The following is a 288,358-nucleotide window of genomic DNA, read 5'->3' on the forward strand; positions in this document are numbered from 1 at the left end:
TCGTCATATCTTTCCCATATCGACTATTCATTGCTTAGCTTGCCGCCGTGTATGCGACATCTTTAAAGCCATTGGGTATCTTGTGCCCTTCCAATACTTGTTCCAATAACGCATCCATCAGCACCTTATCCATCTCAGTATTCCAGTAGTGGTTCCTACCCACGCGACTTGCAGCCATCCTATATGAATTGAAACACATGAGATGCAATTATTTAAAAATATGAGACCATACAATAACGAGAAACTCATGAGACCATACATAATATGAGACCATACAATACGAGTTTATTGTCTTTTAAAAACAAGCTACAAACAAGCCATAAACATAAAAAAGGAGATACATATGAGATCAAGCCATAAACAACCAACGAAACCAAACACCTTAAACATAAATCAACGTTGAAAGTCATTCCACATATTCGTGGTCAATTCATTTCTAATCCTAGTCCCCTCTCGTGCATCATCGGCCCTACTAAGTGGAACATATGGGACAGGCTCTTCTTCCTCAGGCGGGACCACTGCTCCTAACTCTAGATCTACGTCATCAAGATGGTCATCATTTGCCATCTCCCTCCGAATGAAATTGTGGAGACAACAACAAGCTAGAAAAATATCAATCTGTTTTTTGTATGGGTACATCGGTTCCTCGTTTAAAATTCTAAAGCGCTTCTTGAGGGCGCCGAATGCACGTTCCACTACATTCCGGAGTGATGAATGTCTGTGATTAAAGAGTTCCTCTGGCTTTCGTAGTCTTTTGACCCCTGATTTCATTTAAATGATACGCTATGCCTCGGTGCGGTGTTATAAAACTACGAAGTAAAGGATAACCACCATCGCCGAGATAAAACTTCCCTACAACAAAGAAAGTATTGTCTCAGTATCGCCATTGTCTATTCATAACCGACATAATAAGTAGAAGGAAAGGTAAAGGATACTTGGAAGGCAAGGAAGCCCATTAGGTCATGATGTTGCATTTCCTAATATCCTTGAGTCGGATGCCGATCCTTCCCACCCAGCCAAAATGTAATTGAACTTTAAATTGAAGTCACAAACTGCCAACAAGTTTTGAGAAGGATAACCTTTTCGATTAATAAACCCAGGTTTATATTCGGCTCTCACTTTAGCAGGAATATGAGTTCCGTCTATTGCACCAATGCAATCCTAGCATAGAAATGTTAAAATATATCAGTCAGTATCTTGAAATAAGGCCAAAATCTTGGATTAGTGCGAATGACTTCTGGTATCTTACTCATCGGAGGTTTTATAAACTCGGATTTCAAGCTTAGAATAGTTTTCAAGACCTTGTTGAAATAACGAGAAACCGTGGAACCTCATCGTTGTGTGAAGGCTCTAATTGACCGGTTCCGTTGATTGTGAGATACAATATGTAAGAACATTGCAACCTGCTCGTCAATGTTGCAATGTATTGTATCATGAAGTTCGCCGGTGCTTCTAAGCAGTCGAACAAATCATCAGAAGCACCTGACGTTCATCCTAAGTGCTTGCAATGTTCGTCTGACGTCACAGCACGCATAATAAATTCTCGATCTGTGAAGTTGTTGTTTTCGTATGGAGCTCTTCGTAGGTATTCGTCGTAATACTGTTGGAAGAATATGAGTGTAGTGGTTGCTGCTCTCACTATTTTCGCAACAGCACTCACAATCAACTTTGCCCTCTTTGTGGAGCGACCATCCTCTGTTCTAAGTCTCCTATCGTCCATCTAACAACAAGTGGATAGTACTCAAAAATAAATCATGAGTTAACAATAACAATTAAAACGTGAACAGTCAAAACCCAACTAAAACATGAATCATGAGTTAACAATTATGTGGTTTAACACAGCAAAAACACAGAGTACACGACAGAAGAGTGCTATAACATAAAGAAAATAAATGCCATAACACTCTATAATACCCTATGTACTTAAGTCATTTTTCTGTATCATTCACCTATCTCCACTCTCTTCTGCTAAACTTTCTAGGGCTGACTACCTAAGCCTAACCCATTCCATAACACTGATTAAAAAATTCAACTCGTGAAGCCCATTAAAACTGATTTCACAACATGGCAATTCAGAGCAACCCTAGATTTATCACCTTGAATAAAGAGGAAACACTTGTGGTAAAGTAAAAATGGGTGAAAATGAAATAGAAATTTGGGTTTCATTCTAACCAATCTATAGAATCAGAAATAGTTGTAAAATGCAAAGGGAAAAAAATGGCAGTAATTATAAAACAAAACCCATATCAACATCAAGAACATGGACCAAGCAATCGAAAAAAAGGGAAAAAAATGAAACACACAGAGAGAGAGAGAGAGAGAGAGAGAGAGAGAGAGTACCTGGTTTGGGAATGGAGATTTGAGATCATGGAGACGAGAGTTTGGAGGCGACGATTGAAACACAGAGAACAGCAGCTTCCTCTTCTTCTCGCGGAAAGGGAAGGGAAAGCTAGGGTTTCCGATAGTTTCTATCGGAAATGAAAGAGAAGAAAAGTCGGGGGAACCTATTTTCCACGTAATTAATTTTATTTTCCACGTTTGATTAAAAAATTTCCGAGGAAAGTAAAAGAACACGTTATTTTTTTGTTTTCGTGGAAGATAAGGCTGGTTTCTGCGGAAACCAGCGTAAGAGAACAGAGCATAAGTGACACTGCAATGATCTGCGTTCCCAGAAGTCTAGATTCCTTACCTGATTACAAGAATGGAAGGTATGGAGGATTACCACCATATGCATCATTCTTGCCCAATAATCCAGTCTTCAATTCCAATGAATAACTCATTTAAATTTATTTTAAAAGGCTCATTTAAACTCCCTCAATGTGATCTATGTGACATGCACCATAAAATCTAATCTCGATGTGGTTCCTAGATGTGTCTTTTGATTATCTTAAATTGGTTTGATTCGAATTATGTGAAAGTTCTCCTAAAATCTAATTTCATGAAAAATCCTAAGTGATTTGATCAATTTGATTTAGGGTTTGAAAAGAGAAAAAGAAATAAAAAAAATAAACCCTAAAAACCCTACTGAAGTGTGTAGGGCTGACTAGTGCATGTAATGCCATCCCAGCATCCAAGCTGCCTATGTACCCAAGCCTCACTGGGACACCGACCTAGACTTGACGAACTGTTTCAACAGTTTATGAGAAATTATTTAATTCAAGTTGGGTAGATTTTATTATCCTATGACTCCATCTAAGATGCTATATGGTCCTATCTAAGTGAAAACATTCCTTAGACTAATGCAGGTGAGTCCTACATCATAGGTTAACTAGGCTTGTTCTATAGGGAAAATGGTTAACTAGTGAAACTAGTCTAAGACTGAGTTGCTATCAATAGCAACCGGCCGTGATGAGGCAGGACTCCTAACTCTAGGATATCCTAAAACCTAGAACATAACACGACGTAAGTGTTCCTAATCAGCTCTAAGGGTTCCTACGAGGTGATACCGCAATCCAACGGTTCCAAAAAAAGCTTGAACATGGATTAATTCAACTCAATTCATTAGGTTGCTGATTTTTCAGTTCTTTAATGGTTCCTAATACCTAGAATTTAAAAAAAATCTAAGGCTCTAAGGGTTGACAAGATCCATGCTTAGATTACATTCATGGAAGGGAATCGTGCTTTCCATCCTTATATAATTTGACACATAAGTTATAATATATTACTGGCTGGCATATTCTCAGGATTTTCCTGAAAAATGACCTCGGAGCCAACAACATATTATAATTTAAATCCTTAAAGTGTTAAAGTTTGATCGCAATTAGGATACGATTTATGAATACAATATTTGCTTCTAGAATAGCAAGTTTACAAAGGAGATTAATGATTCCTAAGGTTTCTATTTCAGCCACTTAAGAATTACATGCTTTCTAAAAAATTATGATATTCTGGAAGTTTTCATGGTATTTAACATTAAATTCAATTTTAAATGGTTTTCTCAAAATTTAGGCCAGATTAGCACTTTGCGTAGGAAGTTATTGATTGTTAAGGTTTCTATTTAAGTGGCTCATGGATTACATACATACTAGAAAGCTAAGATATTTTGGAATTTTGTTACTATTTTTGGAATTAAATTCAAATTTTAATTATTTAAACAAAATCAGGCAAGGGTATTAACGTTACAAAACATCACACGGAAAACGGGCACAAAATTAGTTCAAAATTTTACAGTAACTTAATAATAATATTAGAAGCTTACTTTAAAATTTTCACCAAATTTTACTCTAAATTTCTGCCAATTTAAAATCTAACAAAATTTGGCTGTTTTGAAAGACAAATAAAAAACAAATAAATACTGTAATCCTAAAATCTTGAAAAATTCACAGATGATCAAATATGAATCATATTAAGTTTTCTCAAAATTTCAGCCTTTGATGATAAATAGCTTTTTTAAAACTCAATTTTCAATAAAAAATCAATGATTTCCTATAAACTTTAAACTCAAAACACTATAAAAATTCGAAATTTAAATCAGAACTCTGTGAAAATTAATTAAATTTTTTCTACACTATTTCAGTAACATAAGTAACTAGTTTGAAAAGAAATTTTTTGTAAAATCTCAGTTTTACATGTAAAACCCTAATCGCACGTAAAACGATGCTTTGAGTAGAAAACTATGAAGAAAAGTAATTTTTCAATAGTTTTTCCCATAAAAACCTCCAAATATATTTAAGATATCGATCTGAAAATTTTTGTCACTATTTGAATTTGTTTGGTATTTTTAATAATTTACTCAATTTTAAAATAATTTTCAAAGGTATTAAATTAAATCAAAAAATCTCGAAAATGCTTGAGTTATTTAGAAAGAATAAAAAAAAACTGGAGTCGAAATTTCAGCCAATTCCGACTTATTTTGCTATATATTTGATTTTTTTCTTCGAAAAATTCCAATTTTCTAAGCAATTGCTCGAAGACCGAAATCGGCCTCAAAACGAATCAAACTTGGCTGGAAATTTTAGTTTGCAGAAGTTTTTAATTATGTTTTAATCTCAGAAAAAATCGGGTTTGAAAAAACGATTGATTCAAACCACTTGCTTTGAAAATCGTGTTTAAACCCTTATCGAAAGAGATTTGAAAGAAAATTGATTTTAAATCAAGAAAAACTAATTTTCCAGCAATAATTTGGATTTAAAAAGAATATGATTCATAATAGATCATATCAAGAATTTGATTAGAAACACGTCCATATGCATCATGAAACCAAGGAAAACTAAAAATCTAATCTAACATGCTTTTCTAAACCTAAGATTGAAAAGAGAAAGAACACCTACCGTTGATTGCAAATCCTTGTCTCTAGGGTGTGTAAATCCGGGATATTCACTTTGTCATACCCTTATAAAAGTTAGAAAAATCTCAAAGAACAATCCAATAATCTCCAATATCTTGAATTTAGAAGAAGGATGGAAGAAATAATATGGAACTTTGAAGAAGATGAAGTGTGGAAGATGAACTCCACACCCCAATCAAGATGGGACGTTTTCCCAAGAAGGAGGCCAAGTTGGACGTTTTCGCAAGCTCCCCATCTAGGGTTTGGTGTGTTGTTTATATAGAAAATCAAGAGTTTGAATTAAATAAGAAGTTTCATTTGTGAGGACTCCATATTTAGTAAGTTTCCTATATTTTCCTCTTTCTTTCTTTCCTTTACTTTCTAAAATAGAGTTGTTTTCTAATTAGGATTCCTTGCTAAGCAAGAATTTCATTCTAATTATACTAAAAGAGATCTTTCAAGATTATTCTAGAAGCTTTCATATATGGGAAACACACCCTTTCATGAAATATTCCTGTCCAAAAAGGACTGCCAAGCTCATTTTTGACATATTTAGAGGCCGAATTAGGAAATGTCGTAAACTACAAAGTTGTAGCCCTTTGAAAGACATGTCTAACGCTGTAGACACCCCCATTTTCCTACGCATTAAAAAGCAAAAGATTCGGTAGTATGATCGAGTTTTGAATCCGTATTCAGCATTAGATTAGGCATCCATGCATTTTAGGGTAGATTTCATTTCATAATGGGAGTTTTGAAGTTGATTCGCGATCCTGAAGGTCTCTAGGGGGTTCCTTTGGCCTCTGGAAGATGAAAGTTCAAGTTTCCAAGCAAATGAAAAAATCTGCTATTTTTAGAATTTTCAGGGTTTCCCTCATTTTTGCCTATTTTGCACTGCAGGGGTCTTTTGGTCATTCCCGATGTGTCTCGTTTGACCCCCGAGTTATATTTGAGAATCTTAAGTGATTTTACAAATTTTGAAAAAGCTGCTATTTTTAGAAACTCATGGGGCTTCCACATTTTCATCATCTTATAGATATTTCAATCATTTCTCATATGTCCACAACCATCTCGAGGGTACGGCTGATGGATTATGAGTAATTTCGTAACTTTTGGGAAACCTGCTAAATTTAGATCTCTAAAGATTTTCTCTTAGTCTTGCACTTCGGGGGTATTTTAGACATTTCCAAACATATCATATTTGGTCCCTAAGTTGTGCCTAAGAAATCTTGAGTCCGTTCATAAATTTTTGAAAATCTGCTATTTTTTGAATTTCTCAGGGTTTTCCCTAGTCTCGCCAAATTCTAGCACCTCGGGGTAATTTGGTCTTTTCCTGTGTATTTCTTTTGATCCCCAAAATATGTCTAAGAGATTATGAATGATTTCCTTAATTTTGGAAAACCTGTTAAGTTTAGAATTTCTCAGGAGTTTCGCTTAATTTGGAAATTCTAAGTGTTGAGGGCATTTTGGGTATTTTTAGGGGATACCAAATGATTCTATTTAATATTGCTCACCGAAATGACCCAATTTTAAAAGTTTCTAGTTTTGAAGTTTGACCACAAAGATTTTCCATTTTTTATTTTTCCCTTTAGGGGTGGACCAATCTGAGGGTATTTTGGTCGCATTTGGATGTCTAACAGTCAAGTAGGGGCATTTTGGTCCGAAAAGTTATTTTCCAAAAAGGATGGTCCGATCATGTGTGAGGGATGCACCATAAATGTCAAATGGGTTGGGTCCATATATAGAATGTTGAATTTAGAAAGATTTTATTGATTTTTTACGGAAAAACCCGAAACCCGTGTGAAATGGCCCATTGGGCTAAAGCCCACAAAGATGGAGCTCATGTGGGTTCACCCATATGGGTCAACCACCATGGTGGGCGGCCCACATGAGTTGAGCACCCAACCTTGATGATATCACAATGGTGACATCATATTTGTTAAAAGAAAAATAAAAAGAATAAAAAATGAAAAGAAGGAAAGAAGGAAAAGAGGAATGATTGCTTAAAAAGGTTTTCTTCCAAAAAAACAATGTGGAATGAGAATAACATGTCTTGATTGACAAGAAATTAAGATTGGAATCAAATCCAATTTGGAAACAAGAAAGAAAGAAAGCAAGAAGGGAAAATTGGAAACAAGGCAAAAAGGAAGCTCTCACATTGGAAATTACTATTTCTCTCTTAACCCTAACTTTTTTTGTATAAAAATCAAAGCAAATAATCCAAAAAAAAGGAGGAAAAAAATCCAAATTCGTCCATTTTCTCTCTCCTCCCAAGAAATTTTCTTTTCTTTTCTCTCTTGAAGTATGTTCATATCTCTCAAGTGTTCTTCACAAAAGAAATTCTTGAATTCCTTTTTCTTCTTCAACAAATCACAGATCAAGGATCTTTTGGGTGTTCTTTGGGTCTTCTTCATCATATAAAAGGGTGCGACAAAGCGTATACCTCGGATCTACGTACCCTAGAGACAAGGAGCGCAATCAACCGTATGATCTTTATCTTTGTAATATTAAAAGTAGAAAAGCATGCTAGGGTTTTACTTTTGGTAGATCAAATCAATGAATTTTTTCTTGAAATTTCAGTATGTTATATTATAGATTATAATTTTTCAAAATTCAAAATTTCACAAAAAAATTAAACTTCCTCAATTTAATAATGATTTTCTTTCGTTTTTTATTCAATATGGATTTCAATCGGATTATCAAAGCAAGTGTTAGAAAACGTGGGTTTCTTTAAAAAATAATATTTTTTTGGGATTTCTATAAAATAAAATACTACTGGAAACATGTCACATTAATATTAATAAAGGTTTAATTTCATGACATCTAATGGGTAATATATGATTGAATATGTATGATGTGCTCATTATTCATTACATATTCGTCCATAGGTAACAAAGTAGGAATACTATGCTCAAGGATTCACAGATCGTAGGGAGCAGGGAGATATGGTATCCAAGTTCTTTGTAGACCTTAAAGGTTCCTGGTTGGGGTGAGATTGGACATCTCCTCTTGTAAACAACTAGCACCAGTCTTGCCTACATGCACGTGGAGTGGAGTGGCTTATCCCAGTCACTTGGGAAGTAGACCCTAAGCAAGAAGACTGGGTGTGATGATAGGATCGTGCATTGAACAGGATCGCACTAGAGTAGCCTGTGGACAGGAGTTAGTAAGGCTATGTTACTAGATAGAACCCCTTTATATGTCCTTAGACCTGAAGAGTCATACTGGTCTATGGGTCTGGCCTTGATTTTTAGCTTATCTAACAATTGTACTTTTAAAGATCACCACAGGGCAGTACTAGAGTCTTGGACAAACCCACGAGGCTAATAGTGATACCCGACATGGAATTCTCTCCCCAACTACGGGGATATCATCTACAGTTTCGGTCAGACCACTAGCCTATAAAATAGCTTGGTTAAGCGGATTTGATAAATGGTATCAAAGGTTTTCCTAAAACACTTGATTGTTTTTTAAATGATTTTGCAAATGCATTTGTGGAATTTGCGGGCCCTAACTACTTGACTAGAAGGTATACCATGAGTGGGCTCAGGGGTAGTAGTTGTCCACCCCCCATAGGATTCAACTCGGTAGATGTAAAATGGAGAATGTGAAGGAAGGTTATCCCCATTTGAAATCCAAAGAGTAATCCGGTTTGGCAACCTAGGGGGTGTATAGGATGTTTATAAAACTTTTTCCTTTTAAAAACTTTTACCAATTTCAGCCTAATTTTATCTCTTGTTTAATTAAGTTTGAAATAGTTAAACTTAAAAACAATATTACAAATTAATATAAGTTCAAAACCCTTGTTGATTAGCAAACTTAATTAAGTGATTAATAGCCAAATTAGCAAGGTAAAATTATTCAATCAAAACCAAAACTGTTAACTAATCACTCAACACAAGATAAGTAAATGCAAGCAAGCATACAAGTGAGAGATAGAGAGAGGAAGAGAGAGAAATGTACCAATCACACAACTGACACAAGGATTTTTAGGTGGTTCGGCCAACTGCCTACTCCACTCTTCACAAGGACGCACTTGAGGATTTACACTATTTGTGTGACCCGATCCCGCGAGAGGGGAATGACGCGCGAGCCATCTCCCTCTCTCTTGGTCTCTCGTACCCACGCGAATGGCGTGTGCTTTTTATTATTGATGTTAATTACCCAACCAAGCAGGCAGCAACCAAGCCATAGGGTGCAAACAAATGTGCAACCCAGTACCCAGAAGGGCAGGGGTAAGCCCGGAGCCTAGCAAGGTGTGATTTAATTCATCTTTTTCGTGAACTTAGGATCACTATGGCAATCCGAATTCCACGCAAAAGAGAGTGACAGAGTCGCCACCTAGATGAGAGATCTAGGACCCATAATTGACCAGAAATCTAAACTCGTTACCTGGTTACGAGAATGGAAGGTCTGGGGAGTTACCACCACATGCACCATTCATGCCCGATAATCGGTCTTCAATTCCAAAAATTAACTATTTTGAATTTTTTTTAAATGGCTCATTTAACTCTATATTAATGTGCGAACTACATGACATGCATCCTAAGATCTAATTTCAGTGTAATTCCTAAATGTGTATCTTGATTTTCTTAATTTGTTTGAATTCAATCTAAGTAGAAGTTCTCCTAAAATTCTAATTTCATGGAAAGTCCTAAGTGATTTAATTACTTTTAATTTAAGGATTAATGTACAAAATCCAACCACTTATGGGTGGAGCCGACTCGGGCTTGGTATGCCACTCAAGTATCCAAGTTGCCTACGTATCCCAGCCTCACTGGAATCAGAGTCGATCGTAGTTCGGTGCACCTGAACTAAGCTACTTATGCCTAACTCATCTAGAACACCGATCTAGACTGGATTGACTGTTTTAACAGTTTAAGAGAAATTATTTAGTTCAAGTTGAAGATTTTATTATCCCAGGACTCATCTAAGATGCTATATGATCCTATCTAAGTGCAAGTTGTCCCTTAGACTAATGCAGGTTAACCTACATCCTAGGTAACTAGGCTTGTCCTATGGGAAAAGGGGATAAGTAGTGTAACTAGATCTATGACTCAATTGCTAATAATAGCAATCGGTCGTGATGAGGCTGAACTCCTTAACTCTAGGACACCCTAAAACCTAGAATACAACATGACACAAGTGTTCCTAAATGGGGCTCTAATGGTTCCTACGATGGAAGCCGTAATCCAACGTTTCCAAAGACATGGAGTGAGTTAGTTCAATTTGTTGAACTTGATGATTTTCGATTTCAAGGATTTTTTATTCCTAAACATCTAAGGAATACCAAAGGCTCTATGGTTCGCAAGTTTCGGCCTCGAATCGCAACCATGGAAGGGAATCGTGCTCTCAACACTTGTATAATTTAGCACGTAAATTATAGTATCTTATTGCCTGGCATATTTCTCAGAATTTCCGTGGACAGTGGACCTCGGAGCAAATATCATATTATAATTTACGCACTCCAATTATGCATGATTAATCGCAATTAGAATACGATTACGGTTGCGATCTCGGAAGTTAGACTATCGCGGTATAGCGACTTTACAATGGAGATTTACGAACCCTAAGGTTTCTGTTTCAAACAAGTTAGGGATTAAATTCATGATGTAAAGTTAAGATTTGTTGGAGGTTTTTACGGACTTTTGTTTTGATTTGCTATTAAATTATGATTTATTAACATTAAAACCAGATTGCTAGGATTACACAAAAATCCTAAGCAATCAAACCTCAAATCAGCTAAAACTTTTCCAATAACAAGATATGGATGATTGTGGCTTACTGGAAAATTTACATGAATTATCATTAAGATTTGATATCAATTTCCGATTTTCCAAAATTTAAATCAGATTATAGATTAACACAGCAACTTATAGCATATAAATTTCAAAGTAATCCAAACTTTCACAGAATAGAGATCTAGATTATTATAACTTATTGAAAAATGTATATGAATTTTCATTAAGATTTGATATCAATTTCCAATTTCTCAAAATTCAAATCAGTTCATAGATTAACACAGTAACTTATAGCATATCAATTTCAAATTAATCTAAACTTTCACAGAATAAAGATATTCCTGAGATTAGACTACGGTATGACTTTCATGGATTTTTATTACGATTTGATATCAACTGAAATTCACACAAAAATCGGATGAAACCAAAGAATTACTTAAAAAGCAAACCTAATAGTATCCTAAAATCAAATCAAAAATTCCAGAAGATATATAATAGATTATAAAATTTTCTATCGAAATTTTAAAACTTAAAAATTAAATCTCCTCCATAAAATCGATTTTAACTAGAAAAGGAGAATTTGTTTCCTAAGAATTGAAACCCATTTATTAAAATAAATTACAAAACCATATTAAAACTTTGCAAAACCAATTGAAAATTTTTATCTAACATTCCAGTAACCAAAGTTACTGGTTTGTAAAGAAAATTTTCAAAAATTTACAAATTTAATATGAAAACGAATTACGGCACGTAAAACGAAAAAGCGATTAGAAAACAAATAAAAATAAACCTTTTTTCAAAAAACAAATTTCATGATAACAAATTTCATGATAAATTCAATTTATTATTGAACAATAATTCTGAAGTGTGTCATCAATTTGTAAAACATTTTGATATTTATTACAAATGGCCGAAATTTTAAATAATTTAATACCGGATTAAACAAATTCAAAAAAATTCGAAAATTTTGGGGTCTTCTGGAAATCAAAACATTGGTTTGGAAACAAGATTTCACAAATTTTGGACATGGTTTGAAATACTTTTGGATTCGTTCATCAAGAAATAACCCCTTTCGGGGTTATTGTTTGAAAAATAGAATGAAATTAAAACGGCCAAACCGCGATTGCAAATTAAGTTTCCAATAGTATTTTATTTTATAGAAATCTCAAAAAATATCATTTTTTGAAGAAACCCACTTGCTTTGATAATCCGATTTAAATCCATATTGAATAAAAAACGAAATAAAATCATTATTAAATGGAGAAAATTTAATTTTTTGGTGAAATTTTGAATTATGAAAACTTATAATCTATATTATAACATACTGGAATTTCAAGGAAAAATTCATTGATTTGATCTATCAAAAGTAAAACCCTAGCATGCTTTTCTACTTTTGATATTACAAAGATAAAGATTATACCGTTGATCGCGCTCCTTGTCTCTAGGGTGCGTAAATTCGAGGTATACGCTTTGTCACACCTTTTTATATGATGAAGAAGACTCAAAGAATACCCCAAAGATCCTTGATGTGTGATTTGTTGAAGAAGGAAAGAGATTTTAAGAATCCCTTTAGTGAAGAACCCTTGAGAGATATGAACACACTTCAAGAGAGAAGAGGTTTTTTTTTTCTTGGGAGGAGAGAGAAAAAGGACGAATTTGGATTTTTCCAATCTTTTCTAGGATTGTTTTCTTTGATTTTTATACAAAAAAAGCTAGGGTTATGAGAGAAATAGTAATTTCCAATGTGAGAGCTCCATTTTTTGCTTGTTTCCAATTTTCCCCTCTTGCTTTCTTGTTTCCAAATTGGATTTGATTTCAATCTTAATTTCTTGTCAATCAAGACATGCTATTCTCATTCCACATTGCTTCTTTGGAAGAAAACCTTTTTAAGCAATCATTCATCTTTTCCTTCTTTCCTTCTTTTCATTTTTTATTCTTTTTATTTTTCTTTTAACAAATATAATGTCACCATTGTGACATCATCAAGGTTGGGTGCTCAACTCATGTGGGTCAACCATGTGGGCCGCCCGCCATGGTGGTTGACCCATATGGGTGAACCCACATGAGCTCCATCTTTGCGGGCTTTAGCCCAATGGGCCATTTCACACGGGTTTCGGGTTTTTCCGTAAAAAATCAATAAAATCTTTCTAAATTCAACATTCTATAAATGGACCCAACCCATTTGACATTTATGGTGCATCCCTCACACATGATCGGACCATCTTTTTTCAAAAATAACTTTTCAGACCAAAATGCCCATATTTGACTGTTAGACATCCAAATGCGACTAAAATACCCTCAGATTGGTTAACCCCTAAAGAGAAAAATTAAAAATGGAAAGTCTTTGTGGTCAAACTTCAAAAATAGAAACTTTTAAAATTGGCTCATTTCGGTGAGCAATATTAAACAGGATCATTTCGTATCCCCTGAAAATACCCAAAATGCCCTCAACACTTAGAATTTTCAAATTAAGCGAAACTCCTAAGAAATTCTAAATTTAGCAGGTTTTCCAAAATTCAGGAAATCATTCATAATCTCTCACACACATTTCGAGGATCAAAAGAATTACACAAGAAAAGACCAAATTACCCCGAGGTGCTAGAATTTGGCGAGACTAGGGAAAACCCTGAGAAATTCTAAAAATAGTAGATTTTTGAAAATTTATGAACGGACTCAAGATTTCTTTGACACAACTTAGGGACCAAATATCATATGTTTGGAAATGTCTAAAATACCCCCGAAGTGCAAGACTAAGAGAAAATCTTGAGAGATCTAAATTTAGCAGGTTTTCCAAATCTTACGAAATTACTCCTAATCCATCAGCCGTACCCTCGAGATGGTTTTGGACATACAAGAAATGATTGAAATATCCATAAGATGATGAAAATGTGGAAGCCCCATGAGTTTCTAAAAATAGCAGCTTTTCAAAATTTGTAAAATCACTTAAGATTTCTCAAATATAACTCGGGGGTCAAACGAGATACATCAGGAATGACCAAAATACCCTTGCAGTGCAAAATAGGCAAAAATGAGGGAAACCCTGAAAATTCTAAAAATAGCAGGTTTTTTCATTTGCTTGGAAACTTGAACTTTCATCTTCCAGAGGCCAAAGGAACCCCCTAGAGACCTTCAGGATCACGAATCAACTTCAAAACCGCCATAATGAAATGAAATCTACCCTAAAATGCATGGATGCCTAATCTAATGCTGAATACGGATTCAAAACTTGATGATACTACCGAATCTTTTGCTTTTTAAAGCGTAGCAAAATGAGGGTGTCTACAGATGTCCCTCTTTGGTAGAGATGACATAGTTGTCGAATACGAAAGCAAAAGTGACAGCACTATTTTGCGCGACTTTAATCAGTAGAGGACTCTCTACACAGAATGCACCTTAAATGCAAACACATGCAACCTAACCTAATGCAAGATCCTAGACGAAGTCCTAGAATGTAATAAAAGATCATTTATTCTAAACACCATGAGATGGCAGTTTAGAATAACGAAGAATCGGATTTACTCTGGGTGCAAAAATCTTGCAATCCAGAACAAAAGATGATTATGATGCGGCGCCGTTTTCGAACTGGCAATGAAGGAATGGGATACCATTTTCAAACGGATTTTCGGAGGGAAAGGAATACCATTTTTGAACGGTTTCAAAGGAAATGAGACGCCATTTTAAAATGGTCTTAGAGAGAATAACAGATGACTTTCGAAAGATTTTTAAAGAAAATGAAGCATCATTTTTGAACGGGCTCAGATAAAATGTGATACCATATTTGTATGGGTCCAAAGATAACAGGACACTGTAGTTATACAGACCCAGAGGAAACAAGACACCAGAATGAGACACCGTATTTGTACGGTTTCCCAAAGAAAATGAGCAACCATATTTGTATGGATCCCCAAAGAGGAATAAGAGACCATTTTTAATAGACTCAGAAAGAATGAGATACCATATTTGTACGATTCCCAAGGAACATGAGATACCATATTTGTATGGATCCCAAAGAGGAATAAGAGATCATTTTTTAATGGACTCAGAGAAAATGGAACACCGTATTTATACGGATTCCAAGGAAATGAGACATCATATTTGTATGACGCTCAAAGAGAATAAGAGATCACTTTCGAATAGTTTTGAAGAGAATGGAATACTGTATTTATATAGATTCCAAGGAAATGAGACATCATATTTGTATGATGTTCAAAGAGAATTAAGAGACCATTTTTTAATGGACTAAGAAAGGATGAGACACCGTATTTGTACGGTTTTCCAAAGAAAATGAGCAACCATATTTGTATGGATCCCCAAAGAGGAATAAGAGACCATTTTTTAATAGACTCAGAAAGGATGAGATACCGTATTTGTACGATTCCCAAGGAATATGAGATACCATATTTGTATGGATCCCAAAGAGGAATAAGAGACCATTTTTTAATGGACTCAGAGAAAATTGAACACCGTATTTATACGGATTCCAAGGAAATGAGACATCATATTTGTATGACGCTCAAAGAGAATAAGAGATCACTTTCGAATAGTTTTGAAGAGAATGGAATACCGTATTTATACAGATTCCAAGGAAATGAGATATCATATTCGCATGATGTTCAAAGAGAAGAGACCATTTTCAAATGGACTAAGAGAGATATGATAATTTGAGTTTTGACAGAGATTATCAGAAAAAGGAAATCGAAATCTCCACTTAATAACTTTGGAAGAAAAGGATTTAATTAGACCATATAATAAAGGACTTTCAAGGCCCGAATTTGGGACGCCACTTCATTAGCAACCTGCCCCAGTTTGAGGCATTCTAACTTTCTTCTATTCATTAACCAGAGAACATTCTTCAAAGATTTTTCGTCATTCATGAGTCTTGCCTTTTCCAAGTTTCTCATAACCTGTTAATTAACCTCTTTTCAAAGTGATTGCACCCTACAACAATTCTTAAAATAGAATTCGTAAATTTAAAAAAAAAAAAAACCACAGGTACTTGCAATAAAATGACGAAGTAAGAAATATTACTCAAGTAATCCTGTGATGCTTCTGACTTATCAATATTTTCTTTTGGGTTAGGCTAGCCTCTTTTAAAGAATGTTTCTTCATTGATAAACATCTTCACTTATTTTTAAGACAGTAATACTTCATATATCTTTCTATCAACTTTCCGATTGCTAGAAATTAATGCCCCTAGTTTCAGGAATCGTTGTTATTTTTGCCTGACCTACTGTGGATTCAGAGATCAATATAATTCTTCTGGCGTGAACCCAATCTTACCACGACCAAGTCCCCCTTTTTGGATTTTCAACTTGGCGAACTGCTCGACCTTTGCTTTTGCCTGAATCGCCTTTTCAAGTTTTCGACTCAGCAGGCCACCCCCTTAACTTTTGCCTAAGCCGCCCTTTCAGGTTTTCGACTTAGCAGGGGAATGATCCTAAATTTTGCATAGATCGCCTTTTCAGGTTCTCAATCTAGCGGATCTTCAAGCTCCATTTCTCTCTCTCTCTTTTCTTTTTTTTTTCTTTTTTTTTATACTTGAACACCAAAAGGACTTTATATGTGGGGTAGGGCTTTTCAAAGAATGGCTTTAGGTTTTGCAAAAATTTTGACCGAACCTGTGAACAGGTTGCCTACGTATCACAGTGTAGGAATCAGGTCATGCGTAGTTCAGGGCGAATGTCCCTAATTTGAAGGTATTTTAATTTTTCTTTTCTTTTCTTTTTGCATGAATTTTTTCTTTTATCATGACCGAACTCGTTTTGACCGAGCTGCCTACGTACCCCAGTGTAGGGATCAGGTCTTGCGTAGTTCAGGGTGAATGCCCCTAGTATGTTAGGTTTTTGAAGGGAAATATTATTTAGGCTCAAAAGGGTTCGCAAAAGGTTATATATATATATATTTATCTTGGTCTATGAATTTAGGATTTACTTGGCCAAAAGACGGCCTTCTGGTGTTCAAGCATAGAACCTCTTAAGTTGATCAAGGTTTGTTGGTTCTGGTAATATTTCTCTATTTAAATTACGGAGCTTGACGGCTTTTCCTGGTAAGATTTGGTCCACAATGTAAGGTCTTGACCAATTCGGTTTGAACTTGCCCCTTGGGTCAAACACTGGCGCTCGGTTCTCTTTCAGAAGAAGATTGCCTTCTTCTAAATCTCTGATCTTAACCTTTTTATTAAAAGCTCGGGCTATTCTGCGCTGGTAATTCTGTACATGGTAAAGCGCCTTTAACCTCTTCTCATCGAGCATGTTCAACTCTTTATATCTGGCATCTGCCCATTCATTTTCTGGCAACTTAGCCTCAGTTAACACTCGAAGCGAGGGTACACGGAACTCAACAGGTAGCACTGCTTCCATCCCATAAACAAGAGAATAAGGGGTTGCCCCAGTTGAAGTTCTAATTGATGTTCTGTAAGCCAACAAGGCGTACGGTAGCTTATTCGACCAATCCTTATAAGTTTCTGACATTTTGCTAATGATAGTCTTGACATTTTTGTTTGCAGCTTCTACCGCTCCATTTGTCTGTGGTCGATAAGGTGAGGATTTATGATGCTTAATCTTGAACTCTTGGCAAAGAGTGATTACTTCCTTCTTGAAATGAGATCCATTATCTGAGATAAGTTCATGGGGAATTCCATATCTACATATGATATTGGTGCGTATGAATTTAGCAACTGATGCGGATGTAAGCTTTGCGTAAGAAGCGGCCTCGACCCACTTGGTGAAGTAGTCAATCGCAACAAGTATGTACTCGTGACCATTAGACGACTTGGGAGAAATCTTGCCAATAATGTCAATTTTCCACACCGAAAACGGCCAAGGAGAGGTAAGAGAATGCAATTTGGTGGGTGGTACATGGATAAGATTCGCATGTATCTGACATTTATAGCATTTCTTCACAAATGTGTGACAATCTGCTTCTAATGTTGGCCAATAATATCACAGGCGTAAAATCTTCTTTGCCAACATCTTTCCATTCATATGAGGCCCACACACCCCTTCATGAATATCTGCGAGAATTTCTTCTGCTTGATCTTCAGTGACACATAAGAGTTGAATTCCGTCGAAAGACCGTCGATACAACTCCCCTCCACAAATGACAAAATTAGCTGTCAATCTCTGCAAAGTTCTCCTTTCTTTATTCAAGGCCTCGTCGGGATGCTCATGGCCTGAGATGTAGTTCTTTATGTCTGTGTACCATGGCTTACCATCAGGACATCTTGCAGCTATTTCTATAGCATCAACATATGCAGGAGCCCATTGCTCCTGAACCTGATGGGTCTCATCTTCATATTGTGAGGTATGTCAATCATAGAAGCTAACGTCGCTAAGGCATCGGCGAATCTATTCTTCAATCTTGGTAAATAACTGAAAGTGATGCACCGAAATTGTTGAACAAGAACGTCCAAGTATTAATGATGTGGCTGTAGCTTTTCTTCTCTGGTTCTCCACTCTCCCTGAGTTTGGCAAATGATTAACTTTGAATCTCCATATACGTCAAGATCCTCTATGCCTAAGGCCAATGCGGCCTCAAATCCAACAATGCATGCTTCATACTCTGCCATATTGTTGGTGCAATTAAATTGTAACTTAACGGCAAGGGGAACAGGCTCATTTCGAGGTGACACAAGCAATGCCCCTACTCCTTGCCCTGTTTGGTTTGCTGCACCATCGAAATAGAGGGTCCAACCAGTTTTCGGATATTCATCTTCTACCATCATGATCTCTTCATCTGGGAACATTGGCTTGAAAGGCTGACTTTCTTCTCGGGGTGCTTCTGCCAATTGTTCAGCAATGGCTTGACCCTTTACTGATTTTTGGGTTACATGGCTGATGTCAAACTCAGATAACAACAATAACCATCTGGCGGTCCTGCCTGTCAGGGCTGGTTTTTCAAAGAGATACTTCAGAGGATCCATCTTTGACAAAAGCAGAACCTTATGTGATAAAAGATAATGTCTGAGTCGCTGAGTAGCCCAAACCAAGGCTAAGCAGGTTTTTTCCAGGACAGTGTACTTCTGTTCATACTCCAACATCTTCTTGTTAAGATAATATACAGCCTTTTCGTGCTTAGTTTAAGGATCTTGCTATGCTAACATACAACCCATGGTGGTTTCTATTACTGATAAATAAAGCAGCAATGGATGTCCCGATATTACTGGTGCTACTATCGGTGGTTCAGACAAACTTTGCTTTATCTTCTCAAATGCCTGTTGACATTCCTCTGTCCATTCTTTAGAAGTATTTTTCTTTAAGATCTTAAAGATAGGTTCGCAAGTTGATGTAAGATGAGCAATGAATCCTCTTAGGAACTGTATCCTTCCTAGGAATCCTCGAATTTCCTTCTTGGTTTTAGGCGGCGGCATCTCCTGGATAGCCTTAATCTTCTGAGGATCTACCTCTATGCCCCTTTGGCTCACCATGAATCCTAGCAACTTACCAGAGGTAACCCCGAATACACACTTGCTAGAATTCAAGCAAAGCTGGTATTTCAGTATTCTTTCAAAGAACTTCTTAAGGTTCGGGATATGATCTCTCATTTCCTTGGCTTTTACAATCATATCATCGACATAAACTTTGACTTCTCTATGTATCATGTCATGGAGTAAGGCTGTAGCTGCTCTTTGGTATGTCGCACCGGCATTCTTAAGACCAAATGGCATTACCCGATAGCAATAGGTCCCCCATTGTGTAATGAACGAGGTCTTAGTCATGTCCTCGGGTGCCATCTTAATTTGATTGTAGCCCGAGAAACCATCCATGAAAGATAGTAATTCATGCCCGGCAGTATTGTCTACCAGGATATCGATATGTGGTAGAGGAAAATTATCTTTTGGACTTGCCTTATTCAAATCCCTGAAATCTACACACATTCTCACCTTCCCATCTTTCTTTGGTACAGGCACTATGTTTGCAAGCCATTCTGGATATTCCACTACTTGTAGAAACCCAGCAGTCAGCTGCTTAGTAATTTCTTCCTCTATTTTCAAGATCCACTCGGGCTTCATTCGCCTTAGTTTCTGCTTTTTAGGTTTAATTCCTGGTAACAAAGGCAGCTTATGTTGGACGATGTCTTCACTCAACCCGGGCATATCATTGTAGGACCAGGCAAAAACTTCTTTATATTCCCTAAGTAGGTTTATTAATTCATCGCGCTCTTCAAGAGATAGAGTATTTCCAATTCGTATTTCCTGTATTAAATCTTCTATTCCGATGTTTATAATTTCGATTTCATCTTTAAGAGGTTGGGCTCGGCGCTCCTCCTCTTGTTTGAGCATATGCGGACTGAATGGGAGTTTAGTCGATCCATTCTTCCTCTTCTGAGGAGGGAGTGTTATCATTATTAAAGTCAGAAGCAAACACAGAGACATACTGAGAATCGGATCTCATTGACTTGAAAGAAATTACATCATCATCATTGGACTCATCCAGAACATGCTCAGGATTCACATTATAAATAAAATCAGAAAATGACTCGCCTGAACTAGGCACTAACACGGACTTAATCGACTTGACTGGACTCGACTTAGCAATAAGATAAGTAGGAAAAACATTAGAACTCCAATTTGAAAGATTTTTTATTGCAGGTGCAATCTGACTCTGAGGTTCAGTAAAGGTAGCATCGCTCTGAATAACCGCTACTAGCACATCTTCACGGTCTGTCTCTTCTTGTTCTTCAGAATGGCCTAAAACTGGCAACTCCTGCCAAGCAATATCAGGCTCATCTTCTTCAAACAAGGACCCCAACATATCTGGCTCAAGGTAGACTAACCAGTCCTCAACAGTTTTCTCAACATAATGCATCGACGGTTCTGTTTCTGGGAGAGCAAGGCCACTAAATATTTCAAAACCAGGTATCATGATTCCGGTCACCGAGTCATACCATGGTTCGGAAAACCCATAGTATGCTGAAGTCTCGCCTTTTTTGACAAAGTGACCGTTCATCGATAAGGAGTATGGAGCCATTGGGAGTACCCCTCCGGTGCGGCGGATTTCTTCCCTCAATTTCAACAATTCTTCCATGGCTTCTTCCTCTTCCTCAGTAGGTATATATCCGAGACCGAAAGTTCCATGGTTCGCTTTGATTGGGCGCCAGTGAGACACCTTGCTTGGATCACGGCCCAAATTCATGCCAAGAAAGTAATTCATTTTTCTCATTATCTTGGCAACCACAGGACTGATGGCAAAAGGTAAACACAACTCCTCCCGAGAGGCCTCTTCATAGGAAATAGCAGCAACGTCGAACGCGAAACTATTCAAATTGTAGTCTTCTGCTTTTGCAACTGGGAGGATCAGAGTTTCTCCTGTTATTTGTCCTATTTCTGGCTCTTCGTTACCTCTGACAGTGATCAACTTTCCATCTTTGATGAACTTCAATTTTTGATGAAGGGTTGAAGCAACAGCGCCTTCCTTATGCAACCAGGGACGTCCCAGAAGCATATTAAACGAGGCCTTGATGTCAATAACCTGAAACTCAACTTCAAATTCTTGACCACCTACAACAATCTTGATGGTAAGGACCCCGACTACATTTCCGCGGGTGTTGTCATATGCGAGGATTCCAGGGTTGATTCGGCAAATCAGTGGGGCCAAAACCCAAGGTAATGGCAGTTCTCAACGGACACACATTCAACGCAGATCCGTTATCTACTAACACAGATGGTACTTTCTTGCCTTCACAGACAATAGTGACATGAAGAGCTCTAGCATGATTCCGACCTTGAGGAGGCAACTCCTGATCTGAGAAACTAATGACTCTGGCGGCCTGGGCTAGAGCAACAACTTCAGCCAGTTGCTCTGGAGATATTTCTGAGGATACCTGTGTAGTATTCAATTCTTTTAGCACGGCTTCTCTGTGTTTCTTTGACGCCATCAACAATCCCCAAACAGATATAACAGCCTGAGTTTTCTTCAACTGCTGCACAACCTCATCATCTGGGTCTTTCACATATTGCGGCTCTTCTCCTCGAGCCAATGCCCCTGGATTTTCGACTCTCAGATCAGCAGGTTTGAAGATCCTTCCTCCCCTAGTAACATGTCTGACCTCATCTAGCTCCGGCTCATCATAAGTAATAACTTGAGCAACTTGTGGCTCATAGGTGATCACCAAGGGAGATATAGACTCTCTTAGGTATGACTCATCACAGAAGATGATTTGAGGTTCAGAAACGGGTTCTAAGTCACAGATGAGGGTGAGAGGGTCAAACTCAGAATCTCCTATGGTTATCGCATTAATGGCAGCAGGAGGATTGGCATGACCAGGTAGCGGGTTTTGGGTAACATTGGGTCTTGGTTGGAATGCAATGCCTTTCTCATCAATGAGTTTCTGAATTCTAAATTTCAAGGCAATGCAATTGTCAGTAAGATGACCAGGACCCCTGTGATAGTCACAGTGTTGGTCAGCTTGCCAATTTGCAGGTAGAGGATTGGGGGGAGGCCGGATGGTAGGTAGGGTTATGCGATCTGAGGCAAGACACTGCTTAAGTACCTCTGAAGATGGAATAGGAAGAGGGGTAAATTCTACCTAGGTTCGTTGTCGAGGTGCAGCCGCGGGCTGAGCATAGTCCATCACTAGAGGTTCCTGGGACCTAGATGACTGAGCATTGGAACGAGAAATATTACTAACTTGGGCTGGGGGAGACTTTTTGAAATCCCTGGTGTTTGGGTTACTACGGTCGAATACACCTTGAGCCATAGCCTCCTCTATTTGGGTGCTTGCCACGATGAAATGTTTGAAATCCGGATAATACTGTAGAGACATGTGATACTGGAGTTGGGGGGAAATATTCTTCATAATTATTTGGACCTGCTCTTCCTCCGAAGGGGGCTCCATCATTTGCGCTGCTAGTTTCCTCCATCTTTTTACGAAGGTTAGAAAAGATTCCTTTGAGTCTTGCTTGGTTCTCTCCAAATCTTTTCTAGTGATTTATGTCCCATCATCGTATTTGAACTGCTTAATGAATTGTTCACCAGTGTCCTTCCATGTCTTATAACGGGTTTTGTCTACGACCATGAACCATCTCCTAGCAACTTTAGTAAGTGAAACAGGGAACAGTTGAGCCATCCGCTCAGGAGATAAGCCTTGAGGGTGACACAAGATGGTAAACATCTGTAAATGGGTGATTGGACAACCCACACCATCATATTTATCAAAATTCGGCATTTGAAAATTGCCAGGGAGACGGATTTCTGGAAACAATGTAAGATCACTTGGGTTGAAACCACCCTGGTCTTGAAGCTGGATGTCTTGAACTTTCCTGATAAGTCTTTCTAATTTCTCCATAACTGTCTTATCAACCATGGACTGAGAAGGCTTACTGCGATCCTCGCTGTACTGTTCTTTTTCTAAGTCTTCGGTTTTATCAGGGATAGGGATGAACACTGGCTGGGCAGGTGCTGCTAAAGTAGCTGCATGGTGCATAGGCCCTTTATCTTTGGAAGACGACGACCCCAACTTCTCAGAAAGCTGAGCCATGATAACTCGGTTCTCCTCTTTGAGCTCTTGAAGTTGCTGGAGAATTAAGGTGAGAGTATCGGTAACAGCAACGGGTGGAGGATTATCTTGGTTTTCTGCCATTGGCGATGATGAGGGTGAGAAAGAAGCAGATGACGGGGTCCTCAGAGAAGGTGGTGGAGAGACAGATTTCCTCTCCTACCGTGAAGAAATCCGAACCCAATGAGTAGTAGGCTTAGCTATGGTGTTACTGCCCTTAAATATTTGAAAGACATATTTTAAAATCACAGAAGGAAGCAGACAATGATACATACATAGACCAGGATAATTAGAGAGAAAGATGAACTTTAGTGATCAATCATTAAAGCTTGAGTACATGGTTCACTCTTATTAAATCACAGATAAACTGACAGGACTAAAAAGACTAAACATTCTTTCTAGACTTTTTCTTCGGACGATAATCTTCCTCAACTGACTCCTTTAAAGGTTTGATGATTTTGACATCCCAAACAGATGAAACGGCTCTAACGATCTTGGGCTTGAGATCCTCAGGCGGATAAAAATGACGAAGGAGAGGCACAATAGATTGCTCCATTCCATACTAACGCAGAATCCTGGCAGGAACATAAAAGGAAGTCTTTTTTAGACCAAGAAGGCGAACGTAATTAGTTTCTCCAGTGTTGAAGACAGCTTCTTGGATTCCAGGAATTTGACAACAAATCTGATCTTGTTGGCGAGAACTTAACCAATCAGCCCAATCGCTTTTATGATCGAAGGAAATATCATGACGCCACTCGCTAAAGGATACAATGTATGATCAAAATGGACAGGAGCTGCAATTTTTAGCTTGTGGCACAACCACACCTGGAGTAATGCAGGACATCCTGAGAAGGACCCATTGAAAGAGCGAACATAACGACCTGGATCTGAGCTAGCACAAAGGCGAGCCATATCATCTAACACATTGAAGGTTTCTGCAAGTACAGTAGGAATTGGATTGGCGCTACGATCCATTTGATCAACGAGATTCAAAAGAACAGCTGACGCCAAGCGAGAAGGCTGGACAGTGAGGAACCTAGCAAAGGAGCAGAATCTCAAAGCGCGACGTCGGGCCTTTTGAATATCAACAGCACCAATGTGTCCAATAGGAGGGTAAATGTCGATCAGCTGTTGCATGGACACTTCTTGGCCTTTTATGAAAGAGTCCATGGATTCATCTGGATTATTCATTAGGCGAAGGAACAAAGAACAATAATCCGGCACACAGGATGGCTTCACCAGAGGGCCATCCACAGGATATTCCAACAAGGCACACCATTCTTCAAAAGTGGGACACATTTCTTGGTTGCCAAAACGGAAGACATGATGATCAGGATCCCAACACTCTGATGCGGCATAGAGTAATCCCCAATCGAGCTTAATGGTTGCTATGTAGGCAAAGAGATTTTTCTCTTGCTCACTTATGGCATAGATGTGTGATTCCTTTAATGTATCACGGATCCAATCGAGAATTTTACGAGTAGACATGGTGCCTGTAAGCCCAGAGAAGGGATACAAGAAGGATCAAGATTACATAAACATGAGATTGGAACAAGTTCCTGCCAGTTTAAAGAAAGTATGAAGACATGATCGAATCGTATGAATGAAAGACACCTGATCAAAAGATTAGATGAGATTACATAAGATTACTTTCAACGGGTAGATCAAGAATAACTAATCCTATGAGATCTTAGGAAAGGTGGGATTTATATCCTAACCCCAAAGGGAAAAAAATTTAATCTTTTTACATTTTGACAAGAGTTACCTAAAGGCATCAATCATAATCCTAATCTAGCGGAGTGGAGAAAGGATCTCGACTCAAGACTTTGTTAGTGTTCCTAAAAATCGATCGTAGCCATTGGAACATGGACTACGGCCTAATCTAGACACCAGTGGATAAGATATCCTAATCTCAGCTCACACACATGATGCACGTGTGTTCGTATACTACATGCATGTGTGGGTTAATCTAGGGGTAAGGCCAAGAGTTCCCTTAGCGCGAATTCGTGCTCAATATACTGTACCAGTGTCCGATGTATCAGTACGTGAACAAGAGATCCGTTTACGTACCATAAAGGTACTAGGCTAAGAGTGGAATGCTTCTCTAGCACAAAGGCACCAGGTGATGAAATCTTAGTCAACCATGCTAGATAACACTCCGGGTTCCTAAAATAGGATGTGTGTGCATGTGAGATGCAAGAGTTTAGATGCAAGTGATGTAAGTGTGTGCAATATGTTTGCGCAATCTATGATGCCTTCAGGTTTTGTTAGATTAAGTTTGAGTATTATGTGATGAGAAAGTAAAACAAACAAACAAATCTACCAAGCATATAAGAGATAGAGTTTTCATTAGCCAGTTAAATTAAATTCAAATGAGTTATCCTTTAAAGTTTTAATGAAGTTAGGTGGTCCCCAGCAGAGTCGCCAAACTGTGTGACCTGATCCCGCGAGAGGGGAATGACGCGCGAGCCGTCTCCCTCTCTCTTGGTCTCTCGTACCCACGCGAATGGCGTGTGCTTGTTATTATTGATGTTAATTACCCAACCAAGCATGCATCAACCAAGCCATAGGGTGCAAACAAACGTGCAACCCAGTACCCATAAGGGCAGGGGTAAGCCGCCGAGCCTAGCAAGGTGTGATTTAATTCATCTTTTTCGTGAACTTGGGATCACTATGGCAATCCGAATTCCACGCAAAAGAGAGTGACAGAGTCGCCACCTAGATGAGAGATCTAGGACCCATAATTGACCAGAAATCTAGACTCGTTGCCTGGTTACAAGAATGGAAGGTATGGGGAGTTACCACCACATGCACCATTCCTACCCGATAATCGGTCTTCAATTCCAAAAATTAACTCTTTTGAATTTCTTTTAAATGGCTCATTTAACTCTATATTAATGTGCGAACTACATGACATGCATCCTAAGATCTAATTTCAGTGTAATTCCTAAATGTGTATCTTGATTTTCTTAATTTGTTTGAATTCAATCTAAGTGGACGTTCTCCTAAAATTCTAATTTCATGGAAAGTCCTAAGTGATTTAATTACTTTTAATTTAAGGATTAATGTACAAAATCCCACCACTTATGTGTGGAGCCGACTCGGGCTTGGTATGCCACTCAAGTATCCAAGTTGCCTACGTATTTCAGCCTCACTGGAATCAAAGTCGATCGTAGTTCGATGCACCTGAACTAAGTTACTTATGCCTAACTCATCTAGAACACCGATCTAGACTGGATTGATTGTTTTACTAGTTTAAGAGAAATTATTTAGTTCAAGTTGAAGATTTTATTATCCTAGGACTTCATCTAAGATGCTATATGATCCTATCTAAGTGCAAGTTGTCTCTTAGACTAATGCAGGTTAACCTACATCCTAGGTAACTAGGCTTGTCCTATGGGAAAAAGGGATAAGTAGTGTAACTAGATCTATGACTCAATTGCTAATAATAGCAATCGGTCATGATGAGGCTGAACTCCCTAACTCTAGGACACCCTAAAACCTAGAATACAATATGACACAAGTGTTCCTAAATGGGGCTCTAATGGTTCCTACGATGGGAAGCCGTAATCCAACGGTTCCAAAGACATGGAGTGAGTTAGTTCAATTTGTTGAACTTGATGATTTTCGATTTCAAGGATTTTTTATTCCTAAACATCTAAGGAATACCAAAGGCTCTATGGTTCACAAGTTTCGACTTCGAATCGCAACCATGGAAGGGAATCGTGCTCTCAACACTTGTATAATTTAGCACGTAAATTATAGTATCTTATTGCCTGGCATATTTCTCAGGATTTCCGTGGACAGTGGACCTCGGAGCCAATATCATACTATAATTTACGCACTCCAATTATACAGCATTAATCGCAATTAGTATACGATTACGATTGCGATCTCGGCAATTAGACTATCGCGGTATAGCGAATTTACAATGGAGATCTACGTACCCTAAGGTTTCTGTTTCAAACAAGTTAGAGATTAAATTCATGATGTAAAGTTAAGATTTGGTGGAGGTTTTTACTGACTTTTGTGTTGATTTGCTATTAAATTATGATTTATTAACATTAAGACCAAATTGCTAGGATTACACAGAAATCCTAAGCAATCAAACCCCAAATCAGCTGAAATTTTCCAGTAACAAGATATAAATGATTGTGGCTTACTGGAAAAATTTCATGAATTATCATTAAGATTTGATATCAATTTTCGATTTTCCAAAATTTAAATCAGATTATAGATTAAGACAGCAACTTATAGCATATCAATTTCAAATTAATCCAAACTTTCACAGAATAGAGATCTAGATTATTATAGCTTATTGGAAAATTTATATGAATTTTCATTAAGATTTGATATCAATTTCCGATTTTCTAAAATTTAAATCAGATTATAGATTAACACAGTAACTTATAGCATATCAATTTCAAATTAATCCAAACTTTCGAAGAATAGAGATCTAGATTATTATAGCTTATTGAAAAATTTATATGAATTTTAATTAAGATTTGATATCTATTTCCAATTTCTCAAAATCCAAATCAGTTAATAGATTAACACAGCATATTATAGCATATCAATTTTAAATTAATCCAAACTTTCACAGAATAAAGATATTCATGAGAGTAGACTACGATATGACTTTCATGGACTTTTATTACGATTTGATATCAATTGAAATTCACACAAAAATCGGATGAAACCAAAGAATTATTTAAAAAGCAAACCTAATAGTATCCTAAAATCAAATAACAAATTCCACTAGATATATAATAGATTATAAAATTTTCTATCAAAATTTCAAAACTTAAAAATTAAATCTCCTCCATAAAATCGATTTTTAAATAGAAAAGGAGAATTTGTTTCCTAGGAATTGAAACCCATTTATTAAAATAAATTACAAAACTATATTAAAACTTTACAAAACCAATTGAAAATTTTTATCTAACATTCCAGTAACCAAAGTTACTGGTTTGTAAAGAAAATTTTCAAAAATTTACAAATTTAATACGAAAACGAATTACGGCACGTAAAACGAAGAAGCGATTAGAAAACAAATAAAATAAACCTTTTTTCAAAAAAAATATTTCATGAGAAATTCAATTTACTATTGAACAATAATTCTGGAGAGTTTCATCAATTTGTAAAACATTCTGATATTTATTAAAAATGGCCGAAATTTAAAATAATTTAAAACCGGATTAAAAAAATTTAAAAAAATCTGAAAATTTTTGGGTCTTCTGGAAATCAAAACAATGGTTTGAAAACAAGATTTCACAAATTTTGGACATGGTTTGATATACTTTTGGATTCGTTCATCAAGAAATAACCTATTTCGGGGTTATTGTTTGAAAAATAGAATGAAAATTAAAACGGCCAAACCGCGATTGGAAATTAAGTTCCCAGTAGTATTTTATTTTATAGAAATTCAAAAAAATATCAGTTTTTAAAGAAACCCACGTTTTCTAACACTTGCTTTGATAATACGATTTAAATCTATATTGAATAAAAAACAAAAGAAAATCATTATTAAATGAAGGAAATTTAATTTTTTGGTTAAATTTTGAATTTTGAAAACTTATTATCTATATTATAACATATTGGAATTTCAAAGAAAAATTCATTGATTTGATCTATCAAACGTAAAACCCTAGCATGCTTTTCTACTTTTGATATTACAAAAATAAAGAACCTACCGTTGATCGCGCTCCTTGTCTCTAGGGTGCGTAGATCCGAGGTATACGCTTTGTCGCACCCTTTTATATGATGAAGAAGACCCAAAGAACACCACAGAGATCCTTGATGTGTGATTTATTGAAGAAGGAAAGGGATTTTAAGAATCCCTTTAGTGAAGAACCCTTGAGAGATATGAACACACTTCAAGAGAGAAGAGGTTTTGTTTTTTTTTTCTTGGGAGGAGAGAGAAAAATGACGAATTTGAATTTTTTCAATCTTTTCTAGGATTTTTTTCTTTTATTTTTATACAAAAAAGCTTGCTTATGAGAGAAATAGTAATTTCCAATGTGAGAGCTCTTTTTTTGGCTTGTTTCCAATTTTTCCCTCTTGCTTTCTTTCTTTCTTGTTTTCAAATTGGATTTCATTCCAATCTTAATTTCTTGTCAATCAAGACATGCTATTCTCATTCCAAATTGCTTCTTTGGAAGAAAACTTTTTTAAGCAATCATTCCTCTTTTCCTTCTTTCCTTCTTTTCATTTTTTATTCTTTTTATTTTTCGTTTAACAAATATGATGTCACCATTGTGACATCATCAAGGTTGGGTGCTCAACTCATGTGGGTCAACCATGTGGACCGCCCGCCATGGTAATTGACCCATATGGGTGAACCCACATGAGCTCCATCTTTGCGGGCTTTAGCCTAATGGGACATTTCACACGGGTTTCGGGTTTTTTCGTAAAAAATCAATAAAATCTTTCTAAATTCAACATTCTATATTGACCCAACTCATTTGACATTTATGGTGCATCCCTCACACATGATCGGACCATCTTTTTGGAAAATAACTTTTCGGACCAAAATGCCCCTATTTGACTATTAGACATCCAAATGCGACGAAAATACCCTCAGATTGGTTCACCCCTAAAGGAAAAAATTAAAAATGGAAAGTCTTTGTGGTCAAACTTCAAAAATAGAAACTTTGAAAATTGGGTCATTTCGGTGAGCAATATTAAACAGGATCATTTTGTATCCCCTGAAAATACCCAAAATGCCCTCAACACTTAGAATTTCCAAATTAAGCGAAACTCCTGAGAAATTTTAAATTTAGCAGGTTTTCCAAAATTCAGGAAATCATTCATAATCTCTCAGAGATATTTCGGGAATCAAAACAATTACACAAGAAAAGATCAAATTACCCCGAGGTGCTAGAATTTGGCGAGAGTAGGGAAAACCCTAAGAAATTCTAAAAATAGCAGATTTTCGAAAATTTATGAACAGACTCAAGATTTTTGAGACACAATTTAGGGACCAAATATGATATGTTTGAAAATGTCTAAAATAACCCCGAAGTGAAAGACTAACAGAAAATCTTGAGAGATCTAAATTTAGCAGGTTTCCCAAATCTTACGAAATTACTCATAATCCATCAGCCGTACCCTCGAGATGGTTTTGGACATACGAGAAATGATTGAAATATCCATAAGATGATGAAAATGTGGAAGCCCAATGAGTTTCTAAAAATAACATCTTTTTCAAAATTTGTAAAATCACTCAAGATTTCTCAAATATAACTCGGGGGTCAAACGAGACACATCGGGAATGACCAAAATACCCCTGCAGTGCAAAATAGGCAAAAATGAGGGAAACCCTGAAAATTCTAAAAATAGCAGGTTTTTTCATTTGCTTGGAAACTTGAACTTTCATCTTCCAGAGGCCAAAGGAACCCCCTAAAGACCTTCAGGATCACGAATCAACTTCAAAACTGCCATAATGAAATGAAATCTACCCTAAAATACATGGATGCATAATCTAATGCTGAATACGGATTCAAAACTCGATGATACTACCGAATCTTTTGCTTTTTAAAGCGTAGCATAATGGGGGTGTCTACACTATTGTGACCTCCACGACGCCCGGCTTCGAGGCTTTTACAACCCAAGTGAATTAAATGAGGATGCCCTTACCAGCTTTACAATGTCTCTCCTACACGGCCGTGAACTAAGCCCACAATGTCTCTCCTACACGGTCGAGAACTAAGCCCTTCTCCTAAGGGAATTAACACCGGATGCTCTTGCCACCGATGGAACAAAGAAGAAGATATAGTAGCCTCTCACTAGGCTTGATTACAAGTTTAAGCTCTCAAGAATACTCTCAAAGATAAGACAAATTATAGCCTCACCAATGTCAAATGATTTTCTCCAAAATCAAGGCACAGGAGGTTGGTGAGAGATTTTGCCCAAAAATAGTTGCAAGTGAATTTCAAGGGTTCTTTAGGGTTGGAACATGTTCATCATCATTTTTGGAACCCTTACAATGGGTATATAGAGTCCCAAGACAATATGACTGTTTGGGGGGTATTTCGGTCAATTCTCGGTCAAAAAAACAACTAGCCGTTGGGCCTCCAACGGTTATATTTTTTTGCAGTCAGACCGTTCTCGGAGTTCTGAGAAAAATTCTCGGAGTTCCGAGAATTCAAACAGAATATGGGATTATACTCCCTGGAACATTTCTTGGAGCTCCGTGGTGTCTCTCGGAGTTCCGAGAATGCTATTTTCAACAGGTTTTCAAGTTTTAAGGCTATTTCCACCATGTTAAATGGAATGTCATGTGGGTCCAAATATGTGAGGACACCACCATGATCATTCACTATCAATTTAAGTCCTTAAATTGTGTGTTAGTCTCTTTAAAAGATATATTTTTAAGGGGTTTTAAGATGTGCCTTGATCAAGAGAAAACAGAAGAGAGAAAGGTGATACATACTATAATTCTAAGTACTCGCTTGAACTTCTTTTGAGCCAATCTTCATTTGATCTTCAATATGATGCTTGGCTTGCTTTGGGATCTTCAAAGTTGAGCTTCTTTCTTTGACACCTTCCAAGGATGATGGCATCATTTAGTTCAAGCTCCTTTGTCCTTTGCATCGCTTATTGATCCTCCAGCTTTGGGCTTCATTGATTTTTCCTGATTGTCCAAATGCTTGATGTGGATGATGTTGAGCTTCTCCTTGGTAGATCCTCCAAGGTATGGTTTGTCCAAGTGTACTCTAGCTCCTTTGTCCATTGGTTGGTTCATCTTCAAGCATAGGCCATCTGTGTGTGCTAGCCTGGATTGACCTGTAGCTTTCCTATCCATAGCACAACACTCACGGCAAACGATTAGCCCATAAAGAACTAATCAATTTGGGTTTGTTAATCATCAAAACAAGGTAAGAGGATGAGCCCTTGGGCTTACAATCTCCCCCTTTTTTATGATGACAAGCCAAATTGATTAGAGAGTTGGGAGAATCCTCTTATGAGGATTAGATAAGCAAGATAATAGTGACTACTCCCCATCAACATATGCACAAGATATATTTAACCAATTAAAGCATAAAATACATACAGATTATGGATCTAATTAATTTCTCAAAATTCTCCTCCTTTTGGCATTTACAAAAATGAATGATTAAGCATTTAAACACACTACATAAAGCATCAAAGATATACAATGAGAATATGATGCTCCCCTAACTTCTTATCATGATTAGCCAATGAAATCAATGTATATATGGCATGATAAGAGACATTCAACATAAGAAATAACACAAAATAAATCAAGCCTATGTTGGAAAAACAAAGAGACATTACCATTTTTAGCACAATTTTTAGGGTATATCATAGTATATGAATAATACTAATATAAATCTCCCATATGACCTGTAATACAACAATAGATTGGCAAGTTAAATCTTATATTTTACTTATCATGAAAGAAAAACAAGCAAAGTTAAAGTTTAGCATGATAAGCCCCCAATTTTTTAATTCCTATTAGAATCTTATCATGAGGTGATGTGTAGTTATAGAGTCATCTGGATAAGCAAGAATAGATATTTTTCAAGTTAAAAATATTCTCTTAAATTGTCATGCATAGAAATGAACATTTGATCCTAGTATGGCATGACAATGAGCTCTATTATGGATATATGAATAGGCAAGTGAGAATACACATGATAAGCACTAAAATTCATAGAAATTGATATAAGCAAGTTTAAGTTATTTCTATGAATGTGTATCTAGAAGGATGTGCAAGTTTTAGCTCTTTGTTAGAAAGATTGATCATTTTAAGCTCTCATTTTATTTTTTAAAGATATACAATTTTTAGCACAATTAGTAGGAAAATATTTGAATGGATAGTGTAAACATCTTACAATAATTCATATAAACATAGAAATAGCAAGAATTAGTTCTCCCCCTTTGTATTTGTCATTGGCCTTAGATGAAACCAATGAATCAAGACATGACATTACACAATAGGCCAAAAATATGGCAATTGAATACTTTGGCCAACAAAACTTATCATTGGACTAGATGATAGCACATTTGATAATCCAAGATAAGTCTAAAAGCCTAAAAGATATGACACTAAGTTCTAAGGCTATGGGCTTCTTGTTTTAGACAAATCACAAAACAAGCCCAATCAACCCATATGGAGCAACAAGGCTCCAAATGAGTATACTTATCATTTGTATCATCCACTAAGGACAAATTTATCAAGCGATAGCTCCTCCTTTGATAATGAATCATGCAATGCATGAATCCAAAGGGATGTCCTTACATAGACTCCAAAGGTTATTGGATGTATTTCTAAAAGATAACCTATTAGACTCAACCCTTGGGCTACAATGGCACTCTACTATCTAAGTGTCGGTTTATCATTATCAAAATGATAGCCATAGTCTAGCTCATCATGATAAACAAGCATAGCACAAAAGATTTACAATTTTTGGCTCATGCTCCCCCTAAGTGTGATATGATTTCTACAATTTCAAATTTTGCTTCCTTTAAGTATATATATCATATAAACTAGATAGGAAGATCACACAAATATATACCTTTCCATGTTGATATGTTGGCACAAGGCCACATGATTAGGTGTTTTAATTAAAATGATGGTATCGTTCCCTCAAGAAGGCATAAGTACCCATTGAATAGCTTTTAATATTAGGTTTGACATCTCATAAATGTAGGTACTATTAAACAAGGGGTGATCACTATAGAATATATTAAAAAATTTGAGCTCAATTCTATAGAACTTAGACATAGAGGAATAGACAAAAAAAGTTTCATGTCTAAGAGAGACATCCATGATTCATGAAGTGAGAGTATACGTCATGAGAAAAATATGATCAATATCAAGGCCTCTGAAATCCCACTAGGCAACCCAAGAAGGGGGTGAATTGGGTGTCTTTAAAAAAAATTATCCTCTTTAAAAACTTTTGTAAGATTAGTTTCAAAATCTTAAATGAATATCCTCTTTTAGACCTTTTGTCAAACACTTGTTAGATGGCTTTTGAAAACCCTAGTTGATTATTCCTTTTTTAATCTTTCTATGAAAATACTTGGTGGTTGATTAAAGATTGTAAATCCCACAACAAGGTAAAGGAATTAGATGAATGGTTTCTTTTAGGCCTTTTATCAAACACTTGGTGGAAGGCTCATGCAAACTTAATTAACAAGATTAAATGGGCTAATTAGCAAGGTACTAGATAAGCAAGTTAATTACCATTGCTAACTACTCACTCAATTCTAAGTGTATAAATGCAAGCACAAATAAGAGTGAGGGTGAGAGAGATAAATACCACACAAGAGACGCGAAGATTTATAGTGGTTCGGTCTTAACCCCAAGACCTACTCCACTCTTCTCAAGTTTTGTCTCCTTGTGGAATCCACTATCTTCCAAGATCTTAAATACGGCGTTCCTTTCACCTTGTACAATCCGAGCGTCCAAGCTCCAAGGGTCTTAAATACGGCGCCCTTTGTTGCCAAGTTTACAATGAAAAAGAAGATTGAAGCACACTCTTTAGCCTCTTGAAGGCTTCATACAATGTAAAGCTCACAAGAGTTTCTCAAAGATAATTACAAAGATAAGACTAGGTCTAATCCCTTTAGATATTCCCAAATTGAGGCACAAGGGTGTTTTCCACTCTCTAATATGTTTACAACAAGTTTAGGAATGAGAGAGATTGGTTCACATGCTTAGAGAACCCATATATATAGAGAAAACCCAAAACTAGCCGTTACAAGGGCATTTCTATAATTCTGGGCAACTTCCCAACGGATCTATTTCAGGGCATATTTGACATTTTCCAGATTTCAGACTCGGTTTTGTAAAATTCATATCTCACTTGTTTCTCGTCGGATTTCGACGTTCTTATACTCGATTTGAACGGAAATGATGAGCTCTTTCTGTTAAAAATATTTTCAAAAATATTTAAAAATATTTAGGATCGGTTATGATAGGATTTATGACCTGATCTCAAAATTCAAGTGTTAAGTGTGCCGATTTGAATCTTTTGCAATTCTAAGCTATCTATGGTACTGGGGCTTTAGTCCACGGGTCTTTTCCTTATATTCTAATATTGTTTGGGACTTTATTAGTGACTTGATTATGCTTCAACAAGGGATACCTAAGTGGGATTAAATTATACAATCTAAAACAAGACTCATTACTCACATCTTCAACTTTAAAGCTCATCTTCAAGTCTTGGTCTCTTGCATGGATCACTCCTTCAAGTTGGTTCAAGTTCCTTGACAAGTTGTTGATCTCCAAGCTTTGGCCTTCATCGATATTTCTTTGTTTGTTCAATGCTTTGAGATGACTAATGTTGAGCTTCTCCTTGGTTGATCCTCCAAGGTATGATTGATCATTTGTATGCTCTAGCTCATTTGACACGTGTTTGGTTCATCTTCAAGCATTGGCCATCAATGGTGTGTGCTAGCATGGATTAACCTGTGAATTTCCTGTCCATAACACAACACTCAAGGCAAACAATCAGTCCATAAAAGACTAATCAATTTGTGTTTGTTAATCATCAAAATAAGGTGATTGAATGAACCCATGCGGAACCCTTGGGCTAACAGCCTCCATGGATAGTCTATCATGTTTGGACATAAAGATTATAACACATAAGGTACATGGTCCAAACATTTCTACCTACATCCACAAATCACATATAACGATAAGGCATTAAGCACAAAGTACATAAGCCCATTTGAAAATCAAAATGTGTGGGAGACACATGTTCCTAACACAAAGTATTTCATACAATCACCACATTTAGTGAGTGCCCAATAATGAATCTAGATTCAAAAAATATTTTTAATTTACTCAAGTTATACATTGAACTTAGCCATATTTTCAACTTGCCTATATAATATATTCTTTCATGCATTTAGGGAATGATCCAAGGACAATTAGAATATATCCATTAAGTAATACAACCTTGGATATACACATGCATTCCAATATGAACTTTCATGACTACTTGAACAAAATACATATAAAATACCTGTACATTTCAAGGTTCAACTTAGTCATGAGATTATCCAATTAAAGCTTTTGGAAGTACATTACTTTCAACCCATCTATGATTCTTGTCACATACGGTGACAATCATTAAGCATGTAATATAATGGGTTTGATAGGACAACTAGGTGCAGAGTAATAAACATATTTGTTCACCTAGGGCATAAAAAGATGTCTAAGTAAGAATTTGAAGTGCTTTCTTAGACATAGCATTTAGTTCCTCAATTTTACTAGAAAAGATATATTAGAGAAATTTAAGTACTCAATTGTCTAGCAAGTGCCATGTTTGTTCAAAAGAGAGTTCAAAGAATAATACTTTGGTATTTTCTCTATTTTTGCTCTAGTACTATTAGATTGCCAAAAAAAATTCCATTTAAGTTCAAGTCTTTAAACCTATGGATCTCTTATCTTTTGGTTTTGCTAGAGTAATGTGATAGATCATATAACCTAACTACTAGCAACTACCAAATAGGTTCAAATTTTAAAGATGTACTTGAAGATTCAATTTTTAACACATGGGCACAAAGGTGTGGTTGATTTTCCTATAAGCACAATTATGATTTTCACATTGAATGCTCTATTGTGGTTTTACATGTGGATGAATACTAAGTGCACAATTGATTTGAAGTGATTGTGAATGTGGGCACATAGACTACCAATTCTAAAATGGTATTCAAATTAGCTCAATATAGCAAAGTCTTATGGTGATAAAGTTAAGTGTATAGACTTTGAATTTTTTTAAAAAAATTATCATTTAAGCACCAATATGCATAGATACAAAGGAATCAAACAAGAATAAACACAAGGTATTTATGCAAACAAATTTTCAAATAATTTTCAATTAAGCACATCCCCTAAATCTAAGATAAGCAAGATTAGATCAAATTGGGGGTTTTGGAACCCAAACTATATTGGTTCCACTCAAGTTTGATCTATAGTATGACTCTTTTCTTACCCACACAAACTTGATACTTTTTACAAATCTAAACTTACATTTAGATTTGTAATGTCCAATTCTACGACAATAATCACAAGATGCATAAGAGTATGTAGATGGACGGGATGAACAAGATGATCTACAAAAGGAGTTATGATGACAAGTATATTTTGCATTCACTTGTAAATGATGATTTTCCAACATAATCTTTTCATTCTTCATTCTCATCTCTTCAACTTCCATTTTCAAATAATCTATGTTATGAGATGAAGATGTTCTTATCTTTTCTTCTTCTTCTTTAAGGAGTTGGTTCATATGTTCTAAATTTTCAATTTTCTCAATTTGATGTGCATTATTTATTTCTAACAACCTAAACTCCTTGTTAATACTAGTAATATGAATTTTCAAGTTTGAATTCTTGGTTAGTTGATCCTCAAGTTTCTTATCCAAATCTTGAAATGCACTATGTAGTTCTTCAAAAGTGAAATCAACATTTTTTAAAGTATTTTTATGTGACTCATCAAGTATTTTGGTTAAGCATAGAATTTCACTCTGACTAACCTTTTCAATTTTGTTCAAAATCTCTTTTGTATTTGTACAAGAGGATACTTTATCATACATGGTGGGAGGTAAGGCACAACATATAGTGATTAGGGCTTTAGTGTTTAGTAAAGATAATTTTTTGTTATATTCATTTAAGCTTTTAAATTTAGCATTTAGAACAAAATCATTTTCTATTATCTTTACCATATCTCTATCTATACCTTTAAGATATGTCTTCATATGGATTACTCATGATCCATAATCTGATCCAACACAAATAGGTAGTCTAGATCCCATCAATTTAAGTTACCAAAAATTTGATCTTTTAACTCTTAACTGGTTAGGGTCTAATCAAGAGCCCTAGCTCTGATACCAATTGAAATCCAAAGAGTAATCCGGTTTGGCAACCTAGAGGGGGGTGAATATGGTGTTTATAAAACTTTTGCCTTTTAAAAACTTTTACCAATTTCACCCTAATTTTATTCCTCGTTTAATTAAGTTTAAAATAGTTGAACTTAAAAATAATATTACAAATTAATATAAGTTCAAAACCCTTGTTGATTAGCAAACTTAATTAAGTGATTAATAGCCTAATTAGCAATGTACAATTATTTAATCAAAACCAAAATGCTAACTACTCACTCAACAGATGATAAGCAAATGCAAACAAGCATACAAGTGAGAGAGAAAGAGGGAGTGAGAGAAATGTCCCAATCACACAAGTGACACAAGGATTTTTAAGTGGTTCGGCCAACGGCCTACTCCTCTCTTCTCAAGGTCGCACTTGAGGATTTCCACTATTGAAACTTCCACGACGCTCGGCTCCAAGGCTTTTACAACCCAATGGAATTAAATGAGGATGCCCTTACCACCTTTACAATGTCACCGAGAACTAAGCCCACAACGTCTCTCCTACTCGGCCGAGAACTAAGCCCTTCTCCCTAGGGAATTAACACCGGATGCCCTAGCTACCAATAAAACAAAGAAGAAGAAGATGTAGTAGCCTCTCACTAGGCTTACAATTTTAAGCTCTCAAGAATACTCTCAAAGATAATACAAATTATAGCCTAACCAATCTCAAATGATTTCCTCCAAAATCAAGGCACAAGTGGTTGGTGAGAGATTTTGCCAAAAAATAGTTACAAGTGAATTTCAAGGGTTCTTTAGGGTTGGAACATGTTCATCATCATTTTTGAAACCCTTACAATGGGTATACAGAGTCCCAACACAATATGACCGTTTGGAGGGTATTTCGGTCAATTCTCGGTCAAAGAAACAACTAGCCGTTGGGCCTCCAACGGTTATATTTTTTTGCAGTCAGACCGTTCTCGGAGTTTCGAGAAAATCCTCGGAGTTCTAAGAATTCAAACAGAATATGGGATTATACTCCCTGGAACATTTCTCGGAGCTCCGAGAAATATTCTCAGAGTTCCGAGAAGGCTATTTTCAACAGATTTTCAGGTTTTAAGTGCTAATTTTCTTTGGGCCTTCAGAACTCACATCCGCCATGTTAATGGAATGTTATGTGGGTCCAAATATGTGAGGACACCACTATGATCATTCACTATCCATTTATGTCATTAAAGGGTGTGTTAGTCTCTTTGAAAGACATATTTTAAGGGGTTTTAAGATATGCCTTGATCAAGAGAAAACACAGGAGAGAAAGGTGATACATACTACCATTCTAAGTATTCTCTTGAACTTCTTTTGAGCCAATCTTCATTTGATCTTCAATGTGATGCTCGGCTTGCTTTAGGATCTTCAAAGTTGAGCTTCTTTCTTTGACACCTTCCAAGGATAATGCCACAATTTGATTCAAGCTCTTTTGTCCTTTGCATTGCTTATTGATCCTCTAGCTTTGGGCTTCATTGATTTTTCCTGATTGTCCAAGTACTTGATGTGGATGATGTTGAGCTTCTCCTTGGTAGATCCTCCAAGGTATGATTTGTCCAAGTGTGCTCTAACTCCTTTATCCATTGATTGGTTCATCTTCAAGCATAGGCCATCTGTGTGTGTGTGCTAGCCTGGATTGACCTGTGACTTTCCTATCCATAGCACAACACTCAAGGCAAACAATTAGCCCATAAAGAACTAATCAATTTGGGTTTGTTAATCATCAAAACAAGGTAAGAGGATGATCCCTTGGGCTTACACCTTCCGGCAAGATCACAATGCTCAGTGGAACAAAAATAACATAGAACTTTAAAATTTCTTTTCGATCTTGCTTTTGCCCAAGATCCTAGAGTCTAGAGTAGTTAATTATGTTAATTAAACGTAAATAAATACCTATTTGAAGAAGAAATCAAGGAACCACACTGCTTGATCTACTCCTCGAACGGTTATGATCATTTTCAACGACGCGAACCCCGCAAGTTGAACCAATGGATTCTTTTCTTTGCATCGTTGATCGTGGATGTGAATAACACTTATTCACTTTTTAAGGCCTGATCTAATTAGTATCTTTGATATAAAGACCAGAGAATTATGTTGGAAGCCTTTCTCTTTTAAACTATAGGGTGAATTTCTAACAATTGGAAGAGATGAAGAGAAAGAGAGTGTGAAAATGATTTTCCAAGGAGAGAAGTGGCTGACGAATTTTGGAGATGGAATACTCTCCAAATTTGTTCAGACCTCTCTCTTAAATAATAATAATAATAAGAGTTTGGTTTAATCTTCCCCTTATTTATCTCTCCAAATTCCTATCCAATACGAAAACTAGTTGCATTAACACTCCTTTACGAATTAGGACTCTTCCCAAATGTCCAAGGCTTTGTGGGGACGCCCAAGAAACCTTGGAAAATGTGTATTGAAGTCTCTCTCCAGCCCTTACGGCCTTATCTCATAAGAGTTGGTGTTGGAAACAATTGCTTGCTTTGTAGATCTTACATTTTAGCAATTATTATCCAAAGAGGAGTTTGAGTGCAACTCAAAGTCCTTGAGCAATTGGGAACATTTTCTCCAACTCTCCAACTATTTTGGGCGTGTGGTGGGCCCCACCAACCTCATCAAAATGTGTAGTCCTATCCCAATTCCTAATTCCATTCCAATTCTGCAACTTTTGCAAAACTGGTTTGGGAATAACTATCCTCATTTGGATTTCACATTATTATACTTATTATTAATCATACTAATAATATATAATAATGTATAATAAGTTAATAATTAATTAATAATTATTTATCTATTTAATATATTACTAACTCGCATCCAATGGGAGTTATTTCGGCTCCAATTTGTCTTTGAAAAATTCTCTAGTTGAGTCTTGTTAACTATTAACAAATACATGTATATATACATATATCAACACACACACACACACACATATATACTTTATCAATTTCCACATTGATCTAACGGATCGTATTCTTCTGTGAAATTACATAAAATGCGGATCTCTAATCTGTTTGGATGTTACCGGGTCATTTGAGTTATGAGTGGGATCGTCGCCGGTACCTCCATCGAGACGTAATCTTGAAGATAACCGTTAGATCATCTTACCCCTAATCACATCTTGATTGTGCAAGTCATTTCTTCTTGACTACATCTACTGAGTTGAGTCATTAGGATGGTGGACACCTATTACCCCCTTGGCCCACTCATGATATACCATTTTGGTCAAGCAGTGCTTGGCCTTCAAATGCATTTGTAAAATCCATTGAAAACATTTCAATGTTTCATAAAACATTCCAATAAACCTTTTATCAAATCCGCCAGGCCAGGCTATATTTAATAGTCCTACCCTCGCATTAGGTCAGTGGCCTCCATCGAGATGTAACCATGAAGATAACCGTCAGATCATCTTACCCCTAGTCACATCTTGATTGTGCAAGTCCTTTATTCTTGACTATATCTACTGAGTTGAGTCATTAGGGTGGTGGACACCTATTACCCCCTGGCACACTCATGGCATACCATTTTGGTCAAGCAGTGTTTGGCCTCCAAATGCATTTGTAAAATCCATTGAAAATATTTCAATGTTTCATAAAATATTTTAATAAACCTTTATCAAATCCGGCTGGCCAGGCTATATTTAATAGTCCTACCGCTCTCACAAAATTGTAGATGTCAATCCCTGAATTTTAGGGCAAAGAATCCCTTATTAAGTATCATTATTGGTCCCAAGGGTTTACTCTAGGATATAGCTCTATCCGAATGTGACTCGAAACTAGAATCACTATGAGATAGACTGAGACCCTAGAACGGGCTGACAGACCAATAAGATCCCTTAGGTCTAAGGAGATATGAAGGATCATGTCTGTAAGAACAACTTTATACTCTCTTGTCCACAAGTTGTTCTTTATTTGATCTGGTTCAGTTGCGTGATCTAATCGTCACACCCACTCTTCTTGCTTAGGGTCCACTACCGAGATGACCGAGATAAGTCACCTTATGACACATCCATGTAGGTAAGACTGGTGCTAGCTGTATACATAAAGAGATGTCTAGTCTCTTTCCCAACTAGGAACAATTAAGTATTGCATAGAACTAAGATGCCATATCTCCTTGCTCCCTTGGATCTATGAATCCTTTGAGCATAACATTTCCACTACACTACCAAAGGACGGACATGTGTCATAAAATAAGCACATTGTAGAGACACCCCCATTTTGCTACACTTTAAAAAGCAAAAGATTCGGTAGTTTGTCAAGTCTCGAGTCCATATTTCGTAATAGATTAGGCATCAATGCATTCTAGGGTAGATTTCATCTCATTTTAGGTGTTTGGAAGTTGATTCGCAGTCCTAAAGATTTCTAGGGTGTTCCAATAGTATCTGGAAGATGAAAGTTCAAGTTTTCAAGCAAGAGAAAAAAACCTGCTATTTTTAGAATTTTCAGGGTTACCCTCATTTTTGCCCAATTTTGCACTACAGGGGTATTTTGGTCATTTCCAATATGTTTTATTTGACCTCTAGGGTGTGTCTAAGGAATCTTAGATCATTTCATGAATTTTAGAAACCCTGCTAAATTTAGAGTTTCTCAGAGGTTTCGCTTTACTTGAAAATTTTATGTGTCAGGGGCATTTTGGGTATTTTCAGGGGGTACCAAATGATCCTGTTTGATATTGCTCACCAAAATAACTCAATTTTAAAAGTTTCTATTTTTAAAGTTTGACCACAAAGACTTTCCATTTTTAACTTTCCCCTTTAAGGGGTGAACCAATTTGAAGGGGTATTTTGGTCGCATTTGGATGTGTAATGGTCGAATTGGGGTATTTTGGTTCGAAAATTTATTTTTTCTAAAGGGGATGGTTCGACCATATTTTGATGGTGCACCATAAATGTCATATGGGTTGGGTTCATCAATAAAAAATTTAAATTTAAAGGATTTTATTGAATTTTTATTAAAAAAGAACCCAAAATACATGTCATAAGGCCCATTGGGCTAAAGCCCACAAGGTGGGGGTCCATGTGAACCCACCCATATGGGTCGGCCACATAAGTGGGTGCCCCACATGAGGAGGCCACATGCAAAAACGTCCAACATGGGATGAGGTGGTTGGTGACATCATATTTGTTTTGAAAAAATAATGAAGAAATGAAGAGTTATAATTACAAAGGGCTTGTATGATTAGGTTACTAAAACGGCCATAACGTTTTACTTTCTTGTCCAAATATTTTTTGATTATACTCGTTTCGAACGTCTCGAAAAGATTTACAACTTTCTAGTTTATGACTTTTCCTGAATCAGCCTCTAAATTGGTAAAAAATGAGCTCAAATGTCGGGCAGCCCTTTTTGGACGAAAATCATTCATAAAAGCTAGTTTCCTATGTGAGAAGGCTTCTAGATTGATCTTAAAGGATCTCCATTGTGTAATTTAGCATTGCTCAGCTTGCATGAAACAAGGTTTAGAAATAAGTTCAATATGAAAATCAAAGAATGAGAAAGTCAAAGCACAAATTGGAAACTAACTAAAGGTATGAGTCATCACATTGGAAACTTCCAAATCCAATCTAACCCTAACTTTTTTTATAAAAACAAAGCAAGCACAACCTTTGGCTGCTCTCTAGAAATTTGCATCCATCTCCCATTTTAGAGTTTGTTCCATTGTTTTGTGTGCTTTGGTGTTCATCTCTATCGCTTGGTTCTATACAAAGTGCTTTCATATATTCATCATATTCAACATTGGAGGCTATTCAGGATTTTCTCACCCTAGAAACAAGGAGAGGTAGCAATGTTGGTCTTCCAAAATCCTCTTTCATGTAGTTTAAACTAGAAGCATGCTAGGATTAAATTTTTTATTTTCTTTGAAAAGCTATGAAGATGTTTGCATGTGAAATTTTGAGGAGATGAGATGAGGTTTATGTTATTTCCTAATCTAAAATTTTTCCTGGAAATTTTATTTTTTAATATTAAAATCTAATTTTTGAAATTAAGAGAGTTTGAATCCACTTTACAAAGCAACTTTAATAAGCCTTTGAAATTTCTTGAATTTTTCAATCTCTGAGTCTTTTATGTATTAAAGAGCATAGAAATCTGGAATTTCCAGCAATTTTAACTTCGTTTTGATCACGATTGGACCTTTTGAACTTTACGCTCAAAGGGGTAAAATTCCAAAGATCGAATTTAAAAAGATATCAAAACAGATCAAAAATCAATGAAAATTTAAAAATAATAGAATTTTAAGGTTTTGGAACAGTACGAAGTTTTTGAAGAATTTTAGATTTAATTTAAGGAGCTTAAAATTTTATTTAATCCTAGGGGTATTTTTGGAAAAAACTAATTTTTGAAAAATATATAAAGTTTCCAGAGAAAAAATTTGGATGAGAAGTAACTAAGACTTAATATAATCTCCTATGAATTTTTTAAGATTTTTGGTTGCTGTTAGATACTTGTTTATGATTTTTTTATGCCAAATCAAGCATACCATATTAAATCGGAACAAAGAGTAAATTGCAATGAAAAATTCTGAAAATATTTTATTGAAAGTTACTAATGGAATTACATGTTTTCATGAAGTTTGGATTGATTTGGATCAGATTTACTGTGTGTGTCTTTGTAAATTCATAATCTGGATAGATACTTTTAAAATTGAAATTTAATAGTCAATCATCTTTACAATTCATGAAACTTTTACAGTAATCCTCTCTGGTCTAGAGAAATCTACTATAAATATTTAAACTTATTTAAATTATATTTGCTATGAGTTACTGTGTAAATCTATAATCTGAACAGAACTCTTCAACATTGAAAAACTGATAGCAAAATATATTTATAATCCATAAAAATTTTACAGTAATCTTCTCTGGTCAAGAGAAAGCTACTAAAAATATTTCAGCTTAATCCGAATAGATTTGCTATAAGTTGATGTGTAAATATCTAATCTGAACTGAATTTCTTTAAAATACTTAAGAAAATCAAAATAAATTCGAATTGTTATCAAAATTTCTGAAAAAAATTCTAATGCTCTATCATGTATTCAATCTTGAAACTATTGAAATATAAATTTTAGGAGTAATTGATTTTCTTTACTAATTTACAATGCTATAATAGTTTAATCGCCAAGATTGTGTTCATAATCGTATCTTAATTGCGATCAATCCTTAATAATTTGAGCATTTAAATTATAGTATTGTGGATCCCGATCTTGAGAGAGGCGGTGAGGGACGAGCCTCACACGCTACGTCTCATGATCATCCACGTGAATTGAGAGCTCTACCAAGGAACTCTCGAAAGAAGTGCCTCTCACAGCATGAGTGGCGATACAAAAGTGAGATACCTCTCGATTCGGGGACTAGCCCAGATTCGAGGCGTACCTTAAACAAAGAAGAGTCGCCATCCAAGGAAGTGGGCTAAGGATCCCATACTATGCTCTGTTGCAACGGATAACCAGAGATATAAAAGAAGGTTCGTGCCTGGTTACGAATTCGGAAGGTCTAAAGAGCACCTCATCCGTCCAAGTGCAAGCACCTGGTCTCTTATGCCATTTATTTATTGATTTTGAAGAGTTTTGGGCGAAAGTCATCTGAAATGGGAACGAATATCTCCGAGAAGACGTCTATCTAATCATGCATGTCTCAGAAATGAATAATAAGCACACACAAATGAAATGAAATAAGTGTCACCTAGGGGTAGCTAGATTCTGAGTGACAAGCCTAAAGAGCTAAGTTATGAGTGTCATACCTAATTGGTTCCTGAGTTCTGGTGTACAAACACATGCATGCTACAGCTAAAGGTATGGGATCTGTACATGAAAGTAAGAAAACACAGCAAAACATATAACACAAATCAATCATATATATAACAGGACAAGACAAATCCTAACTCTAATGCGACTTGACTCGGACCAAGATGGCCGTCCATCCCAGCTGCTCTACGTATCCCGGCCTCGGGAAGAATCAGAGTCAACGTAGTTCGATGCCCTATTATAAACTACGATGCCTAACCATCTAGAACCGCTATCCTAGACTCGATCCACTAGACTCGACTAATTTTCAAAGCTTTTTGCACAATTGCTTACGTTCAAGTGAATTGTAATTTTTAGGACTCTCTATATGCCCTAACTAATGCAAGTTGATTAGCCTTAAGCTAATGCAGGTGGGCCCTACATCCTATGTGTAACTAGGCTGTGCATCCTAAAGAAAACTATGGGCTGACTATATGCTTCCTAGTCTAGCCATCGGTTCGACTAAATGTCTAACCGATCAACTCGTGGCCTTCTAACTCTAGGGGCACTCACACGACAGGACACACCATATCAATACAAATCAGGACAGACTCCTAACTCTAAAACATCCCAAACAGCTAAGACAGATTCCTAACTCTAGGGGAAGATCTTTTTGAAAAAATATTTTTGAAGAATTTTTGTATCTTTGGAATATTCGAAATGTTTATTTTTAAAGGTTTGGCTGGACTTGGGATAAAGATCCCAAGCTGCACTACGTACCCTGTTGAAAGGGATCAAGCCAACGTAGTTCGAATCAGAAATACTAACTACTATTAAAGACTCAATACTTTTGAGATTTTCTGTTTTTTAGATGTTTTTTTGAATTTTTAAGTGTTTTTGTTGTTTTTAACACAAGAGGACAGAACCCTATCATCATAAGGGGAGGACAGACTCCTGATATCCCGCAAAGGTTGGACAGCATCCTATGCTTTGCGGGGGAAAAGAACAGAATCACAGCTCTACAAGGGTTGGACAGCATCCTATACCTTGCAAGGAACTGGATAAAATCATATGACTTGACGAGAGGTTGGACAAAATTCTAACCCCTATGATGATAGGAATGACTCTGAAATTAGGATTTTAAGAAGGAGGTGCTAATGAGACAAAGCCTGTCTCCTAAAAGAAAATGAGATAAGGAAGGGTGTTAGCGAGACTATGTAAGTCTCCTAGACACAGAAATGAGCTCGAAGAAAGGTGCTGACGAGACATGGCATGTCTCCTAAGAGTGAACTCACTAATGAGACAAAGCTTGTCTCTAAAGGGTATAACTTTCTCTGTATGAGACATAGTCTGTCTCCTAAAAGGGTATGACATTTCTGTTGAGACACAGCTTGTCTCTCTAAAAGGCTGACTCCAGCTAGTGCCATCATTGCCTTTACAATGAGAGGGACCTAAGGTTTAAGGAATGCACATCCTAAAAAAACTAGGCAAGTCTTTTTAAAACAAAAGAGATAAGTACTACTTAGACTGAGCAAGTCCCCTAATGATATATCTACTGTCTATAAACAAGACGGTAAGAGAGATATGATACCTCCATGATAAGACTGCATAATTATCAAAACACGACCAAAGTAAAATAATTCCCTATCGAAAATAATGACAATCTAAAATTGTATCTATTAAAATATGACCAAATTAATATCACTCTTTGAAAAAATAAAATAAGCAATAAAACTTCTTCTGTTCAAGTAAATCACTATTTTAAACATATACAAAGCTAAACAAGAAAATTTATTTATATCTAGACTATGAAAGTCAACTGCTCTATTTGGCATTCTGTGCTTGAATATTTAATAACCTGTGCAAACCATCCTTTTATAAAGCATGATTCTATAATCCCAATAACTAAGTTTTTCTAAATTTTACACTTCCATTACATTGGTTATACGATGAGGTAAAAACAATTTAATAAATGATCAAACTTGATGAAATGATTTTTAGCTCAAACAATTTTCCAATCCAATGAATGTATGAAGCATCTTAGCAATGATATACTCGAATATATACTGTTAATTCAAAGTTTTGTTGTGTCACTCCCAAATAATTAAACAACCATACGTATATTTCTAAACATATGGAGCACTATCAGTTTATCAATTATCCAAATTTAGTTTATCCAACTACAATAATCCAAGAGTAATAATTCATCGGGAAAAGAAGAAAAGAAAAATGTAATTGCATATCTTGACTGGATGAGAAATGACACAAACAATTTTTAATATGCAAATTTAAGCTCAAGAACAGTCACAACACATATATTTTCAATGATAAGGATCAGTTTTATCATCTGAATAAGATCAAATAAGTATAACTTGTACGGCCGATAATAGTATAGGTGTAGGAACTGATACATAAATTCATATGTGAATTAGTGTGTGAACTACTGTGTAAACTGATGCATAAATTGATGCATTAACTGGTGTGTGAATTGATGTGTATACTAATGAATAAACTGGTATGTAAACTTACACTATCGATAGAACATTCTCATGATGTATTAATCTTTGGGCATCTGAACTTATACTGTGGACAAGACAGTTGTCACAGCCAACAAGATATGTTAAAATGAAATTTAAACCCTTCTTCAATTCAGTGATAGTATTAGCACATGTATTCTACTTCAACCCTAAAATCACATTCATCCAAATTGACTAGATTACAAAGATCTCTATGTATAAAAAGAAAAACTGAAACTAAAACCAAATAGAATGCCCAGACCTTGTCAAGATATCCATAATGAAAATCCGAAAAATTAGCATTAGCATAAGACATAGACATCAAACTTAAAACATCCTTATGATTTTCTATTAACATATACTGGATCAAGAGCCAAGATACAACCGACACAAGGCCAAATTACAATTATAAGTCAAAGATACTTACTACTATGCTTATAAATTGTAAAAAGTTTGCAGGATAGCTAATAATGGGCGGCAAGCAATGGACAACAGTTATATGCTTATAAACCGAACCAAATTACAGTTACTGGGCATATAACTTACAGGGCAGCAACCATGAGCAGCAGTTATATGTAATAATAGATAGCAGATAATATACAGTTGAATGGAAGGTTCCACATCCAACCAAATTTTTAGAATTCCCTCCAACACAGTAAGTCCCAGAGTAATCTAGCTTAGCAGGTCACGAACTACCTTCCTTGTGAATAAGCTATAAGGATTGACTTTAATGTTAACTGACAGATATGCGAGCTTCTTTTCCTTTCTTCTCTTATAAAAAAAATATTTTTAATCAAAGATTTTTGTTGCCATACCCAAATCAGCTAAAATGAATATGTTGGACTAAACTGCGGGCTGAATTAATGTAAAACATGAACCGAATTGATACAAAACAAGGGCTGTTTTGTGCCAAAAACAGGTTTTAAACTATGCTAAAATAGGAGTTGTCTTTGTGCTAAAACCGGGGCTGAATTGTCAAAGGCATGGGGCTATTATCATCAAAAGATGTGAGGGCTGCAAATATTATATAAGGTATATGGGGGATGATTTTGTAACAGACAAAAATAAAATAACATAAGCTGGACCGCAAATAAATGAATCGGTTTACACATAACATGACTGAAATTAATGCAGCCTTTAACACTACATGTGAAATAGAAGACTGACTTTGTGCCTTATCTAAAAAAAATTAAGAGAAGCATTGACCTATACACCCGTTAATACAAACAATTAATGGAGGACTGAACTCTACATTTATTGACGCAAGCAACTAAGAGATGGACTGAATTAAATACTTGTAAGCCAAAATTTCATTGGAAACCAACAGATACTTCTTCCAATATAGGACAAATGCCTTCAAACATTAAAGTCAAAATTTGCAAATGGTTTAAACCAAGGGATTTCGATGAAATTTTACGGGGACCTTGCTGGGACCCTAACCTACCTTGAGGTGAAATTTGGAGTTTTAAAACATTGGTTTGATAGGGGTTTAGCTTAAACTTGGAAGGTTTAGGGTACGGTCAAAATGGGGTGTCTACAAGTATATTGTTGGCTCCGAGATCCACTGTCCACGAAAATCCTGAGAAATATGCCGGGCAATAATATACTATAACTTACGTGTTAAATTATGCGAGGGTGGAAAGCACGATTCCCTTTCATGAATACAACTCAAGGCTGAAGTTCGTCAAGCCCTAAAGCCTTTGGTATTCCTTAGATGTTAGGAATCGAAAATCTTTGAAAAATTTAAAATTATTAACTTAATAAATTAAGATCATTTGATTCATGCTTTTGGAACCGTTGGATAACGGTATCTCTTCGTAAGGACCTTTAGAACCAATTAGGAACATTTCGTCATGTTATAGGTTTTAGGATGTCCTAAAGTTAGGGAGTTCAGCCTCATCACGACCAATTGCTATTATTAGCAATTGAATCATAGATCTAGTTACACTAGTTATCCATTTTTTCCATAGGACAAGCCTAGTTACCTAGGATGTAGGTTCGCCTGCATTAGTCTAAGTGATGTCTTGCACTTAGATAGGACCATATAGTATCTTAGATGGAGTCATAGGATAATAAAATCTACTCAACTTGAACTAAATAATCTCTCTTAAACTGTTGAAACAGTCCTTCCAGTCTAGATTGATGTCCTAGATGTCTTAGGCATGTAGCTTAGTTCAAGCACCGAACTACGATCGACTCTGATTCTAGTGAGGCTTGGATACGTAAGCAGCTTTGGATGCTTTGAATAGCATACCAAGCACGAGTCGGCCCACCACAAATGGTGGGATTTTGTATATTAGTTTTTATAAATTCTTAACTAAATATATATGATTTTCCTCAAATTAGAATTTTAGGAGAACATTCACTTAGACTGAATCCAAATAAATTAAGAAAATCAAGATACACATTAGGGAATACATTGAAATTAGATTTTAGGATACATGTCACATAGTTCGTATATTAATAAAGAGTTAAATGAGCAATTTAAAAGAAATTCAAGAGATTTAACTTTTGGAATTGAAGACCTGATTATCGGGCAAGAATGATGCTTGTGGTGGTAATTCCTCATACCTTCCATTTTCGTAATCAGGTAGCGAATCTAGATTTCTGGTCATTTATGGATCCTAGATCTCTTATCTAGGTGGTGACTTTATCATTCTCTTTTGCGTGAAGTTCGAATTGCTTTAGTGATCTCAAGTTCACGGAAAGGACGAATTTAATCAATAATAAAAAATGCGGGCCAATCGCATGGGTATGAGAGACCAAGAGAGAGGGAAGCGTGCCGCGCCGCCCCTCTCGCAAGATCGGGTCCCACAACATCACACACATTCATTAATATAATTACCCATTCATGTCATGAAATAACTTGTTATTGATTAATAAATATCATTCTACTGGCTTTTCAATGCATATACTCTAACAGAATGGACTTGCATATTTTAGATGTGATTAGGGGTATGATGATTTGACGGTCATCATCAGAGTTACGTTTCAATGGAGGTCGCTAATCCAATGCGATTGTAGTTGTTAACTACAGAGCAAGATCGCAGTGGGGCCCATCATTGAGTTCTGCAGGATCGACTGTTGGATCCCTGCAACGATCCCACTCACAACTCGAATGACCCGTTTATGTCATTTGGATAAGGGTCTCGCATTTACTATATTGCACGGATGGACTGGATTCGTCGCATTTGAAGTGAGGAAAAAGATTTAGGTAGTTCCGGTTCCGACTTTGTCTGACGGTTATCTGGATTTTTCTGATTTCCAAAATTCTTAGCTTACCCCGAGGCTCCTGAAGTGATTGCTGCTTTCCTGATGGTTGATATGGGGCTGATCCCTTGGAGGTTTCTCCTCCTCTAAAATCATTGTCTCTACCTCTCTTCTTTTGATTTGCCCGGGTGTATATACACTGTAAGATGTATTTGGAATACCCACAAAGTTATGATTATTTTGAGAATTATAGAATATTATGGATGGAGCTTTTATCCCATTGGATTGGAGTAGGGGTGTCAATGGATCCAGACGGTCCGATGGATTGTCCGAATTCGAATGTTAATAAACGGGATCTAAATATATTAATAGGATCCATGAGAATATTTTGGATCATCAAATCTGGGATCCGAAAAATTTCGGAGTGGGTATGGGCACGCCACAGATGCCTATTGGATAGTCACGATCCGAAATGTTTTGAAAAAATACCCTCCAAATTTTGTTAATGAAGGTTATTTTGGTCAAAACCTCTCTTATCACTTAATGAAATACTATTTAGAAGTGGTTTAGAAGAGCAATACTTTTTTTTTATGGTTCCGTGTCATGTTGATGAGGATTATCATGGTGAGTCTTTTTTCTTGAATCATTTTCTCAGTTTTTATTTTCATTATGCTAGTCTATTGAACATATATGCCTTCATGAATATATTATTAGTTCATCATTTTTTTATTACCGAATGTTATTGGTATGCATCATATTCTTTGATAATAGTTATGCATTATATTCGTGTATGTAATTTTGATTAGTTTTATTTATTACAAGCATTATTTTACACTTAGATTAAACATAGATAAATTTTTAATTTAGTTGAAGAAAATGCATAGAGACACGCTAAAAGTGGACTGCCATTCTAACTCTTTTTAAAAAAAAATTAATTGTTTACTTAGCTTAGTGGGACATAATAGGACACTCCGATGGACGGTCCGAATTAAAATGGATCGTGATTATGACGTGGAAAGTAGGATCCGAAGAACAATCCGAATCCGACTCGACCGATAAGGAATTTGAATGGATCGTGACTGTGACATAGGTGGATCCGACCCGAAGTGGATGCGCTGACACCCCTAGATTGGAGGAAATAAGTTATTTAATTAGAAAAATTAAATAGCAACTGTGTATTAGCTTATAGACTCGTTTTACTAAAACAATCATAACTTTCTAACCTCTAAGCCAAAATGATTGTGTAAGTACTCGTTTTGAACAACATTGAAAGGGATAAAACTTTGTAGTTTATGTTTTTTCCAAATTCGGATGTCTAATAGTTAAAATATGAAGTTGAAATTGGATAACAGCTTTGTAGTGAGAAAGTGGAAAAAGAGAGAATGAAGGAGATATTTTTGGAGATATTTTTGGAATTTGAATTGAGGTAATTGGGAATATTTTTCAAAGTGAAAAAAGGTGTTTTCACTTGTGGAAAACACGTCCAAAATTAGTATTTAAGATTTTCAATTAAATCTTGTTTATATTTAGTGAAAAAAGATAAAAAGCTAGTTTTCTGAATTAGCTAGTTTTAAGGATAATTAATTGAAAACTTTAACTATGTAAACACATATGTGAATGTTTTCTACAGATTTTTGGCTGGGAAAATTGTTCTCCCTTCTTTGGGAGAACGTCTAAAATTTCTTCTCTCTTTTCTAGTTATTCTAATTCTATGCTTTCTAGTTCAATGTCTTTGAAAAACCAAAAGCTTCATCAAGAAAAATTAAATTTCCATCCAATAGTGCTGATATAGATCAATACATATGTTTGAAGAAGAGTTCTTCAAACTTCATTGTGCGCAATTTGAAGGAATCCATCGGTTCAACTTGCGGGTCTGCGGCGATCGGATTGTTCGTGGCCGTTTCGAGGAGTAGATCAAGGAGAGACTGATATTATGGTCAGTCACAAAGGTATTTTTATATCTTATATTTTTATTTGAATCACCATCGGATCATCTAGACCCTAGGTTCCCGAGTTAATGGGCGAAATTGATGAGAAATATTTTATTCTATGCGATTTTTAGTTTTGCTGCATGTAGCGATTTTGTCCGGGGGTTACAACCCTTCCAACACCTTTATCTTAGGCATGGGAAGACTATTCAGCACAAGGCCAAGATAGTGTGGATCGCGACTTGATGGTTTACAAGATCAACATTACTAATTGCACGTAAATGTCTCTCTATGGGACTTGGAAATTGTTAATTACTATTGATCCTTTGCACAACCGTTCTCTACGCACAAATGTTCACAAACAAAGTGAGTCGCACAACCAGGGGTCCAAGGGGCGGAGGTACATATAGCATGAGGGGGCCATGCTCCCCCATTGTCTTGCAAAATCCCTTTAAAGGTGTACGGCTATACATGCATGCTTAGGTAGTTTTGTGGCCACGGACCCCTAATGACCAATGCAGGCAAATGTAAATTAGGCCGGCCCCCAAGTGGAAATTCCTGCTCCGCCCCTGCACACAACAATACTTTGATGATGACACCAATCACTTTGTTCTGTACTCTTTTAATCGTCAATGTTTCACGACAGCCGCGACTGAGTGTATCGCCTGAAATCAGCCCATTCAAGATTTGGTAAATGACTGAGATTAATCTAATTGGAAAACAGGTTTTTTAATATCAGCCAGAAGACTCACTTATGCCCTGCTCGTTTAAGATTATTACTACTGATTGTGAGTGCCAAACCGATGACTCACTTATGCCCTGCTCGTTTAAGATTATTACTACTGATTGTGAGTGCCAAACCGATTATTGGACTCAAATTTAAATATAATTTTGACTCCAATAATTGTTTTGACACTCACAATCGGTTGCCAGTAATCCACACAGGGAAAGAAAGAGCGTACGCTTTCTATGACCGGTAACCCTTCATTTCTTGACTCGGAGCAACAAAACAACGAGTGCCATTTCCTCTTCTCCCCATTGGCTTTCATTTCATTCGTTTTTCTCCGTTTGGATGGGAATATAAATGAATAAAAAAGAAACGAACATAATCTGAAATCAAAAAGCTAAAAGGGGGACCAAGGGAGAGAAAGAGAGCAATCATCTTTCTTCTCTCATCTTTCCAGATTCCGTTATCTCCATCGCCAACTTTGCCACAGATCTCTCAGGTATTTTTTTAATCCTTTCCATCTCAAAATCTAAGGTTTTTTCATCAGTGTTGAAAACAAGAAAAAAAAGAATCTTCTTGATGCATATTCTTGATCCGGTCCAAGGTCTTTTATGATCAGTCTGAGATCCAAGATCTGTTTTTCCTGTCCTTTTATGTTTCCACCTTTTTTATTATTGTTGTCCGATCTTATGATTCGAGCTTAGATTTCAAATTATCTTTAACAATCTCCTGCTTTTCCATCATTCCATTTGTTTGATTCGATTTATCTGAGTTGCTAGGACAAAATTATGGCCTTGTTTCTTCATTCTTTTGCTCTGATCTGTTGTAAATTTAGTAATTGGTTGGGTCAGATCAATTTCTATTTCTTAAATTTGTGCAAAATTTTGTTTCCCACTTGCGATTGTCTCTCTCTAGGATTTATCCTGTTATAAATGTTGAGAACATCTTGAAATTTTGAACTTTTATCGTAGTTCTGAAAGTAATCAAAGGTTGAGTTCAATTCATTCTTCTAACTTATATTTTGTGATGATAGTATGCATTTCCTTAGCTCAATTTTCTTATATTCTTTAATGATAATGTGCATTTCCTTAGCTCAATTTTCTTATATTCTTTGAAACGTGCGTGCCGCTCAGTGTATGAGCATAGGTAGTACGTCAACTTTGAAACTTGAGGCTATAGGCTAAATTATACTCTTTGTGATGCTGTTGAATTTTTAAGATTTAAATCCACCCTCCTGCTGATGGTTAACAAACAGAGATTTTTTGAGTTCAAAATTATCCTTCGGTGGAAGCAGATCACGATTGTAAGGGCCCGATGTTACTGATTGTTACTACTATAGTTGGCAAGCTCGTAGTTAGGTTTGCAGTTCATAATTCGCAGCGTACCTAGAGAACCCAGTTCGGTTAGTTTAGTCTACCATCAGTTTGTAGTTTTATTTCATTTTCACAACTTAATTAGCTATGTTGTTATGACTTGGTTGTTTAGTTTACAAGTACTCAGGACTAACTTCTTTTGCAATCAGCTTGTTGTAAAGTTCATATAGGTACTCCCTAATTTATTATTACTCTCAAGGCCGAAACCTTCTAACTCTTTTACATACTCGCCTTTTGTAGAGACAAATTTGTGCAAATGTCAAAAAAATTAGTAACAAAATAAATCTGGAGCAAACTAACTTCTTATTCACAACAAACTACGAATCATCTGGGCTTCAAAGGCCTCGAGAAGGAATTGTCAACTATCAGAAAGTCATAGAAGGACACGAGGTGCACAATCACTTGTGTGATGGATGGACAAATAAGAGGGCAGGCCCTTAATGAATCTTTTCGTGACTTGTCCTGGAGGTACGATGTTTATAAAGGCGGTAGATGCTATATTAGAACTAAAGTATGCAATTCAATTCTTCCGATTGGATAGGTTATTGTCTTCCTTTGTGATGGAGGTAGGAGGGGCTTAGTGCAGGTTCTCACTGATAATACTGGCAACTATGTATGTATGCTGCAGCAGGCAAGAAAGACAAGCACCGGTCACTTTGTCCCATTCATTTTGTATAGATTGACTATGAAAGGACATTAGAAAGTGGGTGAAGCCACCATGAAGAGATGGAGGAAGTGCGGGGAAGCACAAAAGATATTGATTTTCATGGTCTTGTGCATGGCTTACTAATTGGGGTTTGGGGGTTGGGGGGATTTGATGCCCTGCTCCTGCTAGATTTGCTTCTTAGTTTTTGATAGTGTAGGTTCGGAGCAGAGTAGGTACTTCTGCGAATTAGCAACTGTGGTTACCACTTGAATAATTACTGAAATAAGCTTGATTCTCAATATTTGTAAGTGTAGAAACTAATATTAAAGCTATGGTGATTCTGAATATTTATGTTACTTAACTGCTCGAGCATAGATGCGTCTTTAGGGAAATGTGGTATACGTTGCTATAAAAAACCAGCACTACTAAAGAACTTAAAAAGTGAATTCGTTTACTTGAATTGCAATAACAACATGTCTTTACTTGCTGTAAATTTCATAATATGTGGAAGAGTGTAAGCCCAATGGTTCAACCCTTGGCAATCTTCTTATCTTGTTTTGAGGATTCCAAACACAAGTTGACTCGTTAAGTTATTACTGATGAATTTTACGTTTAAGTTGAAGATTCAATCAAGGATCAAAGTCAAGGATGAAGCATGGATCAAGGCTTGTACCAATCATGAAGATCAAGTGAGCCAAAAGTCAAGTGAAGAAGATCCATAGAGGGAAGACAAAGACTTGAAGATAGAAAAAATGGAAGATTCAATGTCAAAGCCTTCAGTTTAGATTTTAATAATCTAATACCCAAAGAATCCCACTTAGAGGCACTCAAGGGTACCTAAAAAAGTCCAAATAATATAATCTAACAAGGGAAATCTTGTGGGCCAAAGTCCCATTGAGAAGGTAAAAGAGAAAATAGAAAATGAGGAAGTTCAGTGTATGGCGGCCATCTGGGATTTCTTGGTCAATTGGCTCGGCCTGCCGCGGGCCTTAAAGGCCAGAAAAATTAAAAAAAGGACAAAAGCTCTTAGACGGCCAGCCGCGAGCGCCAAACTGGTTTTTTAAAATAGCCTAACAGCCAGTTAAAACTAGCCATTAGAGGGCCGTTGGGGGTGACCCAAAATGGCTAGTTTGACCTTGTTTTGTAACTGTGGGATCTTAACTGAAGTGGAGAAGATCGATTTTAGTAAAAGCCATCAACGGTTGTTTTGGGAGTGGATGTAGGTCCGGGTTTGGACCGAATCACTATAAAAATCTCTGGTGCACTCTTCTCTCTCTCTCTCTCTCTCTCTCTCTCTCTACTTTATATTTATTTGTGCACTTAGATTTTTATCTTGCTTGATTTCATTGGTGGAATTGTTCTTTTGTTATAATTTGGTAACTAAGTTTTCAAAAGGGCAAATATCTTCTAAAAGCCAATTCCCCCCCTCTCTTGGGTTTCCACATCACCTGGGCCTCATATAGTTGTATAATCAAACTGTTATTGAAACCCTTAGGGTGCATATCAAGGGAGAAAATTGAAATATTAGAGATGTATTACATTTGTAGAATAGTGCAATATTTAGTTGGTTAATTCAATGAAAATCTGAAATTTTAATTAGTATTTTTGTAGAGGATTATTTTCATGTTTGGGATCAATCCAGATTATTCCCACCTGGTTTGTTTTTTGGTTTTATCCGAGTTTGCGCATGGATGATTTAGTCTGGTCACACCAGATTTTTCTATACTGTGACCTTCCATTTAGAAGTTTTTACCATGCCTGTTACTAAGTAAGTTGGCTACATGGCTTGTCATCTTGTCCGCACCATTTGATTTGAGTCGTAAATTGTAAGATTTTCAAAACAATGGGTTGAACTTTGCTGAGATGCCACTTGATCTAGATAGCCAGACCTAAAAGGATGTGAAGCATCCCTATCCACCAAGCAGCCATCTTTCTCCATATCCTGCGCTTGAAGGCCGTGGAAGAATGGACAGCTCAAAAGTACCAAACCTTGAAGTTGGAGGGCTTAATAACAAATTTGGAAACCCTGTATCAGTATGAGGAAGCTGGATTGGGAGAGGAGACTCCGTCTGAGCGGGCAGGTTCAGCCTCAAAGGGTTGCCTAATTCCTGGAAGGACCTCTTTGGTATTTTCTGATCAAGGCTGGACAAATATCTTTCCATAGCCCCAACAAGCGGATTGTCACTTGAAGTTGGTGTATTGGCACCGATGACACCGCCAGTCTCCCAGATTCATCGATCTTCCCTCCTCTGTCCTCTCATATCTCTTCACCTCCTTACTGCAGACAACATCCCAGTGAGATTCTTCACCATCGTTAGGGTCTTCTTCCCTAGCTTCTCCTCTCGGGTGGGATGCCATTCCCAATAGTGTGGGCATTATGATTATATTTGTATACCTTTGTATATACTCAAAACCTGCTGATGTATTGACTAGAAATATAATCTGTGGAGAAGGTGAAATATTTGTTGTAAGGTATTATGACCATAGTACTATCCACCGTTTAGTATTATAGAATATGGAGCAGCCATTTTTCTGGGATTGAAAATATGATGGGAACTGAAAACATTGTCTCGTTTCTTCTCATTACTAGAAACTAAACTGATCCTGTACCTGCAACTTAATATTTTTGTTAATGTAATATATGAAAAGATTGAAAATATTGGTTGTATGACATTCGCTGCTGGACCACTCAATTCAGGTCATGTAATAAACAAGTTTTATTCTAGCTATTGCTCAAGTGTTCTTATTTATCAGATGCTTGTAGTTGCATATGTTTTACATTCATGATTTTGTTAGTATTTTCCTTTTTTTTGCAGCAAAAGCATATTCCATTATTTCAGTTTTGGGAATTTTAGACCCCAGAAGCCGTTAGTTTGGAAGGCCGTCTCTTAAGTCTTTGTTATAAAGAAATCATAGAGAGGGTTGTCACATCATGGCTGGCTCTACGAAAATTCTGGAACCTGCATTTCAGGGTTTGGGGCAAAGAGTGTATCCTTATATAGATGTTAACTTCTTCATCAAATAGATAAATTTCAGCAGAATGTATATTTTCATGAATTGAAATATTGAATTTACTTACTATCGGCCTCGTTATTTGAACTTCTTGCCTTTTTACTTTAACATCATGTAGAGGGACTGAAATATGGCGAATTGAGAACTTTCAGCCAGTTCCCTTGCCAAAGTCTGATTATGGTAAATTCTACACGGGCGATTCTTACATTGTTTTACAGGTAGGATGGATCTTCCTGTGTTTGGAATGGTTGTGCTGTCATTTGTACCTATTCCTTTATAACTTGTTTGTTGATTTTCCCATCTTGAATATTTATGACGAATTGTCATATTTTTGGTTATCATCTTGGTTATTAGTGTGATATTTTGGGTACTGAGGATGAATTCATTGGCCCTTTACTCCTACTTGGGACTTTATATCGCCTGCCTGCCTGAAATGTTTAGATTCTTAAACCATGATACTTGCATGTTCATGCGGAAATATTTTCTTTCTATGATTTTGGTCTTATTGTTAACATTTTATATGTTCATTGCCAAGTCGACATCTAGTCAAATGGCAATGCAAGAAAATATTGATTACCCAAACTAAAGAAATTTGAATTATAGTCTTTTAGAAGCTATGTTGCATGGATTCTTTGCCACCCTATGCCGAATCCGTGTCGACACGTCTCCGCATCCGAATCGGACAAGGATTCACGTGGGACACACCCGGATTCTTGTCGTAGCCATGTCCCGCACGAATCTTGTTTTTTCGTGCGAATCCAATTCGCTGTTATCTCTTTTGAAATGTGAATCCTGTATATTTCCCCTTTAAACATATTTTCTTCTTAACTTTTTTTATATGAAAGCAAAACCCGTACTCTTTTAATAAAAACCCTACCGCCTCGACCCTCGAACATCGCCCCCCTTCCTCCTTTAACTCTCTTAATACAAAAGTCGCCTCAACCCTCTACCCTCAATTTTTCATGAATATATATGCAAAGGCATATATATATACATATATATATATATATATACATATATATATATATATATATATATATATATATATATATATATATATATACATATGAGGAAAGTGTTTCTACTCGGTCCCCTAGATAAGCTTATCTACTCCTCCCTTTAAAAAAATACAGTGGGCCCACGCTGTTTGGATGATCCAAAGCATTCATTTGATAGGTCTTAACATAGATAGGGTGTGCCCAAAAAATCAGCACCAAAGGGTCATCCTAGCCCTTCGTTTTGTAGTGCCTTGTGGTGCCCAGAATGGACACATATAAACGTCCACGTTTATATGCGTCCATTTTGGACACGGTGTGCCCAACAAAACGAAGGGCTAGGATGACCCTTTGGTGCTGATTTTTTGGGCACACCCTATCTATGTTAGGACCTATCAAATGAATGCTTTGGATCATCCAAACAGCATGGGCCCACTGTATTTTTTTAAAGGGAGGAGTAGATAAGCTTATCTAGGGGACCGAGTAGAAACACTTTCCTCTATACATATATATATATATATATATGTATATATATATATATATATATATATATATATGTATGTATATATATATATATATATACATACATATATATATATATATATACATACATATATATATATATATATATATACATACATATATATATATATATATATATACATACATATATATATATATATATATATACATACATATATATATATATATATATATATATATATATATATATATATATACACACACATATATGAGAGAACATTTCCTACACACTTGTGTAGGTAAGTTACCTACACACTAGCTTAAAATACAGTGGGGGCCCACATTGTTTGGGTGATCCAAACCATTCATTTGAATGATCCTCACATAGATAGGGTATCCACAAAAAATCAGATCCATAGGATCATCCTAACCATTCAAACTATGGAGGCAAAAAATGAATTGTTTGGATCACCCAAACAATGTGGCCCCCACTGTATTTTAAGCTAGTGTGTAGGTAACTTACCTACACAAGTGTGTAGGAAATGTTCTCTCTCTCTCTCTCTATATATCTCTCTCTCTCTCTATATATATATATATATATATATTTTTTTTTTTTTTTTCAATTTTTCAATTTTATTTTATTTAAAATTACCGAATCCGAATCCTACTGTTGGGGGTTTGCCGAATCTGACACCTCGAATCCGTGTCGGATCCCGACACGCGAATCCGAATCCATGCAACACTGTTTAGAAGTGGTTTATTCACATAATTGTATTTTGGTCATTTGATGAGCATGTATTGATTCTATTGAAACAAAACAAAATGCTGTATTTTTTTTTGTTAATTTGAATGAAGGAATTGAGTTTAGACTTCCTAAACCTATCTTTCTCTCTTCTATATTCTCTATCTCACACACGTATTGGATTATTGCTACTTTTTAGATGGTGTCAAGGCATGGCGATCAAGATTGGAATGGTCCTCTCTTCTTCTTCATCACACCAATGTCTTTGTCTTTCTCTTTGATATCTTCATTCTTACACATCCTTTTCATCTTTTCAATCATCCTCTAATCTTCTAAATTTACCTTTATAATCAAGTTTTTTCCCTTCTCTTTCCACCAGTTTCCTCATATTTCATTCCCACTCAGCCAGATCTTTAAAAACATAGTTTCAAGACTCCTCCGTGTCATCGTGGACTAGCTCGAGTTGATCGTCGACTCCTTTTTACCTTGCTGCATTCTTCAGGTTCGCTTTAAAACTCCTTGTCATGAATATTTTTTTTTTGGTGCCTTCATTGATTTTTCTTTCTCCCCTTTCTCTCCCTTTGTTAAAATAAACAGAACTTAAGTGAGGTGCATATTATCAAATCAATTTAGTGACTTTTCTTTGAAAACAAGGGCCCTCCTTTCTTTTTACTTAAAGAGTGTATGTCGGCATTCACTTAAGTGAATAGGTGCACATTAGAAACAATTTTGAAAACTAAAAGAAACCCTACCATATCTCCAAAACCCCAAAAAAATGCATGCACAATCCAAATATTCTTCCAAGCCCTAGACCCTCCACACCAGCCCTGCATACACCTCTAATTCATTTCTCCTTTACTGCCAGCTCCTTTTACCATTTTTATCAACTTTCTTCCCTACATTTTCATACTCCATATTTGTTTATCCTCTACCATGGCTTCTTTATCTCCCTTACTTTCTTCCTCTTCACCTTCCATGAGTATCTTCCTCAATCTTTATCAAGTCATTTGGTAACTTTCTTTTATGGAAAGGACAAATCATTGTGGTCATTCATGAACACAAGCTCCTTTACCATCTTGAAGGAATAGCTATGATTCCCGATGAGTTTGAGAAATTAGAGAAAAGGGAAGTAAAAGCCGGGGAGGTCTAGAATCTCTGAATAAATTAAGACATCCCTTTGTGTTAAAATCCTGATAATGAAGACTATTATGCTTGGGATCAACTCCTTCTAGCATGGATCAACTCTGTTAGAGGCTATTTACGTCATTGTTATGTAACCCTAACTTTCTTATATATATATATATATATATATATATATATATATATATATATATATATGAGGAAAGTGTTTCTAGTCCGGCCGACTAGAGATCATTCTCTAGTCCGCCACCCAAAAACACATGGGTCCCACATATTTAGGTGATGCAAAGCATTCATTTGATGGGCCCTGACATAGAGACGGTGTCCACAAGAAATTAGCTTCATAGGATCATCCCAACCCTATGATTTGTGGAGCTTAAAATGGACGGCTATAAACCGCTACAAATCTGTCCATTTTTTAACTCCACAAATCGAAGGGTTAAGAAGATCCTATGAAGCTGAATTTTTGTGGACATCCTATCTATGATGAGGCCTATCAAATGAATGCTTTAGATCACCACAAAATATGTGGGACCCATGTGTTTTTGGGTGGCGGACTAGAGAATGATCTCTAGTCGGCCGGACTAGAAACACTTTTCTCTATATATATATATATATATATATATATCATTTGTGTGAGTAGTATCTTGAGACTCTCACTTCCTCCCTCACTTCTGCTTCTTCTCTTCTCTTCTTCCGTGGAGATCATGTCTTATTGAATATGGTATCAGAGCCTAGGGTTCTGATTCTGCAGTAGCGCAACAACATCTCCCCGCCTCACCCCGCCACTTCTTTCTTCCCCACACAGTGTTGCCGCCCCCTCCTCCTCCTACCACCAATATCGCCACCCTCTCCTCCTCCAAAATCGTGCCCCCCACCCACACACACAAATCTGTGTCGCACCCCTCTCTTTAACCTTTTAGCATTGCCGTCCCACCCTCCTCCAAAAGAGTGCCCCCCAATCTCTGTGCCGCGCCCTCCGTTCTTCTTTCACCATTGCCGCCCCTTCCACATCTCTTTTCCCACTGCCACCCATCTCCTTTCCCATCTAATGGCGGCTTCAAATGTTGGGAATGAATTTTGATGAACTTTGATGGTTGTAGAAATGAAATCTTGGACCCTGCTGGATTATGAGGAGCCTTCCATGTTGATTTGGTTTCTGTCATCCTTTAGTGTGCACGTTCATGGGGTAATATTTGTAGTAGAGGCAGAGACAACTTTGAGAATGGTGTCATGATGTAGCATTTTTTTACTCTAGATTTGATCTTCTAGATCTCTTAGAATGGTGTTTTTGAAATGATTTGAAATTCTTTTCTGAAGATCAAATCGAGATCCTCATAAGAAATTAATCTGATGAAGATTTGTAGAGTCGTCATCTAGGATAAGGGCCTAGGTCCCTTTAATTAGCTCTATATAAGACTTTGGCTTAACCGAGATTCTAGGTCATATTAGGTTACGTGAGTGGAAGGTGTTAGGCACCACTCCCGCCCAGGAAATCCTAGTCTTAATCAGATCTTGCAAAAGGATTCAAAGGCATCACTAATTTGATCTTTGTTCTGAAATTTCATATGAAATTATGGATATTCTGTAATTTCGTACATAATGATCACTAATTTCGTACAAAATTCAACTTTAAATTTGAATGTTGAAGATTTCCTGGGAGTACTGACTTTTCGTACGAATTTTTCTAATTTTCGTACGAATATTTCCATACGAAATGGATCGAAAATTCATACGAAATTCTAGTTCTTTGAGAATTCTCGCTTGATTCTCTAGGAGTTCCGAGATCCAAACTCTAGTGATGTTAGAGGAGTTATTAGGAACCTAATTCTAATGAATTACCTACTGGATTTCTTTAGAATTCAAATTATATTTCCATTTGTAGTAATTGAGGGTTATGGAAGAATTCTCCATAATTCGCAAATTCTCATTGAATTTTAATAAAATTTAAATTCCAGGATCTTATTTTTGAATTCCTAACGTAGATCTAACACATTTGAAGTGAAAACCTAGATCTAACAACCTTAATTCTCTTGATCTTCACCTATATCTAGATAATTGTTTTCTTGAAATTCAAAATAAATGAAGAGGAAGCATGTTTTTAGGTGAAAATTGGTTAAGAAAGGAAGATGTAATCAGTGGAGTCTTGACGAGAATTCCGACGGCGCTCCGATTCCTCAATCAACCTTTATGGAGAATTCAATGGAGAATTCGAGAAAAGAGATCGGAGAAGGCCTTTAGAACCTTAGTCTCCTTCGAAATTCTTCCGGCGAATTTTCTGATCGGATTCCGACGAACTTTAGCAAGTGTTTCCTTTTTGGAAAATTTGGAGGGAAAGATCACCCCAAAATTCTAGTTAAAATTTCCATCCTCTAATTCTCTAGATCTAGGGCCTATTTATAGGCATAAATGGGAGGGAAAATTCCCGCCCAAATTTCGAAAAGTGGTTACTGATCTGATTTTCGTATGATTGGAATTTCGTACACATATTTCGTATGTTTTGAGAGCATATGAAGGCAAATTTCACCAAAGTTCTAGAAGTTCGTACATTTCTAAATGTATGAAAGTAAGTTCGTACGTATTTATATATACGAAATCAATTTCGTACACCTATAAATGTACGTAACTTCAACAAAGGTTCAACTAGGCTTAGAAATTGGCTAGCCTTTTGCTGTTTTGCTAGTTTTTGGGCTCGATCTCAGGGATCTCAGATATGGTGTTGTAACCTGGCTATGGTGTTCCCTTCTTTGATAGGTTCTGCCATGACACTAGGTTCTGAATGGACAGGGGATTCTTGAGTTCGAATCAATTTAGAAGCGGTTCTGGACCAAGTAGGCTGAGGTTTCGAAGGAGCTATCGTGAAGGATCAAGATGAGTTTTCCTGTTTTGGAAGCAAGATACTAGACTTAGATGAACAATACTTTGGAAACAAAATGTACAAAGAATTTGAAAAGATACCATTAAAAAAAAACAAAGAATTTCAAACGAAAATCACTGTCTCGTATAGAAAAATGATCTACATTTTATTGATGATTTTGAAAGAAATACATTTTTTTTGAAAGAGAATATCACTCTTTTTCTTGTTTCACCCCTACCAACCAAGGTTAATAATCAGAATCCACTTCATTGCCTTGCCCGGTGGCAATGTCAATGAAGGATGTTAGGTTCTTGCCTTCCCAAGCCGTAATAACAATACCAGGACTTTATTAGTGAACTCTTCAGGAGGATGGAATTTGGTGAGGATGGAATTTGGTGTGAACTCGAAAGACTCCCTGTCGGGCACCAAACTGATGAATCACTCGATTGGGGATATAAAAAGAAGTCTTTTTTAATCCCAACAATCTAACATAATCTGAATTCTTAGACATCGGTGTAGCCTTATGGAAACCTCGGATTCTCCAAGATATATCACCTTGTCGGCTAGATTGGAACCATGTCAACCCATCGCTTGAGTATGAAAATGGAAATGCGGGCGCCAAGTATGAAAGCTACAGACAGAAACATCTAACTTGTTTGGAAGAATAGAAATGAAAAGCTTGTGACAGAGCCAAATATATAGAAGTCCCGGACTGTCTGAAAAAGAAACTCGCGGAGACATAGAAACTTCATCTAGGCCATTCAAAGTTTCTACTAGGAAGGTCGGAACAGGATTTGCTTTTTTTTGTTCAATGACGTCAAGGATAGCTGGAGGCGCAATATTTGAGCTTTGACACATCAGGTATCGAGCATATATACAAAAGATGGGTGCCCTATATCGGCTCATCTGCAAGCTGATTTTGTCATCCTCTGGTTCTGGAGCATAAACTCGGATGAGCTGATTGGTTAATACTCCTTTGCTCGTCACAAAGGTTTTGTCTTCGTAATGCTTTTTACCGATCAATTGACTGAACATGGTATGGTACTTATCTATAGATGAAGGCTTAATCATGGGCCCCTCAGTGGGAAAGTCTAAGAGCATACACCACTCTTCGAACACATGTCACATTTCTTCGGTGCCAAATCTAAAAACATGATATTGTGAATCCCAACATTGGGCTGCAACGCACAGAAGCTTCCAATCTATAGGAATGGATGCCAAGAATGGGAATACTCTAAAGGCAGGTTGTTCCTGCGACTTGGAACGCTCGAACCAATCCAATAAACCCTTGAAGGCCATAGGGCTTCAATCTGAGATGGCAAGAAGAGTGATAATCTCAGAAGATTTTTTTTAAAGTTTTCGAAAAAGTGATTATTGAATATAATCCATTTCTTCTCTCTCTCTCTCTCTCTCTCTCTCTCTCTCTCTTTTTGAATTCAAATTGGAGCTACCCTCTTTTTTTTTAGAAGATATATATCTCAAATTATTGTTTTAGCAATTGAAAACCAACCCTAGTCTAGGAAAGAAATCATAAACTAGGTGTGGGCATGGGAACTTAATCTAAGGAAAAGGTATCCTAGACTAAGGTTTGAGCCGGAAAGCTTATTCTAGGAAGAGGTATCCTAAACTAAAGTTTTCAGGGAAAACCTAATCTAGGAAAGGATATCCTAAACTAAGGCTTGAAAAATCTAATCTAGGAAAGGGTATCCTAAAGTAGGGTTTGGAAAATCTAATCTAGGAAAGAGTATCCTAAAGTAGAGTTTGGATATGGGAACCTAATCTAGGAAAGAGGTATTCCTAAACTAGGGCTTGGAGAATCTAATCCAGGAAAGGGTATCCTAAACTAGGGTTTGGATATGGGAAACTAAACTAGGAAAGGGTATCCTAAACTACGGCTTGGAGAATCTAATATAGGAAATGGTATCCTAAACTAGGGTTTGGAATTTGGAGACCTAATTTAGGAAAGGGTATCCTAACTAGGGTTTGGTAATGGCTTGACTAAAAGGCTCCTAAGCTAAAAGAGATGCTCTGAACCGGTATAAATGTCATTTAGGAATGATATAACACACCTTAATTAGACATCTTATACCCTACCTTGAACTTACAACAATATGCTACAAGAAGATATTGTCTTGGTTATTAGTCCTAGGGAGAACTTAAACTGCGACTGAATGCGCATCGGGCTAGGGTGATGAAATCTCTAGCTATGGCTTTTGGCAACCCGGGGACACCTTTCTAGACTCAAACATGCCCTATGTGGACTAAGAGCTTAGGTGTGTTTTAGTCATGGTATCCTCACATCCCTCCATCACGGGACAAAGATATCCTATTCTAGGATCGACATACCTTGTGTAGTTATGGCAACATTTTACATGAATATGCTGGGGTATGTAATAGAACATGCCAAAGTTTTCCCTTAGCGCGAGCTTGTGGTCCGATATACCCGCCGAGAGTCCCAGTGTTAAGGTACGTAGACACGAATCAGACTCGTTTCCAACACAAAAAAGTGTAAGGCTAAGAGGTGGAGCTTTTCATAATCACGGTGTCACATCCAAATGCGAGCATGTCATCACTCATGCAAGCACCCAGACAATCCTGTGTTACTACTAACTCCGGAGTGAATAGACATGCAAATCATGAATGCAAATGCATGATGGTGAAGTGTGTGTGATTTTGGGCTCCCTAGGTGCCTCTCGGGGCATTTTCGGCGCAAAGCAAGTAGCTATAGCCATTGGGCTATTTTTAGCAGTTTTTGAGCAATGGCTCAAGCAACCTGCAAGCAAACAGTTCCGTGTGTTGTTTTCACTTTGAACATTAGTATTTTCAGATTTTGTGAATTTATTTTTGGTATTTTGACACATTTTCCCGTGTTAAAGGTGCAATTTTAGTACATAAGTTTCATCTTTTCGTATGTAATGACCTCATACGAAATATCAGTAACTTGGACGAAATTACAAAGAGAATTTTTCTCTCTTTGACATTTTCATACGTTTGAACAAATTTTCGTACGTTTTTGAAACGTTCGAAATTTCAAAAAAGAGTACGAAAATGCAAACAAGCTCCTATTGCCTCTGAAAATTTTGCAAATCTGATTCATCCTAAGCTTAGTACAGTCCCCAACAGAGTCGTCAGAATTTTTCTAGTGTTTTTTTTCCTCTACAGATTTGATCTTCTTGATCTCTTTGAATGGTGTTTTCGAAATGATTTGAAATTCTTTTCTGAAGATCAAATCAGGATCCTCATCAGAAATTACTCTGATGAAGATTTGTAGAGTCACCACATAGGATAAGGGCCTAGGTCCCTTTAATTAAGTCTCTATAAGGCTTTGGCTTCACTGAGATTATAGGTCGTACTAGGTTACTCGAGTGGAAGGTGTGAGGCATCACTCCCGCCCCAGGAAATCCTGGTCTTAAGAATTAGATCTTGCAAAAGGATTCAAAGGCATCACTAATTTGATCTTTGTTATGAAATTTCATATGAAATTATGGATATTCTGTAATTTCGTACAGAATGATCACTAATTTCGTACAAAATTCCACTTTAAATTTGAATGTTGAAGATTTCCCGGGAGTAATGTCTTTTCGTACGAATTTTCCTAATTTTGGTACTAATATTTCCATACGAAAATGGATCGAAAATTCATATGAAATTCCAGTTCTTCGAGAATTCTTTCCATACAATATAATTTGAATTCTAAAGAGATCCAGTAGGTAATTCGTTAGAATTAGGTTTCTAATAACTCCTCTAACATCACTAGTAATTGAGGATTATGGAAGAATTCTCCATAATTCGCAAATTCTCGTTTAATTTCAATAGAATTTGAATTCCAGGACCTTATTTTTGAAGTCCTAACCTAGATCTAACACATTTGAAGTGAAAACCTAGAGAATTAGGGTAAACAACCCTAATTCTCTAGATCTTCACCCAGATCTAGACAATTGTCTACTTGAAATTCAAAATAAATGAAGAGGAAACCTATTTTAAGGCGAAAACTGGTTAATAAAGGAAGCTGAAATTAGCGGAGTCTTGACGAGAATTCCGAAGACGCTCCGATTCCTCAATCAACCTTCATGGAAAATTCACGGAGAATTTGAGAAAAGAGATCGGATAAGGCCTTTAGAACCTTAGTCTCTTTCGAAATTCTTCCGGCTAATTTTCATCGGATTCCCGCGAGCTTTAGCAAGTGTTTCCTTTTTGAAAAATTTGGAGCGAAAGATCACCCCAAAATTCTAGCTAAAATTTCCAACCTCTAATTCTCTAGAGCTTGGGACTATTTGTAGGCATAAATGGGAGGGAAAATTCCCGCACAAATTTCGAAAAGTGGTGACAGATCTGATTTTCGTACGATTGAAATTTCGTACACAGATTTCGAGAGCATACGAATGCAAGTTTCGCACAAAGGCAAATTTCACCAAACTTCTAGAAGTTCATACATTTCTAAATGTACGAAAATAAGTCCGTACGTATTTGTACATATTAAATTAATTTCGTACACCTATAATATACGAAAATTACGCAAAGGTTCAACTGGGCTCAGAAACTGGCTAGCTTTTTGCTCTTTTGCTAGTTTTTGGGCTCGATCTCAGGGATCTCAGATATACAAGCTCAGGGCTATGGTTGAACTGATTGGGTCAAACTTTATGCTGGGTTTGGGTGATATTTGGGATCAAGCAAAAGGTTTTTGTGCAGGAATTCTTCCCACTCTTTATATCTAATAGATCATAGTTCTATTGTCCAAGAAATACTAAAACTCTCCGGTTCTCATGCCGAAGACACTATACCTCAAGGGTAGCCATAAATCCCCTAACATGGATTCATCATTGGAATCATCATTGTGCCAAAAGAACTATTATCAGTCCGAACTTGGAAAAATGGGGTGTTTACCCACGAGCATTCATATGGTGCAATGGAAGGCACCGATTGTGGAAGGAATGCTCAAAAATTGTCAATATAGATAGAAGACAAATCTTCTCTATGGTGGACTTCCTCTCTTTGGATGAGATGCTCGACATTCTTCGTGTGCAATTTAATCTCAATCATGACATTGAATAGAGAAAGAGAGAGAAGTTGGAGAAAGACTGCATGAATGAGTTAATTCTCTCATTCATGCACACAATATATATATATATATATATATATATATATATATATATATATATAGAGGAATGTGTTGGTGCGCTTGAGCGCAGGAATGTGTTGGTGCGCTTGAGCGCTGGAATGAAATGGTGCGCTTGAGTGCACCGATCACATGGGTCCCACAATTTCTGTGAGGATCCAAACCATTCATTTGTAAGGCCCTATGATAGATAGGGTGTGTACCAAAAATCAGCTCCATTGAATCATCCTAACCCCTCCAAAAGTGGAGGGCAAAAATGGGCAGATTTGTGGTCTGTCCATTTTGACCTCCACAAATGGATGGGTTAGGATGATCCTATGGAGCTGATTTTTTGTACACACCCTATCTATGTAAGGGCCTTTCAAATGAATGCTTTGGATCATCCTAACAATGTGGGCCACATGGGTTTGAGAGCTCAAGCGCACCATAAGGTTTGAGAGCTCAAGCTCACAATCCTTTTCCTCATATATATATATATATATATATATATAAATAGGTTATACATAGTAAATGACTGAAATACCCTTATAGAGGGGTGCGCACATATAAACCATACTCAACACTCTCCGTCAAGCTGGAGTATGTATATCATACATTCCCAGCTTGTTACATAGATCGCTCAATCTAGCCCTGCTCAATGGTTTAATAAACATGTCCGCTAGTCGATCATTTGATCTTGTAAACACTGTGCAAATCTCCTTTTCTTGAATCCGTTGACGAATACAATGCAATCCACCTCTCTGTGTTTTGTCCGCTCATTAAAGACTGGATTCATGGCTATATGAGTGGCGGACTTGTTGTCACAATGAAGCAACGCAGGTGATGAGTAGGGTAGCCCAACCTCTGACTTGAATGACCTCAACTAGATCAACTTGCAACCTGTATAGGCCATGCCTTTGTACTCAGCTTCTGTACTTGACCTTGATATAGCTTCCTGCTTCTTGCTTTCTAAGACACGAAGTTACCTCCAACAAACATATAGTAGCCATTTGTAGACCTCCTGTCTGTAGGAGATCCCATCCAGTCTGCATCTGAATATCCCTCAATCCTCATGTGATTATGTTTTCTGAACAGAAGTCCTTTACCAAGAGCTTTCTTCAGATATTTCACTATCTGAATAACTTCCGACCAATGAGATGTCCGTGGTGCATTCGTATATGTCTTAAACTATTTACTTTTCTCAAACCGGTTGGGCAACACGTATCTCACTGCGCTCTTACCTTGGGGCACATGGAATCGAATCCAGGTCAGCCGAATATAGATTGCTTTTAAAAAATAAAAAAGAAAGACTAGGAAAATGATATGATTTTGCACTCTTCAACACGACTTGTAGTCATTCCTTCCTTGCCCCGCCTCAGAATATTCCTTCCTTTTCAACAGGTGGGACGAAGTCGCATTGATTGAATCGGCTCTCTCCCAAAAAGGACAGGGTCCGAACGAGATTGATTCTACCCCGAATTCCGGATATGAATCGGTCAACAGCAGATCGAACTCTCTACGACCTCTCCAAGTCTGACACCAAAACCCATGTTCAAGACCCGGGGAAATGTGATTGCTATGGTTTGCCACCCATGTTCGACACTTTTTGTCGACTTGAAGGATTATGACCCTGGCAATCGGCTGACGTGTGAGACGGTGAGGTAAATCAGCTTCCTAACTAAACGTCTGTATCTGCCTGGATCCTCTAGTAACTCCCCCCGATCAGGTGAAAGCTTGATATTTGGGTCCATCGGAGTCTCAGCTGGCTTTGCTCCCAGAAGACCAGTCTCCTCCAATATATCCAAATTCGTACTTCCTTTGTGATAGGGATAGCCCTCTACGAGAATATGCTACTTCTATCCCTAGAAAGTATCTCAGACGTCCAAGATCTTTTGTGCAGAATTCCTTTTGAAGAAAGTCCTTCAGCCTTTGGATCCCTACACTGTCACTCCCTGTAATATTGATATCGTCGACATATACAATCAGAAAGATCCTACGGTCCTTGCCTTGAGAGACGAACACTGAATGATCTACATCACACTGTTTCATTCCAAAACGTATCACTGCCTCACTAAATCTGCCAAGCCAAGCACGAGGAGATTGCTTAAGACCATATTGCCTTGTGTAACTTGCATACAACATTCTTCATCTCTTCCTGAGCAGCCAAGCCTAGAGGTTGCTCCATATACACCTCTTCTTGCAGATCACCATGCAAGAAGTCATTCTTGACATCTAACTGATAGAGTGGCCATGACCTGTTGACTGCAAGGGATATCAAAACTCTGATGGAAGGAATTTTTTCCACAGGAGAGAATGTGTCCGTGTGATCGATGCCATATGTCTGTGTATATCCCTTTGCAACTAATCGAGCTTTCAGTCTTTCTATTGTCCCATTTGGTAGATATTTAACTGTAAATACCCACTTACAGCCAACAACTTGAGCACCTGGTGGAAGAGGGACCAACTGCCATGTGTGATTCTCCTTCATAGCACCCATTTCTGCATCCATAGCTGCTTGCCAAGCTGGATTAACCAAAGCCTCGACAAAAGAGTGAGGAATAGAAACAGAAGATAGAGATGATAAAAAGAAATTAAACAAAATTAACATATGAGCGTAAGAAACTACATTAGACATATGATGATGAGCGGTACGAGATCGGGTGCGAGATGCAATTGGAGCTTCAACCGGAGAATCACTAACCTCAGGAGTAGTGGGTGGTCCAGTGAGCTGTGAGGGAGGTGGAGGACACGAAGTGGCATCTTGACTTGTAGGTTGATGATGACGACGAGAATAAACCTGCAGAGGTTTGGGTTGAATGACAGGTGATGAAATCGGTACTGAGATAGGGACTGGGACAGGTAACAGAACCTCAGGGTCTAGAGCCTGCATAGAAATAGGTCAAGTATAATAAGGCTTATCCTGAAAAAAAGAAACATCAAGCACGACGAAGCTAAGGACTATAAAACCGATAGCCCTTTTGAGTGCCAGAATAGCCTAGAAAATACGTTTAATTGCTCGAAGTTCCAATTTTTCTAGTCCAGGAGTAAGATCATGAATAAAGCACATGCACCCACATACTCGAGGCAATAAGGGAAATGGATTCCTAGAAGGATGTAAGATAGAGAAACGCGTCCGATTCTCGAGAACGGATGATGGAAGACGGCTCGCCAGAAAACAGGATGTGAGAACGGCTTTGGCCCAATATGATTTAGGAACATGCATTTAATAACAATGAGTCCTAGCTATGTCAATGAGATAACGAATTTTCCTTTCTGCAACCATGGTTTTAAATTTCGGCCGAAACGTTTCGTTTCGGTCGAAATATTTCGGTTTCGGTGGAAAACGAAACGAAATTCACAGTGAGTCGGAAAAGTACCAAACTTCGCCGAAACGTTTCTGAAATTTCAGCCGAAACTTTTCGTTTCGGTAAAATTTCGGTGAAGTACAAAATTTCGGTGAAAAGTTTCGGAAAATTTTGAAATTCCACCGAAATTTCGTACCGAAACCGAAACCTTTCGGTTTCGTTGATGATCGAAACCGAAACTGAGATTTAAAACCTTGTCTGCAACACCATTTTGCTGAGAGGTATGGACACTAGATGACTAATGAATAATACCACGAGAAGATAAAAACTCCTGAATACCATTAGAAACAGAGAAATATTTACGTGCATTATCCGTACGCAAACATTTAATAGAACAAGAGTACTGATTAGAGATTTCAGAATAAAAAGAGCGAAATGTATTAAAAACTTCCGAATGATCTTTTATTACGTATAACCAAGTCATTCTTGAATAATTGTCCATAAATATAAGAAAATACCGATACCCAAATAAAGAAGGATTCCTACATGGACCCCAAACGTTAGAATGAGCCAGCTCAAACGGACATAGGACACGACTGACTGAACGTGAGTGATAGGAAACACGATGGTGTTTTCCATACTGACATGACTCGCACTGAAACTAACTAATAGGACCAGACACGGCCGGAGAATACTGCAGACGATCAGCTGAAGGGTGACCAAGACGGCAGTGCCACATGAATGAATCAACTGAAGTACTCAGCGTAGTAGGTGCAAAATCATTGTCAAGGTAGTAGAGACCATTCACTTCAAGTCCTAAACCAGTCCTCCTCCCAGTCGCCAGGTCCTGAAAAGAACAAGGAAAGAAAGACATCGAACAATTAAGACGACGCGTAAGTTGACTAACAGAAAGAAGATTACATGGAAAACTAGGCACACATAAAACAGAAGAAAGAGATAAATGGGAATTGATAGAAGTGGCCCCTGTACCAGAATGTGGCACTTTGCCCCATTAGCCAATGTAACCAATGTAGAAGAAGAGTTAGGCTTAAAGGGGCTAAGGAGACTACTATTACCAGTCATGTGATGTCTGGCTCTAGAATCAATGAGCCATGAACTAGAATGACTGAGAGAGCAGGATGGGGTGCTGCCTTCCATCGCAAGAGTGGCTGTTGGTTGTTTCCCTTTGTCTTGTAGGCGTCGAAGAGACTCGTATTCGTCGGAGGAATCAGTAGAGATAGTAGTGGGAGTCTCTATAGAAGTCCCTGAAACATGATGTGCAGCTCTAGAGGGTCACAACTCGGGATGTAGATCATAAAAGAAATCAATAGTATGACCCTCCATATCACAATGGAAACAATAACGGGCTCCACGACCACCAGTGGTATGGCCTCCCCCTGAATTACGGCCAAAACTCCGACCATAATCTCTGCGACCACGGCCACGACCGCGACCCCGAGTGCCTCTACTGTAATGGCAAGGCAGAATGTTCACTATTCATATCACCTTGAGTATCAACACTCAATGCTCACTGAACCCGAGTGAAGACCTCGTCCATGTCTGGTAAAGTACAAAGGCCAAGGATCTGCTGACGAATAGGCAAAAAATCTCGAACAAGTCCATCCAATAATCGAACAACACGTATTTCATTATCTGCTTTGCTAACTCAGCAAGCTCAGTGGATGGAGGATGATAGACATCTATCTGTTCACATAAGCTAACGAAATCAGAATAGTACTCAGAAGCAGATCTTTCACCTCGCTTCACACTGAAGAAATCAATATAAACATCACAGATCCGAGTGAGATTGTTTGTCCCCAAATAGAGAGTCTCTGCACGTAACCAAACCATGCGAGAGGTATTCAGAAACAACATATGACTAGCAATTTTTGAATCCATACTCTGACATAAGAGTGACTGAAGTTGGGCATCCTCCTGACTCCACTTGTCGTAGGAGGAATCCTTCGGATTAGGGGGATCTGATGCAATAAAACTCAACTTGCCTTGTCCACGGAGATAAAGCTGAACAGATCGACTCCAGGCAGGATAATTCGAACCATCAAGCTTGATGGATGTCATAGAAGTTACAGGGAACGAACTAGACGAAGTGGAGGTCGCAGCCATTTCGAATAACCAAAATAAATCACAGCGTCAAGGATCTGAAAATCTGCGGCAATACTGACCAACAACAATGACTTCCAACAAATTGCTCAACTGCCACTCACAAAACCACAAATAAAGCTAACCCCCAAACTACACCAAACAAACAGCAAGTACCACCACCAACTGATCACCATCAACCACTATCAAATCACCAACAAAGACTTTCAAACACACACCAATATCTACCAGCTATTGCACACAGATCCACCAACGCCCGAAAAATTAATTAGCAACCACCAACTCCAACAAACTAGCAAGGCCAACTATGGCTATCAGCATGTGCTTATTTAACAAACACATCAGCAACCACAAACCTACCAGAGCCAATACAAGACATAAGTTATCACAAGTAGCACCAACGACCACTCACCATCAGATCTCCAAACAATCCACCAACTAGTACAACCACAGCTAACCATAGACGAGAAACAACCCATCAACTCATCTGCAAGTAGCAATCACAGCTAATCTCCGTCAGATCGCATTGCATACAGCACATTAATACACCAATAATAGGAATCATCAAATGAAGAATGGATGAATGTTTAGATCATGAGTGGTATAGATTAGGGTTAGGGTTTGAGGTTTTAAAGATCAAATAAATAAAAGAGGGTGCAAATCTGATAGAAAGAAAGGAGAGGGGTACGATTAATTTTATTGATGGCGCAACACTGATTAGGTTTAGGGAAGGAGGGGCGGCAGTGATTGCTAGGGTTAGGATGATGGTTTTAGGGTTTTCGCCACTAGTTAGGGTTAGGGTAGAAGAGGCGGCAGTGAGAAAGGATGTATGGGTCTAGGGTTAGGGTTATAGGGTTTTGGATTATGGTTTATTTCAAGGATGTAGCACCCATCTTCAACCTCGCTTTGATACCATCTTTATCATTACATTGAATAGAGAAAGAGAGAGAAGTTGGAGAAAGACTGCGTGAATGAGTTAATTCTCTCATTCACACACACAGAATATATATATATATATATATATATATATATATATATATATATATATATATAGTAAAAGACTGAAATACCCCTATAGAGGGGTGCGCACATATAAACCATACTCAACATAAAGAAATTCATGTACATAAAGTAGCAGATCATGTGCCTGAAGAACCAACAGATTGAGATGTAAATGTATCAGACGATTTGTTTGGGTATCAATTTGTTGCACTTCGTCCTTCAGGGTCTATTTCTTTATGCCAAAGTGTTCTTATTCTCTCTATTTTAGTGGGCATTTGGCTTACTTATTTTGTAAGTTTTTTATCATTTTATAGAAACTTCATGTTTATGAAATTTTATACTCTATATTTTCATTTATGATTATTGTCACTAATATTGAAATTCAGAAACAGTTGGCTGCTTCTGCATTGCACATTTTATAGTGAGAATCCAACTCTTCATCTTGTGTCCTGACACTTGGTTTTGATGCTGAACCTAAGAATCTACAAGTATGAATATTCGTAGATTCTGATTTCTTTTACATCTACTTACCCCACTTCACCTGTTACTAATAATCATAACTCGATTGCATAATAATTTACGCTTTCATCGGAAAGCACCATACTTGTTTTTTAAATAAAAACTTTCCATTTATCCCTTTACTTTTTCTGGTATGAAGATTTGTATTAGGTGATCTCCTTTACATCCTTATTCACATTATCTTGTCTTATCCTTTTTTCAGTTCTTTTGATATCTGCCAGATTCCAACCACCGCCTTAGGCAGCATTAATACATCTCCGTGGAATATATTTTAGCCGTTTTTGAAATTCGGGAACTGAGTTTTATGGTTTTGTCTTTTTCTATGATGTGTCTATGAATAGGAAAAGGTGTGGTGTGTGGACCATTTCTCCCTCACATTTTAATGGATCACGTAGCAAATTTCTATAGCTATGTTTAGTCACATTGTATTAGCATTCTTATTGTTACTTCTGTTGGTGCGTAATTTTTTTTTTCTTTTTTGGATGTCTTGAACTTTGTGTTGACAAGTTCGGGTTTTCATAAATTTGGTGATGGTTCTTGTGGTCAAGCAGTGAGTATCATTTTTCGTTTCTGAAACTTTGAAGGCAATTCGTTTGAGAGTAACACATGCAATTTATTTTTCTTCTTCAAGGTTCTTTATCTGTTTATCATAATGAACTTTTTTCCAGACAACTGCTGGCAAAGGAGGTGCTTATCTATATGATGTTCACTTCTGGATTGGAAAAGAGACAAGTCAGGTTTGCTACATTCCTTGTCAGTTCCGTTCTGGCTAATGCTTTGCTCAAAGTTACATACTTTCTAATCTGTGAAACAACCAATTACTCCAAAAGCTTAAGCTATTGGAGAAGGCATTATTTAATCCTTTATACTTTAACACTCCCCTTCATGTGTGGCCCCTCTTTTAAGGGTTCGCCTACACGTGGCACATGTGGCCCCTCTTTTTGGGTTGGCCATTAGATGTGGATTTTTAATGTCAAGGAGTTTTGAAGTGCAATTGCTCTGATACCATGAAATCAACCAATTACTCCAAAAGCTTAAGCTATTGGAGAAGGCGTTATTTAATCTTCTATACTTTAAAATAATCGGTTTAATATCTGAAATTATTACAGGATGAAGCTGGCACTGCAGCGATCAAGACAGTTGAACTTGATGCAGCCCTTGGAGGCCGTGCAGTTCAGCACAGGGAACTTCAAGGTCATGAATCTGACAAGTTTTTATCATACTTCAAACCTTGTATTATTCCATTGGAAGGGGGTGCGGCTTCTGGATTCAAGAAATGTGAGGAGGAAAAGTTTGAAACACGACTCTATGTTTGTAGAGGAAAACGAGTTGTCAGATTGAAACAGGTATCACAAATTCTAAATTTAATATATTCATTGCATTGTGAACAACTTTTGATGTTGAAATTGGTGTAGGTCAAGGGAATAGTGAGTCTGCATGTTTGCTTATGCAGGTTCCCTTTGCTCGCTCTTCACTGAATCATGATGATGTATTTATCCTGGATACCGAGAATAAGATTTACCAATTTAATGGTGCAAACTCCAATATTCAAGAAAGAGCAAAGTCTTTGGAAGTAATTCAATTTCTCAAGGAAAAGTACCATGAGGGAAAGTGTGATGTTGCAATTATTGGTAAGGACGTATATTTTCTACAAGTTTGATTCATACTCTTACTCCTTCATTTTCTAAGGTAGGAGATGACATTCCGGATTTTGCTTCTTGTTTTTTCTTTAAAATTTTACAAATGTTGTCGTTTGTTCCAGATGATGGAAAGCTTGTGGCTGAGTCAGACTCTGGTGAATTCTGGGTTCTGTTTGGTGGTTTTGCACCAATTGGCAAAAAGACTTCTAGTGATGATGATCTGACTCTGGAAACATCTCCTGGGAAACTTTATAGGTATATTACTGTTTTCCATTCTGTATATTATTTAATTACAAGGGAATCACTGTGTTTGGTACATTTTAACTGGGAAATGCTAAAGAGAAAGGCATTGCTATGCTCCTTTCTAAATGAGACTTGTTGGGCTCCACTTCTGCCTTGTTTATGCTATCAGTTCCGTTGACCCGAACGGAAACAGTAAGTCTTGAAATATGGCCTTGAGAACACCTTGATCGAATGATTTTAGGCCCGTGATCCATCAAGCTTCTCTAGATTCTGCCTAGAAAAGCTAAAATGTTGATTTTTGTAGTCATTTTTCTTACAAACGGGATGCCCGTTCAGTATGGGACCAAGACCCCGTGGGTCACCCCGTGGGTCACATCATGATGCTCTACATTTGTTTTACACATGTCCCAATGTGGGAACCTGTGGGACCCAAAAGTTGCCTTTCACCATTGATCGTAAAGGTGACTTTCTGCAGAACTATTTTCTTTGAAATGTGATATCAAGAATTTTGTGGCCATGTCATCCATTTCTTGTACATTATTATGACAAGTTTATGTGGCCACTTGGACAGAAAGTTCTCTTTTTCATTTTCTGCGTAATATTTGCACCAGTACAACAGGTTGTAAGTCTGAGAAATGAAATATTATAAAACAAAATATGTGCCTTAGTTTTTTGAATAGATCTCTTCACATGTACGCAAACATGTGGTTGTTTTATGGTAGTTCCATTTTTTTTAATGAAATGAATTTTATCTGCAATATCAATATTAAATCTGTTGCACATCATATATGTTTAAATGTGTTTTGATGCATATACAGCTCACAAGCATTCTCTCTTAAAGAGCGATATTAATTAGAATTTATTGCGTAATTCCATGATTACTATCTAAGGTTACAAGGTATAGATAAAGGAAAATTTTGGTAGGAAATATTTTTGATGTGTGAAATATTTCTAACCTGGAGGTCTGGGTCTCACACATGGAATTCATGGAAAAATGAAATGAATTCCTCATGTTTTTAGATAACATTTCTTGCTCCGTTGGAAATTGGAAAGACACCTCCTTCTAGATGTCTGCGTGGGCCATAAGCCTTAGGGCCACAGTTGCTAGCTACTTAGATAGGCATGCAAATTCCTCTTCCCTAGTATCAAACAAAGTCCCCGGTATGTACAAGAGGCTTGGGTGCTTTTTCTTTCCAACCCAGAACTGTAAGCATGAGAATGTATAAAGGCCCAACAAATATAGTATTTTCTCTGAGAAACTATACTTCTTCCTTGATTTACTTGGTGGCCCATCCCAAAATTTCCCAACATCTAGAAATCAATTGCATCTCCTAGGGCTATTGCCTTCATTTCTGTGCTTTGGCGATAATATTGTCAATGATGACCAGCTTACTAAGAGACGTCTCTGCCTGGATAGAGGTTGCATCATTTGCGGTTCCCCCAATGAATTTACATATATCATATCGTTGTCCATTGTGCTTTGTTGTTCCAAATTTAGAGGTTTATCCTTGGTTTGTTTGATATCAGCGCTATTCCAGATTTGTTTGAGTCAATTCTTAAATTCAGGCGCTGGTGTTGCCGTTTGATCCGAAACAAAAGGCTCCAATGTTTCCCATCTTGTATCTGGATACTCTGGAAGGAAAGAAATGATCGCATCTTTAATTAAAAAGCTAAAAGTCTTGGCCATCTAATTAATGCAATTATTTTGGAAGTTTCAGAGCGTGTGTCTAAAACTAAACATTTCCCAGAAGTTAAGCTTCAAGTTATAACTTTTTGTCGGTTCTCAGCTTGAAATGATTACTCTCTTCTCCGACCTCCTGACTCTTGGGTCATTCCCCATTGTGGGTGACTTAAGCTTAACTTCAGTGGGTGCATAAAAGTTTCGTTGGGGTTCTGTAATGGAGGGCTGATTACATATCAATTAAGACCTGTATTTGCCTTACCTTGGCATGCAGCAAAGAATAACAGAAGATGAACAGAACAGAACTTGAGGAGTTCTGCTTCAATTCAGAGTTAGGAAAGAAAACTAAACTATACGAGATGTTTTTGGGCAGCAAGTAAGTGGAATAAGTGGGCTGCAACTTAGTGAAAGTTCTGGAAATTCATTAACTGAATCTGAGTGGAAAACATTGTGTGCTAGTTGGATATGTACGGCCTTTCCCATCGGACATCCCCACGCACTTAAGACATTCACCGGATTAATCTGTCACGAGCGTGAGTGAAAAAATAAAACAAAAACAGAAAAGTTCTCTCTCTCTCTCTCTCTCTCTCCTCTCTCTCTCTCTCTCTCTCTCACACACACACACACACACACACCTTTTTCTCTCTCTCTGCACGACTTAGTTCTCTACCTTCCTTCCTACTTTTTTATCTGAGAATTTTCTTCACTCTGCTTGCACATGTTCCCATTATTCTTTGTCTCTTTCATTCTTTTTTCTCTCATTTCCCACACTTTTTCTCTCTAGTTTCTCTCTCTTCATCTAGGCTGTTTCCGCTCGGAATTTGTCCGCAACTTGTACACGGAAGTTGTTCCATGCAGCAAGCAGAGTTCATCCATCTCCGTTTCAGCAGTAGGTAGTGACTATCAGCACAATTTCAGGAGAGATCTTGGCCATCGATCGTGTTCCATCTTCCGATCGGCACTTCCCCAACGTTCGATGGACGATCTGCAACAGACAACCCCTTTCTGTTGTCATCAGCAATATATTGGACGGTTGGATCTCTTTGTTTCCAGTCTGTTAATCGAGGACTGACGAGGTGTTAGTGGTTCCACATATGACAGACAGACAGTTGATTTCCTTTTCGACACCAGGGAAGCATCCTGTTCCAAAGCTAATTGTTGATCTTGATTACAAACCTCCTCCACTGCAAAGGTTAACTTCCTCTTTGATCTTCTCTTTCCATTCTGGTTTGCCTTCTCCTAACAATCCCACTCAAAAACAACTTCTTGAGATTCTCACATCTGTCATATGTTTCTGTGGAATGCCCCCTAGGATTTGGATCTGATTAAACCACCTCTGGATGTGAAGTGTCATCATTCCTCTGCAAAAGGAGGCAGAAGATTCAAGTCTCTAAAAGCTGGAGAAGATCCTGGAGGAGAAGCTGTGGGAGGGGCGGAGGAAATAACCGAATGCCCCGCTGCAACAAAAAGGCTTAGGAGAAGGATCTGAAGCTAGATATGCAATTATTGATCCCAAGACAGGGGGAACCTGTCGGTCAAGCATCAGTTGTGACTCCAAAATGAGATTTTGAAACAAGACTGGTGTCCACTCCCTCAGTTACTGCATTGTCTCAAGCATGGTCAATCACAAACACCGGCATGCTTGTACGCGATGGAAATGAGGGTTCAAAATTCAAAAAAATCTCGCCCACCTCCTCACCAGCAAGTGGCCCACCGGGAAATCTAGATTTGATCGTTGAGGGAACCGATCAAACGATTTGAGTGCAATCACTCCAAGCTTAGGCAAGTTTTTTGTTTTGAATGATGAGTAGTATTTGTTGGAATATGTAACTTGCCTAAGGGCATTTAGGACTTTGTACATCCCTTTATGTTTTAGTATAAAGATATGAGTCACGGGGAGATAACCCTAACTCATTTTATTTTCTTTGTCAAACTTTCGGCTAACATGGTATAAGAGCCTTAGGGTTTTCTGATCCCTAGGGTTCTCTATCAGCCTCCATCTTCTCCGCCACCTCCCACCCCCCACCCTCCACCCCCCTCGCCGCGAAACCCAACTCTGGGCCAAGTTTCATCCGAGGCACACCGGCACGCTATCTTTTTCCTCCTGAGAAGGAGTCGTTCCCTCCCCCAAAATTTTCCAGGAAAATATTTTCTCACCAACTTGGAAAACCTTTTCTAGGACCCAGGATTTGCACCCCAATTTCTGACACCCCCCCCCCCCCCCCCCCCAAAAAAAAAAAAAATCACTTTCCTGGAAATAAGTTTCCAGGGCTGTGTTTCGTCTCGCATCAGAATTTTTTTTTTTCCAGCCCCCAATTCCTAGGTTTGCTGGTAAGCCTTACACTCCAAGTTTTTCAACCCCCATCATTTTTCCTCCTCTTCCTTTCATCCCTTGCTAAACCCTACCACTCTTTTCTCCTTGTTATTATGTGTTAGATCTTCATCTCCTACCCTACTTTGATTCTAGTTTGTCTTTGCGGCTCCCCTCTGTGCCTCATGGCTTCCCTCTTGTCAAGCTTCGTTGATGCCCGTCATTCTTGGAGCCGCGTCTAGCTTTCTTGGCGTATCCTAGTTTGCTCACCTATTATGTTATCTCCTGTTATTCGTCTTGGTTTGGATTGTTTGTTTCTTTCTTGCTTGTTGTTATGGAGGAGGTGCTTGACAATCCCTCCACAGGAGTGGCTCCTGGTGTTTGTCCGACACCCTCTTTGGCGTCTTCTTCGTCATCATCTCTCTCTATGGATTGATCATTCCCACATATCACTACTGTTAAGTTGGATGGGGCAAACTACGTTACTTGGAAAGCAGCCGTCGAGAAGTATCTTATTGCCCGTGGGAAAGCCCACATCATTCGTCGTGATCCTCCTCCTACGACGGATCCCACATTTGATCGATGGGAACAGGATGATGCTCTTGTTTGTACCCTTCTGTGGCAGAGTATGACCCCTCACGTCTCTGGGCCCTTGATGCTTCTGCCTACTGCGAAACGGATCTGGGATCAGGTTACTCTTCTTTACTCTGGCGTGGCAAACATTAGTCGGATCTGCTCTACCTATTCTGAGTGGGTGCGTTTCCGCCGTGGTGATCTTCCTCTTGCCACCCATTACAGCCAATTCGTTGGCCTCTGTCAGCAGCTTGATGTTTACATGCCGCTTACCACGGATCTCACAGAGGCTGCCCGTCAGAGGGATCAGATCCGTGTTGTGCAGTAACTTGAGAGTTTGGGTCCAGAGTACATGCATCTTCGTCAGCAGATTATCGGTTCTGGCGCTATTCCTTCCCTTACTGAGGTTTACTCCCGCGTCCAGTAGTGCTCTCCTGGTGATCCAGATGGTTCTGCTCTCGCGACCTATGATGGCAGTACTCGCCCGCTCGTGGTGGAGCCTCCTCTGGTTGTGGCCGTGGCCGTGGCGGCCGTGGTGGCGGTCGTTCTGGTGGTGGCCGTGGCCGTTCTTTTTGTACTCACTGTCAGCACGAGGGACATTATACTGACCATTGCTATACCCTGCATCCCGAGCTTCGTCAAGCACGCTCGGCTCACATGGGTGCTACTACTGCTTCGGCTTTAGATTGCGCTCCCTCTGCTTCTGTTCTTGCACCAGCTGATTCCACCTATACATTATTCCGTGCCGATTATGAGGAGTTCCAGCGTCTGCTGCTCAGTTCTTGTCCTCCCTCTGCAGGTTTCGCCCAGCCAGGTAGTTCACCCACTACCCTTCTATCTAGCTCAGGGTCATGGATCATTGACTCTGGCGCATCCAATCACCTGACTGGTAACTCTTCTCAGCTTCATTCTTTTCGCTCTTTCTCATCTCCCTCTCAGTCTATCACCCTTGCTGATGGGTCCACTACACCTATCACTGGTGTTGGTCATATCTCCCCTCATCCTGCTCTTACCTTATCTTCTGTTTTATGTGTACCAAAATCACCATTTAGTTTACTTTCAGTTAGTCAAATTACTAAATCTCTTCACGGTTCTGTCTCTTTTTTCCCATCTTACTGTTTATTTCAGGATCTCTCGATTGGCAAGACGATTGGAACGGGTCGTGAGGTAGATGGACTCTATCGTCTTGAGTGCCGACCGCCTACTGTCTTACATAGGTCTGTGGATACATTTCAGTGGCATTGTCGTCTGGGGCATCCTTCACTTCAGCGGCTGCAGCAGACTTCTCTGGTTCCCGGACCTTTTTCTAGTTTTCAGTGCGAGTCCTGTGAACTCGGGAAGCACCGTCGTGTGTCGTTTTCGTCCCGGATCATTAGTCGAGTGTCTAGTCCATACTGATGTATGGGGACCCTTTAGGGTCGCGTCTACTATTGGCTTTCGGTATTTTATTGTGTTTATTGATGACTTCTCACGCATGACCTGGTTATATTTACTGAAGAGTAGATCCGACGTGTTGTTTGCTTTTCGCACATTTCATTCTGAAATTAAGAATCAATATAATTGCAATATTAAATGTCTTCGTACTGACAATGTTAGAGAATATTTTTCTGGTACTAATGGCTTTCAATCCTATCTCTCCCAACATGGGATTTTACATCAGTCTTCATGTGTGTACACCTCTCAACAGAATGGTGTTGCTGAGAGGAAACTTCGTTATTTGCTTGAAGTAGGTTGCACTCTTCTTTTTCAGATGAGTGTTCCTAAGGCATACTGGAGTGATGCCCTTCTCACGGCGTGTTTCTTAGCAAATCGCCTTCCTTCCTCTGTCTTAGAGGGTGCCTCTTCTTTCGAGATTTTATCTCCTAGTAAGGAACAGTTTCCTCTGACACCTCGTGTATTTGGATGCGTTTGTTTTGTTCATCACCTTGGACTTGGCCGTGACAAACTCGATCCCCGGTCTGAGCGTTGTGTCTTTCTGGGGTATTCCCGTACGCAGAAAGGCTATCGTTGCTATAGCCCTCGTCTGCGTCGCTGGTTTGTCTCAGCCGATGTTACGTTCTTTGAGTCTGAGGCATTCTTCCAACAGGACGCGTCATCTTTCACCCCTTCTCTCGAGTCCGAGGTCTCGCTTCCCTTACCAGATCTACCTGCTTCTCTTCCTTCATCTCCTATTTCCGTGCGGCCAGCTTCTGCAGCTTCTACTTCTTCTGCCACGTTGGAGAAGCCGGCTCCACCTAAAATTACACAGCAGTATCAGCGGCGCCAAGTTACAGATAGGTCTCTTCTACCTCCTCTCGCACAATCATCTTCTGAGCCGATGATCCCTCTCTCCCGCTCTCAGGTATCTTCTCTTCCGCCTTCCGCTGTTGTTTCTGATTCTCCTATTGCATCTCGTACGAGATCCCGTTCCACTGCACATCCTATTTCGAATTTTGTTTCTTATGATAAGCTCACCAGTACCTTCCAGAACTTTGTTTCCTCCTTGTCTTCTATGTCTTTACCACAGTCAGTGGCTGAGGCTCTTGACCATCCTGGCTGGCGTGATGCTATGAACCTAGAAATGGGGGCGCTCTTCATAGTAATGATACATGGGATCTGGTTTCTCTACCACCTGGTGCCCGTCCTGTTGGTTGTCGGTGGGTTTTCTCCTTCAAATACCTCCCTGATGGTACTGTCGAGCGCTTAAAAGCACGGTTAGTCGCGAAAGGATACACTCAGACTTTTGGTGTTGACTACACAGACCTTCAGGCCCGTTGCGAAAATTCCCTTTGTCCGTGTGCTCCTGTCTCTTGCTGTTAATCATAGCTGGCGCCTTCATCAGCTGGATGTGAAGAATGCCTTCCTCCATGGCGACCTGACTGAGGAGGTGTATATGGAGCAACCACCAGGGTTTGTTGCTCAGGGGGAGACTTCCTCCTATGTGTGTCGCCTACGCAAGTCACTCTATGGCCTCAAACAATCTCCGCGTGCGTGGTTTGGGAGATTCAGTGAGGCAGTCATGAGCTTTGGCATGAAACAATGCGCAGTGGATCACTCAGTCTTCAGTTATCACTCTTCAGCTGGGTGTATTTTGTTGATAGTTTATGTGGATGACATAATCATCACAGGGAGCAATTCACAAGGTATACAACGTTTAAACCTTCTTGCAAAAGGAATTCTCTACTAAGGATTTGGGTCAGCTCAGGTATTTCTTGGGGATAGAGGTTGCTTGTTCTTCTAGAGGCTTGTTCCTATCACATAGAAAGTATGTCTTGGACTTGCTAAAAGAAACAGACAATCTTGGAGTTAAACTAGCTTCTGCACCCATGGATCCTAATGTGAAACTCGTTACAGAAGAAGGAGAGTTGTTGGAGGATCCTGGCAGGTATCGCAGGCTTGTCGGTAAACTTATATATCTCACGGTTACTCGGCCAGATATTTCATATGCTGTTGGAGTTGTCAGTCAGTATATGAGCTCTCCACGTACTTCTCACTGGGCTGCGGTGACACAGATTCTCAAGTATTTGAAAGGGGCTCCAGGGAAGGGATTGATGTTCAAAAGACATGGCCATATGAAAGTTGAAGGCTTCTCTGATGCAGATTGGGCTGGATCCCCAGCAGATAAACGGTCCACCACTGGGTATTGTACATTTGTAGGTGGCAATCTTGTTTCATGGAAGAGTAAGAAGTAGGATGTTATAGCCAAGTCTAGTGCAGAGGCTGAATACAGGGCAATGGCACAGACAAGCACAGAACTTATTTGGCTACATTCACTTCTTTCTGAAATTGGCTTCATTTCATCTTCTCCTTTGCAGATTTATTGCGACAACAAAGCTGCAATATACATTGCCAACAATCCAGTCTTCCATGAGCGCACCAAGCATATTGAAGTGGATTGTCATTTTATCCGTCAAAGAATCCAGAAAAGAGAGATTTGCACTGTGTTTACTCGGTCAGGGGACCAATTAGCTGATATGTTTACAAAGTCCTTAAATAAGTCAAAATTGAGTGATATATGTAACAAGCTAGGAATGTATAATATCTACATTCCAGCTTGAGGGGGAGTGTTGGAATATGTAACTTGCCTAAGGGCATTTAAGACTTTGTACATCCCTTTATGTTTTAGTATAAAGATATGAGTCAGGGGGAGATAACCCTAACTCATTTTATTTTCTCTGTCTAAACTTTCGGCTAACAGTATTAATAATAGAGAAATAAGAAGGAGATTGTCAACATAGATAATTCAAGGAGAATAACAAGAGAAAAGAAACAGAAAAAATCAAGGTGTGAGATAATCAAATTGCTCCACACTTTCGTTGAATACCCCATCTTTAGCTAGCTTATCCACTACGCCATTTGCAGATTGTTTGACATGATAAGCATTTAATTGTACCCCTCCTACTCTATCCTGGATTTCTTCAAAAAAAAATAAAAAATAAAAAATCCGCAAATCTTCATGGTATTGAGTGTGTCCAATTCAGCCAACTTATCACATTCTTTGAATCTCCTTCTATCTCATCCTTTTCCAACCCAACATTGGTTAGAAGCTTAATGCCATGGTGGATGGCCTGCACTTCCGCCTCGTTTGCATCTGCGATTCCTATAGGACTCGAGTAAGCCCATGACATTTCCATGATCATTTCTTAAGACACTCCCAATTTCAGCAGGGCTCGGATTTCCCATACTAGATCCATCAAAATTAAGTTTCAAGAGGCCTTGAGCAAGTGCTTCCAATCCTTCGACCACTTTGGGTTCTTCCCTTACTCCATTACATATCACTTTCCAACTGTACCATAAATCATAGGCAGAGAGACAAATGCAAAGCTAAGAATGGTTCGCACCCAAGAGATAGTGATTGCTATTATTTTATTGAAAAGGAAAAGGGATCTCTTTGAATAGCCTTTAAAGACCCTTGCATTTCTTTCCTTCCACAGGACCCATATTGTAGCAAGAAAGGATACCTTCCTAGAATTTCCCCTTTTCCTGTCTATAAAAATCCAGCCCCTATTCTTATGGTCAGCGACTACCTCCATTCTTCCCTCCCTCTCAATTTTCTCTCCCCATGTGAGGAGAGCAGGGTAAAATCGGGATTTGGTGCTTCTTAGCTCTTTATGGCTGTTGGTGCTGTTCCTGGGTTGGTTTTGCTGTTTCCCCCTTTAGTTTCTCTTGTTATTTTTGTAATTTTTTGCTGATGTAGTGGTTTTGTCCCACCCCTTTTGTGTTTTTGGGGATCTCTTGCTAGAGATCCCATTTTGTTGGTTGTTTGTGTTCCCTAAGCCTGTTTAGGGTTTGCCTCTTGGGCTCTTCATGTTGTATCCTTCTCTTTTATTAATATATCTGCTAGCGGTCTATGCCTAACCCCAGCTTACCCATCAAAAAAAAAGTTCCTCGCCCCCATATACTGGACTAGACATTGAGGTGCCTTCACGGGCCTGGTTCTCATTGCTTGAATTCATAACCATAACCTCCTCTAAGACTTCCCGAGAGGGCAATTCTACCAAAGGCCATAAAGCATCCTGGCAAGCAGACTCACAACCGTTATTATCCTCTCCATCGAGGAAAGTAAGAGCTACGGGAACCATGTTATCATTCCAGCTGAACTTCTTAGGATCATAACTTTTCAGAGAGGATATAGCAAGATTCCTTGGTGATACATCGGTGATTTACGGCGGAATAGGAGAATGGGCTCTCGCTTCATTAAAGGGGAGAGAGATATCAGTGGAGGGCGAGGACAGACTTCCGAGTTCTCATGATTTTTCATCGAAGAGGATATCTGGATCCCTAATAGGATCCTGCTGATCCACGCTTCTGACATTGTGGCCCATGGGCCGTTTGGTTGCAAGCCCGAGTCCATCACCGGCAATATGTCACAGAATAATTGGGCCAAAGACAATCTTGGGCTCGCTCTGTTCTCCCGGCTTTCGAGAATTGAGGATAGCTGTCCTCCATCATTGACCGGGACTAACCGGTTGCCAAATTCTCCCGCTCGAAGTATGTTTGACAGATCATCGCTCCACTCATTGGGCGCCACTTGCTTTGAACGTACAACCATCCTATCCTCTAATCTAAGTCTTAGAATTCGAATGGGGCGGGCACGTTTGACTATCATGCGCTGAACTGACGCTAACTTGCGCCATTTCGCTAGACTGCGCCCCCTCCGAGAATCCACCGCCTCCCAAAGCTGAAGATGCCACTGTGAGGGTTTTGTCCTGTAGCTCCGACCCACTATCTCCCGCTGTTCTACGGCCTCCATTAGCTATTCGCTTCGCCGTTATTCACCGAATGACATCGTCGATAAACACCGGGAGTTTCACTTGCTGCGGCACCTCCTTAGACACTATTAACAGGACCAAACCCTCCTTGCATCCATTTCCTTCTATACACGAGTCATCGAAATCACCCTTCCCACTCTACTCCCAACCTTTCTGAAATTTTCTTCTTTCCATGCATGAGGTGGAATACGACAGATTGACCACATGACGCCACCAGAGATCCAGAATATTTAGTTTACTACATTTCCAGTTCTTCAAACGGGTTGTCCTTGGCTTTACCCCCTCCATGTTTGAAACCCCCTGAAGAATAATATTCCTCTCCCTTCTATCAATCTGCTTAATCATAATCTCCCCTGAGATTCCTGGACACTTCTTGATCCACTCTTTCAGCTCGGTTTGATCTTCCAAGATCCTAGCCTTTTAGTTTTCCCCACACTCCTCTTCTGATATCTGGAAGAGAGTGAAGCTCGATCCTCTCTGGTGATATGATTCCTCCTCTATTTTGTCCCTCTCTTCTCTTACAGTCTGATGCGCGTCACAATCACCACCAAGCCCTCTGTTTTCTACTGTACCCGACCTCTCCGGAGGGTTTACAGGAACAACTGGCCTCCATCTATTGGGAACATTTCTTCCTTTTATGGTTTGAGGAACCGGCAGATTCACGTCAAAGCCCAACCACACCTTAGTGCGTTTCAAACATTCCAGCTTTCTCTTAAAGTTCTTGAATCTGCATCTTGAGCAGATCCAATCACCGAAATTTCCTTCTTTTCTTCTTTTTTTCCACAGTTCTCAGTCTCTTTGTCTTCCTGGAAATCTGGGTTTCCCATGCCTCTTCATCTTGATGATCTCCAGATGTAGATGCCCTACCCACCGTCGGGTTTCAAAACTAATTTTGAATTGGAACCCCAAATTTCCACCTCCTGCATTTACACCACCAGTTTCGGTGTCTCTATTGCCAACTCCGATGAGTCTTCCTCACCTTTCCGAACAAGCTCTGCCATCGCGTGTTGCTGTTGCCGGATCTTGATGGGTTGTTTTAAGTTTAGTGGAAAGTTTGATACATGTTTGGTCTAAAATCGTTGGCTTGGTCCGTCAGTGCACTGGGTGTGGGTTTGTGAGTGTGTGGTTATTCTGACTTAGTCCAAACCTCCAAGCTTAGGCAAGTTCCACCAAACAACCCTCTTTCCGCTGATTTAGCAGCCTCGGTGGCAAACCCAAGCCAGCCGCCTGCGACCAGTTCTAGGTGCAATTCTGATCCATAACTTTGCCACCCTAAAGCTCACCTCGTCCAAGAAAACATGTTCGCCATAATCCAAACTGCCTTCCTTTTAACTAAGACCGGAAAATCCAGTTGGCTAGGGCAGAAGGATGACGACAACAGTTTAATGCGAGCTTCTTATAACCTTGGCCTGGGTAACAAGATCTGCCAAGTGACACCGATTTTTCAATTATCCTTCCCGCCTTCAGGAAATTTTCTGACGACCAAGCTTGAGGAGGAACTCCAAAAATTTCCCTCCACCCGTCTTTTTTCATGGTCCTTGTTAAAGTATAAAAGATAAATAACGCTTTTCTCCAACAGCTTAAGCTTTTGGAGAAGTTGGTAAGTTAACATGGTATCAGAGCCGAAGGTGTTGAGTTTAAAGTTTAAACCTCCCGGATAGCAAAAATCCACATGCGATGGTCGGCCCAAAGTAGGACCACATGTGCCACGTGATTGCCAAGTGGGCCACACGTGCGGGGGAGTGTTAAAGTATAAAAGATAAATAACGCCTTTCTCCAACAGCTTAAGCTTTTGGAGAAGTTGGTAAGTTAACAGTCCTTTTCTTCTCTCCCCATTTTTTTTAACAGTAGGAAGATTTATTGATAGAAAGAAGGGAGACAGAGGGAATCACCCCAAAAGATACAAAGGAAGGAAAAAAGATAACCAACAAAGAAAAAGAGAAAATACAGAGCTCCTCCCAAATCATGGGGGTAAATAATCAAACCACTCCAAAACGAACCATCTACCCCATCTTTTGCCAAGAGATCAGCCACACTGTTAGCCGATCTCCTTACGTGATTAAAAGTAATGGAGGACCCCTTAATTTTGTCAAAAGTCTCATAAAAAAATTGAGCAAACCTCCAAGGTGGAACTGCAAAATCCCTTATCCAACGAATGGTATTTAGGGAGTCACCTTCTTACTATCAATTTGTCAAGAGATTCACTATCCAACCCAAGGATTCCTTGGTGAGTGGTTCTAACCTCCGCTTCACTAGCATCTGATACTCCGATTGGCCCAGCAAACGGCCATATTACTTCACCACTTTGATTCCTTAGCACTCCTCCAATACCTCTCGGGATCGTATTCCCTATACTGGAACCATCAAAATTGAATTTCATCAAATCACGATGAGGGGGCTGCCAAGCTCTGCGCAATAGAGGAACACTGTTCCTCGCTGAGGCAAATCTCCCTCCAACCCTCCCAAAGATCAAATGCCTATACTAACCGGAAAAGATTGATGAAAAGATAATAGGATGATTTTGGCTACCCTATCAAAAACCCTTGCATTCCTTTCTTTCCAAAGAACCCATAGGGTTGTTAGTAGAGACAAAGACCAGAGCACCTTCCCCTTTTTCTTCCACGGCACCAATGACCACACATTAAACAAATCTGATAATTTAGAGGGGAAAACCCATGCGATACCAAATCTAGAGAGAATGCTAATCCATACCTCTTTGGCAACTGCACAATGGATAAATAAATGGTCTACCGATTCTCCTGCCGCTATGCACAAATTGCAATGATCAACAATAAAAAAATTGCGCTTCCTAAGAAAGTCCACCGTTTGAATTCGTTCCCGAAGTGCTGCCCAACTAAATGCACAAACACTTGGAGGAGCTTGAATCTTCCAAACTTTTGCTTTAATAGGGGAAGCAGGACATGAAACTAATTTGTTGTAGAAATACTTAACTGTGAATACCCCAGTAGACTCCCAAATCCATACCCTCTTATCCTCACCAGACCGACGAATATAATAGCCTTCTAACAACTCAAACAATCTCGTAACCAAAGGAAGCTCTCTGTCAAAAAAATTCCTCCTGAACACCAGTTTCCAAACCACCTTATTCCCAATTCACTCAAAACAATCCTTCACTACGTCATCTCTATTCAAAGCAACGGTAAATAAAGAAGGAAACAATTCTTTAAAAGAAGACGAGGAGCACCAATTTGCTTGCCAAAAACTAATTCTATCCCCCTAATAGACTCTAGAGTCTAGACCGAATTCCCTAGTTGAAGAGATTACTCATACTCATAATGTCTCGCCAAACGGTGACCCCCGGCTTTCTATACGAATTTTTGGGCTCCCAATGGCCCGGTTCAACCCCATATTTGCTTGTAATCACCGTGGCGCCCACAGTTGGGAATGCTCCTCCCCAAACCGCCACAAACATTTGCCTAGAAGAGAATAATTCATATCCTTGATTCTCCTAATACCCAATCCTCCTCCCTTGATGGATTTGCAAACATCCTCCCAAGCCACTAGGGAAATCCCCTTTTTACCATTCGAACCACCCCACAAAAATCTTCTCTGGATAAGTTCAATACACCCCTAGAAACAAGGTTCCTTTTCCAGGTGTCTAATCTCTTATCAATTCTATCCACTATAGGATCCCAAGTTGATTTCTTTGGTCTCCCAGACCCCAGAGGAAGACCAAGGTACGTAGTAGGAGGCTTTTCTAATTGGTACCCCATAATACTAGCCAAGTCAAGTGCAACTGTGTCATCTACATTTACTGCAAACACCCGAGACTTGATAAAATTTGATCTATGGCCTGTAACCATTTCCATTGCATCTGAGAATAGCGTTAATATTCATTATCTTCCAACTATGTGGTGAACAAAAGAGAAAAGTATCATCAACAAATTGAAAACGGGACACCTCAAACCCTGCCTGGCCGACCTTAAACTCTTCAATGACAAACCCTGTGATCTTCCCTTTTCCATAAGGCAGCTCAAAGTCTCAGCCACAATGACAAACAAGAAGGGTGATAGAGGATCGCCTTGATGTAATCCCTTAGAAGACTTGAAAAACCCTTTAGGAGACTCATTAATTAGGACAGGAAACCAAGCCGATGAAACACAACATCTCATCTACCCCTCCACCTCGAACCAAACCCCATCCTAGCAAGCAAATAATCTAGACTTTTCCACTCCACCCGATCATAAGCTTTTTACATATCCAATTTACAAACAATTCCCCCTTCTCCAGATCTAGAGAAATATTTCATTGGCAACTAGTGAGCAATCCAGAATTTGCCTCTGACTCACAAAGGCACATTCGGATGACGAAATAAATTTCTGGAGCACCCTTTTAATGCGCTTGCCAATACCTTCGCCAAAACTTTGTACAAACATCCCACAAGACTAATATGCTTAAACTCAAAAACCTTCAGAGCACCCTCCACTTTGGTAATTAGAGCTATAAAAGTTGCACCGGTACTTCTATCTAACTCCATCCTTGAAAGAATACCGAAAAAAACCTCAGAATATCTCCCTTCAAATAACCCCAACAGGTTTGAAAGAAAGCAAGAGAAGCCATCCGGACCAGGTGCTCTATCACACGCAAGAGAGAATACTCCTTTCTCAATCTCCTCTTCCAGCTAAGGTTCCTACAGGGCAATTCTATCCGAGTATCCGACTCATCAAGCACATCGAAGTCAACAGCCTCAATGGTAGGACGCACTACCCGATCCGAAGAGTGTAGGTTCTTGTAAAAATTCAGGATTTCCCCAATTATCTCCTCTTTTTTGTGAGAAATACGACCATCATGCTGGATGGCCCCAATTCTGTTTCCCCTTCTTCTCGCACTTGCCATCCCATGGAAATAAGTTGTATTTTTGTGCCCCTCTTTCAACCATTTTACCCTTGATTTCTGGCGCCAAGAGATTTCCTCCTGCAATACAATTCTTTTATGTTCCTCTTTGACTCTTCCCAACTCTTTTCTCTCCAAATCTGTAGCAATACCACTGATGATTGGCCCATAAAAACCTGTAAAGATCACGCTAGTGTTTTCCCCTACTTTACTGAGTACTACCGAAACCGAGAACCTTCCAACCCAACAATCTTGTTTTACCCATTTAGATTCGTCCCATAGAATCAGAATGCCGCCAGCAGCCCCTACCGCGTCCAAAGATATGAACTCCCAATGAGCTTGACCACCCAAACCTTTAATTGTATTTCTATTCACTGAACCCAGTTTCGTTTCTTGAATGCATACCAGATCCAGTTTGTTATACCTAACCAATTCTTTCACCCGAGCCTGCTTATTTAGGGCTCCAAGCCCATTCACATTCCATGATAAAATCCTCACAAGGAAACAGAGCAGCTAGGATCTCTCCCCTTAAGGCCGCCTCTCTTGCTGCCATCCCTACCTCTACCTGATATTGAATTCTTAACTGGCACATCATAATTGATATCTGACTTTAACCGAGCTATTTTGCAGAGCATTCTCTTCACACCCGCCAAAGTCAAAGGATCTGCAACATCTCTGAAATACAAGTGTGACAACCCAAGAGAGGGGGGGGGGGGTGAATTGGCAAATGAGAAATTTTAGGCCTAATTAAGGGAAGATTAAAAATTAATTCATTTAAGTAAGCACTAATTAGTCTAACCCTTGTTCAAATATGTATATCAATAAAAGCTAGGGTTTAGACTTTCTAATCATGCACATTTAGCTAACCTTTGTTTAAATAAATATTATAATGCTTAGGGTTTAAACATTTCAATCAAGTGCATTTACTAATCCTTGTTTAATCAAAAGCACAAATATAAGTTAGGTTAGAGATTACCAATCACCACACGTGCAAGAGAAGGAAAGGAAGAGAGAGAGAGACAATGAACACAAGATTTATAGTGGTTCGGTCTATCACAAGACCTACTCCACTCTTCACGTCCACGCGCGAGTTCCACTATCTCGATCCTCCTTCAAGGCCGGATCAATAAGCCATTACATGACCAAGCTTTTCCATTCTTAAGGGCTAAAGCGAAGCCCATCTGCACGAAGCCTTCGGCGAGAAGACACACCCTCATATGCCGTCTTCACCTTTCTTAACAGGCCGAAGAGGAGACCCTCGTCTTCACGATTCTTAACGGGCCGAAGAGAAGACCCTCAATGAAGAGCAAAGAAAAAATTGAAAAACACTCAATGCCTGTTAATAGGCGGATTACAACTTTGTAAGCTCACAATCACTCCAAGAAAATACAAATGTAAAGCCCTATGGAGTGCCTCTTGATAAGATGCAGAAATGGAAGATCAAAGAGGTTTTTGCTTTTGAAAAAAAATGTTGAAGCTCAAAGAGAAATGGGATTTGATCTTTCTCAAAATGTTCAAAAGCTTGTAGAGATAGGTTTTAATGATGTATATATAGTGTATTTGAAAATATGACCGTTTGGGTAAAACTGTAAATAACTGGCTTGAAAAAGTCAAGCTGAAAACGCCCCAACGGCTAGTTTGCTCGACCGGCGGTCGACCGACCTATCGCGGTTGCCCGCCCCTATCGGGCACCCTTTTATATTTTCAAATTTCTTACCGTCGCGGTCGACCGGCCCCATGGCGGTCGCTCGGCGAGGGCTACCTGTTCGCTCAAAAATTCCGCTCAAAACCTATCCGCGGTCGATCGCCTAAACCCATGACGGATTGTTATGTTTGAAATAAACACATATCCGCGGTCGCCCGGCTTGACCCGGTCGACCGGCCTGATAATTTTCGCAAGTGCTGGAAATTCAGCCATCTTGGCGCGGTCGCCCGGGATACCCCCGGTCGACCTGCGCTGGTAAAAATTCCATTTTAACTTTAGAATTCAGGGACTTTGGGCCATGGTCTTTGGGCTTACGTCCAAGGTTTTCAAATACATTTTTGGGTGTGTTGATGGTTTTCAAAGATGTAAAATGTTAAGTATAAAAACCATTTGAAAACATTTTGGAAGTGCATTTAAACATAAAATCAAGAGGATTCTAAATACATTCTAAAAATGAATACCGTTGAGTCTTCTTGGAATGTATCGTCTCCTTCGCACTTTCTTGGACTTCTTCGGCTTGAGTGAACATCTTGAACTTTGTCTTGGCTCTTGTGACTTGTCCTCCAATCTTCAATACATATTGAGGTACATGAGGTGTCACCATGGCATGTTCAACTCCAACCTCCTTCTTGACACTTGTTGGGAACTTGTGGAATCTTCATGATGAGCTTCTTGATTTGAACATCTTCAAATGAGGATGTCTTCACTGTAGGTGCAAGCTCTTGGTTCCTTTGCTCCTTGATCCCAAGCCTTGTGTTGTGAAGAGTTGTGTAATGGCTATTATGACATGAAATTCCTGTATACAACACAGCACCTCAAAGCAACACATTAGTCCATAAATGCAAATCAATTTGGTTTGCTAGCATCAAAACAATAAGGTAAGGTGAATGATTAACCCATGGGAACCCTTGGGCTTACAATCTCTTGTTAACTTACCAACTTGTCCAAAAGCTTAAGCTGTTGGAGAAAGGTGTTATTCATCTTTTATACTTTAACACTCCTCCGCATGTGTCGCCCACTTGGCAAACACATGGCACATGTGGTCCCACTTAGGGCCGACCATCGCATGTGGATTTACGCTATCTGGGAGGTTTGAACTCGAGACCTTTGGCTTTGATACCATGTTAACTTACCAACTTCTCCAAAAGCTTAAGCTGTTGGAGAAAGGCGTTATCCATCTTTTATACTTTAACATCTCTCAATTCCAACTCTTTTCTCCGTAACATCTCTCAAGTCCAACTCTTTTCTCCGCAACTCTAAACATGTTTCTCAGATCATCCGAAGGACCTGATTGGACTAGACCCAAGACCTTACTAGTTGATAAAACATGATTGACAGATATTTCCAAAATTTCCTCTTTTGGATCCACCCACGAAATTGGCGTCACCAATTCCTCTTGCTGTACAATCATTGCAGAGTCGAAGTTTGCTGAGAGAGTGCAACCCCATTCTTCTAGCTTTTCAAAGGGACATCCTGATTTTGGATTTCCTCACTATGTTCAAATCTACTCTTTTTACATCTGTCAGTGCCATAATCATTACTTCCAATACATCCATCCCCACCACCTGAACCTTACCCTTAATCCCATTGGCTCTTTCTAGCCTGCTTCAAGCATTCTCGAGGAACAAGACCATCAAGTGTACAACTCTGCTTCCAGCCTTGCAATAGAGGCCTCGATAGGCAAAAGGGCAAAGCTACTAGTACGAAGGCCTTGCTCTTGATCTATGGGCTTGCTGCTACATTTTTTAGCCGAACACTTATCCACACCAATTCTAGACTCCTACAAGTTTCTGTCCCAAGTGGACCATAACTTCCCACACCTCCAACAAACCACCTTATAAAATTCTGATATTTGCAATTTCCAAAAGTCCAGTCGCCCAGGTTCTTCCACTTCCTCTCCTCAGCCCTTTTGTATCTTCACGCTACTTTGACCATCAAAATGTCCCATGATTCTTCGTCTCTCTGTCTGGGATGATGGCCAGCTTGATTTGGAAGTGTAGCTGCTGGCTCTGCTCTAACACGCTGGTTTCGCTGATTCTGCGAAGGCCACTGGTTTCTTAGGTCCTGATATGCACTGCTTCCTTGGTTCTGCACTGCTTCCATGTACATGGTTTTTGCCGTTAGTTATCCTTTCCGCCCAAGCAAAGAGGTTAGGGACTCCACTTCATCCAAAAGAATTCTTTCAAACACAATTGAGGAACATTGCAATTATGTCTTATTCTTGGAGGCATGCAACTAAGTCATGATTGCTTTGAGGCCTGAAATCTTTATTTCGCATCCTATCCTCATGAGACCACTACAATCCATCTAGAATGTGCTTAATTTGAATAACATCTTTGTGACAAATTTCAAATACAATTCAGGAACATTGCAATTATGTCTTATTCTTGGAGGCATGCAACTAAGTCATGATTGCTTAGAAGCCTGAAATCTTTATTTCGCATCCTGTCCTCATGAGTCCACTACAATCCATCTAGAATGGGCTTAATTTGAATAACATCTTTGTGACAAATTTCAAATACAATTCAGGAACATTGCAATTATGTCTTATTCTTGGAGGCATGCAACTATGTCATGATTGCTTAGAAGCCTGAAATCTTTATTTGGCATCCTATCCTCTTGAGTCTACTCCAATCCATCTAGAATGGGATTAATTTAGTTTCAACTTAGTAAATTTAATAACTTGTTATAAACTTTAATGGAAAGGAGTCAAGGAAAAGGAATCGACAACATGGATTCTAAAACAACTCCGGTTATGAATTTTTTTCTTTTATAAAGTCAAATGCGATTAGTCTGGCTGAAAATGTAATTGGGGCTTAAGTTGTATGCCTCAATCTTTGTTTCAATGTGCATTGATGTGCCTTCAATCATGAATTGCGTCAAAGATGCTTCCCTCAGGGCTCCACAAGGTAGTTTTGTTGTGGTTCAAAGGTCTACTAGCACTGGGTTCTTGGTTTGATGAAGGATTAGTTACATTTTGATCTTAAATTCTTATGTAGTTGATAGGCAGTACCCTTGTTCCACTGGAAAGTTGATGCACTTATCTGTTACTCTTGAAGTTCGATACGATTCTTTCATTCGGGGAGGACATGTTCTTTGTCGGAATTAAAGGAAGATATCAGCACTACCGTGTTTTCATATTTCCACTAAGGCATCTTGTCTCTTAGTATTCAAAGAGCTGACAAAAGGTTATTTCAGTTCCAAAAAATCTCTCACAAGCCCATTAAAAAAGAAGGACAAGCTGGATCGTGCAACTATTAAAACAACAGTTGTGCTGATATCATTTTCCTATATATATATATATATATATATATATATATATATATATATATATATATATATATATAGCCTCCCACTTTCAACTACCAATCCATTGCTGGATATATATTCTTGATAGTATACGTGGATGATATTGTGGTCACAGGAAATGACAAAGGTGGCATACAAAGATTAAAGACTTTCTTCCAGGGAGAGTTTTCCTCCAAAGACTTGAGTCTTCTTAGGTATTTCCTTGGAATTGAGGTAGCTCACTCTTGTTATGAACTTTCTTGTCACAGAGGAAGTATACTTTAGATTTATTAGGGGAGACAGGTTCTATGGGGATAAATCCAGCATCTACGCCTATGGATCCGAATGTCAAACTCCTTCCAGATCAAGGAGACCTGTTGGATGATCCTGGTGGATACAGGAGGTTGGTTGGAAAGTTGATTTATTTGACAGTCGCTCGTCCTTATATCTCATTTGCCGTAGGAGTGGTTAGTCAATTTATGAGTTCTCCTCGCATATCCTATTGCGCAGCAGTGATTTAGATCGTTAGGTACTTGAAGGGTACACCAAGGAAAGGCTTGTGTTCAAGAAAAATGGTCATGGGAGAGTAGAAGGGTTTACTGATGCAGATTTGGTAGGGTCTCCAGCAGACAAGAGGTCCACAACTGGTTACTGTACTTTTGTTGGAGGTAATATGGTGTCTTGTAAGAAGCAAGATATTATGTCTAAATCCAGTGCGGAAGCATAATACAGAGCTATTTCATATACGAGTGGTTATGCTCCTTCCTATTAGAGATTGGTATTTGATCTTCAGGTCCAGCACGGTTTTATTGTGATAACAAATCTGCAATTCATATTGCAGCCAACCCAGTCTTCCATGAGTGAACTAAACATATTGAAGTGGACTGCCACTTCATTCGTCAAAGAATTCAAAGAGGTGAAATATGTACCATGTTTACTCGATCAGCAAACCAGCTTGCAGATGTATTCACCAAACCATTAGGGCCTGCTAAGTTAAAGGATGCTTGTAACAAGCTAGGAATGCATGATATATACATTCTAGCTTGAGAGGGAGTGTTGGACGTGTTTCCCTCATTAAGGGTATTCTTGTCATTTGTAAAATCTATCACACACACACACACACACACACACACATATATATAAAATCGTGTGGGAGGGACTCTCTCTCATGTACTCTTTCTACCATTCTCTTTCTCTTCTCTTTTTCTCCCTTCTCCAATCTCCATGTAGAAGACAACTTATATATTTATATATATAATGGCAATGCTAACGTAACAATATGTTTCCAAATTCCCGAATGGTTGTCATATATATACATCTCAGTCTTACTTGATTGCTATGATATACTCTTGTATACATTATTTGAATTGGCATTTTCTTGTTTTTGTGGTGGTATTTTGTTTTATTATGCTTTTAACTACTGTCTTATTATATTTAGATCTATGTTACAGTGAAAGTTAAAGAGATTTTATGTTTTACACTTTACTATTAGTGGCTATATTGGTATTTTGAGGAATCATACTCCAAAGCTATGTTGCATGGATTCTTTGCCCCACTATGTCGAATCCATGCCGACACGTGTTTCGGACATGGATTCACGTGGGACACATCCGGATTCTTGTCGTAGCATTTTTTCATGGATTCACTATCTCTTTTAAAATAAGAATCCTTTATATTTTCCCATTGAATGCATTTTTTCATATTTTTTTATAAAATCACAACCTATCTTCTCTTAATAAGAACCTTAACGCCTGTTCCCTCCACCTTCAAAATTTTCATGTATACACACACATTTAAACTTTTAAATTTTTTAAATATATATTTTTTTAAAATTTAAAATTTTAGTTTATTTAATAAAAATTACCGAATCCACGATTTCTACTTTTTGGAGTTTGTCGAACCTGACACCCTGAATCCATGTCGAATCCCAATATTCGAATTTGAATCCATGCAACAGGACTCCAACGTGAAGAAACTTGTGGGCTGAGAAGTAAATAAATGCTTCATGATTTCCACATACATAATTGTTTGTTTGAAATAATATTTATCTTGGTACATATTCCAACTAGGCTGCATGTGGTACTAAATTGTGATCATTGCCTTTCTGTAGTATTACTGATGGTCAGGTGAAGATAGTAGAAGATGCACTTTCCAAGTCAATGTTGGAAAATGACAAATGCTATTTACTAGATTGTGGGGCTGAGGTGTTTGTTTGGGTTGGCCGGATAACACAAGTGGAGGATAGAAAAGTTGCCAGCCAAGCTGCTGAGGTACACTATTAATCTCCATGTCTTTTTATTTGTCACTCAAGCAACTATTTTGATTTGATTCTTGTATCAAGAAACTATTTTGATCTTCTAATTTTTTTTTACAGGAATTTATCACTAATCAAAATAGGCCAAAGACCACACGCATAACTCGAGTTATTCAAGGGTTTGAGACACATTCATTCAAGTCCAACTTCGAATCTTGGCCAATAGGCACGGGGACATCCGGTGCAGAGGACGGAAAAGGGAAAGTAGCAGGTAGTGGTGTGTTCCCATGTTTGAACTTAATTGCATTCCTTTCATAATTCTTTTTCACTTACAATTTGTTTGGGGTTCTTTTAGCGATGCTGAAGCAACAAGGTGTTGATGTCAAGGGAATCACAAAAGGTGCTCCTATAAATGAGGACATCCCTCCTTTGCTTGAAGTTGGTGGAAAAATTGAGGTCTGAATCAGGTGTCTTCCTGTGATTTATATATTTTGATATGCAGTATTATAAGCTACTCGATTAATAATTCTTTCTCGAAGAATGAAAAATTGCTTGCATTTCAGGTCTGGCGCATTAATGGCAGTGCTAAGACCTCAGTTCCGAAGGAGGAAATTGGAAAATTCTACAGTGGAGATTGCTATATTGTTCTATATACATATCATTCTGGTGATAAGAAGGAAGATTACTTCTTATCCTGCTGGATGGGGAAGGATAGTATTCAGGTAAAGTAAATGTGTTAATTATATATTCTAGTGCTTATTTTTGTTCTTCCTTTTTTACTCTGTTGTTTTTTATTTATCTTTTATAATTATTGATCCTTTTGCTGATATTTATGTTCTTATGCCTCATTGCTATGCCACATTTCCCACTAATGTTTTCTTTATGGTTTGAAGTATCCACCACCTGTTCAGAGCATCCTAGTCTAGGAAGCACGGGTACTCTCCCGGGGTCTCGCACCCGCACCCGACACGTATGGGTGCGGGTACGTCCGGGGTGCGTACCCCATTTAAAAAAAAAAAAAAACTAGTTTTAGTGGTTGGGTGCGTGTCGGGTGCGCACCATGCGTACCCGACACGTCCTGCTTCTTCCTGCTGCTTCTCTCTCCTCTCCTGTACTTTTCTCTACTTTCCATTTACTTAAGATTTACATGTAAATAACGGAATACCCCCCTTTTGGATTTATTAAAAATAGTTTCAACACCCAAATCTAAAAGGAAAAAAAGTCAACTCTCCAGTTCTAGTACAAAATTCAAAGAAAAAGGGTCGGGTCAAAATTTTAACTTTCTTAACTTCCAAACGGTGGGGTATTTTTCAAATTTTAAAAATTCATAAAATCTATCGTGTCCAAACATTATTAAATCCCAAAAGTCCGGTAAAAAAATCTCATAATTTGGTCTCTAAAAATTATTCATCTTGTCAGGCACTGGTCAACACACTGGTGACAGACTTTTTTTTCTAATGAATGATGTATTGATGCCTCATGTTATGAAATATGGAACTTAATCACTTATGAAATGAAGAGTAATATTAGAATTTTCCATTTTAGTGATGTTATTGTTATTTGATTGCTCTACAATTTTTTTTTTAATTTTTATAAATATATAATAAAATATTAAAATATATTATTATATTCGGCGTACCCGAACGTACCCGCACCTGGTTTTTTTGGCAAATCACGTACCCACATACCCGTGTCGTGTCGTACCCGCACCCCGTACTCGTACCCGTGCTTCATAGATCCTAGTATCATATATTGAATTTGTAACTATCATGCCTAGTCTTTTTCATGCAATTATAGTGCCTTTGACAAATCAAATTGTAGCTATGAATGTTGTACGAACAATATTACCCTCCATACATTTCTGAATTTTCCACTACATTCTATATATATTTATATTATTACATTTCTTAGGTCTACCTAATCCATCCGTATAGGCTCCATGGTTACAAGATTCTTGTTGCTGGGTGTTTTAATTTATCTTTTGATATTTGTTGCTTTATTTGGGCACATCATAATGATACTTACTACTTTGTTACCGTGATTATGCTTCTCTCTTCTAGGAGGACCAATTGATGGCTACATGGTTAGCTAATACAATGTCTAATTCCCTAAAAGGGAGGCCTGTTCAGGTAATGTTTTGTCATCTTTCAAAAAATTCAGGCCAGGGTGACTTCTTTAAGGGATTGTTTTTAATTAAGGGCCCTCTGCAGGGACGCATTGTTCAAGGAAAAGAGCCGCCACAATTCATTGCAATCTTTCAACCCATGGTTGTCTTGAAGGTATTCTTAGTTGGCCCGTCTGGTTCTTTCTTATGTATAGACAATAACAAGCAAACAATAAGTGTCTAGATAAAATGATCACTCCAAGAAACTTTCTTTTTATTGTTAGAAATTAGGCTGTTATATTTGAAGTAAATTTTTTACTTCTTTGCAGGGTGGAATCAGCTTTAGTTACAAGAAGTTCATAGCAGACAAGGGTGTGAATGATGAAACTTATACTGCTGATAGTGTTGCGCTTATTCAAATTTCTGGTGCATCAGTGTACAACAATAAAGCGGTCCAAGTTGATGCGGTATGCACTTATTGTTTACCATTTTTCTTTATTACATTCTAGCAAAATTTTTGGTAAATGTATTCCCTGGGGTTTTTGGATGTATCAATATTCTTTTGTTATAGGGGCGAAAGGGTGTTTATCTTGTTGCAATTGCTCATCGGTTTAGTTTTGGCATTGCTAGATGTAGGTCAAAACCGAAAAAAAATGTAAAAAAGAAAAAGGGGGTTTGGTGGGGTGGGGGGAGACGAGTAGGTTGTGATGATAGAGTTGAAGAGGTCTCTAACCTGAAGCTCTGATACCATGTTAAACCCCTTCATGGCGTAGGAGAGAGAGAGAGAGAGAGAGAGAGAGAGAGAGAGAGAGAGAGAGAGAAGAGAATAAGAGACGAGAGTGGCATGAATGTGAGAGTAAGAGAAATCGATGATCATTCCCTCAGTTTAATGTAATATATATATATATATATATATATATATATATATATATATATATATATATATATTTGTGCGCTTAAGTGGTTATACCGCCTTGCATTTGTTTAAATGTTTGGGTCCCGCTTAAGCGAACCAATGGGAGGCGTTATAACCACTTAAGCACACAAAAAAAATGGTGGGCTTAAGCGGAGTCAATACTCATGCCTACTCTTAACAGACTCATATCTTAGAAATGGTGAGGGTGGCATCTTGTGTAAATTGGATATGGAAAAGGCTTACGATAGGGCAGAATGGGATTGTTTGGGCTATCTGCTTGGAAGAATGGGTTTTGGGAACCGTTGGAGAGAGTGGATGAGGAGATGTGTTTCTTCAGCTTGGTTCGCGATCCTTATCAATGGGTCTCCTAAAGGCTTCTTTAAATCATCTAGAGGTCTAAGACAGGGAGATCCTTTGTCCCCTTTCCATTTTGTTATCAATGCGGAGACTCTAAGTAGACTGTTGGTTAGAGGGAGCGGGATGGGATTGTTCCAAGGTTTTAAAATCGGTGATGATCAGGCTGAAGTGTCTCATCTATAGTTTGCAGATGATACACTTCGATTCTGTGCGTCGGATGTCAATCAGATTCTAAATCTGAAAGCCTCTATCAGATGTTATGAGTTGATCACTGGGCAGAGGTCTAATTTTCATAAATCAAGGATGTATGCTCTGAACATATCCCAGGACAGTGCCCTTGATTTAGCCAACATCTTGGGATGTGAATTGGAATCTTTGCCTTCTACCTATTTGGGTCTCCCGTTGGGGTTTGATAGGCCTAAAAAACTTTTGTGGGACCCAATCGTAGAAAGAATTAAAAGAAGGTTACAGACTTGGAAAAGGAATCTTGTCTCAAGAGGAGGCAGGCTGATTTTGGTTAAGGCGGTGTTGGCCAATATTCCCATATACTTTTTCTCTGTTTTCAAATGTCCTGTGAGCGTTGTGTTGAGGATCGAGCAGATACATCACAGATTTTTATGCGGGGCTCAAATGATAAAAAGGGCCTTCATCTGGTGATTTGGAAGAATTATGCCTTCCGTTAAGAATGGAAGTTTGGGGATTAGAAGAGTTAGAGAGTTCAATCATGCCCTTTTGGGTAAGTGGTTATGGAGGTTTGGGGAGGAGCAGCCTCAACTTTGGGTTCGAGTGATTGGGAGTAAGTATGGTTGTAAGCCTGGGAAGTGTGAATCAGACAATCTCTTTGATAAGCAAGGGGTGACTGTGTGGCGCGATATCTTGAGGATGAGTCATGACTTCAGCAAGGGTGTCAGGTATAAGGTTTATTCGGGGGATTGTATAAAATATTGGAGGGATGCGTGGTGTGCAGCAGACCCGCTCATGGTTCTTTTCCCGAATTTGTATATTGTCGCTTCCAAGAAAGAGGCCCTAGTCTGCGAATGTTTTTAGCGCAATGGGATTGGCTTGATCTGGACACCGGGATTTAGGAGGAATTTTTTTGATAGAGAATTGGAATTGGTATCTCAATTTTTACAGTTAATTGAAGGGTGCTACATTAAATGGACTGGGACTGATAAAAGAGTACGGACTTGGAAGTCCTCAGGTATTTTCTTTGTTAAATCCTTCTATTCCCTCTTGGTGCCCTTTGGTCTAACCTCTATTTCAGCCAAGGTATGGAATTTTCATTACCCACCAGAGTTCGTATCTTCGGTTGGGCGGTGAGCCGCGATCGGATTCAAACGATTAATTTTCTCCGCAAGCGTGGTCTGTGGCTCGTGGATTATTGCCCTTTGTGTCTTGAAGATGGTGAATCCATGGGAAATTTATTTATTCATTGCAGAGTTGCTAGAGAGATATGGAGCTATATCTTGCTGAGGTTTGGCATTTGCTGGGTCTTCCCATTTACTATTTCTGATTTGATTTTTAATTGGGAGTTGGTGACATGGAGAAGGAAAGGTAAAATGCTTTGGAGAATTTTCCTTCTTGCTACATGGTGGGTGAATGGAATGAGAAACTCTAGAGTTTTTGAGGGGTATGCCAAATCTCCTTATTGGCTCTGTATTAAAGTTATAGCTCTCACTATTTCTTGGGCGAGATGCCTTTCATCATTCTGATTTGTGTCGGCATTTGACTTGTGGGAAGGGTGAGGGGAAGTGTGCTTCAGCATGGAGGATCGGCCACAAATTGTTCAGAGCTGAGAGGCCCCGCCTAGTGGCATGCTCAAGCTCAACTTTGATGGGTGGAGTCTTGGTAATCCGGGCTCTGCTGGGATTGGGGTTCTTTGCCGTGATTCTAGTGGTGATGTTGTATGGGCTTATTCTAGCCCTTTAGGGGGGTGTGATGCTAGTGAGGCGGAGGTCAAGTTGGTTTACCAGGGTATCAAAAGGGATTTACTGGATAGAACTATTGTGGAGGGTGACTATCTAAATGTGGTTAGGTGGCTGCGAGGGACAGTAGTTCCTTCATGGGGATTTACTTCATTTCTTGATGAAATCTCTTATTTAACTTCGGGATCTTCTGTTATATTTAATCATGTGAGGAGATCTGCTAATAGTGAAGCTAACTCCTTAGCTAGGTCCGGGGTTGGTCGGGTGTGTTTGGAGTGGTTTGATTTCTTACCTCCTTGAGGATTTTGTATTTACTGTATTGTGATTTGTGTTGTGCAGTTTGGGGTGGCCCATCTCGGTCCTTCCTCTAATCAATGAAATTTATTCACCATTAAAAAAAAAAACTGATTATAACACCGCTCACATAACAATGAAAAAAGGTGATATTAATGGCATCATGATACTGTCTGTCATGCCCCATCTTTTCCCACGTCTTGACTAGTCACCGTACTTAAGATTAAAACAATGTTTCAATGTTACAAAGCCCCGAGAAAAGGCATGTGCTTGCAAGAGATTACATCAGGACAAGCAATGCCTTTGCTATGCAGTTGGCCAATAAATTTCCTTCACGATGACTTTGGTAGAACTTGCACAATGCAAAAGGCTTTTCATAGTCATTCCATTTCCTTGAACATTTTTGAGAATACCCAAGGATGATCATAAGCTTTATTTAGCAAATCGATTAATATAAAGATCATCTTGAACCCGGATATTTCCTCATTTAAATCTGTCTAAATACTTTTACCCAATCAATGCATCAATCACTTAAACATCAATTGCTTGAGATTTAAAAATTGGACACGCAAAAGAAAAATTCACCTTGCCATTAAAGTTCTAAATTTCTCTGGTTAATCGATTTTGCCTTTGCTTCATTAGGTATCCCATGCTAAAAGGGTGTTTAGGCCTTTCAACAAATAGGGGGGGCCTTACTATGTTTAGGGAAGGAACAAGAATCAAGCGAAATTCATAATCTATTGATGAAGTAGTGAATAAAGAGGCTAGAGCAAAACTCGCGAGTGAGGTTCCTTTCTTGCTAGAATCGTCAGAAAATACATTGGTGCACCCTGCCAAAATTAAGCTTAAGAAAACCCGGGGGGGGCGCTGCTCTATTCATCTAACTTCATAGAACTTGTGATGAAATCCTTGTAAAGTACAATTATCAATAAATTAGAATGTTAAGAGAAATCTTGCTTCGAAACCTCCACATTAATGGCTCCTTCGAAAGCCTCCAATTTACGAGCCTAAATAATATTTTAAGACATCTATTTGTGCCATAGAAAACCGTGAGTTCCTTCCCTTCCAAATCTTCCAAAAGACGATATGGAAAAGAATTATCCAAGCACCTCATTTTCTATTGCCAATAGCATAACACTCCTAGATCCAAAACTAACCAATGTTGGCAAAGCTAACAAGATTATGAAATCACAAAGAACTGACCTAAGCTGAGATGAAAGGGGAAATGAAGGAAAAATGTGAATAGCATAACGCCCCTAGATCCAAAAATCACCAATTTTGCCAAAGCTAACTAGATTATTAAGAATATTAAAAATCACAAAGAAGTACTTCATTTCCTCATTCATCTCAGTTTAGAATGAACTTTTTTGACAGGGAGCTATATACAGTAGCAAATCTTATTCAGTTGCTAGAAGCGCAGTAGAAGATCAGGAGAGGACAAGAGGGTTGGATCTGGAGGACCTCGAGGGTTCTCTGTGTCAAATCATTCCATCGCCAAATTGCCTCTGCTCCTATTGCTTCGCGCATAGCCAGGGTATAGGACATCCCGACCCTGCCTCAAGTCAGCGCCTTTGGATGGACGTCCTTTCTCGATAAGATTCCGACAGTGGATCACCTTCGCAACCTCGACATGTGGATTATAGACCATTGTGCCCTTTGCATCAAGTCAAGTGAGACAATAGAACACATGTTCTTCAATTGCAGTTTTGCCGAAGAGATGGAGCTGAGTTCTTTCCATATTCGGCATTTCTTGGATGATGCCCTCTGGCCTCGGAGAACTGCTAGCTGGGTGGTTCTTCGTCGCCTGGAGAAAGAAAGGAAGAGTACTTTGGAAGTTGACCCTTCGTGCAGTGTTATGGGTTTTTATGGAAGGAAATATATGCGAGAGTGTTTAGACTTTGGAGGCCAAGCTAAAATATCCCATTTCCTATTTTGGAACATAATTGCCCTAACAATTTCGTGGGCGAAGACTTTGTCCTTATTCAGGTTTGTTTCAGCCCATGACTTGTGGTATGCTTGGAAGGAGGTCTGTGCTAGTTGAAGGGAACCCTGCTATTAACCAAGAATGGACACTACCGTTTTCTGGACTCCTAAAACTTAACTTGACGGCTCTAGCATGAGAAAACCTGACCGTGCTGGGATATGAGAGGTTTTAAAGGATGAACATGGTAACACTATATGGGCATTTTTAGGCCCGATTGGCATTGGTGACTCAAATGAGACTCAGGTGAGGGCCGTGCTGCAGGGATTAAGATTGGTTGATCCTGATCTCATTGGTCAGGTAGTAGTTGAGGGGGATTCCCTTATCGTCATTAAATGGCTCAAAGGAAGTCTTCCCGTTCCTTGGAGGTTTTCTCATTGGTCGATGAATTCAAGGACAAGATCGATGAGGCAGCAATCATATTTGTGCATGTAAAGAGATCAGCTAACAGGGACGCTGATAGGATGGCTAGGGATGGGGTTAACTGTATTTGATTTTTGGCCGCCCTTAGTAGATAGGGGATGCCACAATTGAAGCTACTATGCACTTTTGTGCTGGCTTTTAACTTGATTGTAGTCTTGGGTGCTTTGTATTGACCTTCTTGGTCGTGGGTTTCCCGCAGTTATTAATAATATTTCTTGCCATTCAAAAAAAAAAAGAGTGACCTAGGATGCGATGAATGGGGAAATGAAGGAAAATGTGAATAGGTTTCTATGACTACAAAAGTTACATTCAGTCATTTGGTAATTTTTTTTCTTAAGGGGTTTTTTTTTTGTGAATTTTATCATGAAGGGATGGCAAAACAAAAGCAACCTACTAAACGACGAGGCGGGATCCCAAATAGTGATTGAAACAAAATTGGAACAATTGGACTTCTTATTTTTGAAAATTAAGATTTAATTAAGAAGCTGCTGAAGAGTTCCCAAAATTTGTACATTTTCTTTGATATTTACAAGTTTTGGCAACATGGTATCTTGTTTATTTTCATATTTTGTAAGTGAACTAAAAATCCAATTTAAAAAGGACAATAAAAATAAAATTAGGCTTCTAAAAGTAACTGAAAAAGATATGCAACCAACATATGTTTCTCAAATAATAAAGCGTTGCAGAAAACACAAAAGACTCGTAGGTGTTTAGCAAGGAAGTTTCCTTTGTTGAAAATGTGAAATCCTGCATACAAATCTGATGGAGGAAATTCCTTCTACCAATATACTAAAAATATTTGAAGGGATCTAATGCCACGAGAAAAAAACCAAAGTTCTACCCTAGTAGTATGCCCAATTCTACCTGGTTCAACATAAGATAGAAAGAATTGAACAATAGTTTTTCTTTCCTCCATCATAGTGAGATGGAGCCATTTAAGGGAGGAGTCTGAGCTTGGGCAAAGAGAAAGAGGGGGTCTATTCACCATCAATACATGCCTTGGAGATCAAGATATACAATCAAATAAGATCAAATATCCATGGATCAATGTGCACTTGTAGTTTGGGTCATTCGAATTTAAGATTGATATGAATGGGGTTTCTCATCTCATCCTACCCCAACATGATCTGGATAGATTTTTGAGGGTTTTGATTGCCTTATGACATTATATGATGAGGCGTGTTTACCCTGGATTATGATTTCAAATGCGTCACATTTTGCAAATCCTGAATCCATAACTTTCATGAAATTGAAAAGTTCCATTTATGTATATTAGGTCCATGATAATGCTGTTTGTCATGAGCTATGCTTATTCTCATGTTATGTGCCGTCTTGAACTTTTTTGCAATGACTACCATGCGTACACCAATTTTTCAAAACATGAATGTGGGTCAAAACAGAGCCGAAGAATATCCTAGTTGACTCGGCATGAAGCGGTTGAGTACTCGGTTGACGCGGCTGAGTACTTGGTTGATGCGGTCATAACCTTGGAGACTCAAAGGAGTTTGTATTGACTTTGTAGGACAAAGTGCTGAACGTGTCCAAGGTAAAAGGGAGTCGACTCAGGGGAGTCCACAGTGATGCGGGGGAGTTTTGAAACTATGGCGTACACATCTTAGCTTCTCTTGTGAGACGCTTGTCTAGATGGAGATGTACAATCTCTTTGAGATACAAATATAAGACTTTCTTGGCGCTTTTGAAAAGACTACATGCTTCTATAAAAGCTAAATATGCAAATGGAGTAACTATGGTCTTACATATGCCCTATAAGGATGTTTATTTGAAGTCTTACTCCATCGGTAGTTCCGTGTGTGGCTAAGCAAGCCTAATATCTTTTAAATATATTTTGGGCTTTTACAATATCTTCCTCGACGTCAATAATGTAGATTGTTTTCGCTAGTTTGTTTTCCCTTGCTATTAGATAAATATATTCCTATTTATAGGAAACCAGGCGCTTCTTCTTATGTTTATATCTCATATTTTACATTAAGTATGACATGATTTTGTAATTTTCTAGATGTCTCAAGTTTCCATATGTCAAATTGACACTTTTGCATAAATGCAGTGTTTAAACATATAGGCATTTTAACATTGAAAATTTGACTCATTCTGACATTCTCATCAACATGGGCATCATATCAAAAAACCGTAAAATCATTATCTTGCCTATAACTGTACTTTATTCTGATTCAGGACATGTCTTTCAGCTTGCAAAGGTTCTCTATGCGAATGTTTATTATTTGCAGGAAACATGATATTATGTATTTTCTTGCACTATCAATGTCAGAATTAACTAATTATTTCTTCCGAATGCACCACCACGGTTTTGGTTTTGATGACATAATTTTTTGTCATTCAGGTAGCAACATCATTAAGCTCTATTGATTGCTTCCTATTGCAATCTGGGGCTTCAATTTTCACTTGGCATGGAAATGCCAGTACATTAGAGCAGCAACAACTGGCTGCGAAAATTGCAGAACTTCTCAAGGTAATTTTCTATAAAATAATCTCCCTGTCTGTGTCATTGTTTCTGGTTAACAACATCTGCATGGAATGGGGAAACATTGTCTTAACCATCCTTTTTGTGTTATATGTCAAGTTCTAAACAAATTGTTTCAGTTTAATAGAAGACTGGAGCATGTGGTAATTCAATGCTTTTGCTGCCTTGAGATGTTTCTCACTATATTTATTTTGATTTTCCATAATGAAGTTGAAAAGCTTACTAAAATGTAATAACTTTTAAGTATTTGATCATGGAAAAGGTCTTGCTTTGAGGATTTCTCATAGTTCTCAAATGAACTTGACTAGTAGGATTAATTTCAGTATCATGGTGACTTCAGGATGTATTTATCCCTTTGATTTGGGCAATTGAATTTTTTCTTCTATCGTTCAGTATGTGTTTAATTAGTTCTAAGTTCTAACATATACTATAAATATATCAGCCCGGGGTTGCTTTGAAACATGCGAAGGAGGGAACAGAGAACTCTACATTCTGGTTTGCACTTGGAGGCAAGCAAAGTTATACAACCAAAAAGGTAGCACAAGAGACTATTAGGGATCCTCACCTGTACACTTTTTCATTTAATAAAGGTTGGTCTTTAGACTCCGGATTTCCATTTCTTTATTTCTTAATCTTATCTTCTTTCTCCTGTCTTTGGTAAATTATTTGATATAATTAAATATTCGAGCATTGAAACTTTTGATGAATATGATTTTCTTTTTCTTTTTTTTCTTCCCTACTTTTTCCTAACCCTGTCATGCTCGCCAGGAAAGTTTCAGGTGTGCATCAACCTTCGCCTCTATCAATCTTAATTTTTCTTATATTTATATTTTTTTTGTCAATTCTTATCCCTCAATTTTTTTCTTCTCTTATTTATCCGTGGTAGGTAACAGAGGTTTACAACTTCTCTCAAGATGATTTGTTGACTGAGGATATGTTGATACTCGACACACATGCAGAGGTCTTTGTGTGGGTTGGTCAGTCTCTTGATCCCAAAGAAAAGCAAACAGCTTTTGAGATTGGCCAGGTATAATTACTTAGAGAATAATTCTCGTCTTTCAACAATTCCTTTTGTCTGATTAATGTGTTAAAAAAAATTCCAGAAGTACATTGAGCTGGCAGCAGCTCTGGAAGGATTATCACCAGACGTACCTCTGTATAGGGTCACGGAAGGAAATGAACCATGTTTCTTCACAACATACTTTTCATGGGATTCTACAAGAGCTACTGTAAGTGGTTTAGTTCTAGAATGTTCTCTTTTCTGTTATACCTGGAAGTCACTCAGTCATTGATATTATGGAAAAATAAATCTTTTTTACAGAAAAAACCCTTTGCCAAAGCACAATCAAGAAGAACTACGATGTGGAGTTTACCTTGCTCTAATTCTGAACCAGTGACATGGAAACCTCCTTTGGTTCCAGGATCGAAAAATTCGATTATGGATCTTAACTCTATTGCACATTCCATCCTTTGGAAAGTTGCTATCTTGCCTCCCCGAACCTGGACCCTTCTTTCATATACCACCTTTGCCAAAATTTGTGCCAATGCCAAATGTTCTTTCTTGGCCATATAAAACTAAAACCTTCTTTGGTTGACCAGACCTTTTAATCTTCATGAATGCCATGAACTCAAGAATTAGCAACTTCAACCAATTACCCTCCCATATATGAATTCCTAGTCCTTCCCCTCAAAACATTCCCCTGCCAGTTGACAATTCCTCATCAGTATAGTCTCTGTCAAGGGCATATTCCTCTTCTGGCATGTTCCGTGGCTCTCATTTATCCTTACATGAACTTCCCTTTACAGTGTTGAGTTAGATTTTTCAACCAATCCAGCTCAAATTAGGACTTCTGGCCCTACCTGAACAGCCCTTTAGACTTTCAGGTTAGGGTTTAAACCAATCCCATTTGAAGCAAGCATACATTTGGATATCATAGGAAAGTTCCCCCACTAGCTATCTAACTAAATCATACTTTTGGTATATGAATGCCATTTCTTCTGTAGATTTTCAATTAGGAGATGGTTTGTGGTCTCTGTGGCATAAATGTTTAGGCCATCCATATATCGATAAATTAAATAAATTTTGTATTGTGGTTTAGCTATAAAAAAATGTATGCTTCTCATGTTTTTTTCCTTCTCAATGTGATACATGTCTACTTAGTAAGATTACTTAACTTTTCTTACATGTAACCATGCAAGTACAACTCCCGTTGGGGGACCAACACTAGTTTCATCTATTTAGGGCCTTTGCTACTTTGGGACATTCATCGATGATTTCTCTCTGTTTACATGTATGTACCTTTTAAATTGAAAATCTGAAGTGATAAATACATTTCACATCTTCATTAAAATGGTGAAAACCCATTTTAGCCAGTCTTGAAGCTCCTACCTTTGATTCAGGGCAAATTACTTTTCTAATGACTTTTAGTGACTACTACAAGGGCGAGGGTATCTTATTTCATAAAAGTTTCCCTCATACTCTTCAACAGAATGGGGTTGCTAAAAGGAAGAATAGACATCTCTCAAACATTTGTATACAATTCATTGAGTCTCACTCTTCATATCACCTTTGGGGTGAAGTAGTTCTTAAGGTTGTACATTTGATAAATCGTCAATTCTCAGGTGTCCTACAAAATAAGTCTCCTTGCCATTCTACGACTTATTTGTATTTAATGTATACATTGCTATATGTAAGTTATTAGAAATTCTCTTTTATGCCCTATGACTTTTGTGCAGTTGTACACTACATAAGGGCTTTCTTGTATTTTGGTTTTATGATTGTTTATATGTAGGTGAAGAGACACACCTTTAGGCTGACTTGTACTCTTCATTCATCAAATTCATGGATTAGTGAAATCCCAGGGTAGAACCCACGAGGGGGGGGTGAATTGGGTTTGAAAAACTTTGCCAAAAATATTGCGGAAATGAAAAACTAAATGACAAATTAAAACTTTAAACACAATGAAAATAAACAACAAATGCACAATCACAAAATAAAGAGGGTGAGAGAAATAGAGAGAGTGAACCCGAGATTTATAGTGGTTCGGTCACTCAAGGACCTACTTCACTCCACCAAGACCTCTTGGTGATTTCACTACGGATTCCCTCAATGGCGGGGAATCAACCCAATTACAAAGGTTCGGCTCTGCCTTGCAAGACTCGCCCCGAACTGGAGAAAGCTGCGCGTCTCCAACACTCGCTCTTGAGATGGCTACGCGTCTCTTCGCACTCGCCAATATACAATGTTCTTCAAAGAAAGAAAACTAAAAATCTCTTTACAAGGGTTACAAAGGATGGATGAAGATGTACAAATATAAGCCTAATCCACTTCCTTGGTTAGAGATGAGAGAGGCACTAAAAACACTTTGGTTTCATTTTAGATGTTCAAGATAAAGCAAAAGGATGTTTAAGAAAGGTTTAGATAGTGTATATATAGCCCATTTGAAAATATGACCGTTTGGGGGTAAAACTGTAAAAAACGGAGTTGAAAAAGTCAACGAGAAAAAGCCCCAACGGCTCTTTTGCCAGGCCGCGACGGTCGATCGGGCCACAGCGGTCGCCCGCCCTTATCGGACGCATTTTTTATTTTCAAAATCTCTACCGTCGCGGTCGACCGGCCCATGGCGCTCGCCCTGCGAGGGTTAATTGTTTGCTCGAAAAATTCGGCTCAAAACCTTTACGCGGTCGACAGACCCTTGGCAGTCGTCCGCCCTAAACCATGCTGGATTTGTTTATGTCGAAACAGAAACCTATCCGCGGTCGTCCGAGACTACCCCGGTCGACCGGCCCGATAAATTTCGAGATGCCTGGAATTCCAGGTTCCATCTCGCAGTCGTCTGGCATAGCCCGGTCGACTGGCCCTGTATGAATCTTTGGTTCCCAAAGTCCCAACTTAATTTCATTTTGAAATTGGTTTAGTATTAGGGGCTTGTGCTAAATCTTGAATATCCATTGCATTTGATGATTTAAAGCCCAAGGTTTAAATGTATTCTTGGTTATTTGCTTACCTTGGCATGTTTTGTTTTATCAAAAAAAAATAAAAATCCCTCTTGTTTTGGTGTTTGTCTTTGATAGGGGGAGTTATTTCTATATAAGGGGAGAGCTTTAACTTATGTTGTATATTTTTTTTATTCCCTCATCTATTATATTTGTCAATAAAATAAGGGGAGTTATATGTGTGCATGTTTTCCTTGATTTATGGGGAGTTTATATATTGCATATTCTTTCCCTTGATTCTTGTCTCTTGCCCCAGTTTTTTGTTGATGCCATAGGGGGAGAGAAATGTATATGCTTATTGGTAAATCACTTGAGATTGGAATCATCAAAACAAGAATGAGATGCCAAGGGTGGGCACCACTGGGCTTACATTCTCCCCCTTTTTGTTGATGACAACCACAAGGGATTTGCCAATAAGCATATACATTTCTCTCCCCATATGGCATCAACAAAAAGATGGGGCAAGAGACAGGAATCAAGGGAAAGAATACGCAATATATAAACTCCCCCTAAATCAAGGAAAACATGCACACATATAACTCCCCCTATTTTATTGACAAATATAATAGATGAGGGAATAAAAAAAATATACAACATAAGTTAAAGCTCTCCCCTTTTATAAAAATAACTCCCCCTATCAAAGACAAACACTCAAAACAAGAGGGATTTTTTTTTTTTTTTTGATAAAACAAAACATGCCAAGGTAAGCAAATAACCAAGAATACATTTGAACCTTGGGCTTTAAATCATCAAATGCAATGGATATTCAAGATTTAGCGCAAGCCCCTAATACTAAACCAATTTCAAAATGAAATTAAGTTGGGGCTTTGGGAACCCAAGATCTCTTGGTCCCAATGCTATCCCTACTTAATTTCGATGCACATTGGAATTGATAATGCCCATGAAGGCCGCAATAATGGTATCGAATTGAGGAGTTAGCTAGGCTAGTTACATTATAATATGCACATCTAGATCTTACACTAGCCTTTCTAAGGATAATGTCTATAATTTTGTCTCCATTCATAAACCCATATAAACACATCCTTAGCCTCTCATTTTCATTTTGAAGATGATTTAAATGGTTTGAAAACTCAAATCTTTCATCTTCACAAGACTTGGACGAACTTGCCATGTTTTGAAAGCTCAACACATGAGTCTCAAGTTCACTCAAGTGACCCCTAAGGGTCTTATTTTCAAGCTTTAAATCTTCTTCCATTTTGGCTTGGGCTTGAAACATAGAAGAAAAGGTTTGATTTAAAGATTCAAGTTCTTTTTGAATATGAGAGAGATTTTTCTTTAAAGCTTTATTTTTTAACATTTGTAAATCCAAGGTTTCACGAACTTCATTATAAGACATTTCATTATCATTAGAACTTGAAGTAGAAGATGGATGTGAGCATACCTCATTTTTATCTTCTTCGATGTTGGCCATAAGACATATGGTAGGTTCAACATGGGACGAGATACAGAAGTTTGATTTTTCTTCCTTTGAGCTCTTATTTGATGATGAACTAGTGCTATCACTAAGCCCATCCCAATTTGCCACGTGTGCTCTAAACTTCTTCCCATATTTCTTCTTCTTGTTCTTGAGGAGAGGGCATTCCGGCTTTATGTGTTCCGGTTTGCCACATTCATAGCCTTTTATTGGGTCCTCCTTCTTTTCTTCCTTTTTCTTCTTATCTTTTCTTCCTTTCTTTTTCCACATCTTCTTAAACTTCTTGAAAGCTTCCAATTCATCGATATCGGAACTTGAGGAAGAAGATGATGATTTGGCGGTGAAGGCAATGGATTTTCTTTTGTCTTTCTCCTTGAGTTTTGAAGCCTAGGCTTGTTGGTTTTCCCTTCTCTTCATCTTCATTTCATGTGTAATGAGGGATCCAACTAACTCATCTTACTTCACATTGTCAAGGTCTTTAGATTCTTCGATCGCCGTGACCTTGGGGTCCCAACTAAATGGAAGACACCGGAGAAGCCTCGTCACCAATTCCAAATTTGCATAGGTTTTACCTAAACCTTCAAGGTCATTAACAATATTAGTAAAACGAGAATACATTTTGGAAATGGATTCATTTTCGTTCATTTTAAAAGCTTCTAGATCACTAATAAGAAGACTAACTTTAGACGTTTTGACTTGTGAAGTCCCCTCATGAGTGGTTTCAAGGATTGTCCATATATCCTTAGCCGTTTTACAAGTAGACACCCGATTGAATTCGTTGGGAGATAGAGCACAATAGATTGTGTTAACTCCTTTATCATTCAATGCGGCTCTCTTCTTTTGAGCGGCCAACCACTCACTTCTATCACTTGTGGGAGGAATGTATCCATCTTCCATCAACTCCCACATTTCAAAGTCTAAGGATTGTAAAAAGAAATCCATCCGGATTTTCCAATACCCGTAATTTGAACTATTAAAGTATGCGGGTCTAGAAATGGATTGTCCTTCAACATATCCGGATGGGGTTGCTTTTATCTTTTTCTCTTCTATTTTTGAAATTTTCAAAAACCTAAATAAGAGCCTTGTGCTCTGATACCAAGTGAAAATCCCAGGGTAGATGGCAACCCAAGAGGCGGGGTGAATTGGGTTTTAAAAATTTTGCTAAAAATATTGTGGAAATCAAAAACTAAATGGCAAATTAAAACTTTAAACGCAAATGAAAATAAACCACAAATGCACAATCACAAAATAAAGAGGGTGAGAGAAATAAAGAGTGCACCCGAGATTTATAGTGGTTCGGTCACTCAAGGACCTACTCAACTCCACCAACACCTCTTGGTGATTTCACTACGGATTCCCTCAATGGCGGGGAATCAACCCAATTACAAAGGTTCGGCTCCGCCTCGCAAGACTCGCCACGAACCGGAGAAAGCTCCGCGTCTCCAACACTCGCTCTTGAGATGACTACGCGTCTCTTCGCACTCGCCAATATACAATGTTCTTAAGATGGCTACGCGTCTCATTCTTGTTTTGATGATTCCAATCTCAGGTGATTTTATATCACTAATGTGTTTTTGATTGTCTAAGTTGTATATCTCATTAGTGTGCAATCAAGGAAGCTTGGATCAAGGCATTGAAGCTAAATTGAAATGCATTTGGAGTTCCAAAGCTTGGATGATCTAAGATGCATGGAGGACTTGAAGCCTTGAAGATCAAGAGAAGATTGTAGTGCTTTTTCAAGTCAATAGAGTTGGTACTCATCTCCTTGTTTTTATAGATGTCAAAAGCACTAAACATAGGTTAAAATGTATTTGAAAATATATTTGAAAATGGAGGAATAAATCCCAAAGACCAAGGCCCAAAAGTCCCTAAAGTTTTAAAGTAAAAAAGGAATTTCATACAGGGCCGGTCAACCGGGCTTTGCCGGGCGACCGCGAGATGGAACCTGGAATTCCAGGCATCTTGAAATTTATCGGGCCGGTCGACCGGGGTAGTCCTGGACGACCGCGGATAGGTTTCTGTTTCGACAGAAACAAATCCAGCATGGTTTAGGGCGGACGACTGCCAAGGGTCGGTCGACCGCGTAAAGGTTTTGAGCACTCGCTCTTAAGATTGCTACGCGTCTCTTCGCACTCGCCAATATACAATGTTCTTCAAAGAAAGAAAACCACAAATCCCTTTACAAGGGTTACAAAGGATGGATGAAGATGTACAAATATAAGCCTAATCCACTTCCTTGGTTAGAGATGAGAGGCACTAAAAACACTTTGGTTTGATCGTTTAGATGTTTAAGATAAAGCAAAAAGATGTTTAAGAAAGGTTTAGATAGTGTATACATTGCTCATTTGAAAATATGACCGTTTGGGGGTAAAACTGTAAAAAACAGAGTTGAAAAAAAGCCCCAACGGCTCTTTTGCCAGGCCGCGGTGGTCGACCGGGCCACAGCGGTCGCTCGCCCTTATCGGGCGCCTTTTTTATTTTCAAAATCTCTACTGTCGCGGTCAACCGGCCCATGGCAGTCGCCCTGCGAGAGCTAACTGTTTGCTCGAAAAATTCGGCTCAAGACCTTACGCGGTCGACCGACCCTTGGCGGTGGTCCGCCCTAAACCATGCTGGATTTGTTTCTGTCGAAACAGAAACCTATCCGCGGTGGTCCGGGACTACCTCGGTCGACCGGCCCGATAAATTTCGAGATGCCTGGAATTCTAGGTTCCATCTCGCGGTCGCCCGGCATAGCCTGGTCGACCGGCCCTGTATGAAATTCCTTTTTTACTTTAAAAACTTTAGGGACTTTTGGGCCTTGGTCTTTGGGATTTATTCCTCCATTTTCAAATATATTTTCAAATACATTTTAACCTATGTTTAGTGCCTTTGACATCTCTAAAAACAAGGAGAGGAGTACAAACTCTATTGACTTGAAAAAACACTACAATCTTCTCTTAATCTTCAAGGCTTCAAGTCCTCCATGCATCTTGGATCATCCTAGCTTTGGCACTCCAAATGCATTCCAATTTAGCTTCAATGCCTTGATCCAAGCTTCCTTGATTGCACACTAATGAGATCTACAACTTAGACAATAAAAAACACATTAGTGATATAAAATCACTTGAGATTGGAATCATCAAAACAAGAATGAGATGCCAAGGGTGGGAACAATTGGGCTTACAATTAGGTTCCCAATTTTCTTCCTCTCTTCGGTATATTTATTGGTTTTGCATGGTTAGAAAACATTTTCCTCCCTTTGATCCGGCTTAACACCCAGATACAGTCAAAGAAAGAAAGGGTTATGTTAGAAATGAGATTAGATTAGGGTTAGAGGAGAGGAAGAAGAAGAAGAGTGAAGGATGGAGAGTCTCCACTAGGGAGCTCCTCATGTAAACGATGTATATATAGGCCCAAATAGGGCATCAAATGTACAAAGACTACTATACCCTTAATACTATAAGTAATACCCAAACTAACCTTACTCCCGCTCAAGCTGGAGTGTATATACTATGAAACTCCAGCTTGCCACAAAGAACTACAACAAACAACTAAAAATACACCAAAAGGACCATACATCAAAAAGTACAACAAGCTCAATCACATCCAGCTCGGTATAAAACTCATCCTCAAGCAGGTGTGGTAAATACAAAATGAAAACATAAAAAAAAGAGCACAACGGCCAAGAGTACAACAACGAGATCGACGACCATAAAAAACTGAGCAGCTCCCCCTGAATCAGCATTTTGGCAAGAGCGATAAAAGACAACCCCCCCTGAATGAGAGCCCGGCAAATACGTTTGCAAACCACGAAGGATTGAACGGTGACACCTCGGTAGGGAAATAATAGCGATACATTGAGCAAACTAGGCACACCAAAGGTGCGCACATGAGCAACGGCGAAGCACCATGTGCAGGAACACTAGCTATGCAACACCACGCCAATCGAAGATAACCACCGATGAGAAAACCAACGAAGGGTCTGCTTGTCAATACAAGGTTTTAAATCTCGGTTTCGGTTTCGGTCATCCGCGAAACTGAAACGTTTCGGTTTCGGTACGAAATTTCGGACGAAATCTTGTAAAAATTTGCCGAAATTTCCGAAATTTCACCGACGTTTCCGAAACGTTTCACCGAAATTTCTGAAACGTTTCGGCGAAGTTTGGTACTTTTCCGACTCAATGTGAATTTTGTTTCGTTTTCAACCGAAACCGAAATATTTCGGCCGAAACGAAACGTTTCGGTCGAAATTTAAAACCATGTGTCAATATCACAACATTTGGCGCCTAGCTATTCCGCCTAGAATTAAAGCTTTTGCCTGGATGGTGATTCATAGGTGCATTAACACCTGTGACTGTCTAAAACAGCGCTGCTTTCATCTTGTGAGCAGGTGTGTGCTATGCGACATGGAGGAGGAGTCTATTGATCACGTTTTCATCCATTGCTCGTTTTCGCACAGAATATGAACCTCTCTGTTGCGATCCTTTGGAGTTCAATGGGTGATGCAAGGGGAAATCTCGGAAGTTATTCTAAATTGGGGAGGGGCTTTTTATCACTGCTTAGGGGAGGATTTATGGAAACCTCTCCCTTATGCTATCACATGGTCCATCTGGAAGGAGCGGAGCTCTCACATTTTTTCAAATAAGTCGCAGAATTGGAGGCACATCGTTTTGGAAATAAGGCTAGCACTTATCTCCTGGGCTAAGGTGAATGACAAAATCACCTACTCAACGGGTCTGCCTCTGAAAAATTGGAGCACTGTAGTGCACGAACGATTGCCTCGGAATAAAATCAAACCGATATGGGAGCCGCCGGGGGTTTTGGGGGACTGATACGAGACTCCGAAAGTCGGATTATTATGTCCTATTCGGGACTGGCGGGCATCTGCGACTCGAATGAGGCGGAGGCAAGGGGCCCTCTATTCGGACTCAGTTGGTATGCCTCTCACAATTCGGGACCTCTTATCGTAGAGGGGGACGACTCCAACGTAATTGCCTGGGTAGGTAATAAAGGTGGAGGGCCGTGGAGAATGCACAATATCTTAGACGAAATTCGGGACTTGGTGAGGAGTGTTCGCCCTTGCCTGACGCATTGGAGGAGAATTGCAAATTCCTCTGCTGACTCCTTGGCAAAAGAGGGCGTCCATCTTCCCTCTATCAACGTATTTTTTTCTGATTCTATGGCATCTACACAGGCATAGTCCCGCTGGACTACCATTCTCGCTATTGTACTGGGACATCTTGTCCCCTCCCATTTTTTCAAATAAATTTATTGTTAATTTTCAAAAAAAAAAGGAGAAAGATAACCAACCAAAGATGGGGAAACCATCATCTGGTGACAAGGGCTACGGCATGAACATCGTCGCCTGAAGAGAGGTCAATGGGGAAACCGTTGCCTGAACAGAGCCGACCAACGGTGGGGAAACAACCGCCCGGAAAGAAGGTCGACGGGAAAACGAAGCCGTCGCCTGTAAGCGAACCGACCAACGATGGGGGTACCATTACTCAGAAAAGAGAGGTCGACGGGTAAAATGAAGACGTCGCCTGTAAGAGAGCGGCCAATGATGGGGACACCATCGCTCGGAAAAGAGAGGTCGACAGGAAAACGGAGCCGTCGCCGTTAAGAGAGCCGACCAACGATGGGGAAACCATTGCCTTGAAAAGAGAGAACGAAGCCATCGCCGGTAAGAGAGCCGACCAACGATGGGGAAACTATCGTCCGCAAAAGAGAGGTCGACGGAAAAGGAAGCCGTTACCTGTAAGAGAGCCAACCAACGATGGGGAAACCATCGCCTTGAAAAGAGAGATAAGGCATTAAGCTGGAAACTAATCCATAAAACTCCGGCAAGATAAGACATAATAGAAGACACATGATGAATGAGACGAAGGACATAATCACCACAATACTCCCCCTCAGGCAAGACTACATGAGCTCGGAGATGACAAGACAAGAAAGGTCGACAAGAAGACAAGAAGACAACACTCCCTTAAGAAGACAAGACTAAGACAACACCAAGGAAAATGAACAACTCCAAGAAAAACATGACAACACTCGCCCTCAAGTTGAAGGTCGCAAAAAAAAAAGAAGACAAACAAGGCACCACACGTCTCTTGGGACATTTCATCGAACACTTGGTGTGCGCCTTGAAGAAGACAAAGAAACGAAGACGAACGAGACACTACACCTCTCTTAGACATTTTATAAAACACTTGGTATACACTTATGAAGAACAACATAAAAGACGTAAGAAGACATAGAAGACAACACTAGACATTGTAAAGAAAGAGATGACATCAACACAAAAGACATAGAAAATAATGGAAAGAAAGAAATGACAACACTAAACAACACTCCCCCTCAAGTTGAAGCTGAAGGTCTTCAACTTACAATTGAAAGAAGACGTCCAAGGCACCAAATCTCTTTCAGACATTTCACCAAACACTTGGTGGGCTCCTTGAAGAACAACACAAAAGACATAGAAGACAACGAGTCTAGAGGAGAAAGGACAAAGATTAGGATGGAGAGGATGGGGGAAGAGACTCAAAACATGAAAGAAAGAAAGGATTTAAAACATAAGGAGAGGTGAAAGAAACTAGAAAGAACTCAACTTAGGTATGGACTTGGAGAAGAATGAGATTTTGGGATGGAGATCCAAAAAGAAGGGAAATAGATATTTTTGAGAGATTTGGGAGAGAGATTTTAGGATATTTTTTCTTTGTGATTTGCAGCAACTTCAAAAAACAGAAAATGGAAAAAAGAGATATGCGTGAGAGAGAGAGAGAGAGAGAGAGAGAGTTGCGAGAAAGAGAGAGAATACCGAGAGAGAAAGATTAGGGATATTTGAGGAGAGATTTTCGGAAAAATAAAAGAAGAAACAACACCTTGCATGTAAAGCAAAAGAGAGATACAAAAGATGAGAGAGAGAATTGCATGGAGATGATAGACCCTTCTTCTTTCCTTCTATCCTTTCCCAAAGGATCTTTGCTCTGATACCATGTTAGAAATGAGATTAGGGTTAGATGAGAGGAAGAAGAAGAGGAGTGAAGGATGGAGAGTCTCCTCTTCATGAAAAGAAAAAAAAAAAACCCTAATGAACAGATGGAAGAGAGACTAAGAGAATCACATACTAGAAAGAAAATCTCCAGTCCAACCAAGCCTTACTCCAACGCATTTTATAGTAGATAACCAAGGGAAGCCCCTCTGTGTGTGTGTGTGTGTGTGTATATTTATATATATGAGAAATGAGTTCCTACTCGCTAGAGTAGATAACTTACCTACACCCTAGCTTAAAATACAGTGGGGCCACATTGTTTGGGTGAGGCAAACCATCCATTTGATGGGCCCTCACATAGATCGGGTGTGCCCAAAAAATCAGATCCATAGGATCATCCCAACCCTACGATTTGTGGAGGTAAAAATGGATGTGTATGTTTCACAAATCTATCCATTTTTTGCCTCCACAGCTCGAAGGGTTGGGACAATCCTATGAATCTGATTTTTTGGGCACACCCTATCTATGTGAGGGCCCCTCAAATGAATGGTTTGGATCACCCAAACAATGTGGCTCCCACTGTATTTTAAGCTAGGGTGTAGGTAAGTTATCTACTCCGAACTCCTCTCTCTCTCTCTCTCTCTCTATATATATATATATATATATATATATATATATATATATATATATATATATATATATATAGAGAGAGAGAGAGAGAGAGAGAGAGAGAGAGAGAGAGAGAGAGAAGAAATGGTTTGTGAGCAGGTGCTCAGATAAGCTTATCTGAGCAGAGCTCACAAACCATAGGGGGGCCACATTTTTGGGGGGATCCAAAGCATTCATTTGGAAGGCCCTTCCATGGATAGGGTGTGTACTAAAAATCTGATCAATAAGATCATCCTAACCCAATCAAAGGTGGAGGGGAAAATGGATAGACACTGTGTGTCCATGTTTCTGCCCATTTTTTCCCTCCACAAATGGCAGGGTTAGGTTGATCCTATATGGCTGATTGTTGGTAGACACCCTATCCATGGAAGGGCCTTCCAAATGAATGCTTTGGACCCCCCGAAAAATGTGGGGCCACATATGTTTGTGAGCTCTTGCTCAGATAAGCTTATCTGAGCAGCTACTCACAAACGATCTTCCCAGTCTGAGGTTAAAAGAATTCGATCCAGATGACACATTACTAATTGATCCTGATTGTTTGACCGAGTAAAACGTGCTCCTTCTACTGGCATATCGATCAGCTCCATTTCATGTATAAAATTTGAGAATTTCCTCATGCTTGTGGTTATTCTTGTTGGAGTATTCTTTTCCGATGGGCACCGAATTGTGTTGAAATCTCCTCCTATAATCTATGCCCCCTGACATGCATTTCGAATCAACGACAGTTCACTCCACAATTCCTTCCTCTCCCTGGCTCTTTCTGGACCATATACCGCTGTAAATGTCTACCTCTCATCCCATTTTGCTGAAGTAAAGAAAATTGAAATCGAGTACCCACCAATCCTGGTTCCTTCACTAATAAATTTGCTCTCCTTCCAGTTCACAATAATTGCCCCAGCCGTCCCTACCGATGGTATAGCAACCCATTCTCGGTGATTCCTACCCCATAGTTTATTAATGAGTTGGTCTGTGACTCCCATTATTTTTGATTCAGTAATTGCCACTAGGTTTAGCTTCCGCTGAAAGACAAAATCTTTGATTAACTGTATCTTCTTATCTTCCCCCAATCCCCTTATATTCCAGAATCCCATCCTCATCGGGTGCAAGGATTGAAACTCCCAACGAGACTAAGATCTTATTTAAGAGAAAGCCACCACCCTCATAGAAGGGTTCCGAGAACCAACCCTTTCAGAGGACCAGCCAGAAGCTTTTTTGATTGGAGGTGGAGAATGGGGATCCCTTTTCCTGTGATCCTTCTTAACCAGCTTTGCATTTTTGTTTACGGTAGTGTTCTTCTTACTCTGAGCATCAGAAAGAAGGGACTCACCTTTTCGCTTCCATTCGCGTTTTTGGTTCTTTCTTACCCTCGAGGACCCTTTTTTAAACTTTGGTCCACCCGCGCTGCTTTTAAGAATTCCAAGAGCCCGTTTAACTTTGGCTTCCAATCCGGGTGAGATCACAACATCAGTTCTTTTTCTTCCACACCATCTTTTTCTCTCTCCAACCGTCATCTGTTCTGTATTCTTATTTGAGTTGGCTTTTTGAATTCGAAATTTGAAATTAGAAAGCGCTTCTCAATGATCCGTTCGAACTCTCGTGTCCCTGACATTACGTCGTTTTCTACTATCATCCATCCCAACACAGACTCCCCCCCTGACAGCTGTAGGGATATGATCGACCGTTGGGCCCGCCTTAGTGCACACCTGAGCATCCTCCTGGCGGGAATCTGTCATTACCGTCGGGAAAAACATTTTTCCCCTTGAGACCCTTCCATTGGCGATGGATGAGGAGTTTTAACGTCCAATTCTATCATAAAATAAGAATTTTGAACTCGGAGTCGTTAAAATGGTAGTGATAATTTCCATTTTGGGGTGTAAATTTTTGCCGATGCATAACTCATGCACTGGCCATTGTTTTCCCCCATTCTTATCTCCAGCACCGATCCAAGACATCTACGCAGAGCTTCAACAGTGGAAGTTGCCCAAACATGAAAAGGAATTCCATAAAAATTTACCCAAAATTCCTCCGCTCCTTGTTGATAATCAGGATCCCACATTTTAAGGGATAAAAGATGCATGTCACAAGCTTTATCACCAATGTTTAAGACCTTTAGAGCTAGATCATCGCAGTCAAACATGAACATGACTTCTTTTTTGGCAAGAATGCAGGGTCTAGGCAGGGACGGAATGCCCCAATGCTTCCTTGCCCAGCTCCAAAGCTCCCTAATATTCCATTCCCTTTCCAGCGTCAGTCCTATCAAACAGGCGTTTAAAAGGTTTCGCCTTTCGTCTATTTCTTTCCCCGAAATTGATAAAAGTGGAACTCCGCTCTCCGAGTTGAAATTTCACTGAATCAGGCTAGCCTCCTCCTACATTTCTCCGATCTTCATTGATTGTTGATTGCTTCGCATCTGATTTCACCGCTGATATAGGTTTCATCTTCTGACGAGAGTTTGCACACCAGCGGCATTTTCCCCTCCAACTGAAATTATAATACCCACAGTTGATAGTTTGATACAGCTCCAATCCTTTTGACCTTTCCACCCCTGGCTCCATCTCCTACTATCTGTCGCTCAGCTTCCCTTCCCTTCCGTCCTACTATCTATCGCCAAACTTCCCTTCCCCTTTAGGTTCGTCTTCATTATTCTCTCCTCTGACTTAGCTCCAAGTTCAGCATTATGGTTCCCCTGGGCTAACCTCATACTTCAGCACATAGTTTCAAAAATCCCCCGCATCACCATGGACTCCCCCAAGTTGACTACCATTTACCTTGGCCGTATTCCGCGTTTTGTCCTACAAAGTCAATACAAACTCCTTTGACTCTCCCGAGTTACGACTGCATCAACCGAGTACTCAGTCACGTCAACCGTGTATTCGACCACATCATGCCTAGTCAACTAAGATTTTCTTCGGCCGCGTTTTGACTTGTATTCGCATTTTGAAACACTCCTTCTGCGAGTCTCATGCAGTTAAATCCAGCATACTCATGTATTAATTATATTGCCTTAGGCTACGGAAAGCACTACTGGTTTTTAGTCATTGAAAGCATCAATTTCAGCTTTTGAATCACTCCCACCAAATACTAAGCTGATTGGACTAGTCTTAAATGACGTAGGTTAGTTCGGTTTTTTATTTCTGAAAAGAAAATATAAAAATAATTAAATTATTGGAAAATGGGAAAAATCATAAGATAAAAATAAATTCATTTGAATGCTAATTTTAAAAGGTCACTAATGTAGATTATTATGTATTGTGTTTTTTTTTTACTACTTACGAGTACATTACTCAGTAAACTCGTGAAAGTGATTACAAACCATTACACATTTACAATGGTAGCACTTCTAATCATCTCTTTGTGGGTATCTGTTACAACTGGAGCTTCTAAAGATTGATAAAAGTTATGTTAACATGTTTTCTTGACCAAAGTGCCAATCTCAAGGGGTGGTTGATTTTACATCTTGAACAGATCTAAGGTGGCATTTCCTCCAGTAATTTCTTAAACTTAACATTCGAATTATTCCTGTTTACTATCATATGTATTTGATGCATGTAGCCACGGACATGTTTTCCTGTCTTTTATGCAGATTTTATCTAATTTCAGTTTCATTCCATAGTTCAATGTTTTTTAATTGCTCTATAAATTCAGGCTCAGGGAAATTCATTTCAAAAGAAGCTCTGGTTTCTGTTTGGGACTGCCACTCATGCTTCAGAGGTAAGGTTTGATTTGATTTACTTTTCTGTGTCAGACGTGAAATGCTTTGAGGTGTCCCTATGCAAATGTATTATTTTTGGCACTAAACTGCACTGTAAGAATAGGTGAGTGTTTTATAAGCGTTTGGGGACTTCATGGTTTCTAAACTCACATTATTTACATAATATTTGATTTAGGCAGCAATTAACTGTGTATTTTCTTGTAAGTCATTTATTGTGAATTTGTGTCTCAGTACAATAAAGTTGGATCTGATAATTGGTGAGATATGGTAGGATCTCCGTCCTTACCAGATTCTGAGGCCATCGAAGAATTTGTTTACGTTAATGAATATGATAACAACTAAACTGATGGGATAGAATATTATTAGTTTCTCCTCAAGTCGTGCTAAATCCTGTTGATAATCATAATGGTTTTGCTGGTTTATGCAGCGTGAGATCTTTTTGCATTATTAAGGTGTAGACTGTAGAATATGCCGTAATTGTTTCTTTGGGCATTAACACCATATAGGATACCTGGCATTTGGATTCTGTAGCCCCTACAAAAGCTTCAGCTGAAATATAACGTAAAAAGAAATTACCCCGGGGTATATGATAAGTAGAAAAATGGCTCATGGAACATGGACATAACCCATAATTGCATTAATAGAGCCCCTTATGACAATCAACGTTGGATTTCTCTTGTATTTGTTTTGCATTATTTTATCTATACTTGGGTACATTTCTTTCTAAAATGCAAATTGAGACTTTGTTTGCATATGGCACTTAAATAATGAAAATGTCATAAACTTCTATGGTGAATAAAAGAGAGAATAAGCATTTTTACTATATCCTGTGTATTTGACCGTATATGTGCAGTCATTATTGGAACGTGTATGTTAACAAAAGAAAGTGAGAAGAAAAGTTGAGTTAGCGTATTCTCCCCCTCACTAATGTATTTATATAGAAAGAGAGGATACAATGACCATTATGCCCTTAGGCTACAAGTACACACTAATGTCTATCTAACACTCCCCCTCAAGTTGGAATGCATATATTGAGCATTCCAAGCTTGTTACAAATATCACTAAGTCGAGCCTTGCTTAGGGGCTTGGTGAAAACATCAGCTAGCTGGTTTGCCGACCTAGTGAAAGTAGTGCATATCTCTCTCCGTTGAATATTGTGACGAATGAAGTGACAGTCCACTTCTATGTGCTCCGTACGCTCATGGAAGACCGGATTGTTAGCAATGTGAATGGCTGCCTTGTTGTCACAATAGAGCTGAGCTGGGGATAATGAGGAAAATCCAATCTCAGACAAAAGGGATCGAAGCCAGATAAGCTCACTACCAGTATGTGACATGGCTCGATATTCGGCTTCAGCACTGGACTTGGCTACAACATTTTGGTTCTTGCTTCGCTAGGATATTAAGTTACCTCCTACAAAGGTACAGTAGCCAGTAGTGGAGCACCTATCTGCTGGAGACCTAGCCCAGTCAGCATGACTATATCTCTCTACCCTCTGATGGCCATGTCTTTTGAAGAGTAACCCTTTTTCTGGGGCACTTTTCAAATGTTGAAGAATTTGAGTCACAGCTGCCAAGTGAGATGTACGGAGAGCACTCATGAACTAGCTAACAACTCCCACAACATAAGAGATATCTGGTCTAGTCACTCTGAGGTATATGAGCTTCCCCACAAGTCTTCGGTATCTACCAGGGTCATGTAACAAGTCACCTTCTTCTGTATGAAGCTTCGTATTTGGGTCCATAGGTGTAGTGGCTGGTTTCATACCCAACAACCCTATCTCATCTAGAAGATCCAACACATACTTCCTCTGTGGGAGGAAGAGACTAGTACCTGAGTAAGCTACCTCAATTGCTAAAAAGTATCGAAGGCGGCCAAGATCTTTTGTGGAGAACTCTTTCTGCAGGAAAAACTTCAGCTTTTGGATGCCAATGGTGTCACTCCCTATGATAATAATGTCATCCACGTACACTATAAGGAGAACATGACCAGTGCTGGACTGATGGCTAAACACTGAATGGTCGACTGCACACTATCTCATGCCATATCTCATGAGGGCCTCATTGAACCGTCCAAACCAGGCTCGAGGGGACTGTTTGAGCCCATAATATGATTTGCGAAGTCAACATACTGAGGAAGACAACTCCCCCTGAGCAACATAGCCAGGAGGTTGCTCCACGCACACCTCCTTAGCCAAATCTCCATGTAGAAAGGCATTTTTTACCTGCAGCTGATACAGGGCCAGCCATGATTGACTGCAAGCGAAATAAAGACGCACACTGAGGGAATCTTGGCAACAGGAGAGAAGGCCTCATGGTAGTCAATCCCATAGGTCTCCGTGTATCCTTTGGCAACCAAGCGTGCCTTAAGGCGCTCAACCGTCCCATCTGGAAAATATTTGATGGCATAGACTCATCTACAACCAACAGGATGCGCAACAGGAGGAAGAAGAGCTATATCCCAAGTATGATTGGCCTAGAGGGCGGCCATCTCACTGTCCATAGCAACATGCCACCCAGGGTGAGCAAGAGCCTCTGCACAGACTCAGGCAAAGTAACAGACGACAAGGAGGAAACAACGGTACGAAATGCGGGGTGAGATAATCATAGGAAACATAAGATGAAATAGGATGAGCAGCAGTGCGTGAACGAGTACGTGTTGCAATAGGAGCATCGACAGGTACAATAGAAGAAGAGGAAGAGGGTACCTGAGAGGTAGAAGCCGGTATCTCCGGCTGAAGGGACGATGCCTCGGGGGGAGGAGGAGGAGGAGAAGCCACTCGCTGACTCCGTGATAGAACCTCGTAGTAGCAGGCAGAGGAGGAACTGTCGTACCCTGTTGAGGAGGAGAAGCTGTGACAGGTGAGGAAATAGGTACATCTAAGGAAGGAAGGGGTGGAGAGATTGGGTCGGAAAGAACCGGAAGAGGGAGACATAAAGGAGAGGTAGGTGGGTCGTGCGTAGAAGAAGGGACGGGACTCAAAAAAGGGAACATCGGCGGATACCAAAAGGCGACGAAGTTTAGGACTGTAACATTTGTACCCCTTCTGGGTATGAGAGTATCCCAGAAAGAGCTCAGCCCGGGGGTCTAACTTATCCAAACCTGGGATAAGGGGAAAGGGGTCACCCTGAAGGGAAATGAGACAACCAAATATCCATGGAGTAAGGGGAAAGGGGTCAGCCTGAGGGTGTAGAGCCGAGAAGGGAGACTGGCCGGCTAGAACGAAAGAGGGTAAACGGTTGGCTAGCGTCGCTCCAATACAATTTGGGAACATGCATTTGAAAAAGCATGGTGCGAGCCATATCAAGTAAATAACCCTAGTTCCTCTCAGCTACACCGTTCTGCTGGGAGGTGTAAGCATAAGAGGACTGATGGAGGACGTCATGAGAAGTGAGGTAATCCTGAAAGACATGAGAGGTGTACTCTCGAGCATTATCGGTGCGCAAACATTTAAGAGGTAAAGAATATTGAGTGACAATCTCAGCATTAAAAGAGCGAAAAACAATAAAGACTTCAGATCTATCCTCTAATAAATACAACCATGTCATCCGGGAATAATCATCCACAAAAACAATAAAGTATCTATATCTAGTAAGAGAAGTGGTTCTCGAGGGACCTCGTACATCTGAATGAACTAACTCAAAAGGACAAGGCACTCGACGAAGGGAAAAGACACACGATGGTGTTTTCCAAGTTCACATGACTCGCATTGAAAGGGCTGAAGCTGTGAAGAGACAACCGAAGTCTGCTGGAGACGCTGAAGAGAAGGATGACCAAGGCGGCAATGCCACTGATAAGAGTCCACCAAACTATGCAAAATGGTGGGCGGTGGTGTGCACTGAAGTTGTGAAGCTGTGAAGAGACAACCGAAGTCTGCTGGAGAAGCTGAAGAGAAGGATGACCAAGGCGGCAATGTCACTGATAAGAGTCCATCGAACTATGCAAAATGGTGGGCGGTGGTGTTTGCTGAAGCTGATAGAGTTCGTCCACCTCACATCCCGAGTCAATTGTCCTCCTAGTCGAGAGATCCTAAAACAGACAATAAGAAGGGAAAAATGAGACAGAGCAATTAAGGGCTTCGGTAATTTGACCAACAGACAGTAGGTTAAAAGGGGACTAGGGGATACACAGAATAGAGGATAAGTTAAAGCCCTGATGGGGAGTAAGGGTCCCAACACTAGAGATGGGCACTGTAGTCCCATCAGCAAGAGTAACTGTCCAAGATGGAGAATGAAAAGGACGGAAAGAACTAAGCGAGGAGGAGCTACCAGTCAGCTGATTGGAGGTCCCAGAATCAATGATCCAGGGACTCGACCTAGTAAGAAGAGTAGTGGGTGAACTACCTATCTGTGCAAAACCAGCAGTGGGTGGATGACTGCTAAGGCGAAGACGCTGCAACTCATCATAGTCTGCTCTGGATATGGTAAAAGTGTTGCCGGATGGAGCACTGCCAAGGATGGAGGGAGATGGTGTCTCAGCAATGGGATCAGAAGTGGTAAGATGTGCTGATCGGGGAGGCTGAAGCTCTGGCTGAAGACTGTGTAGCAAATATCAACATGATTGCCCTCCCATCGGCAGTGAGTGCAGTAAGAACGACCCCTGCCATCAGAGCCTCTGCCACCAACAAAATCATGTCCACCACCACTACGGCCAACTTGGCCACCACCACGGCATGAGCGGAAGCCACCATCAGAGGCAACAACGGCGGAGCCCTCAATAGGAAGAGCAGTGGAGGAGCCACCTGGTGCGCATTGCTGGGTTTGTGAATGGATCTCAGTAAGAGAGGGAAGAGACCCTGATCCAAGGTGCTACTGGCGAAAAGGTAAAAAATCCAGACCCAATGAGTGAAGGTAATGAATGGCCCAAAGTTGGTCCCCCTGACGAGCAAGGACCGTAACATCAGAAGTAAGAGGCATGAAGGCATCCAACTGCTGGCAAAGAGAGGCGAAGTGGCTGTAATGGGTAGAGAGAGAGAGAGAGAGAGTCATCCCCACGCTCCAATCGAATCCACTCAGAATAAGTAGCAAAGATGCGGGTGAGGTTATCAACCCCAAAGTAAATGAGAGCAGTGTGATCCCAGACAGCCTTGGCCGAGAGCAGGCTCATCATCGGTCTTGAAACATCCGGAACCATACTCTGCCAGAGGAGAGTGTGGACCATAGCATCGTCCTGCCGCCAGCGGTCATAAGAGGGATCGGAAGAGGAAGGAGGATCGTGCTCAATCAGGGACACACGACCCTTGGCAAGAAGGTATATCTCGACGGCCTGACGCCAGCTAGGATAATTAGAGCCATCGAGTTTCTCAGAAGTCATCTGAGGAAAGGGCTAGTCTAAAGAAGGAGAATAAGAAGAGGGAGTGTAGTTAGACGAAGGACCGGTGGGTAAAGTGGAGACACTGTCAGTAGGAGATGGGCTTACAGGAGGATCCGTAACAATAGGAGGATCCATTATAACAGACAAGGAAATAGAGAGAGAGACTTGTAACCACCACGGCATAGTCAGATAGAAGAAGAGAGATCACGACGGCCCCGATAAACGGACATAGAAAGGGAGAGGTAGAAGCACGGGCAAACATGTAGAAATAGGTATAGAGGAGAAGAGGGAGATCAAGGGTTCAAGGGAGAGAAAAAAGAAGGATTGGAGCTGTTGGAGAGGAGAGGAGGGGGGTTGAGACGAGGGGGTGAAGGGGGGGAGGGGCGTGGGTACGGTAAACAAGGGAGGGCGGGTGGGTACGGCAATACAGGAGAGAGAGGGGATGGGATACAGAGCGGGTTTTGGGATACTGGGAGGGGGGCGGGTGGTACGGCCAAAAAAACAGGGGATGAGGGGGTTACGGCAATGGGTTTGGGTTATGGCAATGGGTTTGGGGTTACGGAAAGGGTGTGGGGTTATGGCAAGGGTTTGGGGTTACGGGTAGTGGTATGATTCTTGCTTTGGGTTAGGGTTTGGGGTTTGGGTGGAGAAGGTGTAGTGGTATGATTCTTGCTTTGGGTTAGGGTTTGGGGGTTGTCCCTAGGGATCACAACCCTAGGGCTCTGATACCATGTTAACAAAACAAAGTGAAAAGAAAAGTTGTTAGGGTATTCTCCCCCTCACTAATGTATTTATATAGAAAGAGAGGATACAATGACCACTATGCCCTTAGGCCACAAACACACACAAATGCTATCTAACCGTGTATAATGTAGAACATTCTATTGGAATTATACTGTATATCACCATGCTAGTTCAATGGTATACGTCCTGTACAACTATGCCGTTTATGACAAGTACCGTTCTACCTATGTCATATGCTTTGTACTGTTAAACAATGCAAAATGTAGTATTCAAAAACACCTTATTTAGTTTACGTGTCATTGATCACCACTTAGGGTGTCTATGTCAATTGGTTTCGGAATATACCACAATCCACCCCTAGTTTTGGATTGTAGATCTAGCGCAGGTCTTCAGGCAATATGATAGTTTTCCCTACCTAAAAACATAACGTAGTAGTGATCTTTTGTATTCATGCATTGGAATTTCTTGTTTGTATTTCCCGTGAAGCAGAGACAATCTTGGAGCAGAATAATTAGAGCAAATCACAAAATCAACAAAGGAAGTTGTATAGAGTCGCAAATGAGGTCATAACAGAGAATAGAAATCCAGGAAGGGGCTTCCATTTTTGTTATTCATTATATTCCACTTAGGCTATCAGGAATAATTGTCAGATACTCTAGTAGTAAGATGAATTTGAATAATTATTGTTAACAAAAAGTTTAGAGAGAAAAATGAATTAGTTAGAGTTAATCTCCCCCTGACTCATACCCCCCTGACTCATATCTTTATACTAAAACATAAAGGAATGTACAAAGTCCTAAATGCCCTTAGGCAAGTTACATATTCCAACACTCCCCCTCAAGCTGGAATGTAGATATCATACATTCCTAGCTTGTTACATATATCACTCAATTTTGACTTATTTAAGGACTTTGTAAACATATCAGCTAATTGGTCCCCTGACCGAGTAAACACAGTGCAAATCTCTCTTTTCTGGATTCTTTGATGCATAAAATGACAAACCACTTCAATATGTTTGGTGCGCTCATGGAAGACTGGATTGTTGGCAATGCATATTGCAGCTTTGTTGTCACAATAAAGCTGCGAAGGAGAAGATGAAATGAAGCCAATTTCAGAAAGAAGTGAACGTAGCCAAATAAGTTCTGTGCTTGTCTGTGCCATTGCTCTGTATTCAGCCTCTGCACTAGACTTAGCTATAACATCCTGCTTCTTACTCTTCCATGAAACAAGATTGCCACCTACAAATGTACAATACCCAGTGGTGGATCGTCTATCTGTTGGGGATCCAGTCCAATCTGCATCAGAGAAGCCTTCAACTTTCATATGGCCATGTCTTTTGAACATCAATCCCTTCCCTGGAGCCCCTTTCAAATACTTGAGAATCTGTATCACCGCAGCCCAGTGAGAAGTACGTGGAGAGCTCATATACTGACTGACAACTCCAACAGCATATGAAATATCTGGCCGAGTAACCGTGAGATATATAAGTTTACCGACAAGCCTGCGATCCCTGCCAGGATCCTTCAATAACTCTCCTTGTTCTGGAACGAGTTTCACATTAGGATCCATGGGTGCAGAAGCTGGTTTAACTCCAAGATTGACTGTTTCTTTTAGCAAGTCCAAGACATACTTTCTCTGTGATAGAAACAAGCCTCTAGAAGAACGAGCAACCTCTATCCCCAAGAAATACCTGAGCTGACCCAAATCCTTAGTAGAGAATTCCTTTTGCAAGAAGGTTTTCAAACGCTGTATATCTTGTGAATTGCTCCCTGTGATGATTATGTCATCCACATAAATTATCAACAAAATACACCCAGCTGAAGAGTGATAACTAAAGACTGAGTGATCCACTGCGCATTGTTTCATGCCAAAGCGCATGACTGCCTCACTGAATCTCCCAAACCACGCACATGGAGATTGTTTGAGGCCATAGAGTGACTTGTGTAGGCGACACACGTAGGAGGAAGTCTCCCCCTGAGCAACAAACCCTGGTGTTGCTCCATATACACCTCCTCAGTCAGGTCGCCATGGAGGAAGGCATTCTTCACATCCAGCTGATGAAGGGGCCAGCTATGATTAACAACAAGAGACATGAGTACACGTACAGAGGGAATTTTCGCAACTGGACTGAAGGTCTCAGTGTAGTCAACACCAAAAGTCTGAGTGTTTCCTTTCGCGACTAACCGTGCTTTTAAGCGCTCGACAGTACCATCAGGGAGGTATTTGATGGAGAAAACCCACCGACAACCAACAGGACGGGCACCACCAGGGGGTAGGGAAACCAGATCCCATGTATCATTACTATGAAGAGCGTCCATTTCTAGGTTCATAGCATCATGCCAACCAGGATGTTCAAGAGCCTCAGCCACTGACTGTGGTAAAGACATAGAAGACAAAGAGGAAACAAAGCTCTGGAAGGTACTGGTGAGCTTATCATAAGAAACAAAATTCGAAATAGGATATGCAGTGGAACGGGATCTCATACGAGATGCAATAGGAGAATCAGAAACAACAGGGGAAGGCGGAAGAGAAGATACCTGAGAGCGGGAGAGAGGGATCATTGGCTCAGAAGATGATTGTGCGAGAGGAGGTAGAAGAGACCTATCTGTAACTTGGCGCCGCTGATACTGCTGTCTAATTTTAGGTGGGGCTGGCTTCTCCAACGTGGCAGAAGAAGTAGAATCTGCAGAAGCTGTTTGCACGGAAACAGGAGATGACAGAAGAGAAGCAGGTAGATCTGGTAAGGGAAGCGAGACCTCGGACTCGAGAGAAGGGGTGAAAGATTACGCGCTATGTTTGAAGAATGCCTCAGACTCAAAGAACGTAACATCGGCTGAGACAAACCAGCGATGCAGACGAGGGCTATAGCAAAGATAGCCTTTCTGCGTACGGGAATACCCCAGAAAGACACAACGCTCAGATCGGGGATCGAGTTTGTCACGGCCAGGTCCAAGGTGATGAACAAAACAAATGCATCCAAATACAGGAGGTGTCAGAGGAAACTATTCCTTACCAAGAGATAAAATCTCGAAAGAAGAAGCACCCTCTAAGACGGAGGAAGGAAGGCGATTTGCTAAGAAACACGCCGTGAGAAGGGCATCACTCCAGTATGCCTTAGGAACACTCATCTGCGTTAGGAACAATCATCTGAAAAAGAAGAGTGCGACCTACTTCAAGCAAATAACGAAGTTTCCTCTCAGCAACACCATTTTGTTGAGAGGTGTACGCACATGAAGACTAATGTAGAATCTCATGTTGGGAGAGATAGGATTGAAAGCCATTAGTATCAGAAAAGTATTCTCTAGCATTATCAGTACGAAGACATTTAATATTGCAATTATATTGATTCTTAATTTCAGAATGAAATGTGCGAAAAGCAAAGAACACGTCAGATCTACTTTTCAGTAAATATAACCAGGTCATGCGTGAGAAGTCATCAATAAACACAATAAAATACCGAAAGCCAGTACTAGACGCGACCCTAGAGGGTCCCCATACATCAGAATGGACTAATTCAAATGGACTAGACACTCGACTAATGACCCTGGAAGGAAACGACACACGACGGTGTTTCCCGAGTTCACATGATTAGCACTGAAAACTAGAAAAAGGTCCGGGAACCAGAGAAGTCTGCTGCAGCCGCTAAAGTGAAGGTTGCCCCAGGCGACAATGCCACTGAAATGTATCCACAGAGCTATGTAAGACAGTAAGCGGCCGTCAGTCAAGACGATAGAGTCCATCTACCTCACGACCCTTTCCAATCGTCTTCTCAGTCGAGAGATCCTGAAACAACCAGTAAGATGGGAAAAATGAGATAGAACAGTGAAGAGATTTATTAATTTGGCTAACTGAAAGTAAACTAAATGGTGATTTTGGTACACATAAAACAGAAGATAAGGTAAGAGCAGGATGAGGGGAGATATGACCAACACCAGTGATAGGTGTAGTGGACCCATCAGCAAGGGTGATAGACTGAGAGGGAGACGAGAAGGAGCGAAAAGAATGAAGCTGAGAAGAGTTACCAGTCAGGTGGTTGGATGCGCCAGAGTCAATGATCCATGACCTTGAGCTAGATAGAAGGGTAGTGGGTGAACTACTTGGCTGAGCGAAACCTGCAGAGGGAGGACGAGAACTGAGCCTCAGACGCTGGAACTCCTCATAATCGGCACAGGATAATGTATAGGTGGAATCCGTTGGCACAGGAACAGAAGCAGAGGGAGCGGAATCTGAAGCAGAAGCAGTAGTAGCACCCATGTGAGCCGAGCGTGCCTGACGAAGCTCGGGATGCAGGGTATAGCAATGGTCGATATAATGTCCCTCGCGCTGACAGTGAGTGCAAAAAGAACGGCCACGGCCACCACCAGAACGACCATCACCACGGCCGGCACGACCACGACCAGAGGAGGCCCCACCACGAGGCGGACGAGTACTGCCATCATAGGTCGCGAGTGCAGAACCATCAATAGGAACAGATATCACTGGATCACTAGGAGAGCACTGCTGGACGCGGGAGTAAACCTCAGGAAGGGAAGGAATATCGCCAGAACCGATAATCTACTGACGAAGATGCATGTACTCTGGACCCAAACTCTCAAGGTACTGCACAACACGGATCTGATCCCTCTGACGGGCAGCCTCTGTGAGATCCGTGGTAAGCGGCATGTAAACATCAAGCTGCTGACATAGGCCAATGAACTGGCTGTAATGGGTGGCAAGAGGGAGATCACCACGGCGGAAACGCACCCACTTAGAATAGGTAGTTAGATCCGACTAATGTTTGCCACGCCAGAGTAAAGAAGAGTAACCTGATCCCAGATTCGTTTCGCAGTAGGCAGAAGCATCAATGGCCCAGAGATGTGAGGGGCCATACTCTGCCACAGAAGGGTACAAACAAGAGCATCCTCCTGTTCCCATCGATCAAAGGTGGGATCCGTCTTAGGAGGAGGATCACGACGAATGACGTGGGCTTTCCCACGGGCAATAAGATACTTCTCAACGGCTGCTTTCCAAGTAACGTAGTTTGCCCCATCCAACTTAACAGTAGTGATCTGTGGGAATGATCCATCCACAGAGAGATGATGACGAAGAAGACACCAAAGAGGGTGTCAGACGAACACCAGGAGCCACTCCTGTGGAAGGATGGTCAATCACCTCCTCCATAACAACCAGCAAGAAAGAAACAGACAACTCAAACCAAGACGAATAACAGTAGATAATTGAATAGGTGGGGAAATTAGGACACGTTAAGAAAGCTAGACGCGGCTCCAAGAATTATGGTCATCGACGAAGCTTGACAAGACAGAAGCCATGGGGCACAAGCAAAGACAAACAAGAATCAAAGTAGAATAGGAGATGAAGATCTAACACATATTAAGAGGGAGAAAAGAGTTTTAGGTTTTACAGAGGGATGAAAGGGAGAGGAGGAAGAATGATGTGGGTTGAAAAACTTTTTGGGGGGGGGGGGAGCTTACCTGCAAACCCAGGAATTGGGGACTGGAAAAAAAAATCCCATAGAAGGGGTGGATCGGAGCCTTGGAAACAGATTTCCAGGAAAGTGAATATGTGGGTGGGGGGGGGTGTGCAAATCCTCGTTCCTGGAAATTTTTTTCGGGCTGGGCAGAAAATATTTTCCGAGGAAAATTAGGGGGGGTGCAAATCTAAAATCCAGGGAGATTTTTCCTGGGTGGGTGGGGCCGGCCAGGAGCTGCGGCTGCCCCGTGGGGGTGGGGGTGGATAGGTCGGGATGTGCTGGTGGCTGCAAGGGGGCGAGCAGAGAGAGGAGCAGGGGGTGCGCAGGGAAAGAGAAGATGGTGGCAGAGGAGATGAAGGGCGGGGGGAACGACTCCTCAAGAAGAAAAGACAGCATACCGTTTTGCCTCAGATGAAAGTTTGGCCGGAGTTGGGGCTGGGGTTAGGGTTTCGCGACGAGAGGGAAGGGGGGTTTCGGCTATATGAGGGTGGCGGAGAAGGTGAAGGCTGATAGAGAACCCTATGGATCAGAAAACCCTAAGGCTTTGATACCATGTTAACAAAAAGTTTAGAGAGAAAAATGAATGAGTTAATAGGATTGGGACTTCTGCTTGTTCCGACCGCAACAAAAAATCTTCGTCGTATGTGGGCTTTTCCCAGTGTTTCATTGCTAAGTATAGTTATGGTTTTTTCGGCCGATCTGTCTGTTCAACAAATAGATGGCAGTTCCATCTATCAATATCTATGGTCTTGGACCATCAATAATGATTTTTCCTTAGAGTAAATCTCCCCCTGACTCATATCTTTATACTAAAACATAAAGGAATGTACAAAGTCCTAAATGCCCTTAGGCAAGTTACATATTCCAACAATTATACCTAAGTCCATGTCAACAACATCACAACGTACCTTACTGGGGCATTTTTTGCCAATAGAAAATTGGAACAAGGCATCATTTGGTTGCCTTTAGCTTGCCATGTTTCTTGAACCATTACATCCGATGCTGATTCAGGTGAAGCCTGGTCTTCAAATATTCTTCTTCCTATATATATATATATATATATATATATATATATATATATATATATATATATATATATATATGAGGAAAGTGTTTCTAGTCCGGCCGACTAGAGATCATTCTCTAGTCCGCCACCCAAAAACACATGGGTCCCACATATTTGGGTGATACAAAGCATTCATTTGATGGGGCCTGACATAGAGACGGTGTCCACAAGAAATTAGCTTCATAGGATCATCCCAACCCTATGATTTGTGGAGCTTAAAATGGACGGCTAAAAACCGCCACAAATCTGTCCATTTTTTAACTCCACAACTCGAAGGGTTAAGAAGATCCTATGAAGCTGAATTTTTGTGGACATCCTATCTATGATGAGGCCTATCAAATGAATGCTTTAGATCACCACAAAATATGTGGGACCCATGTGTTTTTGGGTGGCGGAGTAGAGAATGATCTCTAGTCGGCCGGACTAGAAACACTTTCCTCTATATATATATATATATATATATATATAGAATAGAGTTCCTGAGGTTAACCTCATATAAACTTATATGAGGTGGCGCACACAAAACATAAGGCGCCCACTTTGTTTGGATGATCCAAACCATTCATTTGCAAGGCCCCATCATAGATAGGGTGTGTACCAAAAATCAGCTCCATTGGATCATCCTAATCCCTCCAAAAGTGAAGGAAAAATGAGCAGATTTGTGGGCAAAAAGTGTCTATCCATTTTGCCCTCCACTTTTGGATGGGTTAGGATGATCCAATGGAGCTGATTTTTTGTACACACCCTATCTATGATGGGGCCTTTCAAATGAATGCTTTGGATCATCCTAATAATGTGGGCCCCTTATGTTTTGTGAGCGCCACCTCATATAAGCTATATGAGGTTAACCTCAAGAACCCTTTTCTCATATATATATATATGTGAGGAGGAAGCATTCTCTACCTTACCTTTTCTTCCCATTCTTCATCTCTCAACAGTAACAAAGTTTGACAAACTTATGTGAATGGCAGGGGTTGGCCTATCACATGGGGATTCTGCATATAAGACCCTCCTTCAAAGGGTAAGGGAGACTGGGCTCCTCGTCTAGTGCAATTTTTTTTATCGTTGTATAGCTTATCAAAACTGAGTTTGGTTTGGTCAGGAGGAAGACATAAAGTCTCCTTTGAAGACTTTGCACATCCATTTAGGTTAGCAGGTAGACTTAAAGTCTCCCTGAAGACTATGGACATCCCTAGATATGTACTGACGAGAATACATTGAATCTTGCTGACATTTTCATGGTCAGTGCCTTGCCAATGTTCAAAATTTATTGCCCCACATATAAGGAAATACCATAAAGATGGATTCTCGTTAGAAGCTGAGTCGCCGACTTAGTCATTTGGTTCCAAGTTCTAACACCTACCAGACCCTTTATAGGAGCCTTTGAATGTTAGAGCGTGTTGACTGCTCGCATTTCGGAAATTTCTATTAGTTATTTCTATTTAATTCTAAAGTCAGGCTTCGGGGTTTGATTATTTTATAAATATAGATGTTATGAAAGCATTGTAAAGGGGCAACAGAATGAAGATTTTGGCCTTTAGGATTTTTCAATGGTCATTGAGAAGACGAAAATCTCCGGGTTTCTCTTTGATTACCACCAACTTCTCATTTCTACTTCGTTTGGTTGCTGTTCTAGGGAGACTTTTCGAGTCTTGTCTGCTTTAGTTGGTATTAGAGCCAATTCAAACCTGTGATTATTCGCGGATTAATGGCAGTTGGGAAAAATGTCTCGAGAAGGATTTTGGGGGTACTAGAGTCTTCTACTGCAGCATATGGTAGAATGATGAGTCAAGAATAATTGGAAGGTTGGTTTCAAGACATGCAACAATTGATTAACCAATTGTGAATAAAGCTTGAGCATGCCGGTTTCTTTCATCCAAACTATGTGAAATCCCTATGATAGCGATGCCAACATCCTTTGGCTAACAACATGCTATGCATAGTGAGACACCAACAGTTAAGGTGTATGAAAATCAGTCCCTAGATGATGATATGGTTCAGTTCCATGGGCTGCCACAACTCTGAAGTGCTGGTGACAGCCTAGGGGTGAACTTAAGCAACGAGTGGGACAGGGATTCACATGACAAATTGGATATACTAGATTTTAAAGGAGAAGAACAGCCCAAAGAAGTTCTTGATTGTTTGAACGAAGTCAAGGTGTCAAATACTTGTAACTTCCCAATCAGAAGCGAGTTTGTAGCCATTAAGTTGAAGATCTATACTTCCATTTTCAAAAAAAAAAAGTTGAAGATCTGTACTTCTTCATGGCGGTAGCAAGTGCAGACAATGTACATATTGATGCGTAGAGAGCATATCTGAATCTGGTTGAAGATGCAAAAGACCATTCAACCACAATACCTTTCTGATTAATCACGAGGGAATATGGAGTAACAACTAGCTGGACATTAGCGAGCGGAATGTAATTAGACACTAATAGAGGTGCAATTGACAAAAGCTAATAACAGGGACGAGCAATGAATAGGGTGCAACTTCAAGACCGTTAAGAAGGTGTAGATGCTGCCTGGAACCGCGCAAACAACACAGAATTTTTGGCCAGAAACAAGCACACAAGGTCAAGTGATTAACCGTGGTAGTGGGCCGACCAAAACTAGCATTCGGGCGAAATGAGTATCGGCACAACATGCTGGTCAATGGATATTATGTACAGCTGTGGCCAGGAGGGTCACAAATCACCTGACTTCAAAAATCAGCCAAGAATCTTGTAGTTTAGAATGACGAATATGAGCTGGATGATAACGATGGAAAGTAAGATGATGGTGCAGTGTATGATTAAGGCTTGATTTGAATTAAAGGAGGACAAAGTAAGCTCCATGCGATGAGAAAGATTCACATGCCCTTGTAGTGAGGCGTCCAATGCACACAGTGAGGACGTTTGAAGAGTGGTTGCAGAATAGCATCTTCAAAACGTGGTGTACAGGAGAAGGGAAAACTTTGCAATGTGATCATTGATATTGGAAACTATGAGAATGTAGTGTCGCGGGAGATTGTGACAAATTGACACAGGTGGTGTTCATGAAAACTATTGCGGGTTTCAACTTTAACCGAAGTTCTTAGACGAAGATCGCGTTATTGCTACTAATACCCTTCATGAAGAATGAAAAGACTTTGAAATCCAGCAGGGGTGTTATACCTGACTTCCGTGGAGATCACAGTCTTTTGTACGCTTAGTGTTTTGGAAAGGAAAATGTAACGGGATATGTAAGGGAGAAAAGTTTTGTAAATGGGAAAAGTGTTGTCTTCTAGGGCCCTGGAGTTCTCTCCTAGGCCACCATGCGATGAACCCCATGGGGGACTCCTAGTCCCTTTTCATGTAACCTTCGTATGTATTATCAATACATCTTAGTCACTTTTCAAAAAAATACTAGGAAAATGAATGATATGGTTAAATTAGAGTTAATTCCTAAGTATGAAAATGACTTAGCAGATAAATGTAAAATATGCATGCAAACTAAGATAGTTACTAATTCTTTTCCTAAAGTAGAAAGAACTACTAAATTATTACACTTAGTACTTGTGATGTATGCGATATACATAGTCTTCCAACTAAGGGAGGTAAAAAATATTTTGTTACTTTTATAGATGACTATTCTAAATATTGTTATGTTTATTTACTTCGTCATAAAGATGAAGTATTAGAAAATTTTAAGGTTTATAAAATTAAAGTAGAAAACCATTATGAAACAAAGATTAAGTGCCTTAGATCTGATAGGGGTGGTGAATACCACTTCCCTCAATTTTTTGAATCGGAAGGTATAATCAATGAAACTTCTGCCCCCTATACACCATAACAAAATGGTGTAGCGGAAAGGAAGAATAGAACTCTAACTGAAATGGTGAATGCATGCTTGCAAATTCTAATTTAAATAAGAGTTTTTGGGGTGAAGCCTTTCTTACGGCTTGTTACATATTGAATAGGGTACCAACTAAGAAATCTAATATAACCCCTTACGAGTTGTGGAAGAATAGTAAAATAAGAAGTAAAAGAGATAAAAAAGAAAAGAGTTTTTGTCCAGATTTTTTTACTTAGATAGTAGAAGGGACAAGAGAAAAACTCCATACTTCGATCAAAAGATAGAAAGTGACCCCCAAACCTATAAAGAAGCCATAGAGTCACAAAATGCGGCTTTTTGGAAAGAAGCCATAAATGACGAAATGGATTATTTAATAAGACTTTTTGGTTGATCTACCGACTCGGTCTAAACCTATAAGGTCTAAGTGAATCTTCAAGAAGAAGATCAAAGTATATTGAACCATAGAGAAGTTTAAGGCAAGGTTAGTTGCCAAAGGGTTTACTCGAAAACCCGATATTGATTATTTTGACACTGCCACCTGTGGCTAGGATTTCCAGCATTAAAGTGTTGATTTCTCATGCTTCCATATACAAACTTCATGTTCACCATATAGATGTTAAAACCGCATTCTTAAATGGTCAACTGGGTGAAGAAGTATACATGGGACAACCAGAATGCTTTATTTTGCTGGGTCAAGAGCATAAGGTTTGTAAACTAATCAAATCTTTATATGGTCTTAAGCAAGTCCTTAAGCAGTGGCATGAAAGATTTGATCAAGTTTTAGTGTCAAATGCCTATAGAATACATGAATCAGATAAATGTATTTATAATAATTTTAAGGGTGACAAAGTTGTTATAATTTGCTCATATGTTGATGACAAGTTAATACTTAATGCATATATTGAGTATATTCAAAGTACTAAATTATTTTTGTCTCAAAACTTTGATATGAAAGACATGGGTGAAGCAGATGTAATTTTGGATATAAAAATCAAAAGAAATGATAATGGTTTGATTCTAACCTAATCACATTATATAGAAAAAGTTCTCAACTCAACTCAACGCAACTCAACTCAACTCACCTCAACAAAGCCTTTGTCCCAAACTAGTTGGCGTCGGCTAAATGAATCCTTTAGAAAAATTTCATGAAGAATGTGAAAGGAATCTATCCGGCTCTAATCCTAGCTCTAGTCGGGTTCTTCTATGTGGATCATTTTCTTCCATTCTATCCTATCTAAGGTCATATTCCCTGTTATGTTCCTAGCTATCAAGTCTTTCCTCACTTTTTCTACCCAAGTTGTTTTCGGTCTGCCCCTACCTCTTTTTACTCCATCAATTTGGCACGAGTCGCCTCTTCTCACCGGAGCATCCAAAGGCCTACGTTGGATAGGTCCAAACCATCTTAAGCGGTGCTATCTCATCTTCTCCTCAATTGGTGCCACCTCCACCTTTTATGAATGTCTTCATTTTTAATTCTATCTTACCTTGTGTGGCCGCACATCCATCTATGCATTCGCATCTCTGCTACACTCATCTTATGTACATGCTGCATCTTGGTGGCCCAACATTCTGAGCCGTACAGCATGGCTGGCCTCACAGTTGTCTTATAAAACTTTTCCTTCAACTTCGTAGGGATTTTACGGTTGCACAGAACTCCTGAGGCAAGCTTCCACTTCAACCAACCTGCTCTTATTCTATGGTTAACATCCTCTTCAATCTCTCTTTTCTTATGTAGAATTGAACCAAGATAGCGAAAGATATCCCTCTTAGGTACCTCCTGTCGAGTCATATTTACTACATCCTCATCCCGCCTCCTTACATTACTAAAGTTGCATTCCATATATTCTGTCTTAGTCCTACTCAATCTAAAACCTTTGGATTCCAAAGTAGTTCTCCATAGCTCTAACTTAGCATTTACTCCTGCTTTGGTTTCGTCGATTAATACTTTGTCATCTGCAAATAACATACACCACGGCACCTTATCCTGGATACCCTCCGTAAGCTCATCCATAACTAGCGTAAAAAGATAAGGACTTAGAGCTGATCCTTGGTGCAGTCCTATTGTAATTGGAAACTTATTAGACGTGCCATCCGTGGTTCTGACACTAGCTATTGCTCCATCGTACATATCCTTAATCACATCAACATATTTAGTAGGCACTTTTTTCCTTTCAAGGACCCACCACATAACATTCCTAGGAACCCTATCATACGCTTTCTCCAAATCAATGAAAACCATATGAAAGTCCTTTTTATTTTCTCTAAATCTCTCCATTAATAGGCAGAAATCAATATGCTGAAATAAGGAACAACTGCCAATAAGATAGATAATACGGATTGAATTGTCTATAATGATAGACAAATGGATACCTCACGCGTCGACTTGTTGAAGTAGTTCAACACATTATTGTACGTAGAATAGATTGTGGCACTATCCGAGGTATTTCCGTGAGTCCTCGAAATGGGATGACGGTAGTCATATTACATTTCAGTTGGAAAATGCAGTCAGATGTTTGGGGTAGTATAAGTGATCAAGGGGTGGTAACTCATATCACGGGAGGAAACTTTGCACAGAGTTCCATTACTATTAATAGCCGCTAAATCAAGTTCTCATTTAGGTGAAGGAAGTATGACCACTTTACCCATAGTTGAGACTCAATCTGGGGACGTTTAAGCTTATATTCCTACTAATGGGCCTAATTAAGAAGATAGCTTCCATAGTTGATCGTCCGGGCATGAAGCCAAATTGATTCTCTGACACCTTAGTCTCTTTTCTTAGTCTATGCTCAATTACCCTCTCCCAAAGCTTCATGGTGTGACTCATTAGCTTGATTCCCCAGTAATTCATGCAACTCTGAATATCTCCTTTATTCTTATAAATAGGTACTAATGTACTCTTCCTCCACTCATCAGGCATCTTCTTAGTCTTCAAAATATTGTTAAATAATCTAGTTAACCAAACCAAACCCAAATCACCCAAGCATCTCCAACTCTCAATAGGAATATCGTCATGCCCCCTAGCTTTACCTAATTTCGTATTTTTCATAGCTACTCTTACCTCTGATGTTCGGATTCTACGAACAATCCTCCGGTTTCTACCATCAAAATCGTTATCAAGTTCTCCCAAATTCGCTACAGGTTCTCCATTAAAGTTCTCAAAAAGTTTAAATCATTTTTAATTGTTTATTTGTTTCAACACCTTTTGATCCTAGTGGGAGGTTATATTCTAATAATGGAAGGACTATTTCACAAGAGTATGATAGTGCTATTGGTAACCTTATGTATGCTATGACTTGTACTAGGCCTAATATTGCATTCGTAGTAGGTAAACTTAGTAGGTTTACCACTAATCCTATTATTTCTTATTAGAATGCAGTATATAGAGTATTTAGATACTTAAAGAGAGCTATAGAATATAGTTTATATTATTGTGGGTATTCAACAGTAATAGAAAGATACACTGATGGCAGTTGGATAACTGATTGTATAGACCATGCATCGACTAGTGGGTGGATTTTCACTCTTGGTGATGGAGCTATCTCCCGGGCCTCTAAAAAGCAAACGCACATAACAGCTTCAACTATGGAAGCATAATTTATTTCTTTGGTTGCATATTGTAAAGAGGATGAATGGCTTCAGAATTTGTTATTGGAAATTCCGTTATGGCATAAACTAATGCCATCGATTTATGTCCATTGTTATTGTCAGGCAACACTATCAAGGGCATACAATCATGTTTATAATGGTAGGTCCAGACATATAGGACTTAGACAAACTATTGTAAGGAAGTTACTAACTAATGGAGTACGAACTGTTGATTCTGTGAAATCGAGCAAGAATTTGGCCGATCCTTTAACTAAAGCTCTTGCAAGAGACTTGATGTGTAAAACATCAATAGGGATGGGGTTAAAGCCATTAACTAATAATCACCAATGATGAAACCTCAACTTAACACTTGAATAAATATCAAAGTCTTGAGTTCAAGGAGTCCAATTACATCATATGGAGTGATTGCAAGCACTATAATATATTTTATTTGCCATCCCAAGGTAAAGTGCTTCGTACCTGTAATGTTTAAAAGGAAAAGGCTGAGCATGGGCTCTTAATAGACTTATAATATGGTGTTGGAAAGTTTTAGTTACATTGCACTCTTAATAAGTCTACCTATGTGAGTGTGGGAGTGGTGCCACTTCCTATGAGACCTGGCTAGTCTCTAGAGCACTCATGAAACCAAGATATAGACACAAGGCCAATACATGTGTCGGCTCTTAGAAACTGCCTAAATTAGATGAAATCTTATGTGTAAAATGTGTACGATTAGCCAAATAGAATATCTAGTTCAAAGATACGTCTATTATGCAACTTTGGTTAACTTTGACTTGTTTTCACTAAGTGAAGGTTCAAATCGAGAGATACCGTCATTTATGCATAAGGTCTCCAAGCCAGATGAGAAAACTTTCGTTGGTTTAGAAAATGATGGGGAATTGTTAGAGATACCTTCAAAATGTTTTTTAGTCAAATATTTGAAAAAAGGAGTTTATCAAAGTATTTTTTGAAAAGAAAAAGGAAGTGAACAGCATTTAGGCCCTGTCGACTGTGGAGGGTCGGTCGATCGCGGATTGGTTACTGAAAATTTATTTAATTTCCGGAAGGGTGGTTCCGGGCGACCACGGAGGGCCGGTCGACAAGGGTTCATCGGATCACAAAAAATAAAAATTTCTAGCACCTTAAAGGTATGTGATCGACCCAACCCCGATTGACCGTTGCTGCGCGAAAATCTATCCGTTAGGAAAAAAGGACAGGTCCTATACCATTCAAAAAAAAAAAAAAAAAAGTACAGGTCCTTTTACTTCATTCATTAAATCTCTTCATGTTTTTTTGCTTCCCAACAGTCATGGATGATTTAAAACTCAAGGGGCACTTCATGGATGATCCAAACTGGTTATATCGCAAAGAGATGCGATCAAATGATCCCTATTGAAACTAATATATGGGATGTTTTGAAGGGATGCTTTTCACATTGAAAAGACATCAATAGCTCGAAAAAAAGAGAAGAACATCTGTCTTTTCAAATAGTTAGAAAGAGATACAGAGTTAGTTATTGTTGTAGTTTTTTCATACCCTCTTTAAATCCCCTAATCTATTGTTTTCAAGTAGATTTTTATAGAAAAATTGTGCTCTAAGTACTGTTATTCTGCAGAAACAGTACTTAGTGATTTCTCTAAGGCTTGAAATTCTACGAAGGCATTTTGGGTTTGATTGCGCTTGTCCAAAGCATTGTCAAACATTTGTAGGATCTTCCTACAAGGCTTCACCGTATCTTGGAGGCAATTCGCGGATCCCCTTTGCACACAATTGGTGGGGGCGAAATTTGTCTTAAGGGAAGCGATTATGCGCCTTGAAGCAACACTATCAATACAAGTATTCCCACCAACAGCCTTTGTTTTAATTTCCGCATTTTTGGCAAAAGTTTTTTAAACCCAATTCATCCCCCCTCTTGGGTTGCCATACCACCCTTTGTTGTTTTTCACTCTCTCTCTCTCTCTCTCTCTCTCTCTCTCTCTCTCTCTCTCTCTATTACTTTAAACTCCAACTGCTTTTGTGAGAAACCTCCCATGTCATATAGCATGTTAAGCCATAACACTTTAACGGTGACATCGTTCTTCCTTTGTCTACTAGCGTAACGAAAATTCTGCAGACATCTGCGGACAAAGACATTAATCTTGCTCTAACACCAATTATTATAGGCCCACAAAACTCTTCGCTTACACCCGAAATTTGTGCAACACCGATTACCCCAATTCAGATAAAGACAAGTGACCTAGCATAGTACATATAACCTAAGGCATTGAAGGATATTTGAAACTTATAAAGAAGCATATAGTAACGAATAGATTTAATGCTTTGTATTGCGCAAGTGGAGATGTTTACAAGATTTGTAGGTGATCCTCAAAAGAGCAGCTTTCTCATATTCATAGAGTTCCATACTTCTATCAGGCCCATATTGCAATTACCCCAGTGGTCCAAGAGCACCCTAAAATCTTCTGGGCCTCTTAAGATTCTGTATACAAGTCTACATAAAGAACATATGAGAATACATTGGACACCCCTCCACATGTTTAGGCTCAACTAGAGTCTTCTCCAATAATCCCAAGTAGCAGTGCAGGCGGCAGCCTTCTTATCTTTAACAATTGAGGCAAGACTTTTGCAGGCCTATGATATCATGCATTCTCCATCTTTGGAAACCCATCCTTCAACTGAGAGGGTTAGTTATCATCCTGAATGAAGTAACCAAAATCTATTAATAAGAGACAATTTTTAGACTAGAATCAACACCCAATTTAGTGTTCATTCTTGTGGAAAAGAAAGACATCGATTATCAGATAATTTTATAGATGAAGTTTAGGCTTCAGTATTATTTTCTGGCACCATGATTAAAGATATTTGAGTGTACGTGCTTCCTTCACCTTGATATTCAGATGAGCTTCTCTCACCAGCTTTCCTGGTAAGAAGGCATTCATTGAATGGAGAAATATTCCCTGAATGGCGACATGTTTTTGGTCTATTGCTGTAGATGCTGGATCTGACTCATGAGTATCAGAAGGATCTTCATGCATTTTGATCTCTTGATAAGTACTGTTGTGAAATGATATTTTTAGATTTGTCTTCTCTCGTACTCTTGACCAATTATCTTTCCAGTCTCTATTAAAACAAGAAATCTCTAACCTCCAAGAAAGAGGAGGTTATAGAAGAAATTACAGGTATTCACTTGTGATGGGAAAAAAATGTACTCAGGGATGTGTTGAGGATACTATTACTATGTGGATGTGAATTTGCATGACAGGATCACTACCTTTCTGTGTTCTCGTTGTCAACCTAGTGGCCTAGTGATTCTGTGTCTTACCATTCTGATGCACCCCCAGTCTAATGAAAGGCTTTACTATATAGGTATTAAAAAATTTCACTTCCAGATTTCTTCTTGTAATGTACACAACATAAAAACGCACTCCAGGGAAAAGTAATAAGAGGGGGACGATACTGGACAAAAAGGGGAATTGCGGATACCATAGAAAACATTTTTTTTGATTTGGAATTGTAAGGCTGGACTCCTCTAGCACACACTTGACAGTAACGGATCGTATACCGGGACTAAGCAAGATTTTCCAAGACAGTAGGGCAACATGAAGCCTGCTGGACTACTGATTACTATTACAGATATGGGGCATGTTCATGTTTTTTCCTTCCTCTAAATATACTTTGGGTGATATAAATTTGATAGTTTCTGCAGTTGAAATGCTCAAAATCTTTGATGTTTGTTTCTGTCGTTTGGGTGTTTCTCTTTTTATATTTTCCTCAGTCATCAGATGGGCCACCAGTATTTGTGGATGTCTCATGCTACCTTAACTCTTTACTATATTACTTCCAAGCTGATTGGCATGGTAAAGTGTTACCTATTTTGAGGAATGTGAACTTAACTAGATAATGGATTGACTCATCAGGTGTGGAGGTTCTGGAGATTTGCATTTGAGAGTTGACCATTTGACATATCGCTTTTGTATTTTGTTTCTTGAGCTAATAAAGTTGTTACTTCATCACAACATATTCGTTATCACCGGAAGTATGTTGCATCATTTTTGTTATTTTTCCAAGGCATCCATTTCCCTATGTGAGCAATGGCCACCTATTTTCAAAGTGTCCTAGTTTGTTCTAATCAGTGTTAAATCCATAATGACTTAAAGATTAAATAAATCCATATAGCATGTTATTGTCCAATGTTTATTGATTTTACATGTGTTAAATACATAATGACTTGGAGATTAAATAAATCAATATAGCAACTTATGGTCGAATGTTTATTGATTCGACATGTTTGAGACCCAGATTAGTCCCTACTTCTCTTTAACTGATCAGATATCCGAGTGAGGTTCCAGAGAAGGAAACTAATGAAAATTGTGTTGTTCCACTCCTAAGAAAACAGGATTATCATGGGTTGGCTGTTATTTACTTCTTGCGTGTTTACTGCAGAGCCATAACAGATCCAACGGTTCAAATCAAGGTGGACCCACCCAAAGGGCTTCAGCTTTAGCTGCCTTATCTTCTGCGTTCAATCCATCTGGTGGAGGCAAAACTGCTGCTCCAAGGCTGCCTGGTTCAAGCCAAGGATCACAGAGAGCAGCTGCTGTGGCCGCTCTATCCACAGTTCTTACAGCAGAACAAAGGAAGGAAAAATCCGACTCCTCTCCCACACGGTTCAGCAGAAGTCCTTCCCCTCCTAACGTTACTGTTTCTGGTAGGGAATATATTGATTTCATTTCTTCCCTTTGATGTGATAGCTCATGGTAACAAACTACATAATAGTCTCATGTGTATGTTCATTTATAAGATGTCTTTTCCCCAAAAAGGCATTTGGTTCTTCCTAAATAATGGTACCATTTGCATTACTGATTTCTCAGACTGAAATGACACCCTGCAGAACTTTCACGAATTATCTTGGAAACCATGTTGAAATCACGCATACTTTTGTTTTGTTCTGTTTTTTTTTTTTTTGAATGATGTCACTCGTACTTTTGTAATCGCATGAAGAACTATATTTGCACTAAAACTCACTGATTTTTCTCAAATCATAGCTAGCATTTGATATCCTTTACCATGATCCTAAAGAACACTATGATCAGAACTTGCTTAAGACACCTGCTTCTAGGAACAAGAAAAAGTACACATTTCAATTCCACAGTTCGATTTGATTTCATGTTTCAGTCCTTGTGAAAGAGACTGATAAGCATCCAGGTCTTCTGAATAAGAAATAGATTGGGAATCCCCAAGGTCTTCTTAATATCTTCTTCTCAGTAAGAAATACAGTTATTTGAGATCCTCAGGAACTGTAGTTGCCACTGTCATGTATAGATTGTTGGACATTTTTTTTGGAAGTAGAAGATAGGTACCGCATTTTTTTGCACCTATTAAGAGATTGTTCATTGCCCATTGCAGACGGGGCAAAGAGTAAAAATGCTCATTCTGAGGTGGAGGATTCCCAAGAAGTTCCAGATATCAAGGGAACTGTAGAGGGAGGTCAATTCACATCAGGAAGCAATGGAGAAGAGGATGCACAATTGGACGAGAATGGGAATGAAACTTCATTCAGTTACGAACGAGTGAAAGCCAAGTCCACCAATCCAGCCAGTGGAATTGATTACAAGCGAAGAGAGGTCCCCTATCTTTATTTCTTTATGTTTTTCATTTTCCCAAATGTTTTTATTCCCAATTACATCCTCATAAAAAACAAAAAAGAAGGCTGACCAAACTCTTTTCCACTTAGAATACTACATGTTAATCTGATTTCATTATTCTTTATTTCATAGGCCTATCTGTCTGACATGGAATTCAAGACCATATTGGGGATGACGAAAGAGGCATTCTATCGACAACCAAAGTGGAAGCAGGACATGCAGAAAAGGAAGGTGGATCTCTTCTAGAGTGGTGTATTCAAATTAAGGTGATCATTTCTTATTCCTTGGTGGCTTTTGGTTGAGAAAGTATGTTGGTTTGTTATAGCTTGCTGTTTCAAGACCAGGAGTGTTTATTTCTTTTGTTCTTCTTTTGTGAGAATTAAGTAAGCTCTCATTCTTTTATTTGTACCCGAGCCTATCTTCCTCTCTCGTTGCTCACTGGCTTGCTTATTTTAGTATGTTTGTTTTATAGAAAGAAGTCTGCCTGATATAAGTTTGGTGAGGAGTTATGGTGTATATTGTATTAGTAAGAAATTCCAATTTTCTTTCTTGCTCTTTGCTATCATATCTTGTGAATGTGCTTTAATTTAAGAGAAATGTTGATAATAGCGCATCCAAAAGAAATTGCTTAAAAAACAGCCAATTTTTTCGTCAAGAATGTGTGGCAAGCTCTTCTTCTCTTTCTGGTTCATGCGTTTGGTTTGTTAATTAGTGGTAGAAAGTAGATGCTCTACCGAGCTTTCCTGAGGTTACGGTTTTCGGTCATACCTTTTTCTGGAGCAATTAACGGAAGGAGAAGGTAGACACTCTACCGAGCCTTTTGAAGGCTACGGTTTTTTGGTGTACCTTTTTCCGGAGCGATTATCGGAAGGAGAAGGTAGACGCTCTACCGAGTCTTCGGGAGGCTACGGTTTTTGGGTGTACCTTTTGTGCTCTAGCACGTTGGCCGTTTTTCTCTCGAGTGTTCAACTCGGAGGTAACTGGCCCGCCCGTCCTGACTAGATCGGGGCTTTTCCCAGAGACGTTTTGCGGTGATGTCCAAGTGGATCAGACTCGGATGCACTCGCTTCTCATCCCGAGTGATCCGAAGATCAGGACTTCAAGACCGTTTTGTTTAAGAACAAAGGTCGGTCAAGAGTCTTACCCTTTTTGGATGGCCCGGAAGCTCGTCCAATGGGTGTTAATCTTTAAAAGTTAACTGTCGGTTCGCCCGACCTGGAGAATTATTAACTGAGGAGAAAACACTTGGAGAGAAATGGAGATTCCATTGATTGGATTGGCGATTACATCATATCTGCATTCTGCAAAAAGGGAACAAAAGACAAACAAAATTTTAAAGTAAAAAAAGACATAACACCATTCTTACTGATAAAACTTTTTCAGATTCGACATGTGCCATGTGCAGGGAATTGGGTTGCCTTCTAGGCTTTCCAATTGGTAGGAGCTGGGTCGGAGTATTCGGGAGACTCAGTAAGGTCCTTCCTACGTGGGAGCCATCTTTTCCGTGTTTCTGGGATCGGAAACTTCGACTCGTCGTAGAACTAGGTCGCTGATTCTCACTGCTCGCTCTTTCATCTTGGAATCGTAATAACGGGCGACCCTCTGTTGGTAAGCTGACAGTCGGACCCGAGCCTTTTCTTGGTTTCTTCTAGGAGAGCAAGGCTGCTTCTCATAAGGTCGGAATTGGCCTGTTCATCGTATGCTTCGAGCCTCGGGGAGTGGGCTCCGATTTCAACTGGTATGACTGCTTCCACTCCGAAGGCGAGGCTGAAAGGTGATTCTCCTGTTGCAGTTCTCGGAGTGGTACCGTATGCCCAAAGTACGTTTGGCAGTTCCTCGGCCCACAATCCTTGGGCATTCTCCACGCGCTTCTTGAGTCCTTGGTGGAGGATCTGATTGGTTACTTCCACCTGCCCATTGGCTTGGGGGTGACCAACTGAAGTGAATCTTTGCCCGATATCGAGCCTTCCGCAAAAATTCTTGAATTGTCTGCTTGCGAACTGAGTCCTGTTGTCTATGACTAAGATTCTTGGGATTCCAAACCGACAAATGATGTCATGGTAGAAGAAGTTCTCGGTTTCCTTTGAGGTGATCTTATTGACGGCCTTGGTTTCGACCCCACTTGGTGAAATAATCGATGGCTACGTACATCATTCGGTACCCCCCTGGTAGAGTTATGGAACGAACCCAGTAGATCCATGCCCCACATGGCGAAAGGGATGGGACTGGCTATTGGTTTGTAAGGGGCTGCTGGAAGGCGCAGTACTGTTGCAAACTTTTGACATTGCTCACACCTTCTGACAAAATCAGGGACATCTTGTTGAAGTGTTGAAGGGTCGGCCAGAAGAAGCCTCGGCGGAGAATTTTGTGAGCTAGGACTTTCCCTGAATGATCTCAACAAATTCCTTCATGAACCTCCCTCATTGCAAGGTCGGCGGCTGTAGGTCGGACATATTTTAGAAGTGGCCATGCAAATGAACATTTGTAGAGTGTTTGTCCATCTAAGACGTAGTGAGCGGATTTGGCGACTAGGCGCCGGGCTTCCTTTCGATCTTGGGTGAGGGTACCGTTCCTCAAGTACTGGAGTGTTGGATCATCCAGCTAGGCTGTTCTACAATTTGTAGGACTTCTTCTTTTTAGATGCTTGGTCGGAGGAGGATTTCAGTGTAGACATTGCCGGGTTTGATGACTCCCGATGATGTCATCTTGGAGAGGGCATCAGCTCAAGCATTCATGGTTCTGGCGATTTGGACGATTTGAAATTCTGTGAACGTAGAGATTTTGCTTTACTTTTTCCAAGTACTTCAACATCCGGGCCTCCTTGGCCTCATAGAGACCGTTGACCTGTCCAACGATGAGCTGTGAGTCACTGTGGGCCCTTAGTCTGTCAGCACGTAGCTCTGTGGCGAGGGTGGTTCCGGCGAGGTGAGCTTCGTACTATGCTTCATTATTGGATGCCTTGAAATCCAATTTTAGGGCATATTCTACTAGAAGGTTATCGGGCCCTGACAACACTAAGCCGACGCCACTGCGCCCAGCGTTGGCCGAGCCATCCACATAGAGCATCCAGGCATGTCTCGGGGCCGGCGGTGGTGGGGCTGCTTACTTGGTCTTCAGGACCTTCTATCAGCATCGTACATTCCGCTATGAAATCCGCAAGGACCTGGGATTTGATGGCTGGGCGGGGCTTTACATGGATATCAAATTCTCCCAGCTCGATAGCCCAGTTGATCAATCGCCCCGAAGTGTACGGTTTCTGCAGTATCTTTCGGAGAGGTTGATTGGTAAGGACGGTGATTTGATGCACCTGAAAATATAGGCGGAATTTCCTAGCTGAGATGATGACTGCAAAGACGAACTTTTCTATCTCCTGGTACCGAGTCTCGGCATCATGGAGCACTCTACTAACGTAGTAGATGGGCTGTTCCATTTTGCCCTCCTGACGGACAAGCACCGAACTTATTGAGGCTGGACCCACAACAAGATAGAGGTATAGATCTTCACCTGGTACCGGCTTGGAGAGTAAAGGAGGGGCTTGAAGGTACACTTTCAATTGTTCAAAGGCCGTTTGGCAGTCGCTCGTCCACTGGAATTCTTGGACATTTCTGAGGGTTTTCAAGAAAGGCAAACATCGCTCGGCGGATTTAGACATGATCGACTAAGAGCAGCGATCCTGCCGGTGAGTCTCTAGACCTCCTTGACTCCATTTGGAGGGGTCATTTCTAAGAGGGCCCTGATTTTCTCGAGGTTGGCTTCGATTCCCCACTGACTGACCATGAAGCCTAAGAACTTGCCGGAGGTAACTCCAAAGGCACATTTCGACAGATTTAACTTCATTCGGTTCCGGACCTTAAGGCTTTTCACTAGCATATCATCTACATAAACTTCCATGTTTCTTCCGATCTGCTTGGCGAAAATTTTGTTGACAAGACGTTGATACGTGGCTCCCGCATTGTTGAGGCTGAAGGGCATGACCTCATAACAAAACAATCCTTGGTCGGTGATGAAGGGACCGAACATCTGGATCTGATTGTAGTCGGAGAAGGCGTCCATGAAGCTCAACATTTCATGCCCCGCAGTTGCGTCGATGAGGTGGTCAATCCTTGGGAGTGAGTAACAGTCCTTTGGATAGGCCTTGTTGAGGTCTGTGAAGTCGATACAGATACGCCACTTCCCATTTGATTTCTTGACCATTACGACGTTGGCGAGCCATTCTGGGTATTGGATTTCCCTGATGAACCCGACACTGAGTAGTTTGTCTACTTCTTCCTTAATATGTTTCTGTCTTTTAGTGGAGAATTGTATTTTTCTGTTTGATTGGCTTGAAGTTCGAATCTACATTTAGTTTGTGAACCGTGACATCGGAGGGGATCCCTGCATGTCTGAAGCGGACGAAGCAAAAACATCTGAGTTAGCCTTCGAAAATTCTTCAAGATCAGCCCTGGCCTTACCTGATAAGAGGGACCCAATTTGGACTGTCTGTTCTTCCGATTCGAGGAAAAGGGTATTCTTGGAGAGTTCGTCGACTGGTTCTCCCCTCGTCAACTCGATTCGAGGGTCGGTCCTGCATATGGAGAAAGTTTCTTTGGCGGCCTTCTCCTTTTTTAGCAGGCTGGCGTAGCACACTCGGACCTTCTCTTGATCGCCTCGGACTTCCCTGATACCGCGTCTTGTTGGAAATTTCATTTTTAGATGGGCAGTGGTCCCCAATTCATTTAGCGCAGGTCTTCCGATGATCGCATTGTATGTAGAAGGCACGCGTACCACCAGGAAAGTCTGCATGATAGTTCTTTGGGCGGGGTAGGTTCCAAACGTCACTGGTACCTTGATCTTTCCTCTCACTTTGATTTCTCCCCCAGAAAATCCAAAGATGGACCAGTCGACAGGTTCCAGGCGGTCCTTGTCAATATGCATCTTCTCGAAGGCACTTTGATGGAGCACGTTGACGGAGCTTCCGGTGTCCACAAAGATTCTGCCTACATTGAAGTTGGCAATGGCGAGGCAGACCACTACAGCGTCGTCACGAGGACGTTGTATATTCCCGTAATCCTTTTCAATGAAGGTGATGGGCAAATTGTCCGTCGGCTCTGGCCATGGTTTCTTTGAGGGGGTTTCCACGGAGTTGATTTGCCCAACATAAATCGCGCATCCTTCCTCAGTCGGTCCCCAGGAGGCGAGACCGGCGTAGATGGTGTCGATATTGCCGGCTATCTTTGGCGGCTGCTTTCTGCCTTGTGTACAGGAGAGCGCCTGCGACTAGGGGAGCGTTGTTCGTCTGAGGGTCGGCGAACTTCAGATTTGGGTTGGTGGCTCCTGGGTGGATTCTCGAGATAGCGATCGATTTGGCCGAGCCCCGCGAGTCTTTCGATCTCGTTTTTTAGGTGATAGCAACTGTCGGTGGTGTGGCCATGGTCCCGGTGGTAATGACAGTATTTGCTGGTGTTCTTTTTTCCGATGTTCCTCATCTTTTCCGACCATTGTATAGGTTCCCTGTCTCAGATTTCGTATAGAATGTTGGATACTGTGGTGTTCAAAGGGGTGTAGCTGACTTTCTCAAAGGGTGGGACCGGGGCTCGATGACTTGGTCGATCACGCCTGCTTATGGTTCGGACCCGCTTTTGATTCGTCTTTTCGCTTTTCTCTCCCTCGAGCGATTTCTAGTTCTCTTTCCATGGCGAATGATTTTTCGTTATTGATGTAACGGTCGGCAGTGGCCATGAATTCTTGGAGGTCGCGTGGGGGGTTAACATTCAAGGAAACTTTCATTTCGCAGTCCCGAATGGCATGTTGGAGGGCGGTGCAAACCATATCGAAGTTTGGTTCCTTGATTTGGTGAAGTTCCAAGCGGAATCGACTGATAAACTTTCGGAGGGTTTCATCACGCCCTTGTCTCAAGGCTAAGAGGGTGTCCGCTGCTTTCTGTCGGGGCCGACTGTTCACGAAATAGGTGGTGAATTCTTTCCCGAGTTCATGAAATGTTTCGATGGAGTTGGGTTTTAGTCGGTTGTACTAGTTGCTCGCGTCCTTCTTTAGGCATGCGGAGAAGGCTTTGCACATTGTTGCATCGGTAGCATTTCGGAGTACCATCGCCCGACGATAGGTTCGGAGAAACTCTAGCGGATCAGTTGCCCCCATCGTACAGATCCAGGCGAGGCATATCAAAGTTTGTAGAGATGGAGGCATCAGCGACCCTTGGGATGAAAGGGGAGGCAACTTCGTTGTCCCATACAGCCAAAAGATCTGGGTCGCACGACATCTTCATTTGTTGTTGGAGCTCTTTTACTTGGCATTGAAGGTCGGCGACAATGGAAGAATTTTCTAGCTCTTTTACTTGGCGTTGAAGGTCGGCGACAATGGCAGAATTTTCTAACTGGCGATCATCCCTGGACGGAATTTTCTCAGGAGGGTGATGCTCTTGACGAGTGAAATTTGCAAGCGTTGGCTCCGCCGGTTCATCACGTCTCTTTGGATGGTTCGCTTGGCGGAGATCCGACGGTAGGCTTGTGATTGACACTGACTCTTAATGGCAGAGGTGAGATCTCTTGTTCCGGGGGTTACGGCCTTCAGAGGATCCACGCTCCTCTGCAATGTCAGGGGGAGGGACGTCGTCAACGTGAGAGGCGGTGGTTGGAGGTGGGGCGGCGGCCGGAGGAGGGAGTCTCTGTAACACTTGCTGGAGGGCGTTAGCAACGTCTCCAAATTGTTGAGCGAGTTAGTTGAACATCGTCATGGTGACCGGAGTGTCATCGGAGAAAACCATTTCTCTGGTTTCAATAGGTTGGTCTGTCTGGTTTGTTTGACTTCTCGTCGTTACTCTATCGTTGGGTTGAGTTTGAGAAGGAGCTTTCAAGGCTTTCGACTTTGGCGTCAAGGTCCCACGAATGATGCCAATCTGATGGTGCCCAAAATCTGACTGCACGTACTAGCTAAGTCGAGCCTGTGATCCTGCGCTCACAAAGAAAGCGTCAGTGGGCCCGGAGTTACGGCTCCGGGCTGCCACTTCAACACTTAAGTCAGAGATGGGGAACACAGACAATGGACGATGAGTAGGGGGTAGGGCCAAGACAAGTTACCTGACAGATGGAGAGAAATTGGATTCGACCCCCTTGCTTGAGTGCGTAGGTGCCTTTTATAGGGGAGGGGACCCACGACGCCAGTCATGCCCTTGATTTTGTCCACGTGGGGCTAATGGGCGGCGGTTACAATTGTGGGGGCGTGATTCCCTGGAATTCTGGGGGGTGGTAGCCTTGGTAGGAATCTTTGAATTTGTACAGGGCGTATTTGGCGTAACGGTCACCCGGATTGGTCGCTTGACGGTGGGATTTCCGCAATCGTGCCCGATTTTCTTTGAAAGTTGGCGCCGATGTTAGGGAGAGCAGCCTTGGTGACATGCATGACCCGAATTTGGTGCGAGAGATCGGTACCGATTGTTTCTTTATATGAGTTCATAGGGAACTGGTTTTGTGCTTGGGGTTGATGTGAGGGTCGTTATCGGGTATACTGATTTTACCCCTAACAATCTTGCACTCACAAGATTGGTCTCATTGATCCTTTGGCGTCTAGTATCGAAGGGTGTCGCTCGACTCCTCCGTGCCTTCTTACTTATTCTAAAGATTTTCAGTCTTTTCAGGGAGCCAAAACTGCTTTGTTTTAGGGTGTTTAGCTCTTTCATAAGACTTTTAGGCTAGAATTGAGTCAAAAATTCATAAATCTTCTCCCCACTCTAATGCATTGGTTCTTGGCCTTTTATATAGACATGAAAATCAAAGGTTTTTAAGCATGTTTAGGTGATGTGGGACTAAAAGTCGTGCGAATATGGTGGCTTTTGAGTTTCTCTCTAATTTTAGAGATTTGCGACTGCAAGTGAAACACTAATTTGGGTATTGAGACACTTGCGAGAGCTGGCTCAGACCCTGGTTAACTGAGAATTGGGGGTTTGGTGCTTTGATGTTTCCAATGTATGTTCAGAAGTTTATGATCATTGATGACGTCATTGCGACAAATTATAGTCCTGCGTAAATTGGGGTGTCTAAACAAATATCGCATGAGATTTTTGATTCTCTCTCACGTGTACTTGTTTTAACGAAAAAATAAAACAAATGACGGTGGTAATGTTGCCATTTTTAATAAAGAAAAGAAAAGTGATCAAAATGCAGGAAGACGGGGTGGATATATCATTTCCCAAAAGACTACTTTAAGGAAAACTACACTAACATCAATCCCCGTAAAAATTTCTTAATTACCAAAGGGCAATTTCTGTAGCTTTAGTACTTGTTCAAGATGGTGGGCGGTGTCAGGCGGGTGAGCTTCCATCCTCGACCTCTCAGGCAGGATCCATCTCCCGTCGACGTTCCGAACCATCCCTTTGTTGTGGTCTTGACGCCACTGCGGTGGCACACCGTACTCATCTCTCAAGAAATCACAGCACTTGTTAACAAGCGCAATGTCACGTTTGTTGGCCAAGAAAAACCGGCGTCCCTTTCCATGGTAGCCGTCGACAAGATGAAGGTGGGCCTCCAAATTATGAGAACACCCCAAGTCATTTGTCGGTTTTAGGAACGGCGAATTGGTATGATCCAACGCCAATTCCACGCCCACATGAGCATAACTCCATGGAAATGAGATGGCCTCCTCAATGTATTTTTGGTACTGGAATTTCTCATTAGCGAATAAACCAGGAACAGTGGGCACCTTGTCGTGGACATTGATCACCCTCAATACCTTCACGTTAAGCTCTTCGCAGCGTTCTTTAAACCTGAGATTTCCAACTCTGGGTCCAGAGAAAGAGAAGACGGTGATGGGGATTTTGCTACCATCGACCACGTTGACTTTCATCTCGGCCAGGTCATAGGCGCTTATCAAAGCCAAGGCAGCTCCAAGGCTATGTCCAGTGATGGTAATGCTTAGTTTCTCGCCTTTATATCTTTCCACCAACCGTTTGATCTCGGCCAAAATCTGATCCCGAGCAGAGAAGGAGCAGTAATTGCACTTGTGTTCCTTTTCAGTGTACAGATCAAAAAACCCAGATTCGATCTTGATGGACTGGTCTCGGCTAAAGTGGGTAGGACAGAGAATGTCTTTAAGGTCATGGATCCATTCGAGGTAGGTAACGGTACCTCGCCAGGCCACCACGATGTCTCGTCTTCCTAATCGCTTTATCTCATTAGGGTCTTTGGTTACTGCAACATAACCCATCCAGTTGGCGTGTTGGCTCCATACTTTTCTGGCCTTCGATTTTTGAAAGAAGTTTGGGAGGTTTATGTTGGAAGTGGCGTAGAGGTATCGGCTTATTTCGTAGCCTCGGTAGGCCATTTCGAGCTTTTCAAAGAATTGGGAGCCTTGGTATTTACATGTCCCGCAGTATTTGGAATATGGGTCGAAGTCGAAAGCATCGTAACAGGACTGAGCGAACTCGCCATAGTGGATGATTTCGTTGCGGAGGAGAGGATTCATGGGGTCTAAGAGTCCTTCCCAGTTGTTGCACCCTTGAATTTCTCTCCAGATTTCTTGGATGTTCTCCTCTTCGTTGTTCTGATCTTCTTCAGCCGAGAGTGTGTAACTTGTGAGTTGTGCACATCTCGGTACGGAAACTTTCATCTTTGATGGTTTGAGATTTTGAGCTAGGGTTCTGGGTTGGATTTGTTCAGGCCTGCATGGAAAATGAACTCGTGTGATCTGATTGGCGTAACAGCTAGAGATTACCACATACAGCGATGTCATGATGTATTCGTCCTGACTATCAGCTTAGAGGCTGATCGAGGGAGTTAAGAGTGGGGAGATAGGTTTTTGTAGTTGTTAATGTGATTCAAAAGAGGAGAGAGAATTGAATGCGGGGGGGGGCGGGGGGGTGGGGGGGCGGGGGGGTGGGGGGGCGGATGGAATCGCTGGTGTGATTTAAAGAAGGCTCACATTATTGCAACCTTGTTTCGTAAGATATTTGACTGCGGGGAACGAATATTCCAGAGATGATAGTAAAAATAGCTAAGCAGGTCTTCGTCTTCGATACAGGCGGCGCATGACAAGTCATACATCTTTACATGGCAAGTTGGTCTCCACTAGCTAGTAAAAGGGGCATGTGTGTGTGTTAATGGGTGTTGTACGTCGGTTGGTGGGTGTGCTTTTCTCTGCTTTAGTGACCAGACGCCCCCCTCCACTCACCACGATAGACACGGACATGTCTTTATCCGGACAGTTCATCGATTTTAATATACTGGAAATCATCTGATGTGATAACGTGACAGAGCTTGCTATGTAGGATCAGGATGCTTATCACCGTTGGTTCTTGATGGAAAGTTTTTTCCATTTCTTGCTCTGTTTGGTTGCCGGGTTTTTTTTGTGCCTGGGAGTTTTGTGGGAGAGTAAGTTAAATTTTGGTCCCATCCCATGTTTGGTTGCCTTTTAGCACTAGGTTTATTTTAATCCCACTCTTGTAATGATTACTTGTGGGGTGAATTTTTTAATCCCCACTTTTGTAATGATTGCCTTTTCATCCCATCCCAAGATAACCCCAGGAACCAAAATAAACTCAGGAACCAAAAATAAGCTTGAGAAGAATTTTTTTCTACCCAACAGTTCAAGCAACCAAACAAAGGTTTTTTTTTCTCCCACCATATCTCCCAGGGTATTTTTTTTCTCCCACATAACCAAACATGGGATTTTTATTTTACCAGGATACTTCCAGGACTTTTTTTTTCCCACCTATCTCCCAGGGTATTTTTTTCTCCCACTTAACTCCCGGGAACAAAAAAAACCCGGCAACCAAACAGAGCATTAAGGAGTGGTTGTAACGAGCGGGTGGGTTTCACATGCTCTCTGTTTTAGGGCGATGAAAAATTCACACCTGTCTAGGATAATTCGCATCCCCTATAGAGGACGGTATGGCAGATTTTAGCGCTTTTCAACGTCGCTTCAGGTTACAGGAGTGCAAATTCAGCATTGCCCTATAAATTTTGAGAAAAGTACGGATTGAGGATAATAATTGCAACATAGTACGAATTGCGGATACCTTTTATCTTATTTAGAAAACACCCATGTTCTTCAAAAAGTGGTCCACAGAAGACACTAATGCCCTTCTTGACAGAATCAGTACCAGTCATGATTCTTTTTGTAGCCACAGTTTTTTTACTTTAGTAATGTCTTCGAGAGAAACTGGGGCTGCGTTTAATACATTTCATGTCCCCTCGTCCCCCATAAATGTAGGGGACGCTGGCGTGCTGCACAAGGCCACATTCGCTGTAATCCTTTGGTTCGTTTGAACATTTGTTTGAACCCAAAAAATCATGGGTTCGTTTTAATCTTAGCCGTCAGCAATAAGTAGAGACATCAATACATAGACAGGTGGATCCTTGGCACGTGGACAAATATTGATGAAACGGTAGCGTCTTTATTTACTACTAGCTTTGGTTTGGTTTGAACATGCATTTGAACCCAGAAAACCTTAGGTTCATTTAAATCTTGGCTGTCACCCATAAGTAGAGACCGTTGGATCCTTGACAAGTGGACATATTTCGATGTACTTGAAATATTCCGGTCGTGTACTCGATATTCCGATGGCGTACTCGAAATTCCGGCAGCGTACTCGATATGTTTGAACACGTGTTTGAACCTAGAAATTCCGGCAGTGTACTTGATATTCCGGCAGCGTACTTGATATTCCGAGAGCGTACTGGAGATTATGGCGCTTACTCGGGACTCTGGCAGCTTACTTGATGTGTTTGAACATGTGTTTGAATCAAGAAATTCTAGTAGCGTACTTGATATTCCGGCGGCATACTCGAGATTCTAGTGGCGTACCCGATAACTTGACCCTAAGAAGTTAATACACAAACTGAATACCGACAACGTTCCAAACAATCTTTAAAATTCGCTCGCGCTTTACATAAGGGAAACAACGTTTATATGTGATAACAACAATGTCTATTTGAAAACGTCAGCGCGATCCCCTTTATTTGATGTGTATAGACATAAGCGTGGAGAGGAAGTGACGATTACTTGTGCAATTCCGTCAGCGTCCTACATTAACGGGGAACGAGAAATGCATTAAATGCAGCCCCATTTTCTCATTAAAAAATGCTAAATAATGAAAAATGGGGCTGCAAATAGAATGATTGAGGTGTACCGACTTGCACCAAATAAGATGAGGCTATTTGGGCTCTTATTATGTTAAGAAGCGCATTGGGGTTTTTTTTTCCACCCGTTTTTGAAGCATCGTGCGTGTTTCGTCGATAAGATGAAAGGTGTCCGCTTTCCGTACTGTTAGGCCCAAAATTAGTAACAGATGAGGCAGTGACGAAAGAGCTGATCTGGCGGGTCCAAACTGCTGAACTGATTGCGAATTATGTCTTGCACAGAAGTACACGAGGTCAGAAGGCCAACTCGGAGTCGTAGCTCCGGACGGGCCCTTCGACACTCAAGTCAGTAATGGGCACAAAATTGGAAAAACCAAAGCTAGAGATGATGGCTTTTTTAGGGATTCGGTCCCCTTACCTTTGAGCCTTAGGAAGCTTTTTATAGTGGAGTTTTGGGTATTGGATTACCCTTTTGCCCTTGCGGACAGGTGTCAGCCTATTAGTGGATCAAACTTTACCCTTTCCTTCATGCCCTTAGATAGGTGCAAGATTGTGGTTGAGCAAGGTTTACACTTGATCTTTCCTTTTTTAGGCTGTAATGACCCTATTGCCCCTTGTTGGGTGGTGAGCATGTGGGCTTGCCTTGGTGCCACGTGTTGATCCGTGAGTGGGGGATCTTTTTACAGCCCATCAGATGCCCCCACTTCCTTAGACCGATGAGGGGTGAGGAAGTAGTTGTGCACCATATCTTCTGCAGTTTGTCTTAATATGCTTATCTGCTAGGTCGGCCATGGTAGGTCGACTGGCTCAGGTCGTCCGACTCAGATCGGCTGGTTCAAGGATGAACTGGAAAATATTTCAGGTCGGCCGATTCAGGTCGGCTGGCTCAGGTCGTCAGCTTCAAGTCGGCCGAAAAATCAATGAGCTATAACTTAGCCTTCTGTAGGTTAAGTTTTACCCACACGTTTATCCAGTTCGGCTGGAGATGTTCTAAATGGCTTAAAGGACTGAATTTTGAGGCCAAATATCCTGGTCGGCCTGAGATGTTCTGAACAGCTTGAAGAACTGGATTTGGAGGCCGAATATCCTCGTCGGCCTGAGATGTTCTGAACGGCTTGAAGAACTGGATTTTGAGGCCAAATATCCTGGTCGGCCTCAGATGTTCTGAACGGCTTGAAGAGCTGGATTTGGAGGCCAAATATCCTGGTCGGCCGAAGATGTTCTAAACGGCTTGAAGAACTGGATTTTAAGGCTAAATATCTTATTCGACTGGAGATGTTCTGAACAACTTGAAGAACTGGATTTTGAGGCCAAATATTTTGTTCGGCTTAAGACGTTCTGGTCGTCCTGAAGAACTGGATTTGGAAGCCAAATATCATGTTCGGCTTAAGACGTTCTGGTTGTCTTGAAGAACTGGATTTGGAAGCCAAATATCCTGTTCGTCTTAAGACGTTCTGGTCATCCTGAAGAACTGGATTTGGAGGCCAAGTAATCTTGTTCGGCTTAAGACGTTTTGGTCGTCTTGAAGAACTGGATTTGGAAGCTAAATATCCTGTTCGGCTTAAGACGTTCTGGTCGTCTTGAAGAACTGGATTTGGAAGCTAAATATCATGTTCGGCTTAAGACGTTCTGGTCGTCTTGAAGAACTGGATTTGGAAGCTAAATATCCTGTTCGGCTTAAGACGTCCTGGTCGTCTTGAAGAACTGGATTTGGAGGCCAAGTAATCCTGTTCAGCTTAACACGTTCAGGTCGTCTTGGAGAACTAGACTTGGAGGCCAAGTAATCATGTTCAGCTTAAGACGTTATGGTCGTCTTAAAGAACTGGATTTGGAGGCCAAGTATCCTGTTCGGCCATACTTGTTCTGAACGGCTGGATGATCTGGATTTGCAAGCCAAATATGCTGTTCGGCCTAAGACGTTCTGGTCGTCTTGAAGAACTGGATTTGTAAGCCAAATATCTTGTTCGGCTTAAGACGTTCTGGTCGTCTTGAAGAACTGGATTTGGAAGCCAAATATCCTGTTCGGCTTAAGACGTTCTGGTCGTCTTGAAGTACTGGATTTGGAAGCCAAATATCCTGTTCGTTTTAAGATGTTCTGGTCGTCTTGAAGAACTGGATTTGGATGCCAAGTAATCCTGTTCGTCTTAAGACGTTCTGGTCATCTTGAAGAACTGGATTTGGAGGCCAAGTAATCCTGTTCGGCTTAAGACGTTTTGGTCGTCTTGAAGAATTGGATTTGGAAGCCAAATATCTTGTTCGGCCTAAGATGACCAGAAATTTGTCTTGTAGCGGATAACGCTATATCCTGGTCGGCTTGAGATGACCAGAATTTTGTCTTGTAATATTCTGGTCAGCTTGAGATGGCCAGATTTTTGTCCCGCTATATCCTGGTCGGCTTGAGATGACCAGAAATTTTTCACGCTATATCCTGGTCGGCTTGAGATGACCAGAAATTTGTCTCGCAATATCCTGGTCGGCTTTAGATGACCAGAAATTTGTCTTGAATCGCGCTATATCCTGGTCGACTTGGGATGACCAGAATTTTGTCTTGTAGCGGATGACGTTATATCCTGGTCGGCTTGTGATGACCAGAATTTTGTCTTGTAGCGAATCATGCTATATCCTGCTCGGCGTGAGATGACCAGGAGATAGCGCAATCCACTAAAAGACAAAATTGAATTTTGTCTTGTAGCAAATCACGCCATGTCCTGGTCGGGTTCAGATGACCAGAAATTTTTCGCGCTATATCCTGGTCGGCTTGAGATGACCAGAAATTTGTCTCGCAATATCCTGGTCGGCTTGAGATGACCAGAAATTTGTCTTGAATCGCACTATATCCTAGTCGGCTTGGGATGACCAGAATTTTGTCTTATAGTGAATCACGCTATATCCTGGTCGGCTTCAGATAACCAGAATTTTGTCTTGTAGCGCATCGTGCTATATCCTGATCGACTTGATATGACCAGAAATTTGTCACGCAATATCCTGATCGGCTTGAGATGACCAGAAATTTTTCACGCTATATCCTGGTCAGCTTGAGATGACCAGAAATTTGTCGCGCAATATCCTGGTCGGCTTGAGATGACCAGAAATTTGTCGTGCTATATCTTGGTCGGCTTGAGATGACCAGAAATTTGTCTTGAATCGCGCTATATCCTGGTCGGCTTGAGGAACGGATGAACTGGAAACTGATTCAGGTCAGCCGGTTCAAGTCGTCCGTCTCAGGTCGGCCGAAAAACAGATGAGCTACAACTTAGCCTTCTTCATGTTAAGTTTTACCCACGCGTTATATCCAGTTTGGCTAGAGATGTTCTGAACGGCTTGAAGAACTGGATTTTGAAGTGAAATATCTTGTTCGGTCGTAGATGCTTTGAACGACTTAAGACAACCAGGATTTTGAAGTGAAATATCATGTCCGGCCATGTGTGCTCTGAACGGCTGGACGAACTGGATTTTGGAATGAAATATCATGTTCGGCCATATACGCTCTGAACGGCTTTAGACAACCAGGGTTTTGAAATGAAATATCTTGTCCGGCCATGTGTGCTTTGAACGGCTGGACGAACTGGATTTTGAAGTGAAATATCCTGTTCGGCCATATATGCTTTGAACGGCTTAGGACGACCAGGATTTTGAAGTGAAATATCTCGTCCGGCCATGTATGCTCTGAACAGCTGGACGAACTGGATTTTGGATAGGTTTATTCGTGTTGTATCTCGGCCATGTATATCTGTGTTGTATCCGAGTCGGCCAAATTCTGGTCGAACTGGTCATCACGGCGAGCTTTAGCTAATCCTTTTTGGATAGGTTTATTCGTTGCATTAGTAACGACTCGATCTTCGACCTAGCTCGAGGCAGGCTTTTGGTTCGGAGCGAGACGTTCAAATTGAGTTAGAAATTAGCATTTTACAGTTTCAACCGAACGGATCAGTTTCAGGCCCAACTCGAGGTGGACCTTAGGCTTTAGGCATGTCCAACCCGAGCTGGGACTCAGGTTTTTGGACTTATGTTTATTCTAACCGAGCAGGTCGGTCTTAGGCCCAACCCGAGGTGGACCTCAGGCTTTAGGCATGTCCAACCCGAGCTGGGACTCAGGTTTTTGGACTTATGTTTATTCTAACCAAGCAGGTCGGTCTTAGGCCCAACCCGAGGTGGACCTCAGGCTTTAGGCATGTCCGACCCGAGCTCGGACTCAGGTTTTTGGACTTATGTTTATTGTAACCGAGCAGGTCGGTCTTAGGCCCAACCCGAGGTGAACCTCAGGCTTTAGGCATGTCTGACCCGAGCTGGGACTCGGGTTTTTGGACATATCCCTCTTGTTTCCTTTGGAAAGCATTTTTGCCGACCACCTAATGAGATCTTCTTCTCTAATCGCAGCCAAGATGCGGGTTCTTGACGTGTTGATGGGCGTGTAGCTCTCTTCCCTTCTCCGATGGCTCCTTTCTCTTCTTAGAGGCTTATCCTCCCTACGTTGCTTCGTAGGGTTTCTCTTTCGAAGTTCTCCTCTGGTTCGAATCTAGTGCAGCTAGCGTCTCTTTTACGGATATATACTCTTCGGTTCCAGTGATGAGATCCACCAAGGAGTGTGGGTTTCAACAGGCTACAGTTCGTCAGAATTCATTAGATTTGGCTCCCGCGAGGAGCGCATTCGTGGCGGCCGAGGGATCTAGGTTCGGGACTTAGACGGCCTCTCTGTTGAATCGGCTCACGAACGCTTTCAGAGACTCGCTGTCCTCTTATTTTAACACCATTAAGGATGCCGCTGTCTTTCGTGGCCTTCGACTACTCATAGAGTGTCAGACCAGATCATCCCCAAACTCCTCAAAATTGTCGATGGAGTTTGGTTTAAGGCGTGAGTACCAATCTCTTGTAGCACCAGTTAGTGTGGTTAGGAAGGCCCTGCAAAGGAATCCATCGGAGGCACCATGCAGGAGCATCATGGTTCAGAACATCTCCAAATGATCAACGGAATCAATTGTTCCATCATATTGCGGGAATGACGGCATCTTGAACCCTTTCGGCGCTGGTGCACGCAATACTTTGTCTGTAAAAGGTGGCCTGCTTGAGAACGTCTTCGAGATAGGCCAACCTTGATCTTTCGCTAGCTCTTCAATTCGGTGGTCCATCTCCTTGAATCTTCGTAGCATCGGATCAACCCTTCTTTCTATTCGGCCGACAGGCCTGTTTCTTTCCTCTATAGTTGGACTTGCGGCTGAGTCGGAATGGCTTTCTGAGCTCCTTCGACGATGCCGAGATTTTTCTATATGCGCACGGTCCTCCTTGGCTCGGTGTCTCTGCACTGATGGAGACCGTGACCGGCGTCTGTGGTAAGGCTCCGTCTGGGCGTGTCTCGTCCGAGAGTGATGGACTCGCCTCGAAAGGGAGTGATGGATCTGATTACGATGGGGAGGTACTGGTTCTTCTCTGGGAGGGTCTAACCTCTCTGGCGGAGGTCGGGAAACCTCTGGGAGGAGTTGCTGATGTGCTTGTTGAATCAGATTTTTGTACTGATCAACAAGGGTAGTTATTTGTTGAAAAAGAGTTTGGATCTGTTCAGGCGTAGGAGCAGGAATCAAATGCTCCGAGTGAGCTGGGTTCAGTTCCGCAGCTACCAAAGGAGCCACAATCTGTGAAGCGACTCTCTCACTTCGAGTTCTGCAGTGCGTTTCAGGTCTGGTCACCCGCGCAGGGGGTACTCGAGCAGTTCTCTGCCCTGCCATTTGTGATGAGACTCTGAACAACTTTTAGTTCGGGGTCCCACGGATGGGGCCAATCAGTTAGGCCCAAAATTGGTAACAGATGAGGCAGTGATGACGGAGCTGATCTGGTGGGTCCAAACTACTGAACTACTTGAGAATTATGTTCTGCACAGAAGTACACGAGGTTGACACTCAAGTCACTAATGGGCACAAAATTGAGAAAACCAAAGCTAGAGATGATGGCTTTTTTAGGTATTCGGTCCCCTTACCTTTGAGCCTTATGAGGCTTTTTATAGTAGAGTTTTGGGTATTGGATTACCCTTTTGCCCTTGGGGACAGATGTCAGCCTATTAGTGGATCAAACTTTACCCTTTCCTTCATGCCCTTGGACATGTGTAAGATTGTGGCTGGGCAAGGTTTACACTTGATCTTTTCTATTTTAGGCTGTAATGACCCTATTACCCCTTGTTGGGTGGTGAGCATGTGGGCTTGCCTTAGTGCCATGTGTTGATCCGTGAGTGAGGGATCTTTTTACACCCCATCATGTACTATGTTGCAATAACGCCCACGTTTCGTACTTTTCTCATGGATTTTTTTTTATTGATGGGTAGCAAGTAGAAGTCTGTTCGCTAGAAAATCTACAGTCATTTATTGGTTGGGCCAAGCCCCCAGTAGGAGTGACAATCAAGATAAGTACCGTATAAGGAAGATGCGTGCAGTTAAGCGCAATGACGGATAGATGAAAGTTCCAAATGATACGTTGCCACAAAGATCTAAAAGGAAAAACCTGAAAAACAAGATATAATTTTTCAAAAAATAAAAAAATGCCTCTATAATTTTAACCCCCGAACCGAAATCACTATTGGGCTCATGACAACGCCGCATCATATATATATATATATAGAGTTCCTAAACCACTCATTTGAAAGGCCCTTAGATGGATATGATGCCTACAAAAAATTAGGTCCATAGGATCATCCTAATCCTTCCATTTATGGAGGTTAAAAATTGGCAAATTTATGGAGGTTTATATCCATCCATTTCAACCTCCACAAATGGAAGGGTTAGGATGATCCTATAAAGTTCATTTTTTGGGGACACCCTATCTATGTGAGAGCCTATCAAATGAATGCTTTGGATCATCCAAACAAAGCAGGCCTCTTATGTTTTTAAGCGCCACCTCATATAAGCTATATGAGGTGACACCTTAGGAACTCTATTCTCATATATATATATATATATATATATATATATATATATATATATATGTATGGTAAAGTGATTGTGAGCGGCCTCTCATATAAGCTTATATGAGGTAACCGCTAAAAACATGGTGGGCCCATATTTTTCGGGTGATCCGAACCGGTTATCTGATAGGCCCTGACATAGATAAGGGGTGCCCAAAAAATCAGCTCCATAGAATCATCCCAACCCTTCGTAATGTGAGGGGAAAGAGGGGAAAATGGACGGGTAAGTGGGCAAATTTATACCCGCCCATTTTCCCCTCTTTCACCTCGACAGTTCAAAGGGTTGGGATGATCCAATGGAGCTGATTTTTTGGGCACCCCCTATCTATGTCAGGGCCTATCAAATGACCGGTTCGGATCACCTGAAAATTGTGGGCCCACCATGTTTTTAGTGGTCACCTCATATAAGCTTATATGAGCGGCCGCACACAATCACTTTCCCCATATATATATATATATATATATATATATATATATATACCAAAAATCAGCTCCATAGGATCATCCTAACCCCTCCCTTTGTGGAGGACAAAAATGGGCAGATTTGTAGACAAATAATGTCTGTCCATTTTTACCTCCACAAATGGATGGGTTAGGATGATCCTATGGAGCTGATTTTTGGTACACACCCCATCTATGTAAGGGCCTTTCAAATGAATGCTTTGGATCATCCTAACAAAGTAGGCCCCAATGTGATTGGGTGCTTAAGCTCACCATAAGTTTGGTGAGCTTAAGCTCACCAACACTTTCCTCATATATATATATATATATATATATATATATATATATATATATATATATATATATATAAATATGTGAGAAAACGGTTCCTACACATATGTGTAGAGAGTTCTCTACACACTAGCTTAAAATACAGTGGGGGCCCACATTGTTTGGGTGATCCAAGCCATCCATTTTAAAGGCCCTCACATAGATAGGGTGTCTACAAAAAATCAGATCCATAGGATCATCCCAACCCTACGATTTGTGGAGGTAAAATGGATGTCTTTAAACATTCACAAATTAGTCCAATTTTTGCCTTCACGGTTCGAATGGTTAGGATGATCATATGGATCTGATTTTTTGTGGACACCCTATCTATGTGAGGGCCTTAAAAATGAATGGTTTGGATTACCCAAATAATATGGCCCCCCAGTGTATTTTAAGCTAGTGTGTAGATAACTTATCTACACATGTGTGTAGGAACCATTTTCCCTCTCTCTCTCTCTCTCTCTCTTTATATATATATATATAATAAGCTGGGTGGAAAAGAAGAGAATTTTTTGTTTTTTTTTTAAAATTCTATGAGAATTACACATCACTTTTTTTTACTTTTTTTAACAAATGCACCCATTCAACACACATATTTTCAATCCTACCCCCTCCTTTATGCTTTTAATAAAGGCACCCATTAAAGCCATATAATTTCAATCTTACCCCCCTCCTTTATGGTTTTTTAATAAAAAATCTATAGGGTGATCTTAACCATCCGATTTAAGAGGAATTATGGAAACATCTATAGATTTGAGGGCTAGGATCAGCCTACAGAAATGATTTTTGGGGCACAACCTATTTATGTTGTGTTCCATCACATGGACGGTTTGGATCAACCTATGACGTGGTCCGTATAGTTCTTTGTCGGCCCGTGCATTGCACGCACCCATTAAAGCCACATAATTTCAATCTCACCCCCTCCTTTATGGTTTTTTAATAAAAAATCTATAAGGTGATCTTAACCATCCGATTTAAGGGGATTTATGGAAACCTCTATAGATTGGACGGCTAGGATCAGCCTATGGAAATGATTTTTGGGGCACAACCTATTTATGTTGTGTTCCATCACATGGACGGTTTGGATCAACCTATGACGTGGTTCGTACAGTTCTTTGCCGGCCCGTGCATCGCACGGGGTTTTTTTACTAGTATACTATATAGTAGAAAAGAAAAGAAGAGAATTTTTTACTCTATATATATATATATATATATATATATATATATATATATATATATATATGAGAAAACGGTTCTTACACATATGTGTAGAGAGTTCTCTACAGACTAGCTTAAAATACAGTGGGGGCCCACATTGTTTGGGTGATCCAAGGCATCCATTTTAAAGGCCCTCACATAGATAGGGTGTCTACAAAAAATCAGATCCATAGGATCATCCCAACCCTACGATTTGTGGAGGTAAAATGGATGTCTTTAAACCTTCACAAATTAGTCCAATTTTTGCCTCCACAGTTCGAATGGTTAGGATGATCATATGGATCTGATTTTTTGTGGACACCCTATCTATGTGAGGGCCTTAAAAATGAATGGTTTCGATTACCCAAATAATATGGCCCCCACTGTATTTTAAGCTAGTGTGTAGATAAGTTATCTACACGTGTGTAGGAACCGTTTTCTATATATATATATATATATATATATATATATATATATATTATAGCAGAAGAGAAATTAGAGAAGTTTTTGAATATTTCCAAAATTCTGTGAGATTTACATGTTAGCCTTCTTTGCTTTTCTCACGAAATACACCCCAGTAAACTATTTAATTTCGGTCCTACCCCTGTGTAAGCATATACAAAGCCAGATATGTTTTTTTTCTTTTCCTTCAAAAAACCATTACTTTGACGCATGTACTCTCATATGAATTAAATGCATGAGAGGAAAAAAACATAAAAAGTGGCAAACAACCCATTCTCTCTCCCTTGAATTTTACCATTCACCCCTTTGCTGCTGTGTGTATTAAGTACATACATGAAAGGGTAAAATCGGGACTCTGGAATCCTTTATGCTACGTGTCCTCGGTAGTAAGAGATATTTATCTATCTATATAATAAGATACGGAAATTCAGAATTTGTTTTTACTTTGTTGAAAAAACCATTAGCTTGACAGGTGGAAGATTAAAATGTTTAGGGATTTGCTAGCATCCATCATAGAAGACATGTCGCAGATGTTCTGTTGCAGATTTTCTCTTCATTCACGAGGTGGCTGCTGCCAGTTGCAACAAACCATCCGTGAAATGCCTTTAGCATTGGACGTTAGCACATCCCAAATGTTATGTTGATCAAAAGTCAACATTTGCGGCTGTTAGCGCATACCATAGGATGATCCAAACCGTCCATTTGATGGCTAAAACCATTATCAAGCCCCACTATTGGATGATCCAAACCATCTATTTGATGGCCAGCATATCTCCCACGTTATGGATGCTCTGTGGGGCCCACTTCATATAAATGTATGCCATTTCCCGTTGATAAATTCACCCCCTTCTACAGTTCTACTACAAGATTCCCCCCTATATTTCAAAATGGACTATACAGCCCACACCATAGGATGATCCAAACCGTCCATTTGATGGCGACAATGTAAAAACACTATCCAACACCCACTATTGGATGATCCAAACCGTCCATTTGATAGCCACAATGTAAATAGGTAACAAATTTCTTTCGAAGATTTAGAGGGATATTTCCAATCCCACTCATTGTGTTAGTTTTGTATTACCATTGTAATCATGTCCCTTGCTCCCTTTTAACTTCTCTGAATCAAAACTAACTTCTGATTGAAATAATTATAATCAATGCATTACTTTATGGTTTTTTAATAAAAAATCTATAGGGTGATCTTAACCGTCCGATTTAAGGGGAATTATGGGAACCTCTATAGATTGGACGGCTAGGATCAGCCTATGGAAATGATTTTTGGGGCACAACCTATTTATGTTGTGTTCCATCACATGGACGGTTTGGATCAACCTATGACGTGGTCCGTACAGTTCTTTGACGACCCGTGCATCGCACGGGGTTTTTTACTAGTACTATAATAAGCTGGATGGAAAAGAAGAGAATTTTTTGATTTTTTTGAAAATTCTATGAGAATTACACATCACTTTTTTTGACTTTTTTTTTAACAAATGCACCCATTCAACTCACATATTTTCAATCCTACCTCCTCCTTTATGCTTTTAACAAAGGCACCCATTAAAGCCATATAATTTCAATCTTACCCCCCTCCTTTATGCTTTTTTAATAAAAAATCTATAGGGTGATCTTAACCATCCGATTTAAGAGGAATTATGGAAACATCTATAGATTGGAGGGCTAGGATCAGCCTAAGGAAATGATTTTACAGTTCTTTGTCTGCCCGTGCATCGCACGCACCCATTAAAGCCACATAATTTCAATCTTACCCCCATCCTTGATGGTTTTTTAATAAAAAATCTATAGGGTGATCTTAACCATCCGATTTAAGGGGAATTATGGAAACCTCTATAGATTGGACGGCTAGGATCAGCCTATGGTAATGATTTTTGGGGCACAACCTATTTATGTTGTGTTCCATCACATGGACGGTTTGGATCAACCTATGACGTGGTCCGTACCGTTCTTTGTCGGCCCGTGCATCGCACGAGTTTTTTACTAGTACTATATAGTAGAAGAGAAAAGAAGAGAATTTTTTGAATTTTTTTAAAATTCTATGAGAATTACACATCACTTTTTTTTACTTTTTTTAACAAATGCACCCATTCAACCCACATATTTTCAATCCTACCCCCTCCTTTATGCTTTTTAACAAAGGCACCCATTAAAGCCACATAATTTCAATCTTACACCCCTCCTTCATGCTTTTTTAATAAAAAATCTACAGGGTGATCTTAACCATCCATTTGAAGAGGAATTATGGAAACCTCTATAGATTGGAGGGCTAGGATCAGCCAATGGAAATTATTTTTGTGTTCCATCACATGGACGGTTTAGATCAACCTATGATGTGGTTTATATAATTCTTTGTCGGCCCGCGCATCGCACGGGGTTTTTTGCTAGTATATATATATATATATATATATATATATATATATATATATATATATGAAGAAAAGGAGTGTGCGGTCGAGCGCACTTAAGCTTAGGTGCGGTCGAGGGCCCAAACACATGGGTCCCACACCTTTTGTGCTGATCAAAACCTTTCATTTGCAAGGCCTCATCATAGATAGGGTGTGTACAAAAAATCAGGTCCATTGGATCAAACTAACTCCTCCAAAAGTGGAGGGCAAAAATGGACAGATTTGTGGCAAACGGTGTCTGTCCATTTTAACCTCCACAAATGGATGGGTTAGGATGATCCTATGGAGCTGATTTTTTGTACATACCCCATCTATGCAAGGGCGTTTCAAATGGATGATTTGGATCGTCCTAACAAAGTGGGTACATGAGTTTGGGGCCCTCGACCGCACCTAAGCTTGGTGAGGTCGACCGCACAATGTCATTCCTCTATATATATATATATATATATATATATATATAAGGAAAATGAGTGTGCGGTCGACCGCATATAACCTATATGCGGTCGACCGCATATAAGGTTATATGCGGTCGAGGGCCCAAACACATGGGTCCCACATTTTTGTGGTGATCAAAACCATTCATTTGCAAGGCCCCATCATAGATAGGGTGTGTTCAAAAAATCAGCTCCATTGGATCATCCTAACCCATCCAAAAGTGGAGGGCAAAAATGGGCAGACTTTTGCAAATAAATGCTTTGGATCATCCTAACAATGTAGGCCCACATGAGTTTTGGGCCCTCGACCGCACCTAAGCTTGCGGTTGAGCGCACAATCTTATTCTTATATATATATATATATATATATATATATATATATATATATGAGGAAAAGGAGTGTGCGGTCGAGCGCACCTAAGGTGCGCTCAGGTGCGGTCGAGGGCCCAAACACATGGGTCCCACATTTTTTGTGCTTATCAAAACCATTCATTTGCAAGGCCCCATCATAGATAGGGTGTGTACAAAAAATTAGCTCCATTGGATCATCCTAACCCCTCCGAAAGTGGGGGCGAAAAATGGGCAGATTTGTGGCAAACGGTGTCTGTCCATTTTGCCCTCTACTTTTGGATGGGTTATAATGATCCTATGGAGCTGATTTTTTGTACACACCCTATCTATGTAAGAGCCTTTCAAATGAATGCTTTGGATCATCCTAACAATGTGGGCCCACATAAGTTTGGGGCCCTCCACCGCACCTAAGCTTGGTGCGGTCGGCCGCACAATCTTATTCCTCTCTCTCTCTCTCTATATATATATATATATATATATATATATATTTATATATATATATATATATATGAGAGAACGGTTTCTACACACATGTGTAGATAAGTTATCTTCACACTAGCTTAAAATATAGTGGAGGCTCACATTGTTTGGGTGATCTAAACCATTCATTTGATTGGCCCTCATATAGATAGGGTGTCCACAAAAAATCAGCTCCATAGGATCCTCCTAACACTTCGAACCGTGGAGGCAAAAAATGGATAGATTTGTGAAGGTTTATACACGTCCATTTTACCTCCACAAATCGTAGGGTTGGAATGAACCTATGGAGCTAATTTGTTATGGACACCCTATCTATGGGAGGGCCAATCAAATGAATGGTTTGGATCACCCAAACAATATGCCCTACACTGTATATTAAGCTAGTGTGTAGATAACTTATCTACACATGTGTGTAGAAACCGTTTTCTCTCTCTCTCTCTCTCTCTCTCTCTCTCTATATATATATATATATATATATATATATATATATATATATATAGCCGACAAAGAACTGTACGGACCACGTCATAGGTTGATCCAAACCGTCAATGTGATGGAATACAACATAAATAGGTTGTGCCCCAAAAATCATTTTCATAGGCTGATCCTAGCCCTCCAATCTATAGAGGTTTCCATAATTCCTCTTAAATCAGGAACTTCTATGAATGAAGCAAACTTCTGTTGCATGTTTCTTCATTGAGAAATCACAGTGTTTCCTATGAAGGCTTCTGTATTTAGCCCTATGAAAAATAATGGGGCTAAATCACAGGTTACATGTAGAACATCCATACAAAAAATATAGAACAACCATAAAAGAAACAATAAGCCAACAACATTGAACCCTAGAAAAAAGTAATACATAAATAAGAAATAAAAATAAACCGCTAATTAAACCCCCCAAAACAACTGCATAAAGAAAATGTAAAGGAAAATGCTAGGTCAAAATTTCATCCCTAACCGGCAGTCGTATAAACTTGAGATGAGGGGAATGGACTGTGAAGGAAGAAGGCAAGGTTAATTCTATGGAATCAGTTTCTTAAATAAGAGGGAAGAACTATAAGGTGTTAATCATGAACCCAGACAATCATTATCAGGATTAATCACCTACATGACCTTAACCCCAAATACTTCATTGGCAGAGACATAGGCTTGCCAAAGAGACAGTGAAACCGATCAACATGATCAGGACAAATGGGAAGCATTTGATGAAAAAGAGGCCAGGGCTGCTGCTTACAGAACCCATTAGTACCTAGCTATAAATTTTATACAATGCAAGTTTCAATGAGAATAAACACCATAGACATGAATACACACAAACACATACATGCATGCGTTCAGTAGACACACAAACACATACATGCATACATTCATGTACATCTGGACAAATAGATAAACATAAATCAACATCCAATATGAAACATGCTCGCTCTTCAGGCTTTGCCTTGGTTGGGGTCAAAGTGGAAGGAAAGCCCTCTGTTCCAATCTCATATTTGAGGTCATTGATGCTCTGAGGGGACAATGCTGGAGCATTGCCCCTACGACCATGTAAATCAATAATCAATGGGGAGGTGCAGCATAGATGGTAAGGAAGTTCAGATATCATGAGGAAACGGTTTCCTATGAGCCTTGCACCCTACGACCATGCGAATCAAAATGGGGAGGTGCAACATAGTTGGTAAGGAAGTTCAGATATCATGAGGAAACGGTTTCCTATGAGCCGGCTGCAAGAAGTACTAGGGTAGAAATGGTAAATCATCTATTCTGCTGCTCATTTCATCAATCTTTGACACAATGTACCCTGACATTGACTGAAACCCGATTTGCATCTGCTGAAGGTGGTCTTTTTTACAGAAGCAATAATGTCAGCAGCGTTTTCTTTCTATATGCTGAAGCTTACCAAAGATCAAAAGCAGTGAAACCCCCAAACTAAAATTATAAAAAAGAAAAAGCAGTTGGAAATCCTTCAAACATGCTGAGAAGAAAAATAAGTACACTTATACAGTGCAATCAATAGGTACTACAAAACATAACACTTTACATTTCCTCGTAGTGTGCTGATCTCCCATTGTGTCCCAAAACTCTTATAGATTGAGCACGGTTCCAGCTAGGTAAAGTATTTGTCGAAAACCGAGAAAGAACCTGCAAAAAAATTAAAGAAGCAAAAGAACTTAAGCTGTCATTGAAATCGTGATGCCTTATCAGTCGTTGCTTAGTCTTACTTCTACATTGTTCTCATTGAGCTCCCCACAATGCTCACTGTTAAAGTGTGGAGTTCATGGATAAAGAAGTAATGCAAGCAGGGGATATATTTACATCAAGAAATCCCAAAACAATGGCGCGTTTTATGAAAACCCATCATTAAGAACACAAACCAAGAAATCCCAAAACAATAATGAATAACTGAACTGAAATTTTAAACGAATGAACAAAATAAAAAGCTGAATAGAAGAACCCCAATCGAAAGAAAAATCAAGGGGGTGAGGTCATATACGTTGAAGAATGGTCGATAGTATAGCTCAATGTGATTCAGTTCTCTTTCCAAAATTCACTTCTTCCACATAGAAGAAAACATTTTTTAAACCATGATGGATGGCAGTAATCTTCTTTAACATCAACACTTTGCCAGTGTTTTATTGATTATGTTGTCCACGATTCAAACAGGAAACACCATCCACATAGCAGTATAAAGATTCCATAAGATAGCCAATTTTCACTTTAGTTTAGATCTATGATTCTATGTTCTCCTATACATACAGATAAATCAGAAAAATATATGTAAATGAGAATGTCACTTCAAAAAAATGTGTCAATTCTTAGAAAGTGTCAAGAATAGCTTCAGTAGTGTCAAGAATAGCTTCAGTAGTGTCAACAATAAATTGTTCCAGGACTTACTACGGGAAGATTTCATAACAAAATTTCCACAATAATTTGGGCTTCAAATGAATATCTGAACATACCATATATTGCCCAGACAGCCCTCTTCCTATCGAGAGTCATGAGCGATGTTCCTGAAAGTCATTGGAAAGAAAAAAATTAGAGTTCACAATTCCCATATAACTCTCCCATAATAATTGTATGGTCAATCATGAGAAGTTCAAGTAAAGAAAATAAACAAATGAACTATATTTCCAGAACATGAGTTTGGCATTCTTCTCATCTCTTCATTGCTTTCTCACTATGTTTTTAGTTGAAATGTAAATCTGAGTACACCCATGTTGGTTTCGTTGCTTACATGGAGAAAAAACTGTATTCAAACCTAAATAGTATATGTAAAAGGAAAAAAAATATCACCTCATTTATAGTTATCCACCATAGCAATGACATCCACCATAGCACTAACAATGATCACGCCAAATGGTTGAGATCTGAGTGCAATTGTGAAATAATTGTCATTGAAGCAACGATTATTAGCCTAATGAAAGAAGTAGTATCAACTGCTCTTTGTTGGGCAAGGGATGGGAACCATAGTTGAGATCAGAGAAACTCTCAAATCTAAAACTGCCCCTATCATATAAAATAAATGCTATAGGTTAGTTCTGTCATGTAAAAGGTAGGTTATGTTTCAATATAAAAAATATATAATAGGTCCAAAATTCAATTGATCAGGACCGTTTACTTAATATGCCTTACTTTGGATCCCACATGACCCATATATTATGCCTATAATTTAATCCTAACATCTAATGTGTACTTTTTATAGTTCAACATGATAGATTGCCATTAAAAGTGCAAATCATCTTGGAAAGAGAGGTTGCCGGGAGATCTCTGAACCCATTCACTACATAGACATAGATATAAGGGACTGATCCATTGAATGTAAAAATAATCACAGAGACAAAGCATTTGAAAGATACCCAAAGGTCTCCCTGTACTCCAAAGGTCTTTCATTCTATTCAAGAAGATGATGTTGCTCCCAAATCTATCTAGCACTTGCACAATTGTCTACAAACACAAAAACCATTAAGAAATAGATTAAAAAGTGAATATTAAAAGCCAACAAAATCATGGTGAGAGTTTCGCTCTGTTTTGCTCCCCCTATCTTGGTTGGTAGGTTTTGGTCTTTTCTGTTGGCTTGCCCTCTTCTAGTTTGGGGCTTTGTTTTCTGATCTTCCATGTTGTATCTTTTTTATCTTCATTAATAAATCTGCTAGGGGTCCTGCCTAACCCCAGCTTACCCATCCAAAAAAAAAAAACAAAATCATGGTGACAGTTCCTGTTGTCACGAATTTTCCAGGTTGATATGGAAATTTTCCTTAGGATAATTACAATTACTGTAATTGGAGGCGTAAGGAACCTCAATAATTCCAGAGTAAAGGAAATTTCGGAAATTGTAGATAATAAGAAAGAAAAGAGGAAAAAGCCCAATCATTCCAGATTAAACGAAATCTCTAGAAAAAAGATGTTATGTTATGCAATTGAGGGCACAAGAAACCTCAACATTTAGTTTAAAGGAAATCTGGAAACTTGTAGATAAAAATAAAGTAGAAAAAAAACCCAATCATTCGAGATTAAATGAAATCACTGCAACAAACATGCTCTCCTTACCTGTGATAAAACATGTAGGAGATGTGGATTGCCTTTGTAAACCTTGAGATCAATCTTTGTAAGGGATAACATCTTTTCAGTTGAGATCAATATCTGTAGAAAGAAACCCAAGAGGTAGGGTTCTGGGTTAGTAGAAGAGAAACTGAAACCGGCAGTTAGAAATGAGTTAGTGGGACAGAAACTAAATACGGAAAAATACATAGAAATGAATGGATTTGTGGGTGGCAAGGATACAAAAGGTTGGTAGAGAAGAATCGAAGTTTGAAAAATAAATAAAAACAAAAAAGCAGAGAACCATTCTCATGGAAAACGTTAAAGGGTGGATTTTATCTGTCTTAGAGGGGAAAATATCATTCGCAGTAGAAAATCCCAAAAATTCTGTCCTTTTACTGGTTGAGAGCATGGATTAAAAAGAAGAAAAAAATTAGAAAGCAAGAAGCAAACAAACCCTTTTTCTCAAGAGTGCAGAAAACCGTCAAACCTTTTTCTCAAGAGGAAGAAGAAGATATCTGTAGTAGGTGGGAAAAAGGATAAGATAAATATTGTAGAAAATATCTGTAGCAGGTGGGACGTGCATCTGTAGCAGAATTGGATAATATCTCATAGCATGGACGTGTATATCTCATAGCATTTTGGAAAAATTCAAAATAATATTTCCTTTTCTCTTCTGCTGATATCTGTAGTAGGTGGGAAAATATCTGTAGTAGGTGGGAAAATATCTGTAGCAGGAAGCATACAAACCCTTTTTCTCTCTTTCTACAGAATCGTGAGGAAGACGAAGATACCTGTTGGTGGGACGTGTATATCTCATAGCATTTTGGACGTGTATATCTCATACGTGTATATCTCTTCTGCTGATATCTGTAGTAGGTGGGAATATCTGTAGTAGGTGGGAAAAAGGAAGATAAATATCTGTAGTATCTGTAATAGACCATTTTACCCTTGACTGTAGAGATATATAGATGAAATGAACTATAATATTAAAGGGCCATATGGTAAATAAATTAAACATGGACGTCTAAATCTCACAGCATTTTGGAAAAATTCAAAATTTTTTTGTAAACCTTGAGATCAATCTTTGTAAGGCATAACATCTTTTCAGTTGAGATCAATATCTGTAGAAAGAAACCCAAGAGCTAGGGTTCTGGGTTAGTGGAAGAGAAAAAAAGCAAGAAGCAAACAAACCCTTTTTCTCAAGAGTGCAGAAAACCGTCAAACCTTTTTCTCAAGAGGAAGAAGAAGATATCTGTAGTAGGTGGGAAAAATGATAAGATAAATATCTGTAGAAAATATCTGTAGCAGGTGGGACGTGCATCTGTAGCAGAATTGGATAATATCTCATAGCATGGACGTGTATATCTCATAGCATTTTGGAAAAATTCAAAATAATATTTCCTTTTCTCTTCTGCTGATATCTGTAGTAGGTGGGAAAATATCTGTAGTAGGAAGCATACAAACCCTTTTTCTCTCTTTCTACAGAATCATGAGGAAGACGAAGATATCTGTAGGTGGGACGTGTATATCTCATAGCATTTTGGACGTGTATATCTCATACGTGTATATCTCTTCTGTTGATATCTGTGGTAGGTGGGAATATCTGTAGTAGGTGGGAAAAAGGAAGATAAATATCTGTAGTATCTGTAATAGACCATTTTACCCTTGACTGTAGAGATATATAGATGAGATGAACTATAATATTAAAGGGCCATATGGTAAATAAATTAAACATGGACGTGTAAATCTCACAGCATTTTGGAAATATTCAAAAAATTCTCTAATTTCTCTTCTGTTATATATATATATATATATATATATATATATATATATATATATATATATATATATATATAGAGAGAGAGAGAGAGAGAGAGAGAGAGAGAGAGAGAACATTTCCTACACACTTGTGTAGGTAAGTTACCTACACACTACCTTAAAATACAGTGGGGGCCCACATTGTTTGGGTGATCCAAACAATTCATTTGAATGGTCCTCACATAGATAGCCCACAAAAAATCAGATCCATAGGATCATCCTAACCATTCAAACTATGGAGGCAAAAAATGGACTAATTTGTGAAGGTTTATACACGTCCATTTTACCTCCACAAATAGTAGGGTTGGGATGATCCTATGGATCTGATTTTTTGTGGACACCATATCTATGTGAGGACCATTCAAATGAATTGTTTGGATCACCCAAACAATGTGGGCCCCTACTATATTTTAAGGTAGTGTGTAGGTAACTTACCTACACAAGTGTGTAGGAAATGTTCTCGCATATGTGTGTATATATATATATATATATATATATATAAGTAAAGCAGAATCATCTAAGCTGTGGTTGTGCAATGTGGCACCCATGCATCTGCGCGGAATGTAAGAAGTCACCTTACCAGTTCCCTGGATTCTAATCCACTATGATTAAGGGATTTACCCCTACTTTAAAAGCTTAATGTGGATCACTCAAACAATGTGGGCACCCCTCTGTATTTTCGTGTAATGTCAAAGTGCCCTTTCCTTTCATAATCCGTCTCCTATTCTAGGTTGATATCCCTTGCGTTTGGTTTTCCAAGACTCATGGCCCTTTCCTTTCATAATCCGTTTCCTATTCTAGATTGATATCCCTTGCCGTTTGGTTTTGCAAGACTTATGGCCCTTTCATAATTCGTTTGGTGCTCTAGATTAATATCCCTTGCCGCTCCAAACGCATTTTACAGGTAATCAATTTAGCTATCTTGAAGATTTATACCCCCTCTCATGTCTTTCCTTCCTCTTGCATTCTCTTTCTGTACTCTCCCACAGACGGGAAAAGGTTTTGGCAAGCATTTGAGAACGGGACTCTGGGGATTTGATATTTGGAGTTGATGTAGTATGGTTGGTGGTGTTTGGGTTTTGGACGGAGAGGATGGAGTCAACATCAATGACACCTCTTTCATGTCCGGGTGAAAACAGGAAACCTGCAGATACCTCCTTCATGGATGCCGTTAATGGCTGTCATCTTTTACATTGATTTTTTTGTTAAATTTCCAAACATTTTTAGTAAAATTTCATATCTCTTTATATTATTATATTGTCATTTGGTTCATCTGATTTTCTTTTCCAAGAATTTCATTCAAATTTGGCAGTATGGATGCAACAATGCAAGGAGGCTTTTCTTATTTTTTATTATGGCGGGTCTGATTTTGTCATTTTGGTGGTTATTGTTGATGTGTTTGTTAGAAATATAATTAACCTTAGCGGAAAGAAAATGACCTCCAGCCATGATGATAAGATAGAAGCAGTTGATGATGTGTGAGATCCAACGGTTGAAGACGCTCCACGACGAACACGACAGACTCGGTTCTGACGTAGTCTTCAGATCTATCCAAGCCTTATGCTCAGATCAATGGAATCATGGGCCGTTCCATGGTAGATCCGGGACCAGACAGAGAAAATCCTAAACCCAAGTTTCTGAAGGAATATAATAGTTGCTTCCATTAACCAACACATGTATATATGCTTGAGGGAATGATTTGGTTTCCCAATTATACTAACACACTTTCTTATTTAGGATTCTTAATGAGAGTTATCTTTAGTAGCCAAAAACCCACCTTACAAAAGTCTAAGATTACTCAAATCTTAGGTGTATCACTTTTGGCCCACCTAAATGGAAACAAATTTCCAACAGTCTCCCCCTTGGTCAATATTGATAAGCTTAAGTTTTTTTTTTTAAAAAAGACACTTGGGTTTTAGGCATTTTTAAAACCTAACGTATTGCCATACATTTCGAAAATTAACTCTCAATCCATATTCTTTAAAGAGTTTACCTGAGTTCATATAAAGAGTCTCAAGTGCATGAATCATGGCAGTATGACCCTAAAGCGAGTATTCCCTGGTACCTCCTCCCCCTGTTATTGCATCAAAACCTGCGCCTCAACCACCCTCTCTGGGACGCAGCTATGCCGACGCAATGGCTAGGAACCTGTTCTTGCCGAAATCTTCGCTGGGGTTGTTAAAGCCATCCAAAACTGCCTCTGGTATTCCTGCCCTATTTCTCAGTGAAGAAGAAGTCAGAAAGGGGTCTGCTCCTTTCAAACTAGCTTTAGTTGCCAAATGTTCTTATGGGCGCCCTCCCCTATATGTGGTCAAGGAATCGATCAAACAAAAATTCCATATTTCTGTGGAACCAGTTGTTACAATCCTGGATCAAAGGCATTTATTGATCAGATTTGGCACGGAACGAGATTTCCTCTCGGTCTGGCTCTCAGATAACATGAAGATACAGGGCTACCTCCTCAGGTTCCTGAGGTGGTCACCGGACTTCAAGCCAGGTATTGAACCGCCTGTTGCCCCTGTGTGGGTAACGCTTCCAGGCCTTCCCCTGTACTTATTCAATGAAGATTACCTAGCCTCAGTAGGAGGGCTGCTTGGGAGAATGTTGAAAATTGATGCTCCCACCATCCAGGGCACTCGAACAGAATTTGCAAAAATCTGCATAGAGATCAATATTAGGGAGAAGCTCCACGAAAATTTTTGGCTTGGCACCCCGGGCGGTGGAGGAAGATGGCAGAAGGTGACCTATGAAAAAATCCCAAAATACTATGATCACTGTCTCAAATTTGGGCATTATGAACTAGAATGCAGATAAAAAAAAAGAACACGAATCAATTAATCCTCTTAAGGATCTCTCAATGGAAGGAAGGGTCAGGGTAGCAGATGTCTCGGCCCCAGATCAAGGTGAAAAGCAGAACTCTGGCAGGGTGGGGAAGTCTACGAAGGCCTGGGTAACAAAATCATTCTCCGATCGAAGAGATCCAGAGGACACCAGAACCACGCAGGACAAAGAGAATACTGATCAAATGGTTACAGGATTGGAAGAGACAAGATTTAATGAAGAGGAGGATTTAATGAACCAAACATAATTTTTTGCAGATGAAATATCAGCAAGGATAGCCTTCAAGGAAGATATGCAAAGACAAATTCAGTTCACCCGAATAGAGCCATCAGGCGCCCATGAGGAAGGAGAACAGTCTCTGGCACCTTCAGAATCAGGCCAATCTCTAGGGACGGAGCTAGCTGAGGAAAGTCCTTTAAACCAAGAATCAAGGGAAGTTAGACCCGATCATTCAGAGATGATCCTAGAAGCAGGAGAACCGGAGGAGGAAATTCCAAGCCGTGTTCATTATAGTGAGGGAGCAGAACCCGGGAGATTAACAAGAGAGTCGTTAACCCCATCCGGAGAAGGAAACTAGCGCAAGCGTCGAAGACGGTTCAGAGATTCATCTCTTAATTCCACCTAGAAATCAGGCTGGTTCGAGTTCTGTTCCATTACAAAATCCAAGAAGGGACATAGAAGAAGGCACAGTCTCGGCTGGAGCTATTCCAAAGTCAACAGTTCCTAGAAGGGAGCTAATCAAATTAGGAGTTAATGTTGAAGCCAGAATTCAAGCAATTATGGACACAGTTAGGCAGGAGAACAAGGGAAGTGCTCTGTTATTGGAGAAAGATTGCCTGGAGATAATGCTTACAGAAGAATCAGCTAATTTGGGAGTTGCATCTCAGGAATCAGCCAAAGCTCAATCTGAATTTACCACCAGGTCAGGAAAGAAATGGGGGAAGCCTTCATAATGATTTCAGGAATTATATGGAACATAAGGGGAATTAGGAGCAGGAGCTCCCGTAGCAGGTTAAATATGATTAATAAGATGCACAAGCCATGCTTAATTGCAATTATGGAACCCTCTCTAAACGAAGCAGCGATTCAAGGGGTGGCCAATCTGTTAAATATGGATTATCACATGACAAACTCAGACTCAAACTCAAAAATATGGCTGATGTGGAATAATATGATTGATATAAATATAATATCTTCGTCTCAGCAAGCTCTATCAGTGAAAGCCCGCCATCGGGATTCGGCAAAGTCTATTTTCATGACATTAGTATACGCAAGTTGCTCAGTAGTCGAAAGAAGACTTCTTTGGAGCTACCTGTTTGACTGCAGTCAATACTTTACCGATGCGTGGATGGTGGGTGGGGATTTCAATGCCGTATTAAGTGCGGAAGAAAAACTGGGATTACATCCTCCTAACTGCCGATCTACATCTGACTTCCAAGATGCAGTAGAAGGAGCAGGATTGATTGATGTGGGATACTCGGGAAATAGGTTCACAAGATGTAATAATCAGATGAATGAAGGGTGCGTATGGGCTAGATTGGATAGGGTTCTTGTTAATGCATTGTGGATGACAGAATTCTTAGCATTAAAAGTTACTCACCTATCTCGAACCAATTCAGACCATTGTCCGCTACTTGTGAGCTTCAGGTCCAATGCCAATCCTCCTGTGGGGTCGTTCAAATTCCAAAGAATGTGGTGCAGGCATGAGAACTTTCAGGAGGTGGTCAGAGGAGCTTGGAGTGTGCCGGTAGATGGGAACGCCCTTGAGATCTTGTCCATAAAGCTAAAGAACACAAAAAGAAACCTAAGAGCTTGGAACTCGCAGCATTTTGGTAATGTTTATCAGAATGTTAAAGATGCGGAAGACTCTGTAATAAAAGCGGAAAGTATTCATCTGGAACTTCCCAACCAAGTAAACACTGCAAGCCTTGATGGGGCTAGGGCAAAGATGAACGAGGCCATTCTCCAGGAAGAAATCTTCCTAAGACAGAAATGCAAAGATAAGTGGCTTAAAGAGGGGGATCGAAACACAAAATTCTTCCATGCCTCAATTCAAATGCAAAGGAAATACTGTGGAATGAGGAGGATTATGGAAGATAACTCTTGGGAGGAGGACCCTCAGAAAATACGTGAGTTGGCTGCTAAATACTTCCTCAAAGTCTTTCAAGATGAGGGAGTTTCAGAAGATGAAGAAATGCTCGAAGCTATTCCTTGTCTTGTATCTGAAGAGGACAATGTCTCGCTGATTCAAGCTCCCTCAGAAGAAGAAGTCAAGGAAGCCGTGTTTGGCTGCCCAGAGGAGAGTGCTCCTGGCCCAGATGGTCTTAATGGGACTTTCTTCACAGCTTGCTGGGAGGTAATTAAAGATGAAGTGGTGGAAGCAGCAAAAGCCTTCTTTGCCGGAGGTAAGTTATCGAGACACTATACCTCCACTCTAATTTCGTTAATTCCAAAAGTGGAAGACCCAAAGGACTTTTCTGAATATAGACCAATCAGTTTGTGTAACTTCTGTTATAAAATCTTTGCCAAGATTATTGTAACAAGACTTGCCAAAGTTTTGCCTAACCTGATTTCTCCAGAACAGGGAGCATTTGTTAAAGGAAGATGCATTTCAGACAATATATCAATTGCCCAGGAAATGATGGTGGGAGTAGGTAGGAAAGTGCGAGGAGGTAATGTAATGCTCAAAATTGATATGGCCAAGGCGTATGATAGATTAAATTGGGATTTCATGCAAAAAGTGTTGGCGCGATTTGGATTCTCGGAGTCTTGGCGAAAGCTCATCGAAGAAGCAACCCAGAAGTGCTGGTTCTCAGTGGTTTTGAACGGGGAACTGTAGACACCCCATTTTGCTCTACCTTAATCGATAAAGAAATTAGGGTTTGTTTTCCGTCGGTTTTCCAATGTCTTTTTTTCCCGCATCCGTTTGTTACATTTCTAAATATTTTTGGTCATTTCCGTCGTGTTTCGCATTTTCCCGCTAAATGTTGAGAAGGATTATTCAGAAAAATCTAAACTAGGGAGAATTTGTACCTGCTAGTGTGGGACCTGCTAGTGTGGGACCTGCTAGTGTGGGACCCGTTTGTGTGGGACCCGCTGATGTGGGACCCGCTTGTGTAGGGCCCGCTGATGTGGGACCCGCTTGTGCGGAACCCCCAAAGTGGGACTCACCATTAGCATGACTTAACTTTCTCTACCATTTCCACTAACTTTATTTTTCCCTTTTAAAATAACACCATTATCTCCATTACCATTATATATTCCATGATTCCCACCACCATTCCCACCATTCCATTATATATTCCATTATTCCCACCACCATTCCCACCATCCCATTATATATTCCATTATTTCCATCACCATTCCCACCATTCTCATTATCTATTCCATTATTCCCACCACCATTCCCACTATTCCATTATCTATTCCATTATTCCCACCACCATTCCCACTATTCCATTATATATTCCATTATTCCCACCACCATTCCCACCATTACCATTATATATTCTCCACCATACCCACCATTCTCATTTTTTATTTTCCACCTCTCCATCTTCTCCCACTAAGTTTTTCACTATATAAAGAGAGGAGAGGAAGAGGGGATGAGAGGAAGAAAAGAGGACCAAGGTGGCTCATCTCATAAAAATCCTTCTTCCAATCACTTCCTCTATCAACAGTGAGGGAAACAAAAAAATAAAAGAAAATAAAACAAAGAAAAAGAGAAAGAAAGCGGAAGCGGATCAAGCGGCGGTGCGATTTTCGAATTTTTCGGCTCTCGGATTCGGCGAGGATTTCGATCACAGGTAGGTACTTAATTTTTAGATTTTTCTAGAATTATTTGGTATATTTGCATGATTTTTAGTATTTAATTGGATTTAGTTGAAAATTAAATATGTATGCTCAAAATCATGATCTCCATGAGTGTTTCGAAAATAAAATATATACTAAATGAATTCCAAAATTAATGAAATTTCGTGGGAAACTAATATGATACCAGTACATTCTACCATGAAATTTTGAGAATTTTGAGAATTTGTTTGGTATATTATTTTATGCTTTCTTTGAAATTTACCAGCTTTTGGAGGAATTGTTACTGACATCAGATCACAACTAAAATTCTTAAAATTTTTACAGTAGTCTTCAATCTCACATTTCTAGTTACTGTAAAAGTTTCAAGTGATTTGGATCTGTTTTCATATGGGATGTAGGGTTAATTCATAATCTGGTCTGAAAATTAAAAAATCTGAAACTGATAGTAAATGGTTTCCAAAATTCATGAAAATTTCTCAGTATGTTATTTTTACTTATATCTTATTAATGTAGAAATTTCATTGAATTTAGATTCATATTTCTAGTGGTTTCTGTGTTATTTGTGCAATCTGGTCAATCAATTGTTAAATCGAAATTAAATATGAGCTTAATGTAAAAATCTGTAAAACTCTTTCCGTAAGCTACATTTCATCATATCTTGCTGCTGTAGAAATTTCAACTCATTTCGAATTCGTTTGCTACAATTTCACTTGTAAAATCACTCATATGTTTAAAATTGATAAAATTCATTGAAAATCCGAAATTAATTGAAAATCATCTGAATATTTCTAAAGAACCTTAAATCTCTGTCACACATTAACTCCTTAATCCATTGAAACAGAAATCTTAGGATCATTAGAATTCCCTGGAAAAATGGTCAGTGCATCCATAATCGTATCCCAATTGCAACCGATCTTTGACAATTTGAATACTTAAGCTATAGCATGTTGTTGGCTCCGAGGTTACTGTCCACGGAAATCCTGAGATATGCCAGGCAATAAGATGTTATAACCTAAGTATTAAATTGCGCAAGGAAAGAACGCACGATTCCCTTCCTTGGATGCTATTCTGGGCCGAAATTGGTGAACCCTAGAACCATTGGTAATCCTCAAGTGTCCATAAATCGAAAATCCAGGAAATCTGAAATTAATTAACTTCAAGAATTTGAATTGATTTGTCTCGAGTCTTCCGGAACCATTGGATTATGGTTTCCAATCTAAGAACCATTAGAGCCCAATTTAGGAACACTAGTGTTGTGTCGTGTCCTAAGTTTTAGGGAGTCCTAGAGTTAGGAGTCCAGCCTCATCACGGACGCTTGCTATGTATAGCAACCGTACCATAGGTCTAGTTACACTAGTCACCCGATCTTTCCCTAGGACAAGCCTAGTAAACTAGGATGTAGGCAAACCTGCATTAGTCTAAGGGACAACTTGCATTCAGATAAGAATCATATAGCATCTTAGATGAAATCCTAAGATAATAAAATCCTCAACTTGAATTAAATAATTCCTCTTAAAACTGTTGAAACAGTCAAATCCGTCTAAGTCGGTGTCCTAGTTGAGTTAGGTATATGTAGCTTAGCTTAGGTGCACCGAACTACGTCGACTCTGATCCCAGTGAGGCTTGGGTACGTAGGCAGCTTGGATGTCAGATGGCATACCATCCGCGAGTCGGCACCACAACAAATTGTGGTGTTTTGTATTTTAATTTTATTGTAAATTCTTAATTAAATCACTTAGGATCTTCCATGAGATTAGAATCTTAGGAGAACTTGCACTTAGATTGAATCCAGACAAATCAAGAAATCAAAATACACATTTAGGATTCACATTGAAATTAAATCATAGGATGCATGTCCCGTAGATAACATATTAACATAGAGTTGAATGAGCCATTTAAAATAAATTTAAAAGAGTTAGCTTTTGGAATCGAAGACCGATTATCGGGCAGGAATGGTGCATGTGGTGGATAAATCCCCATACCTTCCATTCTTGTAACCAGGTAGCGAGTCTAGATTTCTGGTTAATTACGGGTCCTAGATCCCACATCTAGGTGGCGACTCTGTCAGTCTCTTTTATGTGGAATTCGGATTGCCTTAGTGATCCCAAGTTCACATAAAAGACGAATCTAAATCAACACTAAGAAGCACACGCCAATCGCGTGGGTACTAGAGACCAAGAGAGTGCATGGCGGCCCGCGCCCCACCCCTCTCGCGGGATCATGTCCCACAGTCTGGCGACTCTGCTGGGGACCACCTAACTTCATTAAAATTTCAAAAGATAATTCATTTGAATTTAATTTAACTGGCTCATAAAAACTCTATACTTGTTAGATTAGTTTGTCTTATTTTATTTTCTCATCACATTTTACTCGAACTTAATTTAATAAAACCTGAAGGCATCATAGATTGCGCGAACTTATTGCACACACTTACATCACTTGCATCTAAACCCTGCATCTCACATGCACACACATCCTATTTTAGGAACCCAGAGTGTTATCTAGCATGGTTGACTGGGATTTCATCACCTGGTGCCTCTGTGCTAGAGAAGCATTCCACCCTTAGCCTAGTACCTTTATGGTACGTAAACGGATCTCTTGTTCACGTACTGATACGCCGGACACTGGTACAGTATATCGAACATGGATTCGCGCTAAGGGAACTCTTGGCCTTACCCCTAGATTAACCCACACATGCATGTAGTATACGAACACATGTGCATCACGTGTGTGAGCCTAGTTTAGGATATCCTACCCATTTGTGTCTAGATTAGGCCGTAGTTCATCTTCCAATGGCTACGATCGGTCCTAGGTACACAAACAAAGTCATGAGTCGAGATCCTCTCTCAACTCCGCTAGATTAGGATTAGGGTTGATGCCTTCAGGTAACACTGGTAAAATGTGTGAAGAATAAAACTTTCCCTTTGGGGTTAGGATATAAATCCCATCATTTCCAAAGATCTCATAGGATTAGTCATTCATGATCTATCCGTTGAAAATAGTCCTATGCAATCTCACATTTTGATCATGTGTCTATCATTCGTCTCTTGTGGGATTCGATTGTGTCTTCATTGGCAAAAATTGTGTCTCAATCATTTGATCATGCAATCTTGATGATCCAATCTTGCCTGTACCCTTGATCTCTTCCTCCTCTAGGGGCTACCTTTTTCAAGAATATTAATCCTTCAGAGTTTCCTCTCATAATCCTTGAACTAAGGGCATTCCCCTCATCATTTGGATTCATTCTATTGTCCCAATTACTTGCTTAAATGTGTAATATTTTTCAGTCATTGAGAAGAAACACTCCATGAATGTCAAGCTCATATACCTCGTGTTCATTATTTCCATGACAGGGCAGTAAACACCATAGCTAACCCTACTATTCCTTGGGTTCGGATCTCTTCTCGATTGCAGAGGAAATCTGTCTCCCCGCCACCTTCTCTGAGGACCCCAGCATCTCCTTCTTTCCCATCCTCATCCTCCCCAATGGCAGAAAACCAGAACAGTAGTCTTCCACCCGCTGCTATTACCGATACTCTCACCTTGATTCTCCGGCAGCTTCAAGAACTCAAAGAAGAGAACCAAGTTATCAAGGCCCAGCTTTCTGAAAAGTTGGGGCCATCGTTGTCCAAAGATAAAGGGTCCATGCACCATACAGTTACTTCAGCCGCACCTGCCCAGCCAGTGTTCATTCCTATCCCTGACAAAACTGAAGAAGATTTTGAAAAAGAGCAGTACAGCGAAGATCGCAGCAGGCCTTCTCAGTCCATGGTTGATAAAGTAGTTATGGAGAAATTAGAAAGTCTTACCAGGAAGGTTCAGGACATTCAGTTTCAAGACCAAGGTGGTTTCAATCCGAGTGATCTCACACTGTTCCCAGAAATCCGTCTCCCAGCCAATTTTCAAATGCCGGACTTTGATAAATATGATGGTGTGGGTTGTCCAATCACACATTTGCAAATGTTCACCATCATGTGTCAGCCTCAAGGCTTATCTTCTGAGCAAATGGCTCAATTGTTCCCGGTTTCCCTGACCAAGGTTGCCAGGAGGTGGTTCATGGTCTTGGACAAGACTCGTTACAAGACATGGAAGGATATCGGCGAGCAATTCATCAGGCAGTTCAAATATGATGATGGTACAGAAATCACTAGAAAGGATTTGGAAAGGACCAAGCAAGACTCGAGGGAGTCCTTCCTAATTTTTGTGAAAAGATGGAGGAGAACAGCAGCGCAGATGATGGAGCGCCCTTCTGAGGAAGAGCAGGTCCAAATAATCATGAAAAATATTTCCCCCCAGCTCCAGTATCACATGTCGTTGCAGTATTATCCGGACTTCAAACACTTTATCGTGGCAGGCACCCAAATAGAGGAGGCTATGGCTCAAGGTGTGTTCAACCGAAGTAACCCGAATACCAGAGAATTCAGGAAGCCTCCATCAGCTGAAATTAATAACCTTTCCCGCTCCAAGCCTCAGCCTTCAAAACCTCAGAACCCCATGGTGATGGATTATACCCAACTTGCTGTCGCACCTCGGCCACAGGCCCAGACAGAATTTACCCCTCTCCCTCTTCCGCCATCTGAGATACTCAAGGAGTGTCTAGCTTCAGGTCGCATAATCCTGCCCGACATTAGGGCTCTTCCTAATCCTTTACCAGCAAATTGGCGAACAGATCAACACTGCGAATACCATAGAAATTCTGGCCATCTCACTGATAATTGCATTGCCCTAAAATTCAGAATCCAGAGGTTGCTCGACAATAAAAGCCTTGTGTTTGAGCCAAGTCCCGTTGCTACCAATAACCCATTATCAAATCATGCAGTACTGCCGCCAGCCATTCGCAATGCTTAAATAACTGAAGGTTCAAAGGGGCACAGGTCCGGTTGCAATGAAAAGAATCAGAAGTTGAAAGTACCATTTATGAGCCAGCTTTCGCCGAGCCTCCGAAGCTAGACAGTTGCGGCAGTTAAAGTTTTAGTCGTTTACTATTTTATTTTGAGTCAGCCATCATGGTCAGTACAATTGTTGAGTCCGGTTCTACAGTTCTAGGTTAATGCCTAGTCTAGGCAAGTTATCTTTTGTTTTTCTTTTAGAGTTGTGAATCCTGAACATGTTCAGGATAGGTTGTCAGATGTAGTATCTTTTTCTTTAAATAAAGTTTCAGTTCCAATAGTTCACTTGTGTCTATTTCTTAAGTGTGCTTCTGATCTTAAAATAAGACTCCCTCCTCAAATGAGAACAAAATTGACGAAACTCCACTTGAGTCACAACGATTACTTGAACAAGAGGAGGAGCGCCAATCTCAGCCTTTCAAAGATGAAATTGAAGTGGTAAACACTGGCACTGAAACCTTGATCCAATAAATGCCGATTGAAAATACATTACCCTCTGAAGAGTGTGAAGAATTGGTAAACCCGTTTTGAGGATAAAAAGATGGTCCCGTAAGCGTTACCATTAATGTCAAGAGAAAGACCCAGATAGAAGGTTCAAGAAAGAATGAAGTGAATATCATATGCTATGCAAGGGGCATAGAGTGGAAATAACTTTCATATTTCCAATCAATGACCTTGGTTCTCAAATTCATAACATGAAGCCAACAAATTCAAGATAAGAAGTTCAAGAGCAAGTATTGAAAAGTGGTCATCAGATATCAAGAGTTACAAATCCATAGATGGAGGATGTCAAGGAACAAGTTTCGCTCTATGAAAGCCGAAAGCACGCATTAGAATCTTGAAAGAAGAAAATCCATTATCTTACCTGGAAATGCCGTCAAACTCCGTGAAAAAAAAAAAAAAAAAAAGAGAAAAAAAAAGAAATAAATAATCAGTACCAGACAGACTCTAGTAACCTAGATCGATTCCCAATCTGAACATCGAAAGGCCTCCTTTGGCCGATTAAATCCCAAAATCAAAACCCAATGTCAAAAGAATACCGATTTGCAAACCCTTCGAGCCTAAATCAAATTTTCTTGAAAACCCATCAAACTTGGGGCATTCCCCCGAACTACGCGAGACCTGATCCCTACACTGGGGTACGTAGGCAGCTCGGTTAAACCGAGTTCGGTCGATTCAAAAAAAAAGAAAAAAGGAAAAGAAATGTAATCGTTCCAAAAAAAAAAAAAAAAAAAAAAGAGGGACCAGTTCCAAAAGAAGAGAGGTCAATCATTCCAGAAAGAAAGAAAAAAAGGAAAAAATCAATTAACCTTCAAACAATTTATTTTCAAACTAGGGGCATTTGCCCTGAACTACACACGTCCTAATTCCTACATGGGGATATGGAGGCAACCTGTTCACAGGTTTGGTCGAAATCTTTGTTGAGCCTTAAGCCATTCTTTGTAAAGCCCTATCCTACCTATAAAGTCCCTCCGGTGTTCAGATTTAATGATCTAGGTCCCGAAACACAAAAAGAAAAAAAAAGAACGGAGTTTGAAGATCTGCTAGACTGAAAACCTGAAAGGGCGGTCTAGGCAAAATTTAAGATCATTTCCCTGCTAAGTTGAAAACCCGAAAGGGCGGCTTAGGCAAAAGCTAAGGGGATAGCCTGCTGAATCGAAAACCTAGAAAGGCGGTTCAGGCAAAAGTTAAGGCTAGCACGGTCCGCCAAGTTAAAAACCTTGAAGAGGTGACTTGGTCATGGTAAGAGAATCATTGTAAGAAGGCTACAGCCGGTATCAGGACTGAAGATCAACTGAAGTTCAAGCAAATTCAAGTGACATCCTCAAAACTGGGGGCATTGGAGCTAAGCAATCCTAGGAGTTGTAATTAAATCATTGAGGCATTACTGTTTAAGGGAAAAGTCCAGTGTTTACCAATTAAAAAAAAAATATTCCTTGAAAGGATAGACTTACCAAATAAAATATTAACTAAGTCAGAAGCATTACTGTGTCTGTCAGTGTAGTTAATCAATCGTTGTTATTCTATGTTCACTCCTTCAGAGATCCTCAATCCTTTGAGTAGTGTCTTTTATCTAAGTTTTCTCTTTAAAAAGAGTCAATCGTCGTCCTTGTGTCCAAAATGATGCAACTGTCTCGGTGAAGGAGGCCCGACCTCGTCAACTCCCTGCGATTGTACCTGAAAGAGTTCGAGAATCTAGTCAAACAGCTACATTTCAAAGAAGATCAACTCAGAAGAGTTCAGAAGTAGAAACATCAGAAAGCCCAGCTTCCTTAAAAAGATCATACCTCAGGAAGGCATCTTAAGCTTGGAAGAGCCTCAGATGCAATGATGGTCGAGCCAATTTCTCACAAAGATGAACCGTTAAAATTCAGAATTTCCTTCCAGTTAGTTTGATTATATCCAAGAGAGCCGTTGTTCTAGATTACCAATTTCAAGTGTCTTGTTCAAGGTTTCAGTCATCCAAATCCCCAAAGACAAGACCAGCAGTCTCTTTGAGAAAAATCTTGTTGAAGTTTCATAAAAGTGTTTCTACTCTATTCTTGTTAGTAATGGTTCTTCGGTTTGCCGTTTCATCATTCGTCAAAGTCCTAGTTTCCGATATCTTTGTCAGGCACGATCTATAACATCCCCGATTTCATTAAGTTCAAAAAATCAAAAATTCATCAAATCCAATCCTATGTCAAATTCAAGTTCATGAAAAATCTCTAAATTCTTCGTTGTTGAATTCATCAATCAAAGCTATCTTGTTTCTTTGAGCCCGTTTGTGAATGGTGCCTCTTTTCTCGAGTCCATTTGTAAATGATCTCGTCTTCTCCTTGAACCCGTTTGTGAACGGTGTCTCATTTTTCTGAGTCCATTTATGGTCTCATGTCCTCCTTAAGCCCGTTTATGGACGGTGCCTTATTTCTGAAAAATCAAAAATTCATCAAATCCAATCCTATGTCAAATTCAAGTTCATGAAAAACTCTAAATTCTTCGTTGTTGAATTCATCAATCAAAGCTATCTTGTTTCTTTGAGCCCGTTTGTGAACGGTGCCTCGTTTCTCGAGTCCATTTGTGAATGGTCTCGTCTTCTCCTTAAGCCCGTTTGTGAAGGGTACCTCATTTTCTGAGTCTATTTGTGAATGGTCTTATGTCCTCCTTGAGCCCGTTTGTGGACGGTGCCTTATTTCTGAAAAATCAAAAATTCATCAAATCCAATCCTACGTCAAATTCAAGTTCATGAAAAATCTCTAAATTCTTCGTTGTTGAAGCTATCTTGTTTCTTTGAGCCCGTTTGTGAACGTTGCCTCATTTCTCGAGTCCATTTATGAATGGTCTCATGTTCTCCTTGAGCCCGTTTGTGAACGGTGCCTCGTTTCTCGAGTCCATTTGTGAATGGTCTCGTCTTCTCATTGAGCCCGTTTGTGAACGGTGCCTCATTTCTCGAGTCCATTTATGAATGGTCTCATGTTCTCCTTGAGCCCGTTTGTGAACGGTGCCTCATTTTCTGAGTCCATTTGTGAATGGTCTCTTATTCTCCTTGAGCCCGTTTGTGAACGGTGCCTCATTTCTCGAGTCCATTTGTGAATGGTCTCGTCTTCTCCTTAAGCCCGTTTGTGAACAGTACCTCATTTTCTGAGTCTATTTGTGAATGGTCTCATGTTCTCCTTGAGCACGTTTGTGAACGGTGCCTCATTTCTCGAGTCCATTTATGAATGGTCTCATGTTCTCCTTGAGCCCGTTTGTGAACGGTGCCTCATTTTCTGAGTCCATTTGTGAATGGTCTCTTATTCTCCTTGAGCCCGTTTGTGAACGGTGCCTCATTTCTCGAGTCCATTTGTGAATGGTCTCGTCTTCTCCTTAAGCCCGTTTGTGAACAGTACCTCATTTTCTGAGTCTATTTGTGAATGGTCTCATGTTCTCCTTGAGCACGTTTGTGAACGGTGCCTCGTTTCTCGAGTCCATTTGAGAATGGTCTCATCTTCTCCTTGAGCCCGTTTGTGAACGGTACCTCATTTTCTGAGTCCATTTGTGAATGGTCTCGTCCTCTCCTTAAGCCCGTTTGTGAACGGTACCTCATTTTCTGAGTCCATTTGTGAATGGTCTCATCTTCTTCTTAAGCCCGTTTGTGAACGGTACCTCATTTTCTGAGTCCATTTGTGAATGGTCTCATATCCTCCTTGAGTCCGTTTGTGAATGGTACCTCATTGTCTGAGTCCATTTGTGAATGGTCTCTTATCCTCCTTGAGCCCGCTTGTGAAAGATGTCTCATTTTCTTTAAAAAAAAAAAAAAAAAAAAAAAAACCGCTTGAGAACGATCTTTGTTCTTTCTCTTCGGAATCCATTCGAAAGTGGTATCTCATTCTCTCGTTGCTCGTTTGTAAACGGCACCGCATCAGGATTTCTTATTATGTTCTAATTCTAGGATTTCATTTAGGGCCTTGCATTAGGTAGTAAATGTTTGCGTCTAAGTTCCGTTTTGTGTAGAGTCTTTTGTCGATTAAAGCTACGCAAAATGGCTCTGTCATTTTGACTTTGGTATTCGATGACTACGTCATCTCTACCAAAGAGGGGCATCTGTAGACACCCCATTTTGCTCTACCTTAATCGATAAAGAAATTAGGGTTTGTTTTCCGTCGGTTTTCCAATGTCTTTTTTTCCCGCATCCGTTTGTTACATTTCTAAATATTTTTGGTCATTTCCGTCGTGTTTCGCATTTTCCCGCTAAATGTTGAGAAGGATTATTCAGAAAAATCTAAACTAGGGAGAATTTGTACCTGCTAGTGTGGGACCTGCTAGTGTGGGACCTGCTAGTGTGGGACCCGTTTGTGTGGGACCCGCTGATGTGGGACCCGCTTGTGTAGGGCCCGCTGATGTGGGACCCGCTTGTGCGGAACCCCCAAAGTGGGACTCACCATTAGCATGACTTAACTTTCTCTACCATTTCCACTAACTTTATTTTTCCCTTTTAAAATAACACCATTATCTCCATTACCATTATATATTCCATGATTCCCACCACCATTCCCACCATTCCATTATATATTCCATTATTCCCACCACCATTCCCACCATCCCATTATATATTCCATTATTTCCATCACCATTCCCACCATTCTCATTATCTATTCCATTATTCCCACCACCATTCCCACTATTCCATTATCTATTCCATTATTCCCACCACCATTCCCACTATTCCATTATATATTCCATTATTCCCACCACCATTCCCACCATTACCATTATATATTCTCCACCATACCCACCATTCTCATTTTTTATTTTCCACCTCTCCATCTTCTCCCACTAAGTTTTTCACTATATAAAGAGAGGAGAGGAAGAGGGGATGAGAGGAAGAAAAGAGGACCAAGGTGGCTCATCTCATAAAAATCCTTCTTCCAATCACTTCCTCTATCAACAGTGAGGGAAACAAAAAAATAAAAGAAAATAAAACAAAGAAAAAGAGAAAGAAAGCGGAAGCGGATCAAGCGGCGGTGCGATTTTCGAATTTTTCGGCTCTCGGATTCGGCGAGGATTTCGATCACAGGTAGGTACTTAATTTTTAGATTTTTCTAGAATTATTTGGTATATTTGCATGATTTTTAGTATTTAATTGGATTTAGTTGAAAATTAAATATGTATGCTCAAAATCATGATCTCCATGAGTGTTTCGAAAATAAAATATATACTAAATGAATTCCAAAATTAATGAAATTTCGTGGGAAACTAATATGATACCAGTACATTCTACCATGAAATTTTGAGAATTTTGAGAATTTGTTTGGTATATTATTTTATGCTTTCTTTGAAATTTACCAGCTTTTGGAGGAATTGTTACTGACATCAGATCACAACTAAAATTCTTAAAATTTTTACAGTAGTCTTCAATCTCACATTTCTAGTTACTGTAAAAGTTTCAAGTGATTTGGATCTGTTTTCATATGGGATGTAGGGTTAATTCATAATCTGGTCTGAAAATTAAAAAATCTGAAACTGATAGTAAATGGTTTCCAAAATTCATGAAAATTTCTCAGTATGTTATTTTTACTTATATCTTATTAATGTAGAAATTTCATTGAATTTAGATTCATATTTCTAGTGGTTTCTGTGTTATTTGTGCAATCTGGTCAATCAATTGTTAAATCGAAATTAAATATGAGCTTAATGTAAAAATCTGTAAAACTCTTTCCGTAAGCTACATTTCATCATATCTTGCTGCTGTAGAAATTTCAACTCATTTCGAATTCGTTTGCTACAATTTCACTTGTAAAATCACTCATATGTTTAAAATTGATAAAATTCATTGAAAATCCGAAATTAATTGAAAATCATCTGAATATTTCTAAAGAACCTTAAATCTCTGTCACACATTAACTCCTTAATCCATTGAAACAGAAATCTTAGGATCATTAGAATTCCCTGGAAAAATGGTCAGTGCATCCATAATCGTATCCCAATTGCAACCGATCTTTGACAATTTGAATACTTAAGCTATAGCATGTTGTTGGCTCCGAGGTTACTGTCCACGGAAATCCTGAGATATGCCAGGCAATAAGATGTTATAACCTAAGTATTAAATTGCGCAAGGAAAGAACGCACGATTCCCTTCCTTGGATGCTATTCTGGGCCGAAATTGGTGAACCCTAGAACCATTGGTAATCCTCAAGTGTCCATAAATCGAAAATCCAGGAAATCTGAAATTAATTAACTTCAAGAATTTGAATTGATTTGTCTCGAGTCTTCCGGAACCATTGGATTATGGTTTCCAATCTAAGAACCATTAGAGCCCAATTTAGGAACACTAGTGTTGTGTCGTGTCCTAAGTTTTAGGGAGTCCTAGAGTTAGGAGTCCAGCCTCATCACGGACGCTTGCTATGTATAGCAACCGTACCATAGGTCTAGTTACACTAGTCACCCGATCTTTCCCTAGGACAAGCCTAGTAAACTAGGATGTAGGCAAACCTGCATTAGTCTAAGGGACAACTTGCATTCAGATAAGAATCATATAGCATCTTAGATGAAATCCTAAGATAATAAAATCCTCAACTTGAATTAAATAATTCCTCTTAAAACTGTTGAAACAGTCAAATCCGTCTAAGTCGGTGTCCTAGTTGAGTTAGGTATATGTAGCTTAGCTTAGGTGCACCGAACTACGTCGACTCTGATCCCAGTGAGGCTTGGGTACGTAGGCAGCTTGGATGTCAGATGGCATACCATCCGCGAGTCGGCACCACAACAAATTGTGGTGTTTTGTATTTTAATTTTATTGTAAATTCTTAATTAAATCACTTAGGATCTTCCATGAGATTAGAATCTTAGGAGAACTTGCACTTAGATTGAATCCAGACAAATCAAGAAATCAAAATACACATTTAGGATTCACATTGAAATTAAATCATAGGATGCATGTCCCGTAGATAACATATTAACATAGAGTTGAATGAGCCATTTAAAATAAATTTAAAAGAGTTAGCTTTTGGAATCGAAGACCGATTATCGGGCAGGAATGGTGCATGTGGTGGATAAATCCCCATACCTTCCATTCTTGTAACCAGGTAGCGAGTCTAGATTTCTGGTTAATTACGGGTCCTAGATCCCACATCTAGGTGGCGACTCTGTCAGTCTCTTTTATGTGGAATTCGGATTGCCTTAGTGATCCCAAGTTCACATAAAAGACGAATCTAAATCAACACTAAGAAGCACACGCCAATCGCGTGGGTACTAGAGACCAAGAGAGTGCATGGCGGCCCGCGCCCCACCCCTCTCGCGGGATCATGTCCCACAGGAACCAAATGGATTTTTTAAATCATCGAGGGGTCTCAGACAAGGCGATCCTTTGTCTCCTTGTCTCTTTATTATTGCCGAAGAAGTCCTAAGCAGAGGAATATCTAAACTATTCCGTGAGGGTAAGGCTAAGTATTTCTTGAGAAGTAAAGATAGCACCCCAATATCTCATTGTCTGTTTGCAGATGACACCGTGATTTTTTCAAATGGAGGGAAAGCAAGCTTGAACCAGATCATGAGATTCCTAAAGCGGTATGAAGCTATGTCAGGCCAGCTAGTTAACGCTAACAAAAGCAGCTTTACCACATCAGACAAGATGACGCTCAGTAGGCAAAGAGCTATTGGCAAAAGTACAGGGTACATGCAAAAGAAGTCCCCTATAATGTATCTAGGAGCTCCCCTATTCACGGGTCGTCTTAAAGCGTGTTTCTTTGATGGGCTAATAGATAAAGTTCGGAAAAAGATTGAAGGATGGAAAGGGAAAATGTTATCCTCTAGAGGAAAACTTATATTAATCAACCATGTTCTATCAAGCCTTCCCATCTTCATCCTGTCAACATTAACCCCTCCAAAAAAGGTTCTCCGGCGCATTGACAGTATAATGGCCAACTTTTGGTGGGGGATTTCAGACTTTGGGGCTAGAAACCATTGGGTTGCTTGGAAGAAAATTTGCAAGCCAACAGACGAAGGGGGATTAGGCATAAAAGCTATGGAGGACCTATGTATTGCATTTCGAATGAAGGCTCTTCATAGGCTTCACCAATCCCATGGGCTATGGGCCTCATTCTTGAAATCTACCTACAGCAGGGGTAAACACTTAAATTTAGTGGAGCCAAATGCAGTCTCATCAAAACAATGGAAAAATATTATTGCTACAAAACCCTTGTGGCAAGAAAATGCGAGGTGGACTGTTGGAAAAGGAGAGGTGTTTTTCTGGACAGATATTTGGATAGGGAATAAGCCATTGGTGGAATATACAACAGGATTCCAAGGAATCGATCTTAAGGGAAAAATCAAAGACATGATCAATGAGAATGGAGAGTGGAAGAAGAGTAAGATATTGCCTTTTCTTCCTGGTGGTTGGGATGCAATTATGGACAAGGTTAAGATCGTCATCAACCGATCGCCTGACAAGCTCATTTGGGCAAAAACATCGCCAGGTAATTTCAGCTCTAAATCGGCTTGGGAAGTATGTAGAAGGAGTGGCCCTAAAGTGAGTTGGGCGCAAGGTATTTGGGATTCCATCCCACCTAAGATGGGTTGTTTCTCTTGGAAACTTTTCCTCAATGCCATTCCAGTGGACAGCAGAATCAAAGATCTCAAAATCCAGATGGCATCCAAATGTGAATGTTGTAAGCACAGTAAAGAAGAATCAGTTGATCATCTGTTAGGTAACAGTGGCCTAGCAAGGGGAATCTGGGAGTTCTTCGCAGACCTCTGGGCCATGAAACTTCTTCCATTGCAACCAGTAAGGAGCAGGATGCTTGCTTAGATATCATATGGCAGGAAAAGGAGCACCCAAGCTGGATTTCTCCTTGGCATGTTAGCCTTGATTATCCCTTGGGAAATCTGGAAGGAACGTTGTAATAGAAGAATGGAAGGTAAAGAGAGAAGTACAAATTGGGTGATTCAGCAAATATTGAATAAGTTAAAAACTGTGAGCTCTAGCCAAAAATTCACCAAAGAAAACAATATGGTGGAGTGTTTAGCTTTGGAGCAAATCCAGATTGAACCGCAGAGGCAAAAGATCAGCAGGGATAATTGGATTTGGTGGGATCGTCCGATGATTGGTTCGCTCAAATTGAACATTGATGGAGCAGCCAAGGGAAACCCAGGAGAGTCGGGAGGCGGTGGAGTTATGCGAGATGCCAAAGCAAAAGTTATATTTGCTTTTGCGTTCTTCTACGGGACATCTACCAACATGGTGGCTGAAGCGAGAGCTCTATTGGACGGCCTTAGGCTATGCAAAGCCTTTGGGTTCAAGAATTTCGTAGTAGAGTCAGACAGCAAAGTTCTCATGGATTTCATCTCTAAGAAAGGAAGCCACCCCTGGTCCATCTCTTTCTTCTGGCCCGAAATCATAGACCTCATGGACTTCTTGGGCCCTCATCATCAGCACCAGTTTAGAGAAGGTAACCAAGTGGCAGATGCTCTTGCAAATGAAGCTTGCAAATCTAGATCTCATCAAATTTTCCATGGATGGTCAGAAATGCCTCGCATAGCCCGGGGGGCTGCAAGATGCGACACTAATGGTTTTCCAAATATTCGCCCAAGCAAATGATCGAAGCAGGTGGTGTTGTGTAGGGTCTTTGGTACCCCTTTGTTTGTCGCGGTCTAGAGGGCTGGTTGTTTGCCCTCCTCTTGTATTGTGCCTTCAATAAATAATATGCAGAGGCCCGCCCCGGGGTCGCATTCCTTTCCGGGTTAAAAAAAAAAAAAAAAAAATGAGTATTCCCTTCCATGTATCACAATGCTACTGATTCGCTTTATTGGACACTTTATTTAGTATAATCCTTTATGAATAGGCTAACCAATGCCCATTCTGGTCCAACTTTATTTTATCTTTCATGGGAACTTTATGTATACATCGTAGTTGAAAGATAAAAATAACAATAGCAAGAATCATCAAACCATAGTTGCAACTCAAATGAAAATAATGGTGTCACTGTATCACAATCAAGCACTGTGGACCTCGATCTGAGAGCGGTGGGCGAACGAGTCCCTAACACCATCCGGATCATCCACGTGTGAAGGAGAGCTCTACCAGGGAACTCTCAAAACGGATGCCACCCTCATAGCATAGCACGAGTGGCGATATAAAAAGAAAGAGATACATCCTGATCGGGAGCCAAGGCTCGAAACCGAGATGTACCTAAAAATAACTCAGAGTCGCCATCCATGGATATGCCATGGAACCCTAAAATCAAATCCTTTGTGCAATGGATAACCAGAAATATATATGGGTTCGTGCCTGGTTACGAATGGAGAAGGTCTGAGAGCACCCCCAATTCGTCCGAGTGCAAGCACTTGGTCTCTTATGCCATTTATTATTAACTACAAAGAAGTTTGGGTAAAAATCATGTGAAATGGGAACAATCATCAGGAATCGTCTACCTAAGCATGCATTTCCTGAGGATAAAGATAATAAACACATATAAAATAAAATGAAAGATGTGTCACCTAAGCATAGCTAGGTTATGAGTGACAAGCTTAATGGGTGTCTAAGTTCTGATGTGCAAACACATGCAAGCTATAGCTAAAGGTATAGGATCAATACAAGAAAGTAAGAAAACACATCAAAAAAATACAATAACTACACAACAAATCCTAAGAATCTAAATGATTAGCCCGAGTCCTCGGATGGTCTGGTATTCATCCAAAGAAGCCTACGTATCCCCGCCTCCACGAGAATCAAGGCAACGTAGTTCTTCGCGCCTATTGTAGGCTATGATGCTTAAGACACCTAGCCCTCTATCCTAGACTCGATCTAAAAGACCGGACCAGTTATTAAAGTTTCTTGTACGATTATTTAAATTCCAGTGAATTGTGGATTTTAGGACACCCTATATGCCCTAACTAAATGCAGATTAGCCCTAAGCTAATGCAGGTGGTTCGTACAACCTATGTGTAACTAGGCTGTGTTTCCTAAAGAGAACAAAGGGTGGACTAACGTATCCTACTCTAGTCATCACTCGGCGATGTGGATCGCCGACTGACCGGACGGAGGTGCTCCTATAACTCTAGGACAGACCCCTAACTCTAAAACAAACACACAACAAGCAAACAAACAAACGACCTATCAAAAGAAAATCCTAACTCTAAAACTCTCTATCTAGGAGAAACTCCTAACTCTAGAGGAAGATTTTTTAAAAATGAGGTTTTAAAGGTTTACTTATTCAAAAAGATTTAAAATGTTATTTACAAAAGTTTGGCTGGACTTGGGATATAAATCCCAAGCTGCACTACGTACCTCGTGTAAGAGGATCAAGCCAACGTAGTTCGAAACGAACTCTCCTAATTAAAACTTAACAATCCAAAAGATTTAAGGGCTTTAATGTTTTTCAAGTGTTTTTTATGTTTTAAATTTCTAATATTTTTGGGTTTTAAAATATTCAATGTTTTTGGATTTTAAAACTTTTTCCAATGCTTTTGAAGCTTAAAGCTTTTCAAATATTTTTGAAGTTTAAGATATTTCAATGTTTTGGGATTTTTAAATGTTTTAACATGTTTTTGAATTTTAAGATATTTCAAATGTTTTTTAAGTTTATAGAATTTTCACCCTTTTGGTCAAAGACCTAAAGGAAAAAATACAAAGCAAAATCTTAGGGCTAAACCCTAGGGCTAACAGGGGAAACCCTTAAACCAGGTAAGCTGACTATCAAGGATGAACGAAAAGATCTAAGACCCAAAAGGTAAAGCTATAATGAGACTGAGCAAGTCTCTAGCAAATAAAAGCAATGACAACATTAAGGAGAAGCTCCTAAAAACAATTAAAGGGATGGGGGAAATGAGTCAAAGACTCTCTAATACTGCTATCAAAGGACGAGTGAGTCAAAGACTATCTAATAAGGACAAATGAGTCAAAGACTCCCTAATAAGAACAAATGAATCAAAGACTCTCTAATAATACAACTAAAGAAAACAATGGAGTCAAAAGACTCTCTAATAACGATAAATGAGTCAAAGACTCCCTAATGATACCAACTAAAAGATGAGTGAGTCAAAGACTCTTTAATAAAATCACCTGAAAGGAGAGTGCTAACGAGACTAAGTAAGTCTCCTAAGAAAGGCTCCCAGTACTTCTATCATTGTCTTGGCAATGATTAAAGACAAAGGCAACTAACAGACCAAGTTGGTCTCCAACTAGCAAGGGTACAAGTTGGGATATAACTTGGAAAAGAACCCTATAAATGAGGCAAGGCATGCCTCCTATGGGTACACTATCTATCAAGATCAAGGTGATCTCCCCGAAGGTAGGCTCTAAATGAGGCTTGTCTCAAAAGGAGCAAGGCCTAATGAGACATAGCATGTCTCCTAGTAGGGGTCTAATTTCTACCGGCGTCCAAAAGACTAGTAAAGTCTACCATATAAAGGAGGGGAGCTCTACTCGGACTGAGCAAGTCCCCTAAGGATGGGCTTGGGCTAGCGCCTTCATCGCCCTGCAATGGGATATACACATTTATCAGACTAAGATTCACTACTACTAGATGAAAATTCAACTTAAAAGCTATAGACCAAATCTGTACTCTTCTCAATGCCAAGAGATCACAGTTATCTTATGGCCATAACATACTAAGATGCTAATCAATCCTCTCAAACATACAGCCATATGTACATGTATTGGGAAACCCACATCTAAGAAATATAAGAATTGAATAAGCTGATAAGAAGCTTTCAGTTGTATTGCATCTTGAAGGTGTCCAAACCGAATGATTATTGGGACAAATGGCTATAATGAATGGGCTAACAAAATTCTATGAATTATTATGACCATACACTGTCTAATATTGATGTAATGCCAACAAGATATATAAAAATAAAAAATACTAAGAATAGGCTATACATAGAGTCTCTAATTACCCCTCACAACAAGAACATGAGCGACAGAGTAACATCGCTGTCATCACAAAATAATACGCATTAATCACAAACCTGATTTCATTATTGCTTACTACATAATTAAGGTAAAAGATCATGCAATAATAACAGCCAAGCCTTTTCACTTACACCTTCCTTCCTTTTGTTATCCCAATATTTATTTAATGGCACATATAACTTTAATAATAATGAAGGTATGCAACCCAGGGTGATAGCCGTGCCCCATGAACTTCCATCAACTCTTCACGCTTTATTGCATTTAAATGCCTCTATATAGCTTCTCATTTATTGGGACCATTGTTACAGAATATAAAATGCATTTTCCCAAATATTGCACAAAACATCCCAAAAGGTCCTCAAAGAGTCTGTTATAATGCAACTATCCAGGCATAAGAATGCGAAAGCAACCACCCATGTAAATGGTTCAGCCCAAAACATGTCTTATTTACAAAAATCTAGGACCAAAAACCACTTACAGGCAGGGAAGTACATTAAATTAACTATGCAACCAAAATTATCATCAGACATTATAGCCGACAACTCAACATGAATCACATTCCAGTGGTAACTCATTCACATCATATTTAGCAACACTATTTGCATCTGCACTGGGTTGGACACAGGACTCGGGCTGGTTCTATACAGGAGGTAATACATCCATTTTTGATATAAATGTCATAGCAATGGTGATGGTCAGGTATGTCATGACAAAATAAACTAAAGGGGAAAGAAACAATAACCATAGAAAGAATAACATTCAAGCCACAAAACCGGTCAGTTAATGATGATAGGAAAACAAGGGTAACAGGAACTAAATACGGACAAATTATACCAAAACAGAACCCTACACTTGTCATATGATCCTCAAGGCAACAATTATCTCAAACATAGTGCTGATGTCGTGTGAATATGTGGACATACACAACACTCTAACAATTAACAAGATCATTCAGAGAATATAGACTTGTTTCCTTACCCAAATTTATTGTCGAGAATATCAATGATCAAGATAAAATTCCACACAAGTAAACACAGCCAAAACAATGTAATACTCCAAAAAATACAGACCAAGACTGTAATAAAATTAGATTCGGAATCTATTCATAAACTCCTTATCTTGACATCTAACTATTATCCATTTTTTTTTCAAATCAATATGATGAAATATATTTCTGCTACCTATCCAAACCAGAAACCAGAGCACACAAAGATACTAATGACAGATCAGACATCAATAACAAGCATACACTAAGTGATTAATGCATTCTATAGGCAGAGAATCAAAATTCGATCAGCAAATGAAGTAAAATACTCTCGTATTATTCATAAAAATGCAGATCTGTAACATAGCTTACCTGATAACGAAAAACACCCAAGCGATCTTACTTTGGATCACGATTCAGATGATCTTCTCTTCTCCCTCTTCCTTGAAGAGATTATTCTGAGATCCACTTGTGATCTTTGGAATAATCCAACCCTCTTCTGCAATTCCTAATCTAAAACCCAGCAGATCTGAAGCTTTGCCTTGTACGAGCAAGCTAGGGTTTAGAATTAGAGAAAACCATGAAATGATTAGAGGATCAAATGAATTTACAGAAATATGGATGAGAAATGAGGAAAAAGTGTAGATCGAAGGTTTTCTAAGAAGGAATAGATGAATCTCAATTTCTTTTGTCCTGGATCTGAGTTTTTTTTTTTATGTTAGGGATCTGGAAGCTAAATGATACAGATCTGAGATGGAATAATGGATCTACAGTTTGGATCTGGATATTAGGATTTAGATCTAGGTTTTGATAGTAAAGGAAAGAAAAATGACCACAACTGGCATTAGAAAAGGAAGAAAATGAGGTGATTGAAGAGAAAATCTTACCGGAAATCGATCAGAATCTGATAGATCCGATCGGAGAAAACGATCGGAGAATGAAAGGAAATGGGTTTTTCTCTCTTCTTCTCTCTCTGAACTTCGGATCGGAGGTTGGTGGCTCGATTGATCGACGAGAAGAAGATGAAGGAGATCGGAGCTCGGCCGGAGCTAGATCGGAGAAGACGATTGGAGAATGAAAAACCCAAATCCTTCTCTATCCCTCTCTCTTTTCTCTGTTTTTTTTGAACGAGAATGAACAATGCTTCTTCTCTCTTTTTTTTTGATTTTTTGTATATATCAAAATAAACGGGTTGATATCCGCACCCTCACTTGATGAGGCGCGCATAAATTGATAGGGCGTGCCCGCCACTTTTGTCCTATTCGGCCCGGGCGCGCCCATCAAAGGATAACTCACCCCCCTTCTCGCATGGATACTCCCTACTGCGGATAAATCACTCCCCTTCTCGCTTGTATTGCACTTCTTGCATCGCTCGTCCTATTTGACAAATTTGCTCAGAATTTGATGAAATTTCGCGGGGGCCTTGGTGAGACCCTAACCTAACTTGTGATATAATTTGGGATCCCCACTTGGTGATTTGACAAGGTTTCGCACAAACACAGCAAACTTGGGTCCGGTCAAAATGGGTGTGTACAAGCACTAAATGATCTAACTAGATCCATGCGCTCCACATGACCCTCATACAATCTGGGAGGAAGCCCCTTAGTCATGCGATCTGCAATCATCATATCCGTGCGAATGTGCTCTATCACCACTAGACGATTCTTAATCCTCTCTCGAGCAGTAAGATACTTGATGCCAATGTACTGCCACTCTTATTGTTCTTTGAGAAGAAAACTGCAGCGAAATTATCACAGTAACCCACCAACGGCCTAGTAGTGGAGTCAACAATCCTAAGCCCTGTGATAAAATTTTGCAACCATAATGCTTGTGAAGTGGCCTCATAGCACGCCACGAGCTTGCCTCCATAGTGGAAGAAGCAGTCAGACTCTGCTTCACGCTCCTCCATGAAATGACACCTCTCGCAAGTAGAAAGACATATCCTGAAGTGGACTTCCTAGTATCGAGGCACCCGGCAAAGTCTGAATCCGAATATCCAATTACCTCCAAATGATCAGACCGCCTGTAAGTAAGCATGTAATCCTTTGTCCCTTGAAGGTATCGTAGAACCTTCTTTGTTGCCTTCCAATGCTCCATCCCTGGATCACTCTAATATCTGTCTAACATCCCAACTGCTAATCCGATGTCTGGTCTAGTGCAGACCTGCGCATACATCAGACTGCCGACTGCACATGCATATGGAATTTTCCTCATCTTATTTCTTTCTAATTCATTCCTCGGACATTGTTCCTCTTGGAACTTATCACCCTTCAGTATATGGGGCTACACTAGACGAGCAGTTTTGGCCTTCTGAGATAGTCCCAAAAGTCCTTGAGACCTATCTCTTTGAATCTCTATGCCTATAACATAAGAGGCTTCACCCATATCCTTCATATCAAAATTCTTAGTGAGAAACTGCTTTACATCATGTAGTAACCCTAGATTACTACTAGCTAGCAAAATATCGTCTACGTATAGGACTAGAAATATAAATTTGCTCCCACTAACCTTAAGGTATATACATTGATCCACGACGTTCTCTATGAATCCGAATGAGGATATCACGTCGTGGAATTTAATATACCATTGGCAGGATGCTTGTTTTAGCCCATACACAGACTTCTTTAATTTGCATACCAGCTGCTTTCCTTTATCCGATGTGAACCTTTCAGCCTGATCCATATAAACTTCCTCGTCAAGATCCCCATTGAGGAAGGCCGTTTTCACATCCATTTGGTGTAGCTCTAAATCAAAATGAGCCACCAATGTCATGATTACCCTTAATGAGTCCTTAGAAACTGGAGAGAAGGTCTCATGGTAATCCACGCCTTTACGTTGAGAAAATCCCTTAGCCACAAGTCTTGCCTTATACCGTTTGATATTACCAGATGAGTCTCTTTTAACCTTATAAAACCCATTTGCATCCAACGGGTTTGACTCCTTCTGGTAATTCAATGAGATCCCGGACTTGATTTTTGGCCATGGAATCCATCTCATCCTTCATGGCATCATACCAAGACGTGGCATTTTCTCCACTCATGGCTTGTGAAAATGAGATTGAGTCACCATCGGTATTAGCTTCATGGTCAATCTCTTGCAAGTACACTTCATAATCATGTGGAATAGCCGATCTTCTTACTCTTGAGGATCTCCTTAAAGTCACCTCTTCGTCTACTGGAAGTGGACTTAAGGCAGCAGGTTTAGTGACAATCGGTTCCTCATGGGGCAGCACTATAATGGTTCGTTGTTCCATCGTGATATCCTGTGGGATGTCAAGGGGTGAAACCATCTCTAGTGCAGGTGTAAAATCTTGAACCCGCATCTCATCGAGTTCGAGACTTCGAGGCTGCTTGCTCCCACTGATGTCACTATCCTCAAGAAATCTGGCATTCCTAGCCTCAACTATTTTCGCCGAGTGGGAAGGACAATAGAATCTGTATCCCTTGGACATATTAGCATATTCTATGAAGAACCCACTGATAGTCTTTAGGTCCAACTTATTCTCATGTGGATTGTACACCCTTACCTTAGCTGGACAACCCCATATGTGTACATGGCCTAATTTGGGTTTCCAACCATTCCAAAGTTCAAAGGGAGTCTTTGGAACTGCCTTACTGGGAACCCTGTTAAGAACGTACACAGTGGTCTTAAGGGCTTCACTCCGCATAGAAATTGGGAGAGTTGAGTTGCTGAGCATACTCCTCATCATATCCATTAGCGTACGATTCCTTATTTTAGCCATGCCATTTTGTTGTGGCATTCCTGGCATGGAGTATTGGGCAATGATACCCTCCTCCTTAAGGAAGTTCGCAAATGGACCAGGTTTTTGTCCTATTCCCGTGTACCTACCATAATACTCTCCTCTATTTGACCTCACGATTTTAATTTTCCTTTCCTTCTATCTCTCTACCTCCGCCTTATAAGATTTGAAAGCATCTAGTGCGGCACTTTTCTCAAATAGAAGGTAGAGATACATGTATCGTGAATGGTCGTCGATAAAGGAGATAAAGTATCTTTGACCATCCAAACATGGAGTAGGGAAAGGTCCGCATCTATCTGTATGTATGATCTCTAAGGTCTTAGTACTCCTCCTGGCACCTTTATTGGCTTTGTTGGTCTGCTTTCCCTTTATGCAGTCCACACAATCACCAAAGTCAGTGAAATCCAGTGTCTTTAAGATACCGTCATTCACTAATCTTTTGATTCTCTCTATGGAGATATATCCTAATCTCCTATGCCAGAGGATAGACGAGTCCTTATCCATATTACGTCTTTTAATGCCTTTTTTTTTATCATACAAGGCCATTAGGTTGTAATCAGAAGGAGATTTAAGGTGTAATTTATACAAACCATCAACAAGATTACCATAGCCAACAACTGAACGGTTTTTAGATAGCTTAAATGTAGAGTCAAAGAAATTAAACGAAAAACCACAAGCTCCTAGTCTGGAAAAAGAAATTAAGTTCCTAGAAAATGATGGAATGTAAAAAACTCTCTCAAGGTGCAAACTAAAACCAGACTGAAGCACAAGTGTATATGACCCAACTACTTCCACACGTGAGCTCATCCGGTTTCCTGAATGGATGAACTGCTCACCTTCAGTTGAGGTTTTGTGGTTGGTTAAGCCCTGCATGGTATGGGCAACATGGATTGAGGAACCAGAGTCAATCCACCATGAATCATGAAAGACGTCAACAGTATGAGATTCATAACAAACACATGAATAGAGATTACCTTTCTTTTCAAGCCACTTTGCATATTTGTGGCAGTCTTTCTTGATGTGTCCTTTCTTCCTGCAGAAGAAGCATGGGCGTTGATCCTTATCGCCAGTAAACCGAGTTGACGGTTTCTTATGCTTCTTCTTGTCAACACTTGGACCCTTCTTTCCTCGCTTATTTCCATGAGTAGCTAGATGGGCACTTTCTAATTTCTCCTGTTTCAGCCTCCCTTCCTCTTGAACACACACGGTCAACAATTTATTTATGGACCAATTCGCCTTATGTGTATTATAAGAGATCTTAAATGGCCCATACTGGCTTGGAAGGGAACTGAATATGAAAGGTACGAGGAAAGACTCAGAAATCTCAATCTTCAGTGACTCAAATTGAGTTGCTATATCTCTCATCTCCATGATGTGTTCGTGGATCCGTCTCTCTCCAGTGTGTTTTAAAGAAGGTAACCTGCCCATTAGAGGGCCAGCTAGAGCCTTATCGAAACTTACATACTGCTCTTCCACTGCATTAAGAAATTCTGTGGCCTTATTGCACTTGGGGATGGATCCCCTAATGCTCTTAGTTATATGGCTCTGCGTGAGTAGAAGACTCAATAAGTTGAATTTCTCGAACCTCATCTTTTTCCTCTGGTTTACTCATTTCTGTGGGTTTAGGAGGTTCTTTCACACGGAAAGCCAAATCAAGGTCCATCCACCCTAATGTAAGCAAGACCTTATCTTTCCAGTCCGAGAAATTTTCCCCATTAAGAAAGGGAATCTGAGTAGCTTCATTACTTAAGATAGTAGAATGTGCAACTGTAAAACATAAAAACATGCCATCTTTAATAAAAATGCGTGCTAGATTCCATTTAAATATATCAGGTCATCAACCCAAGTTAACGACACTGGCTGCAAATAAAATACGTCATTGCAACTCTCCTGTGGGTAAAGATTGCAACACACTAGTAATTTGTCAAAATGCTTATTTATAGGGTCAACCAGTTGTATAACCAATCCCAGAGATATCCCTATACCTGTGGGCATCTCCCCAAAACTGATCTCCCATTGATCACCTCAACCGATCAATCAGTGAACCATGATTGCTTTCCTGTGGGGCCGAGCAATCACGTTTCACTGCCTGATCGCAATGCCCTATGTCACTTAATTCAACGCAAATCGATCAACCCCATGTGGCGTAGTGCACTTTGTCGTTGCACTTCGCTACAAGAACCTCCTCATGGCCCAGGATGTTGTGGCTATTCCTAAGTCAATTGGATGTTCTTGCCTTAGATCGGTTAGAATCAATAAATCTTTATTTGATTCACTCGCACCGAATTCTCTTGATGTGGTTGAGTGCAACCTCTCTTGATGTGGTTGAGTGCAACCGACGGTCTTAATTAACCACCGAATGCCAATACAAGTCAAGATGCTGTGGCCACTCTCAAGTTGTCTTGACATCCTCCTTTACATGACATAAAGAGAACCAAAATCGACTCATCGGCCCAAAACCGTATGCCAGTGGGTCGATTCCAGTTCACAAGGGTTCCTTAAGGGAGGTACTAACCGTAGAGTATGGATATTAGAATTACTATTCCATAAGAATCGATAATAAGAAAACAAACCATAATCCCATACTAATAATTTAGAAGCACATCCATACAAACATCAAAATAAAACATAATCCGTAGTGGGTCTCGCAAAACATATGCTTTGCATACCTTCTGGTCCCAAAACAACTTTATACACCAAAGCCCATAATGATAAAACCTTAACCATTGAGCTTGAACTCTTGGTTGACCAATGGAGTACTTTATTTGGCCTAAAACCAAGAATCCAAGTCAATGGTCTACTTGAGCGGGTCCCAAGATTGATCTTAACATCCTTTAAAAAATCAATCTTTAGCTCCAAAAATAATTATGGGTTTTAACAGTCCATTAACTTTGCTGTAAATATATTATGGGCATTTAATTTCTATGTTTGGGATCAAACAATAGTTTTGGGCCGGGTTAACTGATCGTGGGCTTGGTCCCAACTTTCTAGATTCAAAAAAAGGTACTGGACCAGGGTCTTGATCTGGGCCCATGAACCCAAAATTTGAGCCCGAAAGATGAAAATAACCATAAGATGATAAGAAGTATTCAAAAGCAAAATTTTTGATGGCAAATTTGTAATTTGGTATTTAACAAGCGCTTTTAATGGCATAATCGTTATTATCTTGACAGATAAGCCTGTTATATAGTTTTTTTGAAAAACAATGATTGTAGTACGATTCTCTATACCAAAAGTAGCTCGGGGAAGTGATATTTACGCCCCTTTTAATCACCAAGACACCCACGGTCAGTGTATCAGTGATGAAAGGGGGCCTAATGTACTTAATGTCAGAAAAATCAGTGGGTTTGATTGCCCCTCTACACTGGCGGCGTTGGTGTCCCTAGTGATCTAAAGAGGCGTAAATATCACTTCCATAATAATAGCATTAATGCTCTGTTTGGTTGCTTGTAGATGAGTAGGAGATTAGGAGAAGAAGAAGTCAACGGGGAGATCACAAGAAGATCAGTCAATGGGGAGATTAGTGGTGGATGAAGGGAATGTTGTTTGGTTGCTTTGAAGATTTGTGGGAGATCTCTGGAAGAAGTCCATTTTATCCATTTGGTTGCAAGTAGATCAGCAGGAGAATAGCAGGGAATTACCTACAAATGCATTTGGTTGCAAGTAGATTGATAGGGGTTTTGTGCAAACAGCAACTGTTTTTGTACCAACATCTACCCAAAAAAAATAGCCGGTCACAATATGAGCCCTTTAGACGGTTCAAAATTCATCTTGTCCGGGACCCGCAATCATATGGATGGTTGAATGTTTGGTCACCCCCAGTGTTTTAGAACATTGGCACATCTGAAAGGGAAGTGGCATGGAGGGTTTTTTTTTTAATTTTTTTAATTTTTTTACCCTTGGAATGCCAAGTATCTGTTGCTTATATATGCAATCTGACCGTTGGATCAACAATACGAATCAGATTTTGTATATAATGATGTTCCTTGAATACTGTTACCCACTCAGATCAATTAAATAGAAGAGACAAAATCTGCCAAACGTGAGCCTCTGTGGCTGTTTTCTCTTGCAAATCTGATCCGCGAAATGGCTTTCTGCTAAATTCCCTAGCAAGTGAACTACAACGTTTCACAAAGAAATTGAGTGGTACATTACAATTTATATGGTGCGTGGGGCATGAAGTCCATGCTTTTTCTTGCTCGACTTCTCTATCAAGCTAAAACCATTGTTGATTAGTCAGCATTCATACTTGGCAAAACCAAGTAATGTTGATTTTCCTCTTGAATCATTCAGCACAAGCATGTAACCCTGAAAAATTGTAATGAAATCCCAAATCCCGTTTTTCCCAATTTGAAGTTGAATTGTGAAACAAATACAACTTCACTATAATGATTTATGGAAATCACAATCTAGACACTTTTTGTAACCAATTTTTCATGTCTATCTTCTTGAATGCAAAAGGCCAAATCCATCATCCAAAACCAGTCTTCCAAGAAACAGAAATTGAGTGTCCTACATTACAATTTATATGGTGCGTGGGGCATGAAGTCCATGTTTTTCAGACAAGTATAGTTGGGCCTCATGCCATAGGATGATCCAAACCATTCATTTGTTGGGCCAATAAGCTCTGACATTGGTAACTCGAGTTTTTACAAGTCCATCTCCATCCCCATTTGTTGGGCCAATATATATATCCATGCAATTGTTGGACAACTTCCAATTAACCTGCAATACTATAGAAAAGAGAATAACGAACATAACGATCACAAGTTCTATTCCCTTCAGTAATTTGAATGTCGAGGACGGCATTGATAAATGCGACGTCCTTCCATCCACCCATAACTCTATTCCCTTCAGTAATTTGAATTGACATGCTGCTTAATAAAGTCTTATCCCTATCTATGTTCCACATACTACAAGAATGTACAAATTGAAGGATTTAGAAAGATGATAGATTTATATCATCAAGAAGCAATAACATTAAGAATTAAAAGAAGCCCCAAACACGACATGGAATGGGGCTTTTAACATATAAGAAATATTAACAAAATGAATTAAAAGAAGCCCCAAAGAAAAGGTCAATCCCACTAAGGTCAACACCCATAAAAGAAAAGGTCAACACCCATAAAAGAAGCATTTAATATAACAAGCTTATCCACTAAATCAGCAGTCAATCCCACTAAAGTTAAGATATCATCTAAACAATTAGATTCTACATAGAAGTAATAAGTAGTACAGTCCACTGCCCGCCATTCAAACAAAATAAAGATCCAAGTTTGTCTTCAAAGTGAAGAAGCAGGGCATAGATGGAGTCCAACATAAGATAAGCAGTGCATAGACAGAGTCTAACATAAGTTAAGTTTCACCCTCACAGGTGAAAGCCATAAAACAACAACGGAAAATACTAATATATATGAGACGATGCTGATGGAGCCCAACATAAGTTAAGTTCACCCTCACAGGCCGTAGTCTGAAGAGTGGGGCGCAGTAGACCTGCGGTAAAGGAACTTCGAAACATACGACATGCGCATTTCCTTTGGCCGATTTAAAAAGGCTCGCCCCTCTTTTTCGTTGACGGCCAAATAATCATATATATCACAGACGATGGAGTCTGTAAGGCCATCAATGTCCTGCAATGCCTCCATGATTTTGCGGCATTGAATATCCCCTCTCTCATTTCTAGCCAAAATGGCCTCATTTCTAGATCTAAGGGCAGACCCGATCTCTGACAGGGTCTTGGTGAATTCTACAAGATGTTCCTTCATTTCAGGCGTAGCTCGCTTCCGGCGTTTCGTTGGAGCAACAGATGGACTATCCTCTGCCCCCACACTGGTTTGCATAGGTGTTCTACTGCGGAGAGGTCGCGACCTCTCACCCTCCCCAAGCGGCGAACTAGTAGGTGGAGACGGAACATATGGTAGATTCGGGCCATCAGTGGACATGTCGTACTGGGAACCTGTTTCTGGAAAGGCATCGTACTCGTCATTACCCATGTGGGGGGTGTACGTCTCTTTGTCAACAAGCTCTGACACATTCCTATTTGTTTTCTTGAATGTACCATGGGCGTACTCATCTCCAAATATTTGCACCATCTCGTCATAAAATTCATGACGTTGAACGAAGAACCTCTTCCGATTGGGGTAGGACTAGATATTAAAAAAACAGATATCAATGACACAACCCATCATCATTGATATAACAAGATTTTGATAAATGAAATTTCTGAGGAGTTGGTACCTTCAAGTAATCTTTCTGTACCTCAATTGAAACTGAAATTTTCTTCTTCACATCATCCCAACCAAAACCGCTTGTACAAAGCATTTCAGCCAAGATCTTGTAATTTGCTTTCATAGTTTTGACACGGTTTTTAACTTGATTAACCGTCAATTGTGTCTGGCATACCCTATTCACTTCACCCTGTGCAAACTTATACGCAGGTTCCTTGAAGCCAGTGGGAATTTTAGTCCCCTCAATGGATTCTTTCAATAAGGACTGCACCAATACAGTGTCCATGTCAGTCGACCACCACATGTGTTTCAATTTCTCCCCATCGCCTGATTCTTCCATTCCCTGTTTCGTGCTTGATTCTTCCATTCCCTGTTTCGTATTACAATTTAACGTAATGCATAGCTACCCAACAAAGAAATGTCAACAATATGGTATAAGTATGGTACACAGTAATATGGAAAGTACCCAATTCTTAACGAGGGTAACTGCATAGGCATAGTTTACTCTTTCAGATGTTCTGAAAAACTAACTGTAATTGAGAATCAACAACCAATAGACCTTACGAAACATATGCATATCAGTTACAACAACAATAAGTGCCACAGAAAATAACATGAGAAAGTGTCCAACAAAGTGGGACATGTCCAACAAACAGAGCCTACTGACAAATCCTAAATAAGCATAGAAAATGTCCAACAAAGTGACACATGTCAACATTATGACCCATAGTCATTCCACATATCGACAGCAATCTGTGTTCGAATTCTTTTTCCTTCTCTCCCATCTTCACTTCTAGTCAAACGTGCCTCTCTCGGCGTCCTTCTAGAGGCAACACCCACTTGCGCATGTTGAATGTCATGAGCTGCCGTAACAGTTCTTTCTATATCGGTATCGACCTCCGCAACATACACATCTTGGGGCATTACGCCTCTTATGAAGTTATGAATGCAACAACATGCTATAACAATATCCACTTGCTTCTCGAAAGAGTACATCTGTTCGTTGGTAAGGATGGGGAAACGCTTCTTCAAGACACCAAACGCACGCTCAATTACATTTCGAGCTGATGAATGCCTGTGGTTAAATAGCTCTTTAGCAGTTTGTGGTGCACGTCCTCTAGTTTCGCTTAGATGGTACATAGTCTTCCGGTACGGAGTGATAAAGTTACCCAGTAATGGGAATCCGGCATCAGCGAGGTAGTATGTCCCAGGATGGCAAATAATTCCGCTATCATTTGCTACGGAATCACCTAACATTCTAGAGTCGGACGCCGATCCCTCCCATCCAGCTACGACAAAGGTGAATTTCCAAGTCAAAATCACATGCAGCGAGTACATTCTGGGTAGGAGATCCCTTACGACCTATAAAACGAAGTTTAATTCCAGCCGGTACTTTGGCAGGGATGTGTGTCCCATCTATCGCACCAATACAATCCTAAAGATTGAAAAGTGAAAGTATTAGTGCAATAAAAATGGCTAAGTATGACCAAAACTTAACGAGGGTAGCATGATACCTTAAAGTATGGGTACCATCTAGCATTCTCCCGAATTTGCCTCGGTGTGTCTGTTGAGGGGGGTTTTATAAAGAGGTCGACCATTCTCAGTATGGCACGAAGAACCTTATTGAAGTACCTAGAAATGGTCTCCCCTGATCGTTTACAGTATACTGTCATGCAACGATTCCGCTGATTGTGGGAAATTGTGTGCAGGAAGATCGCCATCTGCTCCTCAACAGTGCAATGGATTGTATCACTAAGTAGTCCGTTATTTTTAAAAATATCAACAAACCTTCTAAAGCATTCGGGGTTCATCCGAAGGAGATTATGGCAATGCACATCACTGTTCACCACAAAGTTGACAAATGTTCGATAAGTTCGGTAATTGTTCTCATAAAGCGCCCTTTCTATGAAAAGCCCTTGTTCCTCCATCTCCGTGGTAAAAAATAAAGTTGTTCCAACTACAGCCAAGGCTGCCACTTCTGTAATCATGTCATCATCATCTTCATTCTCACTAGCATCAGTTCCATCAATATAGTCATCATCATATATGTCATCATCATGGTTGTCCATCACGACTTCTGTTTGTACGGGTTCAAGCCTAACGACAGGTAGGACTTACCGTTAAGAATAGAACAATCGCCCTCGACCAATAAACATTTGACAAACAGAGATCTCCAATAAATTTACTCCATCTAATTAACTAGCAAATTCTACTGACTAATTCCGAATAAAAAACACTTCTAATACCCTCACAACACAAAATACGTTCGAGGTTTCTAGTTGTCCTTCCATCATTGAGCCTACTTACAAAGATTATGTTGTTTATCAGTAAACATATATTCACAAATTTCAAGTAAAGAACATAGTAAAAAAAATTAACTTATATTTACATGTCAACGTAGTTGAAAAATAGTCCCAACATTTTCGGTCGATGTTTTGATGTGCTAAATTACAAAACCCATCCCGTAATCACACACAATCATCTATTTTGCCCTACAAGCTCCTACTTTCAACATACTGAAATTATTTTTGAAGAACCAACACTCAGTAATTTATTATGAAAAACTTTTTTTCTGGAGTACAAAAAAGCCCACATTAGAAATCCATTTCGTAGATCAATAAAAACCCTCCTGAAAAAACCATCCAGAAACCCTATTTTTTTGTAAAGAACATCATAAATCCAAGATCAAATAAAAAAAAATTAAGTCCTACACAAATGTGGAGACCATCCTAGTAAAAGTTCTTCTGAAAAAACCTTCCTGCAATCCCATTTGTAGAACATCTGGGGACTGAGACAGAAAACCCTCTACTCTCAAATGGAATAAAAAAAACCAAACCCACACACCACAAACCCAGATCGAATAATAAAAAAAATCACAAAGCCCTACTAGTTGAAAAATTCACAAATATCACAAAGCCCTAGAATGAAAGGTATCAAATGTTCACAAAGGAAAAAAAATCACAAAAATCACAAAGCCATAGCTAGTATGAAATGTGATGGAGAAAAAAATCACACCACAATACCACAACAGAAACCCACATCAAATCAAAAGAAAACACATTTCTACTTCCCATCAGAAAATCACAGCAGAAATACTAATTTTTGCAACACCAGAAATGAAAACCCATCACAATAAAGCAAATTTCTTTAACACCAGAACTCTACTTCCCATCACAATGCCACAGCAGAACCCACATCAATTAAAAATAAAAATAGATACGAAGAAGGGTGAAAGTTTACCTCAACTCGCTTCCTCTTCCTGGCGATTTTTGGGTTTGGGGAGGGAACGGATGAGGAGCTCGCTGATTCCACAAGTTCTGGGCTTCTTGCCATAAAACAAAGGTAAAAAATGAAGACGGGATTTGACGAAGGAGAAAAGACCTGTGGATCTCCCTCAGATCTCCCAGACGTCTTCTCAACTCTGAAATATTCGATCTTCTCAAGATTTTCTCCTCAAATTTCTTGAATTTTGTTAAATTTGGCGAGAAGATCTAGAGGGTACCACGTCACCGACCGGCTCTCGACAACCCCCGTGGTCAAAGAAGTAGAAATGGCTAAAAATACAACCAAACAACCTTGGGTAGATTAAGAGAAGATCATTCCCCCTTATTCTCCTCAGAAATCTGCAACCAAACAGAGCATAATGGAAATATCAAACAAGCCATAACAAAAGTAGAAATTACTTGAATATCCCCTTCTACAAAAGCAACGAAAAGAAGAAGGGCTGCTGTTGATGAGAGTTTTGCAGAGGGCCCATAGCCACCGGTCCGGCCGAGACCGACCATATCACGGCGCGGTATGCCTGAATAAATATCCGGCCGGCACTTGATCGGACGGAAGCCTACTAGACTCGAACGTAAAAAGGGGCTCTTTAAGTATGAAGGCTCCCAAAACCAGAGAACTTGTCCCCTTTTACCCTCTTTCTGTACTCTTATAGGGCTACCATTGATGGCGTCTGAATCCGGGTCTGTGATCGTGCGGTCGGTAGAAGGCCTCCGCGGGGTCTGCAATCACAAACAAAGGGGGTCAGGGGGTCCGGGGTGGGTCCCGGACGACCACTTCGACACCTAAGTCAGATCCTTCGACCAATCAATATAAAGGACAACGAGAAGGGGAAAGGGTTTTGATCAGGGTTACCAGGGCTAACGCGTAGGCTCTTTTCTGGGTGTGTGAATGAGTGGGTCGGAGGGGACTAGCAGGGAGAGTAGGATGGCGTTCCTAATCTCCTCTGTTGTTGCCTCGCCTATTTTTCCGGTTGCTTTTTGCGGAGCTGAGAATGGGGGAAGTCCTTTCCAAAACGTGGATCCCTTCTCTTCTTCCTTTCCCTCCCTTTTAAAGGGAGGTGCGCGGCCCTTTTCATCATTATGGAGAGAAAGCCTTCCTTTGCAGGATTGGGCCGTTCCCCTGCCTCGCTGGCATGCGTGGCTTCGCCGGCCATTTCCTTCCATAATTTGTGATGATGAGGCCTGGACGGTGACACGTGTCATGATTGCATGGTCTTTACCGTTTTCTAACGTCTTTCTTCATGATGGCTAGGCTCTCCTTGTGCATGGACGACACGTGGCGATATCTGAAAGCGACGCCGTATTTGTGTCCCATCATAACTCCCCCTTACTCCTTTGGTCCATTGAATGGGCCAAGGGAGTAACGTTTTGTTCGAGCGACGTCATGATGAGGGCATTTACGAGGGCTTCGGGGTACGAGGAGGCGTGCCGTTTTATCCGGCAGCCGTCCCCGGGAAGCGGTAGCGTCGTTAGGTGGGTTGCCTTGTTTCGAGGCACCAGGATTCCTCTCTTGAGTTTAAAAAGGGGAATTACCCTGGCGCTTTTTTGTGGCTTTCCGTCCCCCCCCCTTTTTTTTGTAGTAGGTGTCCTTTCGTGCCTTCTTCAACAACATGTCCGGTTCTCCTTCGCGAGTTAGGGGCAAGGCCCGTCTCTTCCAGGAATCGTCGAGTGACCCCGACTTGTCTTCCGATCCGGAGGAGGATCTTGCGGCTCATTGGAAGAAGGCTAGGAGGAACCCGGGTTCTTCCTCCGGCTTCCCCCCCCTTCGCCTTTCCTCCTTGCCTAGGGAAGACAAATCGTCTCGATCCCGTGTCGCCAGGGAGTGGTCTTTTTTCTCCCGAGCCTATCACCAGGGAACGAAATTGCGTGGCCGTATTTTGAAGATGGGCAAGGAGATCGAGGACTTGAAGCGGGAGAACGAGGCTTTACAGAAAAATGTTTACTTTCTCAATGAGCAGCTGTTTGAATACGAGGTGGACCCCCTGCTAGAGAGCTCTTGGGAAGAGGAGGGGAACCCTTCGGGAGAGGAGTCTTCCTCTGATTAGTCTCTGAATTTTTCTGTTTTTCTGCGCGCCTTTTCCTTTTCCTGTCGGGGATTTTGGGGCTTGCGTGCCCTGCGCTTTGTTTCTTATTTCCCTTTCTTTTTTGTAGGCATGTGGGCCAGGATGATGTGAATGGGTAATCTTTATGAATTCGCGCTGTGTCTCTTTGTGTCGCTTTTTCCATCTGTTTGATATAAATTATCTTGGTTGTGAGGACCTGTGACGGTCAGTCCGGACCTGCGGGGGATTCCGAGCCTTTTCCCGGCGCTTTTAATTCCCTTTGCCAGCTGTGTTCGTGCGCCGTGGCCTCGCGCCGGGGACCCGGTCCTGGGCGCGCGTTTTTCTTTGGTGGGATTGAGGTTGGGCCCTTTCTGCTTGTTTTCCTGCCTCCGGGCCCCCTCCCTCTCCTTTGGTGGGGAGGAGTCGGACGTGGCTAGTGATGGTGAGGTTTGGACGGCAAGGAAGCGACACGTGCCGAATTCTTACGGTCTTGTCGTTTCCCATCGGCTCTCTTTACGAAGGTTTGGCTGCATGGGTGTATGGGCGACACGTGGCGAAAGCCGAGAGCGGCACCGCTTTTTATGTCTCATCATAATACTACCTTTGGTCCCTCGACTGGTCCAAGGGAGCAGGCTTGTTTACCTGGTTTGAGGAATATCGTGACGAAAGCATTTACGGGAGCCTGTGGTGTCATTACATTGCGCCGGTTGGCCATCCAATGGGCAATGGACACGCGTAGGCGAGTCGCTTCGCTCTCCTTCCCGAGAGTCTTCCATAGGGCTTATAAGGAGCGAGTTTTTCTGCTTTGTATGTAGATTATCCTTTCGTTCCTTTCCCGTCTTCGCTTTCTTCCGGCCTTTCTTCGGGCTTGTCGGGGATGTCGTCGTCTTTCCAAGGCCTCTCTCTAAGTAGCGATGGGAGGGTAGCTACCGAAGGGAGTCCTCCCAGTAGTCCCGAGACAAACCCTGATGGTTTGGGGCCTCAGCGAAGAGTTCCTGAGGGGAACCTGCCTCCAAGGCTTCCTCAGCGTTCTCCTCGTTCTCCCCTTTTCGAGAGGGAGTCACATGAAGCTTTTATTCACCGCCACCGATCGTTCTTTTCTTACGTCCATCGTAGGTAAATGGAGGTTTGTAGCCGGATGATCGACATGGATCGGGAGGTAGCGGCCTTGCGTGCAGAGAATGACTTGTTGAGGAATCGAGTGCGGTGGTTAAATGACCAGACCCGATTTGCCTAGAATCGGCGTTGGGGTAGCTCTTCGGAGGAGGAGCATAGTGATAAGGAGCTTTCCGATGCGGAAAACTCCTTCAGCGGTCAGTCGCTCTGAGCTGGAGGCGGCGGGATGAGCAGGATTTTGGAGGGGGCCTTTTTTTTTGTTGGGGGCCTTGGGGGCCCGGGCCTGCGTGCCTTTTTGTTTTTTACTCCCCCCTTTTTGTAGGCCCGTGGGCCAGAAGGAAGTAGTTTATGAATGGCTCTTTTTTCGGTTTTTTATGACTTGTATCTTGTGTTTGCTTTTCCTTCGCATGTTTGCTTTCCCGCGCGACCCGAGCCCTTTTCGCTGTGCTTGATATTTTTTCGTCTGGTGGTATTGTACGTCGGGCCCTTTTTTTTTTTTTGCCATACGCTGTATTTTCCATCTTGCGGATTCGTATACCGGCCCCTTGTGGTGGGGTCCGAATCTTTTGTTATTGAACATGGCCTTTTCCATCTTGTGGATTTGTACGCCGGGCCCTTATGATGGGTCCCGGGCCCTTTGCCATCGTACGTGGTCTTTTCCATCTTGTGGATTTGTGTGATGGGCCCTTATGATGGGTCCCGAGCCCTTTGCCATCGTACGTGGTGAGGGTTTAGGGATGGCTTGCTGGGGAAGTCACTTAGCGGTAGGGGTAGGGACGTCTTTTTCGTATGGCGCTTCGACTTTTGGCGGTTCCCTCGAATTTCCCAATTGGCGCCACGTGTGCGCGTCTCATCGGATTAGAAAGGAAGGGATATTGATTGAGAAATTAAATAACCGCAAGTGCACGGATCGTGTAAATACGGGTCGAATTCAAGGAAGAGAAATCTAGTTGTCAATCCTATTCTTATACTGATTAGAATACTAGGTATGATATAATGTTGCCTGGAATGGACTCAGGATTTCCGTAGACTTAGACCTCGGAGCCAACACTATATATAAGCGTATATTCTATTCAATCTAAGAATCAAATTCAACTAAGATCTTTTTGATTTAAAATCATAATTTAGGCAAAGTGTACCAAATTTTAATTATCTCTATTAACTACTTATCTAATTTAATTAGAAAACTAAATTCTAAGGGCTTAAGTAAATTGAAAAATTGCAAAAGTAATTTGGAATAGTGTGAAAACCTTTATTCAATATAAAAGATTACTTAGGGTTAGAATCCACCATGGGTTTGGATTAGATTGATTAATTAAAACAACTCTTGAATTAGGTTGAAAATCCAACTAAACAGTCAATAAATAATAAGATCTAAAAGATGTCATTATTTATGAGTATTTAATCGAATTAACCCTCTAATTTATATTAATTATATAAAATTTAATCTTTGTTAATCATCAATCATCCATACGAAAGGGGAAAGCCAATGGCATGGATGATTGGGATTTGTACAAAAATAAAACCCTACATAATTTGTTATATAAGCCACTTGTTTTAATTACTTCTCTTTCTCCTTCCCCATGGCTTCATCTATACCCTAAGTATAGTGGGTTTAGCTACTCATGGAGAAGAGGAAAGAAACACAGAAAATGAAATAAAAAGAGAGAGAGCCATTGAGAGAAAGTGAGAGAAGGGAGAAGAAACAATAATAACTTCTTTAATTGATACTTGAACAAAAATACATTAAATCAGAATAAAAATAAAGAACAAAGAGTAGAAACACTTAGACTCAAAATCCCTCTTAGCTATGCCGAATGTTCCTTGCTTTTGCTCCCTTTCTTGGTTGGTTTTGGGTATTGAGAGATATATAGATGCTGATGAGAATACCCAAGAGAAGTCCAAAAACGTCTAATCTTGCCAACCACCTTCAATTCTTCTTCCAAATTGATATATAGCTTTCCAACGTGAACATAGTTGCTCGGTATAGGATGTAAGTGGGTCCCACCATAGTCGAATGGCCTGTATAAAATCCCCAATTCTATGTTGGTCGGTCCCACTTCCTTTTCAAATATGAATTAGAGAAAGGGCAATAGGGAGTGATCCAAACCGCCCAATTGAAGGTCCCCACTAATTCAATTTTTATGTTCACAGGCCCAACTCACTATTGATATTTACAACCCACTCTTTCATTTCACCCTTAAATCATCCAAAGAATGATCTCAAACATCCAAATTTGTGGGCTGCATTTTAATTGACCAAAATTCTTACTGAAATATCAAATGGATGGTTCGGATCATCCCTTTGGTGAGCCGTTACAATCTTATGCAAATGTGCGCCCACTTCATTATTGGGGTGATCAAAACCGTTCATTTCGTAGATACGTTGTGCCTAGAAAATTAGTTCTATGGACGATCTAAACCATCAAATTAATGGCATGCAACCTAAATGGGCCTTAACTCCTAAAAATCACTTTCGTGGGCTGATCTAGACCGTTCACTTTATTGGGCCATAATATAAATATTGATTGCACTCCTTAAACTAATTGCAATAAGATAATCCGAACCGTTAAATTCACCCCAACTAAAGCATCTTGAACCTGGCCACCAAAGTATCTTGAAATTTTGGATTTTCTTGGAAATTTGTTGTTTTCCTTTGATTTTTATCTCTTCAGCTTATTTTCCTCGGAATTCCCGCAAAAGCCTGAAACACCAAAAACAAATGAAAATACCTTAGTAGTACCGCCTTAAATGAGAAAAATATATGCTTTTAACTCCTACCATTCACACATAAGGGATGGCTTGCTGGGGAAGTCACTTAGCAGTAGGGGTAGGGACGTCTTTTCCGTATGGCGCTTCGACTTTTGGTCGAATTTCCCAATTGGCGCCACGTGTGCGCGTCTCATCGGATTAGAAAGGAAGGGAGATCAAACGACGCGTGTTGAAACCCTAGCCCTTTTTAAAGCCTTTTTGGGGATTTCATTCTTTGTCTTATTTATTCGTCTTCCTCGAGTGAAACAGGTTTTCTTCCGCGGCGATTTTTCTACGTATTGCTCTTCACTAACCTTCTTCCGATGAGTTCTGTGTCTTTTATTTCATCCGACATTTGATAGTTTACGATGTCTGTCGCGATTGTTCCTCAGAGTCCCTCTTCTGAGTCGGTGGAAATAGTGGAGAGGGCTCCGTCAAGAAAAAGGAGGCGGTTGTTTGTAGAGGGAGGGGGCGGCGACTCTCGAGATGTACAACAGCCTACGGAGTTGAAAGATAGCTCCGGGGCCTCTGGGTCATCGGTGGGGGCCGCTCCTTCGGAGTCTCCTGCTCGAGTTTCTTCTGCTCGTGAGGCGGAGATTAGGGACATTCGGTCTGGCGCTGTTATTCGTCCCGGTCGGGTGACGTGTTTAAGGAACACTTTGGGAGAAGGGGTGGGGGAGACGATTAGGAGGGAGTTTCACATTCCCGATGGTTACAGGGTTAGGGTTCCATCCTCTGCAGAGGGGGTGTGTGAAGGTACCACGGAGGAGGAGGTAGCTTTCTACGTGGAGGCTTTTCGGGCGGGGGTGAGGTTCCCGCTCTTGGGTATTATAGTAGAGGCCCTTGAGTTTTACCGGGTGGCCCCCTCCCAACTGGCGCCTAATAGTTGGCGCACTCTCTTGGCCTTTGTGGCCAAGGCGGGTCTTCACAAGGTTCAGCCTACCCTCCCGCTGCTCCGGGCCTGTGTTGCCCTTAGCTCGTTGGTGAAGGGGGAGGAGAGCTAGTTATATCTGACCCAGCGTCCGCAGGTGAAAATTGCGGCGAACTTGCCTTCTTCTATCAAAAGGTGGAAGGAGGAGTATGTGTTCATCACTCCTCCATCGGACGTTGGCTGGGACTTTCCTCGCTCTTGGAGGTGCTCCGTTGAGTGGCGAAGGAAGTCCCTCCCCGACGAGTCTGATTACAGCAAGTTTGACTTGGGGAAGCTTGCCTCTGGGGAGGCTATTGATGTTTCCGAGTTTAGATGGGAAAGGGGTCTGAAGAGGCTCGGTTTGCTGAGAGATGTGGAGAGGAGGGCCCGCTGTATGGGCGAGGGAATGGGGGAGAGTTCCGCCAGTTATCTTGGTGAGCCCCTTCTTTTTTCTTGAGTTGTTGTCTTCCTTCGTTCTAAGTGGTTGTTGTTCTCCTATTTTTGGCAGGAGGTATGTCTTCTTCTGGTGACGCTGGTAAGGGGAAGGGGATCGCGCCGTCAACGAAGGGTCTGGCGAGCCGTAAGAAGATCCCTTCTGATTTTATGGCCGCGGCCAGGTTGGGCCGGTCGCAAGCGAGGCTTCCAGTATCCGTTCCGTCGAGTCCCTCTGGTTGAACGGTCGGAGAAAAGGGGGCGGCTAGGTCTTCTCCTCCGGAGTTGGAGCCTTCCGCCAAGAGGGTTGTCCCTTTTGGCGCTCGACAGGGGGATGCTGGTCGTGCGGCGCATCCTCCTGCCTTCTCGGAGGACGTGCCAAGTCGGATGGAGGGGGCGGTTATGACCAAGCTTCTTCTGGAGCGGGTGGAGCTTCCGTCGCAGTGCTTCCAGGTGCGAGGAGAGCTGTTTAAACCTGACTGGAAGATTGGCGTTGAGGATAGCGTTCTCGTGAATCCCCGGGTTGGGGTGGAGCTAGGGGTGACAACCGCTCTTCCTGGCGACGAGGCTGAGTTGGAGGGCTTCGATCGTAGGGCCCTGGGGGCTCAGTATTTTCAATCAACATCTTGCGTAAGTACCGGGTGGCTGATTTTTCTGATTGTACTTTTCTCTCTTTGTTGTTTCTGAGATCGTACGTTGGAAATTTTCTGATGGCTTGCTTTTGCAGTCCCAAAGCTATACCAGGAGGATGGTGCAGTGCTTGCTCGAGGATGAGGCTGAGATCAGTGTTTTTGAGGAGCGAGGACGGCAGCTGAGCGAGGACTTGGACAAAGCCCGAGCGGAGAAGGCGGCCTTTGATCATACCGTTGCTCGACTTCGGGCGGACCTTCGGACAACCATAGAAGGGAGAAGCCGTGCGGAGGACAAATTGGCGGTGGCTCGTCGAACACATGCCAGGGAACTGGTGAAGGCGCGGGAGGAGTGGCGCGACTCCGAGGAGTTTCTCAAGGCCGCGGCCTCGTTCAGTGTGGACATTGAGATTGATGCTTTTGCTCAATGCCGGCGGCGTGTTGAAGAGGTCGATCCTTCCTTCCCTCTCGACAAGCTGATGCATGAGGCTGAGGGAGGCGCTCCGGAGGGTATTTTGCCGGTACCGGTGGAAGTACCGGAGTCGGCCAGGGAGGAGGTGGCTGCCTTGGTAGATCATGTAGTCGCCGAGACTTCTGAGGGGGCTCAGTAACGTTCGGATGCTCCTGGGAGTTTGCTCTTCTTTACTTTGGTCTTATTGACGTATTTGGTCTGTAATAACATTTGAACTTTTCTTTCCTTTATGTATGATGTGCCGTGAGCTTTTTGAGCTTTCGGTATTGCTCTTTCGGGCTATTTAAGTTGTGATCTTTGTTGGCGAGGGTACTCCTAGTGCACCCCATATGGCGTCTTTTTTTGCGGAAGGACTATCTTCCCCTCGAGTGATCAGTTCGGGGTTAATGGGTCCCGCTTGCCCTTAAAGGGGAGGTCTTTTTTTCATGGGGAGCGTTTTAGGGTATTCTCGGGGGGATCGGCCCCGATGCTACCTCTGTCTCACTCCCTGTCTTTTTTTTCCATGGGGAGCGTTTTAGGGTATCTTCGGGGGGGGGGGGGGGGGGTGGCCCCGATGGTACCTCTGTCTCACTCCCTGTCTTCTTTCGGGTCCCTTATTTATCATGGGCCGGAAAGTGGAGATGCGTATTGCTCAGGTAGAAACGCTATTCCATTGATTTGTTAAGGAGGAGAATACATCTTTGCTTCTAGAAAAAAGGAAACAAACAAAACACTCGTCATACTTTTAAAGGAAAGCATGGAACTTACCCTATCTTTTTACTGGTAAAACTCTCGGAGGTTGTCCATGCTCCAACTTCGAGGGACCGGGGTCCCGTCGAGGCGTTCTAGCTGATAGGCCCCGGGGCGGAGTGCTCGAACGACCCTGTATGGTCCTTCCCATTTAGGTACGAGTTTCCTGGTGTTGCGGGGGTCGGATACCTTCGCCCGTCGTAGTACCAGGTCTCCAGGCTTTACCGAGCGCTTCTTTACTCGGGCGTTGTAGTACCGTGCCACCCTTTGCTGATAGGAGGCGGTTCGGAGGAGGGCCTGCTCTCTTTTCTCGAGCCCGAGATCGAGAGTGTTCCGGAGGAGTTCAGAGTTTCTCTGTTCGTCATAATTCTCTGTGCGGAAGCTGGAGAGGCTGATTTCTAGTGGAATGACCGCTTCAGCCCCGAAGGTTAAGCTAAAAGGGGATTCCCCAGTCACGGTCTGTGGCGTTGTTCGGTAGGCCTAGAGGACGCTAGGGAGTGCTTCTACCCAGTTTTTTCCAGCTTCTCCTAGTCGTTTCTTGAGGCTCTGAAGCAAGATCCTGTTAGTTACCTCCACCTGCCCGTTCGCCTGTGCGTGTGCTACGGAGGCGAAACGGTGTTCGATGCTTAGGTTATCGCAGAATCTGCCGAATTCAGCACTTGCGAACTGGGGCCCATTGTCCGTTACAAGTGTCTTTGGAATGCCGAAACGACAGACCACGTCGTGATAAAAGAACTTCTCCGTCGCTTTCGAATTGGGCTTTGCTACGGCTTTAACCTCAACCCATTTGGTGAAGTAGTCGATGGCAACGTATAACATTGTGTGTTCTCCAGGGGCTTTTGGGAATGGCCCGAGCAGGTCCATGCCCCACATGGCGAAAGGCAGGGGCCCTGCTATCGCGACGTATGCTGTGGCCGGTTGACGGGGGGTGGTTGCGTACCTTTGGCATGGGCTGCATTTCTTGACGAACTTCTTGGCGTCCCTGAGGATCGTAGGCCAAAAGTAACGGTGCCTTACGATTTGCTGGGCCAGAGTCCTGCCACCTCTGTGGTCTCCACAGATTCCTTCATGTACTTCTCGTAGCGCGTACTCCGATTCGGAGGGTACCAGGCATCGGAGATACGGCCATGTATATGACCGTTTGTAGAGCTTGGGCCCGTGGACCACGTAGTGGGCGGCTCTTGCGGTTAGGCGTCGGGCTTCCAGCTTGTCTTTGGGCAGTATCCCGTCTTTCAGGTATCGCATGATGGCGTCCATCCAGTTCGGTCCTAGTGGAATCTCCAAAACTTGCACTTCGTCGATGCTGGGGTGGGGCAGTATCTCTGTGAGCACGGTGCCGAAGTCATGGGTCTCTTCGGCGGCCATTTTTGACAATGCATCCGCTCGATTGTTCATGTCTCGTGGTACCTGGAGGATCTCGACCTTTCCCATTCTTTGCAGTTTTTCTTTTACCTTCTGGAGGTATCTCTTCATTCTGAGGCCCTTGGCTTCGTATATTCCGTTCACTTGGTTGACGACGAGCTGGGAGTCGCTATAGATTTTTAACTTTTTTGCACCGAGCTCTGCGGCTAGACTTAGTCCTGCTAGCAAGGCTTCGTATTCAGCCTCGTTGTTAGAGGCTTTGAAATCTAGCCGGAGGGCGTATTCCAGCGTAAATGCTTCTGGGCCGTGGAGGACCACTCCCGCCCCGTGCCCTGTTTTGCCTGCTGAGCCGTCAACGTGCAGGGTCCAGTGAATCTCGTCGCTCTGTTCCGCTGAGTCTGGCGCCATGTCTTTGCGAGACGTCTGTTCGGTGGGGCCCTCGCCATTTTCCATTGTTGCTGGTTCCGCGGCTGGGGCCGTGGATTCCACTATAAAGTCAGCGAGGGCTTGGGATTTAATAGCCGGCCTCGGGAGGACCTGTATGTCGAACTCTCCCAACTCGACGGCCCAACTTACCATCCTGCCCGAGGTCTCTGGTTTTTGGAGAATCTTCCTCAAGGGTTGGTCGGTCAGAAGCACAATGGGGTGGGCCTGGAAGTAAGGGCGGAGCTTCCGGGCGGCGCTGACGACTGGGAGAACGAATTTCTCTATGTTTAGGTACCAGACCTCTGCACCGTGGAGAGTCTTGCTCACGTAGTACACCGGATGTTCCTTCTTGTCGCTTTGCTTGGCCAATACCGCACTCACCGACGTGGGGCTGATGGCCAGATACAGAAATAGTTCTTCCCCTGGCTCAGGTTGGGCGAGTACGGGTGGTGTCTGAAGGTATTGTTTCAGGGCGTCGAATGCTTCTTGGCAGGCCGGGGTCCATTCGAATTCTCATATATTTTTCAGTTGTTTGAAGAAGGGTTGGCATTTTTCCGACGACTTTGGCATGAATCGGCCGAGGGCTGTGATTCGACCCGCGAGCCTCTGTACTTCTACCGCTGTTGTCGGGGGTTCCATGTCTAGGATGGCCTGGATCTTTTCGAGGTTGGCCTCGATCCCTCTCTGGCTAACCATGAACCCTAAGAACTTTCCGGAGGTTACCCCGAAGGCGCATTTTGCGGGGTTCAGCTTCATTCGGGCTCGTCGTAGGGTGTTGAAAGTCTCCTGAAGGTCGGAGATGTGTTTGGAGGACTCCAAAAATTTTACCAGCATGTCGTCGACATACACCTCTACGTTTCTTCCGATTTGCGCCTGGAATAGCTTATTTACGAGCCGCTGGTAGGTGGCGCCTGCGTTTTTTAACCCGAAGGGCATAACGGTGTAACAGTAGACGCCCTGATCAGTGATGAACACTGTTTTCGGGATGTCTGGCTTGTGCATTTTCACCTGATTGTAACCCGAGAATGTGTCCAAGAAGGTGAGGAGTTCGTGCCCGGATGTGGCGTCGATGAGTTGGTCTATGAGCGGGAGGGGGTAGGGGTCCTTTGGGCAGGCCCGGTTTAGGTCTGTGAAGTCTATACAGGCCCGCCAGCCTCCACTAGCCTTCTTGACCATGACGACGTTAGACAACCACTCGGGGTACCGGATTTCTCTGATGAACCCGGCTTGTAGTAGCTTCTCCACTTCGGCCTTTATGTGAGTTTGACGTTCTACCGCGAAGTTCCTCTTCTTCTGCCGGACGGGTTTAAGGGCTGGGTTCACGTTTAACTTGTGAACGGCCAACTCGTTGGGTATCCTGGGGATGTCATTGGCGGACCATGCGAACATGTCTTTGTTGGTTCTGAGGAAGTCGATCATCTGATCTCGCAGGGGGCCGTTTAGTAGGGAACTGATCCGGACTCGTCTCTTCGGCTGATCTTGGGTTATGGGGATGGAGTCTAGCTCCTCGGCGGGTTCTCCTCTGATCGTGCAGGCCCGCTGCCGGGGGTCTTCACTACCGATTGTGAAGTTTTCGGCCGGAGCGTTGGTTCCTCTTAGGCTCGCTGCGTAGCACTGGCGTGCTATCATCTGCTGCCCCCAGACCTCCCCTACTCCGGTTGGAGTGGGGAATTTCATCTTGAGGTGGGGGGTGGAGACCACTGCCCCCAAATCTCTTAGAGCGGGGCGCCCAATGATGGCGCTGTAAGTGAACGGTATGTCTATGACCATGAAGGTGGTCAGGATGGTTTTTTGGACGGGGTACGTCCCAAAGGTCACGGGTAAGTCAATCTTGCCGTCGACCAGTACGGACGCACCGGAGAACCCGTAGATGGAATACTCTGCGGGTCCCAGCCTATCTTTGCCCAGTTTCATCTCTTCGAAAGTCCCAAGGTGCAGCACGTTGACGGAGCTTCCTGTGTCGACCAGGATCTTTCCTATGTCGAAGTTGGCGACGACTAGCTTGACGACCAGTGTGTCGTCATGCAGGACTTGTAGCCCGTCGAGGTCTTCGTTGGAGAAAGTGATGATCTGGTCCTCACGGAGCGGATTTGTTCGGGCCTTTTTGGAATGCATATCCATGGAGAATACCCGCTCCGCATATGCCCGCCGACCAGCTGTTGTCGGCCCTCCCGCTGCCGGCCCGCCCGTGATGATGTTGATTTTTCCGATAATGGTGGGCGGCTGTTCTCGGGCCTGCGGTTGTTCGGGGGGCTCTTCTTTCCAGGGGCGCTGGTGGCGGCGCGTGTCGTGTCTGCTGCGGGATCGATGTCTGCTTCGGGAGCGATGCCTGCTAGGGGATCGGTGTCGGCTTGTGGATCGGCGACGGTTGTTGGACTGGCGCCTATTGGGTGACTGACGCCTACCTCTGGGCTCGTCGGGTGGATGCTGGACCTGCGGCGAATTTCTACCAGGGCTTCTGAGATATTGATTCAGGTGCCCTTCTTCGGCCAGCCTTTCCAGTTGGAGGCGGAGGTGGAAGCAATGGTCAGTTTCGTGGCCGTGGTCCCCGTGGAATTCGCAGAACTTTTTGGCGGACCGCTTCTTTGGGTCCGTGGCCATTCTCTTGGGGAGGGTCAGGAGACCCTGATCTTTGATAGCTAGTAGGACATGGGAGAGGGGAACCTTTAGTGGGGCGCTTCCTAGTCTTTCGAAGACGGGGATGGGGTTCCGGTTCGCCTGTTTCTCCTCGGCCCGTGGCCTCATGATCCTTCGACCGTCGTTTTTTCTTTCATCGGAGCCGGGATGGTTCTGCTCTAGGGCACAGGCTTCTTCTGCTCGCAAGAACTTGTCAGCCTTGGATTCAAGTTCCTTTAGGTCCCGTGGTGGCTTGAGGGTGAGATGCAGCTTGAGATTTGGATCGGTGGTGGCGTGCTTTAGTGTTGCGACCGCTATTTGGACGCCCATGTTAGAAAGTTGGGCCAATTCGGCGTTGAATTTTAACATGAAGTCTCTTAGGGTCTCGTTTCTTCCCTGCTCGGAGGGCTAAGAGGGCGTCCGCTGGATCATGGCGCAGGCAGTTGTTGGCGAATCTTGCGCTGAACTTCCTTCCGAATTCGTGGAAGGATGCGATGGAGTCGGGCTCCAATCTCATGCACCAGTCATTAGCGGTCTTTCTTAACAGGGAGGCGAAGGCTCTGCACATGAATCCGTCCGACGCGGCCCGGAGCGTCATTACCCTTTTGAAAGTTTGAAGGAACTCGAGGGGGTCAGTGCTTCCGCCATACAGACCGAAACGGGAGAGGTCTATGCTTGCTTCCGCTGGGGTCTTTAAGACTTCCGAGGTGAATGGGGATGCCGTTTCCCTTTCCCATTCGTCGAGGATGCCATGGGTGTAGAGCTTCTTCATTTCTAGTTTTACCTCTCGGATCTGCCTCTGCAGGTCGGCTATCGGATCCACGTTGGGCGGTTGCGCTGAGGTTGCTACTTCTTCCGTCCGAGCCAGGGGCGGTTCCTGGAGACGGGCAGCCCGGACATGGGGAGCGCGGCTTAGCATAGCCTGCTTCGCGCTGTCTCGCTGGTGTCCCCTAGCTGTGGGAGGCAAAGGGCTATTCGTCGATGGGGACGACGTCCGGCGAGTCGGTGCTCGCTTTCGCCGGGGATGACGCTCCCCGGGCTGTTCCTCGTTGCCTTCGTCATAGGCTTCTGTCTGGTCCTGCGTTGTCAGGGGCCTCTCCGGGGTCGGAGGAGGCAAGCGTTGGAGTAGTTCTCGGCGGAGTTCGTTGAACATCTCCATGGTGGGGACCATCTGCGGTGCGCTAGAGGAGGGCTGGTGTCGGCCCGAGAGTGGTGAGTTGGGCTCTCAGGAGCTTGAGGTGTTGGTTTGTGCGTGCTGAGCCTGACTCCTGGTTATTACCCTTGTTTCTTGCTGTCGGGTGTGGTTTCTCATCGCCATAAGGCGTTCAGTACTTGACGTGTCCCACGGATGGCGTCTGAATCCAGGTCTGTGATCGCGCGGTCGGTAGAGGGTCTCCGCGGGGTCTGCAATCACAAACAAAGGGTGTCAGGGGGTCCGGGGTGGGTCCCGGACGACCACTTTGACACCCAAGTCAGATCCTTCGACCAATCAATATAAAGGACAGCGAGAAGGGGAAAGGGTTTTGATTAGGGTTACCAGGGCCAACACGTAGGCTCCTTTCTGGGTGTGTGAATGAGTGGGTCGGAGGGGACTAGCAGGGAGAGTAGGATTGCATTCCTAATCTCCTCTGTTGTTGCCTCGCCTCTTTTTCCGGTTGCTTTTTGCGGAGCTGAGAATGGGGGAAGTCCTTTCCAAAAACGTGGATCCCTTCTCTTCTTCCTTTCCCTCCCTTTTAAAGGGAGGTGCGCGGCCCTTTTCATCATTATGGAGATAAAACCTTTCTTTGCAGGATTGAGCCGTTCCCCTACCTCGCCGGCGCGCGTGGCTTCGCTAGCCATTTCCTTCCATAATTTGTGATGATGAGGCCTGGACGGTGACACGTGTCATGATTGCATGGTCTTTACCGTTTTCCAACGTCTTTCTTCATGATGGTTAGGCTCTCCTTGTGCATGGATGACACGTGGAGATATCGGAGAGCGACGCCGTATTTGTGTCCCATCAACCATAACGGCCCGCTACAAGACGCCCAAACAACACTTCGATCTGAGGGATCTATTGTACTCTCCTTTTTAACATAAATATATGATCTGTGATCAATAATAAAATAGGAGGGTGCAATACATCAGAAAACCGAAAATACATAATTTTCTCGATCAAGCATCAAGCTTCAATCGATCATCACGGATCAGAGATCTGCTCTGATACCAACTGTTAGAAATATAATTAACCTTAGCGGAAAGATCATTACCTCTCACCATGATGATAAGATAGAAGCAGTTGATGATGCGTGAGATCCAACGGTTGAAGACGCTCCACGACGAACACGACAGACTCGGTTCTGACGTAGTCTTCATATCTATTTAAGCCTTATGCTCAAATCAATGGAATCATGGGCCGTTCCTTGGTAGATCCGGGATCAGACAGAGAAAACCCTTGACGGGACACAAATACGGCATCGCCCTCAGATGTCGCCACGTATCGTCCATGCACAAAGAAAGCCTTACCATCATAAAGAAAGGTGTTGGGAAATGGCAAGACCACACGATCATGACACGTGTCGCTCTCTCGCCGTCCAGGCCTCATCATCACAAGTTATGGAAGGAAATATCCGGCAAAGCCACGCGCGCCGGCGGAGCAGGGTAACGACCCAATCCTGCAAAAGAAGGTTTTCTCTCCATAATGATGAGAAGGCCCGCGCGCCTCCCTTTAAAAGGAAGGGGAGGGAAGAAGAGAAGGAGACACGTCTTTTCTGGAAAGACTTCCCCTTTTCTCAAGCTCCCGCAGAACAACCGGAGAAAGAGGCGAGGCAACAACAGAGGAGACTAGGAACTCAATCCTACTCTCCCTGCCAGTCCCCTCAGACCCACTCACCCGCACACCTAGAAAAGAACCCGCGTTTTGGTCCTGGTAATCTTGATCAAACCCCCTCCCCTTCTTGTGATTGCAGACTCGGCGGAGGCCCTCTACCGATCGCGCGATTGCATACCCGGAGTCAGACGCCATCATTTTGGCGCCATCCGTGGGACTCGTCGAGTACTGAACGCCTTATGGCGATGAGAAACCACACCCAACAACAAGAAGTAGGGATAATGACCAGGAGCCAGGCTCAATGCGCACAAACCCACACCTCAAGCTCCCGGGAACCTAACTCACCGCTCTCGGGCCAGCACCAGCCCTCCTCCAGCACACCGCAGATGGTCCCTACCATGGAAATGTTCAACGAACTCCGCCGAGAACTACTCCAACGCTTGCCCCCGCCGGAACCTACGGCCCCGGGGAGGCCCCTGACAACGCAGGACCAGACGGGAGCCCATGACGAAGGTGACGAGGAGTAGCCGGGGGAGCGTCATCCCAGGCGAGAGCGAGCACCAACCCGCCGGACGCCGTCCCCATCGACAAATAGCCCTTTACCCCCCACTGCCAGGGGGCACCAGCGAGACAGCGGGAAGCAAGCTACGCTAAGCCACGCTCCCCCTGTCCGGACTGCTCGTTTCCAGGAACCGCCCCCGGCTCAGGCAGAGAAGGTAGCAACCTCAGCGCAACACCCCAGTATGGACCCCATAGCCGACCTGCAAAGGCAAATTTGAGAGGTTAAACTGGAAATGAAAAAGCCCTACGCCCACGGCATCCTCGACGAATGGGAGAGGGATACGACATCCCCGTTCACCTCGGAGGTCTTAAAGACCCCAGCAGAAGCCGGAATAGACCTCTCCCGTTTCGATCTGTACGATGGAAGTACAGACCCCCTCGAGTTCCTCCAAACTTTCAAAAGGGTAATGACGCTTCGGGGCGCGTCGGACGAATTCATGTGCAGAGCCTTCGCCTCCCTGTTAAGAAAAACCGCTAACGATTGGTACATGAGATTGGAGCCCGACTCCATCGCATCCTTCCACGAATTCGGAAGGAAGTTCAGCGCAAGGTTCGCCAGCAACCGCCTCCGCCACGATCCAGCGGACGCCCTCTTAGCCCTCCGGCAAGGAAGAAACGAGACCCTAAGAGACTTCATGTTAAAATTCAACGCCGAATTGGCCCAGCTTTCTAACATGGACGTCCAAATAGCGGTCGCAATGCTAAAGCACGCCACCACTGATCCGAATCTCAAGCTACATCTTACCCTCAAGCCACCACGGGACCTGCAGGAACTTGAATCCAAGGCTGACAAGTTCATGCGAGCAGAAGAAGCCTGCGCCGGAGAGCAGAATCAGCCCCGCCCCAATGAAAGAAAAACAACGACGGCCGAAGGGCCATAAGGCCACGAGCCGAGGAAGGACAGGCAGGCCGGAACGCCGTCCCCGTCTTAGAAAAACTGGGAAGCGCCCCACTGAAAGTTCCCCTCTCCCACGTCCTAATAGCTATCAGAGATCAGGGTCTCCTGACCCCCCAAGAGAATGGCTACGGACCCGAAGAAGCGACCCGCAAGAAAATTCTGCAAATTCCACGGGGACCACGGCCACGAAACTGACCATTGTTTCCACCTCCGCCTCCAGCTAGAAAAACTACCCGAAGAAGGGCACCTAAATCAATACCTCAGGAGCCCTGGCGAGAACTCGCGTGAGGCCCATCGTCCATCCGACGAACCCAGAGACGGGCCCCAGTCCATCCGACGAACCCAGGCGCCGGTCCAGCAGCCACCGCCGATCCACAAGCCGACACCGATCCCCGAGCAGGCGTCGCTCCCGAAGCAGACACCGATCCCGCAGCAGACACGACAAGCGCCGCCACCAGCGTCCCAAGAAAGAAGAGCCCCCCAAACAGCCGCAGGCTCGCGAACAGCTGCCCACCATTATCGAGAAAATCAATATCATCATGGGCGGGCCAGCGGCGGGAGGGCCAACAACGGCTGGTCGGCGGGCGTATGCAGAGCGGGTGTTCTCCATGGAAATGCCTTCCAAAAAGGCCTGAACAGATCCGCCCCGTGAACACCAGATCATCACTTTCTCCCACGAAGACCTCGACGGACTACAAGTCCCGCACGACGATGCACTGGTCGTTAGGTTAGTCGTCGCAAACTTCGACATAGGGAAAATCCTGGTTGACACGGGAAGCTCCGTCAATGTGTTACACCTCAGAACTTTTGAAGAAATGAAACTGGGCAAAGAGAGGCTGGGACCCGCGGAATATTCCATCTATGGGTTCTCTGGGGCGTCCGTACGGGTCAATGGCAAGATCGACTTACCCGTGACCTTTGGGACATTCCCCCTCCAAAAGACCATCCTGACCACCTTCATGGTTGTGGATATACCTTTCACGTACAGCGCCATCATAGGGCACCCCGCTCTAAGAGACTTGGGAGCAGTAGTCTCGACCCCCCACCTCAAGATGAAATTCCCCACTCCAACCGGAGTAGGAGAAGTCCGGGGGCAGCAAATGATAGCACGCCAGTGCTACGCGGCAAGCCTAAGAGGAACCAACGCCCCGACCGAAAACTTCACGATTGGTAGTGAAGACCCCCGGGAGTGGGCCCGCACGATCAGAGGAGAGCCCGCCGAGGAGCTAGACTCCATCCCCATGGACCAAGATCAGCCAGAGAAACAAGTCCGGATCAGTTCCCTGCTGAAAGGCACCTTGCGGGAACAAATGATCGACTTCCTCAGAGCTAACAAAGACGTGTCCGCGTGGTCCGCTAAGGACATGCTAGGGATACCCAAGGAACTGGCCGTTCACAAGTTAAACGTGAATCCAACCCTCAAACCCGTCCGACAGAAAAAGAGGAACTTCGCGGTAGAACGCCAGACTCACATAAAAGCTGAAGTGGAAAAACTGCTGCAAGCCGGATTTATCAGGGAAATTCGGTACCCCGAATGGCTGTCAAATGTGGTCATGGTAAAAAAGGCCAGTGGGGGATGGCGGGCCTGTATAGACTTCACAGACCTAAACTGGGCTTGCCCAAAGGACCCCTACCCCCTCCCGCGCATAGACCAGCTCATCGACGCCACATCCGGACATGAGCTCCTCACCTTCTTGGATGCCTTCTCGGGTTACAATCAGGTGAAGATGCACGAACCAAACATCCCGAAAACAGCGTTCATTACCGACCAGGGCGTCTACTGTTACACCGTGATGCCCTTCGGGTTGAAAAACGCAGGCGCCACCTACCAGTGGCTCGTAAACAAGCTATTCCGAGCGCAAATCGGAAGGAACGTGGAAGTGTATGTCGACGACATGCTAGTGAAAAGCTTGGAAGCCTCCAAACACATCTCCAACCTTCAAGAAACCTTTGACACCCTGCGGCGGGCCCGGATGAAGCTGAACCCCGCAAAATGTGCCTTCGGGGTGACTTTTGGGAAGTTCTTAGGGTTCATGGTTAGCCAGAGAGGCGTCGAGGCCAACCCCGAAAAAATACAGGCCATCCTGGACATGGAACCCCCGACAACAGCCGTAGAGGTGCAGATGCTCGCAGTGCGAATCACCGCCCTCGGCCGTTTCATGCCCAAATCGGCGGAGAAATGTCAGCCGTTCTTCAAGCAGCTAAAGAACATACGGGAATTCAAATGGACCCCGGCCTGCCAAGAAGCCTTCGACGCCTTGAAACAATACCTCCAGACACCGCCCGTACTCGCCAAACCTGAGCCAGGGGAAGAATTATTTTTGTATCTGGCCATCAGCCCTACGGCGGTGAGTGCGGTATTGGCCAAATAAAGCGATAAGAAGGAATACCCGGTGTACTATGTCAGCAAGACTCTCCACGGTGCGGAAGTCCGGTATTTGGACATAGAGAAATTCACCCTCGCAGTCGTCAGCGCCGCCCGGAAACTCCGCCCCTACTTCCAGGCCCACCCCATAGTGCTTCTGACTGACCAGGCCCTGAGGAAAATTCTCCAAAAGCCGGAGGCCTCGGGCAGAATGGTAAGCTGGGACGTCGAGTTGGGAGAGTTCGACATCCAGGTCCGACCGAGGCCGGCCATCAAATCCCAGGCCCTCGCTGACTTCATAGTGGAATCCACAGCCCCTGCCACGGAGCCAGCAATGTTGGAAAATGCCAGAAGCCCCACCGAACAGATGGCTCAAGAAGACATGAGGCCAGACTTAGCAGAGCCAAGCGACGAGATTCACTGGACCCTGAACGTTGACGACTCAGCAGGTAAAACAGGGCACGGGGCGGGAGTGGTCCTCCACGGCCCCTAAGGATTCACACTAGAATACGTCCTCCAGCTAGATTTCAAAGCCTCCAACAACGAGGCTGAATACGAGGCCTTACTAGCAGGGTTGAGCCTAGCCGCAGAGCTCGGTAAAGAAAAGTTAAAAGTGTACAACGATTCACAGCTCATCGTCAATCAAGTGAACGGGGCATACGAGGCCAAGGGCTCTAGGATGAAGCGATACCTCCAGAAGGTGAAAGAAAAGCTGCAGAGAATGGGGGAAGTTGAGATCCTCCAGGTACCACGAGACATGAACAATCGAGCGGACACATTGTCAAAAATGGCTTCCGAAGAAACCCATGACTTCGGCACCGTGCTAACGGAGATACTACCCCACCCCAGCATCGACGAGGTACCAGTCCTGGAAATTCCGCCAGGACCAAACTGGATGGACCTCATCATGCGATACCTGAAATACGGGGTGCTACTCGAAGACAAGCTGGAAGCTCGACGCCTAACCGCAAGAGCCGCCCACTACGTGGTCCACGGACCCAGGCTGTACAAGCGGTCATACACATGGCCGTACCTCCGATGCCTGGTACCCTCCGAATCAGAGTACGCACTACGAGAGGTACACGAAGAAATCTGCGGAGACCACGGAGGCGGCAGGATCCTAGCTCAGAAAATCGTAAGGCACGGCTACTTTTGGCCTACGATCGTCAGGGACGCCAAGGAATTTGTCAAGAAATGCAGCTCGTGCCAGAGGTACGCAACCACCCCCCGTCAACTGGCCACACCATACACCGCGATGGTAGGGCCCCTGCCTTTCGCCATGTGGGGCATGGACCTGCTCGGACCATTCCCAAAAGCCCCCGGAGGGCATACAATGTTGTACGTCGCCATCGACTACTTCACCAAGTGGGTCGAAGTTAAAGCCGTAGCAAAGCCCAATTCAAAAGCAACGGAGAAGTTTTTCTATCATGACGTGGTCTGCCGCTTCTGCATTCCAAGGATACTTGTAACGGACAACGGACCCCAGTTCACAAGTGCTGAATTCGGCAGATTCTGCGATAACCTAACCATCGAGCACCGATTCGCCTCCGTAGCACACCCTCAAGCCGACGGGCAGGTGGAGGTAACTAACAGAATCTTGCTTCAGAGCCTCAAGAAGCGACTATGAGAAGCTGGAAAGAACTGGGTGGAGGCACTCCCTAGCGTCCTCAGGGCTTACCGGACGACGCCACGCACCGCAACCGGGGAGTCCCCTTTTAGTTTGACTTTCGGGGCAGAAGCAGTCATCCCATTGGAAATCGCCTCCCCAGCTTCCGCACGGAGATCTATGATGAACAAGGAAATTCTGAGCTCCTCCGAAACACTCTCGATCTCGTGCTCGAAAAAAGAGAGCAAGCCCTCCTCCGAACCGCCTCCTACCAGCAAAGGGTGGCACGATACTACAACGCCCGAGTAAGAAAGCGCACAGTAAAGCCCGGCGACCTAGTACTCCGACGGGCGGAGGTATCCGACCCCCGCAACACCGGGAAACTCGCACCAAAATGGGAAGGACCCTACAGGGTCGTTCGAGCACTCCGCCCCGGGGCCTATCAGCTAGAACGCCTCGACGGGACCCCAGTCCCTCGAAGTTGGAGCATGGATAACCGTCGACAATTTTACCAGTAAAAAGGTAGGGTAAGGTCCGTGTTTTTCTTTTAAGATATGACGTATGTTTTGTTTGTTCTCTTTTTATCATTTCCAGAAACAAACACATGTATTCCCCACGGCAAATCAATGAAATGGCACTTCTATCTAAGCCATGTGTGTATCTCTGCTTTCCGACCCACGATAAAAAAGGGCCGGAAAAAGACAGGGAGTGGGACAGAGGTAGCATCGGGACTGATCCCCCCGAACATACCCTAAAACGCTCCCCATGAAAAAAAAGACCTCCCCTTAAAGGGTAGGCGGGACCCATTAACCCCGAACTGATCACTCGAGGGGAAGATAGTCCTTCCACAAACAAGACGCCCCACGGGGTGCATCCGAAATGTTCTTGCCAATCAAATTGAAATTCAAGCACCAAAAGGCTCATGTGGCCTAGGGCACATTGTATATCATAAAAAAGGGAGAACAAGAAAAGAAAGAGAATTCGAAAGTTATTACAGATCAAGCATGATAAACAAAACTGTGAAGAAGGGGCAAAACCCCAAGACGTCTGAGCCTCACTGGGCCCCCGCAGAGGGCTCAGTAACTACGGGAGTTTCCAAGGCAACCACCGGCTCCTCGATCAGTGTCGGTGTATCCACCGACGCCTACAAAGGATACTCCGGAATGCCTTCCTCGGCCTCGTGCATCAACTTCTCAAAAGGAAAGGAAGCATCGACCTCACGAACCCGCCGCCAGCACTCGACAGAGGCATCTATCTCAATATCCACGCTGAACGCGGCCGCGGCCTTGAGGAACTCCTCGGAGTCGCGCCATTCCTCCCGCACCTTCGCCAGTTCCTTGGCATGCGCTCGTCGAGCCACAGCCAATTTATCCTCCGCACGGCTTCTCCCGTCCACGGTCGTTCGGAGGTCTATCCGAAGTTGAGCAACAGTATCATCAAGCGCCACTTTTTCCGCCCGTGCCTTGTCCAAGTCCTTACTCAGCTTCCGGACTTGCTCCTCAAAAACACCTATCTCTGACTCATCCTCGAGCAGGTACTGTACCATCTTCCTGGCATAACTTTGGGACTGCAAAAAGCAAACCGTTAGGGAATCTCCACTTATGGTCTCAAAGGCAACAAAAAGGGAAAGCAAGCTGGAAATTCGGCCACCCGGTACTTACGCAAGCCGTCAAATGAAAATACTGAGCCCCCAGGGCCCGGCGGTCGAAGCCTTCTAACGCGGCCTCATCGCCAGGAAGGGCGGTTGTCACCCCCAGCTCCACCCCGACCCGGGGATTCGTAAGCACGCCGTCCTCGGCGCCAATCTTCCAATCAGGTTTAAACAGCTCTCCCCGCGCCTGAAAACACTACGAAGAAAGCTCCATCCGCTCCAGAAGCAGTTTGGTCATAACCGCTCCTTCCAGCCGACTCGGCATATCCTTCGTAAAGGCAGGAGGATGGGCCGCACGGCCGGTTTTCCCCTGTTGAGCGCCAGGAGGGGCAACCTTCTTGGTGGGAGGCTCCGACTCCGGGGGAGAAGACCTAGCCGTGCCCTTTTCTCCGACCGTTCGACCAGAGGAGCTAGATGGCGCGGATGCCGGAAGCCTCGTTTGCGACCGGTCCATCCTAGCCACGGCCATAAAATCAGAGGAAATCTTCTTGCGGCTCACCAGACCCTTCGTCGCCGCCGCGATCCCCTTCCCCCTACCAGCATCACCAGAAGAAGACATACCTGCTGCCAAAAACAGGAGAACAACAACAACCACTCAGAGCAAAGGAAAATAACTCAAAAGAATACACGCCTAAGACGCATGTGGACAAACCCAGGGAAAAAGGCTCACCGCGATGGCTGGCAGAACTCTCCCCTGTTCCCTCGCCCGTACAGCCGGGCCTCCTCTCCGTAGCTCCCATAAAGCCGAGCCTCCTCAGACCCCTCTCCCACCTAAACTCGGAAATGTCGATAGCCTCCCCTGAGACGAGTTTCCCCAAGTCAAACTTACTGCAATCAGACTCGTCAGGGAGGGACTTCCTTCGTCACTCAATGGAGCGCCTCCAAGAACGAGGAAAACCCCAACCAGCGTCCGACGGAGGGACAATGAACACATACTCCTCTTTCCACTTCTTAATGGAAGAAGGCAAGTTCGCCGCAATCTTCACCTGCGGACGCTGGGTCAGATACAACCAGTTGCCCTCCCCCTTCACCAGTGGGCTAAGGGCAACACAAGCCCAGAGCAGTGGGAGGGTAGGCTGAACCTTGTGAAGACCCGCCTTGGCCACAAAGGCCAAAAGAGTACGCCAACTATTAGGCGCCAGTTGGGAGGGGGCCACCCGGTAAAACTCGAGGGCCTCTACTATGATACCCAAGAACGGAAACCTAACCCCCGCCCGAAAAGGCTCCACATAGAAAGCTACCTCTTCCTCCGTGATGTCTTCACACACCCCCTCCGTAGAGGAGGGAACCCTAATCCCATAATCATCGGGAATGTGAAACTCTCTCCTAATCTTCTCCGCCGCCCCTTCATCCAAAGTATTCCTATAGCACGTCACCCGACCAAGACGGATAACGGCGCCAGACCGAATATCCCTAATCTCCGCCTCACGAGTGGAAGCGACTCGAGCAGGAGATTCCAAGGGTGCGGCCCCCGACGACGATCCAGAAGCCCCGGAGCTATCCTCCAACTCCCTGGGCAGCTGTACATCTCGAGAGCCGTCGCCCCCGCCCTTTACCAACCGCCTCCTTTTCCTTGGCGGGCCCCTCTCCACTACTCCTACTGACTCGCAAGATGGACTCCGGGAACCGGGTGCGACAGACATCGCAGAATAATGAAATGGCGAATAGAATAAAAAGTGCAGAACTCACCAGGGTAGACAACCGAGAAAAAAGCAAGAAGGAAGTTGATGAGGAGCAACACGTAGAAAAATCACTGCAGAAGAAAGCCCGCTTCACCCGAGGAAGACGAAGAAATAAGACAAAGAATGAAATCCCCAAAAAGGCTTTTAAAAGAGCTAGGGTTTCAACATGCGTCGCTTGTTCTCCCTTTCCCTCTAATCCGATGGGACGCACACACGTGGCACCGATTGGGAAATTCGAGGGAACCGCCAAAAAAATCGAAGCACCATGCCCCCGACGGAAAAGACGCTGCTACCCCTACCACTAAGTGACTTCCCCAGCAAGCCATCCCTAAATTCTTCCCGTCCAAAGGGAAGGAAGGGCCCGGATGGGAAAAACCGCGTACGGTCAGAAAAGGCTCGGACCTCTCACAAGGGCCCGGCATACCATTCCACTAGATGGAAAATGCTACGTACGGTCGGGAAAGGCTCGGGGCCTCTCACCAGGGCCCGGCATACGATTCCACAAGATGGAAAATACCACGTACGGCCAGAAAGGGCTCGGACCTCTCACAAGGGCCCGGCATACCATTCCACTAGATGGAAAATGCTACGTACGGTCGGGAAAGGCTCGGGGCCTCTTACCAGGGCCCAGCATACGATTCCACAAGATGGAAAATACCACGTATGGCCAGGAAAGGCTCCAGACCCATCACAAGGGTCCGGCGTACAAAACCATCAGAAGAAAACTACCAAGCGCAGCAAAAAGGGCTCGGGTCTCATGGCAAAGACCCGGTCTTACCCCTACCGTCCCGCTCAAAATATTCAGGCTACCATGCAAAGAGAAAGGAAACATAAGGCATAAGTCGTAGAAACAAACAAAAAAGGGGGAAAGCCATTCATAAACTATTTCTTTCTAGCCCACAGGGTTACAAAAAGGGGGGGGGGGTAGAGGAGGGTAAAAAATAAAAAGATAAGGGCACGCAGGCCCGGCCCCCTAAGACCCCCAACAAAAAAAAGGAGAAGAACCCCTCCAAAACCCCACTCACCCCACCGCCTCCGGCCCAGAAGCAACTAGCCGCTGAAAGAGTTTTCCGCGTCAGAAAGCTCCTTATCACTATGCTCCTCCTCCGAAGAGCTCCCCCAATGCTGACCCTCAGCAAATCGGGTCTAGTCATTCAACCACCTCACCCGGTTCCTCAACAAATCATTCTCCGCGCGCAAGGCTGCTATCTCTCGATCCATGTCAATCATCCGGCTACAAACCTCCATTTTCCTACGATGGACGTAGGAGAAGAACAAGCGGTGGCGATGAACGAAAGCTTCATGGGACTCCCTCTCGTAAAAGGGAGGAAGATGAGAGCGCGGAGAAAGCCCTTGAGGCGGGTTCCTCTCAGGAATCATTGGTCGAGGCCCCAACCCGCCAGGGTTCCTCTCGGGGCTACTGGGAGGACTCCCCTCGATAGCAACTCCCCCCTCGCCACTTATAGAGAGACCCTGGAAAGACAACGACATCTCTGACAAGCCCGAAGAAAGGCCGAAGAAAGCGAAGAAGGAAAGAGGAACGCAAAGGCAATCCGTATAAAAAAACGGAAGGACTCACTCCTTATAAACCCTATGGGAGACCCTTGGGTAGGAAAACGAAGCGGCTTGCCCTACGCTTGTCCATTTTCTATTGGATGACAAGCCGGCGCTACGTGATGGCACCACAATTCCTCGGGAAGGAACCGCCGGACGAAACATGCGTGATGGCACCACAATTCCTCGGGAAGGAACCGCCGGACGAAACAGTACGTCCTTTCGTACCCCAAAGCTCCCATAAATGCCTTTGTCACGATATTCCTTAACCAGGTAAAAGAACCCGCTCCCTTGGACCATTCAATGGACCAAAGGTAGTGTTATGATGAGACATAAAAGCAGTGCTGCCCTCAGATCTCGCCATGTGTCGTCCATGCACCAATAAAGCCTTACCATCATAAAGAAAGGCGATGGGAAACGGCAAGACCGTACGAATTCGACACATGTTACTTCCTCGCCGCCCAAACTTCATCACCACAAATCACTTCCGACTCCTCCCCATCGAATGAGAGGGAGGGGCCCGGAGGTAGGAAACCAAGCAAAGGGGTCCGACCCCAGTCCTACTAGAGGGAAAGACACTCGCCCGGACCCGGGGCCCCGGCACGAGGCCATGACACACGAACACAACAGGCGAAGGAAGTTAGACGCGCTAGGAAAAGGCTCAGAATCCCGCGAAGGTCCGAACAAAACGTCACAATTCCTCACAGCAAAGATATTTATATTAAATAGATGGGGGAAGCAACACAAAGAGACACAACACCAGTTCATAAAGATCGTCCATTCACATCCTCCTGGCCCACAGGCCTACAAAAAGAAAGGGAAACAAGAAACAGAAATAGGGCGCGCAGGCCCCAAAATCCCCAATAGGAAAGGCCAGAGACTAATCAGAAGAAGACTCCTCTCCCGAGGGATTCCCCTCCTCTTCCCAGGAGCTCTCCAGCAGGGGGTCCACCTCATATTCAAACAACTGCTCAGTAAGGAAGCAAACCTTTTTCTGCAAATATTTGTTCTCCCGCTTCAAGTCCTCGATTTCCTTACCCATCTTCGAAACACGGCCACGCAGTTCCGCCACCTGGTGATAGGCTCGGGAGAAAAAAAACCACTCCCTGGCGACACGGGACCGAGACGACTTGTCCTCCCTAGGCAAGGAGGAAAGGCGAAGGGGGGGAAAACCCGAGGAAGGGCCTGAGTTCCTCCTAGCCTTCTTCCGACGAGCCACAAGATCCTCCTCTGGATCGGAAGACAAGTCGGGGTCACTCGACGATTCCTGGGGAAGACAGGCATTGCCCCTGACTCGCGAAGGAAAACCAGACATGTTGTTGAAGAAGGCACGGAAGAACACCTGGTATAAAAGAGAGGGGGGGACAGAGAGCCACAACAAAGCGCCAGGGTAATCTCCCTTTTTAAGCTCAAGAAAGGAAACCCGGTGCCTCGAAACAAGGCAACCCACCTAACGACGTCACCACTTCCCGGGGACGGCCGTCGGATAAAACGGCACGTCTCCTCGTACTCCGGAGCCCCCATAAAAACCCTCATCATGACGCCGCTCGAACAAAACGTTACTCCCTTGGCCCATTCAATGGACCAAAGGAGTAAGAGGGAGTTATGATGGGACACAAATACGGCGTCGCCCTCAGATGTCGCCACGTATCGTCCATGCACAAATAAAGCCTTACCATTATAAAGAAAGGCGTTGGGAAATGGCAAGACCACACGATCATGACACGTGTCGCTCTCTCGCCGTCCAGGCCTCATCATCACAAGTTATGGAAGGAAATATCCGGCAAAGCCACGCGCGCCGGCGGAGCAGGGTAACGGCTCAATCCTGCAAAGGAAGGTTTTCTCTCCATAATGATGAGAAGGCTCGCGCCTCCCTTTAAAATGAAGGGGAGGGAAGAAGAGAATGAGACACGTCTTTTTTGGAAAGACTTCCCCTTTTCTCAAGCTCCCGCAGAACAATCGGAGAAAGAGGCGAGGCAACAACAGAGGAGACTAGAAACTCAATCATACTCTCCCTGCCAGTCCCCTCCGACCCACTCACCCGCACACCCAGAAAAGAACCCGCGTTTTGGTCCTGGTAATCCTAATCAAATCCCCTCCCCTTCTCGCTGTCCTTTATATTGATTGGTCGAAGGATCTGACTTGGGTGTCGAAGTGGTTGTCCGGGACCCACCCCGGACCCCCTGACCCCCGTTGTTTGTGATTGCAGACCCCGCGGAGGCCCTCTACCGACCGCGCGATCGCAGACCCAGATTCAGACGCCATCAACGCTAAACCCAAGTTTCTAAAGGTATATATGCTTGAGGGAATGATTTGGTTTCCCAATTACACTATCACTCTTTCTTATTTAGGATTCTTAACGAGAGTTATCTTTAGTAGCCAAAAACCCACTTTACAAAAGTCTAAGATTACCCAAATCTTAGGTGTATCACTTATGGGCCACCTAAATGGAAACAAATTTCCAACAGTGTTTTCCCATGTCCATAGTTTCTGCCATTGGATAAGAGATTCGAAGGTATTTTGGAGCCGAATAGTGGATTCCTTCCAAACAAAATTCATAAATGCGTTGAGGCGATGGCTTAGTTTGCGAAAGCATTAGGGAGCTTCTCCGTTTGGTTGCCGGAATTTTTTTGGTTCTTGGGATTTTTGTGGAACAAAAAACTTCCTGGGAGGTTGGTGGGAAAAAAAACTCCCTGGAAGTATCCCGGTAAAATAAAAATCCCATGTTTGGTTGACCGGACTATGGTGGGAAGAATCTGCACAGCAAAACGAGGCTTTTTCACGGTTACTCCTGAGAAGAATTTGCTTGAACATGACTTCAAGGTGTGAATCTTGCTTTTTTTTTTAATAAGTTCGATATGATCTTTTTATTGTGGACAAGATCTTTTTCGTTTACATACCCTTTTTATACCGTTTGATCAATTTGCAATCTCTACCATTCAATTGGTTCATTCTCCCTTTGATCCTAAACCATTTGCCAATAGTTCAATCGTGATTTCTATTGTAGATATTGCACCAAATTTATTGAAGCAAAGAGAAGAAAGCTGAATTCCCCTTATGTAATTAGAAAATTAGGCTGTCCTTTAAGTTGTCATAGAAACTTATGCAAAATGTAAGACTTCTTTACAAATAAGTCCTTTAGTAAAATTGATAACTGTAGTAGTCCAAATTTTGCTTCCTAAATTTTTCTCATCTAAATCCAAGTAAAAGTTGTACAACTATGATTACAAGTTCATTCGGTTTTTGCTTTTGAGTTCGGGTCGGATTCAGGTTGAGGGTTTGGGCAACCCGACCCAAGTGAAAACCCTACATTTTTTATGATTTTTTTTTGTGCTTAAAAACTCGGGTAAGGTCGGGTTGAACTCGGGTCGGGTTGGAGAAAAGGGTTCCTCAGGTCGGGTCGGGTTGGAGATCGGGTCAGGTCCGGTTCGGGTGGGAAAAAAGGGTTCCTTGGCCGTTCCAAGTTTGGGGGTTGAGCTGGATAGGACATGACCAAAATGGCTAGATCTATGAATTTAAACAGATCAATTTATTGGGTTGTTTTGAGGCCTAGATATTTTTATTGGTTTTTCTTATAAACAAATTTTACAAATTTTGTATTCAATATTCATCGGAATTATATCAGGTGAGAGTACTTTTCTGTGTGGGGTTTTTCATTGGTTCATTTATGCACTTTTTGCCTTTATTTTATTTTTTTCTATCATTTTGATGGTATTTTGATATTGTTGTTGATGATGGTGGTGATGTTGTGTGCTGGATTTCATTTGTTATTTTTCTTTCCATTTCCATGGTCATAGGTGAAGCTTGTAATACCTTTGGTTTTCAATTCTTAAGTGTTTTAAGAATAATAAAACATCTCATGTAATACCATGTTTTATAATGCATTTTTATTAACAGTTTTATTTTTCTTTATTAACGGATGGATGGAGATATTTTTAATTTTAAAGCATATTTTTTCCTCCCCTGTGCATCGCACGGGTCTGCAACTAGTAAATGGAATTTCTCGATCAGTTGATTACCATAGCAGGCATTCGAACTCACTACCCAACTTCTCAAAGTAAGAAGATCCAGCTCTTCACGAACAACATTAAGCTCAGCTCTTCACATTCTCCTATACAACTGCTGAAAGCATAAGCATTGGTTATCGGGTAAAAAAATCTGTAGAAAAGAAGGGACTTGTTATAAATAAAACACAACGAAGAAAGGAAGCTTACATGCTGGGGCGGAGCCAGGAATTTGCTCCATAGGGAGCAGAGAATAGTTGTTAAGTAATAATTAATTATATATTAAAAAGGAAAAAAATCAAAAGATTACAATGGTCCAACAAAACACCGCATAGGGTGGGGCCCACTATTTTAAACCTTATGCTTTGATAGGGTGGGACCAACCAATTGGGTCCCACCATCTTACATGGCGGGGTCACCACTTTATACTTCACGTTTTGATAGTCTTGGCCCCTCAACTCCCCTTCACCCATGCATAAGATGGAGCCACAATTTGCACATCATATTTTGCTGTACTGAGGCCATTATTTACACCTTATGTTTTGATGAGTGGGCCGACTATTTTACCCCATGCATGCCAAGAATTCTAGTGATTGATTTAATAAAGGGAAAAATACACTTAGACCCCATGTGTGGTTTCTGACACATTCAACATAACCCCTAATGTTTAAAAAGTTACAAGTAGACCCCCTGTGGTTTCAATTTGTATAAGGTAGGCCCCCTCAGTTGACGGTTCGTCCACAAATTGAAGGGTTAGGATGATCTGATGGAGCTGATTTTTTGGGCACACCCTATCTATGTCAGGGCCCATCAAATGAACGCTTTGGATCATCCAAACAATGTGGGGCCATACCTGAATCCAAACACTTCCAAAAACGAAATTGGAGCTGTGTAACTCCCATTGGATGCGAGTTATTAATTAATAAAGTAGATAATTATTTTTTAATTAATTATTCATTTATTATACATTATTCTGTATTATTAATGTGATTAATAATAAGTATATTAATGTGAAATCAAAATGAAGATAGTTATACCCAAACCGGTTTTGCAAGAGGTGCGAAATTGGAACGGAATAGGAAATTGGAATATTCTTACACTTTGGATAAGGTTAGTGAGACCCACCACACGCCCAAGTCAGATGTGAGATCTGGGAAACGTTTTCCCATAGGCTTTAGGACTTTGAGTTGCACTCAAACTCCTCTTTGGATAGGAATTGCTAAAATGAAGCTTCTAGACTAGAGCAATTCATTTCCAACTCGAACAGTTATTGGATAAGGCCACAAAGGGCTGGAGAATGATTCAAAATAGACTCTCCCAATTAGTATTGGGGATCCCCACTTAGCCATAGTCGGTTCGGAAGAGTCCCAATTCGTCAAAGAGTTTCAATGTAAGTTGGTTTCCCAATTGGATATGAATTGAGAGAGAGAAAAAAGGACAAACCAAACCAAACTCTTTGTGATTAAATAGGGGAAAGGGATAGATGAATTCCAGAGTTTCTCAACTTGGAAATTCGTCCCCCTTTCTCTCTACCTTGGAAAAAGTTGTTTTCACTCATCTCTCTCTATCTCTCTTCCAATTGCAAAATTACAAAGAGAAAGACTTCCAATTTAATTCTCTGATCTCTAAAATAAAGGTACTAATTAAATCAGACCTTGTTGAAGTAAATAAAAGTTATTCACATCCATGATCAACGGTGCAAAGAGAGGAATCCATCGGTTCAACTTGCGGGGTTCGCAGTGTTTAGAATGATCGCAACCGTTCCAGGAGTAGATCAAGCAGCGTGGTTTCTTGATTTCTTCTTCAAAAAGATATTTACTGATGTTTAATTAACAATAATAACTAATATAGACTCTAGGCTCTTGGGCAATAGCAAGATCGAAAAGAAAATTTAAAGTTCTATGCGATTTTTGTTTCTGCTGCGCATAGCACTCTTGGCGGAAGGGGATAGTCTTCCTTTAAGCAGTATCAGAGCAATTAGGGCTCAGATTAGGGTATTAAATTAACCAAAGATAGATCATGCCCGTCCTCCCCCAACGAGGACGGGAGACAATGTTTTTCCGCCCAATTGGGCCATTCAGAAAGACGACACCAGCCTTGGCGAGAGCCGGGTAGCTGCGGAGATCCTTAGCAAGTGTATCCTCAGAAAGGATAAGCAGCAGGTTCTCCACGAACTTCCAGCTACGGCCGACGAGGCCATATTGTCTTCACTCTACCAGGTAAGGTATATTTGTACATCTTTTATCCATCTCTTGTAACCCTCTTGAAGGGATTTTAGTTTTCTTTCTTCAAAGATCATTGTAATTTGGCGAGTGTGAGTGGAGTCGCGAAGCCATCTCCACAAGAGCGAGTGTTGGGGACACGGAGCTTTCTCCGAATTGGCAAGTCTTGAGAGGCAGAGCCACCATCTTTGTAATTGGGTTGATTCCCCTCCATTAAGGGAATCCGTAGTGAAATCACCAAGAAGTCTTGGTGGAGTGGAGTAGGTCTTTGGCAGTGACCGAACCACTATAAATCTCGGGTGCACTCTTTCTATCTCTTTGTGCATTTGTGGTTTGTTTTCATTTATGTTCTTAGGGTTTTAATTTGTCATTTAGTTTTAATTCCGCAATATCTTTGGCAAATTTTTAGAACCCAATTCATCCCCCTCTTGGGTTGCCATCACCCTTGGGATTTCAGTTGGGATAAAGACAATCTTGTCTTCCGATTCGGATTGGAAGAAATTTGTCCCACCTATGAGGAATTTTGTACCTTTCTCGGGGCACCGGACGAAGGGCCCGCTGTTAGGCCTATCATCAGGCTGGGTTATGTACAACGAGTCAGATGACTTTTCTGTATCCAAGGGCAAGACCCTTTGGACTTCATGACCTCGGACGATGTCCTTGTCAACAAGCTGATCGACACCTTTTCACTTGTGCAAGATATACATGATGTCTCTTATCAAATGGTCCGAACAGGGCTCTCATATTTTGCGTGTACGCCAAGTACCTTACAAGGAAAAACTCCGATGAAGCTTCATTTGGCATTCTTAGTATACTAGATCAAGTTCCTGATAAAGCCAATCCAATATCCTTCATCCTAGCAGAAACTTTCAATGGGCTAGATAAAGTTCGAGATAACCCGGCACACCAGTTTTTAGGTTGCCCTGTCCTTCTCTACATTTGGCTTTGTTTAAAACTTTATATCGCCACCCCAAGTGCCCGATTAGATATCTTAATCTACAGTTGCCGTAACTGGCACCATTTTCAATATCGTCATATCCAGCTGGGTTTCATGGATTTCTAGCCTCAAAGCCGAAAACATTTATTGGAGACTTCGTGGATACTGTCCCAATGTCGTTTCAACTCCCGGAGCTTCTTACGTACAAATTCTTGGCTTAAAAGACACTTCCTTTTATATCCCAAAACGCATCATGCGTCGATACGGGGCCCAGCAAGAGGTCATTGAACCAATCATTCTCTTCTTTCCTCCACAAGAGTTCTCCAATGATGTTGCTAAGATCATTACTTCCAAGTGGAAGAGGAGGAAAACGATCCCTACACGTGATCTGGCTACCGCACGTGGAAATGAAGTAGCAATCAACTATTACTCTTTGCTTGGAGGGGATGTCCTTCAGGGGACCACTGCTATCAGACTTTGATAAGTCCATGCCGAAGACAGAGAACACCGTTTTTCCTTTCTTTTACCGCTTTTACTTTGTATTTAGCCTATTACAGTTTTTTCTATAGATAACCCTGTATTTTTTTTGCAGCATTTATCATTCTTATTTCATTTCCAATTCGGTTTATGAATCCATTTCATTCATACATTAACACATTCATTCACATGATCATCATTTCACTCATTTATATGATTACATGCTTTACATTTGCGTTAAATCTCTTGCATAAACTCATGGATTTCCTTCAAATGATTGCACATATATATTTTCATGTTACCAAATGCATTAAAATGATAATACAACCCAAAAATATAAATTTTAGAGACATATATCATCAATATTATATATATATATATATATATATATATATATATATATATATATATATATATATATATATGGGTGTAAACGAGCCGAGCCGAGCCGAGCTTGGCCAGGCTCGGCTCGTTAAGCTCAAAAGCTCGGCTCGGGCTCGAACCAGGCTCTGGCTCGGCTCGGTCAGGCTCGGCCGGGCTCGCAAGCCTTATCGAGCTCGGGTTATATTAAGTTCACACCCCTCATCTTCCCTGGACAACCCTATCTAGTGTAATTTGACTACTCTTTTTACACTACGGGGGCTTGTCCAAGTAAGAAATGGGGTTCCAAAAAAGAAGTGACATATTTTGCCTCCTCCTTTCACTCCCTGGACAACCCTTTTAGTGTATATATTAATATATAATATATATTTAAATATATTAAATTCTTAACGAGCCTTATCAAGCCGAGCCTGGCCTAGCTCGGGCTCGGCTCGTTAAGCTTAACGAGCCTGGCCAGCTGGCTTGGCTTGGCTCGTGAAGTATTCGAGCCGAGCTCGAGCGAGCTTCCGAGCCTGAGCCAAAATTGACACCCTTATATATATATATATATATATATATATATATGTGTGTGTGTGTGTGTGTGTGTGTGTGTGTGTGTGTGTGTGAGGAAAAGGATTGTACGCTCGAGCGTACCAAGCTTATGGCACGCTCGAGTGCCCAATCACATATGGGCCCACTTTGTTAGGATGATCCAAAGCATTCATTTCAAAGGCACTATCATAGATAAGGTGTGTACCAAAAATCAGCTCCATAAGATCATCTTAACCCATCCATTTTTGGAGGGCAAAATGGAGAGACCACAAATCTGCCCATTTTTGCCCTCCACTTTTAGAGGGGTTAGGATGATTCGATGGAGCTGATTTTTGGTACACACCCTATCTATGATAGGGCCTTGCAAAAATGTGGGACCCATGTGATTGGGGCACTCGAGCGTACCATAAGCTTGGTACGCTCGAGCGTACAATCCTTTTCCTCTCTCTCTCTCTCTCTCTCTCTCTATATATATATATATATATATATATATATAGAGAGAGAGAGAGAGAGAGAGAGAGTATATATATATATATATAGAGAGAGAGAGAGACATGCATTTAGGGGCAGGTTGATGATTAGTCAATACAAAATTTATCATATAAAAATGTAATTAAAATCGAATAAAACCACTAGAAGAATTACTATTAAAGAACATATAATTTCTCCAGAGGTTTTGTAATTTTTTAAAATTAAAGTAGAAGGCAATCATCATCAAAATTCAGGGTTTAAACAGAATTTCTACACAGAGCAGATTGATATCTAGTCAATGTAAAATCAATATCTAATAGAATTTAAATTGGAATTGAATGAAACCACTTGAATTTAAAAGAATAGTTACTATTAGAAAGCATATATTTTCCCCATAATTTTTCTAGTTTGTTATCATGCTCGTAAGAAGATAAAACTGAGAAGTGAATTCTGGTTTTGAACAATATTGCTGTGCAGGGAAGATTGATGTTCAATCAATGCAAAATCTATATAAAATATGATTTACATTGAAATTGAATGGAACCATCTGTATTTGAAAGAAAACTTACAATTAAAAAACATATAATTTATCCAGTTTGTCATCATGGTATTAAGAAGCTAAAACTAAGCACTTAAATTCTGGTTTTAAACAATCTTGATGTGCAGGGCAGATTGATGTTCAGTCAATGAAAAATCTATAACAAATCTGATTTAAATTTAAATTGAATGGGACCATATGGTTTTGAAAGAAAAGTTACTATTACAAAACATATAATTTATCCAGAATTTTTCCTAATTGTTATCATGGTCTTAAGAAGCTATACCTAAGCACATAAGTTCTGGTTCTGAACAATATTCCTGTACAGGGCAGATTGATGTTCAAATAATGAAAATTCTATAACAAATCTGATTTAAATTGAAATTTAATGGGACCACTTGTAATTGAAAGACAACTTATGATTACAAAACATATAAATTTTTCAGAATTGTAATATTTTTTAAACATTGGTTTAACAAGCTAGAAATTAGCATCGAAATTCAGGTTTTAGACAAAATTTCTGCACAGAGCAGATTGATGTTTAGTTAATGAAAAATCCATATAAAATTTATTTTTTTATTAAAATTCAATTAAAACATTCGATTTGAAATACAACTCATTATTATATAACATATAATTTTTTCAGTATATTTGGGGAAGATTACATAAAAAAATCAATATAAATCTATAAAAATCAATGAATTTGCAAGTGAATTCTTACTTTAATTGCCTTTCAAATTGATCAAGGTATTTTCCCCATTTTATTTTCTTTATTGCTCCTCTTCTGCCCTTTCTTATTTTCTGTTTTTGTCCAGCTTAGTTCATTTTTCTAACTCCCGAATCATTTTTTTTACTTTTATTTGATGTTAGTAAAGTTAAGTTAGCTAATAAACCTATTAGTCTAATAGTGGTGGGCTTAGTCATAGAATACTGGAATTTGTCTTGCAAGGACACCTAGCAATAAGGGACACCCTTTAATGGAAAGTCTATTTCACCCTTATTGCAGCCATAATTTACACTACTTACCATCCCACTCCTAACCTTATTTAAAGTTTGAATGACCATTAAATCCTAGGGCTAATAAGCTAGGGTTATGGGCATTGTGGGTCTCCATCAATTTCTAAAACTTTGAAAATGCAAATGGGATCTAGTCAAGGGTCTTTAGAGGGTTCTACTCTAAGCTTTCTACTCCCAACCATCCCTTAATCCTATTTATTTACATTTATTTTTTAAAAACCCTAGGTATTACAAAAAGACTCACCTCCAATAAAGGGGCTCAGAGAAGATGATTCACCTTCAATGGTGAGAATATCTACAAGAGGTCGTACACCCTTCCGTACCTGGAGTGCCTCTGGCCAACTGATGCCGCATATACCTTACAAGAAACACACGAGGGGATTTACGATGAACATTTTGGCGGAAAGGCTTTCCCCTTGAAGGTACTGTTGAGGAAAATGTATTGGCCAACCCTGAGGCAAGACGTAATAGACCTTGTAAGAAAATGTGACAAATGTCAGAAGTTCTCCCTAGCCAGTCGCCAACCAGCTATATCATTAACGCCTACCATAAGCCCTTTGCCTTTTGTCGTTTGGGGCATGAATATCCTAGGACCTTTCCCAATGGTCCCCAGAGGACGTGAATTCGTCGTGGTCGCAATAGACTATTTCACGAAATGGGTGGAAGCTGAACCGTTGGCGAAAATTACGAGCAGAACATTCAAACATTCTTTTGGAAATCGGTAGTTTGCAGGTTCAGAATTCCTCGGGTGTTGATCATAGACAACGAGAAGCAGTTCGATAGCAAGAAGTTCAAGAAATTTTGCACAGACCTCAAAATCAAGTAGCGGTTTACCTCGGTAGCTCACCCCCAAACGAATGGCCAAACAAAAGTCACTAACATGACCCTCCTTCTGGGAATCAAGAAAAGATTGGATGAGAAAGAAGGGTGATGGGCTAATGAGCACTACCATGTCCTATGGGCGTATTGCACCACCTTGCGCACAACGACCTGGGAGTCACCTTTCAACTGGACCTTCGGCACGGAAGCTGTGATCCCTATGGACACTGGAGTCCCTTCTCCTTGGGTATCCAGCTTCGACGAACTGCGCAACAGAGATGGACTCCGTGTGAATTTGGATTTGTTGGAAGCAATCCATGAATACTCCCGAATTCGAGTAGCAACATACAAACAGAAGATGTCTAGCTACTACGACTAAAAAATCCGTCCAAGGGAACACCGAGTAGGTGAGCTGGTGTTGAGGAAGGTAGCAGTTTTGCAGCCAAAGAAAGTAGGCAAACTCTCCCCGACATGGGAAGGGCCATACCGGGTGACTCAAATCATCAGACTAGACAACTACAGGATGAATGCCCAATCCCCCATGCATGGAACTCGAAGAACCTAAGAAGATACTATCAGTAACCTAGAACCATCTAAAGCTTGTAGACAAAGAAGGAAATTGTAAACAAAGTTATGAAATGAGCATTGTATTTCCTTTAAAAGCTTTGTGGCTAATGAAATGATCACGATGGTTGACGATCTCTCTCTTTCCTTCAGTTCGGGTAAAAGTAATATGGTTCACCCCAGTTGTTCTGAAAAAGACCTGAAGTACACTTCGGGTCGGAAACTAAAACCGAGGCAGATAACCAAATTTTTGACAAAAAAACCCAAGCCTTTCAGCTCGGATAAAACTAATAAGGTTCACCCCGGTTGTTCCGAAGAAGACTTGAAGTACACCTCAGGTTGGGATCTAAAACCGAGGCAGATAACCAAATTTTTGACAAAAAAACCCAATCCTTTCAGCTCGGGTAAAACTAATATGGTTCACCCCGGTTGTTCCGAAGAAGACCAGAAGTACACTTCGGGTCGGGATCTAAACCGAGGCAGTTAACCAAATTTTTGACAAAAAAAACCCAAGCCTTTCAGCTCGGGTAAAACTAATATGGTTCACCCAGATTGTTCCGAAAAAGACCTGAAGTACACTTCTGGTCGGGATCTAAAACCGAGGCAGATAACCAAATTTTTGACAAAAAACCCAAGTCTTTCAGCTCGGGTAAAGCAATCCGGTTTGGTCACTACTAGCAGTCGCTGACGTCGACCTAGGACAGCAAACCAAAGCCGGACTGGTCTCAAAGTGCACAGGTCGTCCAAACAAACAAGTTCGACATAACGGATAACCGACCAAATAAGTCGCATTCACTTCACTCCCACTGGATAACAGTCTGAAATGAAGAAGCGTAAATAAGAACAACCAATGATGAACTCAGACACTAAAGAAAATTTCAAGTTTTCTTTCATTTCAAAAAACCCCACGGGGCAATGTACAAAAAATGACCCTGGGGGCCGAAATGAAAACTACAAAAAAGCAACAGACATGAAGCGAGAAGATGATCAAGAAAAAGGCACAGGTTCAAGGATCCGCATGAACTGCATCCTGGTTAGTCTCCTGCGCAGAGAGATCCGTGACTGGAGGAGGTGGTAAGATCCGTTCAGGTCTAAATCCGGATACTTCTCTTGGACATAGGCCTTGCACTCATCAAAGCCCTCCTTATACGTGTCAGTAGCGAAGTTAATGAGCTCGTCCTCCTTGGTCTTCATCGCTGCCTCTTGTCTAGCTTGGGACGTCTCCCTCTGCCGATCACAAGCGCTAATGGCCTTCCTTGTCAAGTCTTTTTGCACCTTCAGTTTCTCGTTGAGGCGCTCAATCTCTACATCCCTATCATTGATGGTCTGGCCCAGACTGACCATGTCTTTCTCCAGCTTCTCGATTTGTAGATTAGACTTTGTTATTGTCCTGGAAAAGTTGTTACACTTCTCCGCCATATCGCTCCAATAGCAACCGAGCTGAAAAACCATGTAGAACAGAATGAGTTTCTCAATTAAAAAATAGTCAGCAGACGAACTCCGGTAAAAAAATAAGAAGGTACCTGATATAGGAGGCCAAAGGAAACCGTCTCGACCGTCTCGTGGGGTTCGTGAAGAATCCGAAGCCTATCACTTTGCAAACGGCTCTTCACAATGATCTTGTGAGCCACCTCGTTATCGGAAAAACTATTATCGCCCTTCTGAACTCCCCAGTTCGGATGAAATACATTGTCCGCCCTAGACCGAACAGAGGGGGAACTTCCTGTCTGGCCGCCAAGCTTCCGTCGCCAGGACGGCCGGTGCGACCGGCTTGGATCTCCACGACACTTTTCTCGGTCTTGGAAACTTTGCCGACCTTGTCGGCCAGCACGGTCTTTCCCTTGTCCTGGGTAGTGGGGGGAGTCGACTCGAGAGCCTTCCTCTTCTGGCCCTTCCTATGGATGTTCAAGCGCACCCTATCCAGAGCCGATTGCTTTTGCATATCTGTGAATCGAAGAAGATGGACAAGTATGAGAGATCGGGCTGAAAATTTTGAAGGCACAATAAACAATATGAACCAGATCGGATATACTATCGTTGACATGAACATCCTAAGACACCTACGTGCTCAAGTTACAGCACTAACTCCAATCTCGACTAGAATCTCCTCCTTGGAGAACTACGAACAGTGAACAAGGCCCTCTGGGCGAACCTCCTTGCAGATCATTGCAAAGGTCACCTCATCTTTGCCTTCTAAGGCCGGTTTGCGACTCATCGCCTTTGTATTCACCAATTACCAGTTCATAGGAACGGGCCACCCTTCCTCAGAATCAGCGGTACTTACATATAAAAACCTATTCTTCCAGCCATGAATCGAGGTCGGTATTGCGGTGATCATTTTCACCTCGGGACGTTGGTTGATGTAAATCCAACTTCCTGACCGATGCCTCTTTAAGTGTGTGCATCTTCTGAACAGAGGTAAGGACAAACTCCTCTTCAACCTATACCTCACTAGATAAATGAAGCTGACCAGCGTTCTCCAAGAGTTCGGTGCCACTTGAGCTGGGTCCAAACCGTAAAACCTCAACACCTCGGCAATGAAGGAGTTGATGGGAAACCTAAAGTCGGCCTGCAAGGCCTCATCATATATACAAACATCTATACTATCATTTCTCGCACGGTACCCCTCAATGGACGCCCACAAGACGAACTGATCAGGGATGCAATACCGATCCCGAACATCACTTAGCCGAGACTCATCGAGAACGCTCTCCTCTCGACCGACGGCGGTATTCTCCCTAAGATCGGCTTCCATCCTGGACGTAGCCACGATCTCAACCGCCCTGCTTCCCCAACAAAACTAGAGGTCCTCTGTTCATAGTCATCTTCCTCGTCTACATCCGACTACACCATGTCAGGAATTTTGACCCGTACAGGAGTAATGTTCAAGTCCAGGATGACTTCATCATCAACGATTTCTACATCCTCATCATCCCCCTCAAGATTGACAACCACATCACTATCTCAGTTGGCCATAGCCTGGCCTTGCCTAATGTTTGAATCAGACCTCGTCCTCTCGGACAAGCTGGACCCAGATTCGCTTGAGGAGGAAGTCTCTCCTGAAGACGAACTGGAGCTAGATTCTGAACTACAACTACTGGACATTATGGAAAGGGAAGAAAATGTACTACGAAAAGACGAACTAAAGGAGATTACCTATCTAAAAGGTAAGACCCCGAGCTCAAACAACAACAAGTGTCAGCGAACTGAACAGAAGAACCACCTCGCACTGGCAGAGCAAAATGAAGAAGGTAAGATGGAAAATGAAGAAATGAGGCTTGAAAGCCTGTTTTTAGATGAACCTGTCAGGCGACCGCTCGTATCCACCACTCCAGCCTCGCCACGCGGCGATGCATTAATGAGAAGGCCCGAAATACGAAGCGACATGACCTAAAAAAATAATTATGATTATTATTCTTGCAGCGATCGAGAACATTCGACAAAAATAAGATCATCTGAAGCTGTTCAGGATCTGACGCAATCCGCTAAACTGCAAAAATCAGATCATCTGAAGCCGTTTAGGACATGATGCAACCCACTAAACGACAAATCAGATCGTTTGAAGCCGTTCAGGATATAATGCCACCCACTAAACGACAAAATCATATCGTCTGAAGCCGTTCAGGATATGACGCAACCCACAAAACGACAAAAATCAGATCGTCTGAAGCCGTTCAGGATATGACGCAATCCAGTAAACGACAAAAATTAGATCGTATGAAGGCGTTCAAGATATAACGCAGTCCACTAAACGACAAAAATCAGATCATCTGAAGACGTTCAGGATATGATGCAATCCGCTGAACGACAAAATCCAGTTCGTCCGGAGCCGTTCTAAATAAGAACTTCAGAAGTCAGTTCGTACAAGGCTTCCAGTTCGACTAGAGCCGTTCTGAATAAGAGCTTCAGAAGTCAGTTCGTACGAGTCTTCTAGTTCGTCTTGAGCGTCCTGAATACGAACTTCAGCAGCCAGTTCGTACAAAGCTCCTAGTTCGTCTTGAACATAACTGGATAGAAGAGCCCATTCAGATTATCCCTCGCATATATAGCAGGACAGCTTCCCCAAGTAATCAAAATAACTTAAAGAACCGGAGGGCAAATGATGGGGTATAAAAAAGATGACCCCAATCACCAGTTGACACGTGGCACTAAGGCAAAAGCGGGGCTATACACCAAAGACAGGGGCAAGCAAGTAATTACGCCCCAAGAGAAAACCCTAAAACTTGTAGTACCCAATCGCAGGTTGACACCTGTCCAAGGGTAAAATGGTAATCCAATACCTAAGCCCTCACTGTAAATAGCCTTAATAAAGGCAATGGTAAGGGATCGAATCCCAAAATTTAGTATTCATAGCTTTAGTTTCCATACTTGTGCCCCTTACTGACTTAAGCATCGGAGGGCTTATCCGAAGCTACCACTCAGGGTATGTCGTGTGACCGTGCACTCCTTTGTGCAGGATTCAACCTCTCTGCCGGTTCAGCTATCAGAAGATTCAAGATCAGCCCTTCCATCACTGCCTTATCTTGTTATAGATTTTGACCGTAAGAGGTGCAATGTGTTTGGAAAGAAATCGATGTCCCTCGATTGGATCTCGACACGTGGAATAAAGCATGCCGGTGGGTCTCCCCATCTACGTCGCTATCCGTCGCTCCACTGACACAACTTCACCGCCTGAAATAGAAAGTGAGCTCCCGCACGTGATTCACCCATAACATAACGACACATGGGTTATACACCGGAGGACGGTCCACCAAGCTTCGCTCTTTACAAAAGCCCCTACGCTCGAAGAGACAACCGGACCCCAGAGGGAATTCTCTCGCAACCTCCCGATCATCTTTAACCTCGAAACCCAAAGATAAGCTTACATTTCTACCATTTACATCACTTGATTTTCACCGTGATATCAATTTCTGACTTGAGTGTTGGAGTTGCTTCGGGAGCCAAAGGCCTGGGACCCCTAATGCTTTCTTTGTAAGCGCAAGGAAACATAGATGAAACCTCTACCAGCCCTCTGATTGGAGAACCAGATGTTGGCATCATCACTGTGCAACCAAACACTACTGCGATATTCTCCTAGGTAATTCCAGATAAATCAAATTACTTGCCTCCACCCTTGTAACTTCTTATTCCACTACTATGGGACTGTACTTTTATAAATAACATGAGAGAGAGGTTCACATCTGTGTCCCTTCTCTTCCCATTTTCGATTAGCTTTCCCCGTCTCGAGATATCCCCAAAGAGACCCACGTGATACTCGTCATTTAACGGACAATACAATAAAATCAACGGGAAGTGAAACCCACCTTGATCCAACCACTTGTTAAGAAATGGAGAAAATATTGTGCCAAGATCCAACGGTGAAAATAATGGTCCTACATAGAAAGCTTTGACTCACGTTTTTCACATCCCATGACTCCAAGAACCCTACGGATAAATTATATCGTGGTGAGTGGTGTAGAGTGGTCAGGACATTAAAGCAGAATAGAAGCAGACCCATCAACCATCGTCCTTGCACACTTGCACACAGCACGTTTTACTCGTTAGTTGGGACCAGAGGAAAAGTCATGTGTGCCATGTGAAAATGTCTGTATTGTCAGGCACCACACATATATCATCTCTGGATTATTCGTTGGCAACCACAAATGTCTTACCCAACAAGTTCGGATAATGTGTGCCTTCTCCATTAAATTACCCCAAAACCCAAACAGGAGTCTCCAACTTACAAACAAACCTCAAACCATAAAAGATGAGTGCGTCTGTACTCTCAACGTCTGAAAATCAAACCAAGGACAAGAAGAGCCTCCAAGAAAAATGGAGGGAAATTCAAGGGTCCAACAACTGGGAAGGACTCTTAGACCCCATGAATCCTCACCTCCGCAGCGAAATCATTCGCTACGGAGAGTTCTCTCAGTGCTGCTACGACGCTTTTGACAAAGACCCACATTCCAAATATTGCGGGTCATGCAAATATGAAGGCCCCCAATTCTTCGAGAAGCTTGACATGGCTAACCGAGGCTACGAACTAAGCCGATACCTCTATGCCACCTCCAACATAAACCTCCCGAACTTCTTCCAGAAATCGAAGATCAGCAAGGTAAGGAGTGAACACTCCGACTGGATGGGTTATGTTTGATGCCTTGCAGATATTCAAAAAGATAGAAATGAGAAGAAGAAGAAGAAAGAAAATAGAGATTAGAAAGACATTTCAAGAAAATTCATTTGATATCCTCCTCCCTAATTTTTCAGTTACATTTATAGAGTAGTAATCTTGAATTCAACAGCTAACTAACCCCAGTTACAACAGAATGCTAATTGATGGGGTACGAAAAACAGCAACTAATGAGCTGTCGACACGTGGCCCCGGAAGGGCCCACCACGAAATCGATACCTGCCCGGGGGTAATCCGGTAATTACCTGAGAGCAGGTAAACCTAAACCCACAGAAGGGCCGACACCTTTCATGGGGTAGGTAATTCAACCACCCCAGGCCTCCTTCTATAAAAGGCCTCTCAAGGCTCAAAGTAAAGGGTAATAACTTCTGGAACTACCACTCTAAAAATTTGGCTCCGCACTCCTGATCGTACTGACTTGAGTGTCGAAGGGCCCGTCTGGAGCAACGACTCCGGGTTGGTCTTCTGACCTCGTTCGCTCTTGTACAGGGCTCAGCTCCTTCACTTCAGCTCCTCGGGTCCTCCAGCCCAGCTCTTACATCACTGCCGTATCTGTTACCGATTTTAGGCCTAACAGATTGGCGCCATCCGTGGGACCCCGAACTAAAAGTTGTTCGAATCCCCTATACAAAATGGCAGGGCAGAAGAGTGCTCGGGTACCAACTGCACGAACTACCCGAGCCGTAATACCTCGCAAGACCCGGAGCGAGCGAATCGCCTCGCAGGTGGTGGCTCCCTCTGCTACAGCAGAGCAAAGCCCATCTCATTCGGAGCATCTCGATCCCACGCCCACTCCGGATCAAGTTCAAGCTCTCTTTCAACAGATGACGGCTCTTGTCGGTCAATACCAACACCTGATCCAAGCGCCTCCCCAACATCCTCCGGAAGCTCCACGACCTGTACAGGAAAGGTCGAATGCCCACAGGGAAGAGCCAGCGCGCCCCAGTGGAGACCGGACCCACTACTCCACAAGGTGAGTCCATCACTCCAGAACCAAGCATGCTCATACAGAGCCTCACCACCGTCGGAGGTCACGGTCCCGCTCCGCGCGAAAGCACCGAGCCCAGGAAAACCGCGCACCGCAGGAAAAATCCCGGCCTCATCGAAGGAGTCCGGAAAGTCAGTCCGGCTCCGCTGCGAGCCCATCGATAGAGAAAAAACAAGTTGTTTGACCGAGCAGACCGGAGGGCTGACCCAATGTTACGGAGGATAGAAGAAATAGATCACCGTATAGAAGAGCTGGCAAAAGATCAGGGCCGGCCCGTTGCGAAGACGTACTCAAGCAGACCTCCGTTCACAGATAATGTTATGAACGCGCCAGCGCCCAGAGGGTTCAAAATGCCGACGGTTCCGCAATACGACGGAACCACCGACCCTGTGGACCACCTGGAAACGTTCAGGACTATGATGCTCCTTCACGGTGCCTCTGACGGATTCCTCTGCAGAGCATTCCCGACCACACTGACTGGTGCAGCCCGGGATTGGTACTCGAGGATCAAGCCGAACTCCATTAGCAACTTTGAGGACTTTGGGGATGACCTGGTCCGCCATTTTATGAGCAGCCGGAGGCCAAGGAAAACAACAGCATCCTTGATGGCCTTGTGGTAGGAGGATAACGAACCTCTGAAAACATTCGTCAGCCGTTTCAACAGAGAGGCTCTTCAAGTGCCGAATTTGGATCCATCAGCCGCCATGAATGCGCTCCTCGCAGGCGCCAAATCTAACGATTTTCGCCAATCAGTTGCTCGCCAGAACTCGCACTCACTGGCGGATCTGATGGCAGGGGCCGAGGAATATATAGCCGTGGAGGAGACTCTAGCGGCCTTAGACTCAAACCGGAGGAGAATCTCCGAAGAAAAGAACCCTACCAAGCAGCGTAGGGATGATAAGGCCCCCAGAAGAGAGAGGTCCCTCCAGAGGAGGGAAGAAAACTTTACCCCTCTCAACACCTCCCGGAGACACATACTGGCCACAATCAGAGGAGAAGAATTCGTAAGGTGGCCGACCAGAATGATCTCCAAGGGAAATAAGAGAGACAAGTCGAAGTATTGTCGGTTCCACAGGGACCACGGGCACGACAGAGACGAGTGCTGGCAGCTCAAGGAAGAAATCGAGCTGCTGATTGGTCGGGGATACTTGAAAAAGTATGTCAAAGATGACGGCCACAGAAGAGAGCGCAGGGAGAAGAGTCCCCAGGGCCAGAGCCCTCGACGGTCACAGCCGCTCCCTGCGCGGGATCAATCTCCCCCACCATCCAGTCCACGGCCAGAGGCGAGCCGATCCCAGCCAAAGGGGGTCATCAACACGATTATGGGCGGACCGGCCGCTGGGGGCACATCATCCGCCGCTCGAAAAGCCTACACACGCCGAGTCAATGCCGTGCACACGTGCGGCAAAAAGATGAAGACGGAGAACGAAATCGCCTTTTCAGATTCAGATCTCGACAACTTGATACTACCTCACGACGACGCACTGGTCATAACCATGCTCGTCGCAAACTGGGAGCTGAAGAAAATCCTTGTCGACAACGGAAGTTCAGCCGATATCTTATACTATCATGCTTTTAAGCAAATGATGATAGGAGACGACCGGTTGAGGCCAGCGAACTCCGACCTGTTCGGTTTCTCGGGAGAAATCGTGAAAGTAGAAGGGCAGATTGAACTTCCAGTCCTCGTCGGGGAGCTGCCCTGTCAAGCCTTCGCGATGGTCAACTTCTTGGTAGTGAGGGCCACCTCGGTCTACAACGCTATCTTGGGACGACCCGGCCAGAACCTCATCCGCGCCGTAGCCTCAGCATATCATCAGAAGATGAAGTTCATAACACCAAACGGCGTGGGTGAGGTCAGAGGAGATCAACCACAGTCCAGGGAGTGCTATGCCAAGACACTCAAAGGCAAAAATGCAATGGAATCGCTGCCAATTGAGCTACTTGATCTAGGGGATGAAGCCCGAATGAATCAGCCCGCCGAAGACCTCATCTCCATCCCTCTGTGCGAAGGCGATAGTGAGAAGGTCATTCAGATCGGCTCCTCTCTAAGCAGTAGCACCCGGCAGAGCCTCACCCAGTTTCTTCAAGACAATGCAGACGTCTTTGCATGGGCTCCCGTAGACATGCCCGGCATAGACCCGGAGGTCAGCACGCACAGACTCAGTGTTGATCCGACCTGCAGGCCGGTGAAACAAAAAAGAAGACATTTTGCCCTGAAGAGGCGGCAGGCGATCAAGGAAGAAGTGGAGAAGCTCTTGAGAGCTGACTTCATTCGGAAAATTCAATATCCGGACTGGCTGGCGAATGTGGTCTTGGTAAAAAAAGCCAATGGGAAGTGGAGGACCTGCGTTGATTTCACCGACCTGAACAAAGCTTGTCCCAAGGACAGCTACCCGCTCCCAAAAATTGACCAGCTGATAGATGCCACCGTAGGTCACGAACTGCTGAGCTTCATGGACGCCTTCTCCAGGTACAACCAGATCAGGATGTATGAATCAGACAGACCAAAGACTTCCTTTATAACAGATCAGGGAACGTACTGTTACCGTGTCATGCCTTTCGGCCTAAAGAATGCCGGGGCCACATACCAGAGGCTCGTGAACAAGCTCTTCAAGGAACAGATTGGCCGCAACATGGAAGTCTATGTAGACGACATATTGGTCAAAAGCCAAAGCGCGCAAGATCACGTCTCCGATCTGAAAGAGACATTCCAAGTCCTCAGGGAGCATAATATGAAGCTCAACCCCTCCAAGTGCACTTTTGGTGTTGTAGACACCCCATTTTGCTCCGCGTTAATGAATAAAAAATTAGTATTTTTCAATTGGTTTTCCAGTGTTTTCTATTTTCGTGTCTGTCTCTTATATTTTCTCAATCTTTTCAATTATTGCTGCTGTGTTTCGCATTTTTTTTCCGCTAAGTGTTGAGAAGGGTTATTCAGAAGAATCCAAACCAGGGGAGAATTTGGACCCATTCGGTGGGCCCACATTGAACATCTGTTTAGATTTGGATCAACAGGGGGCCCGCCTATTGTTTTAATGAAAAATGAGTTTTGAGCCTGCTTCGATCTAATGCATAAAGATATCTATCAAGTTGAACTATTCGGATAACCCTTGAAATTGATTTAATGGGGCGCATATCAATTCGCATTGAGATATCAAGTGTATGGCTAAGATCATCCTATAGAAGGGGTTAGAGGGATGGGCCACCTGTTTTCATTATTTCTCATAAAATGGATTGTTCGAACTGATTTCTTTAGGAGTAAATAAATTTGATTGTGACTCATCAGTGGATGGTTTAGATTGTCCTCCGATGTATGTTTTGGCCCAATAAGTGGGACCCACAATATTTTTGAAGAAACCAATTTTCTCTTTGGATATGTAATTCGGCAGATGGATATGTTGTGTTTTTAGAGAATTCAAGGTAGGGCCCAATACAAATTAAAAAAAAGAAGGAGGGTAAAAAGATTGGAAATGAATTTTATAGTTTGCCTTTTTGTTTAGAGGGTACCAAGAATATTATACGTTTTTTTATTGCCAAAATATATCTGCCATGAAAAGGGGGTGTGTGGATATCATTTTTTGATCTCAATTAGTTTCAATGAAAATTAAAAAGGTGGGTTGATAAATTCCATGAGGAGACGTGTGATTTTTATATAGAATGTTACTAAGTTTGAATGGAAAGATCTCTCTCTGATTGGTAAAATTTTTTTTTTTTTTTTCTCTGAGCTGTTGAATTAAAGGAGGAAAGAGGAAGCTATCTAAAAAAAATGGGAGAATCGGTTTTAAAGGAAGGAAAGACACACCATTGAAAAAGATATAGCAAGACCTCTCGGCAACTTTCCTAGAGTAGAGAGATTTGTTATAAGAAGAAGAAAAAAAAAAGAGGTGGCTCGGTTTTTCTATCGCTCAAGAGAGCTCTGTGAAAAAAAAAGAAAGGATCTCTCGAGCGCCGTCCCTCAAGAGCAACTCCCCCATTGGTTTTGACGGTGCTCCCTCCTTCTGTTTTCTTTTAAGCCTCCGTTTTTCTTCACCTTCCCCACCACCCTCTCTGTTTTGTTTTTTATCTCCCCAACTCTGTTTTTCCAATCTCTCTCTCTCTCTCTCTCTCTCTCTCTCTCTCTCTCTCTCTCTCAGCCTCGCACTCTGTTTTTGTTCTCATCTTCTCGCTCGGTGTTCTCCCATCTCCCAGCAGCCCTCCATCATCTCTATATCTATTTCCATCTCTCGACATTCCTCCCAATCTCTCCCACAAACTCTCATCTCACACATAATCCCATCTCACTCTCCCACTCGGTTTTCACTCCCCACACTCATCATCCTCTATCAATCCCACGATACTCTGTTTTCTATTTTCCTCTCATCTCTCGGTCTGTCTCCATCTCTCCCTACTCAGTTTCTATATCCCTCCCTCTAAAAAACAGAGTGCCGTTTGTTTTTTTTTTTTTTAAAAAAAAACGAGAGAAGAAACAGAGCCTCCCTCTACATTATCTATCACTCTCTCTCTCTGTTTTTTTAACTACACTCACTCTCACGTTTTTTTAAATTCTACTCTATCTCTGTTTTCTCTATCACTCCCAACCTCTGTTCATCTCTCCCTCTCGGTGGTCTTACTCATTATCTTTCGGTTTCACTCATTTTCATCTATCACTCACTCACTCTCTCTCCCAGCGGTAAGGAAAACAAAGAAGAAAAAACAAAGAAAGAAAGAGAAGAAAAGTTATCGGACCGAGCGTCGGCGGGATTTTTCGGATTTTTTGGCTCTTAGATTCGGCGAGGACCTCCATCACAGGTAGGTGCACTATTCTCAGATTTTTCCAGGATTGTTTGGTATTTTTTTTATATATTTTTGCATGATTTTTAACATTTAATTGAATTTAATTCAATATTAAATGTGTGTGCTCAAAATCATGATCTACATGAGTGTTTTAATTCTGATTCGTCTAGAAATTTAATGCACTGATCTATCTAAATAGAGTAAAATAACCATCGGATCGAATCGGACATTGAATCAAAGGATTTCAAAAATTTGAGTGAAGAGTGGAATTTTATTTAAAATAATGGCTGAGAAATTACAAAATTTGAAAAAATAGCCATCTCAGGATGATTTATTTTGTGGAATTTCAAATTTTTCTTGGTGTTCATCACATCAGAACAAGATTAAAGGACATTTTTCGGAGTCGTAATTTTCTCAAAAATCATGTTTTAAAAATAGAAAACTCTTCGAAAACATCTTTTTGACGAAGAAAAATAAAATATATACTAAATAGATTCTAAAATTAATGCAATTTCGTCGGAAAATAATATGGTACTGATATATTCTACCATGAATTTTTAAGAATTTTTGGATTCTGTTTGGTATATTATTTGATGCTTTCTTTGAAAATTGTCAGATTTTGTGAGATTTTTTACTGACATCAGATCACAATTAAAATTCTCCAATTTTTTACAGTAGTCTTATATTTCATATTTCTTGCTGCTGTAAATTTTCCCTTGATTTGGATCTTGTTTCCTAAGGGATGTAGTGTAAATTCATAATCTGGTCTTAAAATTGAAAAATTCGCAATTGATAGTAAATAGTCTCTGAAATTCATAAAAATCTCACAGCATGCTATGTTTATTCATATATTATTACTGTAGAAATTTCAATGAATTTAGATTTCTATTTCTACTAGTTTCTGTGTTATTTTTACAATCTGGTCTCATTATTGTTAAATCAAAATTAAATAGGAGCTTAATGTAAAAATCTGCAAAACTCTGCCAATAAGCTACATACATTCCCATCTTGTTGCTGTAGAGTTTTCAGTTTGTTTCGAATTCGTTTGCAATAATTTCACTTGTAAAATCACTCATATGTTTAAAATTGATAAATTCCATTGAAAATTCGAAATTAATTAAAAATCATTGTGAAAATTTCCAAAGAACCTTAAATATCTGTCACATGTTCACTCCTTACTCCATTGAAACCGAAATCTTAGGATCTTTAGATTTCCCTGAAAAAGTGGCTAGTGCATCCATAATCGTATCCTAATTGCAATCGATCTTAGAAAATTTGAATATTTAAGCTATAACATGTTATTGGCTCCGAGGTTACTGTCCATGGAAATCCTGAGATATGCCAGGCAATATGGTGCTATAACTTAAGTATTTAATTGCACAAGGAAAGAGCGCACGATTCCCTTCCGTGGATGCTATTCTAGGCCGAAATTGGTGAACCATAGAACCTTTGGTATTCCTTAAATGTCCAAAAACTGAAAATCCTTGAAATCTGAAATTCATTAACTTCAAGAACTTAAATCGATTTGTCTTGTGTCTCTCGGAACCGTTGGATTACGGTTTCCGTCATAAGAACCATTAGAGACCAATTTAGGAACACTTACGTCATGTCGTGTCCTAGGTTTTAGGGAGTCTTAGGTTTTAGGGAGTCCAGCCTCATCACGGACGTTTCCTATGGATAGCAACCGTGCCATAGGTCTAGTTACACTAGTCACCCGAATTTTTCCTAGGACAAGCCTAGTTACCTAGGATGTAGGTTAACTTGCATTAGTCTAAGGGACAACTTGCACTTAGATAGGATCATATAGCATCTTAGATGAAATCCTAGGATAATAAAATCTTCAACTTGAATTAAATAACTTCTCTTAAAACTGTTGAAACAGTCAATCCAGTCTAGATCGGTGTCTTAGTTGAGTTAGGCATAAGTAGCTTAGCTTAGGTGCACCGAACTACGTCGACTCTGATCCCAGTGAGGCTTGGGTACGTAGGCAGCTTGGATGCCTAATGGCATACCAATCACGAGTCGGCTCCACAACAAATTGTGGGGTTTTATATATTAATTTTCTTGTAAATTCTTAATTAAATCAGTTAGGACTTTCCATGAAATTAGAAATTTAGGAGAACTTTCACTTAGATTGAATCCAGACAAATTAATAAATCAAGATACACATTTAGGATCCACATTGAAATTAGATCATAGGATGAATGTCACATAGTTCGCACATTAACAAAGAGTTGAATGAGCCATTTAAAATAAATTTAAAAGAGTTAACTTTTTGAATTGAAGACCGATTATCGGGCCTGAATGGTGCATGTGGTGGATAACTCCCCATATCTTCCATTCTTGTAACCAGGTAACGAGTCTAGATTTCTGGTTAATTATGGGGTCCTAGATCCCACATCTAGGTGGTGACTCTGTGAGTCTCTTTTGTATGGAATTCGGATTGCCTTAGTGATCCCAAGTTCACATAAAAGATGAATTAAAATCAATAATAAAAATGCACACGCCAATCGCGTGGGTACGAAAGACCAAGAGAGAGCTTGGCGGCTCGCGCCCCACCCCTCTCGCGGGATCCGTCCCACAGTTTGGCGACTCTGCTGGGGATCACCTAACTTCATTAAAACTTCAAAGGATAACTCATTTGAATTTAATTTAACTGGCTCATAAAAACTCTATCTCTTATATGCTTGTTAGGTAGTTTGTTTACTTTATTTTCTCATCACATAATACTCAAACTTAATCTAACAAAATCTGAAGGCATCATAGATTGTGCAAACATATTGCACACACTTACATCACTTGCATCTAAACCCTTGCATCTCACATGCACACACATCCTATTTTAGGAACCCGGAGTGTTATCTAGCATGGTTGTTTGGGATTTCATAACCTGGTGCCTCTTTGCTAGAGAAGCATTCCACCCATAGCCTAGTACCTTTATGGTGCGTAAACGGATCTCTTGTTCACGTACTGATACGCCGGACACTGGTACAGTATATTGAGCACGGATTCGCGCTAAGGGAACTTTTGGCCTTACCCCTAGATTAGCCCACACATGCATGTAGTATACGAACACATGTGCATCACGTGTGTGAGCCTAGCTTAGGATATCCTACCCATTTGTGTCTAGATTAGGCCGTGGTCCATCTTCCAATGGCTACGATCGGTCCTTAGGTGCACAAACAAAGTCATGAGTCGAGATCCTCTCTCCACTCCGCTAGATTAGGATTAGGGTTTGATGCCTTCAGGTAACACTGTTAAAATGTACGAAGATTAAAAACTTTCCCTTTGGGGTTAGGATATAAAACCCATCATTTTCAAAGATCTCATAGGATTAGTCATTCATGATCTATCCGTTGAAAGCAATCTTATGCTATCTCATCTCATCTCTTGATCGTACGCCTTTCAATCTTCTATCATGTGATTCGATCATGTATTCATACTTTCTTTGTACTGGCAGGAACTTATCCCAATCTCGTGTTCATGTAATCTTGATCCTCCTTGTATCCTTTCTCTTGGCTAACAGGCATCATGTCTACTCGTACAATTCTTGATTGGATCCGTGGTACATTAAGAGAATCTCACATCTATACCATAAGTGAGCAAGAGAAAAATCTCTTCGGCTACGTGGCAACTATTAAGCTCGATTGGGGATTACTCTATGCTGCATCAGAGTGTTGGGATCCCGATCATCATGTCTTCCGTTTTGGCAACCAAGAAATGTGCCCCACCTTTGAAGAATGGTGTGCCTTATTGGAATATCCTATGGATGGCCCTCTGGTGAAGCCATCCTAAGTACCAGATTATCGTCCTTTGTTCCTTCGCTTGATGAATAATCCAGATGAATCCATGAACTCTTTCATGAAAGGCCAAGAAGTGTCCATGCAACAACTGATTGACATTTACCCTCCTGTTGGACACATTGGTGCTGTTGATATTCAGAAAGCCCGACGTCGAGCTCTGAGATTCTACTCCTTTGCTAGGTTCCTCACTGTCCAGCCTTCTCGCTTTGCGTCAGCTGTTCTTTTGGACCTCGTTGATCAAATGGATCGTGGCGCCAATCCAATTCCTACTATACTTGCAGAAACCTTTAATGGATTGGATGATATGGCTTGCCTTCGTTCCAGCTCAGGTCCAGGTTCTTATGTTCGCTCTTTCGTGGGGTCCTTCTCAGGATGTCCTGCATTACTCCAGGTGTGGCTGTGCCATAAGCTAAAAATTGCGGCTCCTATGCATTTCGATCATACGTTATACACCTTCAGTGAATGGCGTCATGATGTTTCTTTCAATCACAAAAACGATTGGGTTGAATGGTTAAATTCTCGCCAAGAAGATCAGATTTATTGGCAAATCCCTGGAATCCAAGAAGCCGTCTTCAACATTGGAGAAGCTAACTACGTTCGCCTTCTTGGTCTCAAAAAGACTTCCTTTTATGTTCCTGCCAGGATTCTGCGTCAGTATGGAAGGGAGCAATCTATTGTGCCTCCCCTTCGTCATTTTTATCCGCCTGAGGATCTCAAGCCCAAGATTGTCAAAGCCGTTTCATCTGCTTGGGATGTCAAAATCATCAAACCTTTTAAGGAGTCAGCTGAGGAAAATTGTCGTCCAAAGAAGAAATCTAGAAAGAATGCTTAGTTCCATGTTTAATCTTATCCGTTTATCTTTGAAATAGTGAACCATATACTCAAGCTTTAATGATTAACCAATAAAGTCCATCTTTCTCTTTCATTATCTTCGTCTATGTGTGTATCATCGTCTGTTTTTCTCTGTGATCTTAAAATATGTTTTTCAAATATTTCAGGGCAGTAAACACCATAGCTAACCCTGCTACTCCTTGGGTTCGGATCTCTTCACGATTGGAGAGGAAATCTGTCTCCCCGCCACCTTCTCTGAGAACCCCAGCATCTCCTTCTCTCTCAACCTCATCCTCACCAATGGCAGACAACCAAGATGGTCTTCCACCCGCTGCTATTACCGATACTCTCACTTTGATTCTCCAGCAACTTCAAGAGCTCAAAGAAGAGAACCGAGTTATCAAGGCACAGCTTTCTGAGAAGTTGGGACCGTCGTTGTCCAAAGATAAAGGGCCCATGCACCATACAGCTACTTCGGCCGCACCTGCCCAACCAGTATTCATTCCCATCCCTGATAAAACCAAAGAAGATTTGGAAAAAGAGCAGTACAACGAGGATCGCAGTAGGCCTTCTCAGTCCATGGTTGATAAGACAGTTATGGAGAAATTAGAAAGCCTTACCAGGAAGGTTCAAGACATCCAGTTTCAAGAACAGGGTGGTTTCAATCCAAGTGATCTTACACTGTTTCCCGAAATCCGTCTCCCTGCCAATTTTCAAATGCCAGATTTCGACAAATATGATGGTGTGGGTTGTCCAATCACCAATTTACAGATGTTTACCATCATATGTCAGCCTCAAGGCTTATCTCCTGAGCAAATGGCTCAATTGTTCCCGGTTTCTCTAAGCAAGGTCGCTAGAAGGTGGTTCATGGTCCTAGACAAGACTCGTTATAGGACATGGAAAGATATCGGTGAACAATTCATCAGGCAGTTCAAATATGATGACGGGACGGAAATTACTAGAAAGGATTTAGAGAGAACCAAGCAGGACTCGAGGGAATCCTTTCTAATTTTTGTGAAAAGATGAAGGAGACTAGCAGCTCAGATGATGGAGCGCCCTTCTGAGGAACAGCAGGTTCAAATAATCATGAAAAATATTTCTCCCTGTGGGACACGATCCCGCGAGAGGGGTGGGGCACGAGCCGTCACGTCTCTCTCTTTTGGTCTCTCGTACCCACGCGATTGGCGTGTGCTTCTTAGTGTTGATTTGAATTCGTCTTTCCTGTGGACTTGGGATCACTAAGGCAATCCGAATTCCACACGAAAGAGACTGACAGAGTCGCCACCTAGATGTGGGATCTAGGACCCATAATTAACCAGAAATCTAGACTCGCTACCTGGTTACGAAAATGGAAGGTATGGGGAGTTATCCACCACATGCACCATTCTTGTCCGATAATCGGTCTTCGATTCCAAAAGCTAACTCTTTTAAATTTATTTTAAATGGCTCATTCAACTCTATGTTAATGTGCGAACTAAGTGACATGCATCCTAGAATCTAATTTCAATGTGAATCCTAGATGTGTATCTTGATTTATTAATTTGTCTGGATTCATTCTAAGTGAAAGTTCTCCTAGAATTCTAATTTCATGGAAAACCCTAACTGATTTGATTAAGTATTTACAAGAAAATTAATATACAAAACACCACAATTTGTTGTGGTGCCGACTCGCGGGTGGTATGCCGTCAGACATCCAAGCTGCCTACGTACCCAAGCCTCACTGGGATCAGAGTCGACGTAGTTCGGTGCACCTAAGCTAAGCTACATATGCCTAACTCAACTAGGACACCGACTTAGACGGATTTGACTGTTTCAACAGTTTTAAAAGAAGTTATTTAATTCAAGTTGAGGATTTTATTATCTTAGGATTTCATCTAAGATGCTATATGATTCTTATCTGAATGCAAGTTGTCCCTTAGACTAATGCAGGTTTGCCTACATCCTAGTTTACTAGGCTTGTCCTAGGGAAAGATCGGGTGACTAGTGTAACTAGACCTATGGCACGGTTGCTATACATAGCAAGCGTCCGTGATGAGGCTGGACTCCTAACTCTAGGACTCCCTAAGACTCCCTAAAACCTAGGACACGACATGACGTAAGTGTTCCTAAATTGGGATCTAAGGGTTCTTACGACGGAAACCGTGATCCAACGGTTCCGAAAGACACAAGACAAATCGATTTAAATTCTCGAGGTTAGTGAAAAAAAGGATGGAAGAGATGATGAAATAGTGTGAGGGAATGAGAAAGATAGAGAAAGGTGCGACTGAACTTGGGAGTGCCAAATTGCCTACGTACCCCGCGATGGGGATCAAGCCACACGTAGTTCCGAACAGATTTTCCTAACTACACTCTAATGACTCGAGATTTTTGAGATTTTTGATTTTTCAGATGTTTTTGATTTTTTTTCGACACAAGAGGACAAAATCCTATCATCACAAGTGGAGGACAGACTCCTGATATCCCGCAAAGGTTGGACAGCATCCTATGCTTTGCGGGGGGGGGATGAACAGAATAACAACTCTGCGAGGGTTGGACAGCATCCTATACCTTGCAGGAGTGAATAAAATCACGTGATTGGATGAGAGGATGAACAGAATCCTAACCCCTATGATGATAGGACAGACCCCTGAAAGACTGAATGACTGACTCCTATGCTGAAGACTGACTCTGAAAGATGGAAGGACGGAATCCTAAACTCTCTATGACAGACTCTAGAAAAAAAGAAGAAATCCACAGAAACGGGCCTCACACAAACGGGTCCCACATCAGCGGGCCCCACATAAGCGGGTCCCACACACAGCAGGTCCCACATCAGCGGGCCCCACACAACCGGGCCCCACACACAGCGGGCCCCACACATCAGCGGGCCCCACACATCAGCGGGCCCCACGCCACCGGGCCCCACACATCAGCGGGCCCCCTACATAAACGGGCCCCACATCAGCGGGCCCCACACATCAGCGGGCCCCACACACAGCGGGCCCCACACATCAGCGGGCCCCACACATCAGCGGGCCCCACACATCAGCGGGCCCCACACATCAGCGGGCCCCACACCAGCGGGCCCCACACCAGCGGGTCCCACACAAACGGGTCCTACATAAACGGGCCCCACATCAGCGGGTCCCACACAAGCGTAAACGGGTCCCACACAAACGGGCCCCCATAACTAGAAATATCAAAATCTCAGAAAATCCAGCGAAGACTTCCTTTCACAGTAGTTTTTCTCTTATTATTATTATTATTTTTTATTTTTATTTTTTTTAACCAAATTGTTAGGAACATCCATTAAAACAACGAAACCATATTCCTAATCAAATCTACTCAAATACAATCAACTGAAACATAAACTTTGTATATATAAAAAAAATCACACAGGAAAAGCTAACATCCAAAGAAAACATGATTTAAATTTCCAGTTCTAAGCATAAGCATTGAAAATAAAATGAGAAGAATTATGAAGGAAAATACCTTCTTTTAGTCAATTCTAGCTATGCTTTGGTCCAATCTACTCTGGTTCTTCCTCGATCAACAGTAAGAGAATAGGTTTGCAGTAAATTGAGGAGATCGCGACGGATTACAAAGATCGGAGAAGACGATCGGAGCTAAGGTTTGGATCGGAAATGAATCGGAGATGGATCGGAGAAGTATCAGAGAAGGATCTCAGATCGGAGCTTAGATCGGAAAAAATGAATCTCAGATTTGCAGAAAAGGCCGGAGGAAAATGGGGGAAGACGATCAGAGCACGGCCGGAGAAAATGGAAGCCGTAGGATTGGAGGTGTAGAGGTTGCCGGAGAAGGCGGTGGTGGCGGCCGGTGAGGGAAGAGGAGATGAAGGTTAAATCTCCGGCGGATTTGCCGGAGATGATGAGCTCTCTCCCTCTGCAATTCTCTCTTTCTCTCCCTCTTTCTTTTTTTCTTTTTTTCTCTTTTTTTTCCTTGGTCTTTCTCTCTTTGATTTTCCACTGTCGTTTTTTCTCTCCCCTCTGGTTCTCGTTCTCCTTCCCTTTTTCTTTTTTTTTTTTTTGTTTTTCTTCCTTGCAGAGAGAGAGCTTGAGTGGGGAGACCATCATGAGAGAAGAACTCATGATGAGTTTGTCCCCCTCATGTCCCCCTCCCATTTCCCATTTTTTTTGCAAAATAATAAATAAAAAAATAAAAAATAATTTTCAAATGGCATTGGATGCCATGCGAAAACCAAAACCACTCATTACGCTCACTTTAAAAACAAAGAAAATGATGACTGTCCATATTCTCTCTTTGACCACATAAGCGGGTCCCACAACAGCGGGCCCCACAAAAGCGGGCCCCACGCAAGCGGGTCCCACACCAGCGGGCCCCACAAAACGGGTCCCACAAAAGCGGGCCCCACACCAGCGGGTCCCACAAAAACGGGTCCCACACCAGCGGGCCCCACAAAAACGGGCCCCACATCAGCAGGCCCCACACAAACAGGTCCCACATCAGCGGGCCCCATACCAGCGGGCCCCACACAGGCGGGTCCCATACCAGCGGGCCCCACAAAAACGGGTCCCACACCAGCGGGCCCCACACAAACGGGTCCCACACCAGCGGGCCCTACATTCTCTTTTGCTCGGATTTTTCTGAATAATCATTCTCAACATTTAGCGGGAAAATGCGAAATGTAACAAACGCGGGAAGGAAAGACATTGGAAAACCGATGGAAAAACCCTAATTTATTTATCGATTAAGGCAGAGCAAAATGGGGGTGTCTACAGATGCCCCTCTTTGGTAGAGATGACGTAGTTATTGAATACCAAAGTCAAAATGACAGAACCATTTTGCGTAGCTTTAATCGACAAAAGACTCTACACAAAACGGAACCTAGACGCAAACATTTACTACCTAATGCAAGACCCAAAACGAAGTCCTAGAATTGGAATGCAATAAAAAAATCCCGCTGCGGTGCCGCTCGACATCACATTTATATGATGTTCAAAGAGAAGAGACCATTTTTGAATGGACTCAGAATGAAATACCATATTTTTACGGCTTCCAAGAAAATGAGACATCACATTTGTATGATACTCAAAGAGAGTAAGAGAACATTTTTGAATGGACTCAAAAGGGAATGGAATACCGTATTTTTACGGAGTTCCAAGGAAATGAGGTATCATATTTGTATGATGCTCAAAGAGAATAAGAGAACATTTTTTAATGGACTCAGAAGAGAATGGAATACCGTATTTTTACGGAGTTCCAAAGAAATGAGGTATCATATTTGTATGATGCTCACAGAGAATAAGAGAACATTTTTTAACGGACTCAAAAGAGAATGGAATACCGTATTTTTACGGAGTTCCAAAGAAATGAGGTATCATATTTGTATGATGCTCAAAGAGAATAAGAGAACATTTTTGAATGGACTCAGAAGAGAATGGAATACCGTATTTTTACGGAGTTCCAAGGAAATGAGCTCTCATATTTGTATGATGCTCAAAGAGAATAAGAGAACATTTTTGAATGGACTCAGAAGAGATTGGAATACCGTATTTTTATGGAGTTCCAAGGAAATGAGTATCATATTTGTATGATGCTCAAAGAGAATAAGAGAACATTTTTGAATGGACTCAGAAGAGAATGGAATACCGTATTTTTACGGAGTTCCAAGGAAATGAGCTATCATATTTGTATGATGCTCAAAGGGAATAAGAGAACATTTTGAATGGACTCAGAAGAGAATGGAATACCGTATTTTTACGGAGTTCCAAAGAAATGAGGTATCATATTTGTATGATGTTCAAAGAGAATAAGAGAACATTTTTGAATGGACTCAGAAGAGAATGGAATACCGTATTTTTACGGAGTTCCAAGGAAATGAGGTATCATATTTGTATGATGCTCAAAGAGAGTAAGAGACCATAGTTGTATGGACTCAGAAGAGAATGGAATACCGTATTTTTACGGAGTTCCAAGGAAATGAGGTATCATATTTGTATGATGCTCAAAGGGAATAAGAGAACATTTTGAATGGACTCAGAATGAAATACCGTATTTTTACGGCTTCAACTTCGGTTGAGATGAATTAATGAATTTGACAATGAAGAATTTGGAGATTTTTCATGAATTTGAATTTGACGTAGGATAGGGTTTGATGAATGATGTACCGTTCACAAACGGCCTCAAGGAGGTTAAGAGACCATTCACAAATGGACTCGGAAAATGAGACACCGTTCACAAACGGGCTCAAGGAGGACATGAGACTATTCACAAATGGACTCAGAAAATGAGACACCGCTCACAAACGGGTTCCAGGAGAAAACGAGACCATTCACAAATGGACTCGAGAAATGAGGCGCCGCTCACAAACGGGTTCCAGGAGAAAACGAGACCATTCACAAATGGACTCGAGAAATGAGGCGCCGTTCACAAACGGGCTCAAGGAAACAAGATAGCTTTGATTGATGAATTCAACACCGAAGAATTTAGAGATTTTTCATGAACTTGAATTTGACGTAGAATTGGATTTGATGAATTTTGGATTTTTTTATTTTTTTATTTTTTTATTTTTTTGATAAATTTTGGATTTTTCATGAATTTGACGTAGAATTGGATTTGATGAATTTGGATTTTTTTTTTTTTTTGATAAATTTTGGATTTTTCATGAATTTGACGTAGAATTGGATTTGATGAATTTGGATTTTTTTTTTTTGATAAATTTTGGATTTTTCATGAATTTGACGTAGAATTGGATTTGATGAATTTGGATTTTTTTTTTTTTTTTTTTTTGAACTCAATGAAATCGGGGATATTATAGATCGTGCCCGGTAAAGATATTGGAAACCAAGACTTTGACGTATGATGAGACGGCAAATCTTAGGAACGAAGAACCATTACTAACCAGAATGGATTAGGAACACTTTTATGAAACTTCAACAAGATTTTTCTCAAAGGGACAGCTGGTCCTGTCTTTGGGGATTTGGATAACTGAAACCTTGAACAAGACACTTGAAATTGGTAATCTAGAACAACGGCTCTCTTGGATATAATCATGGAAAAGTGGGACTTGCCTCTTGATAAACATTTCTTGACCAGGATAGTATTTAACTAACTGGAA

The 288,358-nt window shown here is 41.3% G+C and overlaps 5 protein-coding genes across 20 annotated transcripts; 2 read left to right on the plus strand and 3 right to left on the minus strand.

The window, feature by feature from the left end:
• The first annotated feature begins 54,755 nt into the window (after positions 1 to 54,755).
• LOC143852602 (villin-2-like) lies at positions 54,756 to 156,053 on the plus strand. Its single transcript, XM_077362062.1, has 23 exons — positions 54,756 to 54,980; positions 59,317 to 59,488; positions 59,631 to 59,730; positions 78,440 to 78,508; positions 78,881 to 79,117; positions 79,225 to 79,402; positions 79,534 to 79,666; positions 102,428 to 102,587; positions 102,692 to 102,842; positions 102,927 to 103,027; positions 103,135 to 103,293; positions 104,632 to 104,700; positions 104,782 to 104,850; positions 105,005 to 105,142; positions 112,931 to 113,059; positions 113,514 to 113,661; positions 113,840 to 113,850; positions 113,958 to 114,098; positions 114,175 to 114,300; positions 129,790 to 129,855; positions 154,287 to 154,551; positions 155,250 to 155,467; positions 155,621 to 156,053. Exons 2-23 carry the CDS (start codon positions 59,433 to 59,435, stop codon positions 155,732 to 155,734), a joined length of 2,838 nt encoding a protein of 945 aa, XP_077218177.1. The 5' UTR covers positions 54,756 to 54,980; positions 59,317 to 59,432; the 3' UTR covers positions 155,735 to 156,053.
• A 7,535-nt stretch (positions 156,054 to 163,588) lies between these two features.
• On the minus strand, positions 163,589 to 165,345 carry LOC143853308 (phospholipase A1-Igamma3, chloroplastic-like). The gene has a single exon (XM_077363026.1). The coding sequence runs from the start codon at positions 165,206 to 165,208 to the stop codon at positions 163,724 to 163,726; it is 1,485 nt and encodes a 494-aa protein (XP_077219141.1). The 5' UTR covers positions 165,209 to 165,345; the 3' UTR covers positions 163,589 to 163,723.
• Positions 165,346 to 182,520: 17,175 nt separating this feature from the next.
• LOC143852635 (uncharacterized) lies at positions 182,521 to 213,998 on the minus strand. Of its 16 annotated transcripts, none has more exons than XR_013236814.1 (9): positions 213,762 to 213,998; positions 213,247 to 213,429; positions 186,624 to 186,762; positions 185,951 to 186,045; positions 185,166 to 185,258; positions 184,475 to 184,562; positions 183,912 to 184,124; positions 183,578 to 183,628; positions 182,521 to 182,759 (listed from the first exon to the last, which is right to left on the minus strand). XR_013236814.1 is itself a non-coding variant. In XM_077362118.1 (8 exons), the coding sequence occupies exons 3-8, from the start codon at positions 186,691 to 186,693 to the stop codon at positions 182,725 to 182,727; spliced, it is 432 nt and encodes a 143-aa protein (XP_077218233.1). In that variant the 5' UTR covers positions 186,694 to 186,762; positions 213,247 to 213,429; positions 213,762 to 213,995; the 3' UTR covers positions 182,521 to 182,724. The 16 variants fall into 16 exon arrangements, 12 of the variants coding, with proteins under 12 accessions (XP_077218233.1, XP_077218245.1, XP_077218234.1 ...); XR_013236815.1 differs by having other exon boundaries at positions 183,912 to 183,985; positions 213,762 to 213,992; XM_077362118.1 differs by lacking the exon at positions 183,912 to 184,124 and having other exon boundaries at positions 213,762 to 213,995.
• On the plus strand, positions 207,888 to 208,574 carry LOC143852487 (uncharacterized). The gene has a single exon (XM_077361871.1). It carries the CDS (start codon positions 207,888 to 207,890, stop codon positions 208,572 to 208,574), a length of 687 nt encoding a protein of 228 aa, XP_077217986.1.
• Positions 213,999 to 265,618: 51,620 nt separating the features above from the next.
• LOC143852488 (uncharacterized) lies at positions 265,619 to 267,471 on the minus strand. The gene is made up of 3 exons (XM_077361872.1): positions 267,187 to 267,471; positions 266,240 to 266,611; positions 265,619 to 266,156 (listed from the first exon to the last, which is right to left on the minus strand). The coding sequence occupies exons 1-3, from the start codon at positions 267,469 to 267,471 to the stop codon at positions 265,704 to 265,706; spliced, it is 1,110 nt and encodes a 369-aa protein (XP_077217987.1). The 3' UTR covers positions 265,619 to 265,703.
• Positions 267,472 to 288,358: the final 20,887 nt, after the last annotated feature.

The sequence above is a fragment of the Tasmannia lanceolata genome, unplaced genomic scaffold (assembly GCF_043159265.1).
Source record: "Tasmannia lanceolata isolate RefF3 unplaced genomic scaffold, GAP_Taslan_0.1 ptg000019l, whole genome shotgun sequence".
Taxonomy (NCBI): domain Eukaryota; kingdom Viridiplantae; phylum Streptophyta; class Magnoliopsida; order Canellales; family Winteraceae; genus Tasmannia; species Tasmannia lanceolata.

Bases quoted from the DNA above. Each gene is read 5' to 3' on its own strand.
- LOC143852602 (XM_077362062.1), top strand. From the start codon at position 59,433: ATGGCTGGCTCTACGAAAATTCTGGAACCTGCATTTCAGGGTTTGGGG. The intron at 78,509-78,880 runs GTTTGCTACATT...AAATTATTACAG, and splicing joins TTGGAAAAGAGACAAGTCAG to GATGAAGCTGGCACTGCAGC. The intron at 113,060-113,513 runs GTAATTTTCTAT...TAAATATATCAG, and splicing joins AAATTGCAGAACTTCTCAAG to CCCGGGGTTGCTTTGAAACA.
- LOC143853308 (XM_077363026.1), bottom strand. From the start codon at position 165,208: ATGACATCGCTGTATGTGGTAATCTCTAGCTGTTACGCCAATCAGATC.
- LOC143852635 (XM_077362118.1), bottom strand. From the start codon at position 186,693: ATGAGATATACACGTCCCACCTACAGATATCTTCGTCTTCCTCATGAT. The intron at 185,259-185,950 runs GTATCTTCGTCT...TTCTTTCTACAG, and splicing joins TATACACGTCCCACCAACAG to ATATTGATCTCAACTGAAAA. The intron at 184,563-185,165 runs GTAAGGAGAGCA...TTGTGTTTGTAG, and splicing joins TCCTACATGTTTTATCACAG to ACAATTGTGCAAGTGCTAGA.
- LOC143852487 (XM_077361871.1), top strand. From the start codon at position 207,888: ATGGAAGGTAAAGAGAGAAGTACAAATTGGGTGATTCAGCAAATATTG.
- LOC143852488 (XM_077361872.1), bottom strand. From the start codon at position 267,471: ATGGAAGCCGATCTTAGGGAGAATACCGCCGTCGGTCGAGAGGAGAGC. The intron at 266,612-267,186 runs GTCAGCTTCATT...GAACATCCATAG, and splicing joins CGAACTCTTGGAGAACGCTG to GAAGGGCCAGAAGAGGAAGG. The intron at 266,157-266,239 runs GTACCTTCTTAT...ATGGTTTTTCAG, and splicing joins CCTTTGGCCTCCTATATCAG to CTCGGTTGCTATTGGAGCGA.